The 288358-nt window shown below is 44.6% G+C and overlaps 2 protein-coding genes across 2 annotated transcripts; both read right to left on the minus strand.

Annotated features, from left to right (window-relative positions):
- Nucleotides 1-20108: 20108 nt before the first annotated feature.
- Nucleotides 20109-160652, minus strand: DRGX (dorsal root ganglia homeobox). Its single transcript, XM_069754966.1, has 7 exons — nt 160527-160652; nt 158440-158491; nt 156014-156111; nt 154303-154404; nt 143260-143432; nt 138358-138479; nt 20109-20400 (listed from the first exon to the last, which is right to left on the minus strand). The coding sequence occupies exons 2-7, from the start codon at nt 158471-158473 to the stop codon at nt 20138-20140; spliced, it is 792 nt and encodes a 263-aa protein (XP_069611067.1). The 5' UTR covers nt 158474-158491; nt 160527-160652; the 3' UTR covers nt 20109-20137.
- A 6785-nt stretch (nt 160653-167437) lies between these two features.
- On the minus strand, nt 167438-172067 carry LOC138666793 (uncharacterized). The gene is made up of 4 exons (XM_069754967.1): nt 170995-172067; nt 170003-170956; nt 168288-168479; nt 167438-167789 (listed from the first exon to the last, which is right to left on the minus strand). The coding sequence occupies exons 1-4, from the start codon at nt 172065-172067 to the stop codon at nt 167438-167440; spliced, it is 2571 nt and encodes an 856-aa protein (XP_069611068.1).
- Nucleotides 172068-288358: the final 116291 nt, after the last annotated feature.

Genomic DNA, 288358 nt, shown 5'->3' on the forward strand with positions numbered 1-288358 from the left:
AGGTTGAAAAAAAGTTACATGGGTACACGGTCGGCATTGGTGTGCTCAGCGGAGGACAAATGGAAGGAGGGACCGCAGACACACTTAGTAGGCCTAAAATTAAAAAAATAGGCTCAAAGCACCTTCGATTATGTGGCAGTGGTACACAGGCAGCATTGGTGTGGTCAGCGGAGGACGATTGGAAGGAGTGTCTGACACAGTCAGTACTCCCAAAAAATAAATAGATGTTAAAGTCTCTCAAAACAACAAAACCAAAAAACAAAAGGGTGGCATACTTAGGTAGAGGGGTGGGCTCCTCTGCTGAGTTTCAGACATAGTAATTTGGCGCTAAGTATTTACTGGTGTCAATATAGGACACTGACCCTGACTATTTTAACTAGCATCATACATGTCAACAAATTGGTATTGTCAGTGCCAGGCATTGAAGGATGTCAGCGCATAGACTAAACATTGTTGGAACTGTGAGAGATAATTTTGCAAGTGGTAGAGCACTGTTTGAGCTGGGGGGGAACTCTCTTGTGGCCGGCAGTACAGGCCCAGGGCCCCTCATGTTACAACGGTGTGTCTGATGTTGGGTGCACGCCACCACCGCCAGAGACACTTTATTGTACTATGAGGGACCCAGTGGCAGTGCCGTCGACCAAAAGCGGGCACACCCACCTCTTCAGACAAACGGCACTCTCACGGGTGCTTGCGCCAAGTGGCGAGACCACGGCCCCATGGGGGGAGTTAGCTCATTTAGGGAGGTGTAAACATGTCATATGCTGGACAAACAGCTGCTGCAAATTAAGCAAGACCTTTTTATAGGAAAGCTAGGTGTCAGCCGGGAAAGGTGGGGCAAAATAATTAGAAATCCATGAGTGGTTCATTTTAATGAAGGTTAGATCATCAACATTTTGGGTAGCCAGACGAGTCCTTTTTTCGGTCAATATTGAACCAGCAGCACTGAATACTCTTTCTGATAGCACACTAGCTGCTGGGCAAGCAAGCTCCTGCAATGCATATTCTGCTAATTCAGGCAAGGTGTCTATTTTGGATGCCCAGTAATCAAATGGGAATGACGGGTGAGGGAGAACATCGATAGGGGAGGAAAAATAGTTAGTAACCATACTGGACAAATGTTGTCTCCTGTCACTTTGAATTGATGCTGCAGTACCTGTCCTGTCTGCGGTCATTGCGAAATCACTCCACAACCTGGTCAGAAAACCCCTCTGTCCAACGCCACTTCTGATTTGTGCACCTCTAACACCTCTGCCCCGTTGCCCCCTGCAGCTCGTGTGAGAACCATCTCCGGCGCTGTGTGCTGGGAATGCCTGAATCAAACGGTCTACAAGAGTTGATTGTTTGGTTGCTAATATTTGTTCGAGGTTCTCATGTGGCATGATATTTTGCAATTTGCCTTTATAGCGAGGATCAAGGAGGCAGGCCAACCAGTAATCATCATCAGTCATCATTTTAATAATGTGTGGGTCCCTTTTGAGGATACGTAAGGCATAATCCGCCATGTGGGCCAAAGTTCCAGTTGTCAAATCTGCGGTTGTGCTGGGTTGAGGGGCAGTTTCAGGCAAATCTACGTCACTTGTCTCCCTCAAAAAACCTGAACCCGGCCTTGCAACGCCACCAGTTGCTATTGGCCCCGGAGAAGCTTCCTCATTCAAAAAATACTCATCCCCATCATCCCCCTCGTCCTCCTCCTCTTCACCCACTACCTCGCCCTGTAGACTGCCCTGACCAGACAATGGCTGACTGTCATCAAGGCTTCCCTCTTCCTCGGCTGCAGACGCCTGCTCCTTTATGTGCGTCAAACTTTGCATCAGCAGACACATTAGGGGGATGCTCATGCTTATTATGGCGTTGTCTGCACTAACCAGCCGTGTGCATTCCTCAAAACACTGAAGGACTTGACACAGGTCTTGTACCTTCGACCACTGCACACCTGACAACTCCATGTCTGCCATCCAACTGCCTGCCCGTGTATGTGTATCCTCCCACAAATACATAACAGCAAGCCTCTGTTCGCACAGTCTCTGAAGCATGTGCAGTGTGGAGTTCCACCTTGTTGCAACGTCGATGATTAGGCGATGCTGGGGAAGGTTCAAAGACCGCTGATGGTTCTGCATATGGCTGGAGTGCACGAGCGAACGGCGGATATGCGAGCAAAGCCTGCGCACTTGGAGGAGCAGGTCGGGTAACCCCGGATAACTTTTCAGGAAGCACTGCACCATCAGGTGTGAGGTGTGAGCTAGGCAAGGAATGTGTTTCAGTTGTGAAAGGGCTATGGCAGCCATAAAATTCCTTCCGTTATCACTCACTACCTTGCCTGCCTCAAGATGTACAGTGCCCAGCCATGACTGAGTTTCTTTCTGCAAGAACTCGGACAGAACTTCCGCGGTGTGTCTGTTGTCGCCCAAACACTTCATTGCCAATACAGCCTGCTGACGCTTGCCACTAGCTGTCCCATAATGGGACACCTCGTGTGCAACTGTGGCAGCTACGGATAGAGTGCTCGTGCGACTGCGGTCTGTGGACGAGCTCTCGCTTCTGCAGGAGGACGAGGAGGAGGGGGGGCGAACGCCTACAGCCAACTGTTTCCTAGACCGTGGGCTAGGCAGAACTGTCCCAATATTGCTGTCCCCTGCGGACCCTGCATCCACCACATTAACCCAGTGTGCCGTGATGGACACGTAACGTCCCTGGCCATGCCTACTGGTCCATGCATCTGTTGTCAGGTGCACCTTTGTACTCACAGATTGCCTGAGTGCATGGACGATGCGGTCTTTTACATGCTGGTGGAGGGCTGGGATGGCTTTTCTCGAAAAGAAGTGTCGACTGGGTAGCTCGTAGCGTGGTTCAGCGTAGTCCATCAGGGCTTTGAAAGCTTCGCTTTCAACTAACCGGTAGGGCATCATCTCTAATGAGATTAGTCTAGCAATGTGGGCGTTCAAACCCTGTGTACGCGGATGCGAGGATGAGTACTTCCTTTTCCTAACGAGAGTCTCATGTAGGGTGAGCTGGACTGGAGAGATGCAGATCGTGGAACTAGCGGGGGGTGCCAGTGGATATGGCAGACTGAGAGAGGGTTGGAGATGGTATTCTTGCTGGTGCCCTACATGCAGTGTTTCCTACTACGAAACTGAAACTGGTGATTCCCTGACTGCTTTGGCCTGGCGACAAAATCTGCACATTTACTGCAGGTGGTGTGGGAAATGGTGGGCTTACAGTGAGGGAAGGGATGTAGCGTTGCTGACTAGCTTCATTGGCCGAGGGTGCTACAACCTTAAGGGACGTTTGGTAGTGAGTCCAGGCTTGCAAATGCATGGTGGTTAAATGTCTACGCATGCAACTTGTATTTAGACTTTTAAGATTCTGACCTCTGCTTAAGGTAGTTGAACATTTTTGACCGATGACTTTGCGCTGATCATTTGGATGTTGTTTAAAAAAATGCCAGACTGCACTCTTTCTACTATCGGATACCTTTTCAGGCATTGCAGACTGAGCTTCTTTAACCGGATGTCCACGCTGTCCTACAACTGGTTTTGGTTTTGCCACGCGTTTTTGGCCAGATACGGGCCTGGCAGATGGAACCTGTTGCGATGTTGATGCCTTCTGCGGCTCCTCCTCTGCTTCAGAGCTACTGCCGCCTGCACCCTGTTCCCCCAATGGCTGCCAATCGGGGTCAATAACTGGGTCATCTATGACCTCCTCTTCTATCTCGTGTGCAACTTCATCTGTGTCACCGTGTAAGCCAGTGGTATAGCGTTCGTGACGGGGCACCATAGTCTCATCAGGGTCTGATTCTGGATCAGTACACTGCGAGGGCAATGTTCTGGTCTGAGTCAAAGGAACAGCATAGTAATCTGGCTGTGGCTGTGCATCTGTGCACTCCATGTCCGATTCAACTTGTAATGGGCATGGCATGTTAACTGTTTCACTTTCTAACCCAGGAACGGTATGTGTAAAGAGCTCCATGGAGTAACCCATTGTGTCGCCTGACGCATCCTTCTCTGTTGTTCTTGGTGAAGAAAACAAGGAAGCGACTTGTCCCTGACCGTGAACATCCACTAACGACGCGCTGCTTTTACATTTAGCAGTTTCAGAAGAGGAGGCGAAAGAGCTAGAGGCTGAGTCAGCAAGGAAAGCCAAAACTTGTTCTTGCTGCTCCGGCTTTAAAAGCGGTTTTCCTACTCCCAGAAAAGGGAGCGTTCGAGGCCTTGTGTAGCCAGATGACGAACCTGGCTCAACATCTCGAGACTTAGGTGCTATATTGCTTTTCCCACGACCACCTGATGCTCCACCACCACTACCATCGTTACCAGCTGGCAATGACCGCCCACGGCCACGACCTCTTCCACCAGACTTCCTCATTGTTTGAAAACGTAACAAAACTAATGGTATTTGTTACTGTAAAACCAGTTACAAGGTGAACTCAAACTTCTGTTGGATTTATATATCCCTTCATAGGTGGGTGAGACTGCAGGGAAAATCAGGCCCAATGTATAACAGTACACAGATTCAGTGGCAGACAGATATGCCACTAACAGGACTGACGCTGATGCAGACACTAACAATTAAAATCTCCCCCTTTTTATTTTTTCTGGGAGAATATTGAAGAAATGTGGCCCACTCTTATACAGTATATGTTCTGTGGCACAAAATTAGAGACAGATGCCACACACAGCACTGGCAATGAGGCAGAATTGCCAATCTTAATCTCCCACTATTTTTTTTTTCAGGGAGAATTTAAAAGAAATCTGGCTTAGTATTACACACTAGGTTTAATGTGGCACAAAATTTGAGACAGGTGGCACACACAGCACTGGCAATGAGGCAGAATTGCCAATTTTTATTTTTTCAGGGAGAATTGAAAAGAAATCTGGCCCAGTATTACACACTAGGTTTGATGTGACACAAAATTTGAGACAGGTGGCACACACAGCACTGGCAATGAGGCAGAATTGCCAATCTTAATCTCCCACTATTTTTATTTTTTCAGGGAGAATTGAAAAGAAATCTGGCCCAGTATTACACACTAGGTTTAATGTGGCACAAAATTTGAGACAGGTGGCACACACAGGAGTGGCACTGAAGCAGAAATGCCAATCTTAATCTCCCACTATTTTTATTTTTTCAGGGAGAATTGAAAATAAATCTGGCCCAGTATTACACACTAGGTTTAATGTGGCACAAAATTTGAGACAAGTGGCACACACAGCACTGGCAATGAGGGCGAAATGCCAATCTTAATCTCCCACTATTTTTATTTTTTCAGGGAGAAATGAAAAGAAATCTGGCCCAGTATTACACACTAGGTTTAATGTGGCATAAAATTTGAGACAGGTGGCACACACAGGAGTGGCACTGAAGCAGAAATGCAAATCTTAGGCTGCGTGTCCACGATCAGGATGGCCGGCGGTATCATCGGAGCGGCTTTGCCGCTCTGCGCTAAGCCCCGCCCCCTTCTGGGACGCGATGATGCCGGATGTGTTCACAGCACACATCCGGCATCATCGCACCCATCGCACGGGGCCCTGTGCTATATCTTGCGGCGACGCAGCGTCGCCGCAAGATATTCGGACATGCTGCGATCTGAAAAGACGCGCAGCATGTCCGGAGTTGCAGGGCCGCTGCGTGCATTTTACCACGCATAGTGGAGAAGGGATTTAATTAAATCCCCTCCACTATGCTGTAACATCTGGACGCTGCGTGTCTGACGCTGCGGCTCTATGCAGCGTCAGACACGCAGCGTTTCCTGCACGTGGAAATATACCCTTAATCTCCCACTATTTTTTTTTTTCAGGGAGAATTTAAAAGAAATCTGGCCCAGTATTACACACTAGGTTTAATGTGGCACAAAATTAGAGACAGATGCCACACACAGCACTGGCACAGAGGCATAATTGCCAATCTTAATCTCCCACTATTTTTTTTTTATTTATGGGAGAATTGGCAAGAAATCAGGCCCACTGGTAGACTGTATGTTTTCTGTGCCAGAAAATGAGACACAGATGCCACACACAAGACTGCCACTGATACAGATTTGCCAATTTTAATCTGCACCCTTTTTTTTTTTTTCTTCAGGGAGACTAGTGAATAAATCTGGGCCACTGTATTAAAGTATATTTTCTGTGGCAGAAAGTGGCTTGAAGAGATATAACGAAACAAAAAAAAAAGGGACTGTCCTACAATTACTATCTCCCTGCAGTAATCTCAGCAATGTATGGCAGGCAGCAATAACAAGGAGTGGACTGCTGCACAAAAAAGTCAAAAGTGTGGACAAACAAACAAGAAAGCTGTGCAGAAAGGAAGGAGCAACAGGATTTGTGCTTTGAAAAAAGCAGTTGGTTTGCACAGTGGTGTACAAACAGCAATGCAGCTATCAGGGAGCCTTCTAGGGCAGCCCAATGAGCTACAGCGCTGAGGAAAAAAAAATGTAGCCTCCACTGTCCCTGCTAAGAAAAGGTGGTGTTGGACAGTAGAAATCGCTACAGCACAAGCGGTTTGGGGGTTAATGTACCCTGCCTAACGCTATCCCTGCTTCTGACGAAGCGGCAGCAACCTCTCCCTATGCTCAGATCAGCAGCAGTAAGATGGCGGTCGGCGGGAACGCCCCTTTATAGCCCCTGTGACGCCGCAGAAAGCAAGCCAATCACTGCAATGCCCTTCTCTAAGATGGTGGGGACTGAGACCTATGTCATCACGCTGCCCACACTCTGCGCCCACCTTCATTGGCTGAGAAATGGTGCTTTTTGCGTCATTGAAACGCGACTTTGGCGCAAAAGTCGTGTACCGCATGGCCGACCCCACACAGGGATCGGGTCGGGTTTCATGAAACCCGACTTTGCCAAAAGTCGGCGACTTCTGAAAATGACCAACCCGTTTCGCTCAACCCTACCGTCTAACACTAAGCTACAGCAGTGAGGAAATGGTGGCGATGGGGCAAATGGCTGGTTCTTATAGGGCAAGGAGGACATGTGACATACACAGCCAATGACACATGCCCTTGCTTGTGTGCATCACATGCACATTGCTGCGTGCGTGCGCACTGCTGATAGGCTGAGAGACTGCACCGCCCCACTGTAAATGCGGGAAAGAAAAATGGAGATTGGCGTTATTTCAGCACAGATCTATCCCCCCCCGCCTACTATACCCTGAAACAGTCTATTAACAATGATAAACAGTTTTAATGTGCAAATCAAGCTTGGCTTTTGGTGAACAAACAGTTATCGAACAGAAACTCGAACAGCCGAATTTTAAGCAAATAGTTCGGGTTCGACATACGACTCGAACACAGCTCGAATTTTAAATTGGCGAACAGTTCGACTCAAACACCGCTCATCTCTAATGATAAACACAGAGAGGTATTTATATATGTACTTGCATTTTAGACTTATACCACAGCAGTAACAACAAGGAGTGGGTGGGCCTGGAGGGTGATCTCGTTGGCGGGGATCCTCAGACGATACTATGGAACACAGGAGGGGGAGGGAGGTCGGACCTTCCATTCATGACTAGGAACATGCTTCTACTTGTACGACAGAGTGGCAGAAATACTATAACCTCTACAGCCCCGGGTCCACTAACCCCAATTTACGACAATCCTCACTTCCCCGCAGGTCTCCGTAGGGAAAATTTCCTGAGTAAAAACAGAGCCTCAAAACCCATTATATTTGACTTCATAAATCAGACAGGTATTAAGTCCCTACACGAAATATACCGGGGGGGGGGAGGGAACCTCCTGAGGGCTCTTGGTTCTTTTACGAACAGCTAAAGAGCTTCATAGGCTCATCATTTAAACTCAATAAGTCCATGGGGGTGTTAACCTCTTTCGAGAAAATTTGTCTCGCTGAGGAGCCCCCGTCTCGTAAGGTTTCCCTCTTATATAATCTTTTCCAGGAGAGTCAGACCCCAACACATGACTTCCCAACGTTTTTCTCAAGATGGAAGAGTGACTTGGGGATTTCTTTGTCCCAAGAGGAAAGGGATACGATTTTGCTGTTCACCTTTAGGACTTCGTTGTCGGCTGTATCACAGGAGAGGAGCTACAAGGTTCTGTCGAGGTGGTATAGATGCCCCTGCCAGGTTCATACTATGTTCCCGGTGATACCGGATATTTGTTGGAGATGCACATCAGAAAAAGGGACTTACGTCCATATCTGGTGGGAATGTCCACCCATAAAAAAATTCTGGATGCTGGTTTTCGATCTCCATAATAAATTATCCTTCCGCAAAATAAAACCCACAGTGGAACTGGCCCTCTTGTCTCTGTGTGACATGTCGATCTCTGGTTTTAAGAGGAGTCTTCTTAGGGGTGTCGCATTCCTCATACTTAGCGTACCCTCTTACCTTCACCCGCTTTCCCTTCCCCTCTCCTCCCTCCCCCTTTTTTTTTTCTCTTTCTCATTTTTCCCCTCTTTCCGTTTCTTTAATTCTTTCTACTTCTACTTATTTCTTATACCTAGTGACATTCTATACTAATATAAATGATTAAATATAGCTAGTAATGCTTGTTTGCCTTTGCTGCTGTTTGTATGTTTCAACTATGAAAAGTATCATTGCTAACTTGAAAGTGTTATCGTTGGCATTGGCCAACCACATTTAATACTTGCTGAGACTTTCTCTTTTTGTACGATCTATAGGTTGTACCCCGTTGAGTTTAATAACTGTTTAAGCACTGTACCATTGTTTGTATTGTTTATTTGCTTCAATAAACCTGATTTATACAAATGTGTTTGCTTATATGAATCACCTGCAGTTAAGTGTGCAATCCTTGAATTTGACTGAAATAGGCTGGGCAAGTACTTCGGCAAGCTGGAAAGACCACAAGTCAAGTGCCACCTGCAGGTAATTTGACCTTTGAAATGGTGTATCATTTGTGTGTGTCAGTGGAGTATAAACGGAGCAACTTGAGGTTGTGGTACCACCTGCAGGTAATTGTTTTTTCTGCAGGTTTCTGAAAATGAATGTTTAAACTGTATTTATTGATAAAATCGTGAATGTGTGGATTGTGTCTTTTCTTGCTGAAGGGGGCAAGGTTACCTTTCAAATGGTGTATTATTTGTGTGTGTTGGGCGAAGAAATCACCAAAAAAGCAGCGCATGTTTACAAATGTGTTTGCATTTGTGACTCACCCACAGTGAAGTGTGCAAGCCTCGAATTTGCCTGAAACAGGCTAGGCAAGCACTTCGGCAAGCTGGAAAGACCCCAAGGCAAATCTCACCTGCAGGTAATTTGACCTTTGAAATGGTTTATCATTTGTGTGTGACGGTGGAGTATAAACGGAGCAAATGTGCAATTTAATAGGCATTGCATGTTTACAAATGTGTTTGCATATGTGACTCACCTGCAGTGAAGTGTGCAATCCTCCAATATCCCTGAAATCGGCTGGGCAAGGAGTTCGTCAAGCTGAAAAGCCCCCAAGGCAGGATTTGTTTGTGATGTCTGTAAGCAGCTTTGTGGTAGTGTGTTTGGGGTAGTGTGGTGCCACCTGCAGGTCATTTTTCCTTACTGCAGATTTTTTATTATTATTTATTTATTTATATAGCACCATTAATTCCATGGTGCTGTACATGAGAAAGGGGTTACTTACAGGGTTATAGATATCGTTTACAGTAAACAGGTTTACAGTGACGGACTGGTACAGAGGGGAGAGGACCCTGTCCTTGCGGACTTACATTCTATGGGATAGTGGGGAAGAGACAGAAGGTAGGGGTGAGGCGGTGGCTCTGGCGGTGGTGAGGCGGCGGCTCTGATGGTGGTGAGGCGGCAGCTCTGGGGGTGGTGAGGCGGCGGCTCAGTAGTTAGAAGAGGGATAGAAGCACATGGGATTCAGGGGGTGCAGTGGCTAGTTCAGATTATGAGACAGTTCGCACATACCAGCAGTTAGAAGAAGGATAGAAGCACATGGGATTCAGGGGGTGCAGTGGCTAGTTCAGATTAGGAGACAGTTCGCACATACCAGCAGTTAGAAGAGGGATAGAAGCACATGGGATTCAGAGGGTGCAGTGGCTAGTTCAGATTAGGAGACAGTTCGCACATACCGGTGAATGAAAGGAGACGGATCAGGGCATGACAGCATGAAGAAGAATATACCATGGGTTATCTTTCTGCTATATTTCTGATGACACTTAAAAGATGTCACTTCAAATGATGTCACATCTGACCGAGGCCATATCTGACCAGTACCATGCAACTTATACCATTTGAAGAGTCCATGAAATGAAAAGATTTATGAAAATTAATATTTAAACTGTATTTTGTGATCACATCGTGGATGTGTGGTAATTTTCTTCTGAAGGGGGTAAGTTTAACTTTCAAATGGTGTATCATTTGTGTGTGTGGGTGCAATATGGTGAAAGCTCCCAGGCTCGAGTTCATATGAGGACATCCAGCAGAGGGCGCATCACCGCGACTGAAGGTAACTATAGGTCATTGACCTACATTACCTTCATTCCCTGGGGTTTTACAGGCACGAGCACTGCTGCATTATAGCAGAGCTCCTGCCTGTAAAATATTTTAACCCCTTCAGATGGATTTACATCGTGGGACGTTACAGATCAACAGAAGGTATGTATATTGTTGGTTTATTTTTAATTTGTTACAGAATGAAGGTCTTCAGGTGGATTGAGAGCGCAATAAAATATTAAAACAACCTGTTTATTTCATTAAAATACTTTTTAATAATGTCTGTGTGGTTTTTTAACCCTTTCATACAATTGGATTAATAATGGATAGGTGTCAGAATTTACGCCTCTCCATTATTAATCTGGCTTAATGTCACCTTACAATAGCAAGGTGACATTAACCCTTCATTACCCCATATCCCACTGCTACATGGGAACGGGGAGAGAGTGGCCAAGTGCCAGAATAGGCGCATCTTCCAGATGTGCCTTTTCTGGGGTGGCTGGGGGCAGATGTTTTTAGCCAGGGGGGGGCCAATAACCATGGACCCTCTCCAGGCTATTAATATCTGCCCTCAGCCACTGGCTTTACTACTCTGGTGGAGAAAATTGCACGGGAGCCCACGCCAATTTTTTCCGTGATTTAACCCTTACATTTAATAGCTAGAGTGCTAAAATTTTGCACATACACACTACTAACATTAGTAGTGTGTAATATGCAAAAAAGGGGGATATGACATGGTTTACTGTATGTAAACCATGTCTCATATCATTTCGGGTTTAGGCAGGAGAAATGAAAAGCCAGCAATTGAATTACCGGCTTATCTGCTATATCGCACTGAAGCAAATATGTAAAAAAAAAAATCCCCTTGACTTTGCATTGGGTTTCGTGTTTCGCCCAATCACCGACCCCGACTTTTCAATAAGATCGGCCGATTTCACTCGACCCGACTTTTGAGAAAGTCGGGTTTCGCGAAACCCGACTTGACCTCAAAAAATGAAAAGTCACTCAACCCTACTCTCCAGTGCTTTGTTTCCATCCATTTCTGGGTGCTTCTAGAAGTATGTTTGGTGTAATTGTCCTGCTTGAAGACCCACAACATAGGATGCAAACCCAGCTTTCTGACACTGCACAGTATATTGTGACCCAAATTCCTTTGGGAATCTTCACTCTTCATGAGGTCTTTCACACAGTCAAGGCACTGAGTGACAGAGGCATCAAAACAACCCCCAAATATATTTGAACCTACACCATATTTGACCGTAACTACTGTGTTCTTTTATTTGTAGGCATCATTCGATTTAAAGTAAACAATAGAATGATGTGGTTTACCAAATAAGCTCTATCTTGAACTCATATGTCCAGAAGACGCCTGCTGGCCCTCTAAAAATAGACGGGGCCGCCTGCTGGCCCTTCAAGTTTCAAACTTTATAGTATTAATATGAAAAAGAAAATTTGCCCACCTTAGATGTATAAATTATATTGCAGTAGCAATATATGGCTATAACAAAGCATAGCTGGCTGGTGAACCTCCAAAAATGCATTGCGCAGGCGTGTACTATGGAGGACAGAGAATGAACTTCAATCCAATATTGCAGCCAGCATGCAGCCAGCGGGTAAGGAAAGGGTGAAACAAACACCCAAAAACCCCGCCTCCATGGCTGAAGATTGTTCCCTCCAAATTCAGGCGACAGTGTCCCTTTAGGGTATGTGCACACGTCCGGATTTTTAGCGTTTTTTTTTTTGCGGACTTTCGCCATAAAAACGCTATAAATCCGCTAAAAAAATGCTAACATTATGCATCCTATCATTTATAATGCATTCCGCATTTTTTGTGCATATGTTAGCGTTTTTTTCCGCAAAAAAAACGCATACCGCAAAAAATCCGGACATGCTCTATCTTTTTGCGGATTTTCTGCGGATTTCCTATCAAAATGGACATTCCGGAAAAATCCGCAAAAATTCTGCAAAAAATCCACGCAAAAAACGCGTCAAAAACGCGCAAATTCTGCGAGAAATCCGCGTGAAAAAAGCATGCGGATTTCTGGCAGAATTCTCCGGATTTTGTCAGGAAAAAATCCTGACGTGTGCACATACCCTTAAACAGGATGTGTCTGATCATGTCTCGCACACTACATGGCCAGATGAGGTAGCAAAATGTTGAAATTACATTTCCTGGTATATATATATTTTTTCACCATTGAAAGCAATGCAAACATGCAAAAAAATGCAGCAAAACCACTATGCGTGAAAATAGCCCAAAGTGTGAGGAAGCATTTTTTCTCTTATTTATTTTGCCTTGTACAGAATACAAGTGATTATCCTGGAACTAATTCTTAACATTTATTACAGTAAAATCCATTTTATCTTCAGTCTTGTATGTTTTATTGTCAGTCCGTAAAAGTGGCATAATAATTTGACATCAATGTTCCCTGGGAATCAGAGATGCTTCCAGGAGTCCCTAACATGGCTGTACACATATGATGCCTGTATACAGTTGTGCTCAAAAGTTTACATACCCCAGCAAAAGTTTTGCTTTCTTGGCCTTTTTTCAGAGAACATGAATGATAACACCAAAACGTTTTCTCCACTCATGGTTTGTGGTTGGGTGAAGTCATTTAATGTCAAACTACTGTGTTTTCTCTTTTAAAATCATAATGACAACCCAAAACATCCAAATGACCCTGATCAAAAGTTCACACACCCTGGTGATTTTGGCCTGATAACATGCACATAAGTTGACACAAATTGGTTTGAATGGCTACTAAAGGTAACAGCCTCAACTATGACCTGTTTGCTTGTAATCAGTATGTGTGCTTAAAAGCTGAGTAAGTTTCTGGGATCCAGACATACTCTTGCATCTTACATCCAGCCACTGACATTTCTGGATTGTGAGTCATGGGGAAAGCAAAAGAATTGTCAACAGATCTACGGGAAAAGGTAGTTGAACTGTATAAAACAGGAAAGGGATACAAAAAGATATCCAAGGAATTCATAATGTCAGTCAGCAGCATTCAAACTGTGATTAACAAATGGAAAATCAGGGGCTCTGTAAAAACAAAACCAACAAAAATGTCGTCCACAACTGCCAGGAAAATTGTTCAGGAAGATGCAAAGAAAAACCCATTAATAATTTCAGCTGAAATACTGGACTCTCTGAAAACAAGTGGTGTGGCTGTTTCAAGATGCATAATAAGGAGGCACTTGAAGAAAAATGGGCTGCATGGTCGAGTCGCCAGAAGAAAGCCATTTCTACGTAAATGCCACAAAGTAGCCTACAATATGCAAAACAGCACAGAGACAACCCTCAAAACTTCTGGAACAAGGTAATTTGAAGTGATGAGACCAAAATTGAACTTTTTGGCCTCAACCATAAACATTACATTTGGAGAAAGGTCAACAAGACTTATGAGGAAAGGAACACCATTCCTACTGTAAAAAACGGAGGTGGATCGCTGATGTTTTGGGGGATGTGCGAGCTACAAAGGCACTGGAAACTTGTTCAAAGTGGAAGCAAAGATAAGTACAGCACATTATCGGAAAATACTGGAGCCATATTTGCACTCATCAGCCCAGAAGCTGTGCATGGGATGTACTTGGACGTTCCAACATGACAATGATCCAAAACACAAGGCCAAGTCGACTTGTTATTGGCTGCAGCAAAACAAAGTGAAGGTTCTGGAGTGGTCATCTCAGTCTCCTGACCTCAATATCATTGAGCCACTCAAGATCTCAAGTGTGCAGTTCATGCTAGACAGCCCAGGAATTTACAAGAACTGGAGGCTTTTTGCTAAGAAAAGTGGGCAGCTTTACCATCTGAGAAAATAAAGAACCTCATCCACAACTACCACAAAAGACTTCAAGCTGTCATTGATGTTACAGGTGGCAATACACGGTATTAAGAAATGGGGTATGTGAACTTTTGATCAGGGTTATTTGGATGTTTTGGTATGTCATTATGATTTAAAAAAGAGAAAACACAGTAGTTTGACAATGAATGGCTTCACCCAACCACTAACCACAAGTGGAGAAAAAGTTTTGATTTTATCATTCATATTCTCTGAAAAAAGGCCAAGAAAGCAAAAATTCTGTAAACTTTTGAGCACAACTGTATACAGGCATCACATGTGTACAGCCATGTATACAGCCAAATATAGTACTGATGCACCCTATAGAGTAACTAGTCTTAGAATTCAGGCTTCCCTAAATGGAGATTTATTTGATGACAGTGACTTCAGATTCAGTAACTGGAAAACCAATAATTTCATAGGTCGATTATCAAAATTGTTCCTGCTTGTAAAAGAAGCTAAACCAATCATAACATTACTCATGTCAATTGCTCACAATGCATTTTCCAGTTCTTTTTCAAAGCAGATGTTTATTTTAATCTGCACCATAGGTTAAAACATACATCCAAAATGTGGAAAAAAAAAAAGAAATCACATAAGTATCAATCACCGATACTTACTAAGCTGCTTTTGATTTTACAGATATAAGTCTTAAGAGAAACAGCAACAATATAAATAGTCCAAATAAATCAAATATTTGCACATTTAGTATAACCATCATAATACTACAAAACTGGAACCAAACTCTTTGGTTAGATTTTGCATTTGCTGCTGTCAATACCAATGCAACAGAAAACAGCCATATCTTTATTTCTCTTTACATATGTACAATCTCTAAACTTATGCATTTGTTTTAGGACAGTAAAAATGTAGAAAAGAAGTTACTTTCATCAGATGTAGTTCTATGGAGTGTGTGAACTGAAAAAAAAATTCCACAGGTTATGTGCTATTATGGCTCAGTCAGTACAACTTCTAATTACATGTGTCATGCAGAGCTTCTGTCTTTCTGCAGAGTACAACAGAAATATTATGTTTATCCTGCAATGCATCATCAGATGCCATTTTATAGAGGAATTCTTAGGCTATGTGCACACTTTGCAGATTCCACTGCGGATTTTTCCGCAGCGGAATTCCCAAATCCGCAGTGAAAACCCGTCGCGGTTTTTACTGCGGTTTCTTATGCGGATTTTCATCTGCAGTTTCTTATTGGAGCAGGTGAATATCCGCAGAAAAGAAGTGACATGCTGCGGAATGTAATCCGCAGAGTTTCCGCGTGTTTTTTTCCGCAGCATGTGCACAGCGTTTTTTGTTTCCCATAGGTTTACATTGTACTGTAAACTCATGGGAAACTGCTGCGGATCCGCAGAGGTCAAATCCGCTGCGGATCCGCAGCAAAATCCGCAGTGTGAACATAGCCTTAATGTTTCTAAGGGGAGAAAACCTAAGCTGCATGTAAATGCATTTTTTTCTCCCATTTTTCCTGAGCTGAACTCAAATAGTTTTTTTTGTGTTTTTATTAACACAAAAAATGCCTTTTTCTCTCAAATGTTGTTGTTCACAAATTTGTCTAAATTTGTGTTAGTGAGCTCTTCTCCTTTGTCAAGATAATCCATCCACCTCACAGGTATAGCATACCCAGATGCTGATTAGACAGCATGATTACTGCACAGGAGTGTCTTAGGGTTGCCACAATAGAAGGCCACTATAAAATGTGCAGTTTTATTGCACAGCACAATGCCACAGATGTCGCAAGTTGAGGGAGCGTGCAACTGGCATGCTGACTGTAAGAATGTCCACCGGAGCTGTTGCCCTTGAATTTAATATTCATTTCTCTACCATCAGCTGTCTGCAAAGGCATTCCAGAGAATTTGACAGAACATCCAACCGGCCTCACAACTGCAGGCCTGATGTATCCACACAAGCCCAGGACCTCGGCATCCAGCATCTTCACCTCCAAAATTGTCTGACAGCCACCACTTGGACAGCTGCTGCAATATTCGGTTTCTGCATGGTCGTTGTCTTCATCGGTGTCTCCACCTGACTGAGGTTCGCCATGGTAACCAATCTGACAGGACAAATGCTCACATTCAATAGCATCTGGCATGTTGGAGAAATGTTCTCTTCACAGATTAATCCTGGTTGTCACTGTACAAGACAGAAGGCAGACTGTTCTTATGGTGTTGTGTGGGTGAGCAGTTTGCTAATGTCAACATTGTGAATCGAGTGGCTCATAGTGGCAGTGGGGTTATGGTATGGGCAGGCTTAAGTTATAGACAGTAACCATATGTGCATTTTATTGACAGTAACCATATGTGCATTTTATTGATTCCATTTTGAATGCACAGAGATACTGTGATGATATCCTGAGGCCCATTGTTGTGCCAGTCATCCGTGACCATTACTAAATTGCCTAAGACAAATTTCCAACATGATATACCAATTTCCAACATGTACATATCACTTATAGTCACCGTAGTCATCCCTCTTTCTTCCCCCTAGTCAACCCATCTACCGTGGGTTGACTTTCACTTGGAACAAGATTACTACACTGCTCAAAAAAATAGAGGGATCACTTAAACAACGGAATATAACTCCAAGTAAATCAAACTTCTGTGAAATTAAACTGTCCACTTTGGAAGCAACAGTGTTGGACAATCAATCTCACATGCCGTTGTGCAAATTGAATAGACAACAGATGGAAATTATTGGCAATTATCAAGACACTCAATAAAGGAGTGGTTCTGCATGTGGGGACCACAGACCACATCTTAGTATCAATGCTTTCTGCAGATGTTTTGGTCGCTTGAATGTTTGTTGTGCTTTCATACTCGTGGTAGCATGTGACGGACTCTACAACCCACACAAGTGGCTCAGGTAGTGCAGCTCATCCAGGATGGAACATCAATGCGAGCTGTGGCAAGAAGGTTTGCTGTGTCTGTCAGCGGTGTCCAAAGGCTGGACTCACTACCAGGAGACAGGAGGGGGCTATAGGAAGGCAACGTCACAGCAGCAGGGCCGCTACCTCAGCTTTTGTGCAAGGAGGAACAGGAAGAGCACTGCCAGAGCCCTGCAAAATGACCTCCAGCAGGCCACAAATGTGCATGTGTCTGGACAATTGATTAGAAACCGACTCCATGAGGATGGCCATCGGGCCGGAAATGAGCGCATCGCTAACCCCAATCACATGATCAGGGCTCAGCAATGCATCGGCATGACAACCAGAGGTCTATTGAAGACCTCTATGGTTGTTGATGCCGGATTGCTGTGAGCACCACCCTGTGGTCGGCGCTCATAGCAATGCAGTAATTCAGCTACATAGGAACAATCTATGCATCACTCCTATGTAGCCTCCCATGGAAGCTATTGAAGTATAGCAAAAGTAAAAAAAAGTTTTAAAAAATATGAAAAAAATAAAAAAATATAAAAGTTTAAATCACCCCCCTTTGCCACATTCAAAATAAAATAATTTAAAAAAACCTCAAACCTACACATATTTGGTACGCCGCTTTCAGAATCGCCCGATCTAGCAATAAAAAAAGGATTAACCTGATCGCTAAACGGCATAGTGAGGAAAAAAGTGAAACGCCAGAATTACGCTTTTTTGGTCGACACAACATTGCATTAAAATGCAATAATGGGCGATCAAAAGAACGTATCTGCACCAAAAATAGCATCATTAAAAATGTTACGTCAGCACGCAAAAAATAAGCACTCACACGACCCGAGATCACGAAAAATGTAGACGCTTACGGGTATTGGAAAATTGTGCAATTTTTTTTAAACAAATTTTTGGAAATTTTTTTACACTTAAAAAAAAGAACCTGTGCGTGTTTGGTGTCTATGAACTCATAATGCCCTGGAGAATCATAATGGCAGGTCAGTTTTAGCATTTAGTGAACATGGAAAAAGAAAAATGAAAAACAACTATAGAATTGCACTTTTTTTTTGCAATTTCACCGCACTTGGAATTTTCCCCCTATTTTCCAGTACACAATATGTTAAAACCAATGGTGTGGTTCAAAAGTATGACTTGTCCTGCAAAAAATAAGCGTTCACATGGCCATTTTGGCCCCAAAAAATAAAAAAGTTAAGGCTCTGGGAAGAAGGGGAGCAAGAAATTAAAATGCAAAATACCTCTGGTCGTTAAGGGGATAAAACAAGAGTGATTTCGAGTAGGCTATACATTTATAGAGTGGTGACTATAAATTATATAAATGATGGAGATTGGTACTATCCCCTAGCTTGTCTGATCCACACGTTGACCATTGCAATTTTAATTTTGCACTCCTCTTAAATAGTGTAATTATTAGGGATTTTTTGCCTTGGGCAATTTGATAATAATTGTATTTACCCTATGCTGACTTTTTTGAACAGTACTGCTTCTGTATTGTGTGTTCATCCACGATTATCACCTCATGTTGCAGCATGACAATGCACAACCCCATATTGCGAGGATCTGTACACAATTCCTGGAAGCTGAAATCATCTTGCATGGCAGCATACTCACAGGATCTGTCACCCATGTTTGGGATGCTCTGAAACGGCGTATACAACAGCATGTTCAAGTTCCTGCCAATATACTGTAACTTTGCACAGCCATTGAAGAGAAGGGGACCAATATTCTACAGGCCGCAATCAACAACCTGATCAACTCAATGTGAAGGACATGTGTTGCACTGTATGAGGCAAATGGTGGTCACACCAGATATTGACTGGTTTTCTGATCCCTGAGATATCTTTAAAACTGCAGAATTGTAAAGTGAACTGTATTGTGACTACCGTAAGGCACGCCTGGCCAATAATCACGCAGTGTAATCATCCGGATATGCCACACCTGGGAGGTGCATCGATTATCTCGGCAAAGGAGAAGGGCTCACAGATTTACACTAATCTGTGAAAAATATTTGAGAGAAAAAGGCCTTTTGTGCACATATAAAAAGTCTTACCTCATTGAGTTCAGCTCATGAAAAATAGAATAAAAAACAAAAGTGTTGTGCTTATATTCTTGTTCAGTATATATTGGGGCACCTGTGAGTGACTCTGCACTTTCATACAGGTTCCGCCAAGCTCTAAGGAAAATCTGCTAATTACAAAGTGTTGATATTTTAAAATGTGAATTCAAAGCAAACCTGAAATAAATTGCGATCCGTAATGTCCTTTAGTAGGCATACAGCGCCTCCTTGTGGCAGAGTTTGGAAAACTTGCTTGATTACTATTTCAAAAATAACACAGCTGCATCGAAAACCCATTCACTCCTAAATGTATGTACACACGGGTATGTATCACACCAGCTCTGTGCTAGGGCTGCTGAGCCTATTGTCAGAAAAGTTTGGCAATTCCGCTGTCACAGAATCATTTCTTGCATGTCTTTGGCAAGGACAACTTTAAAATTACCACAAATTAATGTCAGACAAGAAGAGCAACAAATCCTTACATAGTGTCTGAAAATATCTGGAAAAAAAATGCACCTGTTATCCACTTCCCTTCCCAAATGAATAGCAAAAAAGGGAGTCCTATAACATAGGTCATTACAATGATACAATATTTCTTCTAGAAGAATCCAAGCGTTGTGCTGTAGTCATCCATGTTGTGCCGTAATAAAGCATTTTCCAGCCCCAGAATAACTAAGTTTCAATATGTTAAGTTGCTTCATATTTAATGCAACTTCCAATCAAATGTCTCCCATCACTGCACTTACTGTAGAAAGTTATTAGCCGAAAAAATACTTAAAGTTCCAGAGTAGTAAAACTTTTGCAGGGCTGGAACTTTCACCATTGTCAGACACATTAGAACTGTGTAGTGGTGCTGTAAAGACAAGAATTATAATTAGACTTATTCTAAGCTAAAGTCCCAATGCAGCAGATTGCCATTCAATGGTGTAGATGCTGAAATCATACACTTTTTTCACTTGCACTCTGTTCTTGAAGCTGAGGTGTTCTTTCTTGCGCGCTCTCTTGTGGGTTTGTTACCGAGCCATTGGAACTGTTTCCAGCTGGAGGGAGTAACTGTGCGGATTGCAGCACGGCCTCCGAGTGCTCCCTTGCCTTCATTCTTAGAGCTGCCACACTAGCTGTACGGTGGCTCTGGCAGCTATAAGGGGGTAGAAAAGAAAGAGCCAGAGGGTCGGATACACAGCAAGAACACAGTGGACCACCTGGAAAACAAAATGTTCAATGTTACTTAAGAAATATGTCACTAAAAATATATTGTCACGTAAAAACAACTTTTACATGTTTTTTTTACAGATTTTCTAAAGAGGTATTTTAGCCACTATTCTTTATTTCCAATGCAAAAAATGCATGTCCACAATGTGATGACCACACAGGTCGCGACACATGATGCAATTCTGAGACATACACTGTGACAAGTTGTGCACCTGTATCACAATCACGTGATCACAACGCAATCTTCCCTTGCCAGTAAACAATAAGGCTATGTTCACACTTGCCGTTTTTGCTTAATTTTTTATGTAAATTTTCAGCTGCTTTTTACAGTACCAGGAAAATGTATATGAGATTTCAGAAATCTCAGGCACACACCTTGGTTTTTTGTCCTCAGTATTTCGTGCTTTGCTTGGTTTTTGCAGAAAAGAGCATGTCACTTCTTTCATCGTTGAAAAACGCAGAAAAAAACGCAGGGATCAGGTTTTGATGTGTTTTTTGTGCCGAACCTTATGAAGTAGAATATGATTTTTTTTTGGTCACTAAGCTTTATCAGATTGCTTAAGAAACAAATATAACATGATAAAAACAGCAAAAAATGCGCACAAAAACGCAGGAAAAATGCAAAAAAATGCAAAAAATAACAAGCAAAACCTGCTTTTTTTCAGCAGGCTTAATGTCACCTTACAATAGCAAGATGACATTTACCCTTTATTACCCCATATCCCACCACTACAGGGGAGTGGGAAGAGAGTGGCTAAGTGCCGAATAGGCACATCTTACAGATGTGCCTTTTCTTGGGTGGCTGGGGGCAGATGTTTTTTAGCCACGGGGGGGCAATAACCATGGTCCCTCTCTAGGCTATCTGCCCTCAGTCACTGGCTTTCTCACTCTGGCGGAGAAAATTGCGTGGGAGCCCACACCAGTTTTTTCCATGATTTAACCCTGCCAGAGCCCTGCAAAATGACCTCCAGCAGGCCACAAATGTGCATGTGTCTGGACAATTGGTTAGAAACCGACTCCATGAGGATGGCCATGTGCTATTCAGGAATCCTATTCCCCAGGACTTCCAACACAGGTTTCCAGGGCCTTGCACTTGGATCATTCAGATCCACACACAGGAACCCTGTGACCCACACCCTGGTCACATTACATACCTGTAGCCTCTCCCCTGGGTGGGAGTGTGGGTGTGTGTAGCTAGTTTGACCCGCCCATCTCATATCTAGCTCTGCCAGTCTCCCATTAGAACTACACATTTACATCTGGGACTACAGGTCCCAGACCACAACATAACTTCAGACTGACAGCACAGAGTGTCCTCCTCTGTGACACACATACCGGCCATCTACAATTTTGCCGGACTTTGTCTCATCACAATTATGCCGCCAAGTGCATCTTGAAGTGCACACGCAGTGCCCCCTGGGTGTAACATTGGTCGCTGCACCACATACCTCCCCCCTTTGTTCAACCCTATTGGGGTGGACACATGAAATAAACCAGGGGTCCCGATACCGGGTACCTACGTCACGTTTGATAGGCCTCCCCCGCCCCCAGCGGTCAGTTTGTCAGCCTTGGGCTTCAACCCTTGAATCACCATCCGTCTGTGTCACCAGACCCTTTTTGGTCAACCCACTTTCCACATGTACCCCTTCAAGTGACCTTTCTTTCCATAGTCGACTTCCCCAATTGACACGGTCATAAATCCCACTTACAGTTGAGCCGACTGTCCGGTCTGAGTCTGACCCTGGGTGGGAGTGTGGGTGTGTGTGGCTAGTTTGACCCGCCCATCTCTCATAACTAGCCCTGCCAGTCTCCCATTAGAACTAATAAATGGAAAACTGGTGTGCACTAGGATTGATAATTGGCGAGGTGATGGTGTAGCACACAGTCAATGTTACTTTTGTTGGTTCCCTTATCGTATTCTTAACTCAGTACTACAATATATGGGACACCGCATTATTCACGTGGGCATTTACCCACGCAGGGAGATGTTTTCACATCTCCTCACTACACATCTCCTTTCTCTGCATTTCCACGCAAGCGCAACAGCACTTACTGTCAGCGCAACGCCACTTCAGGAACCGGATGACACACTTCCGGTGCCGCAGGTCCCTTTGCGCTCTTATACCGGAGCGCTCATGCGGACAGCAGCAGGTCACACTCAGCTAGGTGCGGGAACACCGCTTGCACTATCCCCTCTCCAGATAATCTGCTGCCCCTTCCAGCGTAGGCACATCCACCATCGCCCACACTGCCACCAATTACATAGTTACATAGTTACATAGTTATTAAGGTTGAAGGAAGACTATATGTCCATCTAGTTCAACCCATAGCCTAACCTAACATGCCCTAACATGTTGATCCAGAGGAAGGCAAAAAAAAAACATGTGGCAAAGAGTAAGCTCCACATTGGGGAAAAAAATTCCTTCCCGACTCCACATACGGCAATCAGACTAGTTCCCTGGATCAACGCCCTATCAAGGAATCTAGTGTATATACCCTGTAACATTATACTTTTCCAAAAAGGTATCCAGTCCCCTCTTAAATTTAAGTAATGAATCACTCATTACAACATCATACGGCAGAGAGTTCCATAGTCTCACTGCTCTTACAGTAAAGAATCCGCGTCTGTTATTATGCTTAAACCTTTTTTCCTCCAACCGCAGAGGATGCCCCCTTGTCCCTGTTTCAGGTCTATGATTAAAAAGATCATCAGAAAGGTCTTTGTACTGTCCCCTCATATATTTATACATTAAAATAAGATCACCCCTTAGTCTTCATTTTTCCAAACTAAATAGCCCCAAGTGTAATAACCTATCTTGGTATTGCAGACCCCCCAGTCCTCTAATAACCTTGGTCGCTCTTCTCTGCACCCGCTCCAGTTCAGCTATGTCTTTCTTAAACACCGGAGACCAGAACTGTGCACAGTATTCTAAGTGTGGTCGAACTAGTGACTTGTATAGAGGTAAAATTATATTCTCCTCATGAGCATCTATGCCTCTTTTAATGCATCCCATTATTTTATTTGCCTTTGTAGCAGCTGCCTGACTCTGGCCACTGAATTTAAGTTTGTCATCCACCCATACACCCAGGTCTTTTTCATTGACGGTTTTGCCCAGAGTTTTAGAATTAAGCACATAATTATACATCTTATTACTTCTACCCAAGTGCATGACCTTACATTTATCCCCATTAAAGCTCATTTGCCATTTATCAGCCCAAGCTTCTAGTTTACATAAATCATCCTGTAATATAAAATTGTCCTCCTCTGTATTGATTACCCTGCAGAGTTTAGTGTCATCTGCAAATATTGAAATTCTACTCTGAATGCCTCCTACAAGGTCATTAATAAATATGTTAAAAAGTAGAGGGCCCAATACTGACCCCTGTGGTACCCCACTGCTAACCGCTACCCAGTCCGAGTGTGCTCCATTAATAACCACCCTTTGTTTCCTATCCCTGAGCCAGCTCTCAACCCACTTGCACATATTTTCCCCTATCCCCATTATTCTCATTTTATGTATCAACCTTTTGTGTGGCACCGTATCAAAAGCTTTTGAAAAGTCCATATACACTACATCCACTGGGTTCCCTTGGTCCAATCCGGAACTTACCTCTTCATAGAAACTGATCAAATTAGTCTGACATGAACGGTCCCTAGTAAACCCGTGCTGATACTGGGTCATGAGGTTATTCCTCTTCAGATACTCCAGTATAGCGTCCCTTAGAATGCCCTCCAGGATTTTACCCACAGTAGAGGTTAAGCTTACTGGCCTATAATTTCCGAGTTCAGTTTTTGTTCCCTTTTTGAATATTGGCAACACATTTGCTATACGCCAGTCCTGTCTAACGATTCGCATTAATTTTAGACCCAACGCTCATCGGGATGGTTATGTACAACTTTATCCCATAATACGTTGTTTACAGGTACTGTGCACACAGCACCTGGGTGCAGGGCCGGACTGGCCATTGGGCATTTCTGGCAAATGCCAGAAGGGCCGGTGGCAGTCGTAGGCCGCTCGCCAGCCCCCCTATGGGGGTTGTGCTGTATTACATTCTATGGGGGCTGGCTGCATTACATTCTATGGGGGCTGTGCTGCATTACTTTCTATGGGGGTTGTGCTGCATTACATTCTATGGGGGCTGTGCTGCATTACATTATATGGGGGCTGGGCTGCATTACATTCTATGGGGGCTGGCTGCATTACATTCTATGGGGGCTGGCTGCATTACATTCTATGGGGCTAGCTGCATTACATTCTATGGGGGCTGGCTGCATTACATTCTATGGGGGCTGTGCTGCATTATATTCTATGGGGCTGTATTACATTCTATGGGGGCTACATTATATTCTATGGGGGCTGTATTATATTCTATGGGGAGGTGAGCTGTATTACATTCTATGGGGGCGGTATTACATTCTATGGGGTGCCGTATTATATTCTATAGAGGGGCTACATTATATTCTATGGGGGGCTGCATTATGCTCTATGAGGGGGCTACCATATATTATATATGCAGGGGCTGCATTATATTCTCTGGGGTTTATTTTATACTTAGGGGGCTACAATATATTTTGTGGGGTGGCTGCATTATACTCTGGGTAGCATCATTATACTATATGTGGACTGCATTATACTGTATCGAGGACTATGGGGAATACATTATACTATATGAAGAACTATGGGGTGCATTATACTATGGGAAGTGAATTGTACTACATGGATGTCAATGGCGGGGCATTATACTATATGGAGCACTATGAGGAATGTATTATAGTATTTGGAGGACTCAGGAGTGTATTATACTATATGGAGGACTGTGGCAGTACATTATACTATATGGAGGACTGAGGAGTGTATTATACTATAAAAAAATATGGAGAACTGAGGAGTGTATTATACTATATGGAGGACTGAGGTGCACATTATAATATATGCAGGACTATGGGGTGTATTATACTAAACAAGCAAAATGCTGCCTATTCATCGAGTGATTGGAATGTTTATGTGGGAACAGAAATCCTTGTTCTCAGCAGCACATCGCCAGTGTAAACTGCAGTTGTGCTGCTGATAACATGATACTGTATGGGGACAGATTGATCGAATTGTGATTGTTCTGTTCCCTTCATTCATTCTCAGTGTGTCGATCACACTCATTTAGCGGCCAGAGATTAGCGCATGTAAATACAGTAGAAATGCTTTGCAGGGAGACCAGGCAAGGATGATGACAGTTGTATTTAGCACCCGGCGCCTGGGAATAGCGCTAACTCTACTGCTTTTCCCAGCCACCAAAGCATTTAATTCTGGTATGTGTAATAGTTTTTAGGGTTGATGTCAGCTGCGTAATGTCAGCTCCTATCAATCCCTAATGTAAGTAATGGAGAGGTGTCCACACCCACACTACTAGCCCAGACCTGGTGAGATCCAGCGACTCTGAAGAGCGGTGACGGTAGTAACAATACGGCTCTTCAGTCGCCGAGCTCAGCGCAAACCCGGAATATCTGAAGAGTGGTGACATTACTGATGTCACCGCTCTTCAGAGTCACCGTGTCCCGTGCTGCACAGTGGAACCAAAAGTGGCTGTAGGCAACGTTTATAGAGCATCAGAATGAGGTTCCATATCCTTTGGTCGTCTCAATCCCTTCATTATCTACGAGATCCAGTTATGTAGGTAAAGTAGCGGCTTTTCTTGGTACTGCAACTGAAAGCAATAAATAGGACTGAGCTGTAATGCTGGATACAGCTGTAATTATTTGTTATATAGTCGTGTTACACTCCCCTCACTTCTTGTAACCTATAAGTGTACAAAGATATTATACAGTCACCATGTGACAAGTGGGCCTGTGTAACTTCAAATGCCAGGGCTGAATTTTAGTCCCAGTCCGGCCCTGCCTGGGTGCCCTACTTCTATTTCATTTTATCCCTTCTTGCATCCTTATTAACCCTGTCTATTCTCTGCAGAATACTCTAACCCTACAAGGGATTTTTCTACATTCACCACTATTCACTTGCTAAGGTAAAACCTATTATACTAGTGTATGCTTCTACCCTGTCTACTTTTATAAACACAACATGACTCGACTACTCGCCTATCTTATTCCACACCCTGGTCCTCGTGTATCTCTACTATGTCACGTCTCCCAACTTTCTCTTTTTTGACACAGTTTTTCATCGATTGGGGCCTATTGTTTGCCATGGACGTGACGTTCTTTTTCATTACTTTGGGCCTAAACTTTATCTTCTTTGATTGATTGGTGCCTATTGTTTGCTATGGACTTATTGCGCCTTTACTCATTTTTGGGCCTGACCTTTATTTGTTTTATTTTAATTTTTGTTCTGTATGTATACTATCTGTACCATTGGCATGGTTTGCTCACATATGTTTTATTTTTTCTAGCGACCTTTTTGATAAAGACTCGGGACGAGTCGAAACGTCAGCTTATAACTTCTGGTCGCCTTCTGCATTTGAATCTTATGTTTAATGTAGTACAAATAAATTCATTATCTTTGCATTATGTACTCTATTGATTACTTATCTTGGTTGCTGCACAGGAGACCCAAATGTCAACCGACACTTTTGCCTACGACGTAGCCACCAGCTCAAACATTTTATCCCAAGTCACAAGCTCCACCGAGTTCCTTAAGATACCGGTAGTTGACTTGAAGACTAGGGACTACGAGAAAACCAAATGTAAATTGGTTTCATATGACCTACACTGTACTACCTTAGCTGAGTACCACCGCCAAAACAAAATCCCTAGGGACCCCACTCCCAAAATGACTCGCCTTATCCAGGATCTTCTTACGTCTTATCTTGACATCAAAACCATTGACACCAAAACAGCCTCCTTTCTCAAGAATCCTCACCCATTAACTCCGGTGTTCTACACCTTACCTAAAATACACAAATCCCTGAATAGCCCTCCGGGGAGGTCCATTGTGGCCTCCACTGATTCCATTTTGTCACCGCTTTCTGTCTTCCTCGAAAAAGTCTTGACACCACTTACCCAGGATACGAAGTCTTTCCTATTGGACACAAGTCAGTTTTTGGACACGATCAAACATATCCAGCAAGTACCTACACAGAGCCTACTAGTCACACTTGACGTGAATAGCTTATATACGTCCATTTCCCACGAAAAGGGTATTATTGCAACCAAGGACCTTCTGGAAAAATCTGAGTTGTCCCCTAATTCTATCAATTTTTGCCTCAATCTACTTAGGATAGAACTATATGAGAATTACTTTCTCTATGGGGACACCTTTTATGTTCAGTCGCAGGGGACCACGATGGGTCAAACGTAGCCCCGGCCTATGCAAATACGTATATGAATCACTTCGAGGAGCAGTATGTTTACAACAGTGAGCTCTTTTTACAACATGTCAATAGCTACCATTGTTATATAGACGACATCTTCTTGATCTGGACGGGCCCACCAGCTTTACTAGAATCCTTTTACACATTGCTCAATTCTATCTTCTTGGAGCTTCAGGTTACAATCCACTCGAGTGAGACTCATATTGCCTTTCTGGACACTTTTGTCTTAAAAGACCATCAGGGTTTTCTCACTACTGACCTGCATACCAAACCGACTGACTGTAATAGTTTACTACTGTACTCAAGCTGCCATCCAAAATCTACCAAAGACAGCTTACCCCGCTCTCAATTTAAAAGGGTTTCCCGGATAGTGACTGACCCTGTGACATATTAGACTTAATCACATGTCACAAAAATTCCGCAATAGGGAATATCCCCCCACACTCTTAAAACAGGAGCTGACGCATTCCTTGAGTACCACGCCCGACGTGATTCCCCGACAAGCACAAGATAGGATACCCTTTGTGCATACGCCATCCTTTTATGCCCAAGGTCCATTCAGTAATCAGAAGGCACTGGCCACTTTTGGGCAGAGCTTATCCCAATGTACCTTTCTTTCAGACTCCGGCAATGATGAGCACTAGCAGGGCTCCCAATATCAAGGATCAGGTTGTCAAGGCAGATATTGGCAGTACCCGCCTAGAATACACTCAAAAACTGCTCAGTACACGGCGCAAGGGCACCTTTCCGTGCTTGAACTGCGCAGCATGCTCCAATGTCATTCAATCAGATAACGTCACACACCCCAGGACTGGCAAGTCCTATCCCATCCGAGGCTTTTTTACATGCGAGTCCAACTTTGTCGTGTATATAATCAAATGCCCTTGTGGCTTGCTCTATGTAGGAGAGACAATACAAGACGATAAGGGTAGGATTGCCCGCCACAAGTCCACCATAAGATGTAAAAAGACGTGGCTCCCCCTCCCTGAGCATTCTACAACAGCTAGACACTCTGTGGCGCAGCTCAAGTTTCAGGTTCTAGAGCACGTACCACGACCCAGACGCGGGGGTGATCACATTAAGCTTCTCAAATCCAGGGAAACATACTGGATATATACCCTTGACACCCTAGCACCAAGGGGTCTCAACAGGGAAATGGACTGGCTCATTTGACTGTGTTACTAATTATTTTTTCTTCCTTCCCTCACCACAGACCCAATGAATTTACCGGTGGGTCCCTCATGTAATTCCTAGTGACAATTGCCTCCTCTTTCCCCCTCCCCTCCCCTCTCCCTCCCCCTCCCGCTCCCCTCCCCAGATTTTACTTTTATTTTTATTTAGTCTACCCACCTAGCACACAGTCAATGTTACTTTTGTGGGTTCCCTTATCATATTCATAACTCAGCGCTACAATATATGGGACCCCTTATGGAAACAGGAACACATGGGCTACTTGCACAGTGAACAAGTCTGTATAATCATGTTCACACACCACCAAGAAACCTGAAGACACAAAAGAGAATAGTAAAACCAAAAACACTCAGTTTGAAAAAATGTTGCAGTAATCCGCAAGTGCTAGTAAAAGATGTAAAAAACAGGGTATTTGGTTGATACGTTTTTTGCAAAAAATGTATACTAAGCTGCTCTACCAATCTTCACGGTATACCCTTATCAAAGCAGTCCTAACTAATGTATGCAATCCCTATCTGATGTATTTAAAAACCTGATCATCTGTATATAACCTGTGTGAACAGGGTTCAGAGAGGAAAAATCCATGTGTGCATACAGGGTAGAACAGCTTTTGTGCAGATAGCCCAAGAGGAGTGGTGGAACTCCCCAGTCTTGTAGACACAAGAGAACAATTATGGAAACAGGAACACATGGGCTACTTGCACAGTGAACAAGTCTGTATGATCATGTTCACACACCACCAAGAAACCTGAAGACACAAAAGAGAATAGTAAAACCAAAAACACTCAGTTTGAAAAAATGTTGCAGTAATCCGCAAGTGCTAGTAAAAGATGTAAAAAACAGGGTATTTGGTTGATACGTTTTTTGCAAAAAATGTATACTAAGCTGCTCTACCAATCTTCACGGTATACCCTTATCAGAGCAGTCCTAACTAATGTATGCAATCCCTATCTGATGTATTTAAAAACCTTCTTGGTGGTGTGTGAACATGATCATACAGACTTGTTCACTGTGCAAGTAGCCCATGTGTTCCTGTTTCCATAATTGTTCTCTTGTGTCTACAAGACTGGGGAGTTCCACCACTCCTCTTGGGCTATCTGCACAAAAGCTGTTCTACCCTGTATGCACACATGGATTTTTCCTCTCTGAACCCTGTTCACACAGGTTATATACAGATGATCAGGTTTTTAAATACATCAGATAGGGATTGCATACATTAGTTAGGACTGCTCTGATAAGGGTATACCGTGAAGATTGGTAGAGCAGCTTAGTATACATTTTTTGCAAAAAACGTATCAACCAAATACCCTGTTTTTTACATCTTTTACTAGCACTTGCGGATTACTGCAACATTTTTTCAAACTGAGTGTTTTTGGTTTTACTATTCTCTTTTGTGTCTTCAGGTTTCTTGGTGGTGTGTGAACATGATCATACAGACTTGTTCACTGTGCAAGTAGCCCATGTGTTCCTGTTTCCATAATTGTTCTCTTGTGTCTACAAGACTGGGGAGTTCCACCACTCCTCTTGGGCTATCTGCACAAAAGCTGTTCTACCCTGTATGCACACATGGATTTTTCCTCTCTGAACCCTGTTCACACAGGTTATATACAGATGATCAGGTTTTTAAATACATCAGATAGGGATTGCATACATTAGTTAGGACTGCTCTGATAAGGGTATACCGTGAAGATTGGTAGAGCAGCTTAGTATACATTTTTTGCAAAAAACGTATCAACCAAATACCCTGTTTTTTACATCTTTTACTAGCACTTGCGGATTACTGCAACATTTTTTCAAACTGAGTGTTTTTGGTTTTACTATTCTCTTTTGTGTCTTCAGGTTTCTTGGTGGTGTGTGAACATGATCATACAGACTTGTTCACTGTGCAAGTAGCCCATGTGTTCCTGTTTCCATAATTGTTCTCTTGTGTCTACAAGACTGGGGAGTTCCACCACTCCTCTTGGGCTATCTGCACAAAAGCTGTTCTACCCTGTATGCACACATGGATTTTTCCTCTCTGAACCCTGTTCACACAGGTTATATACAGATGATCAGGTTTTTAAATACATCAGATAGGGATTGCATACATTAGTTAGGACTGCTCTGATAAGGGTATACCGTGAAGATTGGTAGAGCAGCTTAGTATACATTTTTTGCAAAAAACGTATCAACCAAATACCCTGTTTTTTACATCTTTTACTAGCACTTGCGGATTACTGCAACATTTTTTCAAACTGAGTGTTTTTGGTTTTACTATTCTCTTTTGTGTCTTCAGGTTTCTTGGTGGTGTGTGAACATGATCATACAGACTTGTTCACTGTGCAAGAAGCCCATGTGTTCCTGTTTCCATAATTGTTCTCTTGTGTCTACAAGACTGGGGAGTTCCACCACTCCTCTTGGGCTATCTGCACAAAAGCTGTTCTACCCTGTATGCACACATGGATTTTTCCTCTCTGAACCCTGTTCACACAGGTTATATACAGATGATCAGGTTTTTAAATACATCAGATAGGGATTGCATACATTAGTTAGGACTGCTCTGATAAGGGTATACCGTGAAGATTGGTAGAGCAGCTTAGTATACATTTTTTGCAAAAAACGTATCAACCAAATACCCTGTTTTTTACATCTTTTACTAGCACTTGCGGATTACTGCAACATTTTTTCAAACTGAGTGTTTTTGGTTTTACTATTCTCTTTTGTGTCTTCAGGTTTCTTGGTGGTGTGTGAACATGATCATACAGACTTGTTCACTGTGCAAGTAGCCCATGTGTTCCTGTTTCCATAATTGTTCTCTTGTGTCTACAAGACTGGGGAGTTCCACCACTCCTCTTGGGCTATCTGCACAAAAGCTGTTCTACCCTGTATGCACACATGGATTTTTCCTCTCTGAACCCTGTTCACACAGGTTATATACAGATGATCAGGTTTTTAAATACATCAGATAGGGATTGCATACATTAGTTAGGACTGCTCTGATAAGGGTATACCGTGAAGATTGGTAGAGTAGCTTAGTATACATTTTTTGCAAAAAACGTATCAACCAAATACCCTGTTTTTTACATCTTTTACTAGCACTTGCGGATTACTGCAACATTTTTTCAAACTGAGTGTTTTTGGTTTTACTATTCTCTTTTGTGTCTTCAGGTTTCTTGGTGGTGTGTGAACATGATCATACAGACTTGTTCACTGTGCAAGTAGCCCATGTGTTCCTGTTTCCATAATTGTTCTCTTGTGTCTACAAGACTGGGGAGTTCCACCACTCCTCTTGGGCTATCTGCACAAAAGCTGTTCTACCCTGTATGCACACATGGATTTTTCCTCTCTGAACCCTGTTCACACAGGTTATATACAGATGATCAGGTTTTTAAATACATCAGATAGGGATTGCATACATTAGTTAGGACTGCTCTGATAAGGGTATACCGTGAAGATTGGTAGAGCAGCTTAGTATACATTTTTTGCAAAAAACGTATCAACCAAATACCCTGTTTTTTACATCTTTTACTAGCACTTGCGGATTACTGCAACATTTTTTCAAACTGAGTGTTTTTGGTTTTACTATTCTCTTTTGTGTCTTCAGGTTTTTTGGTGGTGTGTGAACATGATCATACAGACTTGTTCACTGTGCAAGTAGCCCATGTGTTCCTGTTTCCATAATTGTTCTCTTGTGTCTACAAGACTGGGGAGTTCCACCACTCCTCTTGGGCTATCTGCACAAAAGCTGTTCTACCCTGTATGCACACATGGATTTTTCCTCTCTGAACCCTGTTCACACAGGTTATATACAGATGATCAGATTTTTAAATACATCAGATAGGGATTGCATACATTAGTTAGGACTGCTCTGATAAGGGTATACCGTGAAGATTGGTAGAGCAGCTTAGTATACATTTTTTGCAAAAAACGTATCAACCAAATACCCTGTTTTTTACATCTTTAACTAGCACTTGCGGATTACTGCAACATTTTTTTCAAACTGAGTGTTTTTGGTTTTACTATTCTCTTTTGTGTCTTCAGGTTTTTTGGTGGTGTGTGAACATGATCATACAGACTTGTTCACTGTGCAAGTAGCCCATGTGTTCCTGTTTCCATAATTGTTCTCTTGTGTCTACAAGACTGGGGAGTTCCACCACTCCTCTTGGGCTATCTGCACAAAAGCTGTTCTACCCTGTATGCACACATGGATTTTTCCTCTCTGAACCCTGTTCACACAGGTTATATACAGATGATCAGGTTTTTAAATACATCAGATAGGGATTGCATACATTAGTTAGGACTGCTCTGATAAGGGTATACCGTGAAGATTGGTAGAGCAGCTTAGTATACATTTTTTGCAAAAAACGTATCAACCAAATACCCTGTTTTTTACATCTTTTACTAGCACTTGCGGATTACTGCAACATTTTTTCAAACTGAGTGTTTTTGGTTTTACTATTCTCTTTTGTGTCTTCAAATATATGGGACCCCGCAGTATTCACATGGGCATTTACCCACGCAGAGAGATGTTTTCACATCTCCTCACTACACATCTCCTTTCTCGGCATTTCCACACAAGCGCAACAGCGCTTACTGTCAGTGCAACGCCACTTCTGGCACCGGATGACGCACTTCCGGTGCCGCGGGTCCCTTTGTGCTCTTATACCGGAGCGCTCATGCCGACAGCAGCAGGTCACACTCAGCTAGGCGCGGGAGCGCCGCTTGGACTATCCCTTCTCCAGGTAATCTGCTGCCCCTTCCAGTGTAGGCACATGCACCATCGCCCACACTGCCACCAATGTCTAACTATTTGCATTAATTTTAGACCCCACGCTCGTCGGGATGGTTATGTACAACTTTATCCCATAATACGTTGTTTACAGGTACTGTGCACACAGCACCTGGGTGCCCTACTTCTATTTCATTTTATCCATTCTTGCATCCTTATTAACCCTATATATTCTCTGCAGAATACTCTAACTCTACAAGGGATTTTTCTACATTCACCACTATTCACTTGCTAAGGTAAAACCTATTATACTAGTGTATGCTTCTATCCTGTCTAATTTTAACCACACAACGTGACTTGACTGCTCGCTTATCTTATTCCACACCTTGGTCTTCGTGTATCTCTACTATGTCACGTTTCCCAACTTTCTATTTTTTTGACACAGTTTTTCATCGATTGGTGCCTATTGTTTGCCATAGACGTGATGTTCTTTTTCTTTACTTTGGGCCTAAACTTTATCTTGTTTGATTGATTGGTGCCTATTGTTTGCTATGGACTTATTGTCCCTTCACTCAACTTTGGGCCTGACCTTTGTTTTATTTTAATTTTCATTCTGTATGTATGATATCTGTACCATTGGCATTGCTTGCTCACATGTTTTATTTTTTCTAGCGACCTTTTTGATAAAGTCTCGGGACGAGTCAAAACGTCAGCTTATAACTTCTTATCACCATCTGCATTTGAATCTTATGTTTAATGTAGTACAAATAAATTCATTATCTTTGCATTACTGTACTGACCGCAATCCTGCACTTAACACCGTAACTAGAAGTAGCCGTGGAGTGTACCTAACACACCTAGACACCTCGTCACAGCCGGAGGACTAATTACCCCTAAAGATGGAAAGAGAAATACGATCTTGCCTCAGAGAAAATCCCCAAAGGATAGACAGCCCCCCACAAATATTGGCGGTGAGTCGGAGAGGAAAAAACACACAGGCAGAAAACAGAATTTAGCACAGGAGGCCACTCTAGCTAAATAGGACAGGATAGGACAGAGTTCTGTGCGGTCAGTATAAAACCCTTCAAAAACATCCACGGCAGAAAATACAAAAACTTCCTACATCTAACTAATAGATGTCGGAGCGTAAATCTGCAACTCCAGTGAATCCTACAATCAGAGCAGGAATAAAAACTGAAACAAGCACACAGCAGTGTGCAACAAATAGAAAGAACCAAACACTTATCTTTGCTGAATTTGGCAGCAGGCAGGAGAAGCCAAAAAGTGATCCATCACTTCACAAGTAACATTGACAACTGGCAAGGGCTAAAGGATCCTGCACACCTAAATATCCCAGTCCGAATTGTAATTATCAAATACACCTGGCCAGAACTGTGACTCAGAGACAACTGAATTCCCACCTTCAACCACCGGAGGGAACCCAAGAGCAGAATTCACAACAGCAGAGCCATGAAAATAAAATAAAAAATTCTTTTTTCAAAAATGATTTTTTAGCCCGCAATTTGTTAATTTTCCCAAGGGTAACAGGAGAAATTTGACCCCAAAAGTTGTTGTCCAGTTTCTCCTGAGTACACCGATACCCCATATGTGGGGGTAAACCACTGTTTGGGCACATGCCGGGGCTCGGAAGTGAAGTAGTGACTAGAGTTGAGCGACCTTGACCTTTTTAGAGTCGAGCCGGGTTTTGCGAAACCCGACTATGTCCAAAGTCGGGTCGAGTGAAATCGGCCGATTATGACGTAAAGTCGGGATCGACCGAAACACGAAACCCAATGCAAGTCAATGGGGCAGCATAGTCGGCAGTGAGTGGGGGCCAGGAAAACACCTAGAGTGGCCATTTTAATGTCAAAACCATCCATTCTTCTTAATGAAGCTTGTCAAGCGTAATTTACCTTATAATAATTGGAAGGCATTTGAAATTGGGGGTCATTTGGCTAAAGTTGTGGGGGGTAGGGCTGGTTCAAGTAATTAGTGGGCCCAGGAAATCTGGACCACGTCACGGCAGTGGAGCAGGGAGAGGTAAGTATTTCAACTTTGCAAGTGCTGTGAACCTGAGCAAGCAGGGGGGGCCCACTCGTTGGCATTGGCACTGGCACAGGGCCCCTCAAAGTACAGCGGTGTGTTTGCACGGCGGGGGCGCCTCCCACCGGCAGCAACACTTTTGCGTACTATGAGAGGCCCTGTGCCAGTGACGTCGCCAACTAGTATTCCTCCCCCCACCTGATGAAGGAACCTGCACTTTCATCTGCACCTTCCTCTTTGTCCCCGTGTAAGGTGGTATGGTATGCGGGAAGAGCAACCTGACTTTCAGCAGGGTCACAATGTTGTTGTGTAGCGTGCACGGGGAATGTTGCGTTATGGGTCAATGTACCAGCAGACTCATCTATCACTGGCTGGGCAATGGGCACGATGAAGTGGAAACACAGATATAGGCCCAAAGAAGAAAGTGGGCTAAATGCAGTTCAAAATTGGTAACACAGGAATAACCAGGGGGCATTGCAGTGGAGGACAACTGGAATGAGAGGCTGACACAGAGAGTAGGGCCAAATCAGTAAGTAGTCGAAATGCAGTTCAAAATTGGCAACCGTAGTAAACAGGCGGCACAGCTTTGTTCAGTGGAGGAGAACAGCAAGGAGTGGCAGACACCGATAGTAGGCCCCAAACCAACTAGTACGCCAAATGCAGTTGTTCCATTTAACCACAATTTAATGAGAGCCTGAAGATAGAAGCTCAGGAAAGGCAACCTGGGGAACACCTTGGAGTGTAACACACCATCTCTCTCCACCCCATACCCATTTTGTATGGCCTAATGCAGTGTACTTTTCTACAACTACTAAACGAGAGTCGGAAGACCGAAGCAATGGCAAGGAAACCTGGGGAACACCTTAGAGTGTAACACACCCTCTCTCTACACCCCATACCCAATTTGAAGGCCTAATGCAGTGTAGTTTCCAAGAACTACTAAACGAGAGCCGGAAGATCGAAGCTCAGGAAAGGCAACCTGGGGAACACCTTGGAGTGTAACACACCCTCTCGCTACACCCCATACCCAATTTGAAGGCCTAATGCAGCGTAGTTTCCAACAACTACTAAACGAGAGCCGGAAGATCGAAGCTCAGGAAAGGCAACCTGGGGAACACCTTGGAGTGTAACACACCCTCTCGCTACACCCCATACCCAATTTGAAGGCCTAATGCAGCGTAGTTTCCAACAACTACTAAACGAGAGCCGGAAGATCGAAGCTCAGGAAAGGCAACCTGGGGAACACCTTGGAGTGTAACAAACCCTCTCTCTACACCCCATACCCAATTTGTAGGCCTAATGCAGCGTAGTTTCCGACAACTACTAAACGAGAGCATGAAGATCGAAGCTCAGGAAAGGCAACCTGGGGAACACCTTGGAGTGTAACACACCCTCTCTCTACACCCCATACCCAATTTGTAGGCCTAATGCAGCGTAGTTTCCGACAACTACTAAACGAGAGCCGGAATATCGAAGCTCAGGAAAGGCAACCTGGGGAACACCTTGGAGTGTAACACACCCTCTCTCTACGCCCCATACCCAATTTGTAGGCCTAATGCAGCGTAGTTTCCGACAACTACTAAACGAGAGCCGGAATATCGAAGCTCAGGAAAGGCAACCTGGGGAACACCTTGGAGTGTAACACACCCTCTCTCTACGCCCCATACCCAATTTGTAGGCCTAATGCAGCGTAGTTTCCGACAACTACTAAACGAGAGCCGGAATATCGAAGCTCAGGAAAGGCAACCTGGGGAACACCTTGGAGTGTAACACACCCTCTCTCTACACCCCATACCCAATTTGAAGGCCTAATGCAGTGTAGTTTCCAAGAACTACTAAACGAGAGCCGGAAGATCGAAGCTCAGGAAAGGCAACCTGGGGAACACCTTGGAGTGTAACACACCCTCTCGCTACACCCCATACCCAATTTGAAGGCCTAATGCAGCGTAGTTTCCAACAACTACTAAACGAGAGCCGGAAGATCGAAGCTCAGGAAAGGCAACCTGGGGAACACCTTGGAGTGGAACACACCATCTCTCTACACCCCATACCCAATTTGAAGGCCTAATGCAGAGTAGTTTCCAAGAACTACTAAACGAGAGCCGGAAGATCGAAGCTCAGGAAAGGCAACCTGGGGAACACCTTGGAGTGTAACACAACGTCTCTCTACACGACGGAAGGGCTGATTCTTAGGAAGGAAGGCTGTTGGAAATAAGCATTGCGCGTCCGAGGGTGATTATATTCTTATTAGGTATATACTCACCCTCGGACGCGCCCTGCTTCTTTATTTGGAATGAATGTTTATTTGCAATGTGGTGTTGACTTTCTCTATTATTTTGGTAATTAATGATTTTATTATTTTCATTATTTTGCATCTTCTCGGCAATAATATAAAGAAGACGCGACAGGACAACACTCGGTGGATGCCATATGTGTGTTTTCAATTTAAAAAAACTTTCAGTTAACTACTTGCAGGAGAAAGTAATTGTAGCTGGTGGCCATTTTTAGTACTGTACCAGATTAGAGTTGTGTGTTTGTTTTTAATGTTAAAATGTCTGCATTTGATATCTCACCAGTATTTTCTTTTTTATAAGCAAAATACTTATTTTTATATTTTCTGATGTTGGTTCCAGGGGTACACGGCCAGCAGTGCCCTGGTCAGTGTAGTAGTAGTTGAAAGAATGGACCGCAGACAGGCATCGAAGGCCTAAAATAATAACACATGGCTGTAGGCAATTTTAAATTGGTTCCAGGGGTACACGGACAGCAGTGGTGTGGTCAGTGGAGGCCTAGTGGAAGGAGTGACCGCAGACAGGCATCGAAGGCCTAAAATAATAACACATGGCTGTAGGCAATTTTAAATTGGTTCCAGGGGTACACGGGCAGCAGTGACCTGGTCAGTGTAGTAGTAGTTGAAAGAATGGACCGCAGACAGGCATCGAAGGCCTAAAATAAAAAAATTGGGCTGGCTGTAGGCAATTTTAAATTGGTTCCAGGGGTACACGGGCAGCAGTGGTGTGGTCAGTGGAGGCCTAGTGGAAGGAGTGACCGCAGACAGGCATCGAAGGCCTAAAATAATAACACATGGCTGTAGGCAATTTTAAATTGGTTCCAGGGGTACACGGGCAGCAGTGACCTGGTCAGTGTAGTAGTAGTTGAAAAAATGGACCGCAGACAGGCATCGAATGCCTAAAATAATAACACATGGCTGTAGGCAATTTTAAATTGGTTACAGGGGTACACGGACAGCAGTGACCTGGTCAGTGTAGTAGTAGTTGAAAGAATGGACCGCAGACAGGCATCGAAGGCCTAAAATAAAAAAATTGGGCTGGCTGTAGGCAATTTTAAATTGGTTCCAGGGGTACACGGACAGCAGTGGTGTGGTCAGTGGAGGCCTAGTGGAAGGAGTGACCGCAGACAGGCATCGAAGGCCTAAAATAATAACACATGGCTGTAGGCAATTTTAAATTGGTTCCAGGGGTACACGGACAGCAGTGACCTGGTCAGTGTAGTAGTAGTTGAAAGAATGGACCGCAGACAGGCATCGAAGGCCTAAAATAAAAAAATTGGGCTGGCTGTAGGCAATTTTAAATTGGTTCCAGGGGTACACGGGCAGCAGTGGTGTGGTCAGTGGAGGCCTAGTGGAAGGAGTGACCGCAGACAGGCATCGAAGGCCTAAAATAATAACACATGGCTGTAGGCAATTTTAAATTGGTTCCAGGGGTACACGGGCAGCAGTGACCTGGTCAGTGTAGTAGTAGTTGAAAGAATGGACCGCAGACAGGCTTAGAAGGCCTAACATAACAAACTTGGGCTGGCTGTAGGCACTTTTAAATTGGTTCCAGGGGTACACGGGCAGCAGTGGTCTGGTCAGTGGAAGTCTAGTGGAAGGAGTGACCGCAGACAGGCTTCCAAGGCCTAACATAACAAACTTGGGCTGGCTGTAGGCACTTTTAAATTGGTTCCAGGGGTACACGGGCAGCAGTGGTCTGGTCAGTGGAAGTCTAGTGGAAGGAGTGACCGCAGACAGGCTTCCAAGGCCTAACATAACAAACTTGGGCTGGCTGTAGGCACTTTTAAATTGGTTCCAGGGGTACACGGGCAGCAGTGGTCTGGTCAGTGGAAGTCTAGTGGAAGGAGTGACCGCAGACAGGCTTCCAAGGCCTAACATAACAAACTTGGGCTGGCTGTAGGCACTTTTAAATTGGTTCCAGGGGTACACGGGCAGCAGTGGTCTGGTCAGTGGAAGTCTAGTGGAAGGAGTGACCGCAGACAGGCTTCCAAGGCCTAACATAACAAACTTGGGCTGGCTGTAGGCACTTTTAAATTGGTTCCAGGGGTACACGGGCAGCAGTGGTCTGGTCAGTGGAAGTCTAGTGGAAGGAGTGACCGCAGACAGGCTTCCAAGGCCTAACATAACAAACTTGGGCTGGCTGTAGGCACTTTTAAATTGGTTCCAGGGGTACACGGGCAGCAGTGGTCTGGTCAGTGGAAGTCTAGTGGAAGGAGTGACCGCAGACAGGCTTCCAAGGCCTAACATAACAAACTTGGGCTGGCTGTAGGCACTTTTAAATTGGTTCCAGGGGTACACGGGCAGCAGTGGTCTGGTCAGTGGAAGTCTAGTGGAAGGAGTGACCGCAGACAGGCTTCCAAGGCCTAACATAACAAACTTGGGCTGGCTGTAGGCACTTTTAAATTGGTTCCAGGGGTACACGGGCAGCAGTGGTCTGGTCAGTGGAAGTCTAGTGGAAGGAGTGACCGCAGACAGGCTTCCAAGGCCTAACATAACAAACTTGGGCTGGCTGTAGGCACTTTTAAATTGGTTCCAGGGGTACACGGGCAGCAGTGGTCTGGTCAGTGGAAGTCTAGTGGAAGGAGTGACCGCAGACAGGCTTCGAAGGCCTAACATAACAAAATTGGGCTGGCTGTAGGCACTTTTAAATTGGTTCCAGGGGTACATGGGCAGCAGTGTATGGTCAGTGGAAGTCTAGTGGAAGGAGTGACGGCAGACAGTCTTCGAAGGCCTAACATAACAAAATTGGGCTGACTGTAGGCACTTTTAAATTGGTTCCAGGGTAACACGGCCAGCAGTGGCCTGGTCAGTGTAGTAGTTGTAGAAAGAAGGGACCGCAGACAGGCTTCGAAGGCCTAACATAACAAAAATGTCAAAACAATGGTATTGTCAGTGCCAGGCATTGAAGGATGTCAGCGGCTAGACTACACATTGGTGAAGCTGTGAGAGATAATTTTGCTAGTGGTAGAGCACTGTTTGAGCTGGGGGGGGGGAACTGTCTTGTGGCCGGCGGTACAGGCACAGGGCCCCTCATATTACAACGGTGTGTCTGACGTTGGGTGCGCACCACCACCGCCAGAGACACTTTATTGTACTATGAGGGACCCAGTGGCAGTGCCGTCGACCAAAAGCGGCCACACCCACCTCTTCAGACAAACAGCACTCTCAAGGGTCCAAGCGCAAAGTGGCGATAGCACGGCCCCGTGTGGGGAGTTTGGCCATTTCGTGAGGTGGAAACATGTCGTATGCTGGACAATCAGGTGAAGAAAATTACGAGATTGGAAAAGTCATTCAGAATAGTCCACAGGCAAGACCTTTTCATAGGAAAGCTAGGTGTCAGCCGGGCAGGGTGGGGCAAAAGATTTTGAAATCCAGTTGTGGTTCATTTTAATGAAGGTTAGATCATCTACATTTTGGGTAGCCAGACGAGTCCTTTTTTCTGTTAGTATTGAACCTGCAGCACTGAATACTCTTTCTGATAGGACACTAGCTGCCGGGCAAGCAAGCTCCTGCAATGCATATTCTGCCAATTCTGGCCAGGTGTCTAATTTGGATGCCCAGTAATCAAATGGGAATGACGGTTGAGGGAGAACGTCGATAAGGGATGAAAAATAGTTTGTAACCATACTGGACAAATGTTGTCTCCTGTCACTTTGAATTGATGCTGCAGTACCTGTCCTGTCTGCGGTCATAGAAAAATCACTCCACAACCTGGTCAGAAAACCCCTCTGTCCAACGCCACTTCTGATTTCTGCCCCTCTAACACCTCTGGTCTGCTGGCCCCTGGAGCTCGTGTGAGAACGATCACGGGCGCTGTGTGCAGGGAATGCCAGAAGCAAACGGTCAACAAGAGTTGATTGTTTTGTTGCTAATATTAGTTCCAAGTTCTCATGTGGCATAATATTTTGCAATTTGCCTTTATAGCGAGGATCAAGGAGGCAGGCCAACCAGTAATCGTCATCGTTCATCATTTTTGTAATGCGTGTGTCCCTTTTGAGGATACGCAAGGCATAATCCGCCATGTGGGCCAAAGTTCCCGTTGTCAAATCTGCGGTTGTGCTTGGTTGAGGGGCAGTTGCAGGCAAATCTACGTCACTTGTGTCCCTCAAAAAACCAGAACCCGGCCTTGCCACGCCACCAATTTCCCGTGCCCCCGGGAAAGCTTCCTCATTAAAAATATACTCATCCCCATCATCCTCCTCATCCTCCACCTCCTCTTCGCCCGGTACCTCGTCATGTACACTGCCCTGACCAGACAATCGCTGACTGTCATCAAGGCTTTCCTCTTCCTCTGGTGCAGACGCCTGATCCTTTATGTGCGTCAAACTTTGCATCAGCAGACGCATTAGGGGGATGCTCATGCTTATTATGGCGTTGTCTGCACTAACCAGCCGTGTGCATTCCTCAAAACACTGAAGGACTTGACACATGTCTTGAATCTTCGACCACTGCACACCTGACAACTCCATGTCTGCCATCCTACTGCCTGCCCGTGTATGTGTATCCTCCCACAAAAACATAACAGCCCGCCTCTGTTCGCACAGTCTCTGAAGCATGTGCAGTGTTGAGTTCCACCTTGTTGCAACGTCTATGATTAGGTGATGCTGGGGAAGGTTCAAAGAACGCTGATAGGTCTGCATACGGCTGGAGTGTACAGGCGAACGGCGGATATGTGCGCAAAGTCCACGCACTTTGAGGAGCAGGTCGGATAACCCCGGATAACTTTTCAGGAAGCACTGCACCACCAGGTTTAAGGTGTGAGCCAGGCAAGGAATGTGTTTCAGTTGGGAAAGGGAGATGGCAGCCATGAAATTCCTTCCGTTATCACTCACTACCTTGCCTGCCTCAAGATCTACAGTGCCCAGCCACGACTGCGTTTCTTGCTGCAAGAACTCGGACAGAACTTCCGCGGTGTGTCTATTGTCGCCCAAACACTTCATAGCCAATACAGCCTGCTGACGTATGCCAGTAGCTGCCCCATAATGGGAGACCTGGTGTGCAACAGTGGCAGGTGCGGATGGAGTGTTTGTGCGACTGCGGTCTGTGGACGAGCTCTTGCTTCTGCAGGAGGACGAGGAGGAGGAGGAGGAGGGGGTGCGAACGGCTACAGACAACTGTTTACTAGACCGTGGGCTAGGCAGAACTGTCCCAAACTTGCTGTCCCCTGTGGACCCTGAATCCACCACATTTACCCAGTGTGCCGTGATGGACACGTAACGTCCCTGGCCATGCCTACTGGTCCATGCATCTGTTGTCAGGTGCACCTTTGTGCTCACAGATTGCCTGAGTGCATGGACGATGCGCTCTTTAACATGCTGGTGGAGGGCTGGGATGGCTTTTCTGGAAAAAAAGTGTCGACTGGGTAGCTCGTAGCGTGGTACAGCGTAGTCCATCAGGTCTTTGAAAGCTTCGCTTTCAACTAACCGGTAGGGCATCATCTCTAACGAGATTAGTCTAGCTATGTGGGCGTTCAAACCCTGTGTACGCGGATGCGAGGCTAAGTATTTCCTTTTTCTAACCATAGTCTCATGTAGGGTGAGCTGGACTGGAGAGCTGGAGATCGTGGAACTAGCGGGGGTGCCGGTGGACATGGCAGACTGAGAGACGGTGGGAGATGGTATTGTTGCCGCCGGTGCCCTAGATGCAGTGTTTCCTACTACGAAACTGGTGATTCCCTGACCCTGACTGCTTTGGCCTGGCAAAGATACCTGCACAGATACAGCAGGTGGTGCGCTAAATGGTGGTCCTACACTGCCGGAAGGGATGTTGCGTTGATGACTAGCTTCATTGGCCGAGGGTGCAACAACCTTAAGGGACGTTTGGTAGTTAGTCCAAGCTTTCAAATGCATGGTGGTTAAATGTCTATGCATGCAACTAGTATTGAGACTTTTCAGATTCTGACCTCTGCTTAAGGAAGTAGAACATTTTTGACAGATGACTTTGCGCTGATCAATTGGATGTTGTTTAAAAAAATGCCAGACTGCACTCTTTCTAGCATCGGATACCTTTTCAGGCATTGCAGACTGAGCTTTAACCGGATGGCCACGCTGTCCTCCACCAGGTTTTGGCTTTGCCACGCGTTTTGGGCAAGATACGGGCCCGGCAGATGGAACCTGTGGCGATGTTGATGCCTGCTGCGGCCCCTCCTCCTCCTCTGCTTCAGAACTGCTGCCGCCTGCACCCTGTTCCCCCAATGGCTGCCAATCGGGGTCAAGAACTGGGTCATCTAATAACTCTTCTTGTACCTCCTGCGCAACTTCGTCTGTGTCACCGTGTCGTTCGGTGGTATAGCGTTCGTGATGGGGCAACATAGTCTCATCAGGGTCTGATTCTTGATCAGCACCCTGCGAGGGCAATGTTGTGGTCTGAGTCAAAGGACCAGCATAGTAGTCTGGCTGTGGCTGTGCGTCAGTGCACTCCATGTCAGATTCAATTTGTAATGGGCATGGACTGTTAACTGCTTCACTTTCTAAGCCAGGGACGGTATGTGTAAAGAGCTCCATGGAGTAACCCGTTGTGTCGCCTGCTGCATTCTTCTCTGTTGTTGTTTTTGCTGAAGAGGACAAGGAAGTGACTTGTCCCTGACCGTGAACATCCACTAACGACGCGCTGCTTTTACTTTTACCAGTTTCACGAGATGAGGCAAAAGAGCTAGAGGCTGAGTCAGCAAGATAAGCCAAAACTTGCTCTTGCTGCTCCGGCTTTAAAAGCGGTTTTCCTAATCCCAGAAAAGGGAGCGTTCGAGGCCTTGTGTAGCCGGACGACGAACCTGGCTCCACAGCTCCAGACTTAGGTGCAATATTTTTTCCCCCACGACCACCTGATGCTCCACCACTACCACTACCCTCATTACCAGCTGACAATGAACGCCCCCGGCCACGACCTCTTCCACTAGACTTCCTCATTGTTTTAAAAACGTAACCAAACTAACGTTATTTGTTGCAGTCACACAACTTACACGGTGAGCTATAACTTCAGTATGATTTAGCTACCCCTTTACAGGTTGGTGAGACCACAGCGAAAATCAGGCCCAATGTTACACACTCTTTTTTTGGTGGCTGCAAATTAGAGAGATGCCCCACACGCAGGACTGTCACTGAAGCACAAATGTTAATATTAATGTCACACTATTATTTTTTTTTTATTTTTATTTTTTTCAGGAACACTTTAGAAACCCCCCAAAAAAAAAAAAATAGATTTTTGCAGGGAGAATTTAGAAAACAAATGTAACAAACTATATGCTTTCTATGGGCCACTGAGTGAGAGATGACGCACACAGGAATCAGGAGTGGCACACAAGCCCAGAGGCCAATATTTTTCTACCAATGATTGATGGAGTTATTTTCTCTGGTAGATTTTGGAACCCAAATCAAGGAAAAAAAATGTAGGCTTTCTATGGACCACAATTGGAGAGAGAGAGAGAGAGAGATGGCACACCCAGGAGTCAAGACTGGCACACAAGCAGAAAGGCCAATATTAATCTCCCACTGTTTTTTTTGGTTGTTTTTTTTTTTTTTTTTTTCAGGGAGACTTTAGAAAAAAAAATAATAAAAAAAATATGATTTTATCAGGAAGAATTTAGAAACCAAATAAAATAAAATGATTTTTTCAGGGAGAATTTATAAAACAAATAAAACCAAAAATAGGCGTTCTATGGCCCACTGACTGAGAGATGACGCACCCAGGAGTCAAGACTGGCACACAAGCAGAAAGGCCAATATTAACCCTGCTGTTCTGTTCGGTCTGGGGAGACCTATTTTGAACTTTGGTATTTTTTGGGGTGTTCAAGATGCGGTTCTGAAACTTGTGGTTGATTGACTTAAATGAGGATGGGTCGGTCGGCCACGGGTTTCAGAGCCGCATCTTGAATATTTTAAAGAATATTGAAGTTCAAAGTCGGTCATTTTTGACCAACAGAACAGCAGGGTTAATCTCCCACTGTTTTTTTTGGTTGTTTTTTTTTTTTTTTTTTCAGGGAGACTTTAGAAAAAAAAATAATAAAAAAAATATGATTTTATCAGGAAGAATTTAGAAACCAAATAAAATAAAATAATTTTTTCAGGGAGAATTTAGAAAACAAATAAAACCAAAAATAGGCGTTCTATGGCCCACTGACTGAGAGATGACGCACACAGGAGTCAGGAGTGGCACACAAACCCAGAGGCCAATATTTTTCTACCAATGATTGATGTAGTTATTTTCTCTGGTAGATTTTAGAACCCAAATCAAGGAAAAAAAATATAGGCTTTCTATGGACCACAATTGGAGAGAGAGAGAGAGAGAGAGAGAGAGAGAGAGAGAGATGGCACACCCAGGAGTCAAGACTGGCACACAAGCAGAAAGGCCAATATTAATCTCCCACTGTTTTTTTGGTTGTTTTTTTTTTTTTTTTTTCAGGGAGACTTTAGAAATAAAAATAATAAAAAAAATATGATTTTATCAGGAAGAATTTAGAAACCAAATAAAATAAAATGATTTTTTCAGGGAGAATTTAGAAAACAAATAAAACCAAAAATATGCGTTCTATGGCCCACTGACAGAGAGAGAGAGAGATGGAACGCTTAGTACTGGCACACAAGCCCAAAGGGCAATATTAATCTCCCTTTTTTTTTCCAGGGAGAATTTCTGAAACCCAAAAAAAAAATAAAATAGGCTTTCTATGGCCCACTATTTGTGAGAGAGATGGGACGCTCAGGACTGGCACAGATGGCACGCTCAGGACTGGCACAGAAGCCCAGAGGCCAATATTAATCTCCCTTTTTTTCTGGGAGAATTTATAAAACCAAAAAAATATTTAAATAGGCTTTCTATGGCCCACTATTTGTGAGAGAGATGGCACGCTCAGGACTGGCACAGATGGCACGCTCACAACTGGCACACAAGCCCAGAGGCCAATATTAATCTCCCTTTTTTCAGGGAGAATTTCTAAAACCCAAAAAAAAAATAAAATAGGCTTTCTATGGCCCACTATTTGTGAGAGAGATGGGACGCTCAGGACTGGCACAGATGGCACGCTCAGGACTGGCACAGAAGCCCAGAGGCCAATATTAATCTCCCTTTTTTTCTGGGAGAATTTATAAAACCAAAAAAATATTTAAATAGGCTTTCTATGGCCCACTATTTGTGAGAGAGATGGCACGCTCAGGACTGGCACAGATGGCACGCTCACAACTGGCACACAAGCCCAGAGGCCAATATTAATCTCCCTTTTTTCAGGGAAAATTTATAAAACAAAAAAAAAAATTAAATAGGCTTTCTATGGCCCACTATTTGTGAGAGAGATGGCACGCTCAGGGCTGGCTGGCACAGATGGCACGCTCAGGACTGGCACACAAGCCCAGAGGCCAATATTAATCTCCCTTTTTTTCTGGGAGAATTTATAAAACCAAAAAAATATTTAAATAGGCTTTCTATGGCCCACTATTTGTGAGAGAGATGGCACGCTCAGGACTGGCACAGATGGCACGCTCACAACTGGCACACAAGCCCAGAGGCCAATATTAATCTCCCTTTTTTCAGGGAAAATTTATAAAACAAAAAAAAAAATTAAATAGGCTTTCTATGGCCCACTATTTGTGAGAGAGATGGCACGCTCAGGGCTGGCACAGATGGCACGCTCAGGACTGGCACACAAGCCCAGAGGCCAATATTAATCTCCCTTTTTTTCAGGGAGAATTTATAAAACCAAAAAAAAAAATAAATAGGCTTTCTATGGCCCACTATTTGTGAGAGAGATGGCACACTCAGGACTGGCACACAAGCCCAAAGGCCAATATTAATCTCCCACTGTATTTTTATCAGGGAGAATTTATACACCCCACAAAAAAAAATACAGAAAAATGAAAAGGCTTTCTATGGCCCACTATGTGAGAGAGATGGCACACACAGGGATGGCACTCTAGCAGAAATGCCAAATTGCCAATCTTAATCTCCCACCAAAAAAAAAAAAAAAAAAAAAACAGGGAATGTCCTACAATTACTATCTCCCTGCCTGCAGTAATCTCAGCCAGGTATGGCAGGCAGCTACTATCTCCCTGCCTGCAGTAATCTCAGCCAGGTATGGCAGGCAGCAATAAGGAGTGGACTGATGCACAAATGAAATAAAAAGTGTGGACAAACAAAAAAGATAGCTGTGCAGAAAGGAAGGAACAAGAGGATTTGTGCTTTGAAAAAAGCAGTTGGTTTGCACAGCGGCGTACACACAGCAATGCAGCTATCAGGGAGCCTTCTAGGGCAGCCCAATGAGCTACAGCGCTGAGGGGAAAAAAAAAAAAAAAAAAAATTCCACTGTCCCTGCACACCGAGGGTGGTGTTGGACAGTGCAAATCGCTGCAGCACAAGCGGTTTTGTGGTTAATGGACCCTGCCTAACGCTATCCCTGCTTCTGACAAAGCGGCAGCAACCTCTCCCTAAGCTCAGATCAGCAGCAGTAAGATGGCGGTCGGCGGGAACGCCTCTTTATAGCCCCTGTGACGTCGCAGACAGCAAGCCAATCACTGCAATGCCCTTCTCTAAGATGGTGGGGACCAGGACCTATGTCATCACGCTGCCCACACTCTGCGTTTACCTTCATTGGCTGAGAAATGGCGCTTTTCGCGTCATTGAAACGCGACTTTGGCGCGAAAGTCGCGTACCGCATGGCCGACCCCGCACAGGGGTCGGATCGGGTTTCATGAAACCCCGACTTAGCCAAAAGTCGGCGACTTTTGAAAATGTTCGACCCGTTTCGCTCAACCCTAGTAGTGACGTTTTGAAATGCAGACTTTGATGGAATGCTCTGCGGGCGTCACGTTGCGTTTGCAGAGCCCCTGATGTGGCTAAACAGTAGAAACCCCCCACAAGTGACCCCATTTTAGAAACTAGACCCTGAAAGGAACTTATCTAGATATGTGGTGAGCACTTTCAACCCCCAAGTGCTTCACAGAAGTTTATAACGCAGAGCCGTGAAAATAATAAATGTTTTCTTTCCTCAAAAATTATTTTTTAGCCCAGAATTTTTTATTTTCCCAAGGGTTACAGGAGAAATTGGACTGCAAAAGTTGTTGTCCAGTTTCTCCTGAGTACGCTGATACCCCATATGTGGGGGTAAACCACTGTTTGGGCACACGTCGGGGCTCGGAAGGGAAGTAGTGACTTTTGAAATGCAGACTTTGATGGAATAGTCTGCGGACGTCATGTTGTGTTTGCAGAGCCCCTGGTGTGCCTAAACAGTAGAAACCCCCCCACAAGTGACCCCATTTTGTAAGCTAGACCCCCCAAGGAACTTATCTAGATATGTGGTGAGCACTTTGAACCCCCAAGTGCTTCACAGACGTTTACAACGCAGAGCCGTGAAAATAAAAAATCATTTTTCTTTCCTCAAAAATGATGTTTTAGCAAGCAATTATTTATTTTCTCAAAGGTAACAGGAGAAATTAGACCCCAATAATTGTTGCGCAGTTTGTCCTGAGTATGCTGATACCCCATGTGTGGGGGTAAACCACTGTTTGGGCACACGCCGGGGCTCGGAAGTGAGGGAGCACCATTTGACTTTTTGAATACAAGATTGGCTGGAATCAATGGTAGTGCCATGTTGCGTTTGGAGACCCCCTGATGTGCCTAAACAGTGGAAACCCCTCAATTCTACCTCCAACTAACCCCAACACACCCCTAACCCTAATCCCAACTGCAGCCATAAGCCTAACCACAACCCTAACCCCAACACACCCCTAACCACAACCCTAACTCCAACACACCTCTAACCCTAACCACAACCCTAATTCCAACCCAACCCTAACCCTAAGGCTATGTGCCCACATTGCGGATTCGTGTGAGATTTTTCAGCACCATTTTTGAAAAATCCGCGGGTAAAAAGCACTGCGTTTTACCTGCGGATTTACCGCGGATTGCCAGTGTTTTTTGTGCGGATTTCACCTGTGGATTCCTATTGAGGAACAGGTGTAAAACGCTGCGGAATCCACACAAAGAATTGACATGCTGCGGAAAATACAACGCAGCGTTTCCGCGTGGTATTTTCCGCACCATGGGCATGGTTTTCCATATGTTTACATGGTACTGTAAACCTGATGGAACACTGCTGCGGATCCGCAGAAAGGAACAATCTCACCAGTTCCAAGATGAGGGCTCAGGAGCGCCGGATAGCTTCTGGTCAGAAGATGATCCGGAAAAAATGGCGGAGACGACAATCCCTATGTCAGTCCCTATGGGGCTATCGATAGACTATCCCCCAAAGCTCCTGCCCTTACAAGGGCAGTCCACAGCTACCCCTGTACAAACATGCCCTGCACTCTCCCTATATGTTCGTCCCGACGCGTTTCATCCAAGTCTAATCTTCAGGGGACTTTACTTGTGCATGGAGCTGGAGTGCCTATATACTAAAAAGGAGGGACACTAAGTCCTGCCACCCTCAATGCCCTCTGCAAGACAGCATTGAGGGTGGCAGGACTTAGTGTCCCTCCTTTTTAGTATATAGGCACTCCAGCTCCATGCACAAGTAAAGTCCCCTGAAGATTAGACTTGGATGAAACGCGTCGGGACGAACATATAGGGAGAGTGCAGGGCATGTTTGTACAGGGGTAGCTGTGGACTGCCCTTGTAAGGGCAGGAGCTTTGGGGGATAGTCTATCGATAGCCCCATAGGGACTGACATAGGGATTGTCGTCTCCGCCATTTTTTCCGGATCATCTTCTGACCAGAAGCTATCCGGCGCTCCTGAGCCCTCATCTTGGAACTGGTGAGATTGTTCCTTTTTGCATTATCTATATAGCCATCAGTGGCACTGTCTATCTGCAATTATTAATATGGTCTTTTAATTGTTTGTTCGTGTATCTAGTTTGACGCTGTGTGCTGCGGAGGTGATTCTACTCCAGCTTCATATGTCAGAAACTAGTTTACTATGATACCTCCAATTTGTTGCGGAGGGTATCATTTTGTCCTATCTGGGGATAATTAGTCTCCGTGGTCACCATACCATTTGTTGGGGACTACACCCCAGTTTTTTATCCACTTGGGTGTTTGGTTTTGTTTTTTTTTGTGTGTGGCTTTAGTTCTAATAAAAGTTACGTTTTATTTTTTCCACTTATGCTTTATTATATATTATTTATAGTGGTATCGTCTATGTGACCTGTAGTCAGTACATAGACTCTGCTTTGTTTCTTGCGGATCCGCAGCCAAATCTGCACCGTGTGCACATAGCCTAATTCTAAAGGTATGTGCACACGCTGCGGAAAACGCTGCGGAAAACGCTGCGGATCCGCAGCAGTTTCCCATGAGTTTATAGTTCAATGTAAACCTATGGGAAACAAAAATCGCTGTACACATGCTGCAGAAAAACTGCACGGAAACGCAGCGGTTTACATTCCGCAGCATGTCACTTCTTTATGCGGATTCCACAGCGGTTTTACAACTGCTCCAATAGAAAATCGCAGTTGTAAAACCGCAGTGAAATGCGCAGAAAAACCGCGGTAAATCCGCGATAAATCCACAGCGGTTTAGCACTGCGGATTTATCAAATCCGCTGCGGAAAAATCCGCAGAGGAGCAGAATACGTGTGCACATACCGTACCCTAACCCTAACCCTAACCCTAGTTCTCACTCCAACCTTAGTGGAAAAAAAAAAAATTCTTTATTTTATTATTGTCCCTACCTATGGGGGTGACAAAAGGGGGGGGGGTCATTTACTGTTTTTTTTTTTTTTGTGAGGTTTTATCACAGTGATCAAAATTCACATTGGAACGAATCTGCCAGCCGGCAGATTAGGCGGGCGCACTGCGCATGCGCCCGCCATTTTGGAAGATGGCGGCGCCCAGGAAAGAAGACGGACGGACCCCGGGAGGCTCGGTAAGTATGATGGCATGGGGGGGAGCACGGAGGGGTGGATCGGAGCATGGGGGGTGGATCGGAGCATGGGGGGGTGGATCGGAACACAGGAGGGTGGATTGGAGCACGGGGGGGTGGATCGGAGTGCGGGGGGTGGATCGGAGTGTGGGTGGGTGGATCAGAGTGCAGGGGGGATGGATTGGAGCACGGGGGGTGGGATTGGAGCACGGGGGTAGCAGACAGGAGGACGGGGGAGAGGAGCACAGGACGGAGGGGAGCGGACCACAGATCGGAGGGCTGGGGGGGGCGATCGGTGGGGTGAGTGCACATCAGTGTTTCCAGCCATGGCCGATGATATTGCAGCATCGGCCATGGCTGGATTGTAATATTTCACCAGTTTTTTAGGTGAAATATTACAAATCGCTCTGATTGGCAGTTTCACTTTCAACAGCCAATCAGAGCAATCATAGCCACGGGGGGATGAAGCCACACCCCCCTGGGCTAAAGTACAACTCCTCCTGTCCCTGCAGGCCGGGTGAAATTACAGTTAACCCTTTCACCCGGCCTGCAGGAGCCCAATCCGGCCATGACGCATATGCTGCGTCACAGGTCGGAATGGCACAGGTTTTCATGATGCATACGGTGCGTCAAAGGTCGGGAAGGGGTTAATAATGGAGAGGTGTCAATAAGACACCTATCCATTATTAATCCTATGTTCATAAAGGGTTAAAAAACACACACATTAGGAAAAAAGTATTTTAATGAAATAAAAACACATGGTGTTGTAATAGTTTATTAAACGCTCAATCCAATTGAAGACCCTTGTCACCTGAAACAAAGTTAAAATAAAAAACAACAATATCCCATACCTCTCTGGCGTTACAGTCAAGTCCCACGATGTAAATCCATCAGAAGGGGTTAAATAATTTAACAAGCAGAAGCTCTGCTAATGCAGCTGTGCTCCTGCCTGTAAAAAGTGGGGAATTAATGGAATGCAGGGGAACGTAGCTACCTAGACTTGCGGTGCTGCGCCCCCTGCTGGTATAAACTCATATGAACTCTAGCGTGGGAATTTTTCTGCATATTTTCTCACGCTCAAGTTTAGATGTGTGGTTAGCACTTTGAACTCTCAAGTGCTTCACAGAATTTTATAACATAGAGCCGTGAAAATAAAAAATCTTTTTTTTCCCACAAAAATAAATTTTTAGCCCCCAATTTTTTATTTTCCCAAGTGTAACAGGAGAAATTAGAACCCCAAAGTTGTTGTGCAATTTTTCCTGAGTACGCTTATGCCCCATATGTTTGGGTAAACCACGCCGGGGCTCGGAAGGGAGGGTGCACCATTTGACTTTTTGAACGCAAGATTGGCTGGAATCAATGGTGGTGCCATGTCGCATTTGGGACCCCCTGACAGTAGAAACCCCTCAATTCTAACTCAAACACTAACCCCAACACACCCCCTAACCCTAATCCTAACCCTAGTCACACCCCTAACCTGAACACGCCCCTAACCATAATCCCAACCATAACTCTAATCACAACCCTACCCCCAACACACCCCTAACCCTAATCCCAACCGTAACCATAAACCTAACCACAACCCTAACCCCAACACACCCCTAACCCTAATCCCAACCCTAAACCTAACCCTAACCACAAGACTAACCCTAACCCCAACACACCCTTAACCCTAATCTTAACCCTAATTCCAACCCCAACCCTAATCCCAACCCTAACCCTAAGGCTACGTGCCCACATTGCGGATTTGTGTGCAGATTTTTCCGCACCAGTTTTGAAAAATCAGCAGTTAAAATGCACTTCGTTTTACCTGTGAATTTACCGCTGATTTCCTGCATTTTTTGTGTGGATTTCAACTGTGGTTTTACACCTGCGGATTCCTACTGAGGAGCAGGTGTAAAACTCTGTGGAATCCGCACAAAGAATTGACATGCTGCGGAAAATACAACTCAGCATTTCCGCACAATGGGCAGAGCAGATTTGGTTTTCCATAGGTTTACATGGTACTGTATACTGCATGGAAAACTGCTGCGAATCCGCAGCGGCCAATCCGCTGCTGATCCGCAGCTAAATCCGTACTGTTGTGAATTCTGTGGCCAAGCTCCCTCCTGTGGTCGTGAGTGGTACTTCGGCTGGTTCTGTCTATGAGCTTCCTTTGGTGGATGAGAGTGGTACTGCGGCTTCTGAGTTTCCTTCCTCAGGTGACGAGGTTAAGTCATTAGGTGCTGCTCTATTTAACTCCACCTAGTGCTTTGATCCTGGCCTCCAGTCAATGTTCTAGTATTGGTCTTGCTTTCTCCTGGATCGTTCCTGTGGCCTGTCTTCCTGCATAAGCTAAGTTTTGCTTGTGTTATTTTTGTTTGCTATTTTTTCTGTCCAGCTTGCTATATTGGTTTTTCTTGCTTGCTGGAAGCTCTGGGACGCAGAGGGAGCACCTTCGTACCGTTAGTCGGTGCGGAGGGTCTTTTTGCCCCCTCTGCGTGGTTGTTTGTAGGGTTTTGTGTTGACCGCAAAGCAATCTTTCCTATCTTCGGTCTGTTCAGTAAGTTGGGCCTCACTTTGCTAAATCTATTTCATCTCTGCGTTTGTATTTTCATCTCAACTCACAGTTATTATATGTGGGGGGCTGCCTTTTCCTTTGGGGTATTTCTCTGAGGCAAGCTAGGCTTATTTTTCTTTCTTAGGGCTAGCTAGTTTCTCAGGCTGTGCTCGAGGCGCATAGGACTGGTCAGGAGCGCTCCACGGCTACCTCTAGTGTGGTTGGATAGGATTAGGGATTGCGGTCAGCAGAGCTCCCACGTCTCAGAGCTCGTCCTATGTTTTTGGTAATTGTCAAGTCACTTTGTGTGCTCTGAACTTCAAGGTCCATTGTGGTTCTGAATTACCTGTTCATAACACCGTACCATGTGCACATACCCTAATTTTAACCCCAACCCTAATTGTAACCCTAATTCTACCCATAACCCTAGTGGAAAAATAAAAATAAATATATTTTATTTATTTTATTATGTTCCCTACCTATGGGGGTGATGAAGGGGGGATTTACTATTTTTTATTTTGATGACTGTGATAGGTTCTATCACAGTGATCAAAATGTACCTGGAATGAATCTGCCGGATTGGACAAATCCTGATTAAGAGGTCTTGCGTGACCTCAAAACCCGTTGACTTTTAACCTTTTCTAATAAATGTTTATATTTTAAGGATATTCCATCTCAGCAGTGCATAAGTGATACCTCCATTCGTTTTTCTTTTATACTTGTGGTCGTCCTCTCAACCGGTATCTGTACAGCAGCTGGTACATGCCGTTTGTGTTGCCAATTAGCAGCTCAGCAACGTGAGTGTATCTCCCCTTTTTCCTGATGCCCCATTGTCATTGGATAAGACCGTATTGCGCTTTTTCTCTCCCAGTTTTTATTCGTATTTATGTAAAACATAACATAGCAAAAAGAGACATAAAAGGCAGCATCAAAAACAATGAAACGCATGTAAAAAACAACACTAAAATGCACTGAAAAACAACAACACAACTAAGTGCAGAAAATCTGCAACATTAAAGGCTCAGTATATACTCATCATGGGAAAAGTAGAATGTTTCTTGGATAATATATAATACAAAGTTTCTTATATTTAATTGTACTATTGATTTATAAATAAATGAAAAGTGAAATGGTGTTAAGGCTACGTTCCCATAATGATTATTTGCTGAGTTTTTGAAAATCTGCATTTCCACACCTATTATGAAAATTAAAATATTTGCGGAGTTTGTTTCATTGAGTTTTAATATTGCAATTTTTACATACGTTTTTATTGATTTCCTTCAGCTGCAGTTTTTGTCTCTTCTTAGGCTGGAGTCACACTCAGCGTAAGACAATACGGTCCATATATTACGGCCGTAATACGCTGAAAAGTCCCCAAAATAGTGGTCCGTAGCTCCTCCGTAGGCAGGGTGTGTCAGCGTTTTTTTGCGCATGGCATCCTCCGTATGTAATCCGTATTGCATCCGTACTGCGTGTTTTTCGCGCAGGCTTGCAAAACCGACATACGGCTATACAAGGGTTCCATGTTTTAAAAAAACAAAAAAACATATACCGTATATACTCGAGTATAAGCCGAGATTTTCAGCCCAAAATTTTGGGCTGAAAGTGCCCCTCTCGGCTTATACTCGAGTCAAGGTGGGTGGCAGGGTCGGCGGGTGAGGGGGTGAGGGCGCTGAGGCATACTTACCTAGTCCCAGCGATCCTCGCGCTGTCCCTGCCGTCCCACGGTCTTCGGTGCTGCAGCTTCTTCCCCTCTTCAGCAGTCACGTGGGACCGCTCATTACAGAAATGAATAAGCGGCTCCACCTCCCATAGGGGCGGAGCCGCCTATTCATTCCTCTAATCAGCGGTGCCGGTGACCGCTGATAGAGAAAGAAGCTGCGGCACCGAAGACCAGGCAGAGGGACAGCGCGAGGATCGCCAGGACTAGGTAAGTATAGCATATTCACCTGTCCTCGTTCCAGCCGCCGAGCGTCGCTCCATCTTCCCGGCCGGCGCCTCCATCTTCCCGGCGTCTGCGCTCTGACTGTTCAGGCAGAGGGCGCGATGACGCATATAGTGTGCGCGGCGCCCTCTGCCTGATCAGTCAGAGCAGAGACGCCGGGAAGATGGAGGCGCCGGAACGAGACGCCGGGAGCTGCAATCAAGGGAGGTGAGTATGCGTTTTTTTTTTTTATTGCAGCAGCAGCAGCGGCGGCGGCAGAGATTTATGTGGAGCATCTATGGGGCACAGTGAACGGTGCAGAGCACCGTATATGGCACATCTATGGGGCACAATGAACGGTGCAGAGCACCGTATATGGCACATCTATGGGGCACAGTGAACGGTGCGGAGCACCGTATATGGCACATCTATGGGGCACAGTGAACGGTGCAGGGCACCGTATATGGCACATCTATGGGGCACAGTGAACGGTGCAGGGCACCGTATATGGCACATCTATGGGGCACAGTGAACGGTGCAGAGCACCGTATATGGCACATCTATGGGGCACAATGAACGGTGCAGAGCACCGTATATGGCACATCTATGGGGCACAGTGAACGGTGCAGAGCACCGTATATGGCACATCTATGGGGCACAGTGAACGGTGCAGAGCACCGTATATGGCACATCTATGGGGCACAGTGAACGGTGCAGAGCACCGTATATGGCACAGCTATGGGGCACAGTGAACGGTGCAGAGCACCGTATATGGCACATCTATGGGGCACAGTGAACGGTGCAGAGCACCGTATATGGCACATCTATGGGGCACAGTGAACGGTGCAGAGCACCGTATATGGCACATCTATGGGGCACAGTGAACGGTGCAGGGCACCGTATATGGCACATCTATGGGGCACAGTGAACGGTGCAGAGCACCGTATATGGCACATCTATGGGGCACAATGAACGGTGCAGAGCACCGTATATGGCACATCTATGGGGCACAGTGAACGGTGCAGAGCACCGTATATGGCACATCTATGGGGCACAGTGAACGGTGCAGAGCACCGTATATGGCACATCTATGGGGCACAGTGAACGGTGCAGAGCACCGTATATGGCACATCTATGGGGCACAGTGAACGGTGCAGAGCACCGTATATGGCACATCTATGGGGCACAATGAACGGTGCAGAGCACCGTATATGGCACATCTATGGGGCACAATGAACGGTGCAGAGCACCGTATATGGCACATCTATGGGGCACAGTGAACGGTGCAGAGCACCGTATATGGCACATCTATGGGGCACAGTGAACGGTGCAGGGCACCGTATATGGCACATCTATGGGGCACAGTGAACGGTGCAGAGCACCGTATATGGCACATCTATGGGGCACAATGAACGGTGCAGATCACCGTATATGGCACAGCTATGGGGAAATATGAATGGTGCAGAGCACTGTATGGCACAGCTATGGGGAAATAATGATCTATTTTTATTTTTGAAATTCACCGGTAAATGCTGCATTTCCACCCTAGGCTTATACTCGAGTCAATAAGTTTTCCCAGTTTTTTGTGGCAAAATTAGGGGGGTCGGCTTATACTCGGGTCGGCTTATACTCGAGTATATACGGTATACATCTTACAGATGTGCCTTTTCTGGGGTGGCTGGGGGCAGATGTTTTTAGCCAGGGGGGGGGGCAATAACCGTGGACCCTCTCCAGGCTATTAATATCTGCTCTCAGTCACTGGCTTTACTACTCTGGCGGAGAAAATTGCGCGGGAGCCCACGCCAATTTTTTCCGCCATTTAACCCTTTAATTTATTAGCTAGAACGGCCAAATTTTGCATATACACACTACTAACATTAGTAGTGTGAAATATGCAAAAAAAAATGGGGATATGAGATGGTTTACTGTATGTAAACCAGGTCTCATATCATGTCGGGTTTAGGAAGGAGAAAGAAAAAGCCGGCAATTGAATTACCGGCTTTAAAGCTATCTCGCACTGTATGAAATAATAATATATATACATATATGTGTCTCACTGACATATATATGTATATATATATATACATATATATATATATATATACACATATATATATATATATATATATACACCTATTCTATGTGTAGACATTTATTCTACCTATTCTACTGTAAGCTGTCAGTTGGATTTTACTGTACACCGCACTGAATTGCCGGCTTTTCTCTCTAACAGCGCTGCGTATTTCTCGCAAGTCACACTGCTGGTCCGTGTGTAATCCGTATTTTTGGGGCTTCCATAGACTTTCATTGGCGGTTTTTTTTGCACAATACGGTGACAATCGCAGCATGCTGCGATTTTCTACGGCCGTAGAAAGCCGTATAATACTGATCAGGAAAATACGGCAGATAGGAGCAGGGACATAGAGAAGCATTGGGACGTTTGTTTGGCGAGTTTTACGGACGTATTTTCTGCGCTCTTACGTCCGTAAAACTCGCTACTGTGACTCCAGCCTTACTATGGTATGTTTTAAATTAAACTACTTTGTTTTGGACTCTTCCTGTTACAAATGAGAAAGTATCATTGATAAAGTCATGTCATGTGAATTACGTGCCATTTTATTACTTTTCCATTACAGAAACAAAATAAAAACACACATGCATTTTTTTACTGCAGATTTTCCTCATCTCATAAAAATCTATGGGGAAAACTTGTAAGTAAAAGGCATATTTGCTAAGGAGATACTGACATGTTGCAGACTTCAAAATCGCATGGCACGTCAGTTTACACAATGTGAACAAAAAGCACAGTGCGCATGCGATGAGATTTCTGTACACTCATCAACTTTGATGGAACTGTAAAACGTTGCTCTTTTTGTTAAATAATTGTGCAAACTTAGTCTAAATCTTTACAGGGGTTTGTGTGCCGGCCCTGTTTCAGTGATGTTGACAGAGGCTCTCCCGGTGATCACGTAACATTGTTATGTTACGCAATCCTTGTGACCAATCAACACTGGCTTCACTCTTCATACCTTCAGACAAAACACAAATATCCAGAGGATGTGAGGGCAGCTCTCACTTCCTCTAGAAATATGGGAATTGTCCAAAGGAGAGGAGAATTAAGCTTATTGGCCACAGAATTTGTGTAACAGAACAATGTTACATAATCTCCAGTGCGGACATTGGTGGAACAGCAATGGCACCAGAGGAGAGTATTTGGTTTTTTTACTCACTTACAGTATGTAGCCCCATTAATTCCACAGACATTATCAGCACATTTGGGCTCACAATCTAGTTTCCCTATCAGTAAGTCTTTGTACTATGGGAGGAAACCGGAAAACCTGGAAGAAACCCACACAAACAAGGGGAGAACATACAAACTCCTTGCAGATGTTGTCCTTGGTGGGATTTGAACCCAGGACTCCAGCACGGCAAGGCTGTAGTGCTAACCACTGAGCCACCATGCAGTATAAGGGTATGTGCACACGTTGCGGATTCCATTGCAGATTTCTCTTCGAGGATTCTGCTGAATCCGCAGGTAAAATGACCTGCATTTTACCTGCGAGTTTTCTGCGGATTTTGTGCAGATATTGTGCGGATTTCCCCTGCAGATTCCTATAATGGGATAGATGTAAAACGATGCGGATTCCGCACAAAGGATTGACATGCTGCGGAAAATAAAGTGCTGCGATTCTGCGCGGAATTTTCCACAGCATGTGCACAGCGGATTTGTTTTTTTATAGTTTTACATGGTACTGTACAATGCATGGAAAACTGCTGCGGATTTGCAGGGCCAAATCCGCTGCGGAGCCGCAGCGTGTGCACCCTAAGTGTTGTTATTTATAAGGGGGCAACATAGGAGATGAAAAGGGGATATTGACGTAACGAAAAATCTAAATTGAAGTGGGTTTTGTGGCAGATTACATTCAGATCCACAGTCTTCTGGGCACATCATCATGAGAAGATACTCCTGTCTTTACTTTTATGGCACAGAAAATAGTTTGGTCCAATGATGAAATATCATGTTTTGAAACAATAGCATGATGGGTTTATTTTTATCATTTCAGTGGATTCAAAGCTTATTGTGCTGGGGGTCGCGTTCCTGCCTCTGCACAGGGGGAACCTCATATCCAAGCCCTTTCCACTTCCTGCCGCTTTCAACTCAAAAATATTTCACGAATCCGTTCATTCCTCAACCATAAATCTGCAAAAACCCTAGTCCATGCCCTCATCATCTCTCGCCTTGACTACTGCAACCTCCTGCTCTGTGGCCTCCCCTCTAACACTCTCGCACCCCTCCAATCTATTCTAAACTCTGCTGCCCGACTAATCCACCTGTCCCCCCGCTATTCCCCGGCCTCTCCCCTCTGTCAATCCCTTCACTGGCTCCCCATTGCCCAGAGACTCCACTACAAAACCCTAACCATGACGTACAAAGCCATCCACAACCTGTCTCCTCCATACATCTGTGACCTCGTCTCCCGGTACTTACCTACCCGCAACCTCCGATCCTCACAAGATCTCCTACTCTACTCCCCTCTTATCTCCTCTTCCCACAATCGTATACAAGATTTCTCTCGCGTATCACCTCTACTCTGGAACCCTCTACCACAACACATCAGACTCTCGCCTACCATCGAAACCTTCAAAAAGAACCTGAAGACCCACCTCTTCAGACAAGCCTACAACCTGCAGTAACCACCGATCGACCAAACCGCTGCATGACCAGCTCTATCCTCACCTACTGTATTCTCACCCATCCCTTGTAGATTGTGAGCCTTCGCGGGCAGGGTCTTCATTCCTCCTGTACCAGTTATGACTTGTATTGTTTAAGATTATTGTACTTGTTTTTATTATGTATACCCCTCCTCACATGTAAAGCGCCATGGAATAAATGGCGCTATAACAATAAATAATAATAAATCTCTGCTGCGGTCTCCCATTCTTCTCCTGCCACAGTGGTGGTTGCTCAGCAGAGACATCGGTCCCTACATCTTGCTCAGTCTGACTGTGCAAAGAGTTACTGCTGCCTCTCCAACTTCAGCCATTATAGCCAGTACTGGGCAGCGGCGAGCAGACGTTTTTGGGACTAAGTCCTGCTTTTTCCCTGAGCATGCCCAGGGCAAGATCGCTCGTTGGAGATCAAGGGTCACATGCTCCGATACTGCAGCAAATCCCATTGGTCCTCTAGGAAGGTCCTGAAGGTGCTCAACTTCTGTGGCAGCCTCCCATTGGTTCTTCTGGGAAGGTCCTGTACTTACTGCAGCTATAAAAGGTTTGCATGGCCGCACGGCCATGCGCTAGTGTACATTTGAAAATGTGTGTGTGTTGATGAGTGCAAGTCGTTCTTTAAACATCCCCTCCCTTGTGTATGACTGTTCGCAAAAGGTGGATGTGTGCTGTCTAGCGCCCGGCTGAGCTATCAGCATTATACATACGTTACAGTGTCGTTTTCTGTGACCGCCATTGCGGCGCCGTGTGTTATTAAAGCGCTTTCCAACCCAGGTCTGGGTGGTTAGTGGTGTCCGCCAGTGCGGGACTGCTCGCACTCTTGTGCTTAAAATTACCTTTTGTTTATTCTGACACCCAGTAGCGGTGTCGAGCGCAAGTGGTCTATACCAACTCAATCCCGAGTTTTGGAATTGATTTCTGTGACTTCTTGCTTGCGCTCTTGGTGTGGTATCACGGCTCTGTGACTTAACAGAGTTTGATTTCACCACCATATACAGGTCCTTCTCAAAAAATTAGCATATAGTGTTAAATTTCATTATTTACCATAATGTAATGATTACAATTAAACTTTCATATATTATAGATTCATTATCCACCAACTGAAATTTGTCAGGTCTTTTATTGTTTTAATACTGATGATTTTGGCATACAACTCCTGATAACCCAAAAAACCTGTCTCAATAAATTAGCATATTTCACCCATCCAATCAAATAAAAGTGTTTTTTAATAACAAACAAAAAAACCATCAAATAATAATATTCAGTTATGCACTCAATACTTGGTCGGGAATCCTTTGGCAGAAATGACTGCTTCAATGCGGCGTGGCATGGAGGCAATCAGCCTGTGACACTGCTGAGATGTTATGGAGGCCCAGGATGCTTCAATAGCGGCCTTAAGCTCATCCAGAGTGTTGGGTCTTGCGTCTCTCAACTTTCTCTTCACAATATCCCACAGATTCTCTATGGGGTTCAGGTCAGGAGAGTTGGCAGGCCAACTGAGCACAGTAATACCATGGTCAGTAAACCATTTACCAGTGGTTTTGGCACTGTGAGCAGGTGCCAGGTCGTGCTGAAAAATGAAATCTTCATCTCCATAAAGCATTTCAGCCGATGGAAGCATAAAGTGCTCCAAATTCTCCTGATAGCTAGCTGCATTGACCCTGCCCTTGATGAAACACAGTGGACCAACACCAGCAGCTGACATGGCACCCCACACCATCACTGACTGTGGGTACTTGACACTGGACTTCAGGCATTTTGGCATTTCCTTCTCCCCAGTCTTCCTCCAGACTCTGGCACCTTGATTTCCGAATGACATGCAAAATTTGCTTTCATCAGAAAAAAGTACTTGGGACCACTTAGCAACAGTCCAGTGCTGCTTCTCTGTAGCCCAGGTCAGGCGCCTCTGCCGCTGTTTATGGTTCAAAAGTGGCTTTACCTGGGGAATGCGGCACCTGTAGCCCATTTCCTGCACACGCCTGTGCACGGTGTCTCTGGATGTTTCCACACCAGACTCAGTCCACTGCTTCCTCAGGTTCCCCAAGGTCTGGAATCGGTCCTTCTCCACAATCTTCCTCAGGGTCCGGTCTCCTCTTCTCGTTGTACAGCGTTTTCTGCCACATTGTTTCCTTCCAACAGACTTACCATTGAGGTGCCTTGATACAGCACTCTGGGAACAGCCTATTTGTTGAGAAATTTCTTTCTGGGTCTTACCCTCTTGCTTGAGGGTGTCAATGATGGCCTTCTTGACATCTGTCAGGTCGCTAGTCTTACCCATGATGGGGGTTTTGAGTAATGAACCAGGCAGGGAGTTTATAAAAGCCTCAGGTATCTTTTGCATGTGTTTAGAGTTAATTAGTTGATTCAGAAGATTAGGGTAATAGGTCGTTTAGAGAACCTTTTCTTGATATGCTAATTTATTGAGACAGGTTTTTTGGGTTATCAGGAGTTGTATGCCAAAATCATCAGTATTAAAACAATAAAAGACCTGACAAATTTCAGTTGGTGGATAATGAATCTATAATATATGAAAGTTTAATTGTAATCATTAGATTATGGTAAATAATGAAATTTAACACTATATGCTAATTTTTTGAGAAGGACCTGTAGTGCCGCCATTTCCCAGCAGCGGGTTTTCTTCTGCACGGTGGACCCCGGACTGTGAACACACCAAATATCATCTTATTATTTACTCGGTGCATTCCACCAGTCCTAACAGAACACTAGCACCAGGGTCTGGCTAGTAAATGGCGGACGATCAGCATCTACAGCGGTACATCCAGCAGCTGGAGTGTAGGTTGGCGGCTCTAGAACATACAACCTCAGCTGTGGATGTTACAGTCGCTGTTCAGGCTGCAAGTGTAGCAGCAGCCAGTTTGTCCTCTGCCATCCCTGCTCCGACTTTATCCCGTCTCCCGCTGCCAGACAAGTTTGCTGGTGACAGTAAGCTATGTTGGGGATTCATGAGTCAGTGCTCCATACATCTAGAGCTTCTGGCTTCTCATTTTCCTATGGAACGGGCAAAAGTGGGATTTATTTTATCCCTTTTGTCGGGCAGGGCGTTGGAGTGGGCAACGCCGCTGTGGGAGCGTGACAATCGTGTGGTGGAGAGTGCTCCTCTCTTCCTGGACTCTTAGACAGCTCTTTTTAGGACCTTGTGTCACCCACGATACCGCGCTCCAATTGTTGGCAATGACAGGGTTCGTCCATGGTCAGCCAGTTCGCCATCCAATTCCCGACTCTGGTCTCTGAGCTGGAGTGGCCGGATAAAGTCCTTATTCCGGTGTTCTGGAAAGGACTGGCAGACCATGTGAAGGACACCTTGGCCACCAGGGAGATTCCCGCCACACTGGAGGAGCTTATTACAATATCTACCCGCATCGACCTCCATTTTAACGAGCGGGGGTTAGAGCGGATCCAGTGTAGGCAGAGGTTCCGGCTGGCTCCCACCTTCGCCAGACCTCTAGAATCTCCCGTTCAGGAGTCCGACTCCCATAAGGCCATGGAGGTTTCTCGAGCGGGACCTAAGTCCCAGGCCACTCGAGTACCGGTGGCTTGTAATATTTGCCAACAGATAGGACATTATGCTAATAAATGTCCACAGTGGTCGGGTAAACGATCGCGTCTAGTAACCATTGGAGGTGGTTCACTAGACACAGCGGCATTTTACTCCAAGCTGTCCTTTAAAGGGATAATCACGTTAGGCTCATCCACTCTAACAGTCGAGCTTTGTGTGGACTCTGGGGCAGAGGGGAATTTCATGTCCTCTGCTTTTGCTCTGCGCCATGCAATACCTCTGGTGATGCTCGCCAAACCGATGACTGTTAGAGTAGTGAATGGGTCGACACTTCGTTCACAAATCACACACCAGACTGTCCATTTCACGTTAGCCATGTCCCCTTCCCACCAGGAGATTATTTCCCTTCTTGTCCTTCCCAAGGGAATGGACGAGATTCTGCTGGGAATACCCTGGCTCTGTTTCCACTCCCCACATATTGAGTGGACCTCTGGGAGGATATTGGGTTGGAGTGAATCTTGTAGGGGCAGATGTGTGAGGGAGTGCGTTCAGGTTTCCACTAACAAAATACCCGCAGATCTTTCTTCCCTTCCCAAGTGCTATTGGTTCTATGCAGACGTGTTCTCCAAAAAGGCTGCGGAGACCCTTCCGCCTCGCTGCCCCTATGACTGTCCTATTGATCTCATGCCTGGAGCAGAACCTCCTCGGGGACGAGTCTATCCCCTCTCTCTCCCGGAAACGGAGGCTATGTCCCAATACATCCAGGAGAACTTGGCAAGAGGGTTCATTAGGAAGTCAGTGTCACCTGCAGGGGCAGGGTTCTTCTTCGTGCAGAAGAAGAACGGAGAATTACGTCCATGCATAGATTACAGGGGTCTTAATGCCATCACCGTTAAGAATAAGTTCCCATTGCCCCTGATTTCTGAGCTCTTTGATAGGCTATGGGGAGCAAGGGTATTTACCAAATTAGATCTGCGGGGTGCTTATAACCTGACTCGCATCCGTGAGGGGGATGAATGAAAGACGGCTTTTAATACCAGGGATGGGCACTGAGTATCTGGTGATGCCCTTCGGGCTCTGTAATGCCCCAGCCATTTTCCAAGACTTTGTTAACAATATCTTCCGGGATATGCTCTCCACCTCGGTCGTAGTCTATCTGGATGATATTCTCATCTTCTCTCCAGATATTGACTCCCACCGGAGAGATGTTGGCAGAGTCTTCGACCTCTTATGGGCAAACTCCCTCTATGCAAAGTTAGAGAAGTGTATGTTTGAGGAGCAGTCTTTACCTTTCCTGGGCTATATCATCTCCGCCGAGGGATTGGCTATGGATCCTGCCAAACTACAGGATGGGATGGACTGGCAAGAACCCCATTCTCCTAAAGCGGTGCAGCGCTTTATGGGGTTCATTTATTACTATCGCCAGTTCATTCCCCACTTCTTAACCTTGGTAGCTCCCTTGGTAGCCCTGACCAAGAAGGGAGCAAATCCCAAATTGTGGTCTGAGGAGGTTTCCAAGGCATTCTCTTCTATTAAGACTCATTTTGCTAGCGCTCCCATTCTACATCGTCCCGATGTTGATAAGCCATTTATAATGGAGGTGGATGCCTCATCCGTTGGTGCTGGAGCAGTCCTCTTCCAAAAGGATGCTCAAGGTTGGAAGCATCCTTGCTTCTTCTTCTCCAAGACCTTTACACCAGCGGAGAGGAATTATTCCATCGGGGACAGGGAGTTGCTAGCAATGAAGTTGGCCTTCTCAGAGTGGAGACAGCTTTTGGAGGGGGCTCGCTTTCCCTTCCAAGTCTTCACGGACAACAAAAATTTGGTATATTTAGAAACAGCCCAGCGGCTAAATTCTCGTCAGGCCAGATGGTCCTTGTTCTTCTCCCGGTTCCACTTCACCCTCCATTATCTCGCTGGGGAGAAGAACATTTGTGCTGACGCCCGCTCTCTCTCCTTTGTGTCTTCTTCTGAGGAGGAAGGGGAGCCTCGGCTTATTGTCCCTTCTGAGAGCCTGAGAACCGTAGCTCCGGTTTTGCTAGAGTCTCTGCCTCCGGGCAAGACTTTTGTACCTATTAATTTGCGACCAGAGGTTCTCTCTTGGGCTCATTCGTCCAGGGTGGGTGGACATTTTGGGACAAAGAGGACATCTGTGCTGCTGGCGAGGACGTACTGGTGGCAGCATATGGTCCGAGACGTCCGAAATTATATTCGGGCGTGTGTCTCCTGCGACAAAAATAAGTCTCCTCGACAACGGCCAGCTGGGTTACTCTATCCCTTGCCGATGGCAGACAGGCCCTGGGAGATGGTCGGGATGGACTTTGTGGTGGGCTTGCCCAGGTCTCGTGGCTGTACCATCATTTGGGTTATCACCGACCATTTCTCTAAAATGGTGAACTTGGTGCCGCTTCCACGGCTACCTTCTGCACGGGCCTTGTCAGCGTTGTTTATAAAACACATCTTCCGCCTACACGGTATGGCGGACAAAATTGTCATTGACCAGTGTCCCCAGTTTGTGTCTCTGTTCTGGAGAGAGCTTTGTCGTCTTCTCAGCATTGAGTTGAATCTCTCTTCTGCATATCATCCCGAGACGAATGGGTTGGTAGAGAGGGCCAACCAGACCTTGGTCACATATCTGCAACATTTTATCTCATCCAGGCAGGATGATTGGGCATCCTTGCTACCATGGGCAGAATTTGTGCTGAACAACGCCGTAGCCGACTCCACTGGACAGACCCCATTCCTCCTTAACTATGGTCAGCATCCGCGGGTACCTGTGCCTATGCCCGTGTCTTCCCCTGACTCCAGGGTGGCAGACTGGGTTGTGGAGGCAAGGGACATTTGGGACCGCACTAAGGATGCCGTTCGGGCCTCCAAGGAGAGAATGAGGTTCTCCGCCGTTGCACATCGGCGCCCCGCTCCGACCTTTGCTCCTGGCAACTTAGTGTGGCTCTTCGCCTGTAACATCAGCCTGCGAGTTGAGTCCACTAAGTTTGCTCCTCGCTATTTGAGTCCCTTCAAGGTTCTCGAACAGGTTAACCCAGTGGTCTACCGTCTGGCCCTTCCGCCATGCCTGGGTATCGCCGACACCTTTTATGTGTCCCTCCTGAAGCCCGTATACATGTCCCGGTTTTCCGAGTCATCTGCTGTGACATCGGGTTCGTCTACGGATGACTACGAGGTGAATGCTATTTTGGTGTGCAATGTGGTATATGGCAAAAAGTTTTATGTGGTGGACTGGAAGGGTTATGGTCATGAGAGCCTGCTGAGAATATTCAGGCTCCGCAACTCATTGCTGCCTTTGATCATGGCGAGGTCCAAGGAGGGGGGCCTAGGAGGGGGGTAATGTTAGGGGTCAAGTTCCCGCCTCTGCACAGGGGGAATCTCAGTCCATCTCCGCTACGGTCTCCCAATCTTCTCCTGCCGCAGTGGAGGCTGCTCAGCAGAGACGTCGGCCCCTACTTCTTGCTCAGTCTGACTCTATGCAAAGAGTTACTGCTGCCTTTCTAGCTTCTGCCATTGTAACCAGTACTGGGCAGCGGCAAGCAGACATTTTTGTGACTAAGTCCTGCTTTTTCCCTTCGGAGCATGCCCAGGGCAAGATCGCTCGTTGGAGATCAAGGTTCACATGCTCAGATACTGCAGCAAATCCCATTGGTCCTCTAGGAAGGTACTGAAGGTGCTCAACTTCTGTGGCAGCCTCCCATTGGTTCTTCTGGGAAGGTCCTGTACTTATTGCAGCTATAAAAGGTTTGCATGGCCGCACGGCCATGCGCTAGTGTACATTTGAAAACTTGTGTGTGTTGATGAGTGCAAGTCGTTCTTTAAACATCCCCTCCCTTGTGTATGACTGTTCGCAAAGGTGGTTGTATGCTGTCTAGCGCCCAGCTAAGCTATCAGCATTATACATATGTTGCAGCGTCTTTTGCTGTGACCGCCAGTGCGGCGCCGTGCCTTATTAAAGCACTTTCCAACCCAAGTCTTGGTGGTTAGTGGTGTCCGCCAGTGCAGCACTACTCGCACTCTTGTGCTTAAAATTACCTTTTGTTTATTCTGACAACCAGTAGCGGTGTCGAGCGCAAGTGGTCTAGACCAGGGGTCCCCAACTCCAGTCCTCAAGGCCCACCAACAGGTCATGTTTTCAGGATTTCCTTTGCATTGCACAGGTGATGCAATTATTACCTGGGCAAGACTAAGGAAATCCTGAAAACATGACATGTTGGTGGGCCTTGAGGACTGGAGTTGGGGACCCCTGGTCTAGACGAACTCAATCCCAAGTCTTGGAATTGAGTTCTGTGTCTTCTTGCTTGTGCTCTTGGTGCGGTACCATGGCTCTGTGACTTAACAGAGTTCGCTTTCACCGCCATATAGTGCCGCCATTTGCCAGCAGTGGTTTTTCTCCTGCACAGTGGACCCCGAACTGCGAACGCACCAAATATCTTATTATTTACTCGGTGCGTTCCGCCAGTCCTAACATCTTGTAGGTTCACCTGTAGTGCATTCAATAAAAAAAGTTCTCATTTTTAGAACTTTAGAATATATGGAAAAAAAAGGCCTAATGATCTGGCAGCAAATCTCCTTTCACTTTCTTTGCTTTGTGATTTTTGACGAAAACTGTAGTTTCTCTATTATTGAAATGATTAGGTGCTGCAATTGTAACACCTCAGGTAACCGTTGTTACAGGTCATGTTGCCTTCCTTTCAGGGAGGGGGATACCATTCTTGGAGGCAAGGAGAATTCTCTTTACCAGGTATGCACCTACATTCAACATGTTCTAAATCCAGACCAGAAGGGGGAGCTCTAAACCCCGATTCAGGGGAGCTTCCCTCAGATATATGTATTCTGGTCTGGAGGCGGAGTTAGTTAGAGGACCCCTTTAAGCAGCATCGGTCACCTCTGACCAAGAACCACAGGTGTCATCACAAACTTATACAAACTTTATTAAACCCTTTAAAGACCTTACCCCCTTTAGCTTGAGAGCCCAAGGGCCACGGACCGGGTCACAGCCACAGTGACATCCCCTTTAATTGCGACCGGACCTGGTACCAAGTTCCCCACTGCCCAGGCGGGCGACTCACAATACAATGGCCACTGCACAGTGAATGGAGCTGTGCTGTTCTGGTGCAATTCACTGCATACTTCAGGTCACCGCCAGAGGTCAAAGCAACTGGTCGGTTGGGGTGTCAGGTATTGCCTCCCCACCGATCTGATCTTGATTACCTCTTTAAATACATATTTAAACCTGTTACACATGAGTAAAAATTTTCTGCGTATGATTTCGCAACTATGGTTAAAACTGCTGCAAACATTTATTTTTCCCTTTATAACATTATTTTTGTGATAAAACATAGGGACCCCATTGATTACTATGCTTGCAGATTTTTATGGGTTCTAAAAAGCAGAATTTAGAAAGACCCTATAATAATCATTGGCACGCCTCTGTTCTATTTGCATAACTGATGGAGTTGCAAGAATCGATTCATTGCACAGTGATCCAGTGGCCACTTCAGTTGTACACAGCTTCCAGATAGGACCCAGGGAATTGCCTTCTGTCTATAGGAATCGCCGGACCCTCTTCTGTTTCATAATCAAGAAGCAATTCCATTATTGTAGACTTACGTGGCCATCGGCTCATGTCCCTTAATAACTGATACAGCAGGTCACCTTTGCGCATAAATTCCATTTGTGTTCTTATAAAGCAGAACAGACAAATAAAATGTTGCAAAGGACATGTGAGGTCAGTCCTTAACCCCACCTTGTTCTAAAGATGTAAAATTCATGTACTTTGTAATTTATTTGAAATTTTAAATGTGAATTTGTGTGGTTTTCAGGTAGTGATCACTGTGGTAATATGTACGGTAATTCCTGTAGAAAATGTGTACATTATTCAGATGGTTCTTTCCATTCAAATGTGCAGCATATGGTTATCATTGATGTTCTATCCATCTATCTTTCTATCCATCTTTCTATCCCATATCTATCTATTTATCCCATATCTATCTATCTATCTCATATCTATCTATCTATGTATCCCATATCTATCTATCTATCTATCTATCTATCTATCTATCTATCTATCTATCTATCCCATATCTATCTATCTATCCCATATCTATCTATCTATCCCATATCTATCTATCCCATATCTATCTATCTATCTATCCCATATCTATCTATCCCATATCTATCTATCTATCCCATATCTATCTATCTATCCCATATCTATCTATCTATCCCATATCTATCTATCCCATATCTATCTCATATCTATCTATCCCATATCTATCTATCCCATATCTACCTATCCCATATCTATCTCATATCTATCTATCTAGCCCATATCTATCTATCCCATATCTATCTATCCCATATCTATCTATCCCATATCTATCTATCCCATATCTATCTCATATCTATCTATCTAGCCCATATCTATCTACTTATCCCATATCTATCTACTTATCCCATATCTATCTATCTTTCTATCCAAATTCAAATTCAAATTCAAATGAGCTTTATTGGCAGGACTAAGTACATGTTAGCATTGCCAAAGCATATGGTAAAAATACGGGGGTGGGGGAGGGGGGGCATATAGAGGTCCAGGGAATATCAAATTCCTTTTAGAGGATAGGGGATGTTTCCAGGGTGGGGTATAGGAGTCCATGACATATCGGGCTCTTTAGTCGGGGGATAGGGATATGTCCAGTGTTGGGGTACGGGAGTCCATGACATATCAGGCTCCTCTTAGTCTGTGGCAGGCACTGACATATTCCGCTGCTACGGCCACTGCACTTTCCTCTTCCCCCAGTATTATCGGCAGTTTCTCTTCCTCCTCCTTGGAGGTGAAATCTGGGAGGAGATCAGACAGCCTCTTGAAGTGAGTGTCCCTCACTGCGGAGTATTTGGGGCACCTCAGCAGGAAGTGGGCCTCATCCTCCACGGCCTCCTGGGGGCACTGCTGGCAGAGTCTGTTCTCTCGAGGCTTGTAGTTCTGTCGGTGCCGCCCGGATTCGATGAGTAGGCTGTGGGCGCTCAGTCTGTACCGGCTCAGGATCTGTCGATCTTTGGGGTTTTCTAGTTTCTCTAGATATGGGGCCAGTTTGTACTCCCTCTGTAGATTCCGGTATATTGTCCATATCTATCTATTCCATATTTATCTATCTATCTATCCCATATCTATCTATCTATCTATCTATCTATCTATCTATCTATCTATCTATCCCATATCTATCTATCTATCTATCTATCTATCTATCTATCTATCTATCTAGCCCATATCTATCAAATTCAAATTCAAATGAGCTTTATTGGCAGGACTAAGTACATGTTAGCATTGCCAAAGCATATGGTAAAAATACAGGGGTGGGGGAGGGGGGGCATATAGAGGTCCAGGGAATATCAAATTCCTTTTAGAGGATAGGGGATGTTTCCAGGGTGGGGTATAGGAGTCCATGACATATCGGGCTCTTTAGTCGGGGGATAGGGATATGTCCAGTGTTGGGGTACGGGAGTCCATGACATATCAGGCTCCTCTTAGTCTGTGGCAGGCACTGACATATTCCGCTGCTACGGCCACTGCACTTTCCTCTTCCCCCAGTATTATCGGCAGTTTCTCTTCCTCCTCCTTGGAGGTGAAATCTGGGAGGAGATCAGACAGCCTCTTGAAGTGAGTGTCCCTCACTGCGGAGTATTTGGGGCACCTCAGCAGGAAGTGGGCCTCATCCTCCACGGCCTCCTGGGGGCACTGCTGGCAGAGTCTGTTCTCTCGAGGCTTGTAGTTCTGTCGGTGCCGCCCGGATTCGATGAGTAGGCTGTGGGCGCTCAGTCTGTACCGGCTCAGGATCTGTCGATCTTTGGGGTTTTCTAGTTTCTCTAGATATGGGGCCAGTTTGTACTCCCTCTGTAGCTTCCGGTATATTGTCAGTTTCTGGGATTTGTTTATGTCGTTCCTCCAGATGCTGAGATATTCCTCTTTGACTTTGTGTACCATTTTCTGGATTTCACCTTTTGTCAGGCCATGGAGGTTGATGGCTTGGTCAGACTGGCTTTGGGTACTTTTCCTTGGGAGGCTTCCTGAGGCTTCCTGGTGTAGGAAGGCTTTGTGATGGTAGGAGCTGGGACTGCTACTTTGTAGATGAGCCTTGAATGACAGCGCCTTCTTCTTTATTGCGATGTGTAGTGGGAATCTGCCCAGCTCTGCTCGGCAGGCGCTATTTGATGTGCTCCGATGGACTTGGAGAAGATGCTTGCAGAACTCTAGGTGGAATATTTCTGTCGGCCCAGCGTCCCACTTTGACCAGTTTGGGTATGAGACTGGGCCCCAGACCTCACTACCGTATAGAATTGGGGCAATGATGGAGTCAAAAATTTTTAGCCATACGGTTACTGGTGCCTTGAGGTGGTACAGACGCCTTCTGATGGCATAGAAGGCTTTGGATGCCTTGTCTTTTAGTGACTCTATGGCTTGCTTGAAGCTCCCTGACTGGCTGAGTTCTAGGCCCAGGTAGGTGTACCTGTTGGTTTCAGTAAGTGGACGGTTGTCTATCATAAAGGTAGGATTGCCAGTGGGTTTCTGCTTTCTTTTCTGGAACACCATGATATTAGTTTTTTTCTCGTTGATTGGCAGTGCCCATGTGCTGCTGAAGGTCTCTAGGATTTTCAGATGATCTTGGAGGCCTTTCTCAGTTGGTGATAACAGCACGAGGTCATCTGCATACAGCAGAAATTTCACCTGGGTGTCATGGAGGGTGAGTCCTGGTGCTGAGGAGGACTCTAGGGCCACTGCCAGCTCGTTGATGTAGATGTTAAAGAGCGTTGGACTGAGGCTGCAGCCCTGTCTCACTCCTCGACTTTGTTGGAAATAGGCTGTCCTCCTTCCGTTGACCTTCACACTGCAACTGTTCTCTGTGTAGGAGCTTCGGATGACATCATATGTTTTGCCTCCTATTCCGCTCCCCAGCAATTTTAGGAATAGTCCTGGGTGCCACACTGAGTCGAAGGCCTTCTTGAAGTCCACAAAACAAGCGTATATCTTCCCGTTCTTTGTATTGTGGACGTGGCTCTTGATGAGGCTGTGCAGAGTGTAGATGTGGTCAGTGGTGCGGTGGTTTGGCATGAACCCTGCTTGGCTCTTGCTGAGGACGTTGTGCTCGGTGAGGAAGGTGAGGATCCTCTTGTTCAGGATGCAGTTGAAGAGTTTACCCTGTTTGCTGCTGACACATATCCCTCGGTAGTTTGCTGGGTCGTACTTGTCCCCATTTTTGTGTATAGGGGTTATGAGGCCTTGGTTCCAGTTTTTGGGGAAGCAGCCGGCCTGCAGTACAATATTAAATAGTTTTGTTATCGCAGCCTGGATGTCTGGAGCATTTCTGGGAGGATCCCATCTGGACCACTGGCTTTTTTACCTTTTATCTGTGTGATCCTTTCTGTTATTTCTGTCAGTGTGATTGGTGTATCCAGAGGATTTTGGAAATCTTTGAACTTTTCCTCCATATCTTTCAGTTTTTTCACAAGCTCTTTTTGTGCCAGGTTCAGGTCTTCACTTGGGATGTCATTGTAGAGGTCCTTGAAGTACTGGAGCCAGATGTTGCCGCTCTGGATGTGGAGGCTGTTGCTTTTCTGGTTGGATCCAAGGTGATTCCACAGTTCCCAAAATTTGTTGTCTTCAAGGGCATCTTGGAGTTGGAGGAGTTTGGTATAGATGTCGTTTTGCTTTTTCTTTCTGAGGATGGCTTTGTAATTTCGTTGTACGGTGTGGTAGGCTTCTCTCAGAGTGGGGTTATTGGGGTCTCTGTGTTTTTTATTTGAGGCCATTCTTAGGGCCTTCCGTATGGTCTTGCATTCTTTGTCAAACCAGTTGTTGGGATTTTGTTTACTCGGTCTCTTGTTGATGATTCTTTTCAGGTCAGACATTTCTGCCATGGCATATAGAATGTCGTTAAGGTCTCTTACCGCTAGGTGTACTCCTTCTGGGTTGAGTTCATACACGTTATTATGGAAACATTGGAGCTTCTCCTTGATCTCTGGTCTGTTGATGGCATCTTTGTATTTTGGGGCCGACATCTTGGACCATTCTACTTATCCCATATCTATCTATCTATCTATCCATCCCATATCTACACAGTGTTCCAAATTATTATGCAAATTGGATTTAAGTGTCAAAGATTTAATTGTTTTGTTTTTCAACTAAACTCATGGATGGTATTGTGTCTCAGGGCTCAATGGGTCACTGAAATCTATCTTAAACACATGTGATAATTAGCTTTCCATGTGATTCTAAATAAAGGAAAACTACTTAGAAATGATGTTCCACATTATTAAGCAGGCTACAGGTTTCAAGCAATATGGGAAATAAAAAGGATCTCTCTGCTGCTGAAAAGTGCAATGCCTTGGTCAAGGCATGAAAACATTAGATATTTCAAGAAAACTTAAGAGTGATCATCATACTGTGAAGAGATGTGGGAATGAAACAGAGCACAGACAGTTCATGCAGATAAAGGCATAATGAGGAAGGTTTCTGCCAGACAAATTCATTGGATTAAGAGAGCAGCTGCAAAAATACCATTACAAAGCAGCAAACAGTTAATTGAAGCTGCTGGTGCCCCTGGAGTCCCTCGAACCCCAAGGTGTAGGATCCTTCAAAGGCTTGCTGTGGTGCATAAACCTATTATTCGGCCACCCCTAAACAGTGTCACAAGCAGAAACAGATGCAGTGGACCAAGACATATATGAAGACTAATTTTCAAACAGACTTGTTTACTGATGAGTGTCGAGCAAACCTGGATGGTCCAGATGGATGGAGTAGTAGATGGTTGGTGGATGGCCAATATGTCCCAACAAGGCTGCAATGTCAGCAAGGAGGTGGAGGAGTCATGTTTTGGGACGGAATCATGGGGAAACAGCTGGTAGGGCCCTTTAAGGTTCCTGAAGGTGTGAAAATGACCTCTGCAAAGTATATAGAGTTCCTGACTGAGGCTTTCTTCCATGGTATAAAAAGCAGAAACGTGCCTTCAGGAGCAAAATCATCTTCATGCATGACAATGCCCCATCTCATGCTGCAAAGAGTACCTCTGTCTCATTTTATTTCCTTGTTTTTAGATGTGGTTTGATGTGGCTTTACATGAGGCTGTTTTGTTAATTTTTTTCTTTTTTTCTCTTTGTTTATTCTCCCTCTTATTTTCTTTTCCCTATTTTCTTTTTTTTCAGGTGATGTTGGGACAGTCGGTTGACAGAGGGATTGGGATACCAGAAGAGATATATATATAGTGATTATATTAAAATTATGATATGCAAGGATTTGTATTGGTTCCCTTCCTGTTGCCCCCTGACTGTCGCTTGATATTTTTTGTTTAATAAAATGTTTGCACTTAAATGTGAAGGAGAGGTGGATTCCTTTCCTCTTGTTTTTTGAGCCCCATATATCTGTGCTTTATATAAATTCCAGCTAGGATTAACCCCTCTGTGACCTTAGACGTACTATCCCGTCGAGGTGCCCTGGGCTTATCTGACCCTGGACGGGATAGTACGTCATAGCCGATCGGCCGCGCTCACGGGGGGAGCGCGGCCGATCGCGGCCGGGTGTCAGCTGCTTATCGCAGCTGACATCCGGCACTATGTGCCAGGAGCGGTCACGGACCGCCCCCGGCACATTAACCCCTGGCACACCGCGATCAAAGATGATCGCGATGTGCCGGCGGTGCAGGGAAGCACCGCGCAGGGAGGGGGCTCCCTGCGGGCTTCCCTGAGCCCCCCGCAGCAACGCGATGTGATCGCGTTGCTGCGAGGGTCTCCTCACCTCCCTCCCTGCTCGAGCCCCGGATCCAAGATGGCCGCGGATCCGGGTCCTGCAGGGAGGGAGGTGGCTTCACAGAGCCTGCTTAGAGCAGGCACTGTGAAGGCTGCAGCGCTGCATGTCAGATCAGTGATCTGACAGAGTGCTGTGCAAACTGTCAGATCACTGATCTGTGATGTCCCCCCCTGGGACAAAGTAAAAAAGTTAAAAAAAATTTTTCCAAATGTGTAAAAAAAATAAAAAAAAATATTCCAAAATAATGAAAAAAAAAAAAAATATTATTCCCATAAATACATTTCTTCATCTAAATAAAAAAAAAAAACCAATAAAAGTACACATATTTAGTATCGCCGCGTCCGTAACGACCCGACCTATAAAACTGTCCCACTAGTTAACCCCTTCAGTAAACACCGTAAGAAAAAAAAAAAAAAAACGAGGCAAAAAACAACGCTTTATTATCATACCGCCGAACAAAAAGTGGAATAACACGCGATCAAAAGGACAGATATAAATAACCATGGTACCGCTGAAAGCATCATATTGTCCCGCAAAAAAAGAGCCGCCATACAGCATCATCAGCAAAAAAATAAAAAAGTTATAGTCCTGAGAATAAAGCGATGCAAAAATAATTATTTTTTCTGTAAAATAGTTTTTATCGTATAAAAGCACCAAACCATAAAAAAAGATATAAATGAGGTATCGCTGTAATCGTACTGACCCGAAGAATAAAACTGATTTATCAATTTTACCAAACGCGGAACGGTATAAACGCCTCCCCCAATAGAAATTCATGAATAGCTGGCTTTTGGTCATTCTTCCTCACAAAAATCGGAATAAAAAGCGATAAAAAAATGTCACGTGCCCAAAAATGTTTTCAATAAAAACGTCAACTCGTCCCGCAAAAAACAAGACCTCACATGACTCTGTGGACCAAAATATGGAAAAATTATAGCTCTCAAAATGTGGTATTGCAAAAAATATTTTTTGCAATAAAAAGGGTCTTTCAGTGTGTGACGGCTGCCAATCATAAAAATCCGCTAAAAAACTCGCTATAAAAGTAAATCAAACCCCCCTTCATCACCCCCTTAGTTAGGGAAAAATAAAAAAAATGTATTTATTTCCATTTTCCCATTAGGGCTAGGGTTAGGGCTAGGGTTAGGGCTAGGGCTAGGGTTAGGGCTAGGGTTAGGGCTAGGGTTAGGGCTAGGGCTAGGGCTAGGGTTAGGGTTAGGGCTAGGGTTAGGGCTAGGGTTAGGGCTAGGGTTAGGGTTAGGGCTAGGGTTAGGGCTAGGGCTAGGGTTAGGGTTAGGGTTGGGGCTACAGTTAGGGTTGGGGCTAAAGTTAGGGTTAGGGTTTAGATTACATTTACAGTTGGGAATAGGGTTGGGATTAGGGTTAGGGGTGTGTCAGGGTTAGAGGTGTGGTTAGGGTTACCGTTGGAATTAGGGTTAGGGGTGTGTTTAGATTAGGGTTTCAGTTATAATTGGGGGGTTTCCACTGTTTCGGCACATCAGGGGCTCTCCAAACACGACATGGCGTCCGATCTCAATTCCAGCCAATTCTGCGTTGAAAAAGTAAAACAGTGCTCCTTCCCTTCCGAGCTCTCCTGTGTGCCCAAACAGGGTTTTACCCCAACATATGGGGTATCAGCGTACTCAGGACAAATTGGACAACAACTTTTGTGGACCAATTTCTCCTGTTACCCTTGGGAAAATACAAAACTGGGGGCTAAAAAATAATTTTTGTGGGAAAACAAAAAGATTTTTTATTTTCACGGCTCTGCGTTATAAACTGTAGTGAAACACTTGGGGGTTCAAAGTTCTCACAACACATCTAGATAAGTTCATTGAGGGGTCTAGTTTCCAATATGGGGTCACTTGTGGGGGGTTTCTACTGTTTAGGTACATTAGGGGCTCTGCAAACGCAATGTGACGCCTGCAGACCAATCCATCTAAGTCTGCATTCCAAATAATGCTCCTTCCCTTCCGAGCCCTCCCATGCGCCCAAACGGTGGTTCCCCCCCACATATCGGGTATCAGCGTACTCAGGACAAATTGGACAACAACATTTAGGGTCCAATTTCTCCTGCTAACCTTGGAAAAATACAAAACTGGGGGCTAAAATATAATTTTTGTGGAAAAAAAAATATTTTTTATTTGCATGGCTCTGCGTTATAAACTGTAGTGAAATACTTGGGGGTTCAAAGCTCTCACAACACATCAAGATGAGTTCCTTAGGGGGTCTACTTTCCAAAATGGTGTCACTTGTGGGGGGTTTCTACTGTTTAGGTACATTAGGGGCTCTGCAAACGCAATGTGACGCCTGCAGACCATTCCATCTAAGTCTGCATTCCAAATGGCGCTCCTTCCCTTCCGAACCCTCCCATGCGCCCAAACGGTGGTTCCCCCCCACATATCGGGTATCAGCGTACTCAGGACAAATTGGACAACAACATTTAGGGTCCAATTTCTCCTGCTAACCTTGGAAAAATACAAAACTGGGGGCTAAAATATAATTTTTGTGGAAAAAAAAATATTTTTTATTTGCATGGCTCTGCGTTATAAACTGTAGTGAAATACTTGGGGGTTCAAAGCTCTCACAACACATCAAGATGAGTTCCTTAGGGGGTCTACTTTCCAAAATGGTGTCACTTGTGGGGGGTTTCTACTGTTTAGGTACATTAGGGGCTCTGCAAACGCAATGTGACGCCTGCAGACCATTCCATCTAAGTCTGCATTCCAAATGGCGCTCCTTCCCTTCCGAACCCTCCCATGCGCCCAAACGGTGGTTCCCCCCCACATATGGGGTATCAGCGTACTCCGGACAAATTGGACAACAACTTTTGGGGTCCAATTTCTCCTGTTACCCTAGGGAAAATACAAAACTGGGGGCTAAAAATAATTTTTGTGGGAAAAAAATTTTGTTTTATTTTTATGGCTCTGCATTATAAACTTCTGTGAAGCCCTTGGTGGGTCAAAGTGCTCACCACACATCCAGATAAGTTCCTTAGGGGGTCTACTTTCCAAAATGGTGTCACTTGTGGGGGGTTTCAATGTTTAGGCACATCAGTGGCTCTCCAAACGCAACATGGCGTCCCATCTCAATTCCTGTCAATTTTGCATTGAAAAGTCAAACGGCGCTCCTTCCCTTCCGAGCTCTCCCATGCGCCCAAACAGTGGTTTACTGCCACATATGGGGTATCAGCGTACTCGGGACAAATTGGACAACAACTTTTGAGGTCCAATTTCTTCTCTTACCCTTGGAAAAATAAAAAATTGGGGGCAAAAATATAATTTTTGTGAAAAAATATGATTTTTTATTTTTACGGTTCTGCATTATAAACTTCTGTGAAGCACTTGGTGGGTCAAAGTGCTCACCACACCTCTAGATAAGTTCCTTAGGGGGTCTACTTTCCAAAATGGTGTCACTTGTGGGGGGTTTCAATGTTTAGGCACATCAGTGGCTCTCCAAACGCAACATGGCGTCCCATCTCAATTTCTGTCAATTTTGCATTGAAAAGTCAAACTGCGCTCCTTCCCTTCCGAGCTCTCCCATGCGCCCAAACAGTGGTTTACTGCCACATATGGGGTATCAGCGTACTCAGGACAAATTGGACAACAACTTTTGAGGTCCAATTTCTTCTCTTACCCTTGGAAAAATAAAAAATTGGGGGCAAAAATATAATTTTTGTGAAAAAATATGATTTTTTATTTTTACGGTTCTGCATTATAAACTTCTGTGAAGCACTTGGTGGGTCAAAGTGCTCACCACACCTCTAGATAAGTTCCTTAGGGGGTCTACTTTCCAAAATGGTGTCACTTGTGGGGGGTTTCAATGTTTAGGCACATCAGTGGCTCTCCAAACGCAACATGGCGTCCCATCTCAATTCCTGTCAATTTTGCATTGAAAAGTCAAATAGCGCTCCTTCCCTTCCGAGCTCTCCCATGCGCCCAAACAGTGGTTTACTGCCACATATGGGGTATCAACGTACTCAGGACAAATTGGACAACAACTTTTTGGGTCCAATTTCTCCTGTTACCCTTGGTAAAATAAATCAAATTGGAGCTGAAGTAAATTTTTTGTGTAAAAAAGTTAAATGTTCATTTTTATTTAAACATTCCAAAAATTCCTATTAAACACCTGAAGGGTTAATAAACTTCTTGAATGTGGTTTTGAGCACCTTGAGGGGTGCAGTTTTTAGAATGGTGTCACAATTGGGCATTTTTTATCATATAGACCCCTCAAAATGACTTCAAATGAGACGTGGTCCCTAAAAAAAAATGGTGTTGTAAAAATGAGAAATTGCTGGTCAACTTTTAACCCTTATAACTCCCTAACAAAAAAAAAAATTGGTTCCAAAATTATGCTGATGTAAAGGAGACATGTGGGAAATGTTACTTATTAAGTATTTTGTGTGACATATCTCTGTGATTTAATTGCATAAAAATTCAAAGTTTGAAAATTGCGAAATTTTCAAAATTTTCGCCAAATTTCCGTTTTTTTCACAAATAAACGCAGGTACTATCAAAGAAAGTTTACCACTATCATGAAGTACAATATGTCACGAGAAAACAATGTCAGAATCACCAGGATCCGTTGAAGCGTTTCGGAGTTATAACCTCATAAAGGGACAGTGGTCAGAATTGTAAAAATTGGCCTGGTCATTAACGTGCAAACCACCCTTGGGGGTAAAGGGGTTAAAGAAGTTGTCCACTACTATTTTATTTTATTTTCATAAATCTTGCTATTATGTGCCACTGAAAACATCTACTGTGTTTATTTTAGCAATATTACCTTTTATCATGCTGTAGCAGCACATTTTCAGTGCTGGATCCAGCTCTCATGGGGTTAATCGACAACTTCCTTTCTCCTGACTTCTTGTGCTCTAATACTACAAGTTCCATGATGCATTGCACTGGCTTCTAAGCCCGAACCTAGCACACCCACTCCAAAATACACCCAAACCCCTCCCTCCTCTATCTTCAAAAAGATGTGTGATATCATTTCTGTCCAACCTCCTCTGTTACATTTGTCCAACCCACACTCCATTACACATAGATAGATAGCTAGATCGATACATAGATGATATATAGATAATAGATAGATAGATAGATAGATAGATAGATTAGATAAATAGATAGATAAGATACATACAGAGATAGATCTATATATCTATATATTTCCATAGATATGTCCATATCCATGTTTATAAACCCCTTCACCCCCGGAACTTTTTTCATTTATTGCTCCCATTCCTTCCAGAGCCATAATTTTTCCGTTAATTTGGCCATATGAGGGCTTGTCTTTTTCTGGACAAGTTCTACTTTTGAACGTCACCATTGGTTTTACCATGTTGTGTAATAGAAAATGTGAAAAAAAATTCAAAGTGTGATGAAATTGCTAAATATGTGCAATCCCGCACTTGTTTTTTGCTTGCCTTTTTGCTAGGTTCACTAAATGCTAAGACTGTGTGCACACGTTGCGGATTTGATTGCGGATCCGCAGCATTTTTTGACGCACGGAATTGCATCAAATCCACAGTGTAGTGCACAACCAATGTAAGTCTATGAGAGCCACAGACTTGTTGTGCACATGCTGCAGAAAAAGCCGCACCGAAACACAGCTTTTTTTTCCGCAGCATGTCACTTTTGTGCAAAACTGCAGTTTTGCGGAGGATGTGGGTCCAAGAAATGCTGCAGTTCGGGAGGAGGGAAGTGTGTGGGCGGTGACTGTCTGCGTGTATGTGTGTGCAGGCGGGGTCTGCGGGCTGTTCGAGTGTGTGCGGGGCTGTCAGGGTGTGTGCGGGGCTGTGCGGGGGTCTTTGGGGGGGTGTGTGCAGGCATCATCTGATGGGACTACAAGTATGCATCATCCAATCTGCAGCTAATCCGGATGTAATCCGGACAGTGGACACGCACACTACAATCAGCCTGCGAGTTGAGTCCACTAAGTTTGCTCCTCGCTATTTGAGTCCCTTCAAGGTTCTCGAACAGGTTAACCCAGTGGTCTACCGTCTGGCCCTTCCGCCATGCCTGGGTATCGCCGACACCTTTTATGTGTCCCTCGTGAAGCCCGTATACATGTTTCGGTTTTCCGAGTCATCTGCTGTGACATCGGGTTCGTCTACGGATGACTACGAGGTGAATGCTATTTTGGTGTGCAATGTGGTACATGGCAAAAAGTTTTATGTGGTGGACTGGAAGGGTTATGGTCATGAGAGCCTACTGAGAATATTCAGGCTCCGCAACTCATTGCTGCCTTTGATCATGGCGAGGTCCAAGGAGGGGGGCCTAGGAGGGGGGGTAATGTTAGGGGTCAAGTTCCCGCCTCTGCACAGGGGGAATCTCAGTCCATCTCCGCTACGGTCTCCCAATCTTCTCCTGCCGCAGTGGAGGCTGCTCAGCAGAGACGTCGGTCCCTACTTCTTGCTCAGTCTGACTCTATGCAAAGAGTTACTGCTGCCTTTCTAGCTTCTGCCATTGTAACCAGTACTGGGCAGCGGCAAGCAGACGTTTTTGTGACTAAGTCCTGCTTTTTCCCTTCGGAGCATGCCCAGGGCAAGATCGCTCGTTGGAGATCAAGGTTCACATGCTCAGATACTGCAGCAAATCCCATTGGTCCTCTAGGAAGGTACTGAAGGTGCTCAACTTCTGTGGCAGCCTCCCATTGGTTCTTCTGGGAAGGTCCTGTACTTATTGCAGCTATAAAAGGTTTGCATGGCCGCACGGCCATGCGCTAGTGTACATTTGAAAACGTGTGTGTGTTGATGAGTGCAAGTCGTTCTTTAAACATCCCCTCCCTTGTGTATGACTGTTCGCAAAAGGTGGTTGTATGCTGTCTAGCGCCCAGCTAAGCTATCAGCATTATACATATGTTACAGCGTCTTTTGCTGTGACCGCCAGTGCGGCGCCGTGCCTTATTAAAGCACTTTCCAACCCAAGTCTTGGTGGTTAGTGGTGTCCGCCAGTGCAGCACTGCTCGCACTCTTGTGCTTAAAATTACCTTTTGTTTATTCTGACAACCAGTAGCGGTGTCGAGCGCAAGTGGTCTAGACCAGGGGTCCCCAACTCCAGTCCTCAAGGCCCACCAACAGGTCATGTTTTCAGGATTTCCTTTGCATTGCACAGGTGATGCAATTATTACCTGGGCAAGACTAAGGAAATCCTGAAAACATGACATGTTGGTGGGCCTTGAGGACTGGAGTTGGGGACCCCTGGTCTAGACGAACTCAATCCCAAGTCTTGGAATTGAGTTCTGTGACTTCTTGCTTGTGCTCTTGGTGCGGTACCATGGCTCTGTGACTTAACAGAGTTCGCTTTCACCGCCATATAGTGCCGCCATTTGCCAGCAGTGGTTTTTCTCCTGCACAGTGGTCCCCGAACTGCGAACGCACCAAATATCTTATTATTTACTCGGTGCGTTCCGCCAGTCCTAACATCTTGTAGGTTCACCTGTAGTGCATTCAATAAAAAAAGTTCTCATTTTTAGAACTTTAGAATATATGGAAAAAAAAGGCCTAATGATCTGGCAGCAAATCTCCTTTCACTTTCTTTGCTTTGTGATTTTTGACGAAAACTGTAGTTTCTCTATTATTGAAATGATTAGGTGCTGCAATTGTAACACCTCAGGTAACCGTTGTTACAGGTCATGTTGCCTTCCTTTCAGGGAGGGGGATACCATTCTTGGAGGCAAGGAGAATTCTCTTTACCAGGTATGCACCTACATTCAACATGTTCTAAATCCAGACCAGAAGGGGGAGCTCTAAACCCCGATTCAGGGGAGCTTCCCTCAGATATATGTATTCTGGTCTGGAGGCGGAGTTAGTTAGAGGACCCCTTTAAGCAGCGTCGGTCACCTCTGACCAAGAACCACAGGTGTCATCACAAACTTATACAAACTTTATTAAACCCTTTAAAGACCTTACCCCCTTTAGCTTGAGAGCCCAAGGGCCACGGACCGGGTCACAGCCACAGTGACATCCCCTTTAATTGCGACCGGACCTGGTACCAAGTTCCCCACTGCCCAGGCGGTCGACTCACAATGCAATGGCCACTGCACAGTGAATGGAGCTGTGCTGTTCTGGTGCAATTCACTGCATACTTCAGGTCACCGCCAGAGGTCAAAGCAACTGGTCGGTTGGGGTGTCAGGTATTGCCTCCCCACCGATCTGATCTTGATTACCTCTTTAAATACATATTTAAACCTGTTACACATGAGTAAAAATTTTCTGCGTATGATTTCGCAACTATGGTTAAAACTGCTGCAAACATTTATTTTTCCCTTTATAACATTATTTTTGTGATAAAACATAGGGACCCCATTGATTACTATGCTTGCAGATTTTTATGGGTTCTAAAAAGCAGAATTTAGAAAGACCCTATAATAATCATTGGCACGCCTCTGTTCTATTTGCATAACTGATGGAGTTGCAAGAATCGATTCATTGCACAGTGATCCAGTGGCCACTTCAGTTGTACACAGCTTCCAGATAGGACCCAGGGAATTGCCTTCTGTCTATAGGAATCGCCGGACCCTCTTCTGTTTCATAATCAAGAAGCAATTCCATTATTGTAGACTTACGTGGCCATCGGCTCATGTCCCTTAATAACTGATACAGCAGGTCACCTTTGCGCATAAATTCCATTTGTGTTCTTATAAAGCAGAACAGACAAATAAAATGTTGCAAAGGACATGTGAGGTCAGTCCTTAACCCCACCTTGTTCTAAAGATGTAAAATTCATGTACTTTGTAATTTATTTGAAATTTTAAATGTGAATTTGTGTTGTTTTCAGGTAGTGATCACTGTGGTAATATGTACGGTAATTCCTGTAGAAAATGTGTACATTATTCAGATGGTTCTTTCCATTCAAATGTGCAGCATATGGTTATCATTAATGTTCTATCCATCTATCTTTCTATCTATCTTTCTATCCCATATCTATCTATTTATCCCATATCTATCTATCTATCCCATATCTATCTATCTATGTATCCCATATCTATCTATCTATCTATCTATCTATCTATCTATCTATCTATCCCATATCAAATTCAAATTCAAATTCAAATGAGCTTTATTGGCAGGACTAAGTACATGTTAGCATTGCCAAAGCATATGGTAAAAATACGGGGGTGGGGGAGGGGGGGCATATAGAGGTCCAGGGAATATCAAATTCCTTTTAGAGGATAGGGGATGTTTCCAGGGTGGGGTATAGGAGTCCATGACATATCGGGCTCTTTAGTCGGGGGATAGGGATTTGTCCAGTGTTGGGGTACGGGAGTCCATGACATATCAGGCTCCTCTTAGTCTGTGGCAGGCACTGACATATTCCGCTGCTACGGCCACTGCACTTTCCTCTTCCCCCAGTATTATCGGCAGTTTCTCTTCCTCCTCCTTGGAGGTGAAATCTGGGAGGAGATCAGACAGCCTCTTGAAGTGAGTATCCCTCACTGCGGAGTATTTGGGGCACCTCAGCAGGAAGTGGGCCTCATCCTCCACGGCCTCCTGGGGGCACTGCTGGCAGAGTCTGTTCTCTCGAGGCTTGTAGTTCTGTCGGTGCCGCCCGGATTCGATGAGTAGGCTGTGGGCGCTCAGTCTGTACCGGCTCAGGATCTGTCGATCTTTGGGGTTTTCTAGTTTCTCTAGATATGGGGCCAGTTTGTACTCCCTCTGTAGATTCCGGTATATTGTCAGTTTCTGGGATTTGTTTATGTCGTTCCTCCAGATGCTGAGATATTCCTCTTTGACTTTGTGTACCATATTCTGGATTTCACCTTTTGTCAGGCCATGGAGGTTGATGGCTTGGTCAGACTGGCTTTGGGTACTTTTCCTTGGGAGGCTTCCTGAGGCTTCCTGGTGTAGGAAGGCTTTGTGATGGTAGGAGCTGGGACTGCTACTTTGTAGATGAGCCTTGAATGACAGCGCCTTCTTCTTTATTGCGATGTGTAGTGGGAATCTGCCCAGCTCTGCTCGGCAGGCGCTATTTGATGTGCTCCTATCTATCTATCCCATATCTATCTTTCTATCCCATATCTATCTATTTATCCCATATCTATCTATCTATCCCATATCTATCTATCTATGTATCCCATATCTATCTATCTATCTATCTATCTATCTATCTATCTATCCCATATCTATCTATCTATCTATCTATCTATCTATCCCATATCTATCTATCTATCTATCCCATATCTATCTATCTTTCTATCCCATATCTTTCTATCCCATATCTATCTATTTATCCCATATCTATCTATCCCATATCTATCTATCTATCTATCTATCCCATATCTATCTATCTATCTATCCCATATCTATCTATCTATCTATCTATCCCATATCTAGCACGGTGGCGCAGTGGTTAGCACTGCAGCCTTGCAGCGCTGGGGTCCTGGGTTCTAATCCCTCCTTGGACAACATCTGCAAAGAGTTTGTATGTTCTCTCCGTGTTTGCGTGGGTTTCCTCCGGGCACTCCGGTTTCCTCCCACATTCCAAAGACATACTGATAGGGATTCTAGATTGTGAGCCCCATCGGGGACAGTGATGATAATGTGTGCAAAACTGTAAAGCGCTGCGGAATATGTTAGCGCTATATAAAAATAAAGATTATTATTATTATTATTATCTATCTATCTATCTATCCCATATCTATCTATCTATCTATCCCATATCTATCTATCTATCTATCCCATATCTATCTATCTATCCCATATCTATCTATCTATCCCATATCTATCTATCTATCCCATATCTATCTATCTATCCCATATCTATATCTATCCCATATCTATATCTATCCCATATCTATCTATCTATCTATCCCATATCTATCTATCTATCCCATATCTATCTATCTATCCCATATCTATCTATCTATCCCATATCTATCTATCTATCTATCTATCCCATATCTATCTATCCCATATCTACCTATCCCATATCTATCTCATATCTATCTATCTAGCCCATATCTATCTACTTATCCCATATCTATCTACTTATCCCATATCTATCTATCTTTCTATCCCATATCTATCTATTCCATATTTATCTATCTATCTATCCCATATCTATCTATCTATCTATCTATCTATCTATCTATCTATCTATCTATCTATCTATCTAGCTCATATCTATCTACTTATCCCATATCTATCTATCTATCTATCTATCTATCTATCTATCTATCTATCTATCTATCTATCTATCTATCCATCCCATATCTACACAGTGTTCCAAATTATTATGCAAATTGGATTTAAGTGTCAAAGATTTAATTGTTTTGTTTTTCAAATAAGCTCATGGATGGTATTGTGTCTCAGGGCTCAATGGGTCACTGAAATCTATCTTAAACACGTGATAATTAGCTTTCCATGTGATTCTAAATAAAGGAAAACTACTTAGAAATGATGTTCCACATTATTAAGCAGGCTACAGGTTTCAAGCAATATGGGAAATAAAAAGGATCTCTCTGCTGCTGAAAAGTGCAATGCCTTGGTCAAGGCATGAAAACATTAGATATTTCAAGAAAACTTAAGAGTGATCATCATACTGTGAAGAGATGTGGGAATGAAACAGAGCACAGACAGTTCATGCAGATAAAGGCATAATGAGGAAGGTTTCTGCCAGACAAATTCATTGGATTAAGAGAGCAGCTGCAAAAATACCATTACAAAGCAGCAAACAGTTAATTGAAGCTGCTGGTGCCCCTGGAGTCCCTCGAACCCCAAGGTGTAGGATCCTTCAAAGGCTTGCTGTGGTGCATAAACCTATTATTCGGCCACCCCTAAACAGTGTCACAAGCAGAAACAGATGCAGTGGACCAAGACATATATGAAGACTACTTTTCAAACAGACTTGTTTACTGATGAGTGTCGAGCAAACCTGGATGGTCCAGATGGATGGAGTAGTAGATGGTTGGTGGATGGCCAATATGTCCCAACAAGGCTGCAATGTCAGCAAGGAGGTGGAGGAGTCATGTTTTGGGACGGAATCATGGGGAAACAGCTGGTAGGGCCCTTTAAGGTTCCTGAAGGTGTGAAAATGACCTCTGCAAAGTATATAGAGTTCCTGACTGAGGCTTTCTTCCATGGTATAAAAAGCAGAAACGTGCCTTCAGGAGCAAAATCATCTTCATGCATGACAATGCCCCATCTCATGCTGCAAAGAATACCTCGGTCTCATTTTATTTCCTTGTTTTTAGATGTGGTTTGATACATGAGGCTGTTTTGTTAATTTTTTTCTTTTTTTCTCTTTGTTTATTCTCCCTCTTATTTTCTTTTCCCTATTTTCTTTTTTTTCAGGTGATGTTGGGACAGTCGGTTGACAGAGGGATTGGAATACCAGAAGAGATATATATATAGTGATTATATTAAAATTATGATATGCAAGGATTTGTATTGGTTCCCTTCCTGTTGCCCCCTGACTGTCGCTTGATATTTTTTGTTTAATAAAATGTTTGCACTTAAATGTGAAGGAGAGGTGGATTCCTTTCCTCTTGTTTTTTGAGCCCCATATACCTGTGCTTTATATAAATTCCAGCTAGGATTAAAGAAGTTGTCCACTACTATGTTATTTTATTTTATTTTCATAAATCTTGCTATTATGTGCCACTGAAAACATCTACTGTGTTTATTTTAGCAATATTACCTTTTATCATGCTGTAGCAGCACATTTTCAGTGCTGGATCCAGCTCTCATGGGGTTAATCGACAACCTCCTTTCTCCTGACTTCTTGTGCTCTAATACTACAAGTTCCATGATGCATTGCACTGGCTTCTAAGCCCGAACCTAGCACACCCACTCCAAAATACACCCAAACCCCTCCCTCCTCTATCTTCAAAAAGATGTGTGATGTCATTTCTGTCCAACCTCCTCTGTTACATTTGTCCAACCCACACTCCATTACACATAAATAGATAGATAGATCGATACATAGATGATATATAGATAATAGATAGATAGATAGATAGATAGATAGATAGATAGATAGATAAGATACATACAGAGATAGATCTATATATCTATATATTTCCATAGATAACTTTTTTCATTTATTGCTCCCATTCTTTCCAGAGCCATAATTTTTCCGTCAATTTGGCCATATGAGGGCTTGTCTTTTGCTGGACAAGTTCTACTTTTGAACGTCACCATTGGTTTTACCATGTTGTGTAATAGAAAATGTGAAAAAAAATTCAAAGTGTGATGAAATTGCTAAATATGTGCAATCCCGCACTTGTTTTTTGCTTGCCTTTTTGCTAGGTTCACTAAATGCTAAGACTGTGTGCACACGTTGCGGATTTGATTGCGGATCCGCAGCATTTTTTGACGCACGGAATTGCATCAAATCCACAGTGTAGTGCACAACCAATGTAAGTCTATGAGAGCCACAGACTTGTTGTGCACATGCTGCAGAAAAAGCCGCACCGAAACACAGCTTTTTTTTCCGCAGCATGTCACTTTTGTGCAAAACTGCAGTTTTGCGGAGGATGTGGGTCCAAGAAATGCTGCAGTTCGGGAGGAGGGAAGTGTGTGGGCGGTGACTGTCTGCGTGTATGTGTGTGCAGGCGGGGTCTGCGGGCTGTTCGAGTGTGTGCGGGGCTGTCAGGGTGTGTGCGGGGCTGTGCGGGGGTCTTTGGGGGGGGTGTGTGCAGGCATCATCTGATGGGACTACAAGTATGCATCATCCAATCTGCAGCTAATCCGGATGTAATCCGGACAGTGGACACGCACACTACAATATAAATACATCTATCAATAGATATATCTATCCAGATATATCTATAGATAGATATATGAATAGATAAATGTATGCATCTATAGATCTATCTTTATGTAGATCTGTCTATTCATCTCATCTATCATCTGTCTATCTGTGTGTGTAATGGAATGTGGGTTAGATAAATGTAAAAGAGGAGGTTGGACAATAATGACATTACAAATCTTTTTTTTATTGTTCAATAATACATCTTTATTTAGCTTTCAAAAATGGATACAAAAACGCCCAAAACTGCATCAAAACCATGCAAAACATTTACCAAAAACTGCACCAAAAACTGCATCAAAAACTGCATCAAAAACAGCACCTAAAACTGCATCAAAATTGCACCAAAAACTGCATCAAAAACACATCAAAACTGCACCAAAAACTGCATCAAAACCGCACCAAAAATGAATTAAAAAATGTATCGAAACCGTGCAATAACCGCACCAAAAACTGCACCAAAAACTGCATAATAAACTGCATAATAAACTGCATAATAAACTGCATAATAAACTGCATAATAAACTGCATCAAAACCGCACCAAAATTGAATTAAAAAAATGTATCGAAACCGCGCAATAACCGCACTAAAAACTGCACCAAAAACTGCACCAAAAACTGCATAATAAACTGCACCAAAAACTGCATCAAAACCGCACCAAAAACGAATAAAAAATGCACCGAAACCGCGCATAAACCTCACCAAAAACTGCATCAAAACTGCACCAAAAACTGCATCAAATTTGCAACAAAAACTGCATTAAAAACTGGTGCATCAAAAACTGCACCAAAAACTGCATAAGGCTATGTGCACACGTTGCAGATTTGCCTGCGGATTTTTCTGCACTAAATCCGCAGCTCTTGGCAGAAAACGCAGATGCGGTTTTGATGCGTTTTTTAATGTGTTTTTAATGCGTTTTTGAAGGCTAAATAAAGATGTATTATTGAACAAAAAAAAATTGTGATGTCATGTCTTGTCCAACCTCCTCTTTTACATTTGTCCAGCCCACACTCCATTACACAGATGTAGATAGATAAATGGATAGTTAGGCTACTTTTACACATCAGGTCTTTGCCGTCAGGCACAATCTGGCGAGTTTTGAAAAATACGGATCTGTTTTTTTTTTTTTGGCGTATCCGTTTTTTTTCCGATAGAGCTGTATTAGCGCCGGATTGCGCCTGATGGCCACATTTTTCATCCGTTTTTTGCCGAATCCGTCAAAAGACTGTTTCCGGCAGACGGAAAAACGTACAGAGGAAAGTTTTTTCTGTCCGGTGAAAAAACGCGCAGCGACGGATCCGGCAAAAAACATATGAAACTGAGATGTGAAATGATGAATCCGGCCTCCGAATCTGGTTTTTCATGCATTTTTTTCCTTTTAAATCATGCACATTTTCCGTTCTTTCGCTTTAAAAAAACAAACGGATGAGTTGCATCAGTTTTTCACTATTTGCAACGGATCCGTTTTTCAAAAATTCACCCCATCCTGCGTGAAACAAACTGATGTGTGAAAGTAGCCTAGCTATCCATATATCTATCTATATCTATCCATCAGGCAGGATCCGGCGAATTTTTTAAAAAACGGATCCTTTGAAAATAGTGAAGAACTGATGCAACTGAACAATTTTTTGAGAGAGAGAGAACGGAAAATGTGCATGATTTCAATAGAAAAATGCTTGAAAAAACGGATTCGGAGGCCGGATTCATCATTTCACATCTCAGCTTCATACGTTTTTCACCAGACAGAAAAAAACGTTTTTCTGTACGTTTTCTCCGTCCGCTGGAAACAGCTGTTTTGACGGATCCAGCAAAAAACGATTGAAACGTGTGGCCATCAGGTGTAATCCGGCGCTAATACATCTCTATGAGAAAAAAATGGATCAGGCGGAAAAAAAAACATGGATCCGTTTATTCAAATCTCGCCGGATTGTGCCCGACGGCAAAAACCTGACGTGTGAAAGTAGCCAGATATATGGATAGATATATCTATGTACCTACAGATATATCAATCTATCTATAAATATATCTATAGATCGATATAGCCATAGTTATATCTATAGATATATCCACAGTTATATCTATAGTTATCCATGTATAGATATAAAGATTTATCTATGGATACATCCATAGGTATATCCATAGATATATAATAGCGAGGCCTATGTTTCTTACTGAACGTTTAAATTAAAAAAAATGGAAAAAAATGGTGTTGGCTCCAGCATAATTTTCTGCGTCAGAGGGGGAAAGCCGATGGCCGGGGGCCAATATTTATAGGAAGGGGGTAATACACATGGCCCCTCTCTAGGCTATGAATATCAGCCCGCAGCTGTCTGCGTAGCCTCTACTGGATATTAAAATAGGGGGACCCCCCAAAAAATGACGTGGGGTCCCCTATATTTTATAGCCAGAAAGGCTATGCAGACAGCTGCAGGTTGATATTCATAGCCTAGAGAGGGGCCATGGATATTGCCCCTCCCCCAGCTACAAATACCAGCCCCCAGCCGCCCCAGAAATGGCGCATCTGTAAGATGTGCCAATTCCAACACTTAGCCCCTCTATTCCCACTCCAGAGTAGCGGTGGGATATGGGGTAATAAGTGGTTAATGTCACCTTGCTATTGTAAGGTGACATTAAGCCGGGTTAATAATGAAGAGGCGTCAATAAGACGCCTATCCATTATTAATCCTAGAGTAGTGAAAGGGTTAAAAAAAATAAAGACACAGCCAGAAAAAAGTATTTTAATATTCTTTATTTAGCCATACTTACCATATTTGATCGCCTGCAAAAAATTTAAAATAATAAGCCGTATACTCCCTGTCCGACGCAGTGCAATCAATAATGAGTGTCCCACGACGATCTCCCCTATAGAACAGTGACATCGGGTGATGTCACTGCTCTATAGACCTCCAGTGACACACTGACAGGAGACAATGGCTCCTGCAGTGCATCACTGAGAGGTTACCTTAGTTCACTGGTCTCACTTTATGCCATTGCTGCGTGTGAACTTTCTCACACAGCAGTGCCACAAGTGAGACTAGGGACTATTTTTTTACAGTAGCGGAGGGATACAGTGCAGAAGGATATCTTCCGTCATTGTATTCCTGGAGCCCCTGGAGAGCGGTCGCATCAGCTGATGCTGTTTCTCTCCACGGGAGATCATCGTAGGACACTCGTTTTAATTGGACTTCTGCGGATCAGGGAGTATATTGTTTGTTTATTATTTTAATATTTTTTACAGGTGACACTGGCTTCGGGGATCAAAGTGACAAGTGATGGTGAGGATGTACTTTATGTTGTATGTACTATATGTCTAAATGTTGTATTATGTAGTATGTTGCATGTATGTAGTATGTTGTATGTAATATGTTGCATGTATGTAGTGTGTTGCATGTATGTAGTGTGTTGCATGTATGTAGTGTGTTGCATGTATGTAGTGTGTTGCATGTATGTAGTGTGTTGCATGTATGTAGTGTGTTGCATGTATGTAGTGTGTTGCATGTATGTAGTGTGTTGCATGTATGTAGTGTGTTGCATGTATGTAGTGTGTTGCATGTATGTAGTATGTTGCACGTATGTAGTATATTGCACGTATGTAGTATATTGCGTGTATGTAGTATGTTGCATGTTGCATGTTTGTTACATGTATGTAGTATGTTGCATGTTGTATGTATGTTGCATGTTGTATGTATGTTGCATGTATGTTGCATGTATGTAGTATATTGCATGTACGTTGCATGTATGTAGTATGTTGCATGCATGTAGTATGTTGCATGTTGCATGTTTGTTGCATGTATGTAGTATGTTGCATGTGTGTAGTATGTTGCATGTATGTAGTATGTTTCATGTGTGTAGTATGTTGCATGTATGTATGTTGCATGTGTGTAGTATGTTGCATGTATGTAGTGTGTTGCATGTTGTATGTATGTTGCATGTATGTAGTATTTTGCATGTTGTATGTATGTTGCATGTATGTAGTATATTGCTTGTTGTATGTATGTTGCATGTATGTAGTATGTTGTATGTATGTTGCACGCATGTAGTATGTTGCATGTTGTATGTAGTATGTTGCATGTATGTAGTGTGATGCATGTATGTAGCATGTTGTATGTACGTAGTATGTTGCATGTTGTATGTATATTGCATATATGTAGTGTGTTGCATGTATGTAGTATGTTGCTTGTTGTATGTATGTTGCATGTATGTAGTATTTTGCATGTTGTATGTATGTTGCATGTATGTAGTATATTGCTTGTTGTATGTATGTTGCATGTATGTAGTATGTTGTATGTATGTTGCACACATGTAGTATGTTGCATGTTGTATGTAGTATGTTGCATGTATATAGTGTGATGCATGTATGTAGCATGTTGTATGTATGTAGTATGTTGCATGTTGTATGTATGTTGCATATATGTAGTGTGTTGCATGTATGTAGTATGTTGCATGTATGTAGTATGTTACATGTTGTATGTACGTAGTATGTTGTATGTATGTTTATGTTGCATGTTGCATGTATGTAGCATGTTGTATGTATGTAGCATGTTGTATGTATGTAGTATGTATGTTGTATGTATGTATGTTGTATGTATGTTGTATGTATGTTGTATGTTTGTGGTTTTTTTTATACATTCAACACATTAGCCGGATGATGGGACTACTACTGTCCCATCATTGGCTAATGTGTCACTCACTGTCACTGTAGCAGGCATAGCCCGATGGGACTTGTAGTCCCATCGGACGATGCCTGCACACAGAGACACACACACCAATAACCCCACCACACAGCCCTGCAGACCTCCCTGTCCTGCCCGCACATCTCAGCACCGCCAGGAGATCCCAGCGCCGGCCGCAGACCCACCGCGCAGACCCCCCGCCCGACACATAAATCCCGGCACCGGCCGCAGATTTCAGCACAGCCAGCAGAGCAGACCGCCCCGCCCCCAGCACAGCCTCGCAGTCTGACCCCAGCACCGCCCACAGCCCAGTCACTCTTGATGAGTAACCGCTGTCTGTGGAGGCTGGTCACGCCTGCTGCTGACGTCACATCAATTTCCAGAGTCTGAAATTGTCGGCGGAAATTAACGGCGGCTGCAGCCTGGGGGTCATGTGTCCCGGACTCAGCCGCCGGCATAGCGCCACTCACAGGCAAAAACGGCAACATAAGGTATTTGCAAAATTCATTAGGGGCCCCAGGGGGATACATTGGGGGGGGGGGGGGTTAATTGAAAGTAGTGGACAACCCCCTTAACCCCTTTCTGACCACGGACGGGATAGTACGTCCGAGGTCAGATCCCCTGCTTTGATGCAGGGCTCCGCGGTGAGCCAGCATCAAAGCCGGGACATGTCAGCTGTTTATATACAGCTGGCATGTGCCCGTAATAGGTGCGGGCAGAATCGCGATCTGCCCGCACCTATTAACTAGTTAAATGCCGTTGTCAATCGCAGACAGCGGCATTTAACTACCATTTCCGGCTGGGCGGCTGGAAATGACGTCATCGCCAACCCCCGTCACATGATCGGGGGTCGGCGATGCTTCAGAATAGTAACCATAGAGGTCCTTGAGACCTCTATGGTTACTGATCCTCGGCAGCTGTGAGCGCCACCTTGTGGTCGGCGCTCACAGCACACCTGCAATTCTGCTACATAGCAGCGATCTGATGATCGCTGCTATGTAGCAGAGCCGATCGTGCTATGCCTGCTTCTAGCCTCCCATGGAGGCTATTGAAGCATGGCAAAAGTAAAAAAAAAAAGTTAAAAAAAAATGTGAAAAAAATATAAAAGTTTAAATCACCCCAATCAAAATCGCCCCAATCAAAATAAATGAATAAAAAAAAAATCAAATCTACACATATTTGGTATTGCCGCGCTCAGAATCGCCCGATCTATCAATTAAGAAAAGCATTAACCTGATCACTAAACGGCGTAGTGAGAAAAAAATGCGAAACGCCAGAATTACGTTATTTTGGTCGCCGCGACATTGCATTAAAATGCAATAACGGGCGATCAAAAGAACGTATCAGCACCAGAATGCTATAGTTAAAAACGTCATCTCGGCACGCAAAAAATAAGCTCTCAACCGACCCCAGATCATGAAAAATGGAGACGCTACGGGTATCGGAAAATGGCGCAATTTTTTTTTTTTTTTTTTAGCAAAGTTTGGAATTTTTTTTCACCACTTAGGTAAAAAATAACCTAGTCATGTTAGGTGTCTATGAACTCGCACTGAGCTGGAGAATCATAATGGCAGGTCAGTTTTAGCATTTATTGAAGCTAGCAAAAAAGCCAAACCAAAAACAAGTGTGGGATTGCACTTTTTTTGCAATTTCACCGCACTTGGAATTTTTTTCCCGTTTTGTAGTACACGACATGCTAAATCCAATGATGTCGTTCAAAAGTACAACTCGTCCCGCAAAAAATAAGCCCTCACATGACCAAATTGACGGAAAAATAAAAAAGTTATGGCTCTGGGAAGGAGAGGAGTGAAAAACGAACACGGAAAAATGAAAAATCCCAAGGTCATGAAGGGGTTAAGCAATCACAACTTTGTTGTTTATCCTCATCTCCTGGGTGATCCAGCCTGGCCGCGATCACATGGTGCTGCTGACGAGCGACGTGGGCGTGTGCTGTTGCTGGTTGTGTCCTCGCTGCGGTCACGTGACGGGGACTCTTCCGGGTTGCTGTGCGCCTGCGCGCTCTTGATGCGGCTCTGATGGGACCGACGGCTTGCGCCTATGACGTATGTGTGATCTGTGCAAGATAGGAAGTGTTCTGTTGGTGGAACCATATGCGCATTATTGTATAAAGACCGTGGATAGGCATTTTGACTTGTTTGGCGCTTTTTTTAGAACAAATCTTATTGGCCCCGATTTTTTGAATATTTGCATAGATCTCCACAGATTGGGTAATGATCTCTATGGATACTATGATGCATTGAATCGATTTGCTAATGAAAATATAAAGCGTGAATCTTTATTGTATGTTTATTATTTCCAATATGTGTATGATAAATATATATATGTGGGAGGATATTGAATCTATTGATCTATTTTACATATTGTTTTATAAGAATGTGCATTGTGGGTTGTGGCTTGATGGTGATTGGTGCACTGTGTGGCATTCACACTATGTAAGTTGGCCCTATACACTGTATTGTATGCTTGAAAAAGACCTGTTGATGGTCGAAACATCGCTTTATTATAGCAGAATAAACTTCTTTTAAACTACTACACTCGGATGGAGCGCTGTTCTTCTATTATTTTACCTCTGTCTCATTGGCTGCTTGGGCATAAAAGGAGATAAACTCATGGTGTGGCCACCATCTTCCCTGACCTCAACCCTATATTTTAATGTATAAATTTATGAGGGGACAGTACAAAGACCTTTCTGATGATCTTTTTAATCAGACCTGAGACAGGGTCAAGGGGGCATCCTCTACGTCTGGAGGAAAGAAGGTTTAGGCATAATAACAGACGCGGATTCTTTACTGTAAGAGCAGTGAGACTATGGAACTCTGCCGTATGATGTTGTAATGAGTGATTCATTACTTAAATTTAAGAGGGGATTGGATACCTTTCTTGTAAAGTAAAATGTTGCAGGGTATTTATACTAAATTCCTTGATAGGGCATTGATCCAGGGAACTATATTCCTTTATTAGATGCTGCCCTTCCCTTGGTTGTTCCTTCCCGGGGAAAGGCCTGGCTATTCGCTGCCTGCTTTGAAAAATACGTGATGGTGTCTCCGCAGCTCCTCTACATGCATTTGCATATTTGGGGGCAGTGTTCTGGATCACTGCGTTGAGAAACACGTGATGGTGTCTCCGCGGTGTTGGATGTTTTGGTCTCCACGAGGTCAATCATCCGTGCCTTTATAGAATTTCTACTAGGCACTGCTCCTGGTAGCCAGTTTCCTACTCCACACTGATGAGGGGCAAAAACCCCAAAACAGCTGTCTGTGGATGAATACCATGCTTGGCATAGGTGGTTTTCCTTTATTGGATGTTTTCCTTTATTGGATGCTGCCCTTCCCTTGGTTGTTCCTTCCCGGGGAAAGGACTGGCTATTCACTGTCGGCGTTGAGAAACACGTGATGGTGTCTCCGCAGCTCCTCTACATGCATTTGCATATTTGGGGGCAGTGTTCTGGATCACTGCGTTGAGAAACATGTGATGGTGTTTCCACGGTGTTGGATGTTTTGGTCTCCACAAGGTCAATCATCCGTGCCTTTATTGATCCAGGGAACTAGTCTGATTGCCTTATGTGGAGTCGGGAAGGAATTTTTTCCCCAAAGTGGAGCTTACTATTTGCCACATGGGTTTTTTTTGCCTTCCTCTGGATCAACATGTTAGGGCATGTTAGGTTAGGCTATGGGTTGAACTAGATGGACTTAAAGTCTTCCTTCAACCTTAATAACTATGTTACTATGTTACTATAGAGAACCATCAAGCAAAAGATCTATGAGGGTGGGAGGCAGTTCACATCAAAACAGCAGCCCTGGGAGGCTATTCTGACTTAATGCAAAGAAATACAAGCAGAAACTCTCCAAAAACTCACAAGTACAATGGATGCCAGAATTGTGAAGGTGATATCAAAGTAGGGTTCCTATATTAACATGTAACTTGGCCTGTTAGGATGTTTTGTAGTTATATAGCTTTTTTGTTCAGTGAATGTGACCTTCTAATGCTGCAAATTCCACAAATGAGCATTTTCAGTTCTTTCAAATATATAAAATATTTAGAAATTCTACTTTGCCTAATAATTTGGAACAGTGCATTTTGAGTTTTTATTCATTTTGGAGATTATACTGTTATCATTGGGAGGTTTCTTCAATAAAATTCAATGTATACTCTAACGGGTGATGACTTTTATTAGACTGACTCATTTGCACAGACCATTTAGGAAAATCTGAAAAAACTAATTTGCATAATAATTTGGAACATGGTGTATCTATCTATGTATCCCATATCTATCTATCTGTCACAGTTCACACCGTGCTGCCAACACTGTCAGGGATCCCAGCAATATGTCAGGGATCCGGAGGAGGATACCTTTATCGTCTCCACCACTCACACCAATTTGTCATGAACCGGGGTTGTTTGGTTGCTCCTGGTTCCTTCTGAAGGGGATTTATCTATATCTCACTTCCCAGTTCCGGTTTGGAACCTGCATCTCTCTGGTGCCCCCTTACCCTCAGGTCAGATTAGGTACTGCACCTAGAGTAGTTAGTTGCCAGAAAGACTGCCTGCTATGTACTGGCTATTGGGCTCACTGCAGCAAAGGCGATTTAACTACTCCCACTCAGACGGGAACAATAATTAACAATGCCGCCATCCCTGCAAAGCTTCCCAAGCGCACAGAACAAAGTATGCTGCCACCAGCTTCAATTTTCACAAGGATTAACGGGTCCAGAGCCAACCCAAATCAGTAGCGTGATTCACTTCAGAGGAAGCGACAGTTCGTTTATAGAGCATGAAGTGACAAGCTAGTAGACTATATATTTTACTCCATAAAAAGGTAGGCAGTGTTTACATGGTGTAAAAAGATATTATAAAGGAGACAATTCGTATGTACATTGCAGATTACAAATAAAAAAAAAGGATTAACAGAAGAAAAACACTTACAGTTCCTTACATCATTTCAGCTCATCTTGGCTGCCGTGTGCTGTGGGGGATGTTGAGCATATATCCAGATGCATCACCCCTGGCTTACAGCTAGCAGGACCCTGGACAAAAGACGCTGCTGGAATCCTGTCTCACTAAGTTATTCTAACCCAAAACCCAGGCACTTCCCCTGTGGTGACATCACTAGAGTCTGACACCTCTCCTTTACGAAGGATATGAAATTTTTTTATGCATAACTTGAGGTGTGAACCTCGAATAAGTATGACACCATGGTCATGATGCTTCCCACATCAGGGGCGTTACTTTAAGTATAAATACGGAGCAATTACACGAACCGCTTTCTAAGATATCCACCCTTTGGACTCGTTGCATTTAGCTGCAAGCGCTTTCAGTGGGTGATAGGTCTACCGATGGACATCCAGAATATATAATTCTTTTCTGTCTAGCCCAAATCGGTGCTGCGATATATAACTTTAATAAAACACAGAAGCTCAGGGCTACTACACCAGTTCTAGCTGGTACTAGATGGGAGGAGGGATGAGTAATGTAGGGAGATTGGCTTGCCTGTAGAAGCTCAGGGCTACTACACCAGTTCTAGCTGGAACTAGATGGGAGGAGGGATGAGTAATGTAGGGAGATTGGCTTGAAGCTAGAAGCCATAAACATTCTTGATGTGGGAGGGAAAATGCAGGGTTTTGGATGCACACACACACATGCAGGCAGCGGGCACAGTGAGAAGAGGGGGAGTCGGAATAGCCCTCAGTGTGCGTCTTGTAAAGTTAGGTAGATGCTCAAACATGGCAAATTCACATTATCGTGACACTATCTATCTATCTATCTATCTATCTATCTATCTATCTATCTATCTATCTATCCCATATCTATTTATCTCATATTTATCTATCTATCCCCTATCTACCTATCTGTCTATCTATCTGTCCCCTATCTATCAATATGTATCATATCTATCAATATGTATCAATCTATCCCATATCTATTAATCTATCTATCCCATATCTATCTATCTATCCCATATCTATCTATCTTATATCTATCTATCTATCATCTATCTATCATCTATTTATTATCTATTTATCTAAGAAGAAGTAAGTTAGAGCAGCACAAAGAAGAGTCCAGGTGCACAGAACCCCAGGCAAATACCAAACCTCAATTGTAAAAATCCAGAAAAATTGGAGGCAGCACACCGTTTGTAGTGAAAAGGAGCTATTTAATCAGCTCAGAAGGCAACGTTTCGGTCCCAACAGGAAAGAAAGGTTCCTGTTGGGAGGTAAACGTTGCCTTCTGGGCTGATTAAATAGCTGATTATAATATCTATTATCTATCCATCTATCTATTATCTATTTATAATCTATTATCTATATATTATTTATCTATTATCTATTTATCCATCTGCTCTATATCAATTTATCTATATATCTATCTTTTCATCTATCTATCCCATCTCTATCTATCATCTATCTATTATCTATTATCTCTCTATTATCTATCTATTATCTATTTATCCATCTACTCCATATCTATTTATCTATCTACCTATCTATCCATTATTGATCTATTATCTATCTATCCCATATCTATCAATCTATCTATCCCATATCTATCTATCTATGTTTCTAAAAAAGAAAAATTGGAGGCAGCACACCGTTTGTAGTGAAAAAGAGCTATTTAATCAGCCCAGAAAACGACGTTTCGGTCCCAACAGGAATCTCTCAAGGCTCTGCACCCGGATTCTTTCTTTGTGCTGATCTAATTCTCTTTTTCCTATCTATCTATCTATCTATCTATCTATCTATCTATCTATCTATCCCATATCTATCTATCTATCTATCCCATATCTATCTATCTATCCCATATCTATCTATCTATCTATCTATCTATGTATCTATCTATCTATCTATCTATCTATCTATCTATCCCATATCTATCTATCTATCTATCTATCCCATATCTATCCCATATCTATCTATCTATCTATCTATCTATCTATCTATCTATCTATCTATCCCATATCTTTCTATCTATCTATCTATCTATCTATCTATCTATCTATCTATCCCATATCTATCTATCTATCTATCTATCTATTCCAAATCTATCTATCTATCTATCTACAGTGGGGCAAAAAAGTATTTAGTCAGTCAGCAATAGTGCAAGTTCCACCACTTAAAAAGATGAGAGGCATCTATCTATCCCATATCTATCTATCATCTGTCTATTTATTATCTCTCTATTATCAATTTCTCCATCTACTCCATATCTATCTTTCTATCTATCTCTCATTCTATTATTGATCGATTATCTATCCATCCCATACAGTGGCGTAGGAAGGCGGGTGCGGGGGGGGGGGGGGTCCGCCCCAGGCGGCACAATGCAGCGTCTTCAGCGCCCTCTGACTCTGCGACGTCTCAGGGCAGAGGGTGCGATGACTTCATCACTGCGCGCTCAGCCTCTGTCCTGAGCGTTGCAGAGCCGGAGAGACGCTGAGTGCACCGCACCTGCGCTGGGAACGGGAGAGGTGAGGATTTTACTTTTTTTTTTCTTTATGTCTGACTGTCTGTCTGGGGGCAATGCTGGACACACTGGGCAATGCTGGAGACCCTGGGGCAGATTTCTGGACACACTGGGGCAGATTTCTGGACACACTGGGGCAGATTTCTGGACACACTGGGGCAGATTTCTGGACACACTGGGGCAGTTTTCTGGACACACTGGGACAGATTTCTGGACATACTAGGGCAATGCTGGAGACCCTGGGGCAGATTTCTGGACACTGGGGCAGATTGCTGGACACACTGGGGGCAATGCTGGACACACTGGGGCAATGCTGGAGACCCTGGGGCAGATTGCTGGACACACTGGGGCAATGCTGTAGACCCTGGGGCAGATTGCTGGACACACTGGGGCAGATTGCTGGACACACTGGGGCAGATTGCTGGACACACCTGGGGCAATGCTGGACACCCTGGGGCAGATTGCTAGACACCCTGGGGCAATGCTGGACACACTGGGGCAATGCTGGACACACTGGGGCAATGCTGGACACACTGGGGGCAGTGCTGGACACACTGGGGGCAGTGCTGGACATACTGGAGCAGATTGCTGGACATACTGGAGCAGATTGCTGGACACACTGGGGGTAATATGCTGGACACACTGGGGCAGATTGCTGGACAACCTGGGACAGATTGCTGGACACTGGGGCAATATGCTGGACATACTGGGGCAGGTTGCTGGAAACACTGGGGGTAATATGCTGGACAAACTGGGGGTAATATGCTGGACACACTGGGGCAGATTGCTGGACACAATGGGGCAGATTGCTGGACACACTGTCTGGGGGCAATGCTGGACACACTGGGGCAGATTGCTGGACACTGTGGGCAATGCTGGACAATTGGACATACTGGGGCAGATTGCTGGACACACTGGGTGCAGTGCTGGACATACTGGGGCAGATTGCTGGACACACTGGGGGTAATATGCTGGACACACTGGGGCAGATTGCTGGACACACTGGGGGCAATGCTGGACACTGGGGGTAATATGCTGGACACACTGGCAGTAATATGCTGGACACTGGGGCAGATTGCTGGACACACTGTCTGGGGGCAATGCTGGACACACTGGGGCAATATGCTGGACACACTGGGGGTAATATGCTGGACACACTGGCAGTAATATGCTGGACACTGGGGCAGATTGCTGGACACACTGTCTGGGGGCAATGCTGGACATACTGGGGCAGATTGCTGGACACACTGGGGGTAATATGCTGGACACACTGGGGCAGATTGCTGGACACACTGGGGGCAATGCTGGACACTGGGGGTAATATGCTGGACACACTGGCAGTAATATGCTGGACACTGGGGCAGATTGCTGGACACACTGTCTGGGGGCAATGCTGGACACACTGGGGCAATATGCTGGACACACTGGGGGTAATATGCTGGACACACTGGGGCAGATTGCTGGACACACTGGGGGCAGGACTGGAGGCATGGGCAGAATGTAGACATGGGGCAGGATTGGATCATGGGGCAGGATGGATACAATGGAGACAGATGGGGTCAGGATGGGGAGATCATATGGGGTAGAATGGATACTCATGAGTGCAGGATGCGAGAACATATGGCTGGAGCCAGGAATGAGATAAACGGGGCCAGGGTGGGGAATAGTATTACCATAGGGGCTAATTAAGGGATATTATTACTGCAGTGATGCATTTATTATATTTTTGAGTATACTGTTTTAAATGGGGGGTGGTCCTGTTACTGTGTAGAGTGACACTATATCGCCTTTTTTTCTTCATGTGGTGTAATGTAGAAGTTGTTAAAAATTAAGTAATGTGTTCTGCAAGCGGAGCTCGAGATAACTGTTATTTCCTGCAGAGAAGAGTCCTGGCTGGTAGAAGTGATGGCGGTCTGTGCTGGATGAAAGATGAAGGACTTCACCTAGAAACGTCACTGGTGAGTCAGTGTTACCTATACACTGACACTATACACTGTATACTATATAAAGAGGTCCTGTGTATAATGTCACCAGTGATCACTGTATTACCTATACATTATATACTGAGCTCCTGTGTATAATACCACCAGTGATCTTTGTATTACCTCTACACAGACACTGCATACTAAGTACAGATCTCCTGTGAATACTGGCACTTATGGTGATAGTATTGTGGTTTTTTTATTACTGATCAGTATTGTAGTATTCAGTCACTATGTGGTGGTAATATGTGGTCTGGAAATGGTGTTGTGGTATTTGTCCATTGTATGTGCTATTTGGTCACCAAGTGGTGGTAATATGTGATCTGGTCATGGTGTGGCGGTATTTGTCCCTTGTATATAGTATTATTCGGTCACTATGTGGTCTGGTCATGGTGTGGTGGTGTTTCTTCCTGTATGTGATTATTATTGGTCTTGGTATAGTGGATTGTGTTGTGTATGGCGGTCATTTGTTCTCTCTGATATTAATTAATTAAAAGTCACAGGTTTGGCATGTGGGGGTGACACCATTAGGCCCAGTTTAAGTTCTACAAAGCGGGAAAACTATTTTTGGTAACCTTTGTGTGTATTGAGCCGGGGGGGAGGGTGGGGGCGCCAAACTCAGGAACCGCCCTGGGCGGCAAAAGCTCTAGCTACGCCTCTGATCCCATATCAATCTATCTATCCCATATCTATCTATCTATCTATCTATCCCATATCTATCTATCATCTATCTATTATCTCTCTATTTCTCCATCTACTCCATATCTATCTTTCTATCTATCTCTCATTCTATATTGATCGATCTATCTATCCCATGTCAATCTATATCTATCTATCCCATATCTATCTATCCCATACCTATCTACCTATCCATCTATCTTTCCCATATCTATTTATCTATGTATCCCATACTGTATCTATCTACACTACCGTTCAAAAGTTTAGGGTCACTTAGAAATGTCCTTATTTTTTTTAAAAAAGCACAATTTTTTCCAATGAAGCTAACATTAAATAATTCAAAATTAAATACACTCTATACATTGTTAATGTGGTAAATGACTATTCTAGCTGCAAGTGTCTGGTTTGTGATGCAATATCTTCATAGGTGTATAGAGGCCCATTTCCAACAATCAGTGTTCTTATTGTACTTTGTGTTTGCTAACTGTGTAAGAAGGCTAATGGATGGTTAGAATACCCTTGAAAACCCTTGTGCAAGTATGTTAGCACAGCTGAAAACAGTTTGGCTGGTTAGAGAACCTATAAACGTGACCTTCCTTTGAGCTAGTTGAGAATCTGGAGCATTACCTTTGTTGTTTCCATTAAACTTTCAAAATGGCCAGAAAAAAAGAACTTTCATATGAAACTCAACAGTCTTGTCTTTTTCTTAGAAATGAATGCTATTCCATGGGAGAAATTGCCAAGAAACTGAAGATTTCCTAAAACGGTGTGTTACTACTCCCTTCTGAGGAGAGCACAAGCAGGCTTGTTATGACCTGGTGGTCAGGACAATAATGGACCTGGTGGTTAAGAGCACACGGAATGACCTGATAGTTACTGATAATAAGGACGAGCTCTGGGACGCTCAAACACACTAGAAATAGCCGTGGATTGCGCCTAACGCTCCCTATGCAACTCGGCACAGCCTAAGAAACTAGCTAGCCCTGAAGATAGAAAAATAAAGCCTACCTTGCCTCAGAGAAATTCCCCAAAGGAAAAGGCAGCCCCCCACATATAATGACTGTGAGTAAAGATGAAAATACAAACACAGAGATGAAATAGATTTAGCAAAGTGAGGCCCGACTTACTGAACAGACCGAGGATAGGAAAGGTTACTTTGCGGTCAGCACAAAAACCTACAAAAAGACCACGCAGAGGGCGCAAAAAGACCCTCCGCACCGACTCACGGTGCAGAGGCGCTCCCTCTGCGTCCCAGAGCTTCCAGCAAGCAAGACAACAAGTTAAATAGCAAGCTGGACAGAAAAATAGCAAACCAAAGAAATACAAGCTGGAACTTAGCTTCTGATGGGAAGACAGGTCACAAGAACGATCCAGGAGTGAACAGACCAATACTGGAACATTGACAGGTGGCATGGAGCAAAGATCTAAGTGGAGTTAAATAGAGCAGCAGCTAACGAATTAACCTCGTCACCTGTGAAACTCAGAAACACCCACCAGAGGAAGTCCATGGACAGAACCAGACGAAGTACCATTCATGACCACAGGAGGGAGCCCGACAACAGAATTCACAACAGTACCCCCCCTTGAGGAGGGGTCACCGAACCCTCACCAGAGCCCCCAGGCCGACCAGGATGAGCCAAATGAAAGGTACGAACCAGATCGGCAGCATCAACATCAGAGGCAAAAACCCAGGAATTATCTTCCTGACCATAACCCTTCCACTTGACCAGGTACTGGAGTTTCCGTCTCGAAACACGAGAATCCAAAATCTTCTCCACCACATACTCCAACTCCCCCTCAATTAACACCGGGGCAGGAGGATCAACGGATGGAACCACAGGCGCCACGTATCTCCTCAATAACGACCTATGGAACACATTATGGATGGCAAAAGAAGCAGAAGGGCCAAACGAAATGACACAGGATTGATAACCTCAGAAATCTTATATGGACCAATGAAACGAGGCTTAAACTTAGGAGAGGAAACCTTCATAGGAACATAACGAGACGACAACCAAACCAAATCCCCAACACGAAGTCGGGGACCCACACAGCGCCGGCGGTTAGCGAAACGTTGAGCCTTCTCCTGGGACAATGTCAAATTGTCCACCACATGAGTCCAAATCTGCTGCAACCTATCCACCACAGTATCTACACCAGGACAGTCTGAAGACTCAACCTGCCCTGAAGAGAAACGAGGATGGAAACCAGAATTACAGAAAAACGGCGAAACCAAAGTAGCCGAGCTGGCCCAATTATTAAGGGCGAACTCAGCCAACGGCAAAAAGGACACCCAATCATCCTGATCAGCAGAAACAAAGCATCTCAGATATGTTTCCAAAGTTTGATTAGTTCGTTCGGTTTGGCCATTTGTCTGAGGATGGAAAGCCGAGGAAAAAGACAAATCAATGCCCATCCTAGCACAAAAGAATCGCCAAAACCTTGAAACAAACTGGGAACCTCTGTCAGAAACGATGTTCTCCGGGATACCATGTAAACGAACCACATGCTGGAAAAATAATGGCACCAAATCAGAGGAGGAAGGCAATTTAGACAAAGGTACCAAATGGACCATCTTAGAAAAGCGATCACAAACCACCCAAATGACCGACATCTTTTGAGAGACGGGGAGATCCGAAATAAAATCCATAGAAATATGCGTCCAGGGCCTCTTCGGGACCGGCAAGGGCAAAAGCAACCCACTGGCACGAGAACAGCAGGGCTTAGCCCGAGCACAAGTCCCACAGGACTGCACAAAAGAACGCACATCCCGCGACAAAGACGGCCACCAGAAGGATCTAGCCACCAAATCTCTGGTACCAAAGATTCCAGGATGCCCAGCCAACACTGAACAATGAATCTCAGAGATAACTCTACTAGTCCATCTATCAGGGACAAACAGTTTCTCCGCTGGGCAACGGTCAGGTCTATCAGCCTGAAATTTTTGCAGCACCCGCCGCAAATCAGGGGAGATGGCAGACAAAATTACCCCCTCTTTGAGAATACCCGCCGGCTCAGGAACACCCGGAGAGTCAGGCACAAAACTCCTTGACAGGGCATCAGTCTTCACATTCTTAGAGCCTGGAAGGTACGAAACCACAAAATCAAAACGGGAGAAAAATAATGACCATCGAGCCTGTCTCGGATTCAACCGTTTGGCAGACTCAAGATAAGTCAAATTCTTGTGATCTGTCAAGACCACCACGCGATGCTTGGCTCCTTCCAGCCAATGACGCCACTCCTCGAATGCTGCCCACTTCATGGCCAACAATTCACGATTACCAACATCATAGTTACGCTCAGCAGGCGAAAACTTTCTAGAAAAGAAAGCACATGGCTTCATCACCGAGCCCTCAGAACTTCTTTGCGACAAAACAGCCCCTGCTTTAATCTCAGAAGCATCAACCTCAACCTGAAACGGAAGCGAAACATCTGGCTGGCACAACACAGGGGCAGAAAAAAAACGACGCTTCAACTCCTGAAAAGCCTCTACAGCCGCAGAAGACCAATTGACCACATCAGCACCCTTCTTGGTCAAATCAGTCAACGGTTTAGCAACAGTAGAAAAATTAGCGATGAAGCGCCGATAAAAATTAGCAAAGCCCAGGAACTTTTGCAGGCTCTTCACAGATGTCGGCTGAGTCCAATCGTAAATGGCCTGGACTTTAACAGGGTCCATCTCGATAGTAGAAGGGGAAAAAATGAACCCCAAAAATGAAACCTTCTGAACTCCAAAGAGACACTTTGACCCCTTCACAAACAAGGAATTCGCACGAAGGACCTGGAACACCATTCTGACCAGCTTCACATGAGACTCCCAATCATCCGAAAAGACCAAAATATCATCCAAATACACAATCAGGAATTTATCCAGGTACTCTCGGAAGATGTCATGCATAAAGGACTGAAATACTGATGGAGCATTGGAAAACCCGAATGGCATAACCAGGTACTCAAAATGGCCCTCGGGCGTATTAAATGCTGTTTTCCATTCATCGCCTTGTTTAATACGCACAAGATTATACGCCCCTCGAAGATCTATCTTGGTGAACCAACTAGCCCCCTTAATACGAGCAAACAAATCAGACAGCAACGGCAAAGGATACTGAAATTTGACTGTAATTTTATTAAGAAGGCAGTAATCAATACAAGGTCTCAAAGAACCATCCTTCTTGGCCACAAAAAAGAACCCTGCTCCTAACGGTGATGACGACGGGCGAATATGGCCTTTCTCCAAGGATTCCTTTATAAAACTCCGCATAGTGGCGTGTCCTGGCACAGATAAATTGAACAATCGGCCCTTAGGAAACTTACTACCAGGAATCAAATTAATTGCGCAATCGCAATCCCTATGAGGAGGTAGGGCACTGGCTTTGGGCTCATCAAATACATCCCGATAATCCGACAAAAACTCTGGAACTTCAGAAGGAGTGGAAGACGAAATAGACAAAAATGGAACATCACCATGTACCCCCTGGTAACCCCAGCTGGACACAGACATAGATTTCCAGTCCAATACTGGATTATGAACCTGTAGCCATGGCAACCCCAAAACGACCACATCATGCAGATTATGCAACACCAGAAAGCGGATATCCTCCTGATGTGCAGGAGCCATGCACATGGTCAATTGGGTCCAATACTGAGGCTTATTCTTGGCCAAAGGCATAGCATCAATTCCTGTCAATGGAATAGGATACTGCAAGGGCTCCAAGAAAAACCACAGCGCCTAGCATACTCCAAATCCATCAAATTCAGGGCAGCGCCTGAATCCACAAATGCCATAACAGAATAGGATGACAAAGAGCAAATCAGAGTAACAGACAATAGAAATTTAGACTGTACCGTACCAATGGTGGCAGACCTAGCGAACCGCTTAGTGCGCTTAGGACAATCGGAGATAGCATGAGTGGAATCACCACAGTAAAAACATAGCCCATTCCGACGTCTGTGTTCTTGCCGTTCAGCTCTGGTCAAAGTCCTATCACATTGCATAGGCTCAGGCCCATGCTCAGATAGTACCGCCAAATGGTGCACAGCTTTACGCTCACGCAAGTGTCGATCGATCTGAATGGCCAAGGACATAGACTCATTCAGACCAGCAGGCATGGGAAACCCCACCATGACATCCTTAAGGGCTTCAGAGAGACCCTTTCTGAAGATTGCTGCCAGGGCACATTCATTCCACTGAGTGAGCACAGACCACTTTCTAAACTTCTGACAATATATCTCCGCTTCATCCTGACCCTGACAGAGCCAGCAAGATTTTCTCTGCCTGATCCACTGAATTAGGTTCGTCATAAAGCAATGCAAGCGCCAGGAAAAACGCATCAACATCACGCAATGCCGGATCTCCTGGCGCAAGGGAAAATGCCCAGTCTTGAGGGTCACCACGTAACAAAGAAATAATGATCTTTACTTGTTGAACAGGGTCACCTGAGGAGCGAGGTTTCAAGGCAAGAAACAATTTACAATTATTTTTGAAATTCAAGAACTTAGATCTATCACCAAAAAACAAATCAGGAATTGGAATCCTAGGCTCTGACATCGGATTCTGAACCACAAAATCTTGAATGTTTTGTATCCTTGTAGTGAGATTATCCATCCAAGAGGACAGACCTTGAATGTCCATGTTTACACCAGTGTCCTGAACCACCCAGAGGTAAAGGGGAAAAGAGAGACAAAACACACTGCAAAGAAAAAAAAATGGTCTCAGAACTTCTCTTATCCCTCTATTGACATGCATTAGTACTTTGGGCCAACTGTACTGTTATGACCTGGTGGTCAGGACAATAATGGACCTGGTGGTTAAGAGCACACGGAATGACCTGATAGTTACTGATAATAAGGACGAGCTCTGGGACGTGGGAACTCTGCTGACCGCAATCCCTAAACCTATCAAACACACTAGAAATAGCCGTGGATTGCGCCTAACGCTCCCTATGCAACTAAGCACAGCCTAAGAAACTAGCTAGCCCTGAAGATAGAAAAATAAAGCCTACCTTGCCTCAGAGAAATTCCCCAAAGGAAAAGGCAGCCCCCCACATATAATGACTGTGAGTAAAGTTGAAAATACAAACACAGAGATGAAATAGATTTAGCAAAGTGAGGCCCGACTTACTGAACAGACCGAGGATAGGAAAGGTTACTTTGCGGTCAGCACAAAAACCTACAAAAAGACCACGCAGAGGGCGCAAAAAGTCTCTCCGCACCGACTCACGGTGCGGAGGCGCTCCCTCTGCGTCCCAGAGCTTCCAGCAAGCAAGACAACAAATTAAATAGCAAGCTGGACAGAAAAATAGCAAACCAAAGAAATACAAGCTGGAACTTAGCTTCTGATGGGAAGACAGGTCACAAGAACGATCCAGGAGTGAACAGACCAATACTGGAACATTGACCGGTGGCATGGAGCAAAGATCTAAGTGGAGTTAAATTGAGCAGCAGCTAACGAATTAACCTCGTCACCTGTGAAACTCAGAAACACCCACCAGAGGAAGTCCATGGACAGAACCAGCCAAAGTACCATTCATGACCACAGGAGGGAGCCCGACAACATATTTCACAACACAGGCTCTAACCAGAGTAGAAAGAGCACAAGAGCACAACTGAGCAACAAGACAAGTGCATTAGAATCTGTAGTTTGAGAAATCTACACCTCACAGGTCTTCAACTGGCAGATTCATTAACTAGTACACGAAAAATGCCAGTGTCAATGTCTTCAGTGACGAGGCGACTCTGGGATGCTGGCCTTCAGGGCAGAGTGACAAAGAAAAAGTCATATCTGAGACTGTCTAATAAAAGGAAAAGATTAATGTGAGCAACAGAACACAGACATTGGACAGAGGAAGATTGGAAAAAAGTGTTATGGAGAGACTAATCCAAATTTGAGGTGTTTGGATCGCACAGAAGAACATTTGTGAGACGCAGAACAACTGAAAAGATGCTGGAAGAGTGCCTGACGCCATCTGTCAAGCATGGTGGAGGTAATGTGATGGTCTGGGGTTGCTTTGGTGCTGGTAAAGTGGGAGATTTGTACAAGGCAAAAGGGATATTGGATAAGGAAGGCTATTACTCTATTTTGCAACACCATGCCATACCCTGTGGACTGCGCTTGATTGGAGCCAATTTCATCTTACAACAGGACAATGACCCAAAGCACACCTCCAAATTATGCAAGAATTATTTAGGGAGGAAGCAGGCAGCTGGTATTCTATCGGTAATGGAGTGCCCAGCGCAGTCACAGATCTCAACCCCATTGAGCTATTGTGCGAGAAGCTTGCCTTGCGCAGGCGTGTACTATGGAGGACAGAGAATGAACTTCAATCCAATATTGCAGCCAGCATGTAGCCAGCGGGTAAGGAAAGGGTGAATCAAACACCCAAAAACCCCGCCTCCATGGCTGAAGATTGTTCCCTCCAAATTCAGGTGACAGTGTCCCTTTAAAAGTGAACTTCAAGCTCAAGGAACATCAGTGTCAGATTGCACCATCCATCGTTGTCTGAGCCAAGTGAACTTCATGGGAGACGACCAAAGAGGACACCATTGTTGAAAAAAAAATCATAAAAAAGCCAGACTGGAATTTGCCAAACTACATGTTGACAAGCTACAAAGCTTCTGGGAGATTGTCCTATGGATAGATGAGACAAAAATGGAACTTTTTGGCAAGGCACAAAAGCTCTATGTTTACAGATGGAAAAATGAAGTATATCCAGAAAAGAACACTATCCCTACTGAGAAACATGGAGGAGGCTCTGTTATGTTCTGTGGCTGCTTTGCTGCATCTGGCACAGAGTGTCTAGAATCTGTGCAAGGTACAATGAAATCTCAAGACTATCAAGGGATTCTAGACAGAAATGTGCTGCCCATTGTCAGAAAGCTTGGTCTTAGTCGCAGATCATGTGTCTTGCAACAGGATAATGTCTCAAAACACACAGCTAAAAACACCCAAGAATGGCTAAGAGGAAAACACTGGACTATTTTGAAGTGGCCTTCTATGAGCCCTAACCTAAATCCTATTGAACATCTTTGGAAAGAGCTGAAACATGCAGTCTGGAAAAGGCAACCTTCAAACACGAGACAACTCGAGCAGTTTGCTCTTGAGGAGTGGGCCAAAATACCTGTTGAGAGGTGCAGAAGTCTCATTGACAGTTACAGGAATCGTTTGAGTGCAGTGATTTCCTGAAAAGGTTGTGCAATAAAATATTAAGTTAAGTGTGCCATCATTTCTGGTCTAGCCTATTTCATAAGTTTTATTTTTTTTTATTCTGTGGAAGCATGGTTGAAAAGCAATGTCTGACTTTCATTTGTTCATTTTCATAGATTTTTTATAGTGCTTTGGCACAAAGCACTATATTGTTATTCCACTGTAGTCAACTTATTATTATTCAGTCCGCAATTAATGCGGGCCGAACCGCTGCACTCACAGACTCCAGTGAGGTGTCATTTCGAAGCCAGCGTCTCAATGCATTTCAATGGGGAAATTGTGCCATAAGGTTATAATGGCTGATTTCTGAGGCAATTTCAAGATAACTGACAACTGCCACCTGGCTGATTAGCTCATTGATATGCGCAGTCAGACCCAGTTACTATGCCAACGCCTACGAACTCTACATGACCCCACCAAGACACAGTTTTGCCAGATATCAGCTCTTAAAGTGACCTGCCCACCAAATTGGCACCTGAGGTGCCCAGCCAACCAAATCGGACCCCGAGTGGCCCCGCCCACTAAATCGGACCCCGAGTGGCCCCGCCCACCAAATCGGACCCCGAGTGGCCCCGCCCACCAAATCGGACCCCAAGTGGCCCCGCTCACCAAATCGGACCCAGTCACCCCGCCCACCAAATCAGACCCAGAGTGACCCCATCCACCAAATCGAACCCTGAAGGGCCCCGCCCACCAAATCGGACCCTGAGGGGCCCCGCCCACCAAATCGGACCCTGAGGGGCCCCGCCCACCAAATCGGACCCTGAGGGGCCCCGCCCACCAAATCGGAGACCCAGAGTGACCCCGCCCACCAAATCGGACCCAGAGTGACCCCGCCCACCAAATCAGACCCAGAGCAGCCCCGCCCTCCAAATCGGACCCAGAGTGGCCCCGCCCACCAAATCGGTCCCTGAGGTGCCCCCACCCACCGAGGGACCCCGCCCACCAATTCGGACCCAGAGCGGCCCCGCCCACCAAATCGGCCCCCGAGCGGCCCCGACCACCAAATCGGCCCCCAAGAGTCCCCGACCACCAAATCGGCCCCCGAGCAGCCCCGACCACCAAATCGGCCCCCGAGCGGCCCCGACCACCAAATTGGCCCCCAAACGGCCCCGACCACCAAATCGGCGTCTGAGGGGCACCCAAGTGTGAAAGTCTTGCAGGGGCAGCACGGGCACCATTCCAAAGCACTATCTGTAGTTCCTTCAGGAAATACCCATCTAGTTATTTATTATTACTTTTGTCATATTCAAGTTATTTCTGTGACCATTGTGGGTTTTTCTGTCATTAAACGAGGGGTACCAACAATTTTGACCACGTGTGCATATATACACTGAATTGGTCAGGAAGTTCTTCCCGATCATGATGTATATGTATTACAAATGTCAGGAAGGGGTTAAACTGATTGAAACTAGATTCTGATAATTTTTTATTATCTGTACTTCTGATTGTAGATTATTGTCTTCTGTTTTCTGTAAATTTATGAAAATTGCTCTCTTGCCTGTTTGGAGATATGGACATTTGACGTATGTTTGTATATATTGTGAGGCAGTGACTGGTGTTATATGCAAGGGTCACTATGTGTCCCCCAATCTACTGGCTTTGTAGAGGAAGGGAGGTACGTGTCACTGCTCATGCAGCAGTCAGTGATATGAAACCGGAGTGTTTGGTGTTTCCAGCACATTATGTGCTGAGAAGCTGTGTACAGAGTTTAATGGGCCGGTTTTATGTGAGCACCCGCAGTGTAGGTGGGAGGGTGCTCACAGTACCCATTTTCCCTGCAGGACCTGCAGGTGATATACCTGGACTTTAGTGGTTCAGTCTGTGGTATATTGGGAGAGCAGGAACTCCCACATAGCTCCTGAAGGAGCTAAAGGACTGCGCGGGAAAACTGCAGGCGAACTCTGCGGAGAAAGGACTCATATGAACTGTGTTTTGTTTTAACATTATGCCAGCAAGGCTCTGTTTATTTTGCTGAACCTTGACAAGGTTTCTGCTATCCACAATAAACCAGGAAGAGATTCTTTACCAGACGGTTTCTGTGTCTACCTGAGGAAGCAGTCAAGTGTGTCAATACCTCACACTATATATCTATCTATTAATCTTATATCTATTCCATATCTATTAATCTTATATCTATTCCATATCTATTAATCTTATATCTATTCCATATCTATTAATCTTATATCTATTCCATATCTATTAATCTTATATCTATTCCATATCTATTAATCTTATATCTATTCCATATCTATTAATCTTATATCTATTCCATATCTATCTATCTATCTATCTATCTATCTATCGTGCAAGGCCTCACCAACAACTAAAGCATCCCATTGTCATATAGGTATGCAGTAGGAAAAGCAGGCAGTGCTCCAAAAATTATGAATAAACAGGGACTTTATTAGGCTGGTTTCACATTTGCGTTTTTTTTTTTGCGTTTTTGCGGTAAAAAATGCAAAAAAAAGCATGCGTTTTTCCCCCTATATTTAACATGAAAAACGCATGCTTTTTAGGGTTAGGGTTAATAGTTAGGGTTAGGATCCCTTTAGGCTTAGGGTTAGGATCCCTTTAGGGTTACGGTTATGATCCCTACCCCTAACCCTAACTATTTCTGTTTATAGTGGGTTTTTTACTTTATTTTGATGATTGGCACACACACACACACACACATTCAGCTTTATATAGTAGATAATTCTGAAACACTTTCATGGATCCCGGTGATTCTGACACTGCTGTCTCATGACATATTGTACTTAATTTTAGTGGTAACATTTCTTCAATATCACTTGCATTTATTAAAGAAAAAAACGGAAATTTGGGGAAAATTTTGCCATTTTCAAACTTTGAATTTTTATGCCCTTAAATCAAAGAGATATAGCACACAAAATACTTAATAAGTAACATTTCCCATATGTCTACTTTACATCAGCACAATTTTTGAACACATTTTTTTGTTAGGAAGGGTTAAAAGTTAACCATTTCTCATTTTTACACCACCATTATTTTTAGGGACCACTTCACATTTGAAGTCACTTTTAAGGGGTCTATATGATAGAAAATCCTCAAAAGTGACACCATTCTAAATACTGCACCCCTAAATGTACTCAAAACCACATTCAAGAAGTTTATTAACCCTTCAGGTGCTTCACAGGAATTTTTGGAATGTTTAAAAAAAATGAACATTTAATTTTTTTTTACAAAAAAATTACTTCAGATCCAATTTTTTTAATGTTACTAACGGTAACAGTAGAAATTGGACCCCAAAGGTTGTTGTGCAATTTCTCCTGAGTACATTGATACCCCATATGGGCTGGTAAACCACTGTTTGGGCGCACGGCAGAGCTCAGAAAGGAAGGAGTGACGTTTGACTTTTCAATGCAAAATTAGCTGGAATTGAGGTCAGATGCCATGCCGTGTTTGGAGAGCCTCTGATGTGCCTAAACAGTGGAACCCCCCAATTCTAACTCCAATCCTAACCCCAACACACCCCTAACCATAATCCCAACCCTTACCATAACCCTAACCACAAACCTAACCCTAACACACCCCTAACTCTAATCCCAGCCCTAACTTTAACCTGAACCCTGATGGGAATTTGGAAATAAATACTTTTTTTATTTTATTATTTTTCCCTAACTAAGGGGGTGATAAAGGGGGGCTGGATTTACTATTTATAACGGGTTGTTGTAGTGGGTTTTCATGTTTGGCAGCTGTCACACGCTAAAAGTTGCTTTTTATTACAAAAAAATAGTTATTGCATCACTATAATTTTTCCATATTTTGGCCCACAGAGTCATATAAGATCTTATTTTTTGCAGGACGAGGTGACGTTTTCATTGGTACCATTTTCGGGCACATAAAAATTTTTTATTGCTTTTTATCACGATTTTTGGGAGGCAGAATGAACAAAACACATTAATTCATGAATTTCTTTTGGGGGGTGTTTATACTGTTCCACATTTGGTAAAATTGATAAAGAAGTTTTATTCTTCGGGTCAGTACGACTAGAGTGATACCTCATTTATATTTTTTTATGTTTTGGCGATTTTATACAATAAAAACTATTTTATATGAAAATTAATTATTTTTGCATCGCTTTATTTTGAGAGCTATAACGTTTTTATTTTTTTGCTGATGATGCTGTATGGGGGCTTGTTTTTTGCGGGGCAAGATTACGTTTTCAGTGGTACCACGTATATTTATATCTGTCTTTTTGATCGCATGTTATTCCACTTTTTGTTCGGCGGTATGATAAAGCATTGTTTTTTTTGCTAGGGATAACTAGTGGGACAGTTTTATAGGTCAGGTCGTTACGGACGCGGCGATACTAAATGTGTGTACTTTTATTGTGTAGGTTTTTTTTATTTCAATATTTATTTATTGATTGAATAAATATTGATTTTTTATTATTATTTTTTATTATTTTTAAAAATATTTTTACAATTATTTAAAAAATTTTTTTTATTTAATTCTTAGTTTTACACTGTGTCCCACTATGGGACATTCATTTTGTGCAGGTTGATCGCTTCTACAGCATGCAGATCTGCATGCTATAGAAGCTGTCAGTGCTTCACAGATTTGCACACTGCATGACCAGAAGTCTCTCAACAGTGGAGACCCGGATGTCATCATGATAACATCGGGTCTCCATGGCAGTGTTCGGGACCCCGCGTCATGCCGTGGGGTCTCCGATCCAAAGGCAGAAAGGCTGTCAGCACGTCTGCCGGCTCCGGAATGTTGTGATCATGTTTGATCACAGTGTTCCTGGTGCCAAAGTGCCAGGAGCGGTCCGTGACCACTCCTGCCACTTAATACCGGGTGTCAGCTGTGATAATTAGCTGACGCCCGGCCGTGATTCCCCTATGAGCGCAGCTAATCGCATGTGATGTACTATTCCATCCATGGGAATTAGGGCCCAGGTCACATGTATGGAATAGTACGTCTGATGGCAGAAAGGAGTTAAATACATCCACAGCTGTGTCTCTAACTCAGATGTTGCCTAAAAACCTATCTGAAGCTTCCAAACACATGATGTCATCATATGGGCAGTCCAGAATTGTTTAACCCATCAACAACTGCCAATATGCCTTTTAATGGCGGCATTTAAACCACAGCTCCATTAATTAACGGCACTGAGGAATAAGGGTATAGCGCCCCCCAAAGTCAGAATTTCTCTGTGGTCTCGGCTGGCAGGGGTAGCTGAGTCCCCAGAGAACATGATTTGGATGGGTTTATACCTACCCAAGTGATTTGATCGCTGTTATTAACGGTATAACGGCAACAACAAAAAAAGTCAGATTTTCCATTTAATTTCTCTCTCCTCTAATGTGATGGCACATCAAAGGAGAGAGAAATATGGTCCCTTAGTCCAACAATCACCCCCCCCTTCCTCCATACCTTTTGTGTCCCTGCATGCCCCCGTGAAGTCCCCCGGGCCGCCAGTGTCTTCTTCCGGGAGAAAATGCCAGGCACATACACTGTGCGCCCGCCGAGATTTGCCGGCCGGCACCTGGCAACAAGAGGAGATTTTTCCTATTGGTTTATTTTGATCACTGTGATAGACCCTATCACAGTGATCAAAATAAAAAAAATAAACCTCCAATTATCACCCCCTTAGTTAGCTAAAAATAAAAAAATGTATTTCCATTTTTCCATTAGGGTTAGTGTTGGGCTAAAGTGAGTTGTGCTAAAGTTAAGGTTAGGGTTGTTAGGGTATGTTAGGGTTAGGTTTGTGGTTAGGGTTATGGTTGGGATTAGGGCTTGGGTTGTGTTGGGGTTAGGGCGGTGGTTATGGTTGGGGCGTTAACACTGTTTAGGTACATCAGGAAGTTTTCAAATGTGACATGGCGCCACCATTGATTCCAGCCAATTTTGCATTCAAAAGTCAAACGGTGCTCCCTCCCTTCTGAGCCCTGCCATGCACCCAAACAGTGGCTTTTCCCCACATATGGGGTATCGGCGTACTCAGGAGAAATTGCACAACACATTTTGGGGTCCATTTTCTCCTAATACCCTTGAGAAAATAAAAAAATTAGTTCAAAAGAAATTTTTTTGTGAAAAAAGTAAAATGTTAAATTGTTGCTTCCACATTGCTTTAGTTCTCGTGAAGCACCTGAAGGGTTAATAAACTTCTTGAATGTTGTTTTGCACACCCTGAGGGGTGTAGTTTTTAGAATGGTGTCACATTTTGGGTATTTTCTGTTGTATTGACCCCTCAAAACGCACTTCAAAATGTAAGGAGGTCCCTAAAAAAATGGTTTTGTAAATTTTGTTGGAAAAATGAGAAATCGCTGGTCAACTTTTAACCCTGATAACTTCCTAGCAAAAAAATGTTGGGGGAAACAATAGTATTTTGTGTGACACCACTCTTTTTTTTTAAAGCCATAAAAATTCAAAGTTTGAAAATTGCAAAATTTTCACCATATTTGTTTTTTTCCATAAACACAAATCATATCAAAGAAATTTTACCACTAACATGTCATGAAAAACAGTCTCAGAATCAGTGGGATCCGTTGAAGCATTCCAGAGTTATAACCACATAAAGTGACAGTGGTCAGAATTGTAAAAATTGGCTTGGTCATTAAAGCAAACCTGTCACCAGGTTTGGCCAATATAAGATATGGCCACCACCTTTCAGGGCTTATCTACAGCATTCTATATTGCTGTATATAAGCCCCCAATCTGACCTGAAAGATAAGAAAAATAACTTTTATCATACTCACCCAGGGGGGCAGTCCGGTCCCATGGGTGTCGCAGGTCCGGGTCTGGTGCCTCTCATCTTCTTGCGATGCTGCCCTCCTGCTTGCTTTATAGCTCCCTGGTATCCCGCACTTGCGCAGGTATACTTAACTGCCCTGTTGAGGGCAGAGGAATGTACCTCAGTGCGCAGGCGCCACAAACGGTCAGAGAGGCCTAGCGCCTGGGCACTGCAGTACTTTGCTCTCAACAGGGCAGATAAGTATACCTGCACAGGAGCACGATACCGGGGAGCCATTAAGCAAGCAGGAGGGCAGAGATCATAAGAATCATAGAATCATAGAATGTTAGAGTTGGAAGGGACCTCCTGGGTCATCTGGTCCAACCCCCTGCTCAAAGAAGGATTCACTAAATCATCCCAGACAGTTGTCTGTCCAGCCTCTGTTTGAAGAGTGGCAACCTGTTCCAGAATTATAGAATGCTGTAGATAAGCCCTGAAAGGCGGTGGCCGTATCTTATATCGGCCAAACCTTGTGACACATTCCCTTTAAGCACAAAATTGTCTCTGTCACTAAGGGGTTAAAGGCATAGTAATCTTAGTGTATATAAACTTTTGACTTTGCAGTAATAAAAATGCCTTACAGCATTCTCTCTCTCTCATTATTCTAGCATTTGGCAAATATTAATAATTAGGGTAATCAGGGCCGGACTGGGACTAAAATTCAGCCCTGGCATTTGAAGTTACACAGGCCCACTTGCCCCATATAATGTAATACAGCCCCCATAGAATATAATACAGCCCCCTATAGAATATAATACAGCCCCCCATAGAATATAATGTACCCCCCCGAGAATGGCCCCACAATCCAGTTATCACTCATTGATAGCTTTAAAAAAGAAACACACACACAATCCTCACATCTCGGCTCCAGTCTCAGCGGCTGCAGTCTGCCAGGCACACAGCAGATACGCGATGATATGACGTGCACCCACAGTGTCAGAGGTACAGGGGAATGATGGGAGAGGGAGCATCAGACAACACACTCTCCTCCATCATTGCATTGAACTGTACCATGTACCGGCATCTATGACGCTCGTATATTTGAATGTGGTGGTGCTGGTGGGGGTGAGTCGCCGCTGGCAGGGGAGAGTCGGCCCTGGCGCTGCTGACAGTGGTAGAGCGTGCAGGAATGGGATCGAGCGGCCCACTACAGGCACCGGCCCTTCTGGCATTTGCCAGAGGTGCCTAATGCTCAGTCCGGCCCTGATGGTAATCCTAATTGACATAAAACGGGAAAGGTTTATTCTGATTTCATGTCAGATATCGAGGAAAATATGCATATGTGTCTTTTTATAGAGTGTATGTACGATTATGGTTTCAACTCACCGCTTCCCCTCTGACCACAATATTCTCTCCTTCATGCTCACAAATCCTCGCCCACCCCAGCACACTCCTACCTACCATACATTCAGAAATCTAGAAGCTATTAACCCTCATACACATACAGACTCCCTATACTCATCACTGTCCTCAATCTCCTCTTTTTCCTGTCCTGATTGGGTTGTATACCACTACAATGACACTCTCAGAAGCACCCTGGACCAAGTAGCGCCCCTCATCCGCAAAACCTCCAGACACAAAGTAAATCAGCCCTGGCTCACATCGCAAACTCAATTTCTCCAGCGATGCTCTAGGAGTGCTGAACGCTTATGGAGGAGACCTCACACACCAGAAGACTTCATCCACTTCAAATTTATGTTAAGAACCTATAACTCTGCCCCTCACCTCGCCAAACAGACCTACTACACAACCCTGATCTCCTCACTATCAAACAACGCCAAGAAAAATTCTGACACCTTTCACTCCCTCCTCAGACCAAAAGCACAAGCCCCTATCACAGATATTTGCACTGATGACCTGGCCTCCCACTTTATAGAGAAAATAGATAACATACATCAGGAAATCCGCTCCCAACCACCAAGTGCTGTTACTCCCATCCCTCCCAGCATTTCCCCTGGCTCACTCTCCACATTTGATCCCATCAAAGTAGAAGTCTCCAGGCTCCTCTTCTTCTCGTCCAACTACATGCACTACTGACCCCATTCCCTCACATCTCCTCCAGTCTCTCTCTCCAGTCATCACAACTTACCGAACTACAATCTTTAACCTCTCCCTCTCCTCTGGCATTTTCCCATCCTCCTTTGAACAGTCTATCATTACTCCATTATTAAAGAAACCCGCTCTCGACCCATCCTGCACAAATAACTACAGACCAGTCTCCAATCTCCCCTTCATCTCTAAACTCTTGGAGTGCCTGGTCTACTCCCGCCTTACCCGTTACCTCTCCACGCACTCCCTCCTAGACTCTTCACTGTTCGGCTTATGAACCCTACATTCAACAGAAACTGCACTCATCAAAGTGACCAATGACCTTCCGACAACAAAACATAACAGTGACCACTCTGCTCATTCTTCTCTACCTTTCTGCAGCTTTCGACACTTGACCACCGTCTCCTACTCTCTAGGCTCCAGTCATTAGGCATTTAGGACACTGCCTTCTTCTTGTTCTCTTCCTATCTTTCTGTCCGATCCTTTAGTGTTTTGTTCGCTGGCTCCACTTCATCTCCTCTTCCTCTCGCTGTCGGGGTACCTCAGGGCTCAGTGCTTGGCCCCCTTCTCTTCTCTCTCTACATGACCCCAATAGGACAGACCATCAGCAGATTTGGCTTTCAGTACCATCTTTATGATGATGACACAACTATACACGTCATCCCCTGACCTTACCCCCGCTGTACTACAGAACGCCAGTGACTGTCTGTCTGCAGTGTCCAAAATCATGTCCGCTCTCTATCTGAAACTCAACCTCTCCAAAACTGAACTTCTTCTGCTCCCGCCGTCTACTAACCTCCCTAAATCTGACATTTCCCTCTCCGTGTGTGGCACCATAATAACACCCTGGCAGCAGGCACGCTGTCTAGGTGTTATGTTTAACACCAATCTCTCCTTCACATCTCATATACAATCTCTTGCCCACTCTTGCCACTTACACCTAAAGAACATCTCTAGAATCCGCCCTTTTATCACCATGGAATCAACAAAAACCCTCACTCTTGCCTTGATCTACTCCCGCCTGGACTACTGCAAGGCTCTATTAATTGGCCTCCCCCTTACTCGACTTTCCCCTCTCCAGTCCATCCTTAATGCAGCAGCCAGGGTTGTCCATCTAGCTAATCGGTATTCAGATGTGTCCGCTCTTCACCAGTCATTACACTGGCTGCCTATTCATTATAGAATCCAATTCAAAGTACTTGTTCTCACCCACAAAGCTCTTCACAGTGCAGCACCCCTTTACATCTCCTCCCTCATTTCTGTCTGTCGGCCTAACCGACCACTGCACTCTGCAAACGACTTTCGACTAACCTCTGCACTAATCCGTACCTCCCACTCCCGACTCCAAGACTTCTCCCGTGCTGCACCAATCCTCTGGAATGCTCTACACCAAGATATTAGGACCATCCACAATTTGCATAGTTTTAGGCGCGCCCTCAAAACACATTTGTTCAGAGCGGCCTGTCATGTTCCCTAATCAAAGTCATTTTATGTGTAAGTGTGTGTTTGTAGCCCATTCACTACTTCCATCTACCCCCCACTCCCTCAAGATGGTTGGATCATCATTGTAAATACACACCTGTACTTTGCATCTACCCCTCCTCATTGTAGATGGTAAGCTCTCACAAGCAGGGTCATCTTATTTTGTTTTAATTATATTGTATTGTTAAAGTTGTTACTTATGACTGTTGTGTTTGAAAGTGTTAAACTGTAAAGCGCTGCGGAATATGTTGGCGCTATATAAATAAAGATTATTATTATCAACTGTATCTATCACCTATCTATCTATCTAGCTAGCTATCTCTCCTGCTACACATTTGAAATTCTGCATACTTCCGCAAGTCATCTGGCAGTGAAAGGGTTTGCTCTCCATTAGCTGCAGCAATAGTGCTGAATCAGAGTATTGCACAGTGAGATCATCTGAACAGATTAATACTTAATGTAATAACACAGCCTCCCTGTGGTGGGTAGAAGGGGAATCAATTCTGTAAGTCTGACAGGAAGACAACCCTTTCCACACAAACACAAGCACCAAACCTCACCTCCCTACCTCTGATCAAAGCTTTGAACACAAGCAAACAAATTGATCTCTGAAGACGAGCATTAACTGTACAAGGCTACAGTGTCACAATCGTAAATCTCGAAATTCCCAAAATCTGTATCCAATCTCTTGACACTAGGAACAGATGACACTACAACTTTCTGTAGCCATATTGTTGGTTAGGGATGATATATTCTCTATGACAGATGATCAAGTATAATATTTCAACTGATTTTCCAAATAGCAGATTAGGCGTTATTCACACAACAGGATTATTTTTGTATCAGTATTTGTAGGCCAAAATCAGGAATGAAACCTACAGAGAGAAAAACTAAGGGCTCGCTCCCACTTGCAACTAAAAATCAGATTGCATTCATACCAATTTAATCCTATGCTCGTGTTCTCAATGGTGTTTTTTCCCTGCTCCGATCGGATTGTAATCGGAAAGGAAAAAAAAATGTAGCACGTTGTGATTGAATGCTGAATTCGGATTGCATGCACCCATACAAGTCTATGGGTGCTTGTGAAACATCGAACTGCACTCGGTTGTCAGCCAAGTGCAGTCCGATATACGCTGAGACAGGCCATGGAGGAGATGAAGAAATTACTTTCTCTGTTTCTTCCAGACCAGTGCTTCGATTCCCTCATGTGAGAGGATCTGAGCACAGAGCTCGCCAAGGGTCATTAGCATACCGCATCGGATGTGATACACTAGTGTAACCCGGGCACCTTAGGCTGGAAACAGACTAGCAAATGGCAACTGATGCAAATCGGCCTGAGAAAGTCAGAGATCTGAGCTGCCCCATAGAGTAACACTGGGCTGAGCGCTGTGGGATGTTTTATCACATAGTACTCGGCCATGTTGTAGGATAGTGTGACTCCGGACCAATTGAAAGATTGACATTCAGTGTTTTTGGATTCACTCCTCATTTTGGCCTACAATTGCTGATAAACACTTCCAAAATTATATTGACTTGTGAATAAGGACTTGATGTGTTTCCATGTGAATTAATTCTTAAATTTTAGCCAAGTTCAGCCTGCAGTAGTTTCATCCATATTTCAAATGAAACTTGCCCATTCAAGACTATGGTCCGTAAAAAAAAAAGTCAGATCCCATATGATGGTATTGCATCTGATTTTTATAGATACATTACACTTATATTACATGTGAAACTGTATCTGGTTTAGTAAATATAAATAACTGACGATGTATAAAAATGGACCCATATGGACACCATACAGAGGAAAATAGTCTTTTTTTCTGGATTAGAATTTTGGACGATTTTTTTTATACGCCTGCATGAGCTTAGCCATATAATGCTGAATCCTCATTTGTGAATCGCATCTGGAAAAAAATGACAGAATTTTAACTTGTCACAACAAAATCTCTCGATTTTCAGACAAGATATATAAACATGCTGCGATTTGAGTACTACTAATAAAAAATAAAAACCTAAAAAAGTAAAAGTTTTTAAAATATACAGTACAGATCAAAAGTTTGGACACACCTTCTCATTTAAAGATTTTTCTGTATTTTCATGACTATGAAAATTGTAAAATCACAGTGAAGGCATCAAAACTATGAATTAACTCACGTGGAATTATATACTTAACAAAAAGTGTAAAACAACTGAAAATATGTCTTATATTCTAGGTTCTTCAGAGTAGCCACCTTTTGCTTTGATGACTGCTTTGCACACTCTTGGCATTCTCTTGATGAGCTTCAAGAGGTAGTCACCGGAAATGGTTTTCACTTCACAAGTGTGCCCTGTCAGGATTAATAAGTGGGATTTCTTGCATTATAAATGGGGTTGGGACCATCAGTTGTGTTGAGCAGAAGTCTGGTGGATACACAGCTGATAGTCCTACTGAATAGACTGTTAGAATTTGTATTATGGCAAGAAAAAAAGCAGCTAAGTAAAGAAAAACAAGCGGCCATCAAGCGCTACAAAGAAACTGGCTCACATGAGGACTTCCCCAGGAAAGGAAGACCGAGAGTCACCTCTGCTTCTGAGGATACGTTTATCCGAGTCACTAGCCTCAGAAATCGCAGAATAACATCAGCTCAGATTAGAGACCAGGTCAATGCCACACAGTTCTAGCAGCAGACACATCTCTACAACAACTGTTAAGAGGAGACTTTGTGCAGCAGGCCTTCATGGTAAAATAGCTGCTAGTAAACCACTGCTAAGGACAGGCAACAAGCAGAAGAGACTTGTTTGGGCTAAAGAACACAAGGAATGGACATTAGACCAGTGGAAATCTGTGCTTTGGTCTGATGAGTCCAAATTTGCGATCTTTGGTTCCAACCGCCATGTCTGTGTGTGACGGAGAAAAGGTGAATGGATGGACTCTACATGCCTGGTTTCCACCATGAAGCATGGAGGAGGAGGTGTGATGGTGTGGGGGTGCTTTGCTGGTGACACTGTTAGGGATTTATTCAAAATTGAAGGCATACTGAACCAGCATGGCTACCACAGCATCTTGCAGTTGCATGCTATTCCATCCGGTTTGCGCTTAGTTGGACCATCATTTATTTTTCAACAGGACAATGACCCTAAACACACCTCCAGGCTGTGTAAGGGCTATTTGACCAAGAAGGAGAGTGATGAGGTGCTACACCAGATGACCTGGCCTCCAAAGTCACCAGACCTGAACCCAATTGAGATGGTTTGGGGTGAGCTGGACTGCCGAGTGAAGGCAAAAGGGCCAACAAGTGCTAAGCACCTCTGGGAACTCCTTCAAGATTGTTAGAAGACCATTTCCAGTGACTACCAAGCAGTCATCAATGCAAAAGGTGGCTACTTTGAAGAACCTAGAATATAAGACATATTTTCAGCTTTTTCACACTTTTTTGTTAAGTATATAATTCCACATGTGTTAATTCATAGTTTTGATGCCTTCGGTGTGAATTTACAATTTTCATAATAATGAAAATACTGAAAAATCTTTAAATGAGAAGGCGTGTCCAAACTTTGGTCTGTACTGTGTTATATATTTATATATATATATATATATATATATATATATATATATATATATCATTGACACACACATATATATTTAAATTTAATACAGCGCTAGATAGCATAAAAGACGGTAATTCAATTTCCAGCTTTTGCTAAGTCCTTACCGAATCCAACAGGATATGAGACATGGTTTACAAACAGTAAACCATTGCATATCCATTATATTTTTACATATCCCTCAGGGTCATCAGTTGGATTGAGCGTACAATAAAAAAAATAAAATCCTGTGTGTTTCTTTCATTAAAATACTTTATTCTTAATGTGTGTGTGTGTATTTTTAATCCTTTCAGACTAGTGGCTTAATAATGGATAGGTGTCTTATTGACATCTCTCCATTATTAACCAGGCTTAATGTCACCTTACAATAGCAAGGTGACATTAACCCCTTATTACCACATATCCCACCACTACAGGGGAGTGGGAAGAGAGAGGCTAAGTGCCAGAATAGGCGAATCTTACAGATGTGCCTTTTCTAGGGTGGCTGGAGGAAGAATTTTTTAGCCGAGGGGGGCAATTACCATGGTCCCTCTCTAGGCTATTAATATCTGCCCTCAGTCACTGGCTTTCCCATTCTAGCGGAGAAAATTGTGCGGGAGCCCATGCCAGTTTTTTCCGTGATTTAACGTTTTATTTTAACACCTAGAGCTCCCAAAGTTTGCACACAAACATAAACAACATTATTGGTGAGGAATATGTAAAAATATAACGGATATGAAATGGTTTACTGTATGTAAGCCATGTCTCATATCCTGTCAGGCTCTGTAAGCACTTAGCAAAAGCCGGCAATTGAATTACCGGCTTTTCTGCTATCTATCTCTGTATGAAATATAAATATATACCATATTTTTCGGACTATAAGATACACCGAGCCATAAGACGCACCCCAAATTTGGGGTGAAAATTGCAGAAAAAAAGATTTTTTTATAAGATGGGGGTCCGTCTTATTGTTCGAATTTAAGGTATCTTACCTGAGGGCTGGTGGTGGCAGAGCAGGGTCACAGGAGGCATGGTGTCAGCAGAGATGCGGTGATGCTGAGGCACTGTGGGTGGCAAGGCGTGCACCTGAGCAGGGTCCCTTCCTGCTTAGGTTGGCGATGCCACGGCCTGGTGTCCATGGGATTGTGGCAGTGCTGTGGTGGCGACAGACGTGCGGTCACCTCCTCAGGTGAGGTGACACCACGGCCGGTATCCAAGGTGACCTGCAGAGCTGTGTTAATCACTGGTTTCTCGGTGGCGGCGGCGGCAATCTTACTGAGGCCACGTGTGCAGAGACTGAGTGGTCTGATTACCAGAGCTTCAGAAAAATGGCCGCGGGAGGCCGCGTGTGCGCAGATGGAGATTGCGGCGGCCAATTTCCTGAAGCTGAGATCTCAATCTGCGAACTCGGCTTCAGGAAAATGGCCTCAGCGATTTCAATCTGCGCACGCATGGCCTCCAGCGGCCATTTTCCTGAAGCCCTGGAAAACAGAGAACTCAATCTGCGCATGCGCGGCTTCAGGAAGATGGCTGCCGCCACCGAGAAAGCCGTGATTCACCCGGTTCTGCTGCTCGCCTTGGATACCGGGCCACGGCGTCACCTCACCTGTGGAAGGGACCCTGCTCACTCCATACCGCTCACCGCACCTCAACATCCCTGCGCCTCTGCCGTGGCCACACGACTGCCGGTAAGCCTGCATTCGAACTATAAGACGCACCCTCCATTTTCCTCACAATTTGTTTGGGGAAAAAGTGCGTCTTATAGTCCAAAAGATACGGTATATATATATACTGTATATATGTTTTCACAAATATTTGAGCTCATGTCCATTTTGCAAGCTAGCGAGAAAATCTCGCCATACGGATGCCATACGGATGACACACGGATATTTTTGGGAGAAAAAAAATCGCATCCTTGCATTGAATACGGATCACTGTTCAGGAACTTTTTTGCGTATCTCAGCCGTAAAAAACGGACTGTATTTTTATACGTTATGTCTGACCCCAGCCTTAGGGCCCCTTTCCACTTGCAAGGAAAATGGACGAGTGCAATCCGATAAAAAAATCGTTAATAGTGAGGATTAACTGCAAATAAGATTTGCAGAAATAAATCTTTTCAATTTTCTGGTTAATCTCTTATATGCAAAAAAAGGCAAGACATGGGAACATGACAGCTATGTTGGCTTCAGACAGAATTTTAACCACATTTGCTTCAATTGTTAAAGATAGTGTTACCAAATGCCTTCTAATTGCTTTCAAAAATAGACAGACAAAACTCATGCATGCAAAAAAAAAATGTCTGAAAAATAGGGATGAGATTAACATTAAATTGGCTCAGCTGGAAAACCACAGGGTATTGATGGTCACCGTCAGCTGGAAACAGTTTACTGGTCAAAGGACTGAAGAATTATTTTGTGTAAATTCTACATTGCTGCAAGGTAAGTGCAAAATTTAAATTCTTAGTAAATCTGGACTGACAAGAAGCAATTATGACATAATAATGATGATGTTATGCAGGACATCAAAGACCAATATATATTCAGTTTTAGCCTGCTGCTCCCCAATTAATAAGTGGCTGCTTTTAATTAATTGTTGAGCTATATTAGTGGTCATTAAAGGATGTGACGGGACTACATGCCCCTGATGCTTTTAACTATAAGTAATTGAAATAGCAGGACTTTTCCTCCGCCAGACCACACAATCACAAGAACATTCTGTGCTCAACATGAGTGAACGCTAAGGCAATAACTAGAGTATAACTATAACTATAACTATAGAGAATAACTATAGAGAATAACTATAGAGCGAGCACTATAATGCTTGGTTACTCATTAATCGAGCCAAGCAAATCTTCTAATTTCTGGGAGATTGAGTATAATAGAAGTCAATGGGAAACTTGAGCATTTTTCCAGCCCCCACCCAAACCTTCCCCCCCCCAGAGGTCTGGATAGGGTCTAAAAATTGCTGAAAAATATGGAAACTGCACTGAAATGGCATGGGAACAGCAAGACCCCTGGAAGCATCTCTGAATCGCAGGTCGCTGCTGGGAATAATGTTGTCAGAGTATTACTCCACTTTTACAGACTGAGAAGAAAACATACAAAAACTGCAGTTAAGATGGATTTGACTGGAAAAAAAAATGTTAAAAAACATTCTTTCCAGGATAATGACTTGTATATGATGCAAAATGAGTAAAAGGGAAAAAAAAATGTTCATTCACACCTTGGGATATATTCACACGCAGTGTTAATTTTTTCCACGTTTGTATTGCTGTCAATGGTGAAAAAAACAACAGGAAATGTAATTATATAACTTTAATACCTTATCTGTCCATGTGGTGTGTGAGATATGATCAGACTCATCCTGTTTGACTAAAGGTACCGTCACACTCCGCAACTTTGCAAAGAGAACGACAACAATCCGTGACATTGCAGCATCCTGGATAGAGATTTCGTGTTTGACACGCAGCAGCGATCTGGATCCTGCTGTGCCATCGCTGGTCGGAGCTAGAAGTCCAGAACTTTATTTTGTCGCCAGGTCGGCGTGTATCGTCATGTTTGACATCAAAAGCAACGACGCCAGCAACGAGCATAGGGCCCCCAGATGTGTGTCGGATCGGTACACTCCGGCTGTTTGACATGGAGCTAACAACCAGCGAGAACAAGAAGTGAGTCGCCGTTACGTCACTGGATCGCTCCTGCATCGTTCTGGAGTTGCTGTGTTTGACGTCTCTACAGCGACCTAAACAGCGACGCTCCAGCGATCTAGTTTAGGTCGGCTCGTTGTCTATATTGCTGCAGCATCGCTGAGTGTGACGGTACCTTTTTTTTCATGGCCATCTGGTGGCCATCACTATTTGTAGAGTGCCATCAGATTGCCTTCAGTATTGTCAGAGTGCCATCAGGCAGCTCTCACTCTAATTTTAGAAGGCCAGCAGCCAGCCTTGACTAGGTATTTTTGGTGGGTCAGCAGATGGCTGTGCTTTGCATAGCCGTATATTGATAATGCAATATAGTTTATACATCTGTGGTGGTCAAATTTTCTTTTTTGTATTAATACTGTAAAGTTTGAAACTTGGAGGGCCAGCAGGTAGCTCTCACAATTTATAGAGGGCCAGCAGGAGGCCCCAACAATTTTTAGAGGGCCAGCAGACCAAGATAGAGCTTTTAGGTAAAGCACAGCATTCTGTTTACTGTAAATGGAATGAGGCCTACAAATAAAAGAACTGAATTTTGGTCGCAATGTAGTGCCTGGGATCAGAAATTTGTGATGGCATTCTAGCTCATGGGTCTTCCAGCAGGACAATGACCACAAACATACTTCAAGAACCACCCAGAAATAGATGGGAAAAAAAAACACTGGAGAGTTCAGAAGTGGTAATTCCAGCTCTAGTAGCGTAAAGTCTCCCACCACTACCTCTACATACGTATGCTACTGAGAAACTGTAAATGGACACATTAAATCAGTTAATTTTGCCTGCTTTGATGAATTCCTGAGTACAGATCAGTGTGAAAAAAATGAATTGGTCAATCAATGCATGGACAAAAACAATAGGAATGCTTAAAATGTAAAAGGCAATAATCCCTGACTACATGCCTTCATATGCCATACCTACTGTGACACCTCACCGTAGACAAATAGCAAATAAGAGTGGTGTTATTGTAGAATATAGAAGGAATTTCATCCGGCCCTGAAAAGATGTTTCATGCACGTAGCAGCAGCAAATTCTAGAGGAATGCAAGAAACACTGCCAGCTTTAATGAATTTCTGAGCACAGATCACTGTAAAAAAAACCTGAAATCTGCAGCAGCAAAAAATATAATTTATAAGGCAATAATCCCTGAATAGAAGCTTGTCATATGCTATTCCTACTGCCCCACCTCACCGTAGATGAAGTGCAGATAAGATAAGTATTATTGTAACGGAATAGAATCTCTTTGAATTAGCCATGAAAAAAAATGATTATTTTAATGTAGCAGCATCCTTCTGGGTAATATAGTAGAGTATTTCACATCTACTCAGCTTGATATGTAGGAAATCAGCATTAAAAACACCCTTAAAAATGTATAGTGAGGGTAGCATGGTCACCCTGTTGATATAGTGCTGGAAGAAGAGAAAGAGGAGGACAATACAAAATAGATTAAATCCTGAAGTGTATATACAAGATTGGGTGGAAACGGGTGCATGGGAATAGACGAGAAAAAAAAAAACACTTTTTCAGTTTATTTTCCGTTGCTGTTATCTGGTGGTTTAGAGAAGTCTAGTCCAATCCTGCCCTTGTTCATTTTTATAAGCCTGCCAGCATTTTTAGTTGACAGGTGGATGTATCTAAGGCACAGAGGAATCATGGAGGGAGCTGGTACAGTCAGCAAGGTACTCCTTCAGCATCTTCCAAAACTTTTCCCTATTTGTCAGAGTACCCCACATATCAGGACCTTAGTGATGGGAGGGTCTGAGAAAACTATCCCAGACCTTTGATAGTGTTCCTCTGCCTCTGCAACATCTGGTGTGTGTCTCCCTCATCTCTACTCCTTGGTTGTCCAAGGATCTGTGACCACTGCCACCAGCATTGTCAGATGGGATTTTTTAAATAATTCTTTAACTAGGGCTTTCTGGCACGGCAACATTTTATTAGACCTCTTCACCACAGGAAGGAGAAATGTAAAGTTCTCCTTGTAGCATGTTCGAGAAGGGTGACCAACCAGTAATGAATGTTGGCCAAAATGAGTACAATGTGAGGGTCACAGGAAAGGCAGTGGAACATGAACTCCGCCATGTGTGCCAGACTGCCAATAGCCAAGACTTCCCTGTCCCCAGCAAGAGGAAGACTGTCCTTCTCGTCCTCCTCATCCTCCATCTCCTCCTCGTCTTCAGACTCATCCACAGCAGGATGAAGGTGGTGTGGATACTCCTCCTACCTCTCTGACCGCTCCTTCACTGTATCTTTTGCAGGCTCCTCTTCCTCTCCTCGTCCCCTTACTATCGGGGTTCCGCAGGGCTCAGTCCTGGGCCCCCTCCTCTTCTCTCTATACACTGTCCCTATTGGACAAACAATCAGCAGATTTGGGTTCCAGTACCATCTCTATGCTGACGACACCCAATTATACACTTCTTCCCCCGACATCACCCCTACCCTAATTCAAAATACCAAGGATTGTCTGTCTGCTGTCTCTAACATCATGTCCTCCCTCTATCTGAAACTAAATCTCTCCAAAACTGAACTTCTTGTGTTTCTCCCTTCTACTAACGTCACTCTACGCAACATCGAAATTACCCTGGAGGGTTCAACCATAACTCCCAAGCAGCATGCCCGCTGTCTTGGGGTCAGATTCGACACCGAACTTTCCTTTACTCCCTATATCACTCGCTCCTGTCACCTGCATCTTAAAAACATCTCCAGAATCCGACCTTTTCTCACCTTTGAAACTGCCAAGACTCTTACTGTTGCTCTTATTCTTTCTCATCTGGACTACTGCAACTCTATTCTGATCGGTCTCCCTCTTTCCAAACTTTCTCCTCTCCAATCCATCTTGAATGTGGCAGCCAGGGTCATATTTCTGTCCAGCTGCTTCACCGATGCCTCCATCTTGTGCCAGTCATTACACTGGCTACCCATTCGCTACAGGGTCCAGTATAAACTCATCTCTCTCACCCACAAAGCTCTCCACATTTCTGCACCGCCTTATATCTCCTCTCCCATCTCCGTCTATCACCCTACACGTGCCCTCCGTTCTACAAATGACCTAAGACTAACATCCCCTGTAATCCAAACCTCGCACCTCCGTCTCCAAGACTTCTCTCGTGCTGCGCCAGCTCTCTAGAATGCACTTCCCCAGACGATCAGACTGATACCTAGCCCCGACCTATTCAAGCGCGCTTTAAAAACCCATCTCTTCAAAAAAGCCTACCACATCAACTACTCAGTAAACTAACTTTGTCCTGTTCCCTCCTTCCAAATATTATCTGCATGTGAATCTGCACCCTACTATTCATCTGTCTCCACACCCTCCATGCACATGATAACTGCACTTGATAGTTGACTATTGCACTTAAACACACGGGCTGATGACCGGATCATGCAGCTTTATATGAAAATCCCTATTTATTATAATTGCCAGACCTGAAATAACAAGCACTTTTCACCTATTGTGTCCCCCCCATTTCCTTGTAGATTGTAAGCTTGTGAGCAGGGAACTCACCCCTAAAGTCACTGTTTAAATTGTCTTAACTTGTACTGAATTTATTGTTTGGATATGTCCCCGCTTAATTGTAAAGTGCTGTGGAATATGTTGGCGCCATATAAATAAAAATTATTATTATTATTACCATCTGTAGTGCAACCAGCTACTGTTCCTCCTCATCATCATTATCACCCAATCAGCATTGAGAAGATGAGATGAGGCTGGGCATCATGCAGCATAGTTTGTTGCTCTGTGTCAACTTGACTTGCCTTCAAAGCCGCCTCTTTAAAGGGAACCTGTCACCCCCCCCCCCCCAGGCGTTTGAAACTAAGAGAGCCACCTTGTGCAGCAGTAACGCTGCATTCTGACAAGGTGGCTCTTTTAGTTATTGGTGCTGTAAATGCAGAAATAATCCTTTTTGTAATTTGTCCGAAATACCGGTCTTCATTCCTGGAGGCAGGTCTTTCCCCCCCTGCTGCAGACGCCACACAGCCGTCACTCAAGCGCTGTTTGTTTGAAATCTGCCGGCGCCTGCGCTCTTTTGTCTTGCCTGGGGCAGGCGCAGTGAGCGCTGCCTGTCTGTCCTCATATGCAGTCTCGCTGACCTGTGCGGCTGCCCTGCTTGTGAATTCCAGCCCCTCAGTGTCTTATGATTTATTCACACTGCGGGGCTGGGATTCCTGGGCATGCGTACTACGTGTCTAAGCCACTCACCCAGGTCGTAGTGCGCATGCCCAGGAATGCCTGCCCCGCAGTGTGAATAAATCATAAGACAATGAGGGGCTGGGATTCACAAGCAGGGCGGCCGCACAGGCGCAGTCAGCGAGACTGCATATGAGGACAGACGGGCAGTGCTCACTGCGCCTGCCCCAGCCATGACAAAAGAACGCAGGAGCTGGCAGGTTTCAAAACAAACAGCACTGAGGAGGCGGCGCCCGGCGCCAAGAAGCCTTGAGTGATGGCTGTGAGGCGTCTGCAGCAGGGGGGGAAAGACCTGCCTCCAGGACTGAAGACGGGTATTTCGGACAAATTACAAAATTGATTTTGTCTGCATTTACAGCACCAATAACTAAAAGAACCATCTTGTCAGAATGCAGCATTACTGCTGCATAAGGTGGCTCTTTTAGTTTCAGACGCCTGGGGGGTGACAGGTTCCCTTTAATTGTGAGCAGTGAGGTTTCAGTAGACAGAGAAGAGGCATGGTAACACTGATTATGGCATCATTGCCCCTCACCATCTTGGTCAAGATCTCAAAGTTATGCAGAACTGAAAAGATGTCAGACATCCATGCCCAATCATCAGCTCTTATGTGCGGAGGCTGACCAGAATGCCGCCAGGCTTGGTGTAGCTGGAATTCAACTACTGCCCTCTGCTGCACTCACCATCATCATCACGTCCACTTCCCCATCACTTGATCATTTTAAATTACTCATGATATATCCCTATTGAGAAAACTTTGCTTTCTTACTATTGCAGGAAAATTGACCCAGCTCAGATGGACTTCTTATGCTGCAATATCAATAAAGCGATATTATTTCTAATCAAACAAGTTTTTTTTCATTTTGTTTTCATGTAGATCTGAAGCACAATATATGCTGTATAGAATTTCACTGCTGTAAAAAATTTGCAGTATTGCAATTGAAGGAAAATTGTCCCACTTTCGAAAGAATTATTACACTGCAGTATCAATGTAGCGATGCCATTTCTAACCAACCAAGTTTTTTGTTTTGAGGCACATCTGGAGCATGATAAATGCCGCATAAAATGTAACTGCTGGGGAAAAATTGCAGTATTACAATCACAGTGCAATTGGCCCACCTCAGATGGAGTTCTGCAGCATTAAGGACATGCAATTCACCCTATGCTGTCCTACACAATCCCTTCAGCACAATCTGTCCCTAAGTGCTGCTAAAGGTACCTTCACACATAACGATATTGTTAACGATATCGTTGCTATTTGTGACGTAGCAACGATATCGTTAATGAAATCGTTCTGTGTGACGGCGACCAACGATCAGGCCCCTGCTGGGAGATCGTTGGTCGCTGAACAAAGTCCAGAACTTTATTTCGTCGCTGGACTCCCTGGAGACATCGCTGGATCGGCGTGTGTGACACCGATCCAGCGATGTCTTCACTGGTAACCAGGGTAAACATCGGGTAACTAAGCGCAGGGCCGCGCTTAGTAACCCAATGTTTACCCTGGTTACCATGCTAAAAGTAAAAAAAAACAAACACTAGATACTTACCTACAGCCGTCTGTCCTCCAGCACTGTGCTCTGCTCTCCTCCTGCACTGGCTGTGAGCCGGAAAGCAGAGCGGTGACGTCACCGCTCTGCTTTCCGGCTCACAGACAGTACAGGAGGAGAGCAGAGAAGCAGAGCGCAGCGCTGGAGGACAGACGGCTGTAGGTAAGTATCTAGTATTTGTTTTTTTTTACTTTTAGCATGGTAACCAGGGTAAACATCGGGTTACTAAGCGCGGCCCTGCGCTTAGTTACCCGATGTTTACCCTGGTTACCGGCATCGTTGGTCGCTGGAGAGCGGTCTGTGTGACAGCTCTCCAGCGACCAAACAGCGACGCTGCAGCGATCCGAATCGTTGTCGGTATCGCTGTAGCGTCGCTTAATGTGAAGGGGCCTTAACAGCAGTATAACTATTGATTAGAATTAGCCCTAAGAAGGGCTGGTGGGTACTTGAAGGAAATGTAAATATGGTTGAGTCCATGGCTATTACACAGCTATAATTTTGTCTCATTCACCAGCACCTCTCCCTGCTCTACCTGTTTCTGAGTACAGTGTGACGAGCATAGCATCACAGGTCTTATATTGACCCGATGATGCTATGCGGCCAGCCAATCATAGTAATGGCACAACCAAGATGGCATTACAGTGACTGGCAGGCAATCCCCACATGTTTATTGGTTGTCTAAAAAGCGCCAAACAGGCTTATGGAGTGACAAAAAAGCTAGTAAACACACAATTAAATAGTTCTTTTAGATTATTGTACCATCATTTCCACATTTTCCAAAACGATTTTTCATATGGTATACTAGATGTAAAATACTTATTTTTCTAGTGTATTAGTATTAAGAGATGCTCTTTGTTAGAACATGAACACCTCTGGGAACATTTTTTTTTTTACTTAAATGCTTGTATTTTGGACTCAACTATTTTTTCAATGGAGTATTGTCATTGAGGAATAATTTTAGTGTCCTCTTTCATCTTCTCCTTATTTGCCTTTCATTTTTTGTGTCTTCTTTTATAATTATTACATTACTTGATTATACAGCGCCATCATATTCTACAGTGCTTTACAGATATCTTTATCACTGTCTCCATTGGGGCTCACAATATAAATTAATATCAGTATGTCTTTAGAGTGAGGGAGGAAATCAGAGAACCCGGAGGAAACTCACGCAAACATGGGGAGAACATGCAAACTCCTTGCAGAAGTTGTCATCAATGGGATTTGGCACCAATGCTGCAAAGCAACAGTGTTAACAACTGAGATACCGATAATTTTTTATTACCACGGGTATGTCTAGCAATATCTTCCTGTGATTACTCTATTACAAGATAGGATGCATAGGGCATTGTAGTGATATGGAGATCCATTGACAGTTGTTTTAACATTTTAGGTAGTTTTATTGAAAGACATTGCTTTCTGTGGATGTAGTGTTCGGGGCTTTAAGAACTGTTCTGCGTCCTCATCCTCCACTTCCTCTTTTTTATACATTTATTTAATACAGAGATTTGTTGTGATAAGGATAAAGATACTTTTGTAAACTAACTAGTGGTCGCTCATTCCTTTTTGGTTGCACATTTTGTGGCAAATCCGGTTTTCTAATCAAATAATACAAAACTGGCAATATTCTCCCTTAACTATCCATTTTAAACCAGTGCCAGATTGTGGATGAATATATAACAGTAAATACAGATTTCGTGCAAGTATTACACAATCATTCCATGTTGTAAGAATTACTTCTGTATTATTTGTATTAGAGAAATGCATCTACAGTATTGGTCAACTTCCGTCCATAATATTTTCTCTCTTTATAGAAAACTATAGAGGAACCCAAATTCATGAACGCAGTCTGTTTTATGGCGGTCTCTGCCAGCTCTGATCCTGGCATAATTCTGGCTGCTGTAAATGGCATACAAGTCCCACAAAACTCTGCGACTCCACAATATTCACTCTGTCTGTACACATCTACCACCCATTTACTTTTAAAATGACCGCTCACCTTTCAGAGATGCAACGTGTGACAAGGCTTGGGCATAGCTGGCACTATTTAACAGAGCTCCTGGCAAACAAGATGGAAAGAACGATGTCGCTGTAGGAACGGCTCTGTCATGAGAGAGACACCTGATAACAAGAAAAAGGATATAATGCTATAATGTATGCAGATACGATTTTATTACAATATAGATGTAATGCTGCTCAAAATTAAATGAATAGTGTACATCTAATATGTGCATGTACGCCATCAGCAGGAAGCCATTTAACTCCTACACAACAAAGATTTTCCGTTTTTGCATTTTGCTCCCCTTCCTAGATCCATAACCTTTTTTACCTAGCCATGTAGCCATATGTGGCCTTTTTTGGGTGACGAGTTGTACTTTTGAATTATATCATTCATTTAATCATGTGATGCACTAGAAAGCAGGAAAAAAATTCCAAGTGCGTTGAAAGTGCAAAAAAATGTACTGTGTTCTCTACACAGTAAAACTGACCTGGCTATATGATTCTCCAGGTCAGCACGATTACGCAGATATCAAATATGTCTCGTTATTTATTTGGTGAAAGAAAATTTGGAAATTAGTAAAAAAAAACTAAAAAATATGTTGCTTTTGTCGCCATTTTCTGAGACTCATAATGCTTTAATTTTTTGGGATATGGGGCTTTATGAGGGCCTTTGGTATTTTTTGCACTGAGCTGATGTTTTTACTGATACTAGTTTGATGAAGATACAATGTTTTGATCACATCGTACTATGTTGCTGCTGCGAAAAAATGTAATTCTGGCATTTAGATTTTTTTTCTCATTACGCTTTTTACCTGTCGGATTAATTTATTTTATATTATTATAGGTCAGACTTTTATAAACACAGCAATACCAAATATGTGGGTTTTTATTTTGTTTTCTTTTTAATGGCAGAAAAGGGGGATGATTTGAAGTTTTGTATTTTTCTATTTTTTTTTATATTTTTAAAAACATTTTTTCACTTTTTGCTTTATTTGTCATTTCCATTAGAGGACTTGAAGCTGTGATCACTGATCATGCTATGTTTAGCGAAAATCACAGTCTCCTATGAATGCCAGCAAACTTTGGCTTTCACAGGAGTATCCTAATGACAGGCACCCAGCGCAGAACTTCGGCTATTACGACAACCCGCTGGTGCCCCATGATCATATCATGGCACGCCTATGGATGGATGGAATAGCAACTTGAGCAAAGAAGGGACTCACATCTAATACAAAAACGGGTGCAAAATCAGTAAGTAATCTGAAGTACAACCAGCAGAAAAAGCATTACACAATGATAAGCACTCCTGTGATAAAAGCTGGCAGAAGGCACCATAAATAAGAGCAATAAACAACACAGCAAAAAAGCTGTCGAATAATGGCTAAAATTGCAATGACCATCTATGCACATGTTCATAAAAAGTAAAAACAAAAATGCGTTTATATGATGTGTGGGATATACATATGATATAGTAAAGCCAACCTCAGGGTAAAGAGCGCAAATATACTGTATATCACAAAAAAGAAATACAGATGTACAAATATGAAATAAATGCAAAAGGGTAGAGAAGGTATATCACAAATAAATGAGGTCCTTAGATATGGGATCCAGTATACCAGAGAATGTCATGTAAGTGGGGATAGGCCCCACGTGTATCGCTACTATGGAGCAGCTTCATCAGCAAAAATCAGGCACATTTCTCCATAGCAGCGATACATGTGGGGCCTATCCCCACTGACATGGCATTCTCTGGTGTACTGGATCCCATAATCATGGGCCTTATTTATTAGTGCATATTCTCTTTGTACTTTTTTTTTTTTTTTTTGCTGTTATGTTATTTGAAGAAAAAGCATCCAAGTTTTTGTTTCAATTATTTTTTATTAGGTTTAACACTAACAAAATAGATTTTCAAACATAACTATTAATTTTATTTTTTAGCTATAAAATAACAGGGTTGGGAGGGTAGTAAAAAGAAGTCTAAGTTGTTGGGATAAAGGTATGACCAAAATAACAGGGTTGGGGAGGCAGAAAGGAAACAGGAAAACATCCCTTTTGGGATTGTGTAAATATCAAAAGTCTTTGGGGGAAAGTGGAATCTTTAACTCATGATATCATTGGTAGTCATCTTACACTTACTCCACAACTAGCATTACTCTCTTTTGGCATAGATAATCTTTTAAAAGACCATCATTATATTGTCTGTCATATACTTATTACTACCAACCATCTAATAGCTACCTTTTGGAAGCACAAAGATCCCCCTAAAATAGAATATATTATTGAAAGGATTGCGGGCCATAACATTTATGAACATAACTATGCTCTTAAAACGATAACATTGCAAAATACAAAAAAATTTGGTCTCTCTGGAATAGAAAATTTGGGACAACTTTGATCTTACTGCTTAGCAGTACCACCTCTCAGGCAGTTCACAACCTTATAGGTATCCTAGAAACCACAGAATTTAGGTATAATTGTTTATTATAATATGTACTGGTCAATTGTTTGGCCATTAAGTAGCTCTGACTCCCCGTTCCCTTTTCTTCTTCCCCTCTTTATCTGTTTTCCTGTTTCCTTCTCTTTGCTCTTTTGCCTCCCTTTTATATTTGTACATCTGTATTCCTTTGTATGTGATATATATTTGAGCTCCTTACCCTAGGGTTGGTATTATATACATTATATATATATATATATATATATATATATATATATATACAGTGCCTACAAGTAGTATTCAACCCCCTGCAGATTTAACAGGTTTAATAAGATGCAAATAAGTTAGAGCCTTCAAACTTCAAACAAGAGCAGGATTTATTAACAGATGCATAAATCTTAGAAACCAAAAAGTTTTGTTGCTCAGTTAAATTTTTATAAATTTTAAACATAAAAGTGTGGGTCAATTATTATTCAACCCCTAGGTTTAATATTTTGTGGAATAACCTTTGTTTGCAATTACAGTTAATAATCGTCTTTTATAAGACCTGATCAGGCCGGCACAGGTCTCTGGAGTTATCTTGGCCCACTCCTCCATGCAGATCTTCTCCAAGTTATCTAGGTTCTTTGGGTGTCTCATGTGGACTTTAATCTTGAGCTCCTTCCACAAGTTTTCAATTGGGTTAAGGTCAGGAGACTGACTAGGCCACTGCAACACCTTGATTTTTTGCCTCTTGAACCAGGCCTTGGTTTTCTTGGCTGTGTGCTTTGGGTCGTTGTCTTGTTGGAAGATGAAATGACGACCCATCTTAAGATCCTTGATGGAGGAGCGGAGGTTCTTGGCCAAAATCTCCAGGTAGGCCGTGCTATCCATCTTCCCATGGATGCGGACCAGATGGCCAGGCCCCTTGGCTGAGAAACAGCCCCACAGCATGATGCTGCCACCACCATGCTTGACTGTAGGGATGGTATTCTTGGGGTCGTATGCAGTGCCATCCAGTCTCCAAACGTCACGTGTGTGGTTGGCACCAAAGATCTCGATCTTGGTCTCATCAGACCAGAGAACCTTGAACCAGTCAGTCTCAGAGTCCTCCAAGTGATCATGAGCAAACTGTAGACGAGCCTTGACATGACACTTTGAAAGTAAAGGTACCTTACTGGCTCGTCTGGAACGGAGACCATTGCGGTGGAGTACGTTACTTATGGTATTGACTGAAACCAATGTCCCCACTGCCATGAGATCTTCCCGGAGCTCCTTCCTTGTTGTCCTTGGGTTAGCCTTGACTCTTCGGACAAGCCTGGCCTCAGCACGGGAGGAAACTTTCAAAGGCTGTCCAGGCCGTCGAAGGCTAACAGTAGTTCCATAAGCCTTCCACTTCCGGATGATGCTCCCAACAGTGGAGACAGGTAGGCCCAACTCCTTGGAAAGGGTTTTGTACCCCTTGCCAGCCTTGTGACCCTCCACGATCTTGTCTCTGATGGCCTTGGAATGCTCCTTTGTCTTTCCCATGTTGACCATGTTTGAGTGCTGTTCACAAGTTTGGGGAGGGTCTTAAATAGTCAGAAAAGGCTGGAAAAAGATAATTAATCCAAACATGTGAAGCTCATTGTTCTTTGTGCCTGAACTACTTCTTAATACTTTAGGGGAACCAAACAGAATTCTGGTGGGTTGAGGGGTTGAATAATAAATGACCCTCTGAAAAAACTTTTCCCAATTTAAAAAATAAACAAAGAAATAACATTCTTTTTTGCTGCAGTGCATTTCACACTTCCAGGCTGATCTACAGTCCAAATGTCACAATGCCAAGTTAATTCCAAATGTGTAAACCTGCTAAATCTGCAGGGGGTTCAATACTACTTGTAGGCACTGTATATATATATATATATATATATATATATATATATATATATATATATATATATATATATATATATATATATATATATATATATATATACACACATACATACACACACACATACCATACATCACGTGTAAATGGTAAGCGTAAGCTCATCTTGAATGTACACTGATTAGATAGAGGAGGAGATGTAAATGAGTGTTTTAATAATATCCCCCGTATCCAATGCTGGCAGGTAGAGTAGCATATTGCGCTGGAAGAGCCTCCTTACAGTTTGTATGGGAAATCCGAATATATGTTAGGCTAATTTGTTGCTGAATATGTAGTTGCATATATGTGATATACAGCAACTGTGAGCATAATACTTTTGTCTTCCTTGATATTGGTATGAAATAGTCAACTGTTATGAACACCATGCAATGTCCCACAATCCACTATTGATTTGTATGTTTCAGAGAAGCCTTCATGGTTTCCAATTGCATCCTTAGCACTAACGTGAATTATTATAGATGGCACATATAGTTTATAGACACAACTCTTTAATTAATCGGTGCAACTTATACACTGGTTTAATGCAGTTTATGTTAAGTATTTTATGTCCTTGCCTCTGTTGTACATCCAAGTTTTCCTTTTTGCCCCTTGCAGGATCACCTGAAGAAGGAGAATTAAGACTTCTGGTGGGGGAGGTTACTTCAGTTGTACCTTCTTTTGAGCCATCTTGCTCAAAACTGCCCCTTTCAGTTTTTCTCCATTTTGCCCTTCGATTCTGAAACCAGACCTTAAAAAAAAAAAAAAAAAAAAAAGATTTCAGTGTAACCATTGTGAAGATAATGACATAATATTAGGGATATGAGAAAGGCTCAATGCATGTGACAAAGTGACATGTGACAGTGATCTTACTAAATTCGGTTTAGACGCTAATGTTTTGTTCTGCCTTAATACAAAGCCCTAACCCTTGGCAGATGCGAACATGACACTTTCATCTCATATACATTGCTCCTATTTTATGCAATTAGTAGGTAACTTCTGCATCTGGGATTAGTATTAAACAGTAAGCACGTAAATGTAGAAGAGGGATTTAACTGGAAAACCCTCAGAATTCTATTTCCAATATTGCTAGTTAGACTTTAAGGCCATGTTCACACGTTGCGGTTTTTACCGCGGAACTGCAGCGATTTTGCCGCTGCGGGTCCGCTGCAGCTTCCATTTGCGTTTACATTTACATGTAAACCAATGGAAACCGCAAACCGCTGTGCACATGCATGTTTATAACCCGCAGCATGTCACTTCTTTGTGCAGAATCGCAGCGATTCTGCACCCATAGAAATGCATTGATCCGCTTACTTCCCGCATGGGGCTGTGCACACCATGCGGGAAGTAAGCGGATAATGTGCGGGTTATACCCGGGGTGGAGGAGAGGAGACTCTCCTCCAGGCCCCGGGAACCATATTTGTGGTAAAAAAAAAAGAATTAAAATAAAAAAAATCATGTTATACTCACCCTCTGAAGTCTCAGCGCTGCACGCGGCCGTCCGGTCTCAGGTTTGCTATGCGACCAGGACCTACGGTGACGTCGCGGTCACATGACCGTGACGTCACGAAGGTCCTTCTCGCACAGCATCTTTGCAACCGGACCGCCGCCTGCAGCGCCGAGGAGATCGGGACGTCAGAGGGTGAGCATATCATTATTTTTTTATTTTTATAACACTACTATTGATGCTGCATATTGCTGCATATGCGGCATCAATAGTAGGAGTAAATCCCGTAGCGGAAACCGCAGGACAAAACGTGATAAATCTGCAGGGATAACCGCAGCGGGTTTGCCCTGCAGATTTATCAAATCCGCTGCGGGAAAACCCGCAGGGACCCGAGGCAACGTGTGAACATGGCCTAATAATTGGTATTTCAGCCAAATTATTGCATAGAGAAGCTGAAGATCGAGAAGTTATTTTCACACTATAGACCTAGGCTATGTGCACACGATGCAGATTTAGTGCAGATCTGCAGCGTTTTTTTCTGCAGCAGAAACGCTGCAGAACTGCACAGTGATTTACAGTACAATGTAAATCAATGTGAAAAAAAAGCTGTGCACATGGTGCAGAAAAATCTGCAGATTTCAAAGAAGTGAATGTCACTTCTTTTGTGCAGTTCTGAAGCGTTTCTGCACCCCTCCATGATAAAAATCTGCACAAAAACTGAACGAAAACTGCTCAAAAACTGCACAAAATCTGCACCTGCGGATTCTGCCAGGAGATGCAGATTTAGTGCAGATAATTCTGCACCACATTTCCTACGTGTGCACATAGCCTAAACCTACTTCGTATTTCCTTCTCTCCAGATTAAAACCAGTATGGGATTGTCCACGATGTTCACTCCGCCAACACATTTGCTTTTGATAAAGAACAGCGACACATTTGTCCATTGTCTGTCAACAGTACTGCAGAACAACCCCTCTAAAAAGGACAGCCTGCGCTTAATCGGCCTGTAAATCTCAGTGTTTATTTAATCTACTGCAGGGGCCATGCTTTTTTAATCATGTATTTGATTGAGATATCATTTAAAGTCCCTTACTGGGAATGCTCTCATACACCAGTGGCTACAGATCCATCTGCATATTAACAAAGCTGTCATCAATGACAATAATGCTGTTTCGATTAACATTTCATTTCTGGGCCCAGAAACACAACAACCATGTTTGAAGCACGGAGATATAATATATAACAAATACCGTAATATATAACAAAATCATATTTTCAAGGTATTTTATGTGCCCAATTCTCAGTGGATGGTGAGCACTTCCAGTGTTTGTTAGGCACCGCAATGTTAGCAGATAAAGGGAAGAATGGGGAATTCTCTTTTATAACATAGTAACATAGTAACATAGTTATTAAGGTTGAAGGAAGACTTAGTCCATCTAGTTCAACCCATAGCCTAACCTAACATGCCCTAACATGTTGATCCAGAGGAAGGCAAAAAAAACCCATGTGGCAAAGAATAAGCTCCACCTTGGGGAAAAAAATTCCTTCCCGACTCCACATACGGCAATCAGACTAGTTCCCTGGATCAACTCCCTATCAAGGAATCTAGTGTATATACCCTGTAACATTATACTTTTCCAGAAAGGTATCCAGTCCCCTCTTAAATTTAAGTAATGAATTACTCATTACAACATCATACGGCAGAGAGTTCCATAGTCTTACTGCTCTTACAGTAAAGAATCCGCGTCTGTTATTATGCTTAAACCTTCTTTCCTCCAGACGTAGAGGATGCCCCCTTGTCCCTGTCTCAGGTCTATGATTAAAAAGATCAACAGAAAGGTCTTTGTACTGTCCCCTCATATATTTATACATTAAAATAAGCCAGATTTGTCTTGGTGAGAACAAAAGCATTAGCAAACCAAAATCATACAATCCGAATCCTTATCTTCCCCGACATCATCTGTCAGGGGGCCTCCATATACATTGGACTGTCTGCTCCGCCTGCTGATATCTGCAAGTTTGGATGATTTTAGCCTAGTGAGCATTCTTACTGGAGAAGGAGAAAAAAATTCCTCCTCCAAGAGGGCACCGCCAGCGCCTGCGCAGTATCATCTATCAGATGACAGCAGCAGACACTGATAGCTACTGCGCAGGCTCGGCGGGCGCCATTTTCAAATTGTTTCTTTTTTCCGCTAACTGAATAACCTGAAAAAAAAATGTATTATTGGCACACAATACATGTGATTTTTCTGCAGAGCAGGTGGCACGGCCGGCACCTGTCTGCATAAGGGCTTTTTCTTTTTTTTTTTTTTTAAGTATATACAGATATTCATTACGCAAGCTAGGGGGCAGGTGACTGAGGGATCAGTGACCTGTCAGAAGTCTGCATTATGAATATCTAAGAACAGAAACCACTGATACATGTTCATACCGATTTCAATGCCGTTTTAGGCTTCTCACACGTCCAGATAATTCCGGTACCGGAGAAATCGGTACTGGAATTATCCGTGTCCGTGTGTCTATGTGCTCACGTAGCACATCAGTGTGGCACACGTGCGGCAGCCGTGTGCCACCCGTGTGCCGACTGAGTGAGGACCACACGGACCGTGCAGGAGACAGCGCTACAGTTAAGCGCTGTCCCCCCTGCTTTGGGTGCTGAATCCAGAATTCATTCCTTCTTCCCAGCAGCGTTTGCTGGAGAGAAGGAATGAAAAATCTTTTTTTTTTCTTTTCCCTTAAAAATAAAGTTTGTGCGTCCCCTCCTGCCTCCCATCCCCTGTGCGCCCCCTATGCGCCCACTGTAATGAGCGGTAACACGGGACCGCTCACACAGGGCCTGCTGCCGGCGCTTAGAGGAGACATTGCTGGAGCTGGGTGAGTATTTCCTGGCAAGCGGGGGGGGGCGGGGGCGGGGAGGGGGGGCGCACAGGGTTGTTATGTGTTGTATATTGCTCAATAAATTATCTTTATATTTTCACATTTGGACATGTACTCCGTGGTTTTGTGTAGGAGAATTATGAATATCTAATCAGATCACCACATACCCCAGCCCTGCCTTAGGACACGAGCATATCATTAACTAAAAACTGTAAATAAAGATTAAACAACAACCATAAGATGGATTTCGTCAACTAAGGTATCATTTTAATCAGTATAACAGTACCGACCTGACACTGCATGTAGGTTACTGTGCACAATCCTGCTGACAGATTCCCTTTAAAGATGTTGTCTAGTGATGAGCCAAATCATGATCCTGCATCGACAAACTAAATTTCGGAGCACGCCAAAATAATCGGAGACCACCCGAGCATGCTCGGGAAATCTCAAGTAACGAGTATACTCGCTCATCACTAGTGTTGTCCACTACTAGTGCAACCCCTTCTCATTCCCCATGCTTGGCCCCAATAAAATAAAGCTAAAAAAGCTTACACTCGCCTCCCATTCCAGCGCCATTCCTGTGATGTCGACACTCGCGGTCCCGAGGGTTTTGTACGTTTGTATGACACGTGGTATTCTGCACCAATCAGCACTGATGTCACTGCCCCCGCCTTTGGACAAATTGAACATGAAAAGGAAATCAGAGTTCAGCTGCAGCCCAGACTTCCTCTTCATGTTCAATTTGTCCGAAGGTGGGGACAGTGACGCTGTAGGGACAGTGATGATAGGGACTGATTGGGCGCCAGGCTCTTGTGTCATAACACTGCACTGAAGCCCCGGTGAGAATGAGTGCCAGCACCACAGGAATAATGCCAGCACATGAGGGGAGTATAATTTTTTTTTTTTACGGGGGCCAAGTGTTGGGAATGAGAAGGGGTTGTCCTAGCAGCGGACAACCCTTTTAAAGAAGAAAAATAAGCCAGCTCACCCATGATGCATAAACCAATCTTCGGGAGCACGGACCCGCTGTGTCCAGGCGTATAAAGTAAAAAAAAGAAAGGAATGTCCAGCTTCACCGAATCTGCGTTTCTGGAGACTAAGCTCCCTTAATCATGTCATGATTAAGGGAGCTTAGTCTCCAGAAACGCGTTGAGATTCTTACCCATATGGTTCGTGCTGAAGTCTGTATCCTCCATGTTTAAAGTTTGTGAATAAAGAAAACTCTTTACAGATTCGGTGAAGCTGGACATTCCTTTCTTTTTTTGACAACCCTTTTAAGTTCACATTTCCATTTGCACATTCCATTTGTTTGACATTTAGAGGTACAACAAGATTTCTGATGAAAACGGAAGTAAAGGGTCCACACTGATTGCTATGGGGTCCATCTGGGTTCTCTTATGTGTAAAATGATAGAAAAAGTCCGGTGTGCTCCGCTTTTTTGTCCATTATGAAACCTGGTACAAAATAAAGCACACAATGCCCCCTTCATATTCAGTGTGGTCCGTGTGATTCGGTTTACGTCATTAATGCAACAGATCCATTTTGCACATGATTCCCATTTGCTGTTCCTCTAAATGGAATTGGCAAATGGTCTGTCCAAATGGAAAGGTGAACATAGCCCAAGGAGGGTTGGGTTCTGTTGTGTCTATAGTTACTTGTCTAGGAACTGGGAATATAGTAAAATGAATTAGAAGAAACAATTGGATCGCATGTTGATCTTTGTTACAGGGCAAAACCTAACGATACTTGCATAATGCAGTCACTTGGCATAGTAATTTATGTGTATCGTATAACAAAATAAAATAAAATGGAAAAGTATTAAAGTTAATTATATAACTAAACGCCCTAGGCACACAATATACAGTATTGTTGTATCTTATGAGCCCGACAACAAGAACCAATCTTAAACACATTAGAAATGTCATAATGTTAAGGTGACATATAGTCACTAGATATGGTTGCCAGGGTATGCTCAACTATGTGATCATTGTTATTGGACCGGTTGGTTATCTGTCATGCTGCTATATAGAACAGCACATTGGGGCGGCAGCCAATAGGCAGCACTTATTTTTACTTTTAAACATTCTAGTTTATTGCTGATTTGTCTTGGCTCACTGTCCACAACATATAAAACCAGATACAATTAAGAAAAATAAATGAAATGAAGGAGAAGGATAAGATGATAAATATGTTGTTCAGATTTAATAAACACATCTTTCCATTCCGCCACCAGTGGTAATGACTGTATGGTATACACTTATTCTCACATAGCTGTTAAAGGGGTTGTCCACCACTGGACAATCCCTCTTTAAAGGATTAAAAAAACAAATTGTTCTCTGGGATCAGCGGAGATTTAGTGATGTCGTTACTGCGTCTCTCGGCACTTACGTGACATTGTTATCAGTAGCCTATCTGTAGCCTTCACAGCTCCATGTGACTAAGCTCTGCAACCAGTGGCGCTGCATTGCTCACATGACATACAAAGGGAGTAGACTGTTGGCTTAGTGATGATGATATCCATACAGTACTACGACATATGTAGCCGCTTTGTAAGCAACAGAAAACATATGTAAAAGGTTCACCAATTAGTAAACACTAAAAGACAGCACCTTTGTGTATTTAAGAGAATGGAGTACATTAATGAAAACTTGTCAAGATATGTAATAAGACCATAAAAACTGCACAGATCCTGTAACGCAGGGAAATGTATCTGGTGGTTTACACTCACTGGAGCAATCGCCACATAGAGCACGCTGCTTTTAGAGCAAGTAATATCATTTTTCAAGGAGCGCCACATCCACAGCCCGCTGAGGAGCCTTATGTGTAATGATATGAAGTCACGTCTCAGTGGCTCTTCCCATCAATTACTAATAAAGGTAAACATATCTACTAATATAAGCTTCAAGTAGCTACAAGAGAACGCATGTTGTGTAAGACTTTCTCTCCCGCCAGGAATCAAGACATAACCATCAAAACCCTGCAACTTATTGAACGTAAACCCCTTTAAATGACAAGGAAGGGCTGAGACAGACAATCCTCACAGTCTATAATGAGTGTACGCTAAATCTGAAGCAATGAGCCTGCTCAAGTGCATAAAAATGCCTATATCATTGCCATAAACGCCATATTACTAGCGACACGTTCAGTCCAGTAGTGAAACGGTTACCAGATTACAGCTTTGCTGCCGGTTCAATGTGTGAGTGTTTATTAGTTATCGGTAATTAATGATTCTCTTTATTATATTTAAGTAGCCTTTAATCCCACGCATCGGCAATCGCTGAGTAATGAGAATCTTTAGTCTAAATTTAGGTCACTTGTGCAGAAGCTTTGTCTGTTAATTGAGAGAAGGTCAGAGCTGGAAGGCTCTTTAATTGAGTTATTTTTCATTATCATATTTTAATGACTTTGCACTAGCGGGCTGGGGAGAAACTCGTTCATTTCCCCATTTAAGGTTTTGTTTGACAACATGAAGCTGTTATCTCTTCTCCATTAATCATCATTGAATGGGTGATAGGGTGATCTATATGTAACCGCTTTTCTTCGGTTCCCTCACACCAAGCACATGCCTGATCAAATTCTAAATCTGAAAACTATGTTCTGACCATGGGATAAATTATTCTTCAAATATGACATTCAAGTTCACAGATTTCTTCTCAAGTTCAATTAGATCATCTCAATAGATCAATCAACATGCTAGATCACATTGCTAATAACCAACAACGCACGAGATAAAGCCACAAAATACCAGGTAAAATATTTACGAAAATATTTGCATAATTGTAAGAACACCGAGATGTGAGGGAATAAACATAAATCTGGAAACATGGCTGTAGGAGTTGACAAGCTTTCATGTAAAGAACATTGCAGCATGTCTATCCATTATTTATAATAGATCAGAGTCTTTAGCATTTTTCGTGGACTTTGCTGTGGTAGGAATGATTTTAGGAAGCAGACATTTGACTCTCAATGACCGTTCTTACACATTTTGAAATTCTATTTGTCTATTAAATAAAGATCATGCTCTGAATGGCCATTTCTTCAATGTGTTTATTTTCAATTTTCTCTACTACATGCAGGGCTCAGAAAAAGTACTGATACAGCAAAAGTGGTGTGAGAGCATACATGGTGACGTGGAGTGGGAACCATCTCTGTGATATCACCCCCAGTCCTCTAATTGACCAATTCATCTCACTTACAGTTGTGAAAATGGATGAAAGGGGCTACGAGGCAAGGGAGAATTCAGCTTTAATTATTTGTCTGACCTGGGAGCTGAGACTGGAGATGCAAAAAGTGAACTTCAATATATGGGCAATCATTTTAAATTACACGCAGTGAGAATAACAATGTCTTATTTAATATAGCATCATCGGTCTGTGTTCCAAATAGGAGGTATGAAAAAGAATTCTATAATATTTATTATAGTATACGCTTTCAATATGGTCTACACACCATCAGTAAAAGTGAGAGGAGTGAGTGTATGTGCGGGTACACAAACTATCAGGTCTTGTATTCAGGGAGAAGGATTCTGCTGAACCTGAGCTGAGAGATACTCCTCTCTTTCTTTTTTTTCTCCAGTGCAAGGAAATGGATGTTCTCTGATGCAATCCAGTACCTTAGAGACACGGACAAATTAGTGTAGAACATTATCACTAGTTAATTATGAATGACCGATTAATCAAGCTAATCTAATATTCCACATTATGTTGATGTTATTAAAGTGCACAGTGAAAGTGACAGATAGCCTTCATTTGCTCTCAGTGGCCAAATGTGCTCTCTGAACTGAAGTCAGGAGACAAGGATTAGGGAGGGCGGAAACCTGCAACATCCTAAGCCAACATCTAAAAGGAAACGTCCACACTCCTATATAAAATCATGGATCAGCACTGAAAACGGAGGCTTATTTTAATTTTTGGCAGTAGTTCCACTCTCCTCCATTTATATTTTAGTGTGAATTAATACAAGATGTTTATTAAGACCTTGTTTGTCCTACAGTTATGTTGATCTCATATTAGATAAGAAATGCAGCAGTTGGACTCATATGGTGAGAGCATACTCCACTACCCAGTTCTTGATAGCGCATTTTTCTAGATGTTTGTGAAGATTTACACTTAATTCAGACATCTGTTTTATCACATCCATGTTCTATAGTTCTCACACATAAAACTTATACCCATTCTAGCCTATGTTTACATATCATCGTAAAACACAGAGTCATGAGCAGGTTTGATCCGAACCTAGAATCAAACTAAGTCTATGGATCTGTGATAAAAAATGTCATAGCACTAGGATGCCATCTATGTTCTGTCCCATTTTCGCTGATGGTTTGAAGCTTCATCAGTTTCAGTTTTTGCATATGAGAAAAACTTTTGAAACTTTGACCAGACTCTGATGAAAATCTGATCCAAATCCCTGATAAAACTGAGTCAGTTTATTGTATAGGAGAAAAATCAATTACTTCTTAAGGATGTCTCATCATGATTTAACAGTTTGCCCACGCATAGTTACTCCATTAATCAAATACCTTGAGAGGTAGATAAAATCTTTACTTACTTCAAGACAACAAAAAAAATAAAATGTGCAATAATCAAATTATATGTATAACTTTTTTTTTTTAAATTTGGGAAAACAATTCATATTGTAAAAAATAACTGCAGAACTAGCATCCACATTAAATAGCTTTTTGTTCAGAGACGTATCTTGAAGTTTTGAGAGGCCAATGTAAAAGATGTAAAGGGGTTTTAAAATATGTCAGTCCCAGGGCCGGTGAGCTAACATGGGGCTGAGGGGCTATTGGGCCGTACAGGAATAGGTGGCTTTGAGACATCCTTAATCTATGCTTTATTTGCTCTATGTATAATATGTAACAATCTCTATCTGTAACAACAAACTAAATGATCCTTTTATTAGCTGTGGAACTGCCTAATTGGAAAATTGAAAAAATGCCAGTACCAAAAAATCTTTTAAATACCAAGCCCAGTCCTATTTACAATTTATATGTGTAAGTATAAAAAATAACCGACAAATAAGTATAATTTACAGCTGCCTCAGTCTGACACAGGAGCAATAGCATTAACTCCAATTCGTCACGCCGTAAGCATCAGGCTAGCTTACATTAAACTGGCGAGCCTTAGTGAAAAACTGTACAACACTTAGAAGCCATTCGTGTGTCATCTGATCATTCTTAACTGCTTAATGAGTAGAAGGAATTTGGGGTTTTTTTGCATTCAAGAAAATGCCACACTGATGGTAAAAAAAAGAGTAAATGAATGAAAAATAGATAAGATTTCGATACAGCACACTGATAAAACAATGGTCATTTGTTCCCATTGGCAAGAAAAGGATGTCTGAATGAGGTCTTATTTAGAGATGAGTAAATATGTTCGGAAAACGATCGCCAAATACGAATTTGCCATATTTGTTCCATATTCGTGCTGAATTCATGTTTGACAATTGCAAATACGACAATCATAATCCGAACCGAATATTGAAATATTCGCTCATTTCTAGTCTTATTCTGGCAACCTATTTTACATAGGCAATGTTTAAGAGCTGAAGTTCTCATTGTTTCTTATCCCAAAAAGTGTTTATGGTTCGCAACACTTTAAAAGCCTAAATATGACTGACAAACTCACATTAATATTGAATTAATGATGCAAATGTCATGCACACTTCCCAGTTACCTAAGTAATGCATTTGCACAGTTCACATTTCGCACGTGACAAGTGGGTTGGCATAGGCAGGGGTTGAATTATGAACTTTAAGGCCCTTTCCTAAAAGAAACTGTATGCTAAGAATAAATTACTAATGTCAAACATGGACACCTGTATTTTCTGAGTAAGAAGCATCAGAAATAAATTAAAAAACAAGTAGTATTGCTTTGGATGTTCTGTTTGTTCTTTGACTCAAAGCTACCCTTTATTACTCACACTTTAATAGATCCCTCCAACACGACTCACAATTGAGAAATGTATTTTTGTTTTTACTATTTCTTTTAAATAATTGATTGGTCAGCCATATTAAGTACTGATACCAGGTGTCACCCTGGATGATCTGCGGTAAGGACTCTGGTACTATTCTTCACTTAGGATTCAAAGCAATACATGGGGCCAACCAGCAACAATGGGGTACTGTAGCAGTGGAAACCACTCAAAAACAGTAACGCATCGCCTTCTTAAAGTTACTACAACCCTTAATCAATTTATTTGCACAACATATAAATAAGTAAATAAAATCATGAAACACCCAGCAATGAAATGAGTCTGCCCAGTAAATGTTGACAGCACAGGTTTCTTACCTGCACTCTGGCTTCTGTTAAGTTAATTTTCATGGCAAGCTCTTCTCGAGTGAATACATCAGGATAGTGAGTCTGAGCGAACACAGCTTCTAGTGCTTCCAGCTGCAGCAAAGTAGGCAAAAATCAGCAGAATGAACCCCCAATGGCTAATTTCAAGATTTCAAAGCTAAATAAAGCGGATGGTGGTGGTAGGAGAAATGCCAAGCACATGGAGGGGGTTTAACAAGGTGCAGATAAACTATTGACTTTCTTCTGAATTATTCCAGCTGCTATATAGAGTTTTCAGCTACAGGAATCGAAAACACACCTATGTAGGAAGAATATATAAAATGTCGCAGAGAAGACATTTTCCCTTTTACAGTTTATGCTTGAGGATCATTCCCACTTTCTATTATTTCATTATACCATTCTGAAACTACCAATGCAAAATTAATTCTAATTGAAGTACTTTAAAGCACAGCTGTGTCTGCCGGACTACAAGAGGATTTCTGCTCTGGCTCTGTTAATGCAACCTTTTCATGAAATATGTATGATATATACTGAATATATTCATACTATACACAGGATATATATATAACCCCTCTAAAAAGCTGGTATTATTGGACATTAGAAGTCACTAAGGTGTTGCAATAGGAATAAATATTAGTGAATACGTTGGTAAGGAAATTCTTGCTTTTAACACTTATATAAATTCAACTCAGTTCCTAGTATAAGTCAGCATATAATGTTACTATAGTGTCAAGAATTATTTTTTATATGTAACATAAAATAGTTACAGCTCATTAGATAAGTGGCCATTTGTTTCCATACATATAAAGGTATAGTGGTGCAGATAAGAACAGTCCTTACCCCAAAACATCTAAAACTACATTTTCTTACTCTGGGGTAAAAATAAATAATAATAATAATAAATCAAATTCCTTAAAACTGTATGGTAGGGAACACCTACTTTAACACCCAAAAGAGCATCCCTATGAATTCAGCCTAAATCTAACACTATTCGGTATTGATAGAATAGGGAGTGATTATTTCCAAACATTGTCAGATATTTTTGTTACCGTTACTATTATCATGTCATAATTGTAAAAAAAAACATTCATTTATTGAGACTTCTATATAATGTTTTGGATTTATTTTCTCCTCCTTACATAATTAATTAAATTACCAGTTATATCATGTTACCAACTATCTATTATATAGAATATTTCCCCATGAGGACAAAAAATATGCAATATATTGATAATATAGGGAAAATTCTGTAAAAACAGTTAAAAATGATTATATTCTAACATCACATTAGAGTTGCATTGAGGGAAAAATGCTTTTTTCTTGTGCTCTTCTAAATTACTAAAAAGTTGTTTGAAAACTGACAAAAACCCTAATTTTCCATTCTTAATTAAAAAAAAAAGAGACTCAGAAGCTGGGAAATGTGTCAATGCTTCCCAATACAGTAAGACCTTATATAAGGAGACAGGCCCCCAATATCTATATCTATATCTCAATTATGGAAGTTATGTGACTAAATCTCTTTGTAATCATCTCCTTCATTTACATTTATCTGATATCTGCATTTCTATTTGTCTCAGATCATTGTCTTTTGATCTATTTGAACATCCATTTATCTTTCTATCTTGGATTTACAATTATTACATCATATTCTGTCTATCTACAAAATCAGTTGAACCCTGGTTTCTTCTCAGAGTTGCTATACCTGTTGCAGAGTAAAAGTAGTGCGGTTCCTCCGCTGTTTTCTGCGCAGAAATCCATCATCAAATTCAGTAGCTGAATGTCCCCCGAAGGGAGGAGAACCTACTGAAGACAAGACCCTATATTAGGAATCATCTTGCAGCTTATAGTCCATCTGCCCGTGGCCCTCCTGCCCGTGCCCCACCTGCCCGTGCCCCACCTGCCCGTGGCCCTCCTGCCCGTGCCCCACCTGCCCGTGCCACCACTCTCAGCAGAAGATGCCATGTTCAGCCGGACGACATCCTTCTATCCCGACAAACCAATTGTCTGCCGGCCGGGCCATGGGTGACTTTCCTAACACGATCCGCAAGAATGCACCTCGCTTCCAGGCATCACTTACTCTAACGAATCTCGTGGCTGTAACAACCGAGGAATGGCGGAACTCCGCGGTGAGGGCACCGTGCTGCCATCGGGCAGACCCGGGAATTTGCCCCCGATAATAATTCAGCGCACAGGACTCATGAGAAGGGAGATCGGCGCTAAAATCGATCGCCTAATAGCATCATCAATGATCTCAATTATTAAAGGGCCTCGGCATTGTGTTCCGGGGACGGAGTATTCTACATGCTGTCCGGCATTGCGATATCAAATCAGTCATTTTATGGAATAGGCGCAAAGAATTGTTTCACTCACAGGCTTAAAATTCGTTAATACAAATTCCGAAAGAGACAAAATAACCCTTCAGGAATAGAAGGAAACTAGCCGCAGCTGCTGAACACCTCTTGATTCCAGGGCCAGAGCTGCAGTGATATGTAAAGGCTGCCAGTGATGTGACAATACGCAGACTTTATTTTAATAAAAATCAGGTAAGAAAGATCTAGTATTTAATTAAGTCGATAATTGATTGTATTTATTAATTAGCAGCGTGCTATTATTATTTCCCATGGATGCACCTGAGGCGAAACGTGGGCTTTGTAATTGAGATGAGAGGTTTAACCCCTTGAGGGACAAAAAGGTTCAACAAACATCGCGTGGTAGTGACATTCTGCTGCCGACCCCCACGCATTAGCAGGCTTGTAAAGTCTTTTATTGTTTTCTCTTTTTTCCACAGGATGTTAGTAAAACAACATGAAAGATTGATGTGCTGGAAAAACGGTTCTAGAGCCTGGTAGCTGTGACACAAGGCTGGACAGGGAACATCTGTGTCTCCAGATCATGTACTGCGCCTCGGGCTGTAGTAGGCAGGTGGGAGAGGCAGGGGCAGCCCCCCGTCTGCTGCTCAACCTAATGGAACCAGTTCAGGGCTGCCTATATTGTGAGCCGAGCCGAACACTGGGAGAATGCCCCATACAGGGGGGGAAAGAGAGAGGATTCTCTCCAAAAGAAAAAAGCACCATTATTCACACAAGATTGTCTGTGATAGTTTGTTAGCACTACTATTGGTTAATTACTAATCTTCGAGAGAGAGAGAGACATGGAGAGAGAGAGAGCGAGAGAGAGAGCGAGAGAGAGAGACAGAGAGAGAGACATGGAGAGAGAGAGACATGGAGAGAGAGAGAGAGCGACATGGAGAGAGAGAGAGAGAGAGAGACATGGAGAGAGAGAGAGCGAGAGAGAGAGCGAGAGAGAGAGAGACATGGAGAGAGAGAGACATGGAGAGAGAGAGAGAGCGACATGGAGAGAGAGAGACATGGAGAGAGAGAGAGCGAGAGAGAGAGCGAGAGAGAGAGACAGAGAGAGAGACATGGAGAGAGAGAGACATGGAGAGAGAGAGAGCGACATGGAGAGAGAGAGAGAGAGAGAGAGACATGGAGAGAGAGAGAGCGAGAGAGAGAGCGAGAGAGAGAGACATGGAGAGAGAGAGACATGGAGAGAGAGAGAGAGCGACATGGAGAGAGAGAGACATGGAGAGAGAGAGAGCGAGAGAGCGACATGGAGAGAGAGAGAGAGAGCGACATGGAGAGAGAGAGAGAGCGACATGGAGAGAGAGAGAGAGAGCGACATGGAGAGAGAGAGACATGGAGAGAGAGAGCGAGAGAGAGAGCGAGAGACATGGAGAGAGAGAGCGAGAGAGAGAGATGGAGAGAGAGATAAAATTGTAATGAGAGAGAGAGACATGGAGAGAGAGAGCGAGAGAGAGAGATGGAGAGAGAGATAAAATTGTAATGAGAGAGAGAGACATGGAGAGAGAGAGAGAGAGAGAGAGAGAGAGAGGGATAAAATTGTAATGAGAGAGAGAGATGGATGGATGGATAGATAAAATTGTAATTATACCGTATCAACAAATTCCGCAGCATCTTACAATTAAGCGGAAACATCACGGAACTTGGCATAACTTTTCGTTGTTTAAGTATTTTTATAATTTAAAGAGAGAAGAAAAAAAGCGTGCATCATACGTATAGGGTAGCATTATATTCCTATATGCCAAGGTAATTAAGAGTGTGTTCTTACCTTCCAGCTGAGGGGGGCAGTGGAAGTAAAACATTTCTCTAAGAATTTTCACCTGAAAAAAATATTTTCACAATTGATATATTGATGTAATCTAAATATTGATATACATGTTGTGACAACATATGAAAAGGAATTAGCAAGTTGATAGATTTCCTGAAATAAAAAGATTTAGGAAAGACAGATAGTGGATATTAGATTAATTCTAACAAACACCTAAAAAAGATATAAAATGATGGAGAGATAAACAGTAGATAGAAAGCTATATGGTATATCTATCTATCTATCTATCTATCTATCTATCTATCTATCTATCTATCTATATAAGATAGCTAGATAAAAAGCTATAAGATGGATAAATGGATGTATAGATACTAGATAGATACCCAGAAACGCACATAGATATAAACTAATGGATAGACACAGTCTATATAAATTAAATTGTTCCATCATCACCCTACTGAATAGTAATAAATATCTAAAGAGAAGAATACTTCAGCAAGAATTCAGCAATTTTTGATCAGGTGTGGTGGTCGCCCACTCCACCATACAGTCAGTCTTTATTCAAAAGACATTTCTAATGATGGAGAGAGATAAACTCAGCATAAAGTGACCCGAGACACCAGAGAGCAAAACTTCTGATAGAGTATAGCAATCCAATAAAGAGGACATTCTTTCTGTGGCTGCTTGATTAAAGTCTGAAGCAAAGGTTCGGTGACAGACGGGGACAGTCCGTGCAGCCTCACCTGAAGCGCACAGTGTGTGCAGCCTCACCTGGAGCGCACAGTGTGTGCAGCCTCACCTGGAGGGCACAGTGTGTGCAGCCTCACCTGGAGGGCACAGTGTGTGCAGCCTCACCTGGAGGGCACAGTGTGTGCAGCCTCACCTGGAGCACACAGTGTGTGCAGCCTCACCTGGAGGGCACAGTGTGTGCAGCCTCACCTGGAGGGCACAGTGTGTGCAGCCTCACCTGGAGGGCACAGTGTGTGCAGCCTCACCTGGAGCGCACAGTGTGTGCAGCCTCACCTGGAGGGCACAGTGTGTGCAGCCTCACCTGGAGCACACAGTGTGTGCAGCCTCACCTGGAGGGCACAGTGTGTGCAGCCTCACCTGGAGGGCACAGTGTGTGCAGCCTCACCTGGAGGGCACAGTGTGTGCAGCCTCACCTGGAGCACACAGTGTGTGCAGCCTCACCTGGAGGGCACAGTGTGTGCAGCCTCACCTGGAGGGCACAGTGTGTGCAGCCTCACCTGGAGGGCACAGTGTGTGCAGCCTCACCTGGAGCGCACAGTGTGTGCAGCCTCACCTGGAGGGCACAGTGTGTGCAGCCTCACCTGGAGGGCACAGTGTGTGCAGCCTCACCTGGAGGGCACAGTGTGTGCAGCCTCACCTGGAGGGCACAGTGTGTGCAGCCTCACCTGGAGCGCACAGTGTGTGCAGCCTCACCTGGAGGGCACAGTGTGTGCAGCCTCACCTGGAGGGCACAGTGTGTGCAGCCTCACCTGGAGGGCACAGTGTGTGCAGCCTCACCTGGAGGGCACAGTGTGTGCAGCCTCACCTGGAGCGCACAGTGTGTGCAGCCTCACCTGGAGGGCACAGTGTGTGCAGCCTCACCTGGAGCGCACAGTGTGTGCAGCCTCACCTGGAGGGCACAGTGTGTGCAGCCTCACCTGGAGGGCACAGTGTGTGCAGCCTCACCTGGAGCACACAGTGACTGCAGCCTCACCTGGAGCGCACAGTGTGTGCAGCCTCACCTGGAGCGCACAGTGTGTGCAGCCTCACCTGGAGGGCACAGTGTGTGCAGCCTCACCTGGAGGGCACAGTGTGTGCAGCCTCACCTGGAGCACACAGTGACTGCAGCCTCACCTGGAGCGCACAGTGTGTGCAGCCTCACCTGGAGCGCACAGTGTGTGCAGCCTCACCTGGAGGGCACAGTGTGTGCAGCCTCACCTGGAGGGCAGAGTGTGTGCAGCCTCACCTGGAGCACACAGTGACTGCAGCCTCACCTGGAGCGCACAGTGTGTGCAGCCTCACCTGGAGCGCACAGTGTGTGCAGCCTCACCTATAGCGCACAGTGAGTGTAGCCTTACCTGGTGGGCGCCTTTCTCGGGATGTTCGGTGGTCAGCTGCAGCTAGCCTGACAACTCTATATTACAGTGCGGGTAATGACTTTACAAGTGTGAACTTGCAGTCCAGTGGCAGACAGCAGCGCCGAGATCACCGCAGAGGGCAGGTGAGAAGTGGCAGCAGAGGACCTGAGGCAACTGAGGCTGTGCTTGGAGCTGTCCGCTGCCTAGTGCTGAAGGGCCAGCTGCCGTGTGCGCCTGGATGCCGCCGTGTGCGCCTGGATGCCGCCGTGTGCGCCGGGATGCCGCCGTGTGCGCCGGGAAGCCGCCGTGTGCGCCGGGAAGCCGCCGTGTGCGCCTGGAAGCTGCCGTGTGCGCCTGGAAGCTGCCGTGTGCGCCTGGAAGCTGCCTGCCTCCCAGCACTTGCCTTTATAATCTCACGCATAATTGGCCCTAATCGGATTATTTGCTGCGCTGTGTACAGCCAGTTACATGGATAGGTCTGCTGGGTCCCACTAATGAGTCACGAGTGCAGCGCGTCACGTCCCAGCAAACAGCGAGTCGTTTAAAAGCCCGTTGTCCTGGCGGAAGGCAGAGCAGAGAGCAGATCCTTGGCTGCTGTTGATCACTGATCGGTGGAGGCGTCTGCCCTCACGGGTATGTGCAGAGAGCGGCTCCTTGGCTGCTGTTGATCACTGATCGGTGGAGGCGTCTGCCCTCACGGGTATGTGCAGAGAGCAGCTCCTTGGCTGCTGTTGATCACTGATCGGTGGAGGCGTCTGCCCTCACGGATATGTGCAGAGAGCAGCACACGTGCAACATATGCCGGCTTTCTAGTTTGTGCAGAATGAATGAGTGCTGATGAGTCCATGCTCCGTCAGTACGGGGGTCTTGTATGTGGCCGTCCTGGGGTCTCTGGAGGGTACTGTACTCACAGGGTTGTGCTGATCGTGCCCCCTGGGCGCTGAGGCCCAGATTGCTGCTGGCAATCAGCCGCCTAATGTCAGTGTGAATGGCTGCCAGGGAGCGCCGGGCGCAGAGCTGCGCTTTGGAAGCGGCAGCACAGACAAGTTTGATTTTGTTCTCAGCATGGGGCGGCGGGATTTATAGCCTTCCTCCCCTGTAAATAATATGCAGCGGGACCCCAGCAATTAGTTTTTAAAATGCATCGGAGACAGCGAAAGCCGAAGAAGGGAGGGATGGATGGATGGAGAGCGATCTCAGCTCAAGCCCCAAAGTATCCAAGCCTGAAACATTCAAGTCAGAGGCGACTGATTGGATCAGATCACATAAACCGAAAAAAGGAAAAAAAACTGCGTAATGGCACCTAATTGGTTCTGTAATAGCATTACACAAGGATAATAGCCTGTTATGGCCCTCTGAACTATTAAGAGCTTCCCTGGCGCATTGCCTTGATGATATTAAAGGGGAAATCTAATGATATTTTGGTTATTAAATGCGTGTAATTAATTTATGCACCACTGAAAATAAAGTTTGCCTGATGACCCACTCAAGATACATCAGGAGATCTAAAGTCAGACAGCTGTTGATAGGCTGCTGTTGTCTGCCTGGTGTCTAGACTGTTAGTTCTAGGGTCAGGAATAAGAAGAGTTAATATTTGATAAACCTGGAAATATTCAATGTATAGTGTGGTGTAACACTGGGGTGAATGGCAGAATTGTGGCATGTCCTTCACTCGTCAGTCCCATCTTGGAATCAGGGGTTAAAACAGGTCGAAATGTGAAGCAGAGACAACACCCCTGGTGTTTACCTTTCAAGTGTTGGTGTGAGTCTTGGATGGGTAATAATCAATGTGTTTATACAACAAACGTTGCTGAAATAGATTACTTCACACAGACTCCGTCCATTAGGAGGAAGCTTTTCAGGAATTCACTAGGGAATATATTAGTTTTTCCATTTAAGAAAATGGAATGTACACCCAGGTGAAGTCCTTGTCAGGCTATCCTTCTGGGGATACAGAAAGGAAGCGATGAAGAATTCCAGAAAGTTAGAAAATAATGAATATCACACAACACGTACAAATATATGAATAATCTATGCTTAAGGAATAGAAGGGGAATATCCAGCGAAGGATAGAAATCACGCATCTGGTGTTAGCTATAATGAGAATATTCAAAATGTCAAGAAAATAAAAGAGGTCTGCACATACAAGCCTTTTTTGCTACGCTAAGCAAGTAGACTTTTGTTTGAAGGCAAAAGTCTTAGCTAGGCTTTCCTTCACAGGTTTAATGTATTGCTTTAGCCCTGTAGCTAAATACCCTGGCCAGGCAAAATGGCAGTTCAGGCCTTTGTACACGTTGGATCGCTGTCAGTTACACCATGGTTTGACCGACAGCGATCTCACACGAAGCCCCCATACACACACAGGCTTGGTGACGTCCTGCTGCATTCTCTACGAGAGCGGCTGCCACACTCCGCTGACAAAGGCTTATCGCCATGGAGAAGAAAACATTCAGCAGTCCAAATCCTTCTGTCCAGGGAGAGTGGGAGACCCTCCATACACATTATACGTTCAGCAATCCCGCCAATATTAGCAGATTCATCCGATTTTAGTTGAAGTGCAAAGGGATCTTTACAAAAAATAAGGGCCCCCATATACATTAGACTAAAGTCTGAAGTCACTGATATTGAGACAGGATCAAGCAGACAGTCTGACATGTATGTGGCCCCTGATAGCAAATCCTTATCTCCCCCAAGAATCATCTATGTCCAATTTCAGACAGCCAATCCTATTGTTCTCTAAGATATAAGCAACCGCCAGAGGCGTCTGGCAGCACCTTTCACATAAAGAACACAGCAGTGCTCGGAAATGCTCCTATGTATGTTGAAGTCAGGCGAGATAGCTGACGGATGAATGATCTAAATTGTCTGGGGGGCTTAAGCATGCCTCATGCATTACAGCTGTTTTGGCAGGTTACATAGTTTTGTGTTTGATCTGCAGACAGTACAATTAAACTTGAAAAGGAGAAAACAGCTCCCCCATTTATTGTTCCCATTTGCTATAGTACAGTAGATGATGCTTGTAGGGTAATTAGGCTGCAGCAATCTCAACCTTAGTAGCTAATCCAGCACTCATGGATTCAAATCCACATTCTGCTTTATTTCATCATATCAACATATTCCAAAGTGGTCCAATAACAGCTGAGGAGTGTAAAGCTCAGCTCAGCTTCTTAGTCATAGCTTTACATCATCATCTCATGAAGAAATAAAAGAGGGTGCAGGTATTAACCCTTCAGTGTGGCATGATTTACATAGTTTTTGATCTGCAGTTATGCGTTATTTTGGTGGATGACCATACTGCCTTTTGGATCTTGTTGATAATCTATTCTGCTTCTATCAGTTGTTTACCTTTCTATCTCCTTAGATATAACATGTACTAACTGCAAGTGGCCTTTTCCGATATGTTGTAAGATGAGAGCTGTACCTGTGTATTGTGCAAACTACAAATTTCACAAAAGTGAATTACTAGAGATGAGCGAACCTTTCAAGGTTTGGTTCGATTCGCCGAACGTTTAGACATTCGCCAAATATGTTCTCCGAACGGTTCGATGAACTTACCCAAGCCTAATTAGATTCAATGGGAGGCCAAATCAAGCGCATACACAACTTAAGGGGTGACAAAGAGCTTCTCAAACAGCTAAAATTAGGGGCAGACACCATGAAAACCGGCATCAATTGACCCAAAGTAGAAATTTACAAATGGCACAGCAGCAGTCAGCCATGGGCCATGCATCAGGTATCAGGGTCTGGGACAGAATTTACAGCTTTGCATTGAAGTTTCAATGAGGACCTGGTGGTTAAGCGAGCTGTATAAGCCTTCTTAGCTGGGAACCCTGATACCTCATGCAACACCTCCTTTTTTTTTCCAGCTACACTCAGATGGCACAAACATCAGTTTCGTACAGTAGTGTTGGTAGAAAAATGTAAGTAAAGTAACACCGGTTGTTGACTGACCAATTGACCCACAGCGGAATCTTTTATAATGGCACAGAAGCAGTCAGCCATTGGCCATATATGAGGTATCGTGGTCTAGGCCAGCCTTTACAATGTGGATTTGAAGTTTCAATGAAGACTTGATGGTTAAGGGAGCGGTGTAAGCCGACTTAGCTGGGAGCCCTGACATCTCATGCAACACCTCCATTTTTTTTTCCTGCCACGCTCAGATGGCACAAACATTAGTTTCATACACTACTTTTGGTTGAAAGTTTGGCACGATATAGTGCTCCATACAAAATAATGAGACCATATATTGTTCCATACAGAATAATAGACCCCTATAATGCTCTGTACAGAATAATGAGCCCCAAATATTGCTCCATACAGAATAATGAGTCCCATATATAGTAACATAGTAACATAGTTAGTAAGGCCGAAAAAAGACATTTGTCCATCCAGTTCAGCCTATATTCCATCATAATAAATCCCCAGATCTACGTCCTTCTACAGAACCTAATAATTGTATGATACAATATTGTTCTGCTCCAGGAAGACATTCAGGCCTCTCTTGAACCCCTCGACTGAGTTCGCCATCACCACCTCCTCAGGCAAGCAATTCCAGATTCTCACTGCCCTAACAGTAAAGAATCCTCTTCTATGTTGGTGGAAAAACCTTCTCTCCTCCAGACGCAAAGAATGCCCCCTTGTGCCCGTCACCTTCCTTGCTATAATCAGATCCTCAGCGAGATATTTGTATTGTCCCCTTATATACTTATACATGGTTATTAGATCGCCCCTCAGTCGTCTTTTTTCTAGACTAAATAATCCTAATTTCCCTAATCTATCTGGGTATTGTAGTTCTCCCATCCCCTTTATTAATTTTGTTGCCCTTCTTTGTACTCTCTCTAGTTCCATTATATCGTTCCTGAGCACCGGTGCCCAAAACTGGACACCGTACTCCATGTGCGGTCTAACTAGGGATCTGTACAGAGGCAGTATAATGCTCTCATCATGTGTATCCAGACCTCTTTTAATGCACCCCATGATCCTGTTTGCCTTGGCAGCTGCTGCCTGGCACTGGCTGTTCCAGGTAAGTTTATCATTAACTAGGATCCCCAAGTCCTTCTCCCTGTCAGATTTCCCCAGTCGTTTCCCGTTCAGTGTGTAATGGTGAGATTGATTCCTTCTTCCCATGTGTATAACCTTGCATTTATCATTGTTAAACCTCATCTGCCACCTTTCAGCCCAAGTTTCCAACTTATCCAGATCCATCTGTAGCAGAATACTCCTAGCAGAATATTGCTCCATAAAGTATAATGAGCCACATATAATGCTCCATACAGTATTATGAGCCCCATATAATGCTCCATACAGAATGGGCCCCATATAATGTTCCATTCAGAATAGGCCCCATATAATGCTCCTTACAGTATATGATAGGCCCCATATATTGCTCCAAATAGAATGGGTCCCATATAATGCGCTACATATAAAGGGCCCTGTTATGGATCCCTCTCCGTGCTGTCACTAATTAGTTATGTATCCGCTCTCAGCACGTGATTTGGGGTTGTGCCTGCAAGGGTTAATCTATCTCCCCACTCTCAGTCCAGCATTCAACCTCTGTCCTATGCTGTGATGGGAGCATAAATCACACACCGACCCAGGCCACACACCCACTCATACATGCTGCCACCACTCACCGAATGCACAGGCGATGAGTCCCGGACTATTACTAATACTGACTACCACTCATAAGGCTCACACAGTTTAATGCTATGGATTCTTTAGAACTTTCAAGGTTCAACTTGTTAAAGTTTTGTGCTTTAATACAAAAAGGTCCAGTGCTTACAGTAAGAGAAAGGTATAAAAATATGATAATAAAAAGACAACTATGCAAAACAGTACAAAATAAACAGGAGAAAACTTACAGAATTAGCTAACTTGTAGTCTGCTTCTACTCCCTGAGGGGTGGTTAATATGGAGTTGGTGGAACACATCAGCTTCCCAGGCTGCCCTCACATGTGAACAATTTAGAATGTATACAAGCCAAATCCAAATTTATAGAGTCAACCTGGAGGTCAGATTTCTAGACCAGCCCCTCAAGTTGATATTCTAATTGCTTGTTTTTGATTGGACCACGGCCTTGCCCCCAATGAATATATTATTTCTCTGAGATTCTTCCTGTAAAGTGACATCTCTCTTCCAAAGAGCTAGGAGGTGTCAAATGTTCCCTTTCTTCTTGGTTCCCTGCATGACCCCCTGGTGAGATTTGGAGACAGAAGTCTGCTGTCTCAGGAAAATACGCATTAACACCTGGGTGAGACCTGCAGCCTTCAGTACAGATGTTACATTATTACTAGTCAAACAATAAACCTATACATAGTTCACTGCACATATATATATATATATATATATATATATATATATATATATATATATATATATATATATATATATATATATATATATACATATTTCACCACACCTCCCTCCTTATGAACGTGCATGGGGGTTGACTTACAGGTCAGCTCCCGAGCACGCATCTGGTTCTGCTCCACCTTGGCGGGATAGGCCATCAGCATTGCCATGATCGACTCCCTTCTTATGCTGAATTGTGAAATCATATTGCTGTAATATCAGACTCCATCTAAGCAATTTCCCTTTGTCCCCAACTACTCTGTTGAGCCAACTCAATGGGTTATGATCTGTCATCATGGTGAAGTTGCGCACATAGAGATATGGTTGCAGCTACTGCAGAGCCCACACAATTGCCAAACATGTCTTTTCAATGGTGGCATAAGCCACTTCCCCGGGCAAGGGTACCTGCCAATATCCCCTACTTAGGTCCATGATGGTGAGGTACGATGCTTTAGATAGGTACTCTAACAGCTCGTCTATCCTCGGCATGGGGTAGACCTCACATGTAGTTAGTACATTTAATTTCCTGTAGTCTACACAGAACCGGGTAGTACAGTCATTTATTGGGACAAGAACCACAGGCGAGACCCAGGCACTCTGGGATTTTGTATCACCGTGAGGTTCAGCATCTCTTCTACCTGTTCCCTTATGTGTGCCTTCACCTCTGCTGACACACGGTATGAAGACTGCCATACTGGGGGATTAGTACCAGTGTCCACATGGTGAGCTGCTAAGTGCATCCTCCTAGGCTCCCCTGTGAAGACTTCGGTGAACTCACTGAGCGCCCCCATCAGCTCAGACCTCTGAATGTGGGATAGCTCAGGGTTAAACTCTGCTGACTCCAGGAACTCCATGTACTGAGTCTCGCCCCCCACATCTAGTAACAGTTCAGGCTCCCCCTCTTCAGGCAGGCTACAGACAGGTAAGACACAGGTCTCCTTGTCATGATGATCCTTCAGCATTTTCACATGAAATACTTTCTGACGCTTTGCATGCTCATCTAGTGTCACCACATAAATAACATCATTTAACCACTTATGTACAGTGTATGGTCCATCCCATGCGGCCTGCAATTGATTCTGTAACATAGGGACCAACACCAAAACCTTCTGCCCCTCCTCGTAGGCCCTCAGTCTGGCATTACGGTCGGTCGTACAAGAACTTCTGGTTGATTTGGGCCTGGGTCACGTTCTCATGGGCCAGGTTGCTCAGTTTTTGCATTCTCTCTCTCTGAGCCGCAGCACATATTCAACCACTGAGACTCCCGTAGTTTTGGGGTCATCCTCCCAACAGTCCTTAATCAAATCAAGTGGCCCCATGACCCTCCTCCAATAAACCAGTTCAAAGGGGGAGAATCCTGTAGACTCCTGGGGTAACTCTCTGTAGGCAAACAACAGATGGGGGAGGTACCGCTCCCAGTCTCTCCCTTCAGTCTCCACCAGCATTTTGAGCATTTGCTTTAATGTCCCATTAAAACACTTGCAGAGTCCGTTGGTTTGGGGATGATAGGCGCTGGCCACAACATGCTGCACTTGTATTTTCTCGCAGAGGCTTTCCATTAGAACGGACATGAACTGGGTTCCCTGATCGGTTAACATTTCCCTGGGGAAACCCACGTTAGAGAACACAGTCAGTAAAGCATCCGCCACTTTGTCTGCTCGGATGGAGGACAGTGCCACAGCTTCCGGGTATCATGTAGCATAGTCCACCACTGTGAGGATGTACTTTCTGCCCGAGCTGCTAGGGATTGCAAGTGGCCCTATGATATCCACAGCCACTCGCTGGAAAGGCTCATCGATCACGGGCAGTGTTATCAATGGAGCTTTCGGTATATTCCCGGACTTTCCAACTCTCTGACAAACTACACATGATCGACAGTAATTGGCAATATCTGTCCCCATCTTGGGCCAATAGAAGTTATGTGTCAGGCGAGTTTTAAGCCCCCAGTAAAAGAAGTGACAGCGCTCCATCCGGGTGTAATCCAAATCAGCAATTTTATTCAAGCCATAAAAACAGCAGACAGCAACGTTTCGACCCTGTGGGTCTTTATCAAGCATGTCTATCAGTACAAGGGGTCGGCTTTAAATAGTATATGTGCCACACAGGGCACCAATCACTAGTAAGACGCCCCCCACCACATAATTAGCAGTATATAAAAATAGAAACACACATCAGACATATACCCAATAAAAATCTCCCCGTCCCGGTACTTAACATGTGTCCATAATGTAAATATCCCCCATATATAGATATGAAAACAACACAATTCATCAGGGTTCCGGCTGTCAAACACAGGAGGCGTAGTCATCTTAGACCTGTCTTCCAATCATGACAGGTCTAAGATGACTACGCCTCCTGTGTCTTACTAGTGATTGGTGCCCTGTGTGGAACATATACTATTTAAAGCCGACCCCTTGTACTGATAGACATGCTTGATAAAGACCCACAGGGTCGAAACGTTGCTGTCTGCTGTTTTTATGGCTTGAATAAAATTGCTGATTTGGATTACACCCGGATGGAGCGCTGTCACTTCTTTTACTTTGAACTTTCGATGGTCCTAGTTGGTTCCCTGGACCTGGACGGGCGCTCCAGCTTGTGAAGTGCGGTTAGCCATTTTGTTTGTTTGAGCTTTAAGCCCCCGTCTCACATAGCGAGATCGCTGCTGAGTCACAAGTTTTGTGACGCAACAGTGATCTCAGTAGCGATCTCGCTATGTGTGACACGTAGCAGCGACCAGGCCCCTGCTGTGAGATCGCTGGTCGTGTCGGAATGGCCTGGACCATTTTTTGATCGTTGAGGTCCCGCTGGGTAGCACACATCGCTGTGTTTGACACCTTACCAACGACCTCGTTGACAGGACGTCCCATTGAATCATCATGAAATAGCATCGTTCTACAGGTCGCTACAGGTCGCTACAGTTCGCCGCATCGCTGCTGCGTCGTTGGGGAGATCGCACTGTGTGACATCTCACCAGCGACCACATAGCGACGCAGCAACGATCCCTGACAGGTCGTATCGTTGTCGGGATCGCTTAAGCGTCGCTATGTGTGACGGGGCCTTTAGTCTTTTGTATTCCAAGGTGTCCGGCCAGAGGAATTTCATGGGCAATTCTCAGTAATTGTTACCTAAATGGATAAGGGACGATTAGCCGCCTTTCATAGTCCCAAGATTCTGTAGTACCCGTGGGGAGTGTCTCTTTATACAGTCTGCCCTGGTCCCAGTATACTCTCTCTTTGTCAGAAGCAGCAGGGGGTCGTTCTGCAAGGCATCTGAGCTCCTCCAGACTGACATCTGTCCACAGGGCCTCCTGGAAGCTCTGACTGTCAGTCTGCAGGCCCTGGCCTAGAGTGACGACCAGGCCCTGGTCTGAAGCTGAGTCTTCAGTGTCTGTTATCAGGGACCTTGTTGGGCCTGCCATTTGAGGAGGCTCCGGGGCCACAGTATGGGCCTCCTGTTCTGGCAGTTCTATCTGAGACTCATCCTCTAATCTCTGGGCCTGAGTCTGAGCTGCAGCTTGACTCTGGGTCACGGCTGCCACATATGTACAGTCCTGTGCATTGGGACATTTTCCCTCCTCGCACAGGATCTCAGGTGGGTCACTTGCTTCCACCTTCTCTGTAGCATTTACATGCAAGGAAGGAACATAGTGGGACACCATCCTCCCCAGGTCAGTGCCTAGCAACACATTGGTGGGGATAGCCTCTGATACTCCCACTTCTCTCAATCCTTTCCCTGCTCCCCAGTTCAGGTACACACGTGCCATGGGCATGACAGGGCTGACCCCTTCAATCCCAGTTATAGACCTAGTCTTTCCTGATATGATATCGGCAGGGGTTATCATGGCTGGACGCATCAGGGTCACCTCTGCCTCAGTGTCCCTGAGACCAATGGTGACTTTATTGCCAACAGTGACAGATTGACAGTTCTCATTAGCCCTCGCATCAGAGCCGGCCACAAAGAGGACAGACGGTGGGGACACAGATGGCTTTGTGGTTGTAGTTGGGCGTTTCTCCCTATGAGGGCAGACAGCGCTAACATGTCCCACTTTGTTGTAGGAGAAGCACCGGCGTTCATTGTGACGGGGTGTGCGACAGAGCAAGCAGGGACGGCAGACCGGTGAATAATCCTATTCCCCGGGTTCCCATAGGAGGTGGGCTTGGACAGCACTGGTGATCGGCCGGCAGAGGGAGAAGGGTCCCCTTTTGGCTTACCTCCCTTCCAATTACATCCCGATGGCTTCCACACCTCAGGCATCCTGTTAGCCACATAGCAGTCCGCAATCTTTGCAGCCTGATCCGCACTTTGAGGCTCCCGATCACACACAAATTGTCGTACATCCGTGGGGCACATGTGAAGAAATTTATCCTTGACTGTGAGATCCATAAAGTCCTCAAAACTGGTAACAGAAAGTCCCCTGATCCATTGGTGGAACGTGGTCCTCAAGGTGCTCACAACATCTGCATAGCTGTCAGTTGATCCACGTTGTAGGTTCCGGAACTTTCTCCGATACACTTCTGGTGTTAGGTTGTATTTCCTGATCAGGGCCTTTTTTATGGCCTCATAGTTCCCATCTAGCTCTGGTGGGAGGCCAGCAAAAACTTCCAGGGCTTTGACTCTCAACCCTGAGGTTAGATACTGCGCCCACTGCTCACGGGCTAGATGGTATTGTCTGCAGGTTTTTTCAAACTCCCAAAGGAAAGTATCTAAGTCCGTATCCTTCTCCAACACAGGGAAGTTTTCCAGATGAGGTCTCCTTGGATTTATGTCCCGGAAGGGGGTTATCTGTGGACTGATACCCCTCTCGATTTGAGTCATCTGAAGCTTGAAAGCTCTGTCCTCCCGGCGTTCTGCAGCAGCAGCCTCTCGGTACTGTAGAATAAGCTGCATGTGCAGATTGGGATCACTTATTCCCAGCTCTTGTAAGGCCATTTGCAAAGTAAAGTCCATAGGCTCCTTAGCACTGGCATTGCTGACACTTCCTTCAGGCATCTCCAGTGCAAGAGCTGGCATTGCTCGGGCTCTTTGAGATGAATTCTCACATTGCCCAGATGTTCCAGCACTTTGCTCCATGTCCTGCTCGACCAAGGCGCGTATCAGCAGCTCTCTGGATCTGTCAGCTGTCTCTATTCCTCTCTGCTCACAGAGGCTGGTCAGAGCCTCTTTGCTCTGTTTCTTGTACTGGGCTGCCATATCGATGAGCAGCCTGTGCCAAATAAAAGATAGAAAAGAAAAAGCGGGAGGGGAAACTGTTTGCAGGTATGTCTAAGTAAACACTGAGTTGAACCTTGTAGAACTGGTGCATACCTCACAAGGATACCAATTCATTAGTACAGGGAATAATTGCTTAAACCATGCACTAATGCACTAATAGAAATAATTCTATCCCACCGCTCTGCCACCAATTGTCACGGATCCCTCTCCGTGCTGTCACTAATTTGTCACGTATCCGCTCTCAGCACGTGACTTGGGGTTGTACCTGCAAGGGTTAATCTATCTCCCCACTCTCAGTGCAGCATTCAACCTCTGTCCTATGCTGTGATGGAAGCATAAATCACACACTGACCCAGGCCACACACCCGCTCATACACGCTGCCACCACTCACCGAATACACGGGTGATGAGTCCCGGACTGTTACTAATACTATCTACTACTCATAAGGCTCACACAGTTTAAGGCTATGGATTCTTTAGAACATTCAAGGTTCAACTTGTTAAAGTTTTATGCTTTAATACAAAAAGGTTCAGTGCTTACAGTAAAAGAAATGTATAAAAATCTGATACTAAAATGACATACAACTATGCAAAACAGTACAAAATAAACAGGAGAAAACTTACAGAAATAGCTAACTTGTAGTCTGCTTCTGCTCCCTGAGGGGTGGTGAATATAGAGTTGGTGGAACACATCAGCTTCTCAGGCTGCCCTCACATGTGAACAATTTTGAATGTATACAAGCCAAATTTATAGAGTCAACCTGGAGGTCAGATTTCTAGACCAGCCCCTCAAGTTGATATTCTAATTACTTGTTTTTGATTGGACCATGGCCTCGCCCCCAATGAAGGTATTATTTATCTGAGATTCTTCCTGTAAAGCTTCCCACAGATAGTGTCAGACTGTAAAGGTACCGTCACATTAAGCGACGCTGCAGCGATCTAGACAACGATCCCGATCGCTGCAGCGTCGCTGTGTGGTCGCTGGAGAGCTGTCACACAGACAGCTCTCCAGCGACCAACGATGCCGAAGTCCCCTGGTAACCAGGGTAAACATCGGGTTACTAAGCGCAGGGCTGCACTTAGTAACCCGATGTTTACCCTGGTTACCAGCGTAAACGTAAAAAAAACAAACACTACATACTTACATTCCAGCGTCTTTCCTCCGGCGCTGTGCTTCTCTGCACTAAGCGCCGGCCAGAAAGCAGAGCACAGCGGTGACGTCACCGCTGTGCTTTCCGGCCGCTGCGCTTACACAGTGCAGAGAAGCAGAGCGCCGGAGAGGACAGACACCGGAATGTAAGTATGTAGTGTTTTTTTTTTTTTACATTTACACTGGTAACCAGGGTAAACATCGGGTTACTAAGCGCGGCCCTGCGCTTAGTAACCCGATGTTTACCCTGGTTACCAGTGAAGACATCGCTGAATCGGCGTCACACACGCCGATTCAGCGATGTCTGCGGGAGGTCTAGCGACGAAATAAAGTTCTGGACTTTCTGCGCTGACCAACGATGGCACAGCAGGATCCTGATCGCTGCTGCCTGTCAAACTGAACGATATCGCTAGCCAGGACGCTGCAACGTCACGGATCGCTAGCGATATCGTTCAGTGTGAAGGTACCTTAAGTGACATCTCTCTCAACTAGTCACACAATAAACCTATACATAGTTCACTTCACACACACACATACATACATATATATATATATATATATATATATATATATACACATATATATATATATATATATATATATATATATATATATATATATATATATATATATATATATATATATATACATATTTCACCACAGGCCCCATATAATGCGCCATATATAATTGGCCCCATAAGATGCTCCATATGTCATGAGCACCATACACTGCTCCATATGTAATTGTACCCATAAGGTGCTGAATATGTAATTCGCCAAATAAAATGCTCCATATGCAATTGGCCCCATATACTGCTCCACATATAATTGGCCCCATATACTGCTCCATGTATAATTATCCCCATATATTGCTCTAAACCTTAAAAAAAATGAAATACCTCTCGTCGCTGGCTGCTGCTCTGCTCCAGGCTTTTTGGCGTCTTCTGGCTGTCTGCACTGTGACTGCTCAGGCGGAGGGCGCACAGCACTGACCTGAACATCCCAGTAAGAGGACGGAAGACGCCGCTGCACAAGGAGAGGTGAGTATCACAAATAAAGGGCCTGGAGCAAGGCACCAGGCCCCCATAGTGCGCTGGTGTCACCGACGACGAGTGGGATCCCCAGCCTGCTCAGGGCCCCGGGTGCTGACACTGGCACTGGAGAGTAACACAGGTTGTTGACTCATCAATTGACCCACAGTAGAACCTTTTATAACGGCACAAAAGCAGTCAGCCATAATATTAATAATAATCTTTATTTTTATATAACGCTAGTAAATTCCGCAGCGCTTTACAGACACTATCATCGCTGTCCCCAATGGGGCTCACAATCTAAATTCCCTATAAGTATGTCTTTGGAATGTAGGAGGAAATCAGAGTGCCCGGAGGAAACCCACGCAAACACGGAGAGAACATACAAACTCTTTGCAGATGTTGTCCTTGGTGGAATTTGAACCCAGGACTCCAGCGCTGCAATGCTGCAGTGCTAACCACTAAGCCACCGTGCCATGCATGTATCGGGGTCTGGGCCATGCATGTATCGGGGTCTGGGCCTGCATTTACAGCTTTGAATTGAAATTTCAATTGGGACTTGTTGGTTAAGGGAGCAGTGTAAGCCTTCTTAGATGGGGACCCTGATACCTCATGCAACATGCAGAGATCGGGATGTCGTCACAGATAGGAGGCAAATCAAAAGTTAACAAATTAATCAACAAATGAAAAATCCTCACAAGGAGAAAATGGGTATGGGAGGCAAAGGATATAATGATATGGGTACTGGAGGGGAGAACAGGGTAAACGGATCTTAGGCAAATGTTCAAAAAGGGGAAAGAAGAGTACAACTTATCAGTCTGTCAGCATCTTGATTGCAGCGTCTCGGTTTCCAACGATTGCACCGACAACAGCGGCAAGTGATGTCTCGGGGTTGTCCTGGATAGATGGAGGTCTGGTTCCTCGATGCAGATAGAGGGTCTTTGCTGCACTAAGTGGGTTATCGTACCTGCAGTTTCCTTGTACTGGTCTCAGTTCTTTATACAGTACCACAGGAGCGTTGTTCTGCTCCGCAGTGCAGGTGAGGAAGGAGTTGGTATGTCCTGGCTCAGTCACCGGTACAAGGCTAGGCCGCAAGAACGCAGCAGTCACTGGTCTCACGTGTGAGTCACCTCCCAGCATGAGAGACGTCGGGAGAGTAGCTGATTGATGTCCGCGGACAGTGGACATAATTACATGGGTTGCGCTAGGTGGGCCTACGTTTACAAGATGCCCCGCTATCAAGGCCTGCACCTCACTCTGCTGTGCACTCTGTTGTGAATTCAGCTTTTGGGCTCCCTCCGGTGGTTGTAGAGGGTAATGCAGTTGTGACTGGACTGCAGGATTGGACAGGTGTATCTACTAATTGCAAAACTGACTGGGGTATATAGCCTTGCTGGACTCTTTAGTCCCTGCCAGTTGTCCATTGTTTTTGAAGGATTCACTTCCCTGCTGGTCTCTCCAGTTTGCTGTGCTTTTCTACAAAGATAAGTCCTGGCTTTGTTTTTGCTGTCCACCTGCTGTGGACCTTAAAGTTTTGTGCATATTCATGTTTTTGTCTTGTTCAGCTTTGTCTGTGAAGGATTTTTTGCAGCTAAGCTGTGTCTCTGGAGATGCAGATATACCCCCCATGTCTTTAGTCAGATGTGGTGATTCGTATTTTCTGTGGTGGATATTTTCTAGTGTTTTTATACTGACCGCATAGTACTCTGTTCTATTCTTTCTTTTTAGCTAGTATGGCCTCCTATGCTAAAATCTGATTTCATTTCTGTGTATGTTATTTCCCTCTCCTCTCACCGTCAATATTTGTGGGGGGCTATCTATCCTTTGGGGATTTTCTCTGAGGCAAGATAGGTTTCCTGTTTCTGTCTTTAGGGGAAGTTAGATCTTAGGCTGTGCCGAGGGGTCTAGGGAGTGTCAGGTACCCCCCACGGCTATTGCTAGTTGCGCTGCTAGGTTCAGGGTTTGCGGTCAGTACAGGGACCACCTTCTCCAGAGTCCATCTCATGCTGCTCCTAGGCCACCAGATCATAACAGCACTCTGTCTTCCCGCCAGAACTCCTGCCTTTCTCCTACGCGCAGCCCTTTTTTTATCTCTGACCCACCTCCTGCTGACAAGTATAAAGGTCGTTAAGGCCAGAAAGCTCTCCCCGTGCAACAATGGTGACAGTCCCGACAGTTCCAGAACTGGCGCAAGAGAGGTACCCCCGGTCTGGTTTATCTTCTTACATTCCCCCTCTCTTTTTGCTCACCATTCCATGGGCGACAGTGTCTTTAGTTCACGTTGACACTCTTCTAGTCCTCGAACTATTTGCCACCAAACAAATTGATCCTGGTTATTTCGCTTAGGGGGTGTGCCAGCTGTTGCTCGTTCACAGCGCTGTAAGTCAGAAGGAGTAGTTGATTCCATTTGTGTAGTCAAATCAGGCTGTACAGGTGAGGACAAGGGTTCACCTATTTCCTCTGGGGTGGCCGCTTCGGGCAACGCAGGCATTTTCTAGTTCTACTGGAGGTTGTTCAGGGCCTTCTACTTATTCACAATCTGCTACGACTGGTGGGACCATTTCTTGGAACATTTAGTACTACCTCTACTGAGTCAGGGTCCTTGGACAGGCAGGGACGAACCATATTTTGATGAACTATTCGAGTGGGAGGCTTCTGATTTCCCTCAGGTTAAATCTCGTAGATGGGTCCTTCGGAGTTGACTCTCCGCTTCCCCCGATATGGGTTCTTTTCCCACCAAGACTCCCGTTTATCTCGAGGACATTTATCTCGCACCAACACACGGTCCCCAGGCTAAAGAGCTGTCCCATGCAAAGGAGCTTTTTCTGCATTTTCTAGTTCCTGGAACCTGGTTCATACTAGACGATGTAAGGTCGGCAGCCGATGATGATGTTCCCGGACTCAGGTGGACACCCCTGTCCGTGGGTAGTACTCCTCTGGTTCAAACTCCAGCTCAGTAATCTCTCTTCCCAGTTGGCCGAACAGTAGGGTATAAGGCGTGTAGCCAGTGGTGCTATGCGTTCAGTTGTTGTACACCCACACTAACTCTGGTACAAACTCAGGCCACCAAGCTTTTCTGCCTTTTTTCACAAGCTCCTTTCCTTTGGGGGTGGTAAAGCATCGTCCGAGACTTCCCGATCTGATACAGCCAGTGTAACTCTTCCATCTCTTTATTGAGAAAGCAGGCACCTTAATCAGAGTGAATTCACTTTGGACAGCCATACACTTGGATGAAGTTTTTACTGATGGCGTATGCAGTGGATTCGGAGGTCTGGTCTCGCGTCGGGGTCACAACAGCAAACTTCGAGAAGTGATCCATCATCACCAGGCAATGTTCATATCCTTGATGAGCTGGGCCAATAGTCAGATAGTCTATCATTAACACTTCCAGTGGAGCAGAAGTCACTATGGTCTGGGTGGGAGCCCTCTGTTCCGGCGGCTTGGCTAATTCAGTTTCTACATAGCCGACAGGTTTCTTCTACTACAGCCTTCAATCGAGGATGGTAAACTAGCCTTTGCAGCCACTGAAAAGTCTTTTTGGGACCGAAGTGGGCTCCTCTTTCATGTGCTTCTGTGGCCACCTTGGACAGCAATGCTTCATGGATCAACGTTTGCCATGTGACACCCTGGTCCCACTGTATTTAAACTCTCTGACACACTATTCCATTTCTCAACTGTAGTCTTTCCCACTGCCACAACAGCTGTTGGGCTCCTGGGGACAGAGCATCTCTCTTCTTCTGGCTGGGTAATCGCTTTGTTGACCACTATTGTCTCATTCGAGCGAAATCCTCATCTTCTTGCTGTATTCAGACCCACTCGTCATGAGACTGACCCAAACTGCACTCTCGAGACGCAAACCGCATCTGTTCCATCGTAGCTGCCACTGTCCTGGCAGAATCTCAAACCACAGGGACTTCTTCAGCCTCCAGCTCTTCGTCCTGTTTAGGCCCAGGCTTCCTATGGGACAAAGCGTCAGCGTGGGTATTCTCGGCCCCTCTCTTATAGGTGATCTTATATTGAAACTTCTCCATCTGAGCCACCCAGCATTGTTCCAATGCTCCAAGTTTTGCCTTTTCCAGATGGGCCAAAGGGTTGTTATCTGTGCATACCAGGACTTCGGAGCCAGACAAATATTCAGCAAACTTCTCTGTCATGGCCCACACTAACGCCAACAACTCCAGCTTTAAGGAACTGTAGCTATCTAGGTTTCTTTCGGAGTCATGGAGTGACCGACTCACGTAGGTGACCACTCGTTCTTTTCCACCCTGGATTTGAGACAACACAGCTCCAATTCCATGTAATCTCCCATCAGTATGAAGGATAAACGGTTGGGAGAAGTCAGCAATACCAGCACTGGTGCCTCAGTCAGCGACAATTTCAGGGCTGGAAACGTCTCCTCCCAACACTCCCCCATTGGACAGTTCTGTTCTTTGCACTGTACGGTACTCCCTTCAACAATTCTAACAATGGGTTCACAATGCAAGTGAAGTTCTTCACGAATCATCTGAAGTATCCAGTGAGTCCCAAGAAGGCCCACACATCCTTTACAGTCTTCGGGATGGGCCAATCTTGCACTGCCGCAATTTTCTCGCTAGATGGCCTCACTTTTTCCACAGAGACTACATGTCCCAAATATTCGATTTGGGTGCGGAACGGATGGCACTTCAGAGGCTTTACTTTCAATCCATGCTGTTGTAGGCTTTTAGACCTGTTCCAACCTTCAGAGATGTTCCTCAAACGAAGCCGCATAAACAATCTTATCATCTAGATAAATGAGAGTGACCTTGAAATTCAGGTCACCTTAACACCTCTCCATTAGACGCTGAGACGTACCCGGAGCGTTAGCCAGGACGAACGGCAGTCAATTGAACTCATATAACCCTATGGGGAGTATAAAGGCTGTTTTTGCTCGAACATTGGCACTTGCCATTATACACTGGTTAGATGTAACGTGGAGAAATATTTGGCATTACCCAGGGCTGACAGGGACTATTCAGTTCTTGGTAGCGGATAGGAATTTCGTACAGTACAAGCGTTGAGTTTACGGTAGTCCACACAAAAACTTGGCGTACCATTTTTCTACACCCCAGCACGATAGGGGCAGCCCTCGGGCTCTGACTCTCTCGAATTACACCATTCTGCAGCATCTGAGACAGCATTCCTTTCACCTTCTGATACATTTGCGGGGGAATTTGGTGGTATCGCTCTCTTATGGGGGCGGTGTTTTCATTTGGAATCTCGTGCGTGATCACTATGGTGCAACCAAAATCGTCTTCATGATGCACAAACACACCCTGATATCGCCCTAACAGAGCTTCCACTTGCTGGACCTGCTGTGGCGTGAGTTCAGTGAGTTCGGCCCGCATTTGTTCTAGAATTCGCCTCCCCTCTAGCAGGTGTTGAGGCTTAGGCACCAGAGTAGTATCTATAGCTACTGTCCAAGGATCTCCCTGTTTTACTGTCAATTGCTCGGCCTGTGATGATATCAATTCTTCTAAAGAAGAAGGAGCAGCATCCATTCCAGGTGAATAGTATCCAAAAAGATCTTTATTCTGCCATCATAAGAATACAACGTTTCGGCCGGAGTGGCCTTTGTCAAGTATACAATGTATCACATATGGCCATCTTAAATAGTGTGGAGCCTATGTGGGCACCAATTACCATCAAGGGGCGGCCTTTATTAAATAACCATAAAACAACATAATACGTGCTCACACTTCACATATTATAAAATACTGATAATCTAACAGTTGATTACATCTACATCACATGAATACTATGTGTACAATATAAAGGAGAACATAAAGAGACATGATCCCAGATCGCTGCCCCAATCGTAGCTTTGCTGTTCCGTTGTCATGGTAATATTTCCACCAATACCCAGCTGTTGATTTCGTAAACACATCTCTTGTCCAATCGCTCTTTACTCAAACTAAAGGCGCAAAAACTGTCTACAGCCAATCATTACATACCTATGAGATGGTGTCCGTCTGCCAATGAACGCGTGCGCATGCGCACAGAGCACACCCCATAGAGGCGATCATGTGACCACCTCAGAGGTGCGTCAAACAGCGCACGCGCCGAACGCCATGGGCTAAACGTCATCGCTGAAGACACCAGGCATAGAGGGCAATCACATGACCGGCAAGGAGATGCTGGAATGAATGAACGCCCACATCCCCAGCAAGCCCACGTGACGCCCTAAGGCTACGTTCACATTAGCGTTGCGCGCCGGTGCGTCGGCGACGCAACAGCGACGCAACGCGCGCCGCACCAAAAACGCGCGCAAAAACGCTGCGTTTTGCGACGCGTGCGTCGTTTTTTGACGAAAATCGGACGCACGAAAAATGCAACTTGTTGCATTTTCGTGCGTCCGACGCTAGCGTCGAAAACAACGCACATGTTGAAAAACGCAAACAAAAAAACGCACGCGTCCCCTATGTTAAACATAGGGGCGCGTCGCCGCTGCGTCGCCGCTGCGTCGCCGACGCAACAGCGACGCACATTAGCGTAACGCTAATGTGAACGTAGCCTAAGCCTGCGCTCACAGGGAGGACGCGGACTCAGCCAACTCCATGGCAACAACCACATACACACATAGGACAGATCCATCACAAGGCGATTTGGCAGACAAGAATCAAAAGGAGGGAAATATATCAAAGCATTAGAGTAAGGTAAGGGGAGAAGGAGAAAAATCCTCCATATCCTCCACATGTCCCTTGGATGTCAAATCCCAAGTGTACTGCAAAAGAAACAAAAAAGGAGAAAAAGAATAAAACATTACATCAGCACATAATTAAAAATTACACAGATGTGGACGCACCATAGAGGCAAAGGGAATCAGGACATACATATTTGCAGATTATAATCAACATTTAGCCCTTTAGGCTGTAGCGTCTCTAATACCGAGATCCACCTTAACTCTTTCTGTTTTAGTCTTAGTGTCCTATCACCCCCTCTCCTCAAAATAGGGGCCCCATCAATGACCCTTAAACGCAATTGATTAATAGAATGCCTGCACTCACTGAAGTGTTTTGGAATCTGTAATTCAAGTAAATTTGTTCTTATTGTGCTCTTATGTTTACTTATTCGTGCTCTCACCTCCATAGTTGTTATCAACGACATTTTTTGCATATGGGAGGGGACTTAGTAGGACCTTTTCGATTTTCTGGCCGAACTGAATAATATACACCCTGAATTGAAGTTTACCATGACACATTCAATAGATAGGGTACAATTTTTGGATACTATGGTTTACAAGCAAGGTGACAGTCTTTGCACCGATTTGTTCACGAAAGTGACTGACAGGAATAGTCTTTTGTGCTATGATAGCTACCACCCAAAAAGGATGATGGATTAATTGCCCTGGAGTCAACTAGTTCGGGTATGTAGGATTGTTACAGATAATGAGGTCTGTGATAAAAGACTAGATGAAATGTGTGAGAAATTACTTCATAGAGGGTATCCTAAGGGGTACTTCACCCTAAGCGAGATCGCTAGCGAGATCGCTGCTGAGTCACAAGTTTTGTGACGCAACAGCGACCTCAGTAGCGATCTCGCTATGTGTGACACGTAGCAGCGACCAGGCCCCTGCTGTGAGATTGCTGGTCATGTCGGAATGGCCTGGACCTTTTTTTGATCGTTGAGGTCCCGCTGGGTAGCACACATCGCTGAGTTTGACACCTTACCAACGACCTCGTTGACGACTCAGACACCGACACGTAGGCGTGCATTTGCGTTGCCTTTTCCCCACCCCTCCGCTCCGATTGGTGGTCGCTACTGCGTTCTGATTGGCAGTCATGCCTTCAACAGAAGGCGACATGGTAGCGCTTCCATCCTTTGTGCCTGACCGCGTGGTGGTTTGCAGATCGTTGTAGAGTTCTCCGGCCTGCGACTCCTCTTCGATGTACCTATTCTTCAATGGTTCTTCTGACACCTATATTTTGTGCACGGTAGGTATCGTTTGTGGTCTCAAATGCGTTTTAATTTTTCCTTAATCTGCAAACCACCAATCGGATCTGAATGGGCGCAGAAAAGGCAACGCAAATGCACACCTGTGTGACTACGTCACATAGGACGTCCCTCATCGAGGTCTGAATCGTCATAATAGCTGCCATGTGACAGGGTCACAACGACCAACGACATCGTTTTACAGGTCGCTACAGGTCGCCGCATCGCTGCTGCGTCGTTGGGAAGATCTCACTGTTTGACATCTCACCAGCGACCACATAGCGACGCAGCAACGATCCCTGACAGGTCGTATCGTTGTCGGGATCGCTTTAGCATCGCTAAGTGTGACGGGGCCTTAGGTGAAATTGATGGGCCATAGGGACAAAGTAATTAAACTATCTGATGGTGATTTGCAAACCCATAGAGAAAAGGTCAAACAGAAAAGCGTACCATTTGTCTCTACATATTGTCCAGCCAGTAATGGCATTGCCAATATTTTGAACAGGCATTGGTGGATACTACACAAAAGTATGCCTCATATTCAGGATTTCTGTTCACGTCCCATTCTTTCATATAGACAGGGGCGTAATCTTAGAGACCGATTGGTGAGGTCAGATGTTGGGACAGGCAAGGTTGCCATCCAAAGGACCTTGTGTTCACCTCGGATGGGCAACTTTCCCTGTCTTAACTGTACCTGTTGCGGCAACATGTTAAAGAGTGACAGTTTTTACCATCCTCGAACTGGAAAAAATTTTTTGATAAGAGAACGCTATACGTGCTGTTCTAAATTTGTCATTTATTTAATAGTGTGTCCGTGTGGACTTATGTACGTTGGCGAAACAACTATGGAGGTGAGAGCACAAATAAGTAAACATAAGAGCACAATACGAACAAATTTACTTGAATTACCGATTCCAAAACACTTCAGTGAGTGCAGGCATTCTATTAATCAATTGCGTTTTAGGGTCATTGATGGGGTCCCTATTTTGAGGAGAGGGGGTGATAGGACACTAAGACTAAAACAGAAAGAGTTAAGGTGGATCTCGGTATTAGAGACGCTACAGCCTAAAGGGCTAAATGTTGATTATAATCTGCAAATATGTATGTCCTGATTCCCTTTGCCTTATTATGTGCTGATGTAATGTTTTATTCTTTTTCTCCTTTTTTGTTTCTTTTGCAGTACACTCGGGATTTGACATCCAAGGGACATGTGGAGGATATGGAGGATTTTTCTCCTTCTCCCCTTACCTTACTCTAATGCTTTGATATATTTCCCTCCTTTTGATCCTTGTCTGCCAAATCGCCTTGTGATGGATCTGTCCTATGTGTGTATGTGGTTGTTGCCATGGAGTTGGCTGAGTCCGCGTCCTCCCTGTGAGCGCAGGCTTAGGGCGTCACGTGGGCTTGCTGGGGATGTGGGCGTTCATTCGTTCCAGCATCTCCTTGCTGGTCATGTGATTGCCCTCTATGCCTGGTGTCTTCAGCGATGACGTTTAGGCCGTGGCGTTCGGCGCGTGCGCTGTTTGCCGCACCTCTGAGGTGGTCACATGATCGCCTCTATGGGGTTTGCTCTGTGCGCATGTGCGGGCGTTCACTGGCAGACGGACACCATCTCATAGGTATGTGATGATTGGCTGCAGACAGTTTTTGCGCCTTTAGTTTGAGTAAAGAGCGATTGGACAAGAGATGTGTTTACGAAATCAACTGCTGGGGATTGGTGAAAATATTACCATGACAACGGAACAGCAAAGCTACGATTGGGGCAGCGATCTGGGGTCATGTCTCTTTATGTTCTCCTTTATATTGTACACATAGTATTCATGTGATGTAGATGTAATCAATTGTTAGATTATCAGTATTTTATGATATGTGAAGTGTGAGCACGTATTATGTTGTTTTATGGTTATTTAATAAAGGTTGCCCCTTGATGGTAATTGGTGCCCACATAGGCTCCACACTATTTAAGATGGCCATATGTGATACATTGTATACTTGACAAAGGCCACTCCGGCCGAAACGTTGTATTCTTATGACGGGAGAATAAAGATCTTTTTGGATACTATTCACCTGGAATGGATGCTGCTTCTTCTTCTTCTTTTGTGGCTATTAGTCCAGTTGGATCCTTGGACTTTGGAGCGTGCACCCTGCATTTGAGTGCTATTGGTTGACTTTTGTATAACAGCGATATCAATTCTTCTGGCATACCCATGACTTGGGCCACTTCACATCTGGGTGGAAGCATGATGTCACTTTTCCCTAAGTTGACACAACCTTCATGCACAGTAGCTAGCGTACGCGCCATTAATAGTCCCGCAGGTAGTTATTCCACCTTGTCGGGCTCAATCTGGACTTTGACTACTTCCAGAGGGGTACAGGTCCGGACGTGCAGGGTAAGCACTATTGGTCCTGGTGGCAGAACTCGATTGATTGAAGGTGGAGCAATTACCTTCCCCAGTGTTTTCCCACCGCTGGAGGATACTTGGGCTTGTGCCACCCTGATTAGCTTCTGGAAGACCCTCCTCTGTGGAGTGCGAGAGCTCCACTGTCATAGAAACATGTCTGGAGACTCATTAAAAAGATGACTTCCGAATTCTTTTAACACATTCATGCCTAGCATAACACTGTGTCCCTTACTCACATACTTCAGCTGTCAGTACCACTCCTTTTCGCCCTTGATCTTTACCGCAGACCGTAATGTGCATCCAGTCCACCCCTGCGACCGGGATGGGCAGGTGATTGGCAGCCATCAACTCAATCACGGGGCCCCATTTGGGCCACATTGCCTCTGTGAAATGTCAGCAGAAATATGCTTCGGGCATCGTGGACACCTGTGAGCCCGTATCAACCAGACAGTGTACAGTCTGGCTATCCATTACAGCCCAGACAAGAGGACACATAGAAATGAGATTTGTGGGACTTCTTGTACTCCTTCTTGACTGTTCAGGTTCCGAGTGGCGTCCCCGAGGCTCGCAGCCTCTTAGTTTAATGTACAGCATAGCAGAGGCATACTCTGTCGGGAGCAGCCCTGAGCTATATGTCCGGTTTCTCCACAGTTGTAACGTGTGGGGGGGTCCTTCTCGTCGAGGCACCCTCGCCTCACGGTGGGGAACCAGCTCACTTCTGTACCCCTGTGGATTTGAGGTGACGGTGGGCATCTTTTTTGAATCAGCCAACTCTTCCCATATATGCTGGATTTCCTTTCGTATCTCTTCCACCCATTGGGGTGTAGTAGCCATCACTGCAGATACCTCTCCGCTCCGGACCTTACCTGCCGGAACTGTCACCCCCTGCTCTTGTTCACACGTACGTGCTTCAACTCCCTACTTCGGAAAAAGTCATGTGCAGGTTTACCTGCAAGCACTCACACAGGGCCTGTTTCAGGAACACGTCACGCAAGCCCGTCACTAGCTGGTTCCGCAGTACTATGTCAGTAGACCCCACACCTACACCGTCCTTCCTAGCAATGGCTGTGTGGATCTCCTGTAGCGCATTCATGTACTGGGTTACCATCTCCCCCTCTCTTTGAACCCAGCAGAACAACTGCATACGCAACTCCCCTACGTCCGTGGGGTCCCCATGGGTCTCCTCTAAAATCTGTAATACTTTGTCAAAGGTGTCTCGTGCCTGGGGGAGTCATAGCATGACAAAGTCCCTTGCTTCCCCATCTAAAGCCATCATGGCAACCATCAAGGCGCATAGGGGACCAGGCTGGGGCATATTATAAAATTTATAAAAAGGGAGCAGGCTGGACAAGATTATTAAATAAAGGGGGCCAGGATGAGGGACTAAATTACTGTTTGTGGGCTAGAATGAGAAACATGCTCTATTAGTTTATGGTGACAAGTGGGTAACATAATTTCTTTAGGGTCCAATTGGGGACATTATTACTACTGTAATATCATTTACTTTTAAGGAAACTGTTTTCCATGGAGGGAGAAAAATGGGGGTCCTGTTATTGTGCAGGGCAGCACTATGTCGCTTTTTTCTTCATCTGACGTAGTGTAGAAGTCAGAAAAAACGTGGGGAATGTGCTCTGGAAGCGATCAGCTATTGATGACTGTGTTATTGTTTGCAGAGACGAGTGCTGGTTGAAGAAGAAAAGCGAAGATGAAAGACTTCAACTACAGATGTCAATGATGAGTCAGTGTATTACATGTACACCCACACTATACACTCTATACTGTGTACCAAGCTCCTGTGTACAATTTCACTGGTGATTACTGTATTACCTGTACACTGACACTATATACTGAACTCCTGTGCATAATGTCACTGGAGATCCCTTTATTACCTGTACGCTATACACTATATTTAAAGCTCCTGTGTATAATATCACCGCTGATCCCTGTATTACCTGTACACTAAACACTATATACAGAGCTCCTGTGTATAATATCACTGGTGATCACTCTATTACCTGTACACTGACACTATATACAGACCTCCTGTGTATAATGTCACTGGTGATCACTGTATTACCTGTACACTGACACTATATACAGAGCTCCTGTATATAATGTCACTGGTGATCACTGTATTACCTGTACACTGACACTAAATACAGAGCTCCTGTGTATAATGTCACTGGTGATCACTGCGTTACCTGTACACTGACACTATATACAGAGCTCCTGTGCATAATGTCACTGGAGATCCATGTATTACCTGTACACTATACACTATATTCAAAGCTCCTGTGTATAATATCACCGGTTATCACTGTATTATGTGGACACTGACACTATATACTGAGCTCCAGTGTATAATGTTACTGGTGGTAATAACAGTGTTAGTATTGAGGTTAGTATTCATTATCAGTATTGTAGTATTCGGTCACTATGTGGTGGTAATTTGTGGTCTGGTCACGGCGTGGCAGTCTTTCTCCTTGTATGTGGTATTATTTCATCCCTATATGTTGGTAATATGTCATATTATTCGGTCACTATATGGTCTGATCATGGTGTGGCGTATTTGTTCCTTGTATGTGATATTATTCGGTCACTATGTGGTCCGGCCATGGTGTGGCAATATTTGTCCCTTGTATGTGGTATTATTCGGTCACTATGTGGTCTAGTCATGCTGCGGTGGAATTTCTTCCCTGCATGTGGTAGTATTGGTCTTGGTATAGTGTTGTGTATGGCGGTCATTTGTTCTCTCTGATATTAATTAGGAGAAGATTCTTTATTTCAATTAGAAATTAAATACTTTGTACACAGCGGCATAGATGAACTTACAGGGGGGTTCTTGTGAAAAAAAGTAATCATCTCTCCACACGATAAGTGATAACGTATTGATTTGTGAGGGTCTGACTACTTGGACCCAATCGGTAGAATGTGGAACTTTTTATCCCCATTAGACTGGAGTAGCATGTCCGACTTGACCACTGATCCATTCATTCCTTCATTGACTTCACTTGATTTTTTATGGAAGCCCCCAAGCGAATGAATGGAGCTACTGTCAGATATCCCACCTGCCGCTACATTTTAAAATGGGGATAAGTGTCCTATCAGTGATAAAACTTCCCAATTCTTCCGATTGGTGCAGTTTCTAATGGTCGGACCAAAGTGATCACCTATCCTATGGAGCCCATGGATCGGTGATAACTTGTTTTAACCAAATAACCCCATTAATGTAAACATGTAAACTACCGTAATTATACATCCCAGTTATGGGGGCGCACAGTAGATGTGCAGGAGCTCCCTGTGTTTTACAGCCAATGCTCCACTATAATCAGGATAACTACTGACAGTCATTTGCATATAGCTGTAGATTGAGCCCATAGAGTCCATTCCCCTGGTGGGCCCCGGACACCCCAGTCGAACACTGCATACCACTGTGCGGCTGCCAAAGAAAGGGAGTGGAGTAGGTCTTTGGAAAGGATGAGATGGTGTTTGTTCAATTGAGCTTTCATTAACATTAACACCTAACACATCAAACATCAAGTCTATTCCTCCTTCTACCACGACCTCGTTTTTTCCCACTCATGTTGTAAGTAGACTTCCCCTCTTGTAACCTGCTGTTTCACAACCTCAGGCCCACAGCTGTCAGTCACCTGTCACTAAATAAACAATCAATATTTATTTTCTTTGATAGCGTGTCTATAAAACTTTGTTATAACTAACGATTTTTAAGTGGAAATCTGGCCTTCTGATTTCTCACTGAAACACAGTTTCATCACAAACAATTTGGATTAGCTAATTGGGCCGAGGATAGAGAAAAGACTGAGAGAGTGAGAGAGGAAGGAGGGGTCCTAGGGGCACGGGTAGTGAGAAATCCACGCCAACCGTAGTCGGGTGGAGGGACCAGGTCACAGTGGGGGAACTGGCCTCCAGACTAGTGGAGAACTACAAGGCTCAGCTAGCAAGCCGGATGCTGTGGTAAGTGTACGTGCCACAGCCACACACATTCGCCGATAAGGCGGCCACATAGGATCAAGGGGACCATGAGGACGTCGCCTGACAAGGTCCAGGGCTGCTGGCTTCGGACACTGTGTGTGAAGGCGCAGGGCAGTAGAGGCAGGAGCCAGCACAGTTAGACAGCCAGGAAAGTGACATAAGAAGAGGGGTCCTGGCTAAGTGTACTCCAAATTACCTGAAAGCTGGCTGGACCACACATCCGGAGGACACAGCACCCGGCTGGGAACTGCCTAAAAGAACTGTGAGTAAACTGTGGAAACTGCATCCTGCTGTGTCCTCTGAATTTATTACTGCGTCACCTGCCCTGCATCACAACATTCACCATCATTGACTTTTACCCTATATCTGCCCTGGAGCCTAGCTCTACCCATGGAGAGCTGTATCAACTCTGCTGCATCACCAACTGCCCCAGTGGATCTGAACTGCAGCGGCGGCCATTTTATCATTGCCGAACACCACGGGTGGCATCACAAATAATCTCCCCATTAACTTTATTTCCAATTTCATTTTAATTTGACTTTTATTGGACGCCTGGGGCCACGGACCGGGTCACTGCTGCAGTGACCACCCCCTTAAGAACCGTCGGACCCAGCCCAAGTACCCCATGGCCCTAGCGGGCACTCCATCTGCACCCCAAAATTACACCTAATGATTTTTAAGTGAAAATCTGACCTTCTGATTTGTCACTGAAACACGCTTTTATCACAAACAATTTGGATTGGCTAATTGGGTTGCCTGAGACTGCAAAACAGTTTTTGCACAATCTAGTTAAATGCTGGAAGATCGATGTTACGTGTTACGGAACCACTCACCACTCAGAATATGTTGTGCAGTTATATGCATGTATAATAGGTTCCATGTGAGATGCATCAGCCCACAGGCTGCGCCCCTGGGCAGAGGGGACAAGATATCCCCCTTCTGTCCTCTCCCCACCTTTGTAATTCCCACAGTAAATATCGTCAGGCTCCGGCCCCCTGCGGCTATTGAAATGTATGTCTGGCCTGCCCTCTGTATCTGTGTGATATATTCTATGTCCTGTGAATAAAGTGTGTTCAGACTGGAAATACGTGGAGAAGCAGTGATATTTTATATGCTCCCAGGTAACCAAGGAATTCCAGCCAGCGTCCTTCATTCAGACTCCAGCCAAAGCAGAGTGGACCTCCTGAAACACGGGGTGGCACTAAAAGAGGTACCCCAGCTTGGTAGACCCCGTTACAATCGATTTCATGCAGGGCAGGATCCTATCTAGCTAACTGACAAGTTCACTTGCAGCACTATCAGGAGTGGCTTCTCTGCATTGTGACACTGAGAAAATGATGCCAGCAAAACAAGATGTCCACTTTTCAAATGGCCAGGGACATGTGACTTCGGCAACCAATCACAGAAGACCTTGTGTCATGACGTGAGGATGGTTTCTTCACCCTGTTTGGCTCTCGGAACCAACACACATACTGTAAGGTTTATAGGAGTTATAGACAGTGAATAAAACGGTGGTGGCCAAGTGGTAGCACATGCTCACTAATACTTCATTTGCACAGGAAAATGGGTTGCCTTTAGTCCCAGGATCAGTGGGATTCTCAGCCCCCAGATTCCTAGCAATCATACATTCATCATCTATCATTCTATGGATATGGAATAACTGTTTTTTTAATGGGACAACCCCTTTAATGTTTTATTTTGGGGTTCTGGAGAAAACAGCATGATTACATGTAGAATATATACATATTCTTCTACTTCTTCTTTCGCATAATCAGTATTTGTCAGTATTTTACCTCAGTATGTGTAAGCCAAAATCTGGAGTGGGTGAGAAATACAGAAGTAGTGACGTGTTTCTATTATACTTTTCCTCTGATTGTTCCTCTCCTGGTTTTGGCTTACAAATACTGATGTAAAATGCTGACCAAATACCGAACGTGTGAATTTGGCCTAATTCTTCATTTCAGGCCATAGTAATTAAATCATTCCCCAAGCCAATTTATGCATGCATATTATAGTGGACATAGGCATAAAACAACATTTTGTGTGCAAAGCCAAGTTGCACAAAAAATTTGCAACTTTGACATTTTCGCACCACATTAGGCCAGCACTACCAAAGTGGTTGGAACTGGGGACAGCATGATGTGAAAACTCCCGCATAATAGATTCATCAAAAGTGGTTGCGTAAATTATGCCAGAAATTACACATTTCTGGCGATACACCCGGAGGCATGCTGATGAGATTCACCAAATAATGCCAGTCTTTATGAATTAGAGCCATAGTATTTTTTTGCTTTAACATTCAGTCACTGGCAGTAAATTGGAGTACATACTTTACTTTTATAATATTTAGAACTATTTAGAGGATGCTAAAACATTTGAGCTTTTACTCTGCCTCTGGCAAGATCCTGTGATGGTTGTGCCAACTGCAGCCACTATAGCCCTTTTTCTGCAAAACGGCTTATGCTATATGGACTGATGTAAAGACAATACAGTGAGCGTTGGGCTGTGTATTTTCTGTGTTGCACTTGTGGCACCCCTAGGGGTATTTGCCACAAAAATAGTTACTGACAGTAAGTACAAATACTAAAATAGCAAGACTGCACTACCACCTCCGGCCAGAAGGGGGAGCTCCAGAGACTCCCCTTGATCCATTCTGGTCTGAGAGAAGAAATGGCAGTTGGGCTAAGGAGCTGAAAGTGAGAGGTCATACAGTTGAATCTCTAACAGCCCTGTGACTGTTACCAGGCCTAAATCACCGGCCTGAGGAGAAGAGGGATAGAGAAAAAGGACATTGTGAGAACCGGGTAGCATTAATCACTACCCAGAACAGGCGCAAAGACGGATACCGGATCCGTGGCTGTATTCATTATATATAATACAGCAACCGGAAAAACGTGAGGTGATATCAGCTTCACTAGGGCCGGACGCAGCAACAGACACAGAGTTCAGCGGTACTCCCAGAGGGGGTAAACCGATAAAAGGACGGGTTGCCCGTCGAACCAGGACCCGGAGGGGACAGATTGGGCCGGCAGCCAGTTCACATACAGCAGCAGGGCCACACAGAAATTGCGCACAATAAGAGGCGAAGACCCCGGCAGGGTCAAAGTAACTCAGAGTTCCCATACCGACTCCGGTGACAGGACTGGTTGTAAATCCTTTTATGTTAAAGTAAACTGGTTAAACGTTTCAGTGCCTCAGTCTTTCATTTGGACAATAGCCATCTATCCAGGATCGGGATCGTCACCGCTGGGAGAACCTGCTGCTGATCAAGTAAGTGCCTGTCCCCTCACGATACCCTTTACACTGTGCATTGCCTGAGGCCACAGCACCGGGTCAAGCCACCCGTGACATCCCCCTCAAGAAACAGACTCCATTGGTCCGGTGCTGGGTATCCCGGTCTCCTGGGCGTCACAATTGGCGTCACGAACAGGATCTAGCCAGCCCGTATACCGGGTATTGTGTGCCGTGATTGGAGCCCAAAACTGTGAAAACTGGGATGAAAAATCTTGAAAATTGACTTTATTAAAGAAAAATCCATTCCCCATTGAAAACTATTGAAGGTGACTTTTCCCCATTGGTTATAATGGAGTAAAGATGGCCGCCATCCCCTGAGGTAATCACTTCATAACCGTTAGGCACGAGACTGTTAATTGAGCTACGCCATTACCTGAGCCCCAGTCTAACTGAAAAACTTCAGAATCCGCCATTACTGAGCGCGCGGCGGGCGGGAGCAGCAGGGGGCGTGTCATTGTGGGCGGCACCAAGCTGAGCGCTCTGACATCAGAGCAAGGGGAAAATCGATCCTGCTGCACAGCGGAACGAATCTACACTATCCCGACGGAAGCGGAGGACCGGAAGGGTCCAGATTAACTAAGGGGGCACAGTATGTCGCAGCACGGAGACGCCGCAGCACCCGGCAACGCTAATGCAGCTGAAAGACAGAGTGTCAATAGAGAGTCCGGTAGCGCAGCGGTGCAAGGAGTGGCGCCCATCATGCCGGTGCTGATGCCATATACCCCGGGTGGCCCATGGCTTCCAATGTATGAAGGTGAGCCTAATACCCTTGACGATTTCAGAGAAAAGATGCTGGCCCATTTTGACATGTTCCCTGTGGGTGAAGTTCAGCGTGTTAGTCTCCTGATGATGCAGTTAAGTGGCCATGCTAAGCGAGAAGTCACAGCATGGGCAGCTGATCTAAAAGGCACTGTTGAACGCATATTTGCTGGATTAAAAGCTACATTTGAAACCACGGCCAGCAGCAAAGCTAAAATACGATTCTTTAATTGCAAACAAAAAGCTAATGAGGGCGTGAGAGACTTTGCCTTAAACCTGCAGGAAGCCCTTAAATCACTTACACTGGCTGAACCCATTTTTAACACCGGAGCGGATAAACTACTAAGAGATCAATTTATTGAGGGACTCTACACCCCTTCTCACCGGGGGCATGTGAGCATGCTTGTTTTTAAGAACCCTGAATTGACATTTGCCCAATTAAAGGAGAGCGCTATACGTCTCCAGCTGGCAGAGGCACCTCGGGATCAGGATCCTGCGCAACCCATGGCAGAGGCACCTCAACAACAGGGAGTGCCAGTGACATCAGCTATGTCTGGGGCCATTGCTAAGCCCCTGGGGCCCAGTACTAATGAGGCTCTTCAACAAAAGCTTGACTCTTTAGCTGATGTTGCTTCAATGGCTAAAACCATGCAGGAGATGAGAGGACACAAGATGGAGTTGGCAAACTGTAGAGAGGATGTTCCATGGATGAGACCCCGGAGATACCCGACATGGAGAGGACGACCCCGCGACCGCTACCAACCGGATGGACAGCCCATTTGCCGCCGTTGCCAGCAGCCGGGCCACTTTGCACGAGATTGTGATTTAAATGGGAATCCCCTGGGAATGCGGGCCGCTTCGCAGGAATGAACTTTCAAGGCCCAACACCCTGGCACGACAGGTACATCGGAGGACGACCCATTATCCCTATCGTGCTGGACGGAATTCCCCTCAACGCTTTGCTGGACACAGGTTCCCAGATTTCATCTATACCGTATATCCTTTATAAGAGGTACTGGGCTGATGCAGATATTGATAAAGGGCCCTCTGATGTTGAACTAGATATATGGGCCAGTAATGGTAAGTTGGTACCGAAACTAGGATTCAGGGAGATGACCATAAAGATTGGTAAAGTAGAACTGAAGAAACAGGGTATAATTGTTGTTGATGTTGACCGGCGGAACTGTGAACCAACTGTATTGATAGGAATGAATGTGTTAGAGAACTGCTTTTCCGAAGTCATTTCTGTCTTACAGCAAATTGCTGAAACTGCCCAATCCTGCCAGCAGAGAGTTCTCCGGAGGGAAATAAAAGTATTGATGTTAAGGCAACAGGTAGAAGTTGCAGGTGGAGAAATCGGCAGTGTGAGGGTAAGTGATCCAACGTCTATTGTAATCCCACCAAAAACAGAAATGCTGGTATGGTGTAGAGCAGCCATTGGTACTAAGGGACGAGATTATCAAGCCTTAATAGAACCAGTGTACACCGACAGCAGGCCCACTATACTCACAGCACGAGGGATAGTCGAGGTACACCGGGGACGAGTGCCGGTACGACTTTTGAACTGTGGAGAGGAAGAGGTCACTTTGCCAAGGTATGCTACAATGGCAAAGCTATATACTGTTGACAACAATGCCATCACAACCATTGAGCCCTTAGAACCAACCTGTCAGGTGGAAGGCAATGGCTCAGATGGAGAAATGGAGGATTGGTGCCAACAGCTACACGTGGGCATAAATTCAACACCTACCCATCAAAAACAAGGGGTGTATAGGCTAGTGACGGAATATGAACAAGTCTTCAGTAAACACCCATTGGACTTCGGACGGATAGAAGGGGTAGAACACACAATCCCCACAGGTGACCATCCCCCAATAAAAGAAAGATATAGACCCATACCGCCCGCTCACTATCAATGTGCAAAAGATATGCTGAGGGAAATGAAACAGGCCGGGGTAATAAGAGACAGCTGTAGCCCCTGGGCGGCCCCTCTAGTGATTGTCAAAAAAAAGGACGGAACCATGAGAATGTGCGTAGACTACCGGAAGATTAATAACATCACCCATAAAGACGCCTACCCCTTGCCTAGGATAGAAGAGTCCTTAACTGCTTTGAAATCTGCTAATTATTTTTCCACCTTAGACTTAACAAGCGGGTATTGGCAAGTCCCTGTGGCTGAGAGAGATAAGGAAAAGACGGCATTCACCACACCAATGGGTCTATGTGAATTTAATCGCATGCCGTTCGGACTCTGCAACGCATCCGGTACCTTCCAGCGGCTGATGGAATGCTGCCTCAGACACAAGAACTTCGAGACCGTCCTCCTGTATCTAGATGATGTGATCGTCTACTCGAAGACTTACGAACAACACTTAATAGACCTGGCAGAAGTGTTCGAAGCCTTATCTAGGTATGGCATGAAAGTCAAGCCATCCAAATGTCACCTTCTCAAGCCAAAGGTACAGTACCTGGGACACATCGTGAGTTCGGAGGGAGTAGCACCAGATCCCGAGAAAATAAGCGCCATAAGGGATTGGCCAAGACCTACCAGCGCAAAAGAAGTGAGACAATTCCTGGGATTGGTGGGTTACTATCGCAGATTTATAAAAGGATTTACCAAGTTGGCAGCACCCTTGCAAGACACCTTGGTAGGGCAGACGAAGAAACCTTCAAACCGAAACCCTCCTTTTCAGTGGAACGACGAAAGGGAAGACTCCTTTGAACAACTAAAGAAGGCACTAACCGGAGAAGAGGTTCTGGCATACCCAGATTACCATCAACCTTTCATCCTCTACACCGATGCCAGTAATGTGGGACTAGGAGCGGTGCTGTCACAAAAGCAAGAAGGTCGGGAGAAAGTCATCGCCTTTGCAAGTAGAAAGCTCCGGCCTACTGAAAGAAATCCAGAAAATTATAGCTCCTTCAAATTGGAACTACTGGCAGTAGTTTGGGCTGTGACGGAACGTTTCAAACACTATCTGGCCGCTGCAGAATTTATTGTCTATACTGACAACAATCCGTTGACCCACCTGGACACAGCCAAATTAGGTGCGTTAGAACAGCGATGGATAGCCCGGTTATCTAATTACAACTTCAAGATCAAGTATCGAGCAGGTCGCAAGAATGGAAATGCCGATGCCCTATCCCGGATGCCACACTTGAGAGATGTAGAAGAAGAAACGGGGGAGCTTGAAGAAATTGAACTACCAGCCTTCCATCATCCCAAGGCAAAACATCATCAGTCAAGTACCTATCAGAAACAACAAGAGGTGAATTTTAATCCGTTAGCACACCATAGATGGGCTGACACCCAAGACAGCAATCCGGCTGTGAAGTTGGTGAAGGAACTGTTAACTGAGCAAAGTGCATATCCCGATGAGGATGCCCCAGAAGAGACGCATCAACTCTGGAAAGAGAGAGGCAAAATGTTCCTGTATCAAGGGAAGCTCTGTAGAAGGTACACCAATCCGAAAACACATGAATTGGTTTGGCAGATTATCGTGCCTAAACAAGATGTCAAGATGGTCCTCGAAGCTTACCATAATGGTGCTGGTCACTTTGGTTGGAAAAAGTTAGAAGTACTTCTAAGAGAAAGATTTTATTGGGTCGGGATGAGAAAATCAATCGAACAGTGGTGCAGAAATTGTGGCCCGTGCAACCTCAGAAGAAACGATCAAAAGAACCAAAGAGCACCACTGCAGCCCATAATCACCAAACAACCACTTGAACTTGTAGCCATAGACCACGTGAAGTTAATACCAAGCCGGTCCGGCTATGTCTATGCCTTGACCATCGTGGACCATTATTCACGCTTCTTGGTAGTAGTACCCGTAAAAGATCTGACAGCAAAAACAGCAGCCAAAGCGTTCCAAACGTACTTTTGTAGACCCCATGGATATCCGGAACAGGTTCTCACCGACCAAGGTACAACCTTTGAATCAGAGATCTTCAGAGAATTCTGTAATATGTATGGTTGCAAAAAGATCAGGACGACGGCCTATCATCCACAAACAAACGGCTTATGCGAGAAGATGAACCATATTGTAATAGACCTACTAAAGACTTTACCTGAGACAGAAAGGAATCAATGGCCAGAGAAATTGCCTGACTTGGTGGATCTGTATAATCATGTCCCGGTGAGCTCCACCAACTGCACCCCAGCTTATCTTATGCGTGCAAGACCCGGCCAATTACCAATCGATCTAGAAATGGGAATTCTGAAACCAGACGCAGAAGTTCAAGACTCCAATTGGGATATCATACGGCAAAAGCAGTATCGCCAAGTGCAAGAGAGTGTGGAAAGAAGCCTTCAGCAAACTAGAGAAAGACAAGAGCGAACTTTCAACCAGAATGCTCTAGCGACCCCATTAAGACCGGGTGACCAAGTGCTCAAGAGAAATCGTCGAACCAATAAACTAGACAATCAGTGGGAAGCCGTACCCTACACAGTTTTACCAACAAGAATGGATAATCCTAAAATGTGTCTCATTAGCAAAAACGGAGGCTTAACATCTGTATTAGTGTCAAGAGACAATCTTAAATTGTGTCCGGAAGCATTGAAAGAGCCAGAAGTTGTCCAGCCAGAATCAGAAGTTATTCAACCCATACAGGTTCAACCAGTAAAGGAAAAAGAAGAGGAAATGTATCACACCTGTATAGGAGACTTTCCCAAAACCCTACTAACATACCATGGTGCAGTAGTGGTTCCCATGGTGGCCTTTTACCCAACACCGAACCCAATACCAGAAGTCCCAAGACAGGAAGAGGCTGACCCCGTACTACAGGAGGTTCCAGGCCAGGAAGAACAGATTCCTGGTCAGAGTAATCCCATTCACGGTGGACTTGCCAACTCCATAGTCGTGGAATTATCTTTAGCAGAGCGGGCAGATACTACATCCGCAGTAGACAGTAGTACACCACATGAAGAGACACCGCTATTACGTAGATCACAGCGTAGTACCCAGGGTCAATTACCGGCCAGGTATGCAGATTACCAACTATAAAGCTCATAATGTGAATTGTATATATGTTATGCCGTATATAGTTAAACAGAAAATGTAGTATAGTCATTGCTATCAGTCTGCAACGTTTAAGCCCAGTGCCTACAGAGACTTGTCTGTATGAACTTATTGCATATTCTTGAACTTTTTATCAGCCCGGAGGCACTAAATCAAAGCTCCGGAAAGACTGCTTTTTGAACTTTGCTTTTTGCTCTTTTTGAACTTTCTTTAGACTTTATATTGATAACTCCGTTGGAAAAATGGAACTAAATTCCTGGACACTAAGTACAGTGCCGTTCCTAATACCTTCAAGGATAGAACTGTATTAATGGACGCTATTTGAAGTGACTTTTTACAGAACTCTATTTTTGTTTCTTTGAGTGGTTTTTGTAACTTTTCATTTTTAAGACTCTGTACATATTAATTGTTATTTCAAAATGTTATTGTCCCACAGTCCCGGAGTACTGTTCTTAACTAAGGGGGAATGTGGCACCCCTAGGGGTATTTGCCACAAAAATAGTTACTGACAGTAAGTACAAATACTAAAATAGCAAGACTGCACTACCACCTCCGGCCAGAAGGGGGAGCTCCAGAGACTCCACTTGATCCATTCTGGTCTGAGAGAAGAAATGGCAGTTGGGCTAAGGAGCTGAAAGTGAGAGGTCATACAGTTGAATCTCTAACAGCCCTGTGACTGTTACCAGGCCTAAATCACCGGCCTGAGGAGAAGAGGGATAGAGAAAAAGGACATTGTGAGAACCGGGTAGCATTAATCACTACCCAGAACAGGCGCAAAGACGGATACCGGATCCGTGGCTGTATTCATTATATAAAATACAGCAACCGGAAAAACGTGAGGTGATATCAGCTTCACTAGGGCCGGACGCAGCAACAGACACAGAGTTCAGCGGTACTCCCAGAGGGGGTAAACCGATAAAAGGACTCGGGTTGCCCGTCGAACCAGGACCCGGAGGGGACAGATTGGGCCGGCAGCCAGTTCACATACAGCAGCAGGGCCACACAGAAATTGCGCACAATAAGAGGCGAAGACCCCGGCAGGGTCAAAGTAACTCAGAGTTCCCATACAGACTCCGGTGACAGGACTGGTTGTAAATCCTTTTATGTTAAAGTAAACTGGTTAAACGTTTCAGTGCCTCAGTCTTTCATTTGGACAATAGCCATCTATCCAGGATCGGGATCGTCACCGCTGGGAGAACCTGCTGCTGATCAAGTAAGTGCCTGTCCCCTCACGATACCCTTTACACTGTGCATTGCCTGAGGCCACAGCACCGGGTCAAGCCACCCGTGACATCCCCCTCAAGAGACAGACTCCATTGGTCCGGTGCTGGGTATCCCGGTCTCCTGGGCGTCACACACTTATTTTGATATTTTCTGTGTTGTGTTTATAGACTTTAGGACACTTATTTACTTGTTTAACTGTGTACATAATACATAAAATATAGTTATATAGTGGTATTAGTAAGAAAGGACAGTTCCACGTCTATTCAATGCTTAAAACCCTTATCTGTCTAGAATAGCCATAAATAGTCTGGATCTGATTTAACTCCTCTGCAATAAAATGCATTTTGCAATTAGCTCAATAGCCAGATTTGCTTCGCTTGGACAATCTTTTAAGTTATTCTAGGATGTTGTCTAGGTCTCTGCATATCTCTCTGAAGAGCAAGGTGACTGGTCTCAGTTTGTAGCCTCTCCTCACCCCCACCCACCTCCGTTAATTGGTTCTGTGCATGGATCATTGCTTTAATGAGATAATGTGGTGAGACCCACTAGTTTTATTGCATGCCTTGTTTAGGGCTTATCATAATCTACAATTTGACTTCTTAAAGAATCAGCCACTTGTTAAAGACAATGGCATCAAGTTACCATCCAAAACAAAGCAAGTAAGGACACAAATGTTTGTCAGCAGATGCCAGGCCAAGTTGAAATCACAAAAACACCATTGTCACTAACTGTCCAAAAGTAACATTAATGAGGCTATGTGGAATTAGAAAAATGGTGCACAGCTTTCCAGATACTCATGCCCATGGGTAGTGCATAGGTAGAGCATTACTGTTTCATCGCCTCAATACTGCACTGCTGCTCAGACACCTGAAGCCACCATGCCTCCGTCGACGCATTGTGAGGCCAGCGTCACACTAGAGAGAAATACGGATGAGGGAGAGGCGCAAAAACAATGCATTGCGCATTATTTCTCTATGGGGCAGTTTCCATCAGCCGTATATTTCTCGGCTGTATTTTACGGGCTGAGAAAATCGCAGCATGCTGCAATTGTCAGCGTATTCCTCCAAAAATACGCCAATGAAAGTCTATGGGCGTGAGAAAAATACGGATTACACACGGACCATCAGTGTGACTTTTGAGAAATACGCACCGGTGTCCTATAGAAAAGCCGGTAATTCACTGCGGTGTACAGTAAAATACCACTGACAGGTTAGAATAGAAAAAATGAATGTCTACACATAGTATAGGTAGATATACAGTATATATATATATGTCATTGACACACACACACACACACACACACACACACACACACACACACACACACACACACACACACACATATATATATATATATATATATATATATATATATATATATTTAATACAGAGCTAGATAGCATAAAAGCCGGTAATTCAATTGTCGGCTTTTGCTAACTCCTTATCAAACCCGACAGGCAGGGCCGCCATCAGGGCATTACAGCCGTGACTGGCGTATGGGGCCCGGTGAGCAGAGGGGGCCCGCATCGGCCCCCCTCTTATCTGCTCACCGGGCCCCTACCGGCAGCCGCAGGCTGAACCGGGCTCTTAGCGGCGGCCGGCGCTGCAGCTGTTTAACACTATTGACATGCGGGCCCGCGCCCGCACGTCAATAGTTAACAGCCGCCAGCCGCAGCGTGCAGGTCGCCGGCAAGTGCACGCTTCAGCTGCGTGGAGAGAGCAGGAGCGCGGCAGGTAAGCAGAACTTGTTTTTTTTTTTTTTTTTTTATTGAGAGCGGCGATCCGGGGGGCCCCAGGGCAGTAAAGCTGGACACACGGGGGGCAGAAAGCTGGACATGGGGGGCAGAAAGCTGGACACAGGGGGGGCAGAAAGCTGGACACAGGGGGGGCAGAAAGCTGGACATGGGAGGGGGCAGAAAGCTGGACACGGGGGGGCAGAAAGCTGGACACGGGGGGGCAGAAAGCTGGACATGGGGGGGGGCAGAAAGCTGGACACGGGGGGGCAGAAAGCTGGACACGGGGGGGCAGAAGGCTGGACACGGGGGGGCAGAACGCTGGACACAGGGGCAGAATGCTGGACACAGGGGCAGAAAGCTGGGCACAGGGGCAGAAAGCTGGACACGGGCAGATTGCTGGACACAGGGGCAGATTGCTGGACACAGGGGCAGAAAGCTGCACACGGGCAGAAAGCTGGACACAGGGGCAGAAAGCTGGACACGGGCAGAAAGCTGGGCACAGGGGCAGAAAGCTGGGCACAGGGGCAGAAAGCTGGACACAGGAGCAGAAAGCTGGGCACAGGGGCAGAAAGCTGGACACAGGGGCAGATTGCTGGACACAGGGGCAGATTGCTGGACACGGGCAGAAAGCTGGACACGGGCAGAACGCTGGACACGGGCAGAAAGCTGGATACAGGGGCAGAAAGCTGGGCACAGGGGCAGAAAGCTGGACACGGGCAGATTGCTGGACACAGGGGCAGATTGCTGGACACAGGGGCAGATTGCTGGACACAGTGGGGGCAGAAAGCTGGACACGGGGGGGCAGAAAGCTGGACACGGGGGGCAGAAAGCTGGACACAGGGGGGGCAGAAAGCTGGACACGGGGGGCAGAAAGCTGGACACAGGGGGGGCAGAAAGCTGGACACGGGGGGCAGAAAGCTGGACACAGGGGGGGCAGAAAGCTGGACACAGGGGGGGCAGAAAGCTGGACACGGGGGGCAGAAAGCTGGACACGGGGGGCAGAAAGCTGGACACAGGGGGGGCAGAAAGCTGGACACAGGGGGGGCAGAAAGCTGGGCACGGGCAGAACGCTGGACACGGGCAGAAAGCTGGGCACAGGGGCAGAAAGCTGCACACAGGGGCAGAATGCTGGACACAGGCAGAACGCTGGACACAGGCAGAACGCTGGACACGGGCAGAACGCTGGACACGGGCAGAACGCTGCACACGGGGGGCAGAAAGCTGGACACGGGGGGCAGAAAGCTGGACACAGGGGGGCAGAAAGCTGGACACAGGGGTGGGCAGAAAGCTGGACACAGGGGTGGGCAGAAAGCTGGACACAGGGGGGGCAGAAAGCTGGACACAGGGGGGGGCAGAAAGCTGGGCACAGGCAGAACGCTGGACACGGGCAGAAAGCTGCACACAGGGGCAGAATGCTGGACACGGGCAGAACGCTGGACACGGGCAGAACGCTGGAGACGGGCAGAACGCTGGACACGGGCAGAACGCTGGACATGGGCAGAACGCTGGACACGGGCAGAACGCTGGACACGGGCAGAAAGCTGGACACGGGCAGAAAGCTGCACACAGGGGCAGAAAGCTGGACACAGGGGCAGAAAGCTGGACACGGGCAGAAAGCTGCACACAGGAGCAGAAAGCTGGACACAGGGGCAGAACGCTGGACACGGGCAGAATGCTGGACACGGGCAGAACGCTGGACACGGGCAGAATGCTGGACACAGGGGCAGAAAGCTGGACACGGGCAGAAAGCTGGACACAGGGGCAGATTGCTGGACACAGGGGCAGATTGCTGGAAACAGGGGCAGAAAGCTGGACACGGGCAGAACGCTGGACATGGGCAGAACGCTGGACACGGGCAGAACGCTGGGTACAGGGGCAGATTGCTGGACACAGGGGCAGAATGGAGAAACGGGGCATGATTGGAGACACAGGGGGCAGGATGACAGACATGGCGGCATGACTGGAGACACTGGGGCATGACTGGAGACAGATGGGGCAGAATTGAGACACGGGGCATGATTGGAGACGGGGCAGAATGGTGATACGGGCATGATTGGAGACACTGGAGGCAGGATTGGAGACAGATGGGGCAGGATCATGGGGCAGGATGGATATGATGGAGACAGATGGGGCAGGATAGGGAGATCATATGGGGCAGGATGAATACTCATTAGGGCAGGATGGGAGAACATATGGCTGAAGCCAGGAATGAGACACACGGGGGCTAGGATGGCGAATATTATTACCATAGGGGCTAACTAAGGGATATTATTACTGCAGTGACGTATTTATTTTATTTTTTGAGTATACTGTTCTAAATGGGGGGGCGGTCCTATTACTGTGTAGAGTGATACTATGTCGCCTTCTTCATGTGGTATAATGTAGAAGTTGGGAAAATTAAGTAATGTGTTCTGCAAGTGGAACTCGAGATAACGGTGTTATTTCCTGCAGAGACGAGTCCTGGCTGGATGAAGTGATGGCGGTCTGTGCTGGATGAAAGATGAAGGACTTCACCTAGAGACGTCACTGGTGAGTCAGTGTGTTACCTGTTATGATCTGGTGGTTAAGAAACAACATGGAACAAGCTCTGAAGGAGGTGGTATCTATACTGACCGCAAACCCTGAGCCTAGCAGCGCAACTAGAAATAGCCGTGGGGGGTACCTGACACTCCCTAGACCCCTCGGCACAGACTAAGATCTAACTTCCCCTAAAGATGGAAACAGGAAACCTATCTTGCCTCAGAGAAAATCCCCAAAGGAAAGATAGCCCCCCACAAACATTGACGGTGAGAGGAGGGGAAAATAACATATGCAGAAATGAAATCAGATATTAGCATAGGAGGCCATACTAGCTAGATAGATAGGACAGGAAAAGATACTGTGCGGTCAGTATAAAAACTACAAAAAAATCCACACAGAGTTTACAAAAATCTCCACACCTGACTAAAGGTGTGGAGGGTAAATCTGCTTCCCAGAGCTTCCAGCTAACAGAGATAATCCATACTGACAAGCTGGACAAAATATAGAATGCACAGAACAATAAGTCCACAACATGTGGACTGAAATCAGCAAAGCCAGGACTTATCTTTGCTGAACTGGTCAGGAAACCAGGGAAATCCAAGCAGAGATGTGAATCCAGCCAGGAAACATTGACAAGTGGCACTGGCTTAAGGGAAGAGCCAGGAATAAAAGCCGAGCAGAAAGACAATTAGTGGAAGCAGCTGCAGACTACTAAATCCAAGGAGCAGCCATTCCACTTAAAACCACCGGAGGGAGCCCAAGAGCAGAACTCACAAAAGTGCCACTTACCACCACCGGAGGGAGCCCAAGAGCGGAATTCACAACAGTACCCCCCCTTGAGGAGGGGTCACCGAACCCTCACCAGAGCCCCCAGGCCGAATAGGACAAGCTAAATGAAAAGCACGAACCAAATCGGCGGCATGGACATCGGAGGCAACAACCCAAGAATTATCCTCCTGGCCATAACCCTTCCACTTGACAAGATACTGAAGCCTCCCCCTCGAAAAACGAGAATCCAAAATTTTCTCAACCTCATATTCCAACTCTCCCTCAACCAACACCGGGGCAGGAGGATCAACCGAGGGAACAACGGGCACCACATATCTCCGCAACAAAGATCTATGGAAAAGATTATGAATGGCAAAAGAGGCTGGAAGAGCCAAACGAAAAGATACCGGATTGATAATTTCAGAAATCTTATAAGGACCAATAAACCGAGGCTTAAACTTAGGGGAAGAAACCTTCATAGGAACATGACGAGAAGACAACCAAACCAAATCCCTCACACGAAGCCGGGGACCAACACACCGACGGCGGTTAGCAAAACGTTGAGCCTTTTCCTGAGACAAAGTCAAATTGTCCACCACATGAGTCCAAATCTGCTGCAGCCTGTCCACCACAGAATCCACACCAGGACAATCAGAAGGCTCAACCTGCCCTGAAGAAAAACGAGGATGAAAACCAAAATTACAAAAGAAAGGTGAAACCAAAATAGCCGAACTAGCCCTATTATTAAGGGCAAACTTGGCCAACGGGAAGAAAGCCACCCAATCATACTGATCAGCAGACACAAAGCATCTCAAATAGGTTTCCAAGGTCTGATTAGTTCGCTCAGTTTGGCCATTAGTCTGAGGATGAAACGCCGAAGAAAAAGACAAATCAATGCCCATCCTAGCACAAAAGGCCCGCCAAAACCTAGAAACAAACTGAGAACCTCTGTCAGACACAATATTCTCAGGAATGCCATGCAAACGAACCACATGCTGAAAAAACAATGGAACCAAATCAGAGGAGGAAGGCAACTTAGGCAAAGGTACCAAATGGACCATTTTAGAGAACTGGTCACAAACCACCCAGATAACAGACATCTTCTAGGAAACAGGAAGATCCGAAATAAAATCCATGGAAATATGCGTCCAGGGCCTCTCAGGGATCGGCAAAGGCAAAAGCAACCCACTAGCGTGTGAACAGCAAGGCTTGGCCCGGGCGCAAGTCCCACAGGACTGCACAAAAGCACGCACATCCCGCGACAAGGAAGGCCACCAAAAGGACCTAGCAACCAAATCTCTGGTACCAAAAATCCCACGATGACCAGCCAACACTGAACAATGAACCTCAGAAATTACCCTACTTGTCCATCTATCAGGAACAAACAGCTTCCCCACAGGACAGCGATCAGGCATATCAGCCTGAAATTCCTGAAGCACCCGCTGCAAATCAGGGGAGATGGCAGAAAGAATCACCCCTTCCTTAAGAATGCCAACCGGCTCAAGGACTCCAGGAGAATCAGGCAAAAATCTCCTAGAGAGGGCATCAGCCTTTACATTCTTAGAACCCGGAAGATACAAGACCACAAAATCAAAACGGGAGAAAAACAGGGACCATCGAGCCTGTCTAGGGTTCAGCCACTTGGCCTACTCAAGGTAAATCAGATTCTTATGATCAGTCAAGACCACGATGCGGTGTTTGGCTCCCTCAAGCCAATGTCGCCACTCCTCAAATGCCCACTTCATAGCCAACAACTCAAGATTGCCGATGTCATAATTGCGCTCCGCAGGCGAAAACTTTCTGGAAAAAAACCCACACAGTTTCATCAAAGAACCATCAGAATTCCTCTGAGACAAAACGGCCCCTGCCCCAATCTCAGAAGCGTCAACCTCAACCTGAAAAGGAAGAGAAATATCCGGCTGACGCAACACAGGGGCAGAAGTAAATCGGCGTTTAAGCTCCCGAAAGGCCTCAACAGCCGCAGAGGACCAATTCGTCACATCAGCACCTTTTTTCGTCAAATCAGTAAAGGCCCCTTCACATTAAGCGACGCTGCAGCGATACCGACAACGATCCGGATCGCTGCAGCGTCGCTGTTTGGTCGCTGGAGAGCTGTCACACAGACAGCTCTCCAGCGACCAACGATGCCGGTAACCAGGGTAAACATCGGGTAACTAAGCGCAGGGCCGCGCTTAGTAACCCGATGTTTACCCTGGTTACCATCCTAAAAGTTAAAAAAAACAAACACTACATACTTACCTACCACTGTCTGTCCTCCAGCGCTGTGCTCTGCACTCCTCCTGTACTGTCTGTGAGCACAGCGGCCGGAAAGCAGAGCGGTGACGTCACCGCTCTGCTTTCCGGCTGACCGACGCTCACAGCCAGAGCAGGAGGAGTGCAGAGCACAGCGCCGGGGACAGACAGCTGTAGGTAAGTATGTAGTGTTTGTTTTTTTTAACTTTTAGGATGGTAACCAGGGTAAACATCGGGTTACTAAGCGCGGCCCTGCGCTTAGTTACCCGATGTTTACCCTGGTTACCAGTGAAGACATCGCTGGATCGGTGTCACACACGCCAATCCAGCGATGTCAGCAGGAGTCCAGCGACGAAATAAAGTTCTGGACTTTATTCAGCGACCAACGATCTCCCAGCAGGGGCCTGATCGTTGGTCGCTGTCACACATAACGATTTTATTAACGATATCGTTGCTACGTCACAAAAAGCAACGATATCGTTAACAATATCGTTATGTGTGAAGGTACCTTAAGGGGCTTAACCACACTGGAAAAGTTGGCAATGAAACGGCAATAGAAATTAGCAAAGCCCAAAAATTTCTGAAGGCTCTTCACAGATGTGGGTTGAATCCAGTCATGAATGGCTTGGGCTTTCACAGGATCCATTTCCATAGACGAGGGAGAAAAAATAAAACCCAAAAAAGAGACCTTCTGAACTCCGAATAGGCACTTAGACCCCTTCACAAATAAAGCATTATCACGAAGGATCTGGAATACCATCCTGACCTGCTTCACATGAGACTCCCAATCCTCGGAAAAAATCTAAATATCATCCAAATATACAACCATGAATTTATCAAGATAATTGCGGAAAATATCATGCATGAAAGATTGGAACACAGATGGAGCATTAGAGAGCCCGAATGGCATCAGAAGGTATTCAAAATGGCCTTCGGGCGTATTAAATGCAGTTTTCCATTCGTCACCCTGTTTAATACGAACAAGATTATATGCCCCTCGAAGGTCAATCTTAGTAAACCAACTAGCCTCCTTAATCTGAGCAAACAAATCAGAAAGCAAAGGCAAGGGGTATTGGAATTTGACCGTGATCTTATTAAGAAGACGATAATCTTTACAGGGTCTCAATGAGCCATCCTTCTTAGCAACAAAAAAGAAACCCGCTCCCATTGGTGACGAAGAGGGCCGAATATGCCCCTTCTCCAAAGACTCCTTAACATAACTCCGCATGGCGGCATGCTCTGGCACAGACAGATTGAAAAGTCGGCCCTTAGGGAACTTGCAGCCAGGAATCAAGTTAATAGCATAATCACAGTCCCTGTGCGGTGGAAGGGAACTGGACTTGGGCTCATCAAATACATCCTGGAAATCCAACAAAAACTCAGGGACCCCAGAAGAGGGGGAAGAGGAAATTGACATCAAAGGAACGTCACTATGTACCCCTTGCAAACCCCAACTAGTCACAGACATAGTTTTCCAATCCAGCACCGGATTATGTTCCTGTAACCATGGAAAACCCAGTACAACAACATCATGCAGGTTATGCAACACCAGAAAACGGCAATCTTCCTGATGTGCTGGAGTCATGTACATAGTCATCTGCGTGCAGTACTGAGGTTTATCCTTGGCCAATGGTGTAGCATCAATACCCCTCAAAGGAATAGGGCTCTGCAAAGGCTGCAAGGAAAAGCCACAGCGCCTGGCGAATTCTAAGTCCATTAAGTTCAGGGCAGCGCCTGAATCCACAAATGCCATGACAGAAAAGGACGACAATGAGCAAATCAGGGTCACAGATAAGAGAAATTTAGGCTGTATAGTACTTATGGTAACAGACCTAGCGACTCTCTTAGTACGCTTAGAGCAATCAGAGATAACATGAGCAGAATCACCACAGTAAAATCATAGCCTATTCTGACGTCTGAATTCCTGCCGTTCTGTTCTAGTCAAAATCCTATCACATTGCATAGGCTCAGGACTCTGCTCAGAGGACACTGCCATATGGAGCACAGCTTTGCGCTCGCGCAGACGCCGATCAATCTGAATGGCTAGAGACATAGATTCGCTCAAACCGGCAGGCGTAGGGAAGCCCACCATAACATCTTTAAGGGCTTCAGAAAGACATTTTCTGAAAATTGCAGCCAGAGCCTCTTCATTCCATTTAGTGAGCACAGACCATTTTCTAAATTTCTTGCAGTATAATTTTGCCGCTTCCTGACCTTGACACAGGGCCAACAGGGTTTTTTTCTGCATGATCCACAGAATTAGGCTCGTCATACAATAATCCGAGCGCTTGAAAAAATGCGTCTACATTCAATAATGCCGGATCCCCTGATTCAAGAGAAAAAGCCCAGTCCTGAGGGTCACCACGCAGCAAGGATATGATGATTTTTACTTGCTGAATGGGATCACCAGAAGAACGGGGTTTCAAAGCAAAAAACAATTTGCAGTTATTTTTAAAGTTCAAAAACTTGGATCTGTCCCCAAAAAACAAATCAGGAGTAGGAATTCTAGGCTCTAAAGCCGGAGTCTGGACAACATAATCTTGGAAACTCTGTACTCTTGCAGCAAGTTGATCCACACGAGAAAACAAACCCTGAACATCCATGCCAGAGCATATATCCTGAACCACCCAGAGAGGAAAAAAAGAGACAAAACAGAGCACAGAAAAAAAAATCGTTCAGAACTTTCTTTTCCTTCTTTTGAGATGCGTTTAAGGCTACGTTCACACTAGCGTTCGGCTAGTGTGCGTCGCGCTAGCGTCGGGCGACGCAGCGGCGACGCACGCGTCATGCGCCCCTATGTTTAACATGGGGGACGCATGCGTTTTTGATTGTTGCGTTTTCCGACACGTGCGTCTTTTTTTACGCTAGCGTCGGACCAAGAAAACGCAACAAGTTGCATTTTTCTTGCGTCTGATTTTCGTCAAAAAACGACGCACGCGTCGCAAAACGCAGCGTTTTTGCGTGCGTTTTGCCGCGTTTTTGCATGCGTCGTGCGTTGCGTCGCCGACGCAGCGGCGCACAACGCTAGTCTGAACGTAGCCTAATTCATTTTTGGCCACTTGTACTGTTATGATCTGGTGGTTAAGGAACAACATGGAACAAGCTCTGAAGGAGGTGGTATCTATACTGACCGCAAACCCTGAACCTAGCAGCGCAACTAGAAATAGCCGTGGGGGGTACCTGACACTCCCTAGACCCCTCGGCACAGCCTAAGATCTAACTTCCCCTAAAGATGGAAACAGGAAACCTATCTTGCCTCAGAGAAAATCCCCAAAGGAAAGATAGCCCCCCACAAACATTGACGGTGAGAGGAGGGGAAAATAACATACGCAGAAATGAAATCAGATTTTAGCATAGGAGGCCATACTAGCTAGATAGGACAGGAAAGGATACTGTGCGGTGAGTATAAAAACTACAAAAAAATCCACACAGAGTTTACAAAAATCTCCACACCTGACTAAAGGTGTGGAGGGTAAATCTGCTTCCCAGAGCTTCCAGCTAACAGAGATAATCCATACTGACAAGCTGGACAAAATATAGAATGCACAGAACAATAAGTCCACAACATGTGGACTGAAATGAGCAAAGCCAGGACTTATCTTTGCTGAACTGGTCAGGAAACCAGGGAAATCCAAGCAGAGACTGGATTACCTATACACTATATACAGAGCTCCTGTGTATAATGTCACTGGTGATCACTGTATTACCTGTACACAGACACTGCATACTAAGTACAGATCTCCTGTGTATAATGGCACTGATGGTGATAGTATTGTGTTTTTTTTTTATTATTGATCAGTATTGTAGTATTCAGTCACTATGTGGTGGTAATATGTGGTCTGGTCATGATGTTGTGGTATTTGTTCCTTGTATTTCATATTATTCGATCACTGTGGTGGTAATATGTCATCTGGTCATGGTATGGCGGTATTTGTGCCTTGTAGATAGTATTATAGGTCACTGTGGTGATATGGTGTCTGGTCATGGTGCTGTGGTATTTGTTCCTTGTATGTGGTATTATAGGTCATTTTAAAAATTGAAAAATAAATAAAAAATATACCTAAATTGTATTGCATATTTTAACAAATATTTAATAGGTTACAGTAGAGTAGGGCCTGGCCAAAAGTGTCTACCTTGTCATTTTGGTGGCTTAAAAAATCTTTTGGCCAAAACAAAAGCTGCCGGCTGTATGTGTGATCTGGTGATGGGAACTGTTAATATGTGATAGGTGAGAAGTGGAGTTTTTCTAAGAAAGAGTGGTGGGACTGTGGACAGTTTGAGGGGTGGAGCGTGGAGGCGGGGCTGGGGTGGAGCCTGGGCGGAGTCTCAAGGGGGCCCCGGAAATTTTGCCAATATGGGGCCCTGAAATTTCTAGTGGCAGCCCTGACGACAGGATATGAGACATGGTTTACATAAACCATTTCATAACCGTTATATTTTTACATATTCCTCACTAATAATGTTAGTAGTTTGCATGTGCAAAATTTGGGAGCTCTAGGTGTTAAAATAAAGGGTTAAATCATGGAAAAAACTGGCGTGGGCTCCCGTGCAATTTTCTCCGCCAGAGTGGGAAAGCCAGTGACTGAGGGCAGATATTGATAGCCTAGAGAGGGACCATGGTTATTGGCCCCCCTAGCTGAAAACATCTGCTCCCAGCCACCCCAGAAAAGGCACATCTGTAAGATGCGCCTATTCTGGCACTTAGCCACTCTCTTCCCACTCCTGAGTAGTGGTGGGATATGGTATAATAAGGGGTTAATGTCACCTTGCTAATGTAAGGTAACATTAAGCCTGGTTAATAATGGAGATGTCAATAAGACACCTATTCATAATTAATCCAATAGCAATAGTAGTAAAGGGTTAATAATACACACACATTATGGATGAAGTATTTTAACCCCTTTCTGATCTCGGACGGGATAGTACGTCCGATGTCAGAACCCCCGCTTTGATGTGGGCTCCGGTGGTGAGCCCACCTCAAAGCCGGGACATGTCAGCTGTTTTGAACAGCTGACATGTGCCTGCAATAGCGACGGGTGGAATCGCGACCCACCCGCCGCTATTAACTAGTTAACCCCAAGGGTGGTTTGCACGTTAATGACCGGGCCAATATTTACAATTCTGACCACTGTCCCTTTATGAGGTTATAACTCTGAAACGCTTCACCGGATCCTGATGATTCTGACATTGTTTTCTCGTGACATATTGTACTTCATGATAGTGGTAAAATTTCTTTGATATTACCTGTGTTTTTAATTTTATTATTTTTCCCTAATTAAGGGGGTCATGAAGGGGGGTTTGATTTACTTTTATAGCGGGGTTTTTTAGCGGATTTTTATGATTGGCAGCTGTCACAGACTAAAAGACGCATTTTATTGCAAAAAATATTTTTTGCGTCTCCACATTTTGAGAGCTATAATTTTTCCAAATTTTGGTTCACAGAGTCATATGAGGTCTTGTTTTTTGTGGGACGAGTTGACGTTTTTATTGATACCATTTTTGGGCATGTGACATTTTTTGATTGCTTTTATTGTGATTTTTGTGAGGCAGAATTACCAAAAACCAGCTATTCATAAATTTCTTTGTTTTCGTTTAAACCGTTGCACTTTTGGTAAAATTGATAAAGCAGTCTTATTCTTCGGGTCAGAGTGATTACAGCGATACCTCATTTACATTTTTTTTATGTTTTGGCGCTTTTATGTTTAATCTGGTTTTTATTGAAAAGAACTTCAAAACAACGGATTCAACAACATAAAAAGTATTGAGTGCAAAAAGAAATCTCATATTCAACTGTATATCAAGACCTGTAACCAACAAGTCCCGAAATAGTATAACTTTCAGGTCAAAATCATTTTCAATCAAGTCCAACAAGATCTGAAAAGAAAAAAAAAAATCCATGGCGGATGTAGGTATCCCCTATCCAGGGAGACTGTATGACCTTTGGTGATGCATATGAGGTATCCTCTGAAATAGAGCGATTCAAACAGGAGGAGCTAGGTCACTCCAAGTAATAATGGTATAAACACAAATGGAAAGAATGAGACTAAGAAGAGGAATATGGGGGAGGATAGAGGATGAAAAAAGGGGGGAGGAACCATGGAGTCTGATATAGAAGGGGCAACTTGCATCCCTATAATGACGTTCATCTAACCCGTATTGTTCAATCTATCTTCCTTATGGCTTAGGAAAGAGGGATTGAAAGTCCTGAGAGTCCATATACAAAATCCAAGGACTCCAGACCTGCAGATATTTTTCCATTGAACCGTTTACCTCAGCGGACAATTCCTCCATACTTTGAAGGCTGGTCATCTCCTTGACCCATTCAGATACATTAGGAGATTGGGAGGATTTCCAATGTCTCGGGATCACAGTGCGCGCAGCAGTTAAGCAGAATCTTAGGAGCCCTTTTTCTGGAAGCGAAACAAGCCCGGGAGGATAGATAATAAAGCCACCTGGGGAGAGTTGGTCACCAAATGACTGCTAATGGCTTGCTATGCGGAAAAGACAGAATCCCAAAATGGCTTAATATGCTTACATCCCCACCAAATGTGTAGCATGGTACCTCTCTCTACTCCACAACGCCAGCACCTATCAGAGACGGAGGGAAATGCGGCGTGTAAGACATCAGGACAGCGATACCACCTAGTGAGAATTTTGTAATTCTTTTCCTGTGCGTCACAGGCAATAGAGAATTTATGTGAATATACGAACGCCTTCCTCCACTCCGCCTCCGATATAGCAACTCCCAACTCACCCCTCCACCTCTCCACATACTTGGGGAACTTGTCTTTGGTATTTTGGTTCAAAAGGGCATATATTAAGGAGACAGCATGTGCAGGCAGCGACCCCAACAGGAAAAGCTTTTCAAATGGCATAGGAAGGGAGGAGTATGAGCCTGCACCCTCTGGAGACGAGAGGAAGGATTTTAGTTGGAGGTACTCCAACCAATCAGAAGGGCTCCCTCCCTCTAACGGCTGCACTGATTCGAAAGCGGGCATGGCCGAACCCTTGAGGACATGAAAGCATCTGGTATTGTCCCCTTTCTCCCACCCAAGAAAACGATCCCTCTCCACCCCCGGGGGAAACTCCGGATTAGAGAAGAGAGACGTAAGCGGTCCACTGCCTAAGTGCAGAGAGCTTCTGCGGGTCTCCAGATCCCATTCTCTAAGTGTATCTTTAAGGAGGTCAGCTTCAGAATTGAATTGACCTCTACTTTTAGGGCTGATCCAGGGAAGGTTATGGAGTGGAATTGTAGAGCTAATTTGTTCTATTTCCACCCATTGTTTGTCTGAACTGTGGAACTGCCAGTCTAGCATGCGTGTCAATAGCGCAGCTCTGTTATACAATTTGAAATTCGGAAGACCCGCGCCCCCTGAACCTTTGTGCCTATATAAAGTACCCATGCCGATCTGGGGTTTACCACCCTCCCACACAAATCTCGAGATGGCTGATTGGATTCTGGAAAAGAAAGAAGGAGAGGGAATTAGAGGAACTGTCTGGAAAATATGCAGGAAACGAGGAAGTACATCCATTTTTATCGCATTTATACTCCCGAACCATGAGAGCTTTCGCTTATCATAGCTACCTAAGTCTTTCAAAGTCTTATCCAAAAGGGGTTGGAAGTTTAAAGAATATAGTTTAGTATTATCTGTCGGGATGGTTACTCCCAAGTATCTTAATGCTGTTTCCTGCCATTTAAAGGGAAAATTATCTTTAAGATGTTGAACTTCATCTCTAGATAAAGTTATATTAAGGGCCTCCGATTTAGAATAATTCACTTTAAAATTACTAAGATGGCCAAATGTCTCAAATTCTTTGACTATGGAGGGGAAGGAAATGCAAGGCTGTGATATAAACATGAGAATGTCATCTGCATATAAGGCCAATTTACATTGACCTACCCCAACTGGAATACCGTGAATGCCCAATTGATGCAAGGAAGCCGACATGAAGCTCCAAATGACCCGGTCGAAGGCTTCTCTGCGTCAACCGAGAGCAAACACAATGGGAGTGATCTGGACCTCGCCCGAGCCATCAGGAGAAGAGTTTTATACGTATTATCTCTGGCCTTTTGGCCCTTGACAAACCCTACTTGATCTGTATGAATAACCCCGGGTAACAAAGGTGCCAACCTATTTGCCAGGGCCTTCGAAAATATTTTGATGTCCACATTAAAGGGACACTGTCACCTGAATTTGGAGGGAACAATCTTCAGCCATGGAGGCGGGGGTTTTGGGTGTTTGATTCACCCTTTCCTTACCCGCTGGCTGCAATATTGGATTGAAGTTCATTCTATGTCCTCCATAGTACACGCCTGCACAAGGCAAGATTGCCTTGTGCAGACATGTACTAGGGAGGACAGAGAATGAACTTCAATCCAATATTGCAGCCAGCATGCAGCCAGCGGGTAAGGAAAGGGTGAATCAAACCCCAAAAACCCCGCCTCCATGGCTGAAGATTGTTCCCTCCAAATTCAGGTGACAGTGTCCCTTTAATCAAAGAGATAGGCCTATAATTGGAAATTAACAATGGATCTTTCCCTGGTTTTGGTAAAACGCTGATGTGGGCTGTTTTGGCGCTTTTATATGATAAAAACTATTTTATAGAAAAAATAATTATTTTTGCATCGCTTTATTCTGAGGACTATAACTTTTTTATTTTTTCGCTGATGATGCTATTTGGTGGCTTATTTTTTGCGGGACAAGATGACGATTTAAGCGTACCATGGTTATTTATATCCGTATTTTTGATCGTGTGTTATTCCACTTTTTGATCGGCAGTATGATAATAAAGTGTTTTTTGTCTCTCTTATTTTTTTTTTTAGAGTCTTCACTGAAGGGGTTAACTAGCTGGACAGTTTTATAGGTCGGGCCGTTACGGACGCGGCGATACTAAATATGTGTACTTTTATTGTTTGTTTGTTTTTTTTAGATGAAGAAATGTATTTATGGGAATTATATATATATATATATATTTATATATATATATAATATATATATATATATACATATATTATTTTTTTTCCTTTATTTATGAATTTTTATTTTTTTTACACATGTTAATATTTTTTTTAAAAACTTTATAACATTACCCCGGGGGGGCATCATGTTATAGGGTCAGATCGCTGATCTGACACTTTGCAGAGCACTGTGTCAGATCAGCGATCTGACGTGCACTGCTGGAGGCTTGCAGGCGCCTTCTCTGAGCAGGTGCTTGCAAGCCACCTCCCTGCAGGACCCGGAAGCAGCCCCGCGGCCAAATTGGATCCGGGGCCTGCATGGAGGAGGAGGAAGGAGACCCTTGGAGCAACACGATCACATCGCGTTGCTCCAAGGGTCTCAGGGAAGCACACAGGGAGCCCCCTCCCTGCGCGATGCTTCCCTGTACTGCTGGAACACTGCGATAATCTTTGATCACAGTGTGCCGGGGGTTAATGTGTCGGGGGCTGTCCGTGACAGCTCCTGGCACATAGTGCCGGATGTCAGCTGCGATAGTCAGCTGACACCCGGCCGCGCTCCCCCCGTGAGCGCGGCCAATCCACTATGACGTACTATCCCATCACTGGGAATTAAGTCCCAGGTCAGCTCGACTGGATAATACGTCATATAGGATTAAGGGGTTAAATGCTGCTGTCAAACACTGACAGCGGCAATTAACCGGCGCTTCCGGACATCGGGCCGGAAATGAGCGCATCGCCGACCCGTCACATGATCGGAGGTCAGCGATGCATCTGCATTGTAACCATAGAGGTCCTTGAGACCTCTATGGTTGCTGATGCCGGATTACTGTGAGCGCCACCCTGTGGTCGGCGCTCATAGCAATGCAGGAATTCAGCTACATATTAGCGATCTGATGATCGCTCCCATGTAGCTGAGCCGATCGAGTTGTGCCAGCTTCTAGCTTCACATGGAGACTATTGAAGCATGGCAAAAGTAAAAAAACAAAAAATTTAAATAATGTGAAAAAAATAAAAAAAATATAAAAGTTTGAATCACCCCCCTTTCGCCCCATTCAAAATAAAACAATATAAAAACAAATCAAACCTACACATATTTGGTATCGCCGTGTTCAGAATCACCTGATCTATAAAAAAAGGATTAACCTGATCGCTAAAATGGCGGAGCAAGAAAAAAATTGAAACACCAGAATTACGTGTTTTTGGTCGCCGCGACATTGCATTAAAATGCAATAACAGGCAATCAAAAGAACATATCTGTACAAAAGTGATATCATTAAAAACGTCAGCTCGGCAAGCAAAAAATAAGCCCTCAACCGACTCCAGATCACGAAAAATTGAGACGCTACGGGTATCGAAAAATGGCACAATTTTTTTTTTTTTAACAAAGTTTGGAATTTTTTTTTAACAATTAGATAAAAGAGAACCTAGACATATTTGGTGTCTATGAACTCGTAATGACCTGGAGAATCTCCACCCCCGGGGGAAACTCCGGATTAGAGAAGAGAGACGTAAGCGGTCCACTGCCTAAGTGCAGAGAGCTTCTGCGGGTCTCCAGATCCCATTCTCTAAGTGTATCTTTAAGGAGGTCAGCTTCAGAATTGAATTGACCTCTACTTTTAGGGCTGATCCAGGGAAGGTTATGGAGTGGAATTGTAGAGCTACCGTAATTTGTTCAATTCCCACCCATTGTTTGTCTGAACTGTGGAACTGCCAGTCTAGCATGCGTGTCAATAGCGCAGCTCTGTTATACAATTTGAAATTCGGAAGACCCACGCCCCCTGAACCTTTGTGCCTATATAAAGTACCCATGCCGATCTGGGGTTTACCACCCTCCCACACAAATCTCGAGATGGCTGATTGGATTCTGGAAAAGAAAGAAGGAGAAGGAATTAGAGGAACTGTCTGGAAAATATGCAGGAAACGAGGAAGTACATCCATTTTTATCGCATTTATACTCCCGAACCATGAGAGCTTTCGCTTATCATAGCTACCTAAGTCTTTCAAAGTCTTATCCAAAAGGGGTTGGAAGTTTAAAGAATATAGTTTAGTATTATCTGTCGGGATGGTTACTCCCAAGTATCTTAATGCTGTTTCCTGCCATTTAAAGGGAAAATTATCTTTAAGATGTTGAACTTCATCTCTAGATAAAGTTATATTAAGGGCCTCCGATTTAGAATAATTCACTTTAAAATTACTAAGATGGCCAAATGTCTCAAATTCTTTGACTATGGAGGGGAAGGAAATGCAAGGCTGTGATATAAACATGAGAATGTCATCTGCATATAAGGCCGATTTACATTGACCTACCCCAACTGGAATACCATGAATGCCCAATTGATGCAAGGAAGCCGACATGAAGCTCCAAATGACCCAGTCAAAGGCTTCTCTGCGTCAACCGAGAGCAAACACAATCGGAGTGATCTGGACCTCGCCCGAGCCATCAGGAGAAGAGTTTTATACGTATTATCTCTGGCCTTTTGGCACTTGACAAACCCTACTTGATCTGTATGAATAACCCCGGGTAACAAAGGTGCCAACCTATTTGCCAGGGCCTTCGAAAATATTTTGATGTCCACATTAAAGGGACACTGTCACCTGAATTTGGAGGGAACAATCTTCAGCCATGGAGGCGGGGGTTTTGGGTGTTTGATTCACCCTTTCCTTACTCGCTGGCTGCAATATTGGATTGAAGTTCATTCTCTGTCCTCCATAGTACACGCCTGCACAAGGCAAGATTGCCTTGTGCAGACATGTACTAGGGAGGACAGAGAATGAACTTCAATCCAATATTGCAGCCAGCATGCAGCCAGCGGGTAAGGAAAGGGTGAATCAAACACCCAAAAACCCCGCCTCCATGGCTGAAGATTGTTCCCTCCAAATTCAGGTGACAGTGTCCCTTTAATCAAAGAGATGGGCCTATAATTGGAAATTAACAATGGATCTTTCCCTGGTTTTGGTAAAACGCTGATGTGGGCTGTTTTGGCGCTTTTATATGATAAAAACTATTTTATAGAAAAAATAATTATTTTTGCATCGCTTTATTCTGAGGACTATAACTTTTTTATTTTTTCGCTGATGATGCTATTTGGTGGCTTATTTTTTGCGGGACAAGATGACGATTTAAGCGTACCATGGTTATTTATATCCGTATTTTTGATCGCGTGTTATTACACTTTTTGATCGGCAGTATGATAATAAAGTGTTTTTTGTCTCTCTTATTGTTTTTTTTAGAGTCTTCACTGAAGGGGTTAACTAGCTGGACAGTTTTATAGGTCGGGCCGTTACGGACGCGGCGATACTAAATATGTGTACTTTTATTGTTTGTTTGTTTTTTTTTAGATGAAGAAATGTATTTATGGGAATTATATATATATATTTATATTTATATATATATATATATATATATATACTAGCTGAAGAGCCCGGCGTTGCCTGGGCATAGTAAATATCTGTGGTTAGTTATAGCATCTCACTTGTCTTATTTTCCCATCACGCCTCTCATTTTCCCAATCACATCTTTCATTTTCCCCCTCCCACCTCTCATTTTCTCCCTCACTCCTCTCATTCCCCCCTAACACTTGTCATTTCAACCTGACATCTGTCATTTTCTGATCACTCCACTATTTTTCCTCACTCCTCTCATTTTGCACTCACACCTTTTCAATTTCACCTCACACCTCTCATTTTCACCTCATCACCTCAGTATATACATGTTTGTCATCTCCCTTATATATAGTATACATCTGTATGTCATCTCCTGCATATAGTATATACCTGTATGTCATCTCCCCTGTATATAGTATATACCTGCTGTGTCTCCTGTATATAGTATATACCTGTGTGTCATCTCCCCTGTATATAGTATATATCTGTGTCATCTCCTCCTGTATATAGTATATACCTGCATGTCATCTTCTATATATAGCATATACCTGTATGTCATCTCCTCCTGTATATAGTATATACCTGTAGGTCACCTGCTCCTGTATATAGTATATACCTGTGTGTCATCTCCTCCTGTATATAGTATATACCTGTATGTCATCTCCTCCTGTATATATATGTACCTGTATGTCATCTCCTCTATATAGTATATACCTGTGTGTCATCTCTCCTGTATATAGTATATATCTGTGTGTCATCTCCCCTGTATATAGTATATACCTGTGTGTCATCTCCTCCTGTATTAGACCTCGTTCACACGTTATTTGCTCAGTATTTTTACCTCAGTATTTGTAAGCTAAATTGGCAGCCTGATAAATCCCCAGCCAACAGGAAGCCCTGCCCCTGGCAGTATATATTAGCTCACACATACACATAATAGACAGGTCATGTGACTGACAGCTGCCGTATTTTCTATATGGTACATTTTACCATTCATCATGGCTCTTCATCCTCACTACACACTTTAATCCACAGCTTCAATCTTACCTCATACCATTTAGCACCACTACCAGGTACTCTTGTTCTATTTTCCATATATAGGTTAAGTCTGTGTTTAGATTTCAACACCCTATATGCTTTATCTCCCTAGGCACGTTATACCATGCACTAAGTTTATCAGGCTATAAAGATGAATAAATATCGTCACTTCATTTCTGATCCACGTGGGAGCTCCACCCCTCACCTATGAACATATATCCTTTTCTCATAGGGGCTCTTTATAGCATAGTATACTATATCCAATTTTTCTGAGTCAGATCTCCATTAAATGTTTAGTCCTTGGAGTTAATCGTAGGCTGCGGTAGCATCCGCTTAATTATCGTATATTTTGTATATACTTGGTTTTGAAATTTGTTTGATATTTTTCTGCCCTTGTTTTATTATTTTTTTTGTTGCTTTCTTTTGTAGACATATCTTTTGTTAATTTTTGCACTTAATATGTGATATTGTGTAACCAGACAGAAACTAAAATATTGTTCTATATGCCTTTGTTGGTATTTTGCATCAGATAAATTGGAAATTGTTCTGAAGAAGGTCCGGTGGGACCGAAAACGTTTAACTGTCGAAACTGTATCTGGGACTTGCAATAAAGCTGATTAACTTCACCTTACTACCGTTTTGAGTGCCAAGTTTATTGTATACATTGACTGACGGGTTGGAGACCCTACTTGAGCACCATCTCTCACCAACTAGCAGAGTGCCGTGTTTTGTTTATTATTTGTACATTTGTTGTAGTTTGTCTGCTTATTAATCAGATTTTTATTTTTGAAGGATAATACCAGACTTGTGTGTGTTTTAGGGCGAGTTTAGTTTGTCAAGTTGTGTGTCTTGAGTTGCGTATGGCGACATGCATGTAGCGACTTTTGTGAGATGAGTTTTGTGTGGCAACATGCGTGTAGCAACATTTTGTGTGTCGAGTTGCATGTGACAGGTTAGTGTAGCAAGTTGTGTGCAGCAAGTTTTGCGCATGGTGAGTTTTGCGCGTGGCGAGTTTTATGTCTGGTGCCTTTTGAGTATGTGCAAGTTTTGTGTGAGGCAACTTTTGCATGTGTTGCAACTTTTGTGCATGTGGCAATTTTTCCGCGTGTGCAAGTTTTGCGTGTGGCGAGTTTTCCATGAGGAGAGTTTTGCACTTGTGGCGAGTTTTGCAAGAGCCTAGTTTTTGCATGTGGCGAGTTCTGCGCGCGGCGAGTTTTGAGTGGCGACTTTTGTGTTTCGACTTTTATGTGGCGAGGTTGGTGTATTTGTGGTGAAATGTGTGCTGAGGGTAATATGTGTTCAAGCATGTGGTAGTGTGTGGCGCATTTTGTGTGTGTGTTTATATCCCCGTGTGTGGTGAGTATCCCATGTCGGGGCCCCACCTTAGCAACTGTACGGTATATACTCTTTGGCGCCATCGCTCTCATTCTTTAAGTCCCCCTTGTTCACATCTGGCCGCTGTCAATTTGCCTCCTACACTTTTCCTTTCAATTTTTCGCATTGTGTAGATAGGAGCAAAATTGTTTGGTGAATTGGAAAGCGCGGGGTTAAAATTTCACCTCACAACATAGCCTATGACGCTCTCGGGGTCCAGACGTGTGACTGTGCAAAATTTTGTGGCTGTAGCTTCGACGCCTCCAACACTTTTCCTTTCACTTTTTTCCCCATTATGTAGATAGGGGCAAAATTGTTTGGTGAATTGGAACGCGCGGGGTTAAAATTTCACCTCACAACATAGCCTATGACGCTCTCGGGGTCCAGACGTGTGACTGTGCAAAATTTTGTGGCTGTAGCTTCGACGCCTCCAACACTTTTCCTTTCACTTTTTTCCCCATTATGTAGATAGGGGCAAAATTGTTTGGTGAATTGGAACGCGCGGGGTTAAAATTTCGCTTCACAACATAGCCTATGACGCTCTCGGGGTCCAGACGTGTGACTGTGCAAAATTTTGTGGCTGTAGCTGCGACGGTGCAGATGCCAATCCCGGACATACATACACACATACACACATACACACATTCAGCTTTATATATTAGATATATATATACATATATTATTTTTTTTCCTTTATTTATGAATTTTTATTTTTTTTACACATGTTAATATTTTTTTTTAAACTTTATAACATTGCCCCGGGGGGGCATCATGTTATAGGGTCAGATCGCTGATCTGACACTTTGCAGAGCACTGTGTCAGATCAGCGATCTGACGTGCACTGCTGGAGGCTTGCAGGCGCCTTCTCTGAGCAGGTGCTTGCAAGCCACCTCCCTGCAGGACCCGGAAGCAGCCCCGCGGCCAAATTGGATCCGGTGTTATGTAGGCAATCCAGTGACACAGTGTGCCAGCAATCAGAGCACATACAGTGATCTGACAATAACCCAAAAAACAATAGAACGAGCTCTGAGACGTGGAATCTCTGTAGACCGCAATACCTGAACCTATCCTAAACACAACTAAAGGCAGCTGTGGATTGCGCCTGACACTACCTATGCAACTCGGCACAGCCTGAGGAGCTGACTAGCCTGAAGATAGAAAAACAAGCCTGACTTGCCTCAGAGAAATACCCCAAAGGAAAAGGCAGCCCCCCACATATAATGACTGTTAGCAAGATGAAAAGACAAACGTAGGGATGAAATAGATTCAGCAAAGTGAGGCCCGATATTCTAGATAGAGCGAGGATAGCAAAGAGAACTTTGCAGTCTACAAAAAACCCTAAAGCAAAAAACCACGCAAAGGGGGCAAAAAGACCCACCGTGCCGAACTAACGGCACGGCGGTACACCCTTTGCGTCTCAGAGCTTCCAGCAAAAAGAATTAACAAGCTGGACAGAAAAAGTAGCAACAAAAGCAAAGAAGCACTTATCTAAGCAGAGCAGCAGGCCACAGGAAAGATCCAGAAGCTCAGATCCAACACTGGAACATAGACAAGGAGCAAGGAAGACAGAATCAGGTGGAGTTAAATAACAAAGCAGCCAACGAGCTCACCAGAACACCTGAGGGAGGAAGCTCAGAAGCTGCAGTACCACTTGTGACCACAGGAGTGAATTCAGCCACAGAATTCACAACAATCCGGGGCCTGCATGGAGGAGGAGGAAGGAGACCCTTGGAGCAACACGATCACATCGCGTTGCTCCAAGGGTCTCAGGGAAGCACACAGGGAGCCCCCTCCCTGCGCGATGCTTCCCTGTACTGCTGGAACACTGCGATAATCTTTGATCACAGTGTGCCGGGGGTTAATGTGTCGGGGGCTGTCCGTGACAGCTCCTGGCACATAGTGCCGGATGTCAGCTGCGATAGTCAGCTGACACCCGGCCGCAATCGGCCGCGCTCCCCCCGTGAGCGCGGCCAATCCACTATGACGTACTATCCCATCACTGGGAATTAAGTCCCAGGTCAGCTCGACTGGATAATACGTCATATAGGATTAAGGGGTTAAATGCCGCTGTCAAACACTGACAGCGGCAATTAACCGGCGCTTCCGGACATCAGGCCGGAAATGAGCGCATCGCCGACCCGTCACATGATCGGAGGTCAGCGATGCATCTGCATTGTAACCATAGAGGTCCTTGAGACCTCTATGGTTGCTGATGCCGGATTACTGTGAGCGCCACCCTGTGGTCGGCGCTCATAGCAATGCAGGAATTCAGCTACATATTAGCGATCTGATGATCGCTCCCATGTAGCTGAGCCGATCGAGTTGAGTTAATGGAAAAATAAAAAAGTTATGGCTCTGGGAAGGAGGGGAGCGAAAAACGAACATGGAAAAATGGAAAATCCCAAGGTCATGAAGGGGTTAATGAAATAAATAAACACATGGGCTTTAATATCTTTATTGTACGCTCAATCCACCTGAAGACCCTCGTTCTTCTGAAAGAAAAGGAAAATAAAAAAGCAACAATATCCCACACCTATCTGCCGTACAGTCATATCCCACGATGTAAATCCATCTGAAGGGATTAACCCCTTAAGCCCCGAGGGTGGTTTGCACGTTAATGACGGGCCAATTTTTACAATTCTGACCAGTGTCCCTTTATGAGGTTATAACTCTGGAACGCTTCAACGTGATTCTGACATTGTTTTCTCAAGACATATTGTACTTCATGATAGTGTAAAATTTCTTTGATATTACCTGCGTTTATTTGTGAAAAAAACAGAAATTTGGCAAAAATTTTGAAAATTTTCCAACTTTAAGTTTTTATGCCCTTAAATCACAGAGATATGTCACACAAAATATTCAATAAATACGGATAAAAAATACCCAGAAATACTAATAAAACAGCACTGTCAAAAACAGGCACAACACATACTCCAATAAGGATATAGACAGAAAGAAAAAGGGAGTACCAAACCAGCCGTAAATAAAATCTAATATTTATTAATAATAGATCTAAAAAATATAACATACACTAAAATACAAAATAGTATAAAAGATTATATATATCTTCTGGACAACAATCTACAAATTGTGAAGGACACAAACAAGAACCAACCACAAAAGTAATATACACAGGACCCTATATATCTGGTGTTACATATAGCAGCAACTAGCAACTAGCAACATCATTCACTAGTCAAAAAGGAAAGATCCAGGGGGAACCCACATAGATCACCACAAATGTGGCCCAAAATTAAGTGACCCAGACTCCGTGAAATGTGTGCCAGTCAAGTGTAAAAATATCTCACCTAGATGGGTCCGTGTGTGTGGTCAGACGTAGCCCCAACGCACGTTTCGCGTGGGGGTTCTTGTTTGTGTCCTTCACAATTTGTAGATTGTTGTCCAGAAGATATATATAATCTTTTATACTATTTTGTATTTTAGTGTATGTTATATTTTTTAGATCTATTATTAATAAATATTAGATTTTATTTACGGCTGGTTTGGTACTCCCTTTTTCTTTCTGTCAAAATATTCAATAAGTAACATTTCCCACATGTCTACTTTACATCAGCACAATTTTGGAAACAAATTTTTTTTTTGTTAGGGAGTTATAAGAGTTAAAAGTTGACCAGCAATTTCTCATTTTTACAACACCATTTTTTTAGGGACCACGTCACATTTGAAGTCATTTTGAGGGGTCTATATGATAGAAAATACCAAAGTGTGATAACATTCTAAAAACTGCACCCCTCATGGTGCTCAAAACCACATTCAAGAACTTTATTAACCCTTCAAGTGTTTCACAGGAATTTTGGGAATGTTAAAAAAATGAACATTTAATTTTTTTACAAACAATTTACTTCAGCTCCAATTTGTTTTATTTTACCAAGGGTAACAAGAGAAAATGGATCCCAAAAGTTGTTGTGCAATTTGTCCTGAGTAACAGGATACCCCATATGTGGCTCGGAAGGGAAGGAGCACCATTTGACTTTTCAATGCAAAATTGGCTGGAATTGAGATGGGACGCCATGTTTCGTTTGGAGAGCCACTAATGTGCCTAAACATTGAAACCCCCCACAAGTGACACCATTTCTGAAAGTTGAACCCCTAAGGAACTTATCTAGATGTGTGGTGAGCACTTGACCCACCAAGTGCTTCACAGAAGTTTCTAATGTAGAGCCGTAAAAATAAAAAATATTTTTTTACAAAAATGAAATTTTTATTTTACCAAGGTTACCAGAAGAAAGTGTACCCCAAACGTTGTTGTGCAATTTGTCCTGAGTACGCTGATACCCCATATGTGGGGGTAAACCACTGTTTTGGTGCATGGCAGAGCTTGGAAGGGAAGGAGCGCCATTTGACTTTTCAATGCAAAATTGGCTGGAATTGAGATGGGATGCATTGTTGCGTTGGGGAGCCCCTGATGTGCCTAAACATTGAAACCCCCCACGAGTGACACCATTTTGGAAAGTAGACCCCCTAAGGATCTTATGTGTTGTGAGAGCTTTGAGCCCCCAAGTGTTTCAATACAGTTTATAAAGTAGAGTCATGAAAATAATTCTTTTTTTTTCCACAAAAATTATTTTTTAGCCCCCAGTTTTGTATTTTCCCAAGGGTAAAAGGAGAAATTGGACCCCAAAAGTTGTTGCGCAATAACCACCCTTTGGGCGCAGGGCAGAGCTTGGAAGGGAAGGAAGGAAAAGAGTGCCATTTGGAATGCAGACTTAGATGGAATGGTGTGCAGGCGTCACATTGCGTTTGCAGAGCCCCTAATGTACCTAAACAGTAGAAACCTGTTGTGAACTCTGTTGCCAAGCTCCCTCCTGTGGTCATGAGTGGTACTTCGGCTGGTTCTGTCTATGGGCTTTCTCTAGTGGATGTGAGTGGGACTGCGGCTTCTGAGTTTCCTTCCACAGGTGACGAGGTTAAGTCGTTAGGTGCTGCTCTATTTAACTCCACCTAGTTCTTTGCTCCAGGTCTCCAGTCAATGTTCCAGTATTGGTCTTGCTCTCTCCTGGATCGTTCTTGTGACCTGTCTTCCCTGCATAAGCTAAGTTCTGCTTGTGTTTCTTTTGTTTGCTATTTTTTCTGTCCAGCTTGCTATTTTGGTCTGTCTTGCTTGCTGGAAGCTCTGGGACGCAGAGGGAGCACCTCCGTACCGTTAGCCGGTGCGGAGGGTCTTTTTGCGCCCTCTGCGTGGTCTTTTGTAGGTTTTTGTGCTGACCGCAAAGCTATATTTCCTATCCTCGGTCTATTCAGTAAGTCGGGCCTCACTTTGCTAAAATCTATTTCATCTCTGTGTTTGTATTTTCATCTTCACTCACAGTCATTATATGTGGGGGGGCTGCCTTTTCCTTTGGGGAATTTCTCTGAGGCAAGGTAGGCTTATTTTTCTGTCTTCAGGGCTAGCTAGTTTCTTAGGCTGTGCCGAGGCGCCTAGGACTGGACAGGAGCGCTCCACGGCTATTTCTAGTGTGGTGTGATAGGATTAGGGATTGCGGTCAGCAGAGTTCCCACGTCTCAGAGCTCGTCCTATGTTATTAGTAACTATCAGGTCTTTTTGTGTGCTCTTAACCACCAGGTCCATTGTTGTTCTAAACCACCAGTTCATAACAGTACTGGAGGCCCAAAGTACTAATGCTTCTCAATAGAGGGAAAAGAGAAGTTCTGAGACCATTTTTTTTTTCTTTGCACTGTGTTTTGTCTTTTTTTTCCCCTCGACATTTGGGTGGTTCAGGACACAGGTGTAGTAACATAGTAACATAGTAACATAGTAACATAGTTAGTAAGGCCGAAAAAAGACATTTGTCCATCCAGTTCAGCCTATATTCCATCATAATAAATCCCCAGATCTACGCAGGGGCGGACACAGACAGCTTAGGGCCCCTGTGCAAGTAATGTATCTGGGCCCCCCCTCCTTTCATCGCGACCAAGCTACAGATATACATATTTTTTTTACAGTCTCCTCTCATATATATTGCCGCCCCTTATTACACAGTGCTCTCTCTTTATGTATAGCACCGTCCCTTATCATATAGTTCCCTCTTGTTATGTACAGCACCGTCCCTTACATATCAGATTCTCATTATTTTTGTTATTTATATCTCCCTGTTCTTTATTACATATCATCCACTCCTGTTAGATATAAACTGAAATGATGGCTGATGGAGCATTGGAAAGCTTCTTTTGTGATGGATGCGGCTGATGGACTGGTCTTCTGGTCAGATGCTGCTCCCTCAGCAGTCATTTTACAGGAGAGGACACCATGCAATAAAGAGAAGACGCTGTGAATAACAAAAATAATGAGAATACTCAATGTAAGGGACGGTGCTGTAGATGACAAGAGATGATACTGTGTAATAATGGACGGCGCTCCACATAACAGGACGCCATTAGTGATGAGCGAATATACTCGTTACTCGAGATTTCTCGAGCACGCTCGGGTGTTCTCCAAGTATTTTTTAGTGCTCGGAGAATTAGTTTTTCTTGCCGCAGCTGAATGATTTACATCTGTTAGCCAGCATAAGTACATGTGGAAATTCCCTAGCAACCAGACAACCCCCATATGTACTTATGCTGGCTAACAGATGTAAATCATTCACCTGCGGCAAAGAAAACTAAATCTCCGAGCTCTAAAAAATACTTGGCCAAACCCAGAGCATGCTCGAGAAATCTCGAGTAACGAGTATATTCGCTCATCACTAGACGCTATATAATAAAGGACGGCACCATACATAAATAGAGAGGATGTTAAGGGACGGGAGGGTACCGGTACCGCAGATGCGATTTCAGGATACAGACACCGCCGAAGCAGTCACAGGAAGCGAGCACTAATATCAGTACACAGGGTATGGGATATGGGATACTATATCAGACTAGGGATGGGGGACCTGGCAACATACAGTTGCATACACACCTAACATACTGTAACTATAGGGATTGCTCAGGCACCTCCCTACTGGGGAGGGTGCCCTATATACAGGATGTCTCCACACTTTTGGCTGGGAGACACGTTGCAAGTGAACACACATTTAGCTATATGCCTCCCAGCTGAACATTTACCATGTAAACGTGCTGCCCCTTTTAGAACAGAGGAGTGCGCACACATGCACCCTAGGCACGCCATCGGGACACAGTGCAGCGTGCATAGTGGAGGTAGAAGGCAGGAGCATGCTGGAGACAGTGCCATGGGCCGGGGAGTAAGCTGATGTCCCTGCATGGAGGGAGGAAAGGACACCATGTCAGGCATAGCGCTACATGCCCTTTTCTCTGATAATTTGTCTTGTTCTTCTGCAACACATGAAAAAACCCAGATTCTACTCAGTATATAACATAGCCCACGTAGTATATTGCACAGCCACGCAGTATATAACACAGCCAATGCAGTATATAACACAGCGATGTAGTATATAGCACAGCCCACAGTATAAAACACAGCCCACGCAGTATATTAGCACAGCGACGCAGTATATAACACAGCCACGTAGTATATAACACAGCCACGTAGTATATGACAGCGCACGTAGTATATAGCAATGTCTGCACCATATTCCTGTTAAAAAAAACACAATTAAAATAAAAAATAGTTATATACTCACCCTCCGGTGGCTCCCGGATCTAGTGCAGGGCTTTAGCGATGCTCCTCGCGACGCTCCGTTCCCAGTAATGCTTTGCGGCAATAACCTGTGATAATGTATCGGTCTCGCGAGACCGCTACGTTGTGATCTCGGCTCATTGCTGCAATGCATTCTTGGCACCGGAGCGCGAGGAGTGGGAAGGCTGGTGCGGACGCGGAAGGTGAGAATATAATGTTTTTTTTAATTATTATTTTTAACATTATATGTTTTTACTATTGATCCTGCATAGGCAGCATCAATAGCAAAAAGTGAAGCAGTGTTTAACTCCCGCCCCAATATTGCTGATTGGTCGCGGCCGGCCGCGACCAATCAGCGACCCAGGATTTCCGTTACGGAAGTTACAGACAGACAGACGGAAGTTCCCCTCAGGCAATTATATATATATACATATATAGACTTTTACAAACAGGTGCATAGAAGTATGGTAATACACATAGGTGATAGTAAGTCTGTACACATTTTGTTACTTACACATGCCGTCCCTCTGGCAGGTGCATTCTTCCATCTCCAGCAGCTCCATCCTGGGGGTCTTCAGTGCTCCATCAGCACTTACTGGCAGATCTCCAGCTCTCGCCAGTCCTCCTGCCTCTTCACTACCTCTGATAGCTGCAGAGTGTTCTCCCCGCAGTCAGTGGATCTGAGACTTCTTCCTCCTGAGAAGTTCTGTCAGGTGTCTGACCCATGTAAGCATCGGCCATCACATCAACCTCCCCTCCCCCCGTAGCCACTTACCACCCCTGTACTGAGGGGTCTTTACTGAGGAATGGCTCCACTGGCCACTCAGGCAGCATTCACACTGCAGCTCCTGCATCTGAATGGGCCAGTGCAGCAGTTTTTCAATAAAGCCCCCTCAGTACAGGAGGTGGAGGAAGCTACAGGGGGCAGGGGGGATTGATGTGATAGCTCATGTGAACATTGATCAAGCAGTTCAGTTGACAGAACTGCTCAGGAGGCAGCAGAGGTTACAGATGTACTGACTGCTCAGAGGCTGGTCCCATCAGCAGTCAGAGGCAGTGAGGAGGAGGCAGGAGACAGGACTGGCTGAGATCAGCCATACTTACCAGCCTGTTCCTGCCTGCCCTGCACGAACCAGGAAGAGAAGCTGGGGGCGTGTCCAAGGATTCCAGGGGGCGTGTCCAGTGATCCAGGGCTCCTTCATCATATCATAGAGCCAGCAGCTGCATCTACACTCAGAGGAGAGGAGGAAGGGCCCCCTCTCTGACAGCAAAAGACTCAGGTAGGGCCCCTTCCTCTCCTCTGAGTGTAGATGTAGCCGCTGGCTCTATGAGAGAGTAAGATATTTGAGCAGCTGATCGGGCCCCCTGTCCTCCTGGGCCCCTGTGCAGCTGCACAGGCTGAACATGCGGTGTGTCCGCCCATGGATCTACGTCCTTCTACAGAACCTATTTGTATGATACAATATCGTTCTGCTCCAGGAAGACATCCAGGCCTCTCTTGAACCCCTCGACTGAGTTCGCTATCACCACCTCCTCAGGCAAGCAATTCCAGATTCTCACTGCCCTAACAGTAAAGAATCCTCTTCTATGTTGGTGGAAAAACCTTCTCTCCTCCAGACGCAAAGAATGCCCTCTTGTGCCCGTCACCTTCCTTGGTATAAACAGATCCTCAGCGAGATATTTGTATTGTCCCCTTATATACTTATACATGGTTATTAGATCGCCCCTCAGTCGTCTTTTTTCTAGACTAAATAATCCTAATTTCCCTAATCTATCTGGGTATTGTAGTTCTCCAATCCCCTTTATTAATTTTGTTGCCCTCCTTTGTACTCTCTCTAGTTCCATTATATCCTTCCTGAGCACCGGTGCCCAAAACTGGACACAGTACTCCATGTGCGGTCTAACTAGGGATTTATACAGAGGCAGTATAATGCTCTCATCATGTGTATCCAGACCTCTCTTAATGCACCCCATGATCCTGTTTGCCTTGGCAGCTGCTGCCTGGCACTGGCTGCTCCAAGTAAGTTTATCATTAACTAGGATCCCCAAGTCCTTCTCCCTGTCAGATTTACCCAGTGGTTTCCCGTTCAGTGTGTAATGGTGATATTGATTCCTTCTTCCCATGTGTATAACCTTACATTTATCATTGTTAAACCTCATCTGCCACCTTTCAGCCCAAGTTTCCAACTTATCCAGATCCATCTGTAGCAGAATACTATCTTCTCTTGTATTAACTGCTTTACATAGTTTTGTATCATCTGCAAATATCGATATTTTACTGTGTAAACCTTCTACCAGATCATTAATGAATATGTTGAAGAGAACAGGTTCCAATACCGACCCCTGTGGTACCCCACTGGTCACAGCGACCCAGTTAGAGACTATACCATTTATGACCACCCTCTGCTTTCTATCACTAAGCCAGTTACTAACCCATTTACACACATTTTCCCCCAGACCAAGCATTCTCATTTTGTGTACCAACCTCTTGTGCGGCACGGTATCAAACGCTTTGGAAAAATTGAGATATACCACGTCCAATGACTCACCGTGGTCCAGCCTATAGCTTACCTCTTCATAAGAAACTGATTAGATTGGTTTGACAGGAGCGATTTCTCATAAACCCATGCTGATATGGAGTTAAACAGTTATTCTCATTGAGATAATCCAGAATAACATCCCTCAGAAACCCTTCAAATATTTTACCAACAATAGAGGTTAGACTTACTGGCCTATAATTTCCAGGTTCACTTTTAGAGCCCTTTTTGAATATTGGCACCACATTTGCTATGCGCCAGTCCTGCGGAACAGACCCCGTCGCTATAGAGTCCCTAAAAATAAGAAATAATGGTTTATCTATTACATTACTTAGTTCTCTTAGTACTCGTGGGTGTATGCCATCCGGACCCGGAGATTTATCTATTTTAATCTTATTTAGCCGGTTTCGCACCTCTTCTTGGGTTAGATTTGTGACCCTTAATATAGGGTTTTCATTGTTTCTTGGGATTTCACCTAGCATTTCATTTTCCACCGTGAATACCATGGAGAAGAAGGTGTTTAATATGTTAGCTTTTTCCTCATCATCTACAACCATTCTTTCCTCACTATTTTTTAAGGGGCCTACATTTTCAGTTTTTATTCTTTTACTATTGATATAGTTGAAGAACAGTTTGGGATTAGTTTTACTCTCCTTAGCAATGTGCTTCTCTGTTTCCTTTTTGGCAGCTTTAATTAGTTTTTTAAATAAAGTATTTTTCTCCCTATAGTTTTTTAGAGCTTCAATGGTGCCATCCTGCTTTAGTAGTGCAAATGCTTTCTTTTTACTGTTAATTGCCTGTCTTACTTCTTTGTTTAGCCACATTGGGTTTTTCCTATTTCTCGTCCTTTTATTCCCACAAGGTATGCTTACAGTACCTATTTAGGATGTTCTTAAACATTTTCCATTTATTATCTGTATTCTTATTTCTGAGGATATTGTCCCAGTCTACCAGATTAAGGGCATCTCTAAGCTGGTCAAACTTTGCCTTCCTAAAGTTCAGTGTTTTTGTGACTCCCTGACAAGTCCCCCTAGTGAAAGACAGGTGAAACTGTACAATATTGTGGTCGCTATTTCCTAGATGCCAGACCACCTGCAGATTTGTTATTCTGTCAGGTCTATTAGATAGTATTAGGTCTAAAAGTGCTGCTCCTCTGGTTGGATTCTGCACCAATTGTGAAAGATATTTTTTCTTGGTTATTAGCAGAAACCTGTTGCCTTTATGGGTTTCACAGGTTTCTGTTTCCCAGTTAATATCCGGGTAGTTAAAGTGATGGACTTTAAAGGTCTGTCTTCTTGTGTGGATCATCTCACTGCAAGAGTACAAAATATTCAAGACTTTGTGGTTCAGAATCCTATGTTAGAACGTAGAATTCCTATTTCTGATTTATTTTCTGGAGATAGAGCTAAGTTTCTGAATTTCAAAAATAATTGTAAACTGTTTCTGGCTTTGAAACCCCGCTCCTCTGGTGACCCAGTTCAGCAAGTAAAGATCATTATTTCCTTGTTGCGTGGTGACACTCAAGACTGGGCATTTTCCCTTGTGCCAGGAGACCCCGCATTGCGTGATATTGATGCGTTTTTTCTGGCGCTCGGATTACTTTATGATGAACCAAATTCAGTGGATCAGGCAGAGAAGATCTTGCTGGCTCTGTGTCAGGGTCAGGATGAGGTTGAGATATATTGTCAGAAGTTTAGGAAGTGGTCTGTACTCACTCAATGGAATGAATGTGCTCTGGCAGCAATTTTCAGAAAGGGTCTCTTTGAAGCCCTTAAGGATGTTATGGTGGGATTTCCTGTGCCTGCTGGTCTGAATGAGTCTATGTATTTGGCCATTCAGATCGATCGACGCTTGCGTGAGCGTAGGACTGTGCACCATTTGGCGGTATTATCTGAGCATAAACCTGAGCCTATGCAATGTGATAGGACTTTGACCAGAGCTGAACGGCAAGAACACAGACGTCGGAATGGGCTGTGTTTTTACTGTGGTGATTCCACTCATGCTATCTCCGATTGTCCTAAGCGCACCAAGCGTTTCGCTAGGTCTGCCACCATTGGTACGGTACAGTCGAAATTTCTTTTGTCCGTTACTTTGATCTGCTCTTTGTCATCCTATTCTGTCATGGCATTTGTGGATTCAGGCGCTGCCCTGAATTTGATGGACTTGGAGTTTGCTAGGCGCTGTGGGTTTTTCTTGGAGCCCTTGCAGTATCCTATTCCATTGAGAGGAATTGATGCTACGCCTTTGGCCAAGAATAAGCCTCAGTACTGGACCCAACTGACTATGTGCATGGCTCCTGCACATCAGGAGGATATTCGCTTTTTGGTGTTGCATAATCTGCATGATGTGGTCGTGTTGGGGTTGCCATGGCTACAGGTCCATAACCCAGTATTGGATTGGAAATCTATGTCTGTGTCCAGCTGGGGTTGTCAGGGGGTACATGGTGATGTTCCATTTCTGTCTATTTCATCATCCACCCCTTCTGAGGTCCCAGAGTTCTTGTCGGATTACCGGGATGTATTTGATGAGCCCAAATCCAGTGCCCTACCTCCGCATAGGGATTGCGATTGTGCTATCGATTTGATTCCTGGTAGTAAGTTTCCTAAAGGTCGACTGTTGAATTTGTCTGTGCCTGAGCACGCCGCTATGCAGAATTATGTAAAGGAATCCTTGGAGAAGGGTCATATTCGCCCGTCGTCGTCGCCATTGGGAGCGGGGTTCTTTTTTGTGGCCAAGATGGATGGTTCGTTGAGACCTTGTATTGATTACCGCCTTCTTAATAAAATCACAGTCAAATTTCAGTACCCCTTGCCGCTGCTGTCTGATTTGTTTGCTCGGATTAAGGGGGCTAGTTGGTTCACCAAGATAGATCTTCATGGTGCGTATAATCTTGTGCGTATTAAGCAGGGCGATGAATGGAAAACAGCATTTAATACGCCCGAGGGCCATTTTGAGTACCTGGTTATGCCATTCGGGCTTTCCAATGCTCCATCAGTATTTCAGTCCTTTATGCATGACATCTTCCGAGAGTACCTGGATAAATTCCTGATTGTATACTTGGATGATATTTTGGTCTTCTCGGATGATTGGGAGTCTCACGTGAAGCAGGTTAGAATGGTGTTCCAGGTCCTTCGTGCGAATTCTTTGTTTGTGAAGGGGTCAAAGTGTCTCTTTGGTGTTCAGAAGGTTTCATTTTTGGGTTTCATTTTTTCCCCTTCTACTATCGAGATGGACCCTGTTAAAGTCCAGGCCATTTATGATTGGACTCAGCCGACATCTCTGAAGAGTCTGCAAAAGTTCCTGGGCTTTGCTAATTTTTATCGTTGCTTCATCAATAATTTTTCTAGTATTGCTAAACCGTTGACTGATTTAAGCAAGAAGGGTGCTGATGTGGTCAATTGGTCTTCTGCAGCTGTGGAAGCTTTTCAGGAGTTGAAGCGTCGTTTTTCTTCTGCCCCTGTGTTGTGCCAGCCAGACGTTTCGCTCCCGTTTAAGGTCGAGGTTGATGCTTCTGAGATTGGAGCAGGGGCTGTTTTGTCGCAAAGAAGTTCTGATAGCTCGGTGATGAAACCATGTGCCTTCTTTTCCAGGAAGTTTTTGCCTGCTGAGCGTAAATATGATGTTGGCAATCGAGAGTTGCTGGCCATGAAGTGGGCATTCGAGGAGTGGCGTCATTGGCTTGAAGGAGCTAAGCATCGCGTGGTGGTCTTGACTGATCACAAAAATTTGACTTATCTCAAGTCTGCCAAACGGCTGAATCCTAGACAGGCTCATTGGTCGCTGTTTTTCTCCCGTTTTGACTTTGTGGTTTCGTACCTTCCAGGCTCTAAGAATGTGAAGGCGGATGCCCTGTCTATGAGTTTTGTGCCCGACTCTCCGGGTTTGCCTGAGCCGGCGGGAATTCTCAAATAGGGGGTAATTTTGTCTGCCATCTCTCCTGATTTGCGGCGGGTGCTGCAAAAATTTCAGACTAATAGACCTGACCGTTGCCCAGCGGAGAAACTGTTTGTTCCTGATAGATGGACGAGTAGAGTTATCTCTGAGGTTCATTGTTCGGTGTTGGCTGGTCATCCTGGAATCTTTGGTACCAGAGATTTGGTGGCTAGATCCTTTTGGTGGCCATCTCTGTCGCGGGATGTGCGTTCGTTTGTGCAGTCCTGTGGGACTTGTGCTCGGGCGAAGCCCTGCTGTTCTCGTGCCAGTGGGTTGCTTTTGCCCTTGCCGGTCCCGAAGAGGCCCTGGATGCATATCTCTATGGATTTTATTTCGGATCTCCCTGTCTCTCAAAAGATGTCGGTCATTTGGGTAGTTTGTGATCGCTTCTCTAAGATGGTCCATTTGGTACCCTTGGCTAAATTGCCTTCCTCCTCTGATTTGGTGCCATTGTATTTCCAGCATGTGGTTCGTTTACATGGCATTCCGGAGAACATTGTTTCGGACAGAGGTTCCCAGTTTGTTTCGAGGTTTTGGCGAGCCTTTTGTGCTAGGATGGGCATTGATTTGTCTTTTTCCTCGGCTTTCCATCCTCATACTAATGGCTCATACTCAGTCTGGTAATCGCCAGACTGAGCGAACCAATCAGACTTTGGAAACATATCTGAGATGCTTTGTTTCTGCTGATCAGGATGATTGGGTGTCCTTTTTGCCTTTGGCTGAGTTCGCCCTTAATAATCGGGCCAGCTCGGCTACTTTGGTTTCACCGTTTTTCTGCAATTCTGGTTTCCATCCTCGTTTCTCTTCAGGGCAGGTTGACTCTTCGGACTGTCCTGGTGTGGATACTGTGGTGGATAGGTTGCAGCAGATTTGGACTCATGTGGTGGACAATTTGACTTTGTCCCAGGAGAAGGCTCAACGTTTTGCTAACCGCCGGCGCTGTGTGGGTCCCCGACTTCATGTTGGGGATTTCGTTTGGTTGTCATCTTGTTATATTCCTATGAAGGTTTCCTCTCCTAAGTTTAAGCCTCGTTTCATTGGTCCGTATAGGATTTCTGAGGATCTTAATCCTGTGTCGTTTCGTTTGACCCTTCCAGCTTATTTTTCCATCCATAATGTATTCCATAGGTCATTGTTGCGGAGATACGTGGCGCCTGTGGTTCCATCCGTTGATCCTCCTGCCCCGGTTTTGGTTGAGTTGGAGTATGTGGTGGAGAAGATTTTGGATTCTCGTATTTCGAGACGGAAACTCCAGTACCTGGTTAAGTGGAAGGGTTATGGTCAGGAAGATAATTCCTGGGTCTTTGCCTCTGATGTTCATGCTGCCGATCTGGTTTGTGCCTTTCATTTGGCTCATCCTGGTCGGCCTGGGGGCTCTGGTGAGGGTTCGGTGACCCCTCCTCAAGGGGGGGGTACTGTTGTGAATTCTGTGGTCAAGCTCCCTCCTGTGGTCATGAGTGGTAATTCGGCTGGTTCTGTCCATGGGCTTCCTCTGGTGGATGTGAGTGGGGCTGCGGCTTCTGAGTTTACTTCCACAGGTGACGAGGTTAAGTCGTTAGGTGCTGCTCTATTTAACTCCACCTAGTTCTTTGCTCCTTGCCTCCAGTCAATGTTCCAGTATTGGTCTTGCCCTCTCCTGGATCGTTCTTGTGACTTGTCTTCCCTGCATAAGCTAAGTTCTCCTTGTGTTTCTTTTGTTTGCTATTTTTTCTGTCCAGCTTGCTATTTTGGTTTGTCTTGCTTGCTGGAAGCTCTGGACGCAGAGGGAGCACCTCCGTACCGTTAGCTGGTGCGGAGGGTCTTTTTGCGCCCTCTGCGTGGTCTTTTGTAGGTTTTTGTGCTGACCGCAAAGCTATCTTTCCTATCCTCGGTCTATTCAGTAAGTCGGGCCTCACTTTGCTAAATCTATTTCATCTCTGTGTTTGTATTTTCATCTTTACTCACAGTCATTATATGTGGGGGGCTGCCTTTTCCTTTGGGGAATTTCTCTGAGGCAAGGTAGGCTTATTTTTCTGTCTTCAGGGCTAGCTAGTTTCTTAGGCTGTGCCGAGGCGCCTAGGTCTGGTCAGGAGCGCTCCACGGCTATTTCTAGTGTGGTGTGATAGGATTAGGGATTGCGGTCAGCAGAGTTCCCACGTCTCAGAGCTCGTCCTATGTTATTAGTAACTATCAGGTCATTTTGTGTGCTCTTAACCACCAGGTCCATTGTTGTTCTAACCACCAGTTCATAACAGATCATAGATAGATAATAGATAGATACGATAGATAGATAATACGAAGCCCGATGTTTAGTATATCTATGTATCTATAGATATATCTATCTATAAATATATCTATAGATAGATTATCCATCTATCTAAATTATCTAAGGGGTACTTCCGTCTGTTTGTCTGTCTGTCTGTAACGGACATCCTGAGTCGCTGATTGGTCGCGGCCGGCAAAGACCACTAAGTCATCTGGGTAATTTCGCAATGCATCTCTGGGAACGGAAGCTGACGGCCGCATCGCGATGAGCGGGACAGCTTCGGTGGACGACGGAAGGTGAGTATATGACTATTTTTTATTTTAATTCTTTTTGTGGGCTGTGTTATTTACTACGTGGCTGCTATATACTAAGTGACTGCTAAATACTATGTGGCTGCGCTATCTACTGCGTTGGCTGTGCTGTACACTGTGTACCCTGGCTGTGCTATATACTACATGGCTGTGTTATATACTACGTGGGCTGTGCTATATACTACGTGGCTGTGCTATCTACTGCGTGGGCTGTGCTATATGCTACGTGGCTGTCTTATATGCCTTGTGGCTGTGCTATATACTACTTGGCTGTGCTATATACTACATGGCTGTGCTATCTACTGCGTAGGCTGTGCTATATAGTACGTGGGCTGTGTTATATACTACATCGCTGTGCTATATACTATGTGGCTGTGCTATATATAGTTCATGGCTGTGTTATATACTACGTGGCAGCTATATACTACGTGGCTGTGCTATATACTACACGGCCGGTCGCGACCAATTAGCGATATTGGCACGGAATTTAACCCCCACTCACAGCGCGACGTACATACATACATACATACATATTCTAGAATACCCAATGCGTTAGAATCGAGCCACCATCTAGTATATATCTATAAATAATGTCTAAGGGTCTGTTTGTCTGTAACGGAAATCCCACATCGCTGATTGGTCGTGGGCGGCTGGCGTGACCAATCAGCGACAGGTGACGTCCGGCCGTGAATTGGCACGGGATTTAAACCACACTTCGCGGATTGCTTGCGCCTGGCTGACCGCGACCAATCAGCGATATTGCAGCGGGATTTAAACACCACTTCGTAAATAAACTACATACATATTCTAGAATACCCGATGCATAGAATCGGGCCACCATCTAGTAGATATGTAATAGCAAGGCCGATATTTATGAATGAACGTTCAATTTATTAATAAAAATGGCAAAAAAAATTACGTGGGCTCCCGCGCAATTTTCTGCGCCAGAGGGGAATGCCGATGGCTGGGGGCCAATAATTGTTGCCTGGGAAGGGGATAATTCCGATAGCCCCTCTCTAGGCTATGAATATCAGCCCGCAGGTGTCTGTGTAGCCTTTCTGGCTATAAAATATAGGGGGACCCCACGTGTTTTTTTTGGGGGGTCCCCCTATCTTTATAGCCAGTAAAGGCTATGCAGACACCTGCGGGCTGATATTCATAGCCTAGAGAGAGGCTATGGGTATTATCCCCTTCCCAGGCAACAATTATTGGCCCCCAGCCATCGGCATAGGACAGCGATGTAGTATATAGCACACCCCACGTAGTATATAACACAGCCAACAGAGTAGATAGCTCAGCCACGTAGTATATAGCAGCCACGTAATATATAGCACAGCCACGTAGTATATAGCACAGCCACGTAGTATATAGCTCAGCAATGTACAGTGGGGCAAAAAAGTATTTAGTCAGTCAGCAATAGTGCAAGTTCCACCACTTAAAAAGATGAGAGGCGTCTGTAATTTACATCATAGGTAGACCTCAACTTTGGGAGACAAACTGAGAAAAAAAAATCCAGAAAATCACATTGTCTGTTTTTTTAACATTTTATTTGCATATTATGGTGGAAAATAAGTATTTGGTCAGAAACAAACAATCAAGATTTCAGGCTCTCACAGACCTGTAACTTCTTCTTTAAGAGTCTCCTCTTTCCTCCACTCATTACCTGTAGTAATGGCACCTGTTTAAACTTGTTATCAGTATAAAAAGACACCTGTGCACACCCTCAAACAGTCTGACTCCAAACTCCACTATGGTGAAGACCAAAGAGCTGTCAAAGGACACCAGAAACAAAATTGTAGCCCTGCACCAGGCTGGGAAGACTGAATCTGCAATAGCCAACCAGCTTGGAGTGAAGAAATCAACAGTGGGAGCAATAATTAGAAAATGGAAGACATACAAGACCACTGATAATCTCCCTCGATCTGGGGCTCCACGCAAAATCCCACCCCGTGGGGTCAGAATGATCACAAGAACGGTGAGCAGAAATCCCAGAACTAGAGTTGAGCGACCTTGACCTTTTTAGAGTCGAGCCGGGTTTTGCGAAACCCGACTATGTCCAAAGTCGGGTCGAGTGAAATCGGCCGATTATGACGTAAAGTCGGGATCGACCGAAACACGAAACCCAATGCAAGTCAATGGGGCAGCATAGTCGGCAGTGAGTGGGGGCCAGGAAAACACCTAGAGTGGCCATTTTAATGTCAAAACCATCCATTCTTCTTAATGAAGCTTGTCAAGCGTAATTTACCTTATAATAATTGGAAGGCATTTGAAATTGGGGGTCATTTGGCTAAAGTTGTGGGGGGTAGGGCTGGTTCAAGTAATTAGTGGGCCCAGGAAATCTGGACCACGTCACGGCAGTGGAGCAGGGAGAGGTAAGTATTTCAACTTTGCAAGTGCTGTGAACCTGAGCAAGCAGGGGGGGCCCACTCGTTGGCATTGGCACTGGCACAGGGCCCCTCAAAGTACAGCGGTGTGTTTGCACGGCGGGGGCGCCTCCCACCGGCAGCAACACTTTTGCGTACTATGAGAGGCCCTGTGCCAGTGACGTCGCCAACTAGTATTCCTCCCCCCACCTGATGAAGGAACCTGCACTTTCATCTGCACCTTCCTCTTTGTCCCCGTGTAAGGTGGTATGGTATGCGGGAAGAGCAACCTGACTTTCAGCAGGGTCACAATGTTGTTGTGTAGCGTGCACGGGGAATGTTGCGTTATGGGTCAATGTACCAGCAGACTCATCTATCACTGGCTGGGCAATGGGCACGATGAAGTGGAAACACAGATATAGGCCCAAAGAAGAAAGTGGGCTAAATGCAGTTCAAAATTGGTAACACAGGAATAACCAGGGGGCATTGCAGTGGAGGACAACTGGAATGAGAGGCTGACACAGAGAGTAGGGCCAAATCAGTAAGTAGTCGAAATGCAGTTCAAAATTGGCAACCGTAGTAAACAGGCGGCACAGCTTTGTTCAGTGGAGGAGAACAGCAAGGAGTGGCAGACACCGATAGTAGGCCCCAAACCAACTAGTACGCCAAATGCAGTTGTTCCATTTAACCACAATTTAATGAGAGCCTGAAGATAGAAGCTCAGGAAAGGCAACCTGGGGAACACCTTGGAGTGTAACACACCATCTCTCTCCACCCCATACCCATTTTGTATGGCCTAATGCAGTGTACTTTTCTACAACTACTAAACGAGAGTCGGAAGACCGAAGCAATGGCAAGGAAACCTGGGGAACACCTTAGAGTGTAACACACCCTCTCTCTACACCCCATACCCAATTTGAAGGTCTAATGCAGTGTAGTTTCCAAGAACTACTAAACGAGAGCCGGAAGATCGAAGCTCAGGAAAGGCAACCTGGGGAACACCTTGGAGTGTAACACACCCTCTCGCTACACCCCATACCCAATTTGAAGGCCTAATGCAGCGTAGTTTCCAACAACTACTAAACGAGAGCCGGAAGATCGAAGCTCAGGAAAGGCAACCTGGGGAACACCTTGGAGTGTAACAAACCCTCTCTCTACACCCCATACCCAATTTGTAGGCCTAATGCAGCGTAGTTTCCGACAACTACTAAACGAGAGCCGGAATATCGAAGCTCAGGAAAGGCAACCTGGGGAACACCTTGGAGTGTAACACACCCTCTCTCTACACCCCATACCCAATTTGTAGGCCTAATGCAGCGTAGTTTCCGACAACTACTAAACGAGAGCATGAAGATCGAAGCTCAGGAAAGGCAACCTGGGGAACACCTTGGAGTGTAACACACCCTCTCTCTACACCCCATACCCAATTTGTAGGCCTAATGCAGCGTAGTTTCCGACAACTACTAAACGAGAGCCGGAATATCGAAGCTCAGGAAAGGCAACCTGGGGAACACCTTGGAGTGTAACACACCCTCTCTCTACGCCCCATACCCAATTTGTAGGCCTAATGCAGCGTAGTTTCCGACAACTACTAAACGAGAGCCGGAATATCGAAGCTCAGGAAAGGCAACCTGGGGAACACCTTGGAGTGTAACACACCCTCTCTCTACACCCCATACCCAATTTGAAGGCCTAATGCAGTGTAGTTTCCAAGAACTACTAAACGAGAGCCGGAAGATCGAAGCTCAGGAAAGGCAACCTGGGGAACACCTTGGAGTGTAACACACCCTCTCGCTACACCCCATACCCAATTTGAAGGCCTAATGCAGCGTAGTTTCCAACAACTACTAAACGAGAGCCGGAAGATCGAAGCTCAGGAAAGGCAACCTGGGGAACACCTTGGAGTGGAACACACCATCTCTCTACACCCCATACCCAATTTGAAGGCCTAATGCAGAGTAGTTTCCAAGAACTACTAAACGAGAGCCGGAAGATCGAAGCTCAGGAAAGGCAACCTGGGGAACACCTTGGAGTGTAACACAACGTCTCTCTACACGACGGAAGGGCTGATTCTTAGGAAGGAAGGCTGTTGGAAATAAGCATTGCGCGTCCGAGGGTGATTATATTCTTATTAGGTATATACTCACCCTCGGACGCGCCCTGCTTCTTTATTTGGAATGAATGTTTATTTGCAATGTGGTGTTGACTTTCTCTATTATTTTGGTAATTAATGATTTTATTATTTTCATTATTTTGCATCTTCTCGGCAATAATATAAAGAAGACGCGACAGGACAACACTCGGTGGATGCCATATGTGTGTTTTCAATTTAAAAAAACTTTCAGTTAACTACTTGCAGGAGAAAGTAATTGTAGCTGGTGGCCATTTTTAGTACTGTACCAGATTTTAGTTGTGTGTTTGTTTTTAATGTTAAAATGTCTGCATTTGATATCTCACCAGTATTTTCTTTTTTATAAGCAAAATACTTATTTTTATATTTTCTGATGTTGGTTCCAGGGGTACACGGCCAGCAGTGCCCTGGTCAGTGTAGTAGTAGTTGAAAGAATGGACCGCAGACAGGCATCGAAGGCCTAAAATAATAACACATGGCTGTAGGCAATTTTAAATTGGTTCCAGGGGTACACGGACAGCAGTGGTGTGGTCAGTGGAGGCCTAGTGGAAGGAGTGACCGCAGACAGGCATCGAAGGCCTAAAATAATAACACATGGCTGTAGGCAATTTTAAATTGGTTCCAGGGGTACACGGGCAGCAGTGACCTGGTCAGTGTAGTAGTAGTTGAAAAAATGGACCGCAGACAGGCATCGAATGCCTAAAATAATAACACATGGCTGTAGGCAATTTTAAATTGGTTCCAGGGGTACACGGGCAGCAGTGACCTGGTCAGTGTAGTAGTAGTTGAAAGAATGGACCGCAGACAGGCATCGAAGGCCTAAAATAAAAAAATTGGGCTGGCTGTAGGCAATTTTAAATTGGTTCCAGGGGTACACGGACAGCAGTGGTGTGGTCAGTGGAGGCCTAGTGGAAGGAGTGACCGCAGACAGGCATCGAAGGCCTAAAATAATAACACATGGCTGTAGGCAATTTTAAATTGGTTCCAGGGGTACACGGGCAGCAGTGACCTGGTCAGTGTAGTAGTAGTTGAAAAAATGGACCGCAGACAGGCATCGAATGCCTAAAATAATAACACATGGCTGTAGGCAATTTTAAATTGGTTCCAGGGGTACACGGACAGCAGTGGTGTGGTCAGTGGAGGCCTAGTGGAAGGAGTGACCGCAGACAGGCATCGAAGGCCTAAAATAATAACACATGGCTGTAGGCAATTTTAAATTGGTTCCAGGGGTACACGGGCAGCAGTGACCTGGTCAGTGTAGTAGTAGTTGAAAGAATGGACCGCAGACAGGCATCGAAGGCCTAAAATAAAAAAATTGGGCTGGCTGTAGGCAATTTTAAATTGGTTCCAGGGGTACACGGACAGCAGTGGTGTGGTCAGTGGAGGCCTAGTGGAAGGAGTGACCGCAGACAGGCATCGAAGGCCTAAAATAATAACACATGGCTGTAGGCAATTTTAAATTGGTTCCAGGGGTACACGGGCAGCAGTGACCTGGTCAGTGTAGTAGTAGTTGAAAGAATGGACCGCAGACAGGCATCGAAGGCCTAAAATAAAAAAATTGGGCTGGCTGTAGGCAATTTTAAATTGGTTCCAGGGGTACACGGACAGCAGTGGTGTGGTCAGTGGAGGCCTAGTGGAAGGAGTGACCGCAGACAGGCATCGAAGGCCTAAAATAATAACACATGGCTGTAGGCAATTTTAAATTGGTTCCAGGGGTACACGGACAGCAGTGACCTGGTCAGTGTAGTAGTAGTTGAAAGAATGGACCGCAGACAGGCATCGAAGGCCTAAAATAAAAAAATTGGGCTGGCTGTAGGCAATTTTAAATTGGTTCCAGGGGTACACGGGCAGCAGTGACCTGGTCAGTGTAGTAGTAGTTGAAAGAATGGACCGCAGACAGGCTTAGAAGGCCTAACATAACAAACTTGGGCTGGCTGTAGGCACTTTTAAATTGGTTCCAGGGGTACACGGGCAGCAGTGGTCTGGTCAGTGGAAGTCTAGTGGAAGGAGTGACCGCAGACAGGCTTCCAAGGCCTAACATAACAAACTTGGGCTGGCTGTAGGCACTTTTAAATTGGTTCCAGGGGTACACGGGCAGCAGTGGTCTGGTCAGTGGAAGTCTAGTGGAAGGAGTGACCGCAGACAGGCTTCCAAGGCCTAACATAACAAACTTGGGCTGGCTGTAGGCACTTTTAAATTGGTTCCAGGGGTACACGGGCAGCAGTGGTCTGGTCAGTGGAAGTCTAGTGGAAGGAGTGACCGCAGACAGGCTTCCAAGGCCTAACATAACAAACTTGGGCTGGCTGTAGGCACTTTTAAATTGGTTCCAGGGGTACACGGGCAGCAGTGGTCTGGTCAGTGGAAGTCTAGTGGAAGGAGTGACCGCAGACAGGCTTCGAAGGCCTAACATAACAAAATTGGGCTGGCTGTAGGCACTTTAAATTGGTTCCAGGGGTACATGGGCAGCAGTGTATGGTCAGTGGAAGTCTAGTGGAAGGAGTGACGGCAGACAGTCTTCGAAGGCCTAACATAACAAAATTGGGCTGACTGTAGGCACTTTTAAATTGGTTCCAGGGTAACACGGCCAGCAGTGGCCTGGTCAGTGTAGTAGTTGTAGAAAGAAGGGACCGCAGACAGGCTTCGAAGGCCTAACATAACAAAAATGTCAAAACAATGGTATTGTCAGTGCCAGGCATTGAAGGATGTCAGCGGCTAGACTACACATTGGTGAAGCTGTGAGAGATAATTTTGCTAGTGGTAGAGCACTGTTTGAGCTGGGGGGGGGAACTGTCTTGTGGCCGGCGGTACAGGCACAGGGCCCCTCATATTACAACGGTGTGTCTGACGTTGGGTGCGCACCACCACCGCCAGAGACACTTTATTGTACTATGAGGGACCCAGTGGCAGTGCCGTCGACCAAAAGCGGCCACACCCACCTCTTCAGACAAACAGCACTCTCAAGGGTCCAAGCGCAAAGTGGCGATAGCACGGCCCCGTGTGGGGAGTTTGGCCATTTCGTGAGGTGGAAACATGTCGTATGCTGGACAATCAGGTGAAGAAAATTACGAGATTGGAAAAGTCATTCAGAATAGTCCACAGGCAAGACCTTTTCATAGGAAAGCTAGGTGTCAGCCGGGCAGGGTGGGGCAAAAGATTTTGAAATCCAGTTGTGGTTCATTTTAATGAAGGTTAGATCATCTACATTTTGGGTAGCCAGACGAGTCCTTTTTTCTGTTAGTATTGAACCTGCAGCACTGAATACTCTTTCTGATAGGACACTAGCTGCCGGGCAAGCAAGCTCCTGCAATGCATATTCTGCCAATTCTGGCCAGGTGTCTAATTTGGATGCCCAGTAATCAAATGGGAATGACGGTTGAGGGAGAACGTCGATAAGGGATGAAAAATAGTTTGTAACCATACTGGACAAATGTTGTCTCCTGTCACTTTGAATTGATGCTGCAGTACCTGTCCTGTCTGCGGTCATAGAAAAATCACTCCACAACCTGGTCAGAAAACCCCTCTGGCCAACGCCACTTCTGATTTCTGCCCCTCTAACACCTCTGGTCTGCTGGCCCCTGGAGCTCGTGTGAGAACGATCACGGGCGCTGTGTGCAGGGAATGCCAGAAGCAAACGGTCAACAAGAGTTGATTGTTTTGTTGCTAATATTAGTTCCAAGTTCTCATGTGGCATAATATTTTGCAATTTGCCTTTATAGCGAGGATCAAGGAGGCAGGCCAACCAGTAATCGTCATCGTTCATCATTTTTGTAATGCGTGTGTCCCTTTTGAGGATACGCAAGGCATAATCCGCCATGTGGGCCAAAGTTCCCGTTGTCAAATCTGCGGTTGTGCTTGGTTGAGGGGCAGTTGCAGGCAAATCTACGTCACTTGTGTCCCTCAAAAAACCAGAACCCGGCCTTGCCACGCCACCAATTTCCCGTGCCCCCGGGAAAGCTTCCTCATTAAAAATATACTCATCCCCATCATCCTCCTCATCCTCCACCTCCTCTTCGCCCGGTACCTCGTCATGTACACTGCCCTGACCAGACAATCGCTGACTGTCATCAAGGCTTTCCTCTTCCTCTGGTGCAGACGCCTGATCCTTTATGTGCGTCAAACTTTGCATCAGCAGACGCATTAGGGGGATGCTCATGCTTATTATGGCGTTGTCTGCACTAACCAGCCGTGTGCATTCCTCAAAACACTGAAGGACTTGACACATGTCTTGAATCTTCGACCACTGCACACCTGACAACTCCATGTCTGCCATCCTACTGCCTGCCCGTGTATGTGTATCCTCCCACAAAAACATAACAGCCCGCCTCTGTTCGCACAGTCTCTGAAGCATGTGCAGTGTTGAGTTCCACCTTGTTGCAACGTCTATGATTAGGCGATGCTGGGGAAGGTTCAAAGAACGCTGATAGGTCTGCATACGGCTGGAGTGTACAGGCGAACGGCGGATATGTGCGCAAAGTCCACGCACTTTGAGGAGCAGGTCGGATAACCCCGGATAACTTTTCAGGAAGCACTGCACCACCAGGTTTAAGGTGTGAGCCAGGCAAGGAATGTGTTTCAGTTGGGAAAGGGAGATGGCAGCCATGAAATTCCTTCCGTTATCACTCACTACCTTGCCTGCCTCAAGATCTACAGTGCCCAGCCACGACTGCGTTTCTTGCTGCAAGAACTCGGACAGAACTTCCGCGGTGTGTCTATTGTCGCCCAAACACTTCATAGCCAATACAGCCTGCTGACGTATGCCAGTAGCTGCCCCATAATGGGAGACCTGGTGTGCAACAGTGGCAGGTGCGGATGGAGTGTTTGTGCGACTGCGGTCTGTGGACGAGCTCTTGCTTCTGCAGGAGGACGAGGAGGAGGAGGAGGAGGAGGAGGGGGTGCGAACGGCTACAGACAACTGTTTACTAGACCGTGGGCTAGGCAGAACTGTCCCAAACTTGCTGTCCCCTGTGGACCCTGAATCCACCACATTTACCCAGTGTGCCGTGATGGACACGTAACGTCCCTGGCCATGCCTACTGGTCCATGCATCTGTTGTCAGGTGCACCTTTGTGCTCACAGATTGCCTGAGTGCATGGACGATGCGCTCTTTAACATGCTGGTGGAGGGCTGGGATGGCTTTTCTGGAAAAAAAGTGTCGACTGGGTAGCTCGTAGCGTGGTACAGCGTAGTCCATCAGGTCTTTGAAAGCTTCGCTTTCAACTAACCGGTAGGGCATCATCTCTAACGAGATTAGTCTAGCTATGTGGGCGTTCAAACCCTGTGTACGCGGATGCGAGGCTAAGTATTTCCTTTTTCTAACCATAGTCTCATGTAGGGTGAGCTGGACTGGAGAGCTGGAGATCGTGGAACTAGCGGGGGTGCCGGTGGACATGGCAGACTGAGAGACGGTGGGAGATGGTATTGTTGCCGCCGGTGCCCTAGATGCAGTGTTTCCTACTACGAAACTGGTGATTCCCTGACCCTGACTGCTTTGGCCTGGCAAAGATACCTGCACAGATACAGCAGGTGGTGCGCTAAATGGTGGTCCTACACTGCCGGAAGGGATGTTGCGTTGATGACTAGCTTCATTGGCCGAGGGTGCAACAACCTTAAGGGACGTTTGGTAGTTAGTCCAAGCTTTCAAATGCATGGTGGTTAAATGTCTATGCATGCAACTAGTATTGAGACTTTTCAGATTCTGACCTCTGCTTAAGGAAGTAGAACATTTTTGACAGATGACTTTGCGCTGATCAATTGGATGTTGTTTAAAAAAATGCCAGACTGCACTCTTTCTAGCATCGGATACCTTTTCAGGCATTGCAGACTGAGCTTTAACCGGATGGCCACGCTGTCCTCCACCAGGTTTTGGCTTTGCCACGCGTTTTGGGCAAGATACGGGCCCGGCAGATGGAACCTGTGGCGATGTTGATGCCTGCTGCGGCCCCTCCTCCTCCTCTGCTTCAGAACTGCTGCCGCCTGCACCCTGTTCCCCCAATGGCTGCCAATCGGGGTCAAGAACTGGGTCATCTAATAACTCTTCTTGTACCTCCTGCGCAACTTCGTCTGTGTCACCGTGTCGTTCGGTGGTATAGCGTTCGTGATGGGGCAACATAGTCTCATCAGGGTCTGATTCTTGATCAGCACCCTGCGAGGGCAATGTTGTGGTCTGAGTCAAAGGACCAGCATAGTAGTCTGGCTGTGGCTGTGCGTCAGTGCACTCCATGTCAGATTCAATTTGTAATGGGCATGGACTGTTAACTGCTTCACTTTCTAAGCCAGGGACGGTATGTGTAAAGAGCTCCATGGAGTAACCCGTTGTGTCGCCTGCTGCATTCTTCTCTGTTGTTGTTTTTGCTGAAGAGGACAAGGAAGTGACTTGTCCCTGACCGTGAACATCCACTAACGACGCGCTGCTTTTACTTTTACCAGTTTCACGAGATGAGGCAAAAGAGCTAGAGGCTGAGTCAGCAAGATAAGCCAAAACTTGCTCTTGCTGCTCCGGCTTTAAAAGCGGTTTTCCTAATCCCAGAAAAGGGAGCGTTCGAGGCCTTGTGTAGCCGGACGACGAACCTGGCTCCACAGCTCCAGACTTAGGTGCAATATTTTTTCCCCCACGACCACCTGATGCTCCACCACTACCACTACCCTCATTACCAGCTGACAATGAACGCCCCCGGCCACGACCTCTTCCACTAGACTTCCTCATTGTTTTAAAAACGTAACCAAACTAACGTTATTTGTTGCAGTCACACAACTTACACGGTGAGCTATAACTTCAGTATGATTTAGCTACCCCTTTACAGGTTGGTGAGACCACAGCGAAAATCAGGCCCAATGTTACACACTCTTTTTTTGGTGGCTGCAAATTAGAGAGATGCCCCACACGCAGGACTGTCACTGAAGCACAAATGTTAATATTAATGTCACACTATTATTTTTTTTTTATTTTTATTTTTTTCAGGAACACTTTAGAAACCCCCCAAAAAAAAAAAAATAGATTTTTGCAGGGAGAATTTAGAAAACAAATGTAACAAACTATATGCTTTCTATGGGCCACTGAGTGAGAGATGACGCACACAGGAATCAGGAGTGGCACACAAGCCCAGAGGCCAATATTTTTCTACCAATGATTGATGGAGTTATTTTCTCTGGTAGATTTTGGAACCCAAATCAAGGAAAAAAAATATAGGCTTTCTATGGACCACAATTGGAGAGAGAGAGAGAGAGAGAGAGAGAGAGAGAGAGAGATGGCACACCCAGGAGTCAAGACTGGCACACAAGCAGAAAGGCCAATATTAATCTTCCACTGTTTTTTTGGGTTGTTTTCTTTTTTTTTTTTTCAGGGAGACTTTAGAAAAAAAAATAATAAAAAAAATATGATTTTATCAGGAAGAATTTAGAAACCAAATAAAATAAAATGATTTTTTCAGGGAGAATTTAGAAAACAAATAAAACCAAAAATAGGCGTTCTATGGCCCACTGACTGAGAGAGAGAGAGAGATGGAACGCTTAGTACTGGCACACAAGCCCAAAGGGCAATATTAATCTCCCTTTTTTTTTCCAGGGAGAATTTCTAAAACCCAAAAAAAAAATAAAATAGGCTTTCTATGGCCCACTATTTGTGAGAGAGATGGGACGCTCAGGACTGGCACAGATGGCACGCTCAGGACTGGCACAGAAGCCCAGAGGCCAATATTAATCTCCCTTTTTTTCTGGGAGAATTTATAAAACCAAAAAAATATTTAAATAGGCTTTCTATGGCCCACTATTTGTGAGAGAGATGGCACGCTCAGGACTGGCACAGATGGCACGCTCACAACTGGCACACAAGCCCAGAGGCCAATATTAATCTCCCTTTTTTCAGGGAAAATTTATAAAACAAAAAAAAAAATTAAATAGGCTTTCTATGGCCCACTATTTGTGAGAGAGATGGCACGCTCAGGGCTGGCACAGATGGCACGCTCAGGACTGGCACACAAGCCCAGAGGCCAATATTAATCTCCCTTTTTTTCAGGGAGAATTTATAAAACCCCCAAAAAAAATAAAATAGGCTTTCTATGGCCCACTATTTGTGAGAGAGATGGGACGCTCAGGACTGGCACAGATGGCACGCTCAGGACTGGCACAGAAGCCCAGAGGCCAATATTAATCTCCCTTTTTTTCTGGGAGAATTTATAAAACCAAAAAAATATTTAAATAGGCTTTCTATGGCCCACTATTTGTGAGAGAGATGGCACGCTCAGGACTGGCACAGATGGCACGCTCACAACTGGCACACAAGCCCAGAGGCCAATATTAATCTCCCTTTTTTCAGGGAAAATTTATAAAACAAAAAAAAAAATTAAATAGGCTTTCTATGGCCCACTATTTGTGAGAGAGATGGCACGCTCAGGGCTGGCACAGATGGCACGCTCAGGACTGGCACACAAGCCCAGAGGCCAATATTAATCTCCCTTTTTTTCAGGGAGAATTTATAAAACCCCCAAAAAAAATAAAATAGGCTTTCTATGGCCCACTATTTGTGAGAGAGATGGGACGCTCAGGACTGGCACAGATGGCACGCTCAGGACTGGCACAGAAGCCCAGAGGCCAATATTAATCTCCCTTTTTTTCTGGGAGAATTTATAAAACCAAAAAAATATTTAAATAGGCTTTCTATGGCCCACTATTTGTGAGAGAGATGGCACGCTCAGGACTGGCACAGATGGCACGCTCACAACTGGCACACAAGCCCAGAGGCCAATATTAATCTCCCTTTTTTCAGGGAGAATTTCTAAAACCCAAAAAAAAAATAAAATAGGCTTTCTATGGCCCACTATTTGTGAGAGAGATGGGACGCTCAGGACTGGCACAGATGGCACGCTCAGGACTGGCACAGAAGCCCAGAGGCCAATATTAATCTCCCTTTTTTTCTGGGAGAATTTATAAAACCAAAAAAATATTTAAATAGGCTTTCTATGGCCCACTATTTGTGAGAGAGATGGCACGCTCAGGACTGGCACAGATGGCACGCTCACAACTGGCACACAAGCCCAGAGGCCAATATTAATCTCCCTTTTTTCAGGGAGAATTTCTAAAACCCAAAAAAAAAATAAAATAGGCTTTCTATGGCCCACTATTTGTGAGAGAGATGGGACGCTCAGGACTGGCACAGATGGCACGCTCAGGACTGGCACAGAAGCCCAGAGGCCAATATTAATCTCCCTTTTTTTCTGGGAGAATTTATAAAACCAAAAAAATATTTAAATAGGCTTTCTATGGCCCACTATTTGTGAGAGAGATGGCACGCTCAGGACTGGCACAGATGGCACGCTCACAACTGGCACACAAGCCCAGAGGCCAATATTAATCTCCCTTTTTTCAGGGAAAATTGATAAAACAAAAAAAAAAATTAAATAGGCTTTCTATGGCCCACTATTTGTGAGAGAGATGGCACGCTCAGGGCTGGCACAGATGGCACGCTCAGGACTGGCACACAAGCCCAGAGGCCAATATTAATCTCCCTTTTTTTCTGGGAGAATTTATAAAACCAAAAAAATATTTAAATAGGCTTTCTATGGCCCACTATTTGTGAGAGAGATGGCACGCTCAGGACTGGCACAGATGGCACGCTCACAACTGGCACACAAGCCCAGAGGCCAATATTAATCTCCCTTTTTTCAGGGAAAATTTATAAAACAAAAAAAAAAATTAAATAGGCTTTCTATGGCCCACTATTTGTGAGAGAGATGGCACGCTCAGGGCTGGCACAGATGGCACGCTCAGGACTGGCACACAAGCCCAGAGGCCAATATTAATCTCCCTTTTTTTCAGGGAGAATTTATAAAACCAAAAAAAAAAATAAATAGGCTTTCTATGGCCCACTATTTGTGAGAGAGATGGCACGCCTAGGGCTGGCACAGATGGCACGCTCAGGACTGGCACACAAGCCCAGAGGCCAATATTAATCTCCCTTTTTTTCAGGGAGAATTTATAAAACCCCCAAAAAAATAAAATAGGCTTTCTATGGCCCACTATTTGTGAGAGAGATGGCACACTCAGGACTGGCACACAAGCCCAAAGGCCAATATTAATCTCCCACTGTATTTTTATCAGGGAGAATTTATACACCCCACAAAAAAAAATACAGAAAAATGAAAAGGCTTTCTATGGCCCACTATGTGAGAGAGATGGCACACACAGGGATGGCACTCTAGCAGAAATGCCAAATTGCCAATCTTAATCTCCCACCAAAAAAAAAAAAAACAGGGAATGTCCTACAATTACTATCTCCCTGCCTGCAGTAATCTCAGCCAGGTATGGCAGGCAGCTACTATCTCCCTGCCTGCAGTAATCTCAGCCAGGTATGGCAGGCAGCAATAAGGAGTGGACTGATGCACAAATGAAATAAAAAGTGTGGACAAACAAAAAAGATAGCTGTGCAGAAAGGAAGGAACAAGAGGATTTGTGCTTTGAAAAAAGCAGTTGGTTTGCACAGCGGCGTACACACAGCAATGCAGCTATCAGGGAGCCTTCTAGGGCAGCCCAATGAGCTACAGCGCTGAGGGGAAAAAAAAAAAAAAAAAAACTTCCACTGTCCCTGCACACCGAGGGTGGTGTTGGACAGTGCAAATCGCTGCAGCACAAGCGGTTTTGTGGTTAATGGACCCTGCCTAACGCTATCCCTGCTTCTGACAAAGCGGCAGCAACCTCTCCCTAAGCTCAGATCAGCAGCAGTAAGATGGCGGTCGGCGGGAACGCCTCTTTATAGCCCCTGTGACGTCGCAGACAGCAAGCCAATCACTGCAATGCCCTTCTCTAAGATGGTGGGGACCAGGACCTATGTCATCACGCTGCCCACACTCTGCGTTTACCTTCATTGGCTGAGAAATGGCGCTTTTCGCGTCATTGAAACGCGACTTTGGCGCGAAAGTCGCGTACCGCATGGCCGACCCCGCACAGGGGTCGGATCGGGTTTCATGAAACCCCGACTTAGCCAAAAGTCGGCGACTTTTGAAAATGTTCGACCCGTTTCGCTCAACCCTACCCAGAACCACGCGGGGGGACCTAGTGAATGAACTGCAGAGAGCTGGGACCAATGTAACAAGGCCTACCATAAGTAACACACTACGCCACCATGGACTCAGATCCTGCAGTGCCAGACGTGTCCCACTGCTTAAGCCAGTACATGTCCGGGCCCGTCTGAAGTTTGCTAGAGAGCATTTGGATGATCCAGAGGAGTTTTGGGAGAATGTCCTATGGTCTGATGAAACCAAACTGGAACTGTTTGGTAGAAACACAACTTGTCGTGTTTGGAGGAAAAAGAATACTGAGTTGCATCCATCAAACACCATACCTACTGTAAAGCATGGTGGTGGAAACATCATGCTTTGGGGCTGTTTCTCTGCAAAGGGGCCAGGACGACTGATCCGGGTACATGAAAGAATGAATGGGGTCATGTATCGTGAGATTTTGAGTGCAAACCTCCTTCCATCAGCAAGGGCATTGAAGATGAAACGTGGCTGGGTCTTTCAACATGACAATGATCCAAAGCACACCGCCAGGGCAACGAAGGAGTGGCTTCGTAAGAAGCATTTCAAGGTCCTGGAGTGGCCTAGCCAGTCTCCAGATCTCAACCCTATAGAAAACCTTTGGAGGGAGTTGAAAGTCCGTGTTGCCAAGCGAAAAGCCAAAAACATCACTGCTCTAGAGGAGATCTGCATGGAGGAATGGGCCAACATACCAACAACAGTGTGTGGCAACCTTGTGAAGACTTACAGAAAACGTTTGACCTCTGTCATTGCCAACAAAGGATATATTACAAAGTTTTGAGATGAAATTTTGTTTCTGACCAAATACTTATTTTCCACCATAATATGCAAATAAAATGTTAAAAAAACAGACAATGTGATTTTCTAGATTTTTTTTTCTCAGTTTGTCTCCCATAGTTGAGGTCTACCTATGATGTAAATTACAGACGCCTCTCAACTTTTTAAGTGGTGGAACTTGCACTATTGCTGACTGACTAAATACTTTTTTGCCCCACTGTATATAACACAGCCCACATACTATACAGCACAGCCCACGCATTAGATAGCACAGCCACGTAGTATATAGCACAGCCACATAGTATATAGCACAGCCACGCAGCATATAACACAGCCACGTAGCATATAACACAGCCACGTAGCATATAGCACAGCCCACGCAGTAGATAGCACAGCCACATAGTATATAGCACAGCCCACGTAGTATATAACACAGCCACATAGTATATAGCACAGCCAACGCAGCAGACAGCTGCAGGCTGATATTCATAGCCTAGAGAAGGGCCTTTGTTATTGGCCCCCCAGGCTACAAATACCAGCCCCCAGCCGCCCCAGAAATGGCGCATCTGTAAGATGCGCTAATTCCTGCACTTAGCCCCCCTCTTCCCACTCCCGTGTAGCGGTGGGATATAAGGTAATAAGGGGTTAATGTCACCTTGCTATTGTAAGGTGACATTAAGCCGGGTTAATAATGGAGAGGCGTCAATAAGACGCCTATCCATTATTAATCCTAGAGAAATGAAAGAGTTAAAAAAAGACACAGCCAGAAAAAAAGTATTTTAATATTCTTAATTTAACCATACTTACCATACTCGATCACCTGCAAAAAATTAAAAATAATAAACCGTATACTACCTGTCCGCCGTAGTCCAATTAATAACGAGTGTCCAACGATGACCTCCAGTGACACACTGACAGGAGACAATGGCTCCTGCTGTGTATCACTGAGGTTACCTTAGTTCAGGGTCTCACTTTATGGCATTGCTGCGTGGGAACTTTCTCACATAGTAGTGCCACAAGTGAGACAATGGACTATTTTTTACAGTGGCGGAGGAATGCAGCGCCGAAGGATACCTTCCTTCATTGTATTCCTGGAGCCCCTGGAGAGCTGTCGCATCACCTGATGCTGCTGCTCTCCATGGGAGATCGTCGTGGGACACTCGTTTTAATTGGATTTCTGTGGATCAGGGAGTATAGTGTTTGTTTATTATTTTAATATTTTTTACAGGTGACACTGGCTTCGGGGATCAAAGTGGCAAGTGATGGTGAGTATGTAATCTATGTTTAATGTAATGTATGTTATATGTATGTATTGTATGTATGTGTTGTATGGTGCATGTTGTATGGTGCATGTTGTATGCTGCATGTCGCATGTTAACATAGTAACATAGTTATTAAGGTTCAAGGAAGACTTTAAGTCCATCTACTTCAACCCATAGCCTAACCTAACATGCCCTAACATGTTGATCCAGAGGAAGGCAAAAAAAAACCCATGTGGCAAAGAGTAAGCGCCACTCTGGGGAAAAACATTATTTCCCGACTCCACATACGGCAATCAGACTAGTTCCCTGGATCAAAACCCTAACCAGGAATCTAGTATACAGTGTCTACAAGTAGTATTCAACTCCCTGCAGATTTAGCAGGTTTACACATTTGGAATTAACTTGGCATTGTGACATTTGGACTGTAGGTCAGCCTGGAAGTGTGAAATGCACTGCAGCAAAAAAGAATGTTATTTCTTTTTTTTTTTTTTTTTTTAATTGTGAAAAGTCTTTTCAGAGGGTCATTTATTATTCAACCCCTCAACCCACCAGAATTCTGTTTGGTTCCCCTAAAGTATTAAGAAGTAGTTCAGGCACAAAGAACAATGAGCTTCACATGTTTGGATTAACTATCTCTTTTTCCAGCCTTTTCTGACTATTTAAGACCCTCCCCAAACTTGTGAACAGCACTCATACATGGTCAACATGGGAAAGACAAAGGAGCATTCCAAGGCCATCAGAGACAAGATCGTGGAGGGTCACAAGGCTGGCAAGGGGTACAAAACCCTTTCCAAGGAGTTGGGCCTACCCGTCTCCACTGTTGGGAGCATCATCCGGAAGTGGAAGGCTTATGGAACTACTGTTAGCCTTCCACGGCCTGGACAGCCTTTGAAAGTTTCCTCCCGTGCCGAGGCCAGGCTTGTCCGAAGAGTCAAGGCTAACCCAAGGACAACAAGGAAGGAGCTCCGGGAAGATCTCATGGCAGTGGGGACATTGGTTTCAGTCAATACCATAAGTAACGTACTCCACCGCAATGGTCTCCGCTCCAGACGAGCCCGTAAGGTACCTTTACTTTCAAAGTGTCATGTCAAGGCTCGTCTACAGTTTGCTCATGATCACTTGGAGGACTCTGAGACTGACTGGTTCAAGGTTCTCTGGTCTGATGAGACCAAGATCGAGATCTTTGGTGCCAACCACACACGTGACGTTTGGAGACTGGATGGCACTGCATACGACCCCAAGAATACCATCCCTACAGTCAAGCATGGTGGTGGCAGCATCATGCTGTGGGGCTGTTTCTTAGCCAAGGGGCCTGCCCATCTGGTCCGCATCCATGGGAAGATGGATAGCACGGCCTACCTGGAGATTTTGGCCAAGAACCTCCGCTCCTCCATCAAGGATCTTAAGATGGGTCGTCATTTCATCTTCCAACAAGACAACGACCCAAAGCACACAGCCAAGAAAACCAAGGCCTGGTTCAAGAGGCAAAAAATCAAGGTGTTGCAGTGGCCTAGTCAGTCTCCTGACCTTAACCCAATTGAAAACTTGTGGAAGGAGCTCAAGATTAAAGTCCACATGAGACACCCAAAGAACCTAGATAACTTGGAGAAGATCTGCAAGGAGGAGTGGGCCAAGATAACTCCAGAGACCTGTGCCGGCCTGATCAGGTCTTATAAAAGACGATTATTAGCTGTAATTGCAAACAAAGGTTATTCCACAAAATATTAAACCTAGGGGTTGAATAATAATTGACCCACACTTTTATGTTTAAAATTTATAAAAATTTAACTGAGCAACAAAACTTTTTGGTTTGTAAGATTTATGCATCTGTTAATAAATCCTGCTCTTGTTTGAAGTTTGAAGGCTCTAACTTATTTGCATCTTATTAAACCTGCTAAATCTGCAGGGGGTTGAATACTACTTGTAGGCACTGTATATACCCTGTAACATTATACTTTTCAAAAAAGGGATCCAGTCCCCTCTTAAATTTAAGTAATGAATCACTCATTACAACATCATACGGCAGAGAGTTCCATAGTCTCACTGCTCTTACAGTAAAAAATCTGCATCTGTTATTATGCTTAAACCTTCTTTCCTCCAGACGTAGAGGATGCCCCCTTGTCCCTGTCTCAGGTCTATGATTAAAAAGATCATCAGAAAGGTCTTTGTACTGTCCCCTCATATATTTATACATTAACATAAGATCCCCCCTTAGCCTTCGTTTTTCCAAACTAAATAGCCCCAAGTGTAATAATCTTGGTATTGCAAACCCCCCAGTCCTCTAATAACCTTGGTCGCTCTTCTCTGCACCCGCTCTAGTTCAGCTATGTCTTTCTTATACACCGAAGACCAGAACTGTGCACAGTATTCTAAGTGTGGTCGAACTAGTGACTTGTATAGAGGTAAAATTATGTTCTCCTCATGAGCATCTAAGCCATTTTTAATGCATCCCATTATTTTATTTGCCTTTGTAGCAGCTGCCTTACACTGGCCACTAAATGTGAGTTTGTCATCCACCCATACTCCCATACTCTTTTTCGTTGACGGTTTTGCCCAGAGTTTTAGAATTAAGCACATAATTATACATCTTATTACTTCTACCCAAGTGCATGACCTTACATTTATCCCCATTAAAGCTCATTTGCCATTTATCAGCCCAAGCTTCTAGTTTACATAAATCATCCTGTAATATAAAATTGTTCTCCCCTGTATTGATTACCCTGCAGAGTTTAGTGTCATCTGCAAATATTGAAGTGCTACTCTGAATGCCCCCTACAAGGTCATTAATAAATATGTGAAAAAGAAGAGGGCCAAATACTGACCCCTGTGGTACCCCACTTCTAACCGCTACCCAGTCCGAGTGTGCTCCATTAATAACCACCCTTTGTTTCCTATCCCTAAGCCAGCTCTCAACCCACTTACACATATTTTCCCCTATCCCCATTATTCTCATTTAATGTATCAACCTTTTGTGTGGCACCGTATCAAAAGCTTTTGAAAAGTCCATAAACACTACGTCCACTGGGTTCCCTTGGTCCAATCCAGAACTTACCTCTTCATAGAAACTGATCAAATTAGTCTGACATGAACGGTCCCTAGTAAACCCGTGCTGATACTGGGTCATGAGGTTATTCCTCTTCAGATACTCCAGTATAGCATCCCTTAGAATGCCCTTCGGGATTTTACCCACAGTAGAGGTTAAGCTTACTGGCATATAATTTCCGAGTTCAGTTTTTGTCCCCTTTTTGAATATCGGCACCACATTTGCTATACGCCAGTCCTGTGATACAGACCCTGTTATTATGGAGTCTTTAAAGATTAAAAATAATGGTCTATCAATGACTGTACTTAATTCCTGCAGTACTCGAGGGTGTATCCCATCCGGGCCCGGAGATTTGTCAATTTTAGTGATTTTTAGACGCCGCCGCACTTCCTGCTGGGTTAAGCAGGTGACATTTAGAATGATATAGCGTGATATAGCTTGAAATAAAAAATATCTTTTTCTTTTGCTGGTTGTGAGCATTAAGAATTCATATTATTGCTTGTTTTCAGCACTTTGTGCACTTTTTTGTTATCCTGATATATCCGTATAGATCTGTGTTCATTATTAGGGGAATATAAGGTTGTACCTTTATAGCCTTATATTTGCATATGCTATTTATGTACACTATATCGTATTTGCCTTCCCTTCACTGGCTCCCCATTGCCCAGAGATTCCACTACAAAACCCTAACCATGACGTACAAAGCCATCCACAACCTGTCTCCTCCATTCATCTGTGACCTCGTCTCCCGGTACTTACCTACCCGCAACCTCCGATCCTCACAAGATCTCCTGCTCTACTCCCCTCTTATCTCCTCTTCCCACAATCGTATACAAAATTTCTCTCTCGTATCACCCCTACTCTGGAACCCTCTACCACAACACATCAGACTCTCGCCTACCATCGAAACCTTCAAAAAGAACCTGAAGACCCACCTCTTCAGACAAGCCTACAACCTGCAGTAACCACCGATCGACCAAACCGCTGCATGACCATCTCTACCCTCACCTACTGTATTCTCACCCATCCCTTGTAGATTGTGAGCCTTCGCGGGCAGGGTCCTCATTCCTCCTGTACCAGTTATGTTTGTTGTATTGTTTAAGATTATTGTACTTGTTTTTATTATGTATACCCCTCCTCACATGTAAAGCGCCATGGAATAAATGGCGCTATAACAATAAATAACAATAACAATTTGCCCTATTGCTGCTTTGATTTTATGGAGATTTGCCCTGTTTTTTTATGGATTTTGTGGTTATCTAAAAAAATGTTTTTAATTGTTGGTCATAATAAAATATTGCACATTTTTATTTCCTTTACATGCCTCTTCCTTCCCCTTTTACATATGGGGAATTTTTGCATTGCTTGATTATTTATGAGGTTTTCATACATTTTTATAGGATATTGGTGATACATGGTTATTAGTATTGTTACACAATTGCTAACAGATCATACTCTCTGTTCAATTCCTTGGGAGTAAGCGTCTCCAAGGTGTGGATCCAATAGGCCTCACGTTTTTTTAAAAGAGAAATCCTGTCGCCCCCACGTCTTGGTGGGGGGACAGAGTCAATGACCTGGAACTTTAATTGAGAAATCGAGTGTCCCTGTGAATGAAAATGATTAGGAATAGGCAGGAGTAAATTCTTACAGCGAATTGTCGATTTATGTTTAGAGATCTTATCCTGTACAGGTTGTGTGGTCTCTCCGATAAAGAGCAGACCACAAGGGCATTTGATTAAATTTACCACAAAAGATGTTTCACATGTGTAGTATTCCCTAATGTGGAAACTTTTTCCTGATCAAGGCTGCTGAAAAGTGCTACCTTTTTGAACATTGATGCATTGTGCACAATGTAGGCAGGGAAATGTTCCCATCTTGGGTCTTGATAAAAATAATGGTTTCCTGGGTTGTGTAGGGCCGATGTCAGCATTTACAAGATTATCCTTTAAATTAGGAGGTCTTTTGAAACACAGTAGGAAAGGAAGTTTGAATTCCGGGATATTTGAAGGCACAGTGGCAAGTAGGTGCCAGTGTTTCCTAATATTCTTATGAAGAATAAAGGAAAACGGATGGTACGAGTGTACAAACAGAATCCGTTTGTCGTGATTTTTACTCCGGATGGTGGAGGGAGGATACATTTGTTCCTCTAGTACAGATGTAGGATAACCTCTATTGAGGAATTTCGACGTCTTGTCTTGAAGGTGTTGATTGTGTGCCGTGCTGTTAGAGACAATGCGTGTGAAATTGTGATCTGGGTATCAAGCTTTTGAGTGAAGGTGATGGAAATTTTGGTAGTGCAGAATGCTGTTTCTGTCAGTGGGCTTAATGTGGAGGTCAGTAGTTAGGTGACCTTCTATGTCTTTGAGGACATTGGTGTCTAAAAAACTAACCGACCCTTCATCATGGGTCATGGTGAATTTTATTGCGGGCCAGGCTTCATTGTGAAATGCGAAAAAGAGATTTAAGGACTCCAATGAGTCCCCCAAAGGCAAAAAATATCATCAATGTAACGTTTCCATTGGAGAACGTTATTGATAAACATTTGATGTTTTTAGATTACCAACTCCTCAAAATCAGCCATATAAGCATTAACATAAGGGGGTGCTACATTGGAGCCCATTACAGTCCCCGGCATTGAAGAAAAAAGGTGTCCTGAAAGAGAAAGAAATTATTGAACAACACTATTGTAAGGAGATCCACACACAAATTAACCTGATTAGTTTCCATTACAGCTGAGGTAAGGTGGCGATGTACTGAATTAATTCCCTCAATGTGGGGAATAGAGGTGTATAAGTCTCTGACGTCCATGGTCACCAAAATTGTGTTAGGTGGTACCGTGATAAGTTCCCTAATGGTCTTCAGGAATTCCCCAGTGTCTAAAAGGAATGATGGCATAGTCTGAATTATCGGTGTGAGAATTTTTTCTAGAAAAATTGAGATTGGAGGCCACTATAGGCCTACCGAGAGGGTTCTGTAAATTTTTGTGGATTTTTGGTAAGGTATAAATGACCGGTATAACAGGAATCTTTTTTCTAAGGTAATCGGTGGTTTTTGAATCAGGAACCCCAAGATGGGAATATTTTTGTAGGATATTCTCTATCTTAATGCGAATATCAGAAGTAGGATCTCTAGAGAGTTTAAGATAAACTGACGTGTCCTCTAACTGTCTGTTAATTTCAGATAAGTAACTTGATTTATCCATAACTACAAGGGCGCCCCCCTTGTCGGCTGGCTTAACTATAAGGTTACCATCCCCCTGAAGTGTCTTGAGGGCTTGATGCTCAACTGTGGAAAGGTTTGACGGAAAGAAAAGTCTACCTTTTTCAATGTCCTCACGTATAGTGTGAAAGGAATTCTGTATGAAGTCAATGAATGTTTCAACAGCATGTGACCCATGAGGTTGGTGGAAACTATTTTTGTTTCGCAAGCCCAAACTAGCAATGGACAAGGTATTATGAGTTATACGAGAACTAGGGTCTGGAGTAGGGGCTGTGGAAAAATGAACTTTCAATCTAAGAAGACGGAAGAACCATTGTAGGTCCATCTCCAGTTCGAAAGTTTTACATTTGTAAGAGGGACAAAAGGAAAGGCCCTTCTGAAGGACCCTCAGTTCAGCGATACCCAGAGATCTTGACAATATTTTAACTACCAATGATTCTGTACCTGAGATCTCGTGACCCTCATTCTGTCCGGGTTGTTGTCTCCATTTGCGCCCCCGTCTGGACTTCTTCTTGGATAACGACATTTCTGTCCTAAAAAATGTCCTGGGTTGGGAGGAAGTGAGCTCCTTTCTTGTTCCGAACCCGAAGTGGAGTAATCTGTTGAAGATCTTTGACTGTGAGAAGGTTGTCGTCTGGTAGAGAAGTTGTCTTGCCATCGGTATACTTGATTTGACTCATAGTCAGCGGTATCTCTGGAAAACTTACTTCGTTTGCGACTTTCCGTGTCTTTTCTATGTTGGTCAAAACGGGTCTGGATCTGAATCTTCAGGGAATTAATCCACAAAAATTTACAGAACCCTCCCAGTAGGCCTATAGTGGCCTCAACTGAATCTATATTATCTCCAATCTCGATTTTTCTAGAGAAAATTCTCACACCAATAATTCAGACTATGCCATCATTCCTTTTAGACACTGGGGAATTCCTGAAGACTATTAGGGAAGTTAACCCCTTAATCCTATATGACGTACTATCCCGTCAAGGTGACCAGGGACTTAATTCCCAGTGACGGGATAGTATGTCATATTCGATCGGCTGCGCTCACGAGGGGGAGCGAGGCCAATCGTGGCCGGGTGTCAGCTATCACAGCTGATATCCGGCACTATGTGCCAGGAGCGTTCATGGACCGCTCCCGGCACATTAACCCTTGGCACACCGCGATCAGACATGATCGCAGTGTTCCGAGGGCATAGGGAAGCATCGCGCAGGGAGGGGGCTCCCTGCGGGCTTCCCTGAGACGATCGGTACAAGGCCATGTGCTCACCTTGTACCGAGCGTCTCCTCCCTGCAGGCCCCGGATCTAAAATGGCCGTGGGGCTACTTCCGGGTCCTGCAGGGAGTACTTCCGGGTCCAGAGCAGCCTCTGGTAACCAAGCAGCAGGGCACGCCAGATCACTGATCTGACACAGTGCTCTGCAAAGTGTCAGATCAGCGATCTGTCACTATACAGTGATGTCCCCCTGGGACAAAGTAAAAAAAAAAATATTTTAGATGTGTAAAACAAAAATGAAAAAAAAAAATTCCTAAATGAAGAAAAAAATATATATATATATTGTTCCCCTAAATACATTTCTTTATCTAAATTAAAAAAAAACAATAAAAGTACAAATATTTAGTATCGCCACGTCCGTAACGACTTGACCTATAAAACTGTCCCACTAGTTAACCCCGTCAGTGAACACCGTAAAAAAAAAAAAAAAAAACGAGGCAAAAAACAACACTTTATTATCATACCACCGAACAAAAAGTGGAATAACACGCGATCAAAAAGACGGATATAAATAACCATGGTACTACTGAAAACGTCATCTTGTCCCACAAAAAAAGAGCCACCATACAGCATCATCAGTGAAAAAATAAAAAAGTTACAGTCCTCAGAATAAAGCGATGCAAAAATAATTTTTTCTATAAAATAGTTTTTATCGTATAAAAAGTGCCAAAACATAAAAAATGATATAAATGAGGTATTGCTGTAAATGTACTAACCTGAAGAATAAAACTGCTTTATCCATTTTACCAAACGCAAAACGGTCTAAACGCCCCCTCCCCCCCCCCCCTGCCCCCTCCCAAAAAAAATAAATTCATGAATAGCTGGTTTCTGGTCATTCTGCCTCACAAAAATCGGAATAAAAAGCGATCAAAAAATGTCACGAGCCCGAAAATGTTACCAATAAAAATGTCAACTCGTCCCGCAAAAAACAAGACCTTACATGACTCTGTGGACAAAAATATGGAAAAATTATAGCTCTCAAAATGTGGTAACGCAAAAAATATTTTTTGCACTAAAATGCGTCTTTTTGACGCTGCCAATCATAAAAATCCGCTAGAAGACCCTCTATAAAAGTAAATCAAACCCCCCTTCATCACCCCCTTAGTTAGGGAAAGATAAAAAAATTAAAAAAATGTATTTATTTCCATTTTCCCATTAGGGTTAGGGCTAGGGCTAGGTGTTATGATCTGGTGGCCTAGGAGCAGCATGAGACGGACTCTGGAGAAGGTGGTCCCTGTACTGACCGCAAACCCTGAACCTAGTAGCGCAACTAGAAGTAGCCGTGGGGGGTACCTAACACTCCCTAGACCCCTCGACACAGCCTAAGAACTAACTTCCCCTAAAGACAGAAACAGGAAACCTATCTTGCCTCAGAGAAAATCCCCAAAGGATAGATAGCCCCCCACAAATATTGACTGTGAGAGGAGAGGGAAATAACATACGCAGACATGAAATCAGAATTTAGCATAGGAGGCCATACTAGCTAAGAAGAAAGAATAGAACAGAGTACTATGCGGTCAGTATAAAACACTAGAAAATATCCACCACAGAAAATACAAATCACCACATCTGACTAAAGACATGGAGGGTATATCTGCATCTCCAGAGACACAGCTTGGCTGCAAAAAATCCTTCACAGACAAAGCTGGACAAGACAAAACATGAAAATGCACAGAACTATAAGGTCCACAACAGGTGGACAGCAAAACAAAGCCAGGACTTATCTTTGTAGAAAAGCACAGCAAACAGGAGAGACCAGAAGGGAAGTGAATCCTCCAAAAACAATGGACAACTGGCACTGACTAAAGGATCAAGCAGGACTAAATAGCTGAGTCTAAATTGAACACACCTGATGAATGCAGCGATCCACAGACAGCAGCACTACCATTCATAACCACCGGAGGGAGCCCAAGAGCAGAATTCACAACAGCTAGGGTTAGGGTTAGGGCTAGGGCTAGGGTTATGGTTGGGGCTAGGGTTGTGGCTAGAATTGGGGTTAGGGTTGGGGCTAGGGTTGGGACTAGGGTTAGGGTTGGGGCTAAAGTTAGGGATGGGGCTAAAGTTAGGGTTAGGGTTGGGGCTAAAGTTAGGGTTGGGGCTAAAGTTAGGGTTGGGGTTACATTTACGGTTGGGATTAGGGTTAGGGGTGTGTCAGGGTTAGGGGCACTGACTAAAGGATCAACCAGGACTAAATAGCTGAGTCCAAATTGAACACACCTGATGAATGCAGCGATCCACAGACAGCAGCACTACCACTCATAACCACCAGAAGGAGCCCAAGAGCAGAATTCCCAACAGTACCCCCCCCCTTGAGGAGGGGTCACCGAACCCTCACCAGAGTCCCTGTTGTGAATTCTGTTATCGAACTCCCTCCTGTGGCCATGAATGGTACTTCGGCGAGTTCTGTCCATGGATTCCCTCTGGTGGCTGTGAGTGGAGCTGCTGCTTCTGAGGTTCCTTCCACAGGTGACTTAGGTTATTCGTTAGCTGGCTGCTCTATTTAACTCCACTCAGATCGTTACTCCATGCCAGCTGTCAATGTTCTTGTACTGGTTCAGTTCGCTCCTGGATCTTTCTGGTGACCTGTCTACTCCAGCAGAAGCTAAGTCCCTGCTAGTTAATTATTTGTTCATCGTTTTCTTGTCCAGCTTGCTATTATGATTTTGCCTTGCTAGCTGGTAGCTCTGGGATGCAGAGTGGCACCTCCGCACCGTGAGTCGGTGCGGAGGTCTTTTTGCACACTCTGCGTGTTTTTTTGTAGTTTTTTGTGCTGACCGCAAAGATACCTTTCCTATCCTCTGTCTGTTTAGTAAGTCTGGCCTCCCTTTGCTGAAACCTACTTCATCTCTGTGTTTGTGACTTTCATCTTACTCACAGTCAATATATGTGGGGGGCTGCCTTTTCCTTTGGGGAATTTCTCTGAGGCAAGGTAGGCTTTATTTTCTATCTTTAGGGCTAGTTAGCTCTTAGGCTGTGAAGAGGCGTCTAGGCAGAGTTAGGTACGCTCCACGGCTATTTCTAGTGTGTGTGATAGGTTTAGGGGTTGCGGTCAGCAGAGTTCCCACTTCCCAGAGCTTGTCCTGTGTTGTTTAACTATCAGGTCGTTCCGGGTGCTCCTAACCACCAGGTCCATAACAGTACAGCTGGCCCAAAGTGTTAATGCATCTCAATAGAGGGATAAGAGTTCTGAGACCATTTTTTTTCTCTGCAGTGTGTTTTGTCTTTCTTTTCCCCTTCACCTCTGGGTGGTTCAGGACGCAGGTGTAGATATGGACATTCAAGGTCTGTCCTCTTGTGTGGATCATCTCACTGCAAGGGTACAAAACATTCAAGATTTTGTGGTTCAGAATCCGATGTCAGAGCCTTGGATTCCAATTCCTGATTTGTTTTTTGGGGATAGATCAAAGTTCCTGAATTTCAAAAATAATTGTAAACTGTTTCTTGCTTTGAAACCCCGCTCCTCTGGTAACCCCGTTCAACAAGTAAAAATCATTATTTCTTTGTTAAGTGGCGACCCTCAAGACTGGGCATTTTCCCTTGCGCCAGGAGATCCTGCATTACGTGATGTAGATGCGTTTTTTCTGGCGCTTGGATTGCTTTAAGATGAACCAAATTCAGTGGATCAGGCAGAGAAAATCTTGCTGACTTTGTGTCAGGGTCAGGATGAAGCGGAGGTATATTGTCAGAAGTTTAGAAAGTGGTCTGTGCTTACTCAGTGGAATGAGTGTGCCCTGGCGGCAATTTTCAGAAAGGGTCTTTCTGAAGCCCTTAAGGATGTAATGGTGGGATTTCCCATGCCTGCTGGTCTGAATGAGTCTATGTCCTTGGCCATTCAGATCGATCGGCGCTTGCGTGAGCGCAAAGCTGTGCACCATTTGGCGGTATTCTCTGAGCATAGGCCTGAGCCTATGCAATGTGATAGGACTTTGACCAGAGCTGAACGGCAAGAACACAGACGTCGGAATGGGCTGTGTTTTTACTGTGGTGATTCCACTCATGCTATCTCCGATTGTCCTAAGCGCACTAAGCGGTTCGCTAGGTCTGCCACCATTGGTACGGTACAGTCTAAATTTCTTTTGCCCGTTACTCTGATTTGCTCTTTGTCATCCTATTCTGTTATGGCATTTGTGGATTCAGGCGCTGCCCTGAATTTGATGGACTTGGAGTTTGCTAGGCGCTGTGGTTTTTTCTTGGAGCCCTTGCAGTATCCTATTCCATTGAGAGGAATTGATGCTACGCCTTTGGCCAAGAATAAGCCTCAGTATTGGACTCAATTGACCATGTGCATGGCTCCTGCACATCAGGAGGATATTCACTTTTTGGTGTTGCATAATCTGCATGATGTGGTCGTTTTGGGGTTGCCATGGCTGCAGGTCCATAATCCAGTATTGGATTGGAAATCTATGTCTGTGTCCAGCTGGGGTTGTCAGGGGGTACATGGTGATGTTCCATTGCTGTCAATTTCGCCTTCCACTCCTTCTGAAGTCCCTGAGTTTTTGTCGGATTACCGGGATGTATTTGATGAGCCCAAATCCAGTGCCCTACCTCCTCATAGGGATTGCGATTGTGCAATTAATTTGATTCCTGGTAGTAAGTTTCCTAAGGGTCGACTGTTCAATTTATCTGTGCCAGAGCACGCCGCTATGCGGAGTTATATAAAGGAATCCTTGGAGAAAGGTCATATTCGCCCGTCGTCATCACCGTTGGGAGCAGGGTTCTTTTTTGTGGCCAAGAAGGATGGTTCTTTGAGACCTTGTATTGATTACCGCCTTCTTAATAAGATCACAGTCAAATTTCAGTACCCTTTGCCGCTGCTGTCTGATTTGTTTGCTCGAATTAAGGGGGCTAGTTGGTTCACCAAGATAGATCTTCGAGGGGCGTATAATCTTGTGCGTATTAAACAGGGCGATGAATGGAAAACAGCATTTAATACGCCCGAGTGCCATTTTGAGTACCTGGTTATGCCATTCGGGCTTTCTAATGCTCCATCAGTATTTCAGTCCTTTATGCATGACATCTTCCGAGAGTACCTGGATAGATTCCTGATTGTATATTTGGATGATATTTTGGTCTTTTCGGATGATTGGGAGTCTCATGTAAAGCAGGTCAGAATGGTGTTCCAGGTCCTTCGTGCGAATTCCTTGTTTGTGAAGGGGTCAAAGTGTCTCTTTGGAGTTCAGAAGGTTTCATTTTTGGGTTTCATTTTTTCCCCTTCTACTATCGAGATGGACCCTGTTAAAGTTCAGGCCATTTATGATTGGACTCAGCCGACATCTGTGAAGAGCCTGCAGAAGTTCCTGGGCTTTGCTAATTTTTATCGTCGCTTCATCGCTAATTTTTCTAGTGTTGCTAAACCGTTGACTGATTTGACCAAGAAAGGTGCTGATGTAGTTAATTGGTCTTCTGCGGCTGTAGAGGCTTTTCAGGAGTTGAAGTGTCATTTTTCTTCTGCCCCTGTGTTGTGCCAGCCAGATGTTTCGCTCCCGTTTCAGGTCGAGGTTGATGCTTCTGAGATTGGAGCAGGGGCTGTTTTGTCGCAAAGAAGTTCTGAGGGCTCGGTGATGAAACCATGTGCCTTCTTTTCTAGAAAGTTCTCGCCTGCTGAGCGCAATTACGATGTTGGCAATCGAGAATTGTTGGCCATGAAGTGGGCATTCGAGGAGTGGCGACATTGGCTGGAAGGAGCCAAGCATCGCGTGGTGGTCTTGACGGATCACAAGAATTTGACTTATCTCGAGTCTGCCAAACGGTTGAATCCTAGACAGCTCGATGGTCGCTGTTTTTCTCCCATTTTGATTTTGTGGTTTCGTACCTTCCGGGCTCTAAGAATGTGAAGGCTGATGCCCTGTCAAGGAGTTTTGTGCCTGACTCTCCGGGTGTTCCTGAGCCGGCGGGTATTCTCAAAGAGGGGGTAATTTTGTCTGCCATCTCCCCTGATTTGCGGCGGGTGCCGCAGAAGTTTCAGGCTGATAGACCTGACCGTTGTCCAACGGAGAAACTGTTTGTCCCTGATAGATGGACTAGTAGAGTTATCTCTGAGGTTCATTGTTCGGTGTTGGCTGGTCATCCTGGAATCTTTGGTACCAGAGATTTGGTGGCTAGATCCTTTTGGTGGCCTTCTTTGTCACGGGATGTGCGTTCTTTTGTGCAGTCCTGTGGGACTTGTGCTCGGGCTAAGCCCTGCTGTTCTCGTGCCAGTGGGTTGCTTTTGCCCTTGCCGGTCCCGAAGAGGCCCTGGACGCATATTTCTATGGATTTTATTTCAGATCTCCCTGTTTCTCAAAGGATGTCGGTCATTTGGGTGGTTTGTGATCGCTTCTCTAAGATGGTCCATTTGGTACCCTTGTCTAAATTGCCTTCCTCCTCTGATTTGGTGCCAATGTTTTTCCAGCATGTGGTTCGTTTGCATGGCATTCCGGAGAACATCGTCTCGGACAGAGGTTCCCAGTTTGTTTCGAGGTTTTGGCGGTCCTTTTGTGCTAAGATGGGCATTGATTTGTCTTTTTCTTCAGCTTTCCATCCTCAGACAAATGGCCAAACCGAACGAACTAATCAGACTTTGGAAACATATCTGAGATGCTTTGTTTCTGCTGATCAGGATGATTGGGTGTCCTTTTTGTCTTTGGCTGAGTTCGCCCTTAATAATCGGGCCAGCTCGGCTACTTTGGTTTCGCCTTTTTTCTGTAATTCTGGTTTCCATCCTCGTTTCTCTTCAGGGCAGGTTGAGCCTTCGGACTGTCCTGGTGTGGATGCTGTGGTGGACAGGTTGCAGCAAATTTGGACTCATGTGGTGGACAATTTGACGTTGTCCCAGGAGAAGGCTCAACGTTTCGCTAACCGCCGGCGCTGTGTTGGTCCCCGACTTCTTGTTGAGAATTTGGTTTGGTTGTCGTCTCGGTATGTTCCAATGAAGGTTTCCTCTCCTAAGTTTAAGCCTTGTTTCATTGGTCCGTATAAGATTTCTGAAGTTCTCAATCCTGTGTCATTTCGTTTGGCCCTTCCAGCTTCTTTTGCCATCCATAATGTGTTCCATAGGTCGTTATTGCGGAGATACGTGGCGCCTATGGTTCCCTCCCTTGATCCTACTGCCCCGGTGTTGGTCGAGGGGGAGTTGGAGTATGTGGTGGAGAAGATTTTGGATTCTCGTATTTCGAGATGGAAACTCCAGTACCTGGTCAAGTGGAAGGGTTATGGTCAGGAAGATAATTCCTAGGTTTTTGCCTCTGATGTTCATGCTGCCGATCTAGTTTGTGCCTTTCATTTGGCTCATCCTGGTCGGCCTGGGGGCTCTGGTGAGGGTTCGGTGACCCCTCCTCAAGGGGGGGGTACTGTTGTGAATTCTGTTATCGAACTCCCTCCTGTGGTCATGAATGGTACTTCGGCGAGTTCTGTCCATGGATTCCCTCTGGTGGCTGTGAGTGGAGCTGCTGCTTCTGAGGTTCCTTCCACAGGTGACTTAGGTTATTCGTTAGCTGGCTGCTCTATTTAACTCCACTCAGATCGTTACTCCATGCCAGCTGTCAATGTTCTTGTACTGGTTCAGTTCGCTCCTGGATCGTTCTGGTGACCTGTCTACTCCAGCAGAAGCTAAGTCCCTGCTAGTTAATTATTTGTTCATCGTTTTCTTGTCCAGCTTGCTATTATGATTTTGCCTTGCTAGCTGGTAGCTCTGGGATGCAGAGTGGCACCTCCGCACCGTGAGTCGGTGCGAAGGTCTTTTTGCACACTCTGCGTGGTTTTTTGTAGTTTTTTGTGCTGACCACAAAGATACCTTTCCTATCCTCTGTCTGTTTAGTAAGTCTGGCCTCCCTTTGCTGAAACCTATTTCATCTCTGTGTTTGTGACTTTCATCTTACTCACAGTCAATATATGTGGGGGGCTGCCTTTTCCTTTGGGGAATTTCTCTGAGGCAAGGTAGGTGTCACGCTCATGCCCTGACTGGTGGGCGTGAGCTCGGGGGTTTTGTGGCCCCACTGTGCCACAAACCAGACTACTCTGGAAAGGGCGGGACTATGGCAGCTGCCTGGGTCTTCACTGGAGCCTCTGATGGTGAGGACAGGCTTGTGCAGCAGGCAGCTGCCAGGTGCTACTCCAGGGTGGTGTCTGGCTGTGGCTGCTGATCCCACTTGGGAGACAGGAACACCCGGATTGGTGCGGGCATTAGGCAGGACTGGCAGACGAGCACGGCTGGAACACAGACGAGTAGACTGGCACGGCAGAGACAGGGCAGGCAGAGACAAGGCAGGAGACTGGACTGGCTAGGACAGCAGGAACACAGGACTGGAAGGCAGGGCAGGAACGGCAGGACTGGCAGGAACACATGATACACAGGACGGGTTGATGTGATGTATGAATCAGGCTGCACTCTGATGACACCCGAGTGCAGTCCTATTGAGAGTGTGATGAAGGAACAGGTAGGGACCTGTACACACAGGAGGACCAAGTAACAAGTAGAAGGTGGAACTAAGAGAAGAGAAGGAGAAGGCAGAACCAAGGATGGAGCCGCAAGAGGCGGAGCCAAGAGCGGAGACGCTGGAGGCGGAGCCAAGAGCGGAGACGCTGGAGGCGGAGCCAAGAGCGGAGACGCTGGAGGCGGAGCTAAGAGCTGAGACGCTGGAGGCGGAGCCAAGAGCGGAGGCGCTGGAGGCGGAGCCAAGAGCGGAGACGCTGGAGGCGGAGCCAAGAGCAGAGACGCTGGAGGCGGAGCCAAGAGCGGAGACGCTGGAGGCGGAGCCAAGAGCAGAGACGGAGCAAAGCGCAGAAATCCCAGAGGCGGAGCCAGATAGTACCGCAAAGAGCGGAGCCAGATAGAACCGCAAAGAGCGGAGCCACAGAGCAAAGCCAGAGAGTGCGAAGCAAGATCTGAGTGCAGAGCCGCAAGAGTGCGGAGTATAAGCAGACAGAAAACACAAGGAAAGAAAGCAGGGAAGAAAGCCACAGACAAGGAGACCGAGAAAAGACAAAGTACAGACAAGGCAATAGAACAAGACACAGGGACAAAGACACAGGGACAAAGACACAGGGACCAGGATATTCTGTCTCCTGGAGGGCGGACTACAATAACAAGGCAAAAGCACAGAGAAAAGCTCAGAGGAAAAACTCAGAGCAAGGCCAGGCAAACTCAGCAGCTAAACACTAACTGAGCTAACACATTGCACAGGCCCAGACCACAGGGTGGAGCTGCACTATATACAGGAGGCCTCTAGGTAATTGGTCAGGAACTGATTGGACAGGTGCACCTGATTCCTATAAGAACCAGAGAGTTCAGGCGCCGGTCCCCTATACACATAGCCATGAGGCATGCAGAGAGCAAAGACACAGAACATGGAGCTGGCATTAAAGAGAAAGCACATCATGGCCTGGAGCAGTGGGTAAGATTGTGTGAGAGATGTGAGGCCATGCTGCGATGCCAGCAGAGTTGTTACAGTACCCCCCCCCCTTTACGGCCCCTCCTCTTCAAGCCCGCCAGAACAACCTGTAGAAGAAGGATAGGAGGACACATAGTCATAGCCATCACAACATTCCTCTCGTAGAATGAGGTATTTGAGACATTAAAGATCTCAGGATGCTCAGTCTCTTTGAGTCCAATAAGATCAGCCTCCCACTCAGAAGACACAAGGGACAGGACTTCTTTCATCTGGTCAACAGAAAGCAGGAACTTGGAAGCTTGTGATTTGACCACAACATAGTCTGATTCTTTGGACACTGAAGGCACCTTCACTGGATCCAACTTAAGTCCATCATCACAAGAAAATTGGACCTCCTCCTTTAGATCGGTGGGAAGCAGAGATGAGAACACTTCAGTCTTGGGATCTTCGCCCGATAGCCAGATGGAAACTGGTGGCATATGTATAGGAAACATCTTCAACCTGGTACCCTGAAAAAACTGGACCTCCTCTTCAAGATTAGAGGATGAGTAAGTCTCTGTCTTAGTATTATCAGCAAGTAGCCACTTGGAAGCAGAAGACATACATTTAGCAGGACCCATCAGCCAGTTGCTCTGACAAGACTGGACCATTTCTTCCTCCGGATTAGTGAAGAACAGAGATGCAAGAGCTTCAGTTTCAATTTCTTCATCCACCTGCCACATGGAATCCGAAGGCATCATTACAGGAAGCATCTTCTTCTCAAAGTTCATAGAAATCTTTTTAAGTGACAGGGATGTTTCTGGGAACTGGTCACTGGAGGTGTGCGGAGAGGACGCCACTGTTTCCTTTACCTCAGTGAGGTCAGCACGCCAAGACTCAATAGCCAGTTGATTAGGTGGAGAAAATATCGACACTGTAGGTTGACCTAGCAGTTTAGCTAACCACGCTGGGTCTTTGGACCGGAACGGGCAGCAGAGTATCTGGTTCAGGACGACCGACGGGCGGGCTGGTCAACAAGTGGAAAACAAATCTCTCCGCATACAATGCTCCGATTTGGAGCTGTAGTTGTCCCTTCAACACTGGACTGTTCATAAGTAGGACTCGGCAATCACCAAACACCTTCACGGGATTCTGGAGCAGTGGAACAGGAATCACACTTAGACTCCGTCTGGTTAGCAGCTTTAACACATCTGCAGGACCGAAACTCCCACAAGGCACTGGAACAGACTCAGACTTTAGCGGAAGGGAGTTATTCTCACCAAGGGCAGTCTCTCCTACTGGCCCGAGGTTTTGGAGCTTTAGATCCCCTGGACAGAGGTCATCCAGGTGTTCCTCACAACAGCAGCGACATAGTAAGCCCTTCTTACGACTGGTCTTAGACTGACGCTTTGTCAGTCCACTCTTGACAGTCTTTTTGGGTTCTATTAGAGTAGCTGCTTTAACGGATAGAGGAACTGGAGGATCACAGACGGTCATTGCTTGACGTGGAGGTTTCTTCACAGGTTTTGCCCGTCTGGAGCGCCTCTCGGATCTAGATGGGGAAGACTTCACAGGAGCAGCAGGACGAGGCTTGTCAAAGGCTTTACGGAAGGCCACCAGGAAGGCCCCAAGACTCAAGACGATGGGATCCCCTGCTTCCCAGAGGGGACAAATCCATAATAAAGCATCTCCTGCTAGGTAGGACATGATGTAGGCCACCTTAATCTGGTCAGAGGGAAAACAAGCTGCATTCTGCAGGATGTAGCGCAAGAACTGTTCCAGGAAGCTTTGGCATTCTTCTGGATTCCCATAGAACCTAGGTGGGTCTGCTGGGTCGTGCTCCTCCTCATAGGCCCGGAGTTGATCGTGGAGAGCGTTTGAAATTATGATTGGACCCGAGGTCTCCTCAATTGGAACGACACAGGGCGGAACAAATTCTTCAGCTTGCTCATACCGGTAGACAGAAAGTTCATCATGCTCTGAGAGCGGAAGGACATGGGATACAGCGGAGGCCATGGCCTGTGCAAACTGTCACGCTCATGCCCTGACTGGTGGGCGTGAGCTCGGGGGTTTTGTGGCCCCACTGTGCCACAAACCAGACTACTCTGGAAGGGGCGGGACTATGGCAGCTGCCTAGGTCTTCACTGGAGCCTCTGATGGTGAGGACAGGCTTGTGCAGCAGGCAGCTGCCAGGTGCTACTCCAGGGTGGTGTCTGGCTGTGGCTGCTGATCCCACTTGGGAGACAGGAACACCCGGATTGGTGCGGGCATTAGGCAGGACTGGCAGACGAGCACGGCTGGAACACAGACAAGTAGACTGGCACGGCAGAGACAGGGCAGGCAGAGACAAGGCAGGAGACTGGACTGGCTAGGACAGCAGGAACACAGGACTGGAAGGCAGGGCAGGAACGGCAGGACTGGCAGGAACACAGGATACACAGGACGGGTTGATGTGATGTATGAATCAGGCTGCACTCTGATGACACCCGAGTGCAGTCCTATTGAGAGTGTGATGAAGGAACAGGTAGGGACCTGTACACACAGGAGGACCAAGTAACAAGTAGAAGGTGGAACTAAGAGAAGAGAAGGAGAAGGCAGAACCAAGGACGGAGCCGCAAGAGGCGGAGCCAAGAGCGGAGACGCTGGAGGCGGAGCCAAGAGCGGAGACGCTGGAGGTGGAGCCAAGAGCGGAGACGCTGGAGGCGGAGCCAAGAGCGGAGACGCTGGAGGCGGAGTCAAGAGCAGAGACGCTGGAGGCGAAGCCAAGAGCGGAGATGCTGGAGGCGGAGCCAAGAGCAGAGACGCTGGAGGTAACGCCAAGAGCGGAGACGCTGGAGGCGGAGCCAAGAGCAGAGACGGAACAAAGCACAGAAACCCCGGAGGCGGAGCCAGATAGTACCGCAAAGAGCGGAGCCAGATAGAACCGCAAAGAGCGGAGCCACAGAGCAAAGCCAGAGAGTGCGAAGCAAGATCTGAGTGCAGAGCCGCAAGAGTGCGGAGTATAAGCAGACAGAAAACACAAGGAAAGAAAGCAGGGAAGAAAGCCTCAGACAAGGAGACCGAGAAAAGACAAAGTACAGACAAGGCAATAGAACAAGACACAGGGACAAAGACACAGGGACAAAGACACAGGGACCAGGATATTCTGCCTCCTGGAGGGTGGACTACAATAACAAGGCAAAAGCACAGAGAAAAGCTCAGAGGAAAAACTCAGAGCAAGGCCAGGCAAACTCAGCAGCTAAACACTAACTGAGCTAACACATTGCACAGGCCCAGACCACAGGGTGGAGCTGCACTATATACAGGAGGCCTCTAGGTAATTGGTCAGGAACTGATTGGACAGGTGCACCTGATTCCTATAAGAACCAGAGAGTTCAGGCGCCGGCCCCCTATACACATAGCCATGAGGCATGCAGAGAGCAAAGACACAGAACATGGAGCTGGCATTAAAGAGAAAGCTCATCATGGCCTGGAGCAGTGGGTAAGATTGTGTGAGAGATGTGAGGCCATGCTGCGATGCCAGCAGAGTTGTTACAGTAGGCTTTATTTTCTATCTTTAGGGCTAGTTAGCTCTTAGGCTGTGAAGAGGCGTCTAGGCAGAGTTAGGTACGCTCCACGGCTATTTCTAGTGTGTGTGATAGGTTTAGGGGTTGCGGTCAGCAGAGTTCCCACTTCCCAGAGCTTGTCCTGTGTTGTTTAACTATCAGGTCGTTCCAGGTGCTCCTAACCACCAGGTCCATAACAAGTCCCCCGGCCGATCAGGACGAGCCAAATGAAAGGCACAAACCAAATCGTCAGCATGAACATCGGAGGCAACAACCCAAGAATTATCCTCCTGGCCATAACCCTTCCATTTGACCAGATACTGAAGCTTCCGCCTCGCAAAACGAGAATCCAAAATCTTCTCAACCACATACTCCAACTCCCGATCAATCAACACCGGAGCCGGAGGATCAACAGAGGGAACAACGGGCACCACTTCCGCAACAAAGATCTATGGAAAACATTATGGATGGAAAAAGAGGCCGGAAGGGCCAAACGAAAAGACACTGGATTGATAATCTCAGAAATCCTATAAGGACCAATAAACCGAGGCTTGAACTTAGGGGAAGAAACCTTCATAGGAACATGACGGGAAGACAACCAGACCAAATCCCCAACCCGAAGTCGGGAACCAAAACACTGATGACGGTTAGCAAAACGCTGAGCCACCTCCTGAGACAACACCAAATTGTCCACCACATGAGCCCAAATCTGCTGCAGCCTGTCAACCACAGAATCCACACCAGGACAATCAGAAGGCTCAACCTGCCCTGAAGAAAAAGGAGGATGAAAACCAAAATTACAAAAAAAAGGCGAAACCAAGGTAGCAGAACTAGCCCGATTATTAAGGGCAAACTCGGCCAATGGCAAGAAAGCCACCCAATCATCCTGATCAGCAGACACAAAGAATCTCAAATAAGTTTCCAAAGTCTGATTAGTTCGCTCGGTTTGGCCATTTGTCTGAGGATGAAATGCGGAAGAAAAAGACAAATCAATGCCCAGCCTAGCACAAAAGGCCCGCCAAAACTTAAAAACAAACTGGGAACCTCTATCGGACACAATATTCTCCGGAATGCCATGCAAACGAACCACATGCTGAAAAAACAACGGAACCAAATCAGAAGAGGAAGGCAATTTAGGCAAAGGTACCAAATAAGCCATCTCAGAAAACCCGTCACAAACCACCCAGATAACAGACATCCTCTGGGAAACCGGAAGCTCTGAAATAAAATCCATAGAAATATGCGTCCAAGGTCTCTCAGCAACATTCTAGCGCGGGAACAGCAAGGCTTAGCCCGCGCACAAATCCCACAGGACTGCACAAAAGACCGCACATCCCGTGACAAAGAAGGCCACCAAAAGGACCTACCAACCAAATCTCTGGTACCAAAAATCCCAGGATGGCCAGCCAACACAGAACAATGAACCTCAGAAATCACTTTACTAGTCCATCTATCAGGAACAAACAGTTTCCCCACTGGACATCGGTCAGGTTTATTAGCCTGAAATTCCTGAAGAACCCGTCGTAAATCAGGGGAGATGGCAGAATGAATCACCCCTTCCTTCAGAATGCCGACCGGCTCAAGAACCCCAGGGGAATCAGGAAAAAAACTCCTAGAGAGGGCATCCGCCTTAACATTCTTAGTACCAGGAATGTACGAGACCACAAAATCAAAACGGGAGAAAAACAGGGACCATCGAGCCTGTCTAGGATTCAGCCGTTTGGCAGACTCGAGGTAAATCAGATTCTTATGATCGGTCAGGACCACAATACGGTGCTTGGCCACCTCAAGCCAATGTCGCCACTCCTCAAATGCCCACTTCATAGCCAACAACTCCCGATTGCCGACATCATAATTGCGTTCCGCAGGCGAAAACTTCCGAGAAAAGAAGGCACACGGTTTCATCAAGGAACCATCAGAGTTCCTCTGAGACAAAACGGCCCCTGCCCCAATCTCAGAAGCGTCAACCTCAACCTGAAATGGAAGAGAAACATCCGGCTGACGCAACACAGGGGCAGAAGTACATCGGCGTTTAAGCTCCTGAAAGGCAGAAACAGCCACGGAGAACCAATTCGTCACATCAGCGCCTTTCTTCATCAAATCGGTCAGAGGTTTAACCACACTGGAGAAGTTGGCAATGAAACGACGATAAAAATTAGCAAAGCCCAAGAATTTCTGAAGGCTCTTCACAGATGTGGGCTGAGTCCAATCATGAATGGCCTGAACCTTAACCGGATCCATTTCTATAGATGAGGGAGAAAAAATGAAACCCAAAAAAGAAACCTTCTGCGCTCCAAAGAGGCATTTTGACCCCTTCACAAGTAAAGCATTATTACGGAGGATCTGAAATACCATCCTGACCTGTTTCACATGAGACTCCCAATCACTGGAAAAAATCAAAATATCATCCAAATATGCAACCATGAATTTATCAAGATAACTCCGAAAGATATCATGCATGAAGGATTGGAACACAGATGGGGCATTAGAGAGTCCAAATGGCATCACAAGGTATTCAAAATGGCCTTCGGGCGTATTAAATGCAGTTTTCCATTCGTCACCCTGCTTAATACGAATAAGATTATATGCCCCTCGAAGGTCAATCTTAGTAAACCAGCTAGCCCCCTTAATCCTAGCAAACAAATCAGTAAGCAAAGGCAAAGGGTATTGAAATTTGACCGTGATCTTATTCAAGAGGCGATAATCAATACAGGGTCTAAAGGAGCCATCCTTCTTGGCAACATAAAAAAAACCTGCTCCCAATGGTGAAGAAGATGGCCGAATATGCCCCTTCTCCAAAGACTCCTTAATATAGCTCCGCATGGCAGGATGTTCTGGCACAGACAGGTTGAAAAGTCGGCCCTTAGGGAACTTACAACCTGGAATCAAGTCAATAGCACAATCACAGTCCCTATGCGGTGGAAGGGAACTGGATTTGGGCTCATCGAATACATCCTGGAAATCTGACAAAAACTCAGGAATTTCAGAAGAGGGGGAAGAGGAAATTGACATCAAAGGAACGTGACCATGAACCCCCTGACAACCCCAACTAGTCACAGACATAGATCTCCAATCTAACACCGGATTATGTACCTGTAACCATGGAAAACCCAGCACAATATCATCATGCAAATTATGCAACACCAGAAAATGACAATCTTCCTGATGGGCTGGCGCCATGCGCATGGTCAGCTGTGTCCAAAACTGAGGTTTATTTTTAACCAACTGTGTAGCATCAATGCCCCTTAAAGGAATAGGGTTCTGCAAAGGCTGCAAGGGTAAACCACAACGTCTGGCAAATTCTAAGTCCATTAAGTTCAGAGCGGCGCCTGAATCCACAAATGCCATGACAGAAAATGATGATAATGAGCAGATCAAGGTCACAGATAACAGAAATTTAGGTTGTATAGTACTGATGGTAACAGAACTAGCGATTCTCTTTGTACGCTTAGGGCAATCAGAAATAACATGAGCAGAATCGCCACAGTAAAAACACAACCTATTCTGACGCCTGAATCTTTGACGTTCAGTTCTAGACAAAATCCTATCACACTGCATAGGCTCAGGGCTCCGCTCAGAGGACAATGCCACAGTGTGCACAACTCTGCGCTCGCGCAAGCGCCGATCAATCTGAATGGCCAGAGACATAGAATCACTCAGACCAGCAGGCGTGGGGAACCCCACCATAACATCTTTAACGGATTCAGAAAGACCCTTTCTGAAAATTGCCGCCAAGGCATCCTCATTCCATTTAGTCAGTACAGACCATTTTCTAAATTTCTGGCAATACGATTCTGCCGCTTCTTGACCTTGAAACACGGCCAACAAGATTTTCTCAGCCTGATTCACAGAATTAGGCTCATCATACAACAACCCCAATGCCTGAAAGAAGGAATCAACATTAAGCAAAGCAGGATTGCCAGTTCCCAGGGAAAATGCCCAATCCTGTGGGTCACCACGCAGCAGAGATATGATGATTTTAACCTGCTGAATTGGATCACCACAAGACCGGGGTCTCAATGCAAAAAACAGTTTACAGTTATTTTTGAAATTCAAAAATTTGGCTCTGTCACAAAAGAATAAATCAGGAGTGGGAATCTTAGGTTCTAAGGCAGGAGTCTGAACAATATAATCTGAAATACCCTGTACCCTAGCAGCAAGCTGATCCACCCGAGAAACTAACTCCTGAATATTCATGTTATTACTAGATTCCGTAGCCACCCAGAGATTAAGAGGGAGGAAAATACAAAACAGGCTAAGGAAAAAAAATGGCTCAAAACCTTCCCTCCCTTCTTCTGAGATGCAATGAACTCATTGTTGGCCAGTTGTACTGTTATGATCTGGTGGCCTAGGAGCAGCATGAGACGGACTCTGAAGAAGGTGGTCCCTGTACTGACCGCAAACCCTGAACCTAGCAGCGCAACTAGAAGTAGCCGTGGGGGGTACCTAACACTCCCTAGACCCCTCGACACAGCCTAAGAACTAACTTCCCCTAAAGACAGAAACAGGAAACCTATCTTGCCTCAGAGAAAATCCCCAAAGGATAGATAGCCCCCCACAAATATTGACTGTGAGAGGAGAGGGAAATAACATACGCAGACATGAAATCAGAATTTAGCATAGGAGGCCATACTAGCTAAAAAGAAAGAATAGAACAGAGTACTATGCGGTCAGTATAAAACACTAGAAAATATCCACCACAGAAAATACAAATCACCACATCTGACTAAAGACATGGAGGGTATATCTGCATCTCCAGAGACACAGCTTGGCTGCAAAAAATCCTTCACAGACAAAGCTGGACAAGACAAAACATGAAAATGCACAGAACTATAAGGTCCACAACAGGTGGACAGCAAAAACAAAGCCAGGACTTATCTTTGTAGAAAAGCACAGCAAACAGGAGAGACCAGAAGGGAAGTGAATCCTCCAAAAACAATGGACAACTGGCACTGACTAAAGGATCAAGCAGGACTAAATAGCTGAGTCTAAATTGAACACACCTGATGAATGCAGCGATCCACAGACAGCAGCACTACCACTCATAACCACCGGAGGGAGCCCAAGAGCAGAATTCACAACAGCTAGGGTTAGGGTTAGGGTTAGGGCTAGGGCTAGGGTTATGGTTGGGGCTAGGGTTGTGGCTAGAATTGGGGTTAGGGTTGGGGCTAGGGTTGGGGCTAGGGTTAGGGTTGGGGCTAAAGTTAGGGATGGGGCTAAAGTTAGGGTTAGGGTTGGGGCTAAAGTTAGGGTTGGGGCTAAAGTTAGGGTTGGGGTTACATTTACGGTTGGGATTAGGGTTAGGGGTGTGTCAGGGTTAGGGGTGTGGTTAGGGTTATGGTTGGGATTAGGGTTAAGGGTGTGTTGGGGTTAGGGTTTCAGTTAGAATTGGGGGTGTCCACTGTTTAGGCACATCAGGGCTCTCCAAACGTGACATGGCGTCCGATCTAAATTCCAGCCAATTCTGCGTTGAAAAAGTAAAACAGTGGTCCTTCCCTTCCGAGCTCTTCCATGTGCCCAAACAGGGGTTTACCCCAACATATGGGTTATCAGCATACTCATGACAAATTGGACAACTATTGGGGTTTTCTCTTCCAATTTCTCTTGTTACCCTTGGGAAAATAAAAATTTGGGGGTCTAAAAAAACATTTTTGTGGGAAAAAATAAATGTTTATTTTCACGACTCTGCGTTATAAACTGTAGTGAAACACTTGGTAGTTAAAAGCTGTCAAAACACATCTATATAAGTTCCTTAGGGGGTCTACTTTCCAAAATGGTATCACTTCTGTGGGGTTTCTACTGTTTAGGTGCATCAGGGGCTCTGCAAATGCAATGTGACGACTGCAGACCAATCCATCTAAGTCTGCATTCCAAATGGCGCTCCTTCCCTTCCGAGCTCTTCCATGCGCCCAAATGGTGGTTTCCCCCCACATATGGGGTATCGTCGCACTCAGGACAAATTGGATAACAACTTTTGGGGTCGAATTTCTCCTGCTACCCTTGGTAAAATACAAAACTGGGGGCTAAAAAATAATTTTTGTGAAAAAAAAATAATTTTTATTTTCACGACTCTGCGTTATAAACTGTAGTGAAACACTTGGGAGTTCAAAGCTGTAAATACACATCTAGATAAGTTCCTTAGGGTGTCTACTTTCCAAAATGGTGTCACTTCTAGGGGGTTTCTACTGTTTAGATGCATCAGGGGCTCTGCAAATGCAACGTGACGCCTGCAGACCAATCCATCTAAGTCTGCATTCCAAATGGCTCTGCTTCCCTTCTGAGCTCTCCCATGCACCCAAACGGTGGTTTCCCCCCACATATGGGGTATCAGCGTACTCAGGATAAATTGGATAACAACTTTTGGGGTCAAATTCCTCCTGTTACCCTTGGGAAAATACAAAACTGGGGCTAAAAAATAATTTTTGTGAAAAAAAAATAATTTTTATTTTCTAGACTCTGCATTATAAACTGTAGTGAAACATTTGGGGGTTCAAAGCTGTCAAAGCACAGCTAGATAAGTTCCTTAGGGGGTCTACTTTCCAAAATGGTGTCACTTGTGGGGGGTTTCAATGTTTAGGCCCATCAGGGGCTCTCCAAACGTGACATGGTGTCCCATCTCAATTCCAGTCAATTTTGCATTGAAAAGTCAAATGGCGCTCCTTCCCTTCCGAGCTCTGCCATGCGCCCAAACAGTGGTTTACCCCCACATGTTGGGTATCGGCGTACTCAGAACAGATTAAAAGGCAGAAAACAGATCTTACGAAGTATGATATAGTCAAGGTAGATCTTGATAGAGTGCAGCAGTGTTAACCAGAATAGATATATTACATGAGATATATTACATGACTATCATATTCATCATTGTATATAGAATGCATACAGATTGTGAAGGAGACGACCTAGTGTGTAAACACCATAATAAAAGTAAAATTGACATATAGGTAAAGAATGAAAGCTGCTGGTGGCTCCAATGCCACTACATACCCAAATTATGTCACAGTAAAAGTTTTTAATTGATATCTAATCCATAGTCACAATTACTGACCTTTCTCAGTCCGTTCACTTTTGGGTTTGCCTGTGGAAAAATGTTTCTCACACGTTACAGCTTTCTATAGTAACAGTTAATTCATATAAATTGCCTGTGATTAGTGAGTAAGCATGTTCAGAACAGTGAATGTAAATATTCAGCACAGATTATAAATGATAATGAATTTTTACAATCATACAATCTAAAATACAAGTTTAATATATGTATCTTTTTTATTATTATTGGCACATTAATTTACATTTCATATAAATATAACACCTTGAGAAAACAAAATGTAGCAAATGAATAATCCATATTTTTAGTATGAAGAAAATAATAAATAAAATACTTGATTTTTTGCAATTCAGCTATTTCTCTGGGCAGCACGATGGCGCAGTGGTTAGCACAGCAGCCTTGCAGCGCTGGAGTCCTGGGTTCAAACCCCACTAAGGACAACATCTGCAAAGAGTTTGTATGTTCTCTCTGTGTTTGCGTGGGTTTCCTCCGGGTACTCTGGTTCTCCCCACATTCAAAAAGACATACTGATAGGGAATTTAGATTGTGATGATAATGTGTGCAAACTGTAACGCGCTACGGAATATGTTAGCGCTATATAAAAGTAAAGATTATTATTATTTAAGATTATTTCACTAATCTCAAAAGAGAAAACATTATTTGGGGGATGTATATCAGAGCTGTCAGCCAAATCATGTTTCCCAATTGAAATGATTAACAAGATGGCAAGATAATTCAGATTATTGAGTTTCTACTCTGAAAACAAATTCACTTATTGGAATCTTTGTTCAGCAAATATTCTTCTATCCATTAGCATTGAAAGTCTCATTATTAGAGAAAACGTTAGTTTTCCACTAAAACAGCATGTGTAGGGCAAAGGTTGCAATCCCTGTCATGGAGGAAAATAGTTAAGTGCTTTTGCTTACCAGAATTCTGTATTTTATTTCTAAGTGCAAAAGAGTTTCTCCATACATAGCGATGGCTTTTAATAGAACTATCAATTGCATAGAGGGATTTCTGATGTGTAAGCTTTTTGTCTGAAATATGGAATTCAAATAAATGACAAATTGAAACAGCTTTCAAAGAACATGAAATGCCAAAGGAAGAAGTGTTCAAGATAGACAGGTACATCAATTTCACTGAGACAAAAACATGTTGGCAACAAATGTCTAATTTGGTAACCCTCTTGAAAAATAGTTTATTTCCAATAAAACATTATACTTTCTTAAGGCTTGTTCAAATGTCAGTATTCGGTCAGCATTTTGCATAAATCTTTGTATGCCAGAACCAGGAGTAAAACTTACAGAAAAAACTATAATTGAAAGACTGACACCTGTCCTATGTTTTGAAATCTAATTTTTTATTACATATGTCAGCAAATCCAAAGAACTACACACACAACAAAACCAAACTGAAATTAAAAAAATAGGGTTACACTTTACATAATATTATCGTACCAAATGTATACAAACATAACCTCTAATAAAAGATGAGGCCTCCCTTAATAATAATAAATGATGTTCCCTGATTTTTCCCTACATACGCCTCAATAAAACCATCTGCCTTTCCACGGAGATTGTCACCCCCTAATAAATCCATGACAATGGTGCCCCCTCTCCTCAACGACTGCCCCTCGGTAACCCCAGGATCCCCTAATAATATAAATGAGTGACTAGGGACAAGGCAATTCATCAGAAAAAGTGTTATCCAACACCCAAAGCTATCCACATGAGAGTACACTAAACAAGACTAAACAAGACAAAGTAACAATGTGTAATAAAAAGTGACCATGTGCAAATAAAAAAAATATCTTCTATCCAGGGATAAATTCCCCATAAAAAAAAACAGCTCTTCCTAATTGGACTAAGTGCTTTTTGCCTACCTTGCACACAGAGGTTGGCACCAACAGTGTTAAACACGGACTACACATGGACTGTACATTGATACCATCCATGTGCTGTACATGTTCTTCATGGACTAAAAGACTTGTGTTGGCCCTTTTCATCCATGCTGCCAGAAAAAAATCTGAAATGTTAAAATGAGTTTTGCAAAAAACACGGACGTGTGAGCATCATAGACAATACGTGATCTATCCCTGAAAAACACGGAGAGAACATGTACATGCTACACAGACTTGTGGATGAGGCCTTTGAATTTTAATCTTTTCCTAACATTGGTTGTACCGGTGCGCCCTATTTTGCAGTGGGTTGCCGCAAATGGACTTAACAATCTTAAAGTCCTTACAATCATGCGGTAACAGGAGCTCATCCAGCATGATTTCTTCCGGAGCGGGGCTTAAGTGATAATCCTCTAGATGCCGCTAACAACAGACAACTCAGCATCTGAAGGCATGGAGAGGGAGCTCTCTCCCTCTCCCACCTGATCAGCACCCCAGTGATGTGATGTGATCATGGGGGCCCAATCGTTGCCATAATATCAAGTCCTCAAATAAAGAACTCCTGCTCTGTCAGCTACGGTGGTCTGTTAGTTAGCATGCTAGTTCTTTCCCCCAGTGTCAATCGTACACTTGCTATTGCCTGTGGAACATTGATCCCTCTCCGCTCTGTGCCTGACCCTGCTTGACTTGATTAATAGTTAGGGTATGTGTCCACGTGCAGGAAACGCTGCGTGTCTGACGCTGCATAGAGCCGCAGCGTCAGACACGCAGCGTCCAGATGTTACAGCATAGTGGAGGGGATTTAATGAAATCCCGTCTCCACTATGCGTGGTAACACGCACGCGGCGGCCCTGCGACTCCGGACATGCTGCGCGTCTTTTCAGATCGCAGCATGTCCGTATATCTTGCGGCGACGCTGCGTCGCCGCAAGATATAGCACAGGGCCCTATGGTGGGGAGCGATGATACCGGATGTGTGCTGTGAACACTCCGACGATACCGCCGGCCATCCTGAAAGTGGACACATACCCTTAGTGTCCCACAGGGGATTATGTAAAAAAAAAAGTTACAAAAAAAAGGGAAAAAAAATTGTAAATATATATATTTTTTTTAAAACATCACAAAATAAAGAACACATAAATGAAAACATTTTGTAGCAATAAACACCTATATTTATGTAAAAACAAAAATAAACAAAAAAGGTACATATATTTAACATTACCACATCTGGAACGACCCGATCTATAAAACTGTCACACTAGTTAACCCCTTTAGTAAAAACAATTAGAAAAAATGAAAAAAAACTACTTTTTCACATCTGCTGAAAAAAAAGTTGAACAAAACAAAATCAACAAGACAAGTGTAAATAAAAATGGTATAGCTGAAAACACCATCATATCCTACTAAAAACAAACTAATATAAAGCTCAATCAGCAGAGAAATAAAAAAAACTATAGTTCTCAGAATAAGGCCATGTAAAACCAATTATTTTTGCTATTAAATAGTTTTTATTGTACAAAAGCTGCTATGCATAAAAACTAAATAAATATGGTATGGCTGTGATTTTACTGACCTGAAGAAAAAAGCTGCCTTATCACTTTTACCACATGGTGAACGGCATAAAATACAAGTTTTAGTTCATTCTGCTTCCCAAAAGTCAGAATAGAAAGCAGTCAAAAAATGTAACATGCTCGATATTGGAATCAATAAAAACATCAACTCGTCGTGCAAAAACCAAGCCCTCATGTGTCTCTGTCTGCAGAAATATATAAAATTATAGTTCTCAAAAAAGTTTTGTGTGTGACACTAAGCAAGTATAATAAAATAATATAAACCTGGTATCTCTGTAATTGCACCGACCCAAAGAATAAAGTCATTTCAATTATATTGCAAGAGTAATAACATAAAAAATAAATGAAAAATAATTCTTGACCTGCTGTTGATTTGTTTATTCTGCATTTCAAAGATCACAGGAATGTATATCCTGTGCTTTACTCAAAGCTCGCACTTAGACTGCGCTGTACGCTAAGTGATTACATTGGGGTTTCTGTGTAAATCTCTGAAATACGTGATTCCGATGGTACTCCAGAAGGAAGATTTCCTGTAATGAAGCAAATGAAGAAACTTTTATCTCTGTCTGGCTTATGATCCGACAGTGTCTGTCTTTTTAAGTGTGCATAAATGTGCGATTGACTACAGTCTAGTGTACCTCTGAAAAGAAGGACACCGCTGAACAGAGTCCAGAATCTGCTGCCTCATTCGAATCATGTTATTTGGAGATTTAGATGGAAATTCCGATGTAAGTGCTCAGTGTAGAGCACAAGATAAATGTGATCTAAAATGTTATGTAAATGTTACAAATAAAAGCTTCAATTCACAAAAAAACAAGTTCCCATTCAAGTCTGTCATCTGTCAATAGAAATATAGGGGGTTGCCACATGATTGGTAGCACAAAGGCTCTAAATATGCGCTATTGCTCTCTGCACTACAAATGACATTCAGCAAATTCTGCTCTCCCAAATCCAAATGTCCCCTTCCATTTTGAGACAAAAACACATTTAGCATCCATATGCAAGTCTGTCACCAGGAATTTCAGGGCCCCATACTGGCAAAATTTTTGGGCTCCGTTGAGACTGCCCAGGCTCCCGCCCAGCTCCACCTCCACCTTTCGAACCTTTCACAATCCCATCACCCACTCTAGGAAAAACTCCACTTTTTCAACACATCCTGACCAATCACACATTGACAGTTCCCATCCAACACCAGATCACATAGCCTTCAGCTTTTGTTTCAGCCAAAAGACTTTTAAACCGCCACAACAACCAGATAGACTCCCTTGGCAGGGCCATACTCTGCTCTAAACATTTAAACAATTCTTAAAATACCCAATACTGTCTTTAGCTATATTTTTATTTATTTTTCTTTAATGTACTGTGTCACATACATTTTTTATATGACCAATAATACCACACACGAGGAACAAATACAGCCATACCATGATCAGATCCCATATTACCTCTACATAGTGACCGAATGCTACAATACTGATCATTAATAAAAAAAAAACCACAATACTAATATTATCATAAGTGCTATTACACACACAGATGCTCTGTACATAGTATACAGTGTATAATGTAAGTGTAGAGGTAATACAGTGATCACCAGTGACATTATACACAGGAGCTCTGTATACAGTGTCAGTGTACAGGTAATTCAGGGATCACCAGTGACATTATACACAGGAGCTCTGCATATAGTGTCAATGTACAGGTAACACAGTGATCAACAGTGGCATTATACAAAGGAACTCTGTGTATAGTGTCAGTGTACAAGTAATACAGTGATCACCAGTGACATTATACACAGGCGCTCTGTATATAGTGTCAGTGTACAGGTAAAACAATGATCACCAGTGACATTATACACAGGAGCTCTGTATATAGTGTATACTGTACAGGTAATACAGGGGTCACCAGTGACATTATACACAGGAGCTCTGTATATAGTGTCAGTGGACAGGTAATACAGTGATCACCAGTGACAATATACACAGGAGCTCTGTATATAGTACCAGTGTACAGGTAATGCATAGACCACCAGTGACATTATACATAGGAACTTTGCATATAGTGTCAGTGTGTTAGGGGTCGAGTTCCTGCCTCTGCACAGGGGGAATCTTGGGCCATCTCCGCTGCGGTCTCCCATTCTTCTCCTGCTGCAGTGGAGCCTGCTCAGCAGAGACGTCGATCCCAGTGTCTCGCTCAGTCTGACTCTGTGCTAAGAGTTACTGCTGCATTTCCTGCTTCTGCCATTGAATTCAGTGCTGGGCAGCGGCGGGCAGACGCTTCTGGGACTAAGTCCTGCTTTTC

This window comes from Ranitomeya imitator, chromosome 2 (assembly GCF_032444005.1).
Source record: "Ranitomeya imitator isolate aRanImi1 chromosome 2, aRanImi1.pri, whole genome shotgun sequence".
Taxonomy (NCBI): domain Eukaryota; kingdom Metazoa; phylum Chordata; class Amphibia; order Anura; family Dendrobatidae; genus Ranitomeya; species Ranitomeya imitator.

What these genes read in the sequence shown, in the direction of transcription:
- DRGX (XM_069754966.1), bottom strand. Translation starts at nt 158,473, where the DNA reads ATGTTTTACTTCCACTGCCCCCCTCAGCTGGAAG. An exon ending in CTACTTTTACTCTGCAACAG is followed by an intron (nt 154,405 to 156,013) that starts GTATAGCAACTC and finishes ACTTTGCTGCAG; the next exon opens with CTGGAAGCACTAGAAGCTGT. An exon ending in TAACAGAAGCCAGAGTGCAG is followed by an intron (nt 143,433 to 154,302) that starts GTAAGAAACCTG and finishes TTTTTTTTTAAG; the next exon opens with GTCTGGTTTCAGAATCGAAG.
- LOC138666793 (XM_069754967.1), bottom strand. Translation starts at nt 172,067, where the DNA reads ATGGCAGCCCAGTACAAGAAACAGAGCAAAGAGGCTCTGACCAGCCTC. An exon ending in CCGGGGAATAGGATTATTCA is followed by an intron (nt 170,957 to 170,994) that starts CCGGTCTGCCGT and finishes TCGCACACCCCG; the next exon opens with TCACAATGAACGCCGGTGCT. An exon ending in GAAGGGAGAGACTGGGAGCG is followed by an intron (nt 167,790 to 168,287) that starts GTACCTCCCCCA and finishes ACCTGTCTGTAG; the next exon opens with CCTGCCTGAAGAGGGGGAGC.